The sequence below is a fragment of the Rhinolophus hipposideros genome (genome assembly GCF_964194185.1).
Source record: "Rhinolophus hipposideros genome assembly, chromosome: 5".
Lineage (NCBI taxonomy): Eukaryota > Metazoa > Chordata > Mammalia > Chiroptera > Rhinolophidae > Rhinolophus > Rhinolophus hipposideros.
In genome coordinates this window covers 16,512,263-16,800,620 of record NC_138051.1, presented here as the reverse complement: position 1 = coordinate 16,800,620, position 288,358 = coordinate 16,512,263, and the positions used below count along the sequence as shown (strand labels likewise).

At 37.4% G+C, this 288,358-nt stretch overlaps 3 protein-coding genes across 9 annotated transcripts in view; 2 read left to right on the top strand and 1 right to left on the bottom strand.

Moving 5' to 3' along the window:
- Positions 1-17,315, top strand: part of MIPOL1 (mirror-image polydactyly 1) — a 256,929-nt gene extending 239,614 nt beyond the window's left edge. For all 7 annotated transcript variants that reach the window (XM_081047457.1, XM_081047463.1, XM_081047456.1 and 4 more), the window contains one exon: positions 16,571-17,315. In XM_081047457.1, coding sequence (XP_080903583.1) covers positions 16,571-16,637 — 67 coding nt within the window. In that variant the 3' untranslated portion in view covers positions 16,638-17,315. The remainder of the gene's footprint in view (positions 1-16,570) is intronic.
- Positions 17,316-52,655: 35,340 nt separating this feature from the next.
- On the bottom strand, positions 52,656-58,155 carry FOXA1 (forkhead box A1). The gene is made up of 2 exons (XM_081048315.1): positions 57,670-58,155; positions 52,656-55,372 (listed from the first exon to the last, which is right to left on the bottom strand). The coding sequence occupies exons 1-2, from the start codon at positions 57,739-57,741 to the stop codon at positions 54,035-54,037; spliced, it is 1,410 nt and encodes a 469-aa protein (XP_080904441.1). The 5' UTR covers positions 57,742-58,155; the 3' UTR covers positions 52,656-54,034.
- Positions 58,156-80,627: 22,472 nt separating this feature from the next.
- TTC6 (tetratricopeptide repeat domain 6) lies at positions 80,628-276,256 on the top strand (the record flags this gene model as incomplete). Its single annotated transcript, XM_081048294.1, has 29 exons — positions 80,628-81,560; positions 143,383-143,475; positions 147,437-147,646; positions 156,131-156,258; positions 160,503-160,697; positions 183,522-183,663; positions 196,937-197,041; positions 219,441-219,817; positions 224,680-225,142; positions 225,440-225,569; positions 226,463-226,635; positions 228,893-229,029; positions 232,239-232,408; positions 234,049-234,169; positions 244,350-244,500; positions 247,287-247,369; positions 248,308-248,384; positions 248,796-248,956; positions 251,717-251,851; positions 253,060-253,209; positions 254,041-254,181; positions 255,709-255,822; positions 258,242-258,361; positions 263,656-263,729; positions 267,307-267,517; positions 270,354-270,506; positions 271,371-271,541; positions 275,461-275,686; positions 276,126-276,256. 29 exons carry the CDS (start codon positions 80,628-80,630, stop codon positions 276,254-276,256), a joined length of 5,475 nt encoding a protein of 1,824 aa, XP_080904420.1.
- Positions 276,257-288,358: the final 12,102 nt, after the last annotated feature.

The window sequence follows — 288,358 nt, the reverse complement described above, 5'->3', positions numbered from 1 at the left end:
CTACTTATGAATAAGAATTTATTCTCATGTGCCCAAGAAAGGTAAAGGCAAATGTGTGTATCTTAATAGTACTAAAAAATGTAACTTGGAATTTCAGTCTCTAAAATATTATCAACTTGCTTACAGACTTTGAAAAATATAAGCACTGATTGTTAATTTCCAGCCAATACAAAGCATTGTAAAATTATAATTTGAATCTTAAAAAATTACTCCATACATATATATTTTGTAGACTAGAGTACAAATTCTGTGAGAAAAGAATTTGGGTTTGCTTATTTGGGTTTTTTTTTAATTTGCTTTTTTAATTTGTTACAAACAATGCTACAAGTGAACAGCCTTCCTTAAACATTTTTGTATAGCTCTTTCAATAGTATAAATTCCTAGAAATGGAAATTTTAAGGTTCAAAACAATATTCCTTTTTAATTCCAAGTATTGCCAAATTGTGCTTTTAAAATGTTATATGAACAACTAATAATTTATGAGAATGCTTATTTTCTTAAGCTTCACCACTATTTAATATTATCAAAGTTTTTAACCCTTCAATCGGAAAGACGAAACATTACATCTCATTTTAATATGTGTTGCTTAAATTATCAGTAAAGTTAAGCAAATTTTTATATTTTTATTTGCAATATATTTTTCTTTTTATGTGAACTGCCTGTTCGTGACCTTTTCCCATTTTTGTATTGTACTGTTAATCAACCTTTATTAACACAAACTCTTTGGATAGTAAATAAATTCGCTTTTTATTATATGTACTGTGAACATTTTTCCCTATTTAAAACTTTGCTTATATTATTTCTTAAGAGTTTTTTTTTTCTCTTATGTTGGCAGGTTTATTAAATTGTAGTATTTTCTGATAACTATGACAGCTTGCTAACTCTTAAATTGCTTATTTGAGATTATTATTGTTATTATTATTGTTTATGATTATCTGCCTAGAAAAAGTATTAGAATTATTTATAAACTTCATCTTTGTGTACTCTTTTCTTTTAAACAAAGAGTTGTTTTTATTAATTAGCAGTTAGGTAGATAATAGTTTTTATACCTTAATACTAATTCAGGTTGGTTTATCTTAGCAAATAAGCTATTTAGTCATAGTTCTTCACCATAAATCTCCTCTTCCAAAGCAAATATCCTGCAAGGATAGAACAAACAGGATCAAAACGAGGTGAGAGGTTTGAACTTTTACATGCTAGATTGGCCTCATTTGGGTGTGGGAGATTAAAGGAAAGTACCTGAGATAGCTTTGACTATGTAAGGAAATGTCTCTTTCAGTCCAAATAATGTCTTTATTTGTAAATACTTAATTAGTAAAATAGTACAGCCTTGATTTATGATCTTAATAACCAATGAAGTAGTTCTTCCATCTTTGTGTACCGTATGTCCCCTTAATTTATTTTTCTAGGAAAATTCTAGCTAGTAGAGGTAAAATTGTGAAAGCTGTATAACATACATACTGAATATAAATACTTAATAGCCACATGCAACTTTTAAGTCTCATGCTGTCTGTCAGCCTCATAGAATCCGCAAACCTGTAGAGTTTAATAAAAAATAAGTGAGAATGGGAAGAGAAAGAGGTTGCATTTTTCTCTTTCGAATGCCCTGTTGTTCACTTCAGTATTTAAGTACTTGTGTTCATCTTTATTGAGAGAAATATCAACTAATACAGTTTTTGATTGGCCAAGCATTTTTAAAATACCTTTTAACCACAATATGTACTTTTGCAAATTACTAAAGCACTGTATATTAATTACAGTTAAATATTTGCCCACATCTGAATTATTACAGGGGACACAAATTCCTGGAAGTGGAATTGTAGACTTAAAAACTATTTAGAATTGTTAGAAAAGGGTTCTATTAATTAGAAAAATGATAAGGCCGTATATAGAGATGCAGTTGAAAAAACTACAGATTTTAAATCTCTTCAGGTGTATGGAAAAGAGAGAAATATGGTGCTGGGTTTTTTTTATAGTAGATAGGTAATATTTCATTTTGCCCTCTAATTATAAAACACACCATAAATACTTTCCATGATAAGAATGACCTAAATAGTAAAAGCTGTATATATAAGGAGATGCAATGATAGCTAGAATTTAATTTAGATGTACTTCTTATGATACAAGGACTGAGAAAATTTTTATTCAAAATGTCTATGCTTGGTTAATACGGCTTTTTTTATACCCTTCAAAGACACTGGTAGATAATAGAACAGAATGACGTGACGCTAAAAAAGGCAGAGTGTTCTTCCCATCAAAGAGCTGCCCTACAGTATAGTTCGAACTGAGTGAGAAAGTTTAGACAAGAGTTAATAGCTTGCTTTGAGGATATAAGTCATCCTCTGTTCTCAGCAAGCATGTCAGAAGAGTGGACCAGCACTTCTGACAGATTAATGGGAACGACTTAAGTCTGTGGGTGTATGTACATAGCATTAGAAGCACACTGCCTATGGAAACATTTTGGCAAAAAGGGAACAATTAGGAGGAAAGTGAACTCTTTCAACTTGTTCCTTTATATACCTGGCAATACCTTTTCTCCTAGTAGCTATTTCACTGTAAGCACTAATACAAAATGTTTCTTGTTAGTCTGACTATATACTGTATGGAATTAAAAATGAGAAAAATAGGGGATTTTAATGAGAAATATGGACCAGTGTAGGGAGAAAAAAAAAAAAGCAATAAATTTGGATTGGATTTTCATCTCTTACTTTTATTATACGATATAAAAACAACTCACCAAAAAAAATTGTGTCACGTGTTTAGCTCTCTATTACATTTGGTAGACTCAATAAAAGGTGTGCTGTGCAGCTCTTGCCCACAAGAATGAGTTTAGAGCATTGGTATTTAGTTATTTCCATATGCTGCTTCATTGACTTGTAGCTTCATTGACTTGTAGCTCAATATTTAGAGAAGCCAGAAATTCCTGGAAGTGGAATTGTTGAGTGAAAGAGTATCTGGCATCCTGCATCTATATATAATGCTAGTATTATATTAATATATATTTTGCCTTTTTATTATTTCATAGAATAGAGTGGTACTGACTAACCTGTTAGCTGTTCAGTGCAGATAATACAGTGAAAAAAAAGGCCTCAAGGAAATTGAACTTGGCCCTATAGAATGGGTGAGATACGAATAAGCGGAGAGGAAAAAAGACGGAAAAGAGCAAAGAAGCAGCATAAATGAGGCAGAGGTACTGAGAGGAGACAGTACAAAGGTCAGCCCCGCAGGAGCAGAGGTTCCTGTGATGACATCAGATAGTCCAGGCTGGGCTTAATTGCTGAATGCCTTCGAATGTGTACAAAGGCATTTGGATTTCATGTGATAAGGAATAAGACGCCATTGCAGAGTTTTGAAAGCAGTAAAGGTTACTTGATGGAAATAGTATTTTAGGAACATCAGTCTCACTTAGCATTGAGGAAGATTAATGGAAGCAGGTTGGTGTCAGAGGAAAGCGTAGCAGCTAAGATGCCATCATAACAATATATGTAATAGTATGGACAACTGGTGTGCTGGTGTAGGCTGGTAGCAGGGAGAATGAGAGGAAAGTGTTCATTACAGAAACATTATAGAGAAAAACAATATGATCTGGTGACTAAAGAGATGTGAAAGGTAAAGAAGTAGTCGGTATTTTAAGATTTTCTGCCTAAGAGATAGGAACAACACAGTGCCATTAATAGAATGTCTGTAGTTCAGTGTTAAGAACTAATTTCATTTTCTTTTTGTGTAACCCTAACTTACGAACTTATGAGAAAAAATATTAAGTTGAGTTTGAGAACAATACTGTCTGATGGCAGATATAAAACTCATCAAAATTGGCTTCCAGAAACTGAAGAGCAAAAGAAGGGAAGGGCTTGTAAGGATTCCTCTCCGGGAGTAATAGAAATACCCATGAGAATGTCTTTAGAGTGATAGCAATTTAGATCACATAACCCTATTTCCCACATAATTAAACTCTTTCTATGGGGTTTAGTGCTAAAAGTCAGAATGTCCAAAGTTATTCTGAATGATAAAGATTATTCTTAAGAGCTGTATGTCAAACCATTCAAAGATAGGCCAGATGTCAAGGTTATGCCTTGTAGTGTCATTCTTCAAACGGCCCTGTGTAACTCATCTACTGGGCAAACAGCAGATCAGTTCCTGAGATGGTATCATTGGGAAGAATGACCTAAACCCGGCTGGGGGGTGAATACTTCAAAGTCCCCATATAAGCAGCTGAAAGCAGCATATAGAAAGAATTTTTATAATTATTTTGTTTAAAAAGGCACATGGTGAGGATAGGCTGTCAGCAAAGATTTAAAGCAATTGTTCATTAATATCATCTAGGTTATTTACTCAAAGGAAGTATTTCTACCAAATTTAGGTAACAAAACACATATCAGAAGACATAAACACTACCCAAACTAATCTAAGGAAAAATGACAATAAATTATAACTCATATATCATGCTTTATAGAATATTTTAAAAACATTTATGATTCCAGCCATTTTATCAGGAGGCAGGTTTGAGGTTCTGCTCTTTGCATCTGGGAATGTTCTACCAATTAAGATAAAAGAATAGTTTTCATTGGCCTTACAAAGTGCTGTCTTGTACTCTGTAAATCATAATCATTGTAAATATATAAGGCCTTTTTATCATCTTTACTGTCAAATTTATGGTAGTTTCTAGAATATAAAAATCTGTATGTATTGTTACCAGTGCAAATACTATCAGCCTAAAGGAAATCATGAAAAACCCATCTCACTGAATAAATTACTCACTGTAAATAAATTTAAACATAAGTATAATTCACATTTAAGATCAAAGTAACTCAGTCGCCTAAGGCAATTATACTAAATAGTGTCCCTGTAGCTCGAAAGAGTTAATGTGTGTCCCTATGTCACTAACTTACTACCAATGAATAATCTAATCTAGGTACTAAGAATAAAGCCCATTAATCCTTAATACTAACACTTTAACACATAAAAGAAAGATGTATGTGATTTAATTTTAAGTCTTCTATGGTGCTTGAAAAGTATTAACTGTGAAGTGAATGGATATGAAAGAATGGAAATTACATTTACAAGTGGCATATAAAAATCAGAAATAAATGCAACTCAATCAGAAATGCTCATTTTTCTAAGCATCCAGAATTCTTTATCTATAAAGTACAAAACAATGTTATATGTTTGGAATATGTACTATTTTTGAAATAGATGAAATATAAATCTATATCTTTCTTTTAGATACAGACCTTTATAACATTTTCCCTTTTATATGTTGTGATGCCAATTCTTTTTTTTTAATTAAAGTTTAGTGGGGTGACTGATTAGTAAAGTCACATAGGTTTCAGGTGTACAATTCTGTAATGCATCATCTATATAAGTGATGGCAATTCTAAGTAACTAAATGTGTGTTCTGTGACTAGTATGTGTCATAAACTTTTCAGAGAAATTTACCTTGTCTGTGATTATATTAGCTAAATTTTGATGTTTTAGAAAGTTTAATTTATATTCATATAAAAATTTTGGACTTTATGTAAGATAGCTAAGTCCAATAACATTCAACTTTAAACTGCCAGAAAGAAGCAGTGACTACTTAGCAGTCTAAAAATACCATGAACGAGATTGAATTTCCAACTTCTATGTACTGTATTCTTATCTTAAAACCAAGAATCAACTCTCCATAGAGGAAAAAAAAAATCTTAGGACAATATAAATGCGCAGTTTTCAAAACAATATTTAAGAAGGAAGTGACTTATCACTTAATTTTTTTAACAAAAGACATTCTAAAAATAGCGAAACTGTGATATGTTAAATAGGATATTGATACAACCAATGAACATCTGTTTCAGTCTAAGAGAAATAAAAGTCTTCTATGTGCCTTCAGATGTAACTTAAGCAGAGGTTCATATGGACTGTCCTAGAAGCTGCAAAGCAGGGCAAAACACAAAAACCAGAATAAGAAAAAAAACAGGAACCTTCCCAGTAGTCTGTTCCTTTTTGCAAACACCACTAACATACTCTGCTTCAATCTAAGAAATCAAGAGTTTTGAATGGAATACTTAAAATGGCTGTCCTTTTTATCAGTTTGGTTTTTCCTACAGTCTGTCATTTGCCTCTTAGTTTTTGACGCTGATGCTTCTCCCATAGAAGGTGCATAAGGCATTCATATCCGTGACAATTTTATTCCTTTGTGTGCTTAATTTTTCCTCTTGATAAGTTATAAAATCAAAAGGAAGAGCTGAAGATTCTGATTTTCAGAATCAGTAATTTATTGTTATCACATTAACTAAATTCGTCCTGATATAAAAAGGATACCCTTAACTTATTTCTCACTTAGGGTGAAATTTTATTCACCATCTTTCCCAAGAAGACCCTAACCACCCTGCATTTAAAATGGGGGAAATCTCTTCTTTTCAGGTAATTTCTTTATTATTTGATGTATTATACTTCTGCAAAGGCCCTTCACTAACTGAACTATTTATTAAATGAAATCTTCATAGGAAGTAATTTGCTTTCTTTATTCTTGAAACCTACTTTTAGGAGTCACCATCAAAATTTCAACCTATTACTTTAGAATTGAAACTCCAAATGAAATTACTTGTAATTCCCAGCATATGTGTATGTAATATTTATTCATAAACAAATAAGCAATATCCTTTTGATTTTTCTAGAGCCTCTTCTGCTAGTAACAAGAATACAGTGATGAACAAAATGTACATTGTGCCTGTCCTCAAGAAGCCTCATGGGCTTGTTACTGGTGTTGAGTTTTCTTGGGAATCTTACATGATTTAAATACCCTCTGATAGACAAAGTGAAAAAAAAATAATAATAAAATTGTCACTTGATCTTTTTTCAAATTAAATTTATTGGGGTAACAATGGTTAGTAGAATTATATGGGTTTCAAGTGTACATTTCTATAATGCGTCATCTATGTATCGCATTGTGTGGCCACCATTCTCTTAAGTCATCCTACTGTATCAATCACTTTCTGATGTTAAGTTAGGAACATAAGCAAAATAGCTCCATTATCTACTGTAAGTACTTTCCTAATAGTGTCATCCGTTGCACTTGTGCTGCCATCGACTAATTGGAGCCCAGTGGACTGTCCAGACATCTAAATTACTAACAACGTCTTAATTAAGCCCTGGATAAATTATACCAAAGTTTTTATCTTAAAATCAAAAACTTGAAATAAGCACCTTAGAGATATATAAAGAAAACATAGCTTTAATCATTCCCCCTGTTCTAATTTTTAAATGGGGTAAAACAAAAGTAAAAAGATGCCAAGCTTTACATATTTTGATTGTTTTAACAATTATGGTTATTAGTCATCTAAATTGATACGAATTATGATTAAATGATTAAATTGATACGATATTGTGATTGAGCCTACTTTTTTAAAGTTACATAGTAGAGAGCAAATGTTAATCTATGTATAAAATATAGGTAACTTTTCAGTGCCTTGTCTGCCTTAGATATTTGTGACATTGAGTAAGGAATATCATATATCTAATCCAAGCACAGCTGAATATACATGTACTAATTTTTTCTATGTTCCATTTAATCTCAAAGATAAATCCAAGTTTATTGCTTAATTTCAAGGTGGGAAGCAATTTCTTACTGTTAATATAAATCTAAAAGTGAAGTTAAACAAAGCATGGTAAATAAAATGACCCAGGAATTGTGATGTCTGAGTACAGCATACTCCCACTTTCTCATTTTATCTTCCTGTGTAACACACCCTTGTTCACAATATTTAAAACCTTAGAACTAGTTTTTAAAGGTATTGCCTGGAGCTCACTATAGGAGTCTCTATAAATGCATTTTTGGTTTCTACTTAATCTCAAAGATTTTGATATGAAGGTTAACAGTGAGATAAATGGTTGATTCTAATTTTTGTAGCATATCCATGTACATTTACCAATGACGTTAACTAGACTACGATTTTTAACACAGTCTTTTGTCAAGGAAGACATTTTTAAAATTCCCCTTGTCATTTGTATAGATAATCTGTTTTGTAATAAAAATCGTAAAAGTGGTGTTCATCTAGAGTCCTTATTTATTATGTACTTATCTATTGATTATGAACTTTTTTTAAATAAAGATTTTATTGGGGAAGGGGAACAGGACTTTATTGGGGAACAATGTGTACTTCCAGGACTTTTTTTCCAAGTCAAGTTGTTGTCCTTTCAGTCTTAGTTGTGGAGGACGCAGTTCAGCTCCAGGTCCAGTTGCCGTTTTCTAGTTGTAGGGGGCACAGCCCACCATCCCTTGTGGGAGTTAAACTAGCAACCTAGAGGTTGAGAGGATGCGCTCCAAACAACTGAGCCATCCGGGAGCTCAGCGGCAGCTCAGCTCAAGGTGCCGTGTTCAATCTTAGTTGCAGGGGGCAGAGCCCACCATCCCTTGCAGGAGTTGAACCGGCAACCTTGTGGTTGAGGGCCCACTGGCCCATGTGGGAATCGAACTGGCAGCCTTCAGAGTTAGGAGCATAGAGCTCTGACCACCTGAGCCACCGGGCCGGCCCTATTATAAACTTTTTGTGATGTCCTTTTCAAAATAGTTTCTGTGAATGTATATAGTAAATAATTGTCCTGTACCTTTTTCCTTCAGTAAATTGATAATTGTGATAATTATTTTGGCTTTCTATATTTCTATTATCAATTTTTTCCTCATTTTCTCTAGTATAATTATAGTTGAAATCTTATTTAACTATTATTGTGATAGTGTCCAATTCTAGGTAAATAAATTAAGACCATCTCCGAATCAGCCACAATTCATTATTAACACTGAGCTTGCTAAGAAGAATACAAAATTGTTTTAGGCTTCAAGTTTTATAAAATCAAGATCTACTTGTAAGTCCCTATCAATTTAATAGTGAACTTGTTCAATTTTTTTAAAACGATGTCCTTTTCGCAAAGGCAAAATGAAAAGTGCCATCATAGTATAGTTAGATTAGTAATGTTTTGGAACTTATTATTTGGTTTTGATAAAGAGTGACTCATGGACTCTTCAGTGAATGTGTCTTGAATGTTGAAACACAGACCAATCATTGAACTTTAATTTAAAAAATAGAGTAAGTTCTATGTGCTGTGAACCATATTAGGCATGATATCAACTTCAGCAAGCAGTGCTCCACAAACACCTTATTTGCCAAGTATCATCATAGCCTAGAAACTCTTGTTTCCATGCCACAGATGATCAGATTAAACCATCAAGCTTTATCACTCTGTGTCTCTCCATTTCAGTGATACCTACTGATCTCCTGATCAGTGCCATTCCCTGAAGGTAGTTTCGGGCACCTGATTCCTGTGTCTCCCTCTCTACCCCAACTTCTGCATTCATGCTAGGGAACATCAGTATCAATGTCATAACCTGTCCTATTCTTTTGCCTCCTGAATGCTAATGACCTTTTACCTCTTCTCCTCTTCAGCTACAGTGGATATTGTCATCACTCAGAACTATTCTACATCTGAAATTCAAAGATCAAAGTTGCTTTTTGACAATAACCACAGCCTTATTCCAACTACTATTGCTTTTTAGCTTCAACACAGATCAAAACCTCTTGTCCCTTGCTCCCTCCATTTTTCCCTCAACTAGCAGCCCTTTCTTTATATACTCGCTTTCTTCTCCACCCAATCTGGATTTTAGGTTTAATCACTTTTTCCCCAGGACACAGTCTTCTTTGTCTTTCTCAGCCCACTTGCCATGTAAGTCATACTTGTATATGACTTCTTCTTCTATAATTTGCCCTCCCCATATTTACACTCAAAGTATAGAGCTGATGAAGAAAAAAAGTGTCATATTACTATGATGACCAATGTCTCCTACAAATTTTGTAGTCTGTAGCTGTAGTTGGATTATCAATCCCACCTAACATTCCTTTTACATGCCCTAGATCACCTCCCTTTCTTGTCCCATTAAACCGTCACCATTCTCCTCCAGCCTTTTTCTTCACCTTATGCGTACAGCAGAGAACTTTGCCTCCTACTCCATGGGGAAAATTGAATCTAGCAGGCATGAGTTCTGTCATTTAACTTCTTCTATACCTACAAAATTATCCACAGCTGTATTCTTCCCTTCAGTCTCCAAAGAGAAGTTGTCCAGTTGTATTTTCAATGCTTAGACTGCAAGTCATAATTTACACTCCCATCCTCTGAGACCCTACTTAAAAAGTATCATTTTCATCCCTTAGACTTTAGTGTCTTCCTATAGTCTTCTCTCCGATAGCCCATAAACATATTCATATCCCATCCATTTCTTTAAAAACTTCCTCAGCCATATATCCCCCTATAACTACAGTCCTCTTTACTTTCTAACCAAGCTCTTATGAAACCCCCTATACTCGGTCTTCAGTTTTTCACATTCCATTCAGGCTTCCTCTTACTTCCATCATACAGTTAAACCTGTACTGAAAAGGTTGTCATTTCCTAATCACATGGGCACTTTTCACTTTGATCTGGTTTAAGTATTTAACCCTGTTGATCACTCCTTTCTTGAAATTCTCTTTCAATTCTGTTGTAGAACCTACTCTTGATCCATCTTTTGCTTCCCTATGTTCTCAAATTTGTTTGCCTACTTCTTCACTTCAAATACCTGTTTTTATTTTGGTTCTCTCCTCTTCCCACCCAACTTCTCCTTTCATGTTTCTCTCTAAACATTTCTATCCACTCTCATGGCTTCAGTTGCAGCTTAGAGCAAGAGTCGTCATGGCCCACCCCTCCAGCCTCATGTCCTGCCCTTCTACCCCTCCTACTTCATGATCTTGAGAAACATACTACCGGTAGGATTTGACACACATCATGCTTTCATATCTCTGTGCCTTCACACATATTATTTTCTTTGTCTGGAATGCCCATCCTGCCCCCTCTCCATATCACCCTTCCCCAGGTCACAATTTTCTTCTTATCCTTTGATACTTATCTCAGTCATCATCAGGAAGCTTTTACAGGCCTTTTCTTTCCTTCCCTACTCGAGCTAGGTCCTGTTTAATACCTGTGTTTGTCCTTTTATTACAGCATTTACCAATAACTTATTGGAGTTACCCAAATAAAGATCAACTTCCACACCTCCCTGCCCCTTATGAGCAGAGGCCATGTCCTGTCTTTTGAATAGTCAGTGCCTAGAACAATACCTGGTACATAGAGAGGAACTATAGAACAAATGCTTAGTGATTGAACTGAAACCTATACTGTAAACCTAGAATTTTCTCTTTAACACAGACTGTTATGTACAAGTGCCTACTTCACATCGTGACTTACTGTCCCAGCAACACTTCAGATTTATATGGACCTAACTGAACACATCCTCTACATGCACATATACTCCCCAACACATAGCTGCTGCTTTTCCTCTCCACTGTCTTGGTTAGGATATCACTATCCATCCAAAACTGACACCTGGAAGTCATCCTTCTTAATGACCCCCATGTCACGCTATCCTGCCCTCAAAAGTTACTAAGTCCCTTTGATTCCATATCCTAGATATCTTTCAAATTCAGCCCCTTTTTTTCCATCTGCACTGCTGCAGCTCTAGTTCAAATCTCACTAGGATTGCTTTTTTATTGTGGTACATCTTTATAATAGAAAATTTACCAGTTTAGCTATTTTTAAGGATTATTGTAATAAGGAACAGTCTGGACTTGCTACCTACAGGCTAACTTGCCTCTGTTCCCATCCCTACATTCTTGCCAGTGTGATCGTTCTAAAATGCAAATAATGTTACTAGGTGAGTTAAAACCCCTTTATTGCTTCCCACTGTCTATATTAGTTGTTTCATCACAAAGTTTGCACAGGTCCAAGCTGAAGGGAAGAAAAAAATAATGCAGTGTACCAAGATTTTCTAAATTTTTTCAACTCAAAGGTTGAGGGAATTACTGAACGGCAACATTAATCAAGATAACAACTGAAACATAAAGAAGGTAAGATAGTAAGTTTTAGATATGCTAGGTATCATGTGCCTTTGGAATAAACGAGATGTCCTGAAGGCAGTTGCATATGTGTGTCTGAAACTCAGAAGAGAATTTTTGGATGGGGATCTGTGTTTGGAAGTCATAAGCGTTTAAGTAGAATCAAAGGAGCAGATAGCATCTCTTGAGGAAAGCATGAAAAGTGTAAAGATGATAAAATAAATCAACATTCAAAAGACCAGCAGAAGAACAGCCATAAAGAAAAGAAAAAGTCTTCTCAGCCTGCTGCCATGGTTGAAAGAGAACAATATCTTTGATACTGATGGCAAACAATCAGGGCAGCATTTTTCATGGTTTTCTGTCTCTTCTGCTGGAAGGATGATCGTCTCTCTTGAATTTCCCTGGTTCTTTCTCTTTGGAAAAAGAAAAAAATTAAAAAGCCAACTATGTTTGATGGGGTAACCTCATTGCCTAAATAGTAAGAATGCTTTTTCTGGAGAGAAAATTGTCTAGCCAACAAGAATGCTACTCTCAAATTGACAACTACAAAAGTTACTCTCAAAAAAAATGGAATCTATAGTGAGATTTTTACTTTGGTACAGTTCAGTTAATGATAAGGTATTTGTTCTGTTTTTACTCTTTTCTGTCACTTTGCCAAAAAAAAATTATCTGAAAGAAGATGTGGTACATATATACAATGGAATATTACTCAGCCATGAGAAAAGATGAAATATTGCCATTTGTGACAACGTGGATGGATCTTGAGATTATCATTCCAAGCGAAATAAGTCAGACAAAAAAAGTCATAACTTACATATGGGATATAAAACTGAAAGGAACAAGTGAACAAGACAGACAAATAAGCGAAATCTCAGACTCAGACATCGGTTTAGTGTGGTTATCAGAAGATAAGGGGGAAGGAGGGTGGTAGAGGAGGGTACAAGAGGTCAAATATATAATGACAGAAGGAGATTTGACTTTTCGGTGGTGAACACACACTGCAATATATAGGTGATGTATTACAGAATTGTCCATTTGAAACCTATATAATTTTATTAACCAGTGTCATCTCAATAAACTTAATTTAAAAAATTGTGTAGTCAATAAGAGTAATTAAAGCCCACAAAAAATCAGAAATTGCTTTAAAAGTTGCAGTATTTTTGTAAGTGGTACAGCACATCAGAGAGATCAGGGATGTGGGAATTACACCTAGCATTGCATCCCAGCTCCAGAATTCACTAGCAGTGTGGCTCTGATCAAATTACCCTCTATATGCTTTGGTTTTGTCATCTGATGAAAATATCTACTCCATGGAGTTAAAATGAAAATTAAATATGTGCGAAAATCACTTCTCTTAGTTCCTGGTACATAATATTCATTAAGTATTATTTGCCTTCTAAAATATATCACAATAGTCATTCAGAGTGAAAAATAGAAGTAAACCAATTAGGAAAATTGGTAAATAACTTATGGTTCATCCACTTGATGGAAAACTCATTGTATTACATACATGTTATATATATAAATACATAGAAAAATACAAAAATAATGTTAATTGAAAAAATAAGATTTCTATTTAAAATATAGTTGTAAGTATATCGTTTCAAGGTTTTTTGTTTTGTTTTATTTGTTTTTTTGTGTGTTTGCTTGTTTGTTTTTCAGGGGGTTTTTTTGGGGGGGAATATTGGGGAACAGTATGTTTCTCCAGGGCCCATCAGCTCCAAGTTGTTGTCCTTCAATCTAGTTGTGGAGGGCGCAGCTCAGGTCAAGTCCAGTTGCCGTTTTCAGTCTTTAGTTGCAGGGGGCGCAGCCCACCATCCCCTGCAGGGATTGAAACAGCAACCTTGTTGTTGAGAGCTCGCACTCTAACCAACTGAGCCATCCGGCCATCCTATTTTTCAAGTTTATGTAGAAATTATAGCAAATAGTAAACTGTAATGACTATTTCCTAATTATGTGGAATGTCCTCAGTTTACTTTCTTAGAATGCGTTGCTAAAATAGCAGATGAAATATACCAACAAATATGTTCCCAATTTGTCTTAAGTAAGAACTTGAGGAAAAAAATTAATGAAGCTATTAAGACAAATAATCTATTAACCTGTAATCTGAGATCTGTAATTCTCTAGCAGTCCAAACCCTAGTGGAAGTAGCTTGGAACTAAGAACAAGGAAGGTTATGTTTTACCAGATTTGTCACTGTTTTACCACAGGACCTTGTATAAGGACTTACCTGTCTGTGCGTCAGTTTCTTCATGTTTAAAATGGAGAAATCCTAATCCTAGCTTAACCCTTTTCCTATTTCATGAAGGAAGGCCTTGGGAAGCTATCGTTGAGTAACATGTAAAGCAGTTGGAGCCTATTAAATAAGCCACATAATTTTTTAAAAGATATTATTAATTTGGACAGTAAAGAATAGCCTGCAGGCAAATCCTGCAAGGTGCTTCAACAGACATCCACACCTCCCTTCCTGTTGGCACGGCCCACGTTTGGCAGGTGTATTCCATTCCTTACAGGAAGGAATAGGTGCTTCATTGTGTTTCAGAAGTTAGTAAGCTTTTACAAAACTAAGTAATTGACATTTTTCTCATTTCTGAGATCAAATTTTCATAAATCATTCAACCTGGATAAACTGAGAATGTGGTTGATCTAGTAATTGTTGAAATATAGGAAAGACATTGCAAAACGTGATATTTAAGTATTTCCTCCTCACCTCTTCCCTTAGCAAGAAGTACGAGTTCCTAATGGAAAGACATCGTAATATATAAAAGGGAACAAAGGTGAGATGAGCCTGTCGGTAAAGAAGCCAAAAGAAGCGCAACACAGATTCATCTCAGTAATTTGGAATTTTATTGATTGAGAATTTGTAATGATGATAATAACTGTGCAGAATAGGGCTTATTTTTACATTATGAGGAAGTCCTTTTACTAGTGCACATGATATTGTAGAGGAGTATGTATTTAACCAACTTGAAAGTAATATTTTCTGACTTTTTACAATATATGTGGAGATATGCTTTTTAATGACGTCTCAAGATTTCTACTGGCAGCCATTTGTTAACAGTAAATGTCATATTTTAACAATACACTTAAAATTTCATATGACATTTCTCTTCCCCCTCCTCCATAATTCGTTAGTGAAACTCTGTCTAAATTAAAGGATTTCTTTAATCCTGTGAATCTTAATATTCAGAGTGAGAAGACAGCAGTAGTTTTCATCACCAGGGAACTTACACAGGCTGTTCTGTGACTACAGTGAATTGTTCAGTGAGTCTTCCAGTTCAGTTTCGCACCACCACTAGGCTGGAGCTGTTTTAGTGAAGGCGTAATAATATTTAACATACATTTGAGAAATTTGTAGTAACAAAGGTATGCAAATTTGCATTTTCACTCCAAGATCATTGCTATATTTCTCAAAGCCATGATTCTTGATGCACTGCATTCATTCGTGTCATGTTCCTGTTTTCTAACAGAACGCGATATGTGCAGAGTCATCCAATAAACTTGAGCTAATCTTCAGTGTTGTGTGACGCTGATGAGTGCCTCTAAACCAGTGCACATGCCGTGAAGACCCTCACTCCTTTAGTGTCTAGCTCTATACTGAGTTTATTTGCAAAGCACCCTCCTGCCTGGATCCATATCAATGAGGCAAGTTGCGGCAGACTAGACTCGCTCAGCAGTCTCTGAGGAGGAAGCACGGTGTATGTGAAAACTGCTGGCCATGATTTTCACTTCTGAAGATTTCTCTGTGTATAACAACCAAGCAAGTTTTGGGTGAAGGTTTTATACCTTCAGTAAAGAAAATAAAAGCAGATAAAACAATTCATGGCCTGATACCATCACTTTTGTCAAGCCAAACTCTCACTGGTGCACATGAATGCACTCTCCCCCCCCATAGTGTAGCCTAAGAACACCACAGAATGGACTTCGGAACTTTGCATTCTGTTTTCAGTATAATTGGTGAGTTTTTAATCAACTGAAAATCACTTATCTTTGACTGAAAAGCACATATCGTCATTCCTAACCTACTTATACTACTCAGGAATAGAAACTTCTTTTTCAATGGAGTGCAGAAAGTCCGGCTTTATTGGCATCATATCTTTTTTATATATATTTAAATTATTTCCATGCCACTGAGACAAAGTATTTACCCCCTAGCCACTAATTCCCAGCCTTATTTTCATCAGCTGATGCCATGAAAAAGAAATTGAATGCATAAGAACTGTACTCTATACCAGTGTGTCACATATTTAGCTAAGTAACAGGTGTAAGATTGCTGGTATTTCTGTATTGAAATATGTACTTCTTAGGTAAAAATCAGCTTGAAATTGCTCTACATTTAATATGCCGTCCTGTCATTGCATAGTAAATGATTGATTCACAACCTTAAGTAGGTAAATGCATTGAAATGCGTATCTTACATGTTTCATGTAGCATCTAATGCTGGCATAACGTGAAGAAGATCTGGGTTAAAGTCTGGGTTGTTGCTGTTTTTTTAACCTCAAATACTTGACATGCTGCACCAGTGTCTCTCGCTTACAGTAATGCTTTGTTTCTTAACACGACTCCCAGGGCTGCTTGGTCACAGGCAAATACTGTCCTTTTCCAGCCAAAACATTCCTGACAATAACTGCACTTTTTATACTCTTTTCTTCCCTTCCCACCCCCTGCCCCCAACTTAGGTTGGAAAGGCTGGTGGACGTCCTGAGGAAGAAGGTGGGAACAGGGACCATGAGGACAGTGATCTGACTGAAAAACCGCCAGTCTGGGAAGCAATCACATCTGGTGACCAGGCTGCTTCATTCAACACTGTGTAAACACTAAAGCCTTAACTTAGCAAACAGTTGTTAGAAGTGGGACACTCCAGCCACATTCCAAGCTGAGATAAAATCAAATCACAAATGTTTAACCACTTTGCTGCTGACTTGAGTTATTTATCCAAATGTATTAACTACAGACTTTTACCAATGGATAGCTATAAAGTTGTAGTTTATTTTGTAACTATTTTCTGTCTCACTGTATTTAATATAACTGTTTTTACTGAGAGACTATTACAGAAACATTGCGAAGTTGGTCAGGATCATATCTTCACATAGGGCTCTTTCGGAATCAAAATGCAGCAAAGTAAATATTGTCTAAACCTTAATCCACTGTGTTAGGTCAAAACTTCAAATACATGCATTTTTCAATATGGAGTTTATTTCTTACCTGATGAGAGAAGCTCAGACATAGAGTGCATAGTCTTCCGTCAATGCATACATGTAGTTTTTGTTAGTATTCAAGAAAATTAAGTATAGATACCAAGAATTAAATGTATAATTCATTTTAGTAAGAGTTGAATACATTAAAATTACATTAATTATGGCATGATTGTTGTTTCACTACAAAAAATGAAAATTTTTCAATAAAGAGAAGATATTGTTCATATGTACTTGTAAGTTCACATTGTCAATAGTTTTTAATGTTTGGTCTGAATAATTATCTAAACTCTATTTAAGCTGTAGAAATTGCCAGGTCTGTCTAATAGACTGGGACACTTTGGGCTTGAAAATTAGCCTGTGCCCAGCGTGACTCCATACAAGAAGGCAAGAGGCCATCAAACATGTTAAGTATTATTTTTGATTATTTTCATTTAGATTATCATTTGAATTTTTGTTGTGGAGGGGGAGAATTCAGTATGTAATATACAATAAAACTATACTGTAAAAATATATGGGCTTGGAACAAAGTAAACCTCCGATTTGGTTCAGGTTACCTGCTTTGTCTTTTGTGTAAGAGAGAACTTAAAATAGTTACAGCAGAGCAGTCGCTTCTAATCATGACATTATTAATAAAGGTAAGATGCATGTCTTTGGCTATAGGAAAAATATTTTCTTTTAGACTGAATAGATGAGAGGCCAATATAAAATGACTATGCCTGGAACTGGATGAAAAAGACAAGTAAGGATTGAATTCATGAAAATTTTGTAGGCAAATGAACATTTTTCTACATCTGTACAACTTTTTAATCTTTAAGCTAAATTATCTATCATTGCCTGTTTTTAGGACAAGTACAGAATGATTTTTCGCACCATTCTTTCATACACCATTGGAGATTATCCATTTGATTTTTTTCACTCTGCAGTAAAATGAAAAGTGCTTTCTTACGGAATGACAAAAGAATCATAATGCTAACAAACTCAATTTCTTCCTTATTAAATCCATTAAATTGACTGAGAGTTAGAATCATCCCATTGAATTAAATTTTAGAATTCACTCATGTTGTCGACTTTTAATTATTTTTTAAACTAATAATTAGAAAATAAAGAACAACAGGGGTTAAAAATAAGCTAACTGGATTTACTTTATAATCCTAAAGAGAATTATAGCCTCTCATAGGCCAGTGACTGTATAAATAGAGAAATTTGAAATAATTTGGGCATGCATGGAGTCTTGTTTCCTGGCTCTAATTGAAACATGTAAGCACTCTATGTGTGAAGATACACCACCTCTCAAGTCATGAAGGTAAGTAAAGAGAAACAATTCTTGTCACAAAATAGTCCATTTCTGAATCTTCTTCAAATAAATCACAAATAAACTTGAATTTTCAGTTTAGTCCTGAAGAATAGACAGCTTGAGTTGTTTTGCTTGGGATTTTATAAAACACAAAGTATAACAAAGATATTTTACAATTTCCAGACATTTCTTTCTGTACCTAAACAATCAGACTAGAGCAACCTATTCCTGTAATCAATATCTAGAACTTTTATGGAATTTGATATCATAAAGTTAAATTTACAAAAATTCTAACATCTGCTATTGTTCTTTGTGTGTAATCTCCAAAATATTACATCCCCTTGCAAATGAATTGTCCATAAAATTACAAATGATAAGTATTACAGCCAAATATTATCATTAATTCATTTCTTGCACTTAAAAATGTCCACCAACACTGTTTCAAATAGCCTTTTTTATGTGTATGAGGGAATAACCTTGCTCACTGAAGATGTTCTCTACATATTCAATAATAAAGTAACTTCAGAAATAATCCACACAGCCCAGAGGTGCCAGAGGTGTTGCTTTGAGTTTGTTTCCTACAGTAACATGAGAATTCACTTCTTATAAAAATAAGTAGTTCAGAAGTAAGGCAAACAAGATAATACAAACTTGCATAGCACTTGATGATTTAAAAAGTCCTTTCACATTTGTATTTTTGACCCTATCAACAACCATATAACAATAATAAGTTATATGTATCAGCTGCATAATGATTATAATTTTCGTATTATTGTTATTACATACATTTTACCGATGAGGAAACAGACTCAGAGAGGCTAGGAACTTGTCAAGGACTGGCTAAGACTAACAGCTGAGGTCTTACAACTAAACTCCATGCAACCGTAGGTCTCCAAACATTTTTTTAAATGTTTTAATAAAGATTTTTACTCTTACTATTTCTGTTATTATTGTACCTTTTTTTATACACATACCTATGAATTATCTAAAAATCAGATTGTACGCATTTCTTTCAGTGAAAAGCAGTAATGTGAACTGTATGTGTAAATAGCATCACATTATTGCTACTTCTCTATACAATCATAGTAGCAAGCATGCTAATTAGCAATATTGTGACAATTCATTGTGAATAAAAAATAACCTTGAGTTACTTTTTACTATTTTAAATTTGGCCTGATGCTAAAACTTGACTATAGTTTTATCAAATGGAAGTCTAAACTTCAAGGCTCACTCAACTTCCAAGAGTAACTGTAGAGATAAAACCAGTTAGAGGCAAGTTATAAGCAAGGTTACTGGTTATAAGCAAGGTATAAGCAATTATAGCAAAGTTATTAGTTCATTATTTATATATGAGAAAATTCTACTTTTATAAATAAGTTATAAGTTAAAATTATTTAAATTATTTTATCTAATAAAATATGTTCCCTTTTTCAATGAGAAATTTGATTTTGTATTTCCTTACTCAAATAAAGTGAAGATTCTTACTAGATTGCTTACTGATAGAATTAGGGTGGTTTTTTTTTAAGTTTTTTTTTTGTTTTTTTTTAATATATAAAAGGTTAGAGTATTAAAATTTTGTAGTTTTAATACCAGATATAGTTGCATAGAAAGGAGTTTTTTTAGTGTAGTATTTTTAAAAGATCATAATTACTTTTAAAGTTTCTGTTTTCAAATGTTCATGATGAATAAGGCATTATAATGATAAAATGGCCATGGCTTACACATTTTGTCTTCTTTCATTTGGTTTATATGGAACCCAAATTCTTCACAAAGCAGTATTGTGTTAATCACTATTATTTACAATTAAACTGTCTTTTCATATCTATATACATGCATGTATATATACATAGATACATAGATACATATACACATAGATATATATACCATGTGTATATATACACAGGTATATGCACACAGACGCACACAGAGAAAAATACATTTGCCTTTTTAAAAAATTGATTTATAAGTCAACTGTTAGGCTCCAGTGATTTCGGTATTTTGTTCATGTTTTATTATAAATGCACGTGGTTTCTGAGGTTTTTAAACAAATACATGGAATGGTTGAAAGATTTATATTGCTCGTGCTTAGCTAAATATGTCATCTCTAGAAAAGATGTGGTTTATTTTGGCACTGTTTTAAAAACTCAAATATTTTAAACATTTGTTAAGTTGGAGCTTGCACATTTGAACTAGTAGCATACGTTCCAGAATACCATCTCAAGTTACCGAACTTGTAATCCTTTTACTAGAATAACCTTTTTGGAAAAGGTTTTCTTTTCCTTTTTATTATGTACTTTAACTTAAATTTATAAAGGTTGAAGTTATTATTTTTAATGTAGATTTCTGTAAGTAGAATTTGACAATGACAAATGTATTTTTGAGAATTGGTAAAAGATATACTATTAATATTTTCTGCAGAAATCTTAATATACACATTTTTAATTTTATTGTTTTTCTAACTGTAGTTTTAGAGTGTGCTAGTACTTTAGGGAAGCCACCAGTTTCTTGACTGATTAACACAAACTCAAATATGTAAAATGTATATTTACTTATTAGTCACATAAAATCCCCTATTGCAAATTCTCCACATTTCAATACATGGATCCTAATCCAATTTCTAGGTGCACAATCCTGAAGGCGCTGTACTGGATGTGCGCTGTAACACACTGCAGTAAGGATACAGGGTAAGTTCACTGTCAAACTGTTTCAGTTCCTTAACAAGTTTAATAATGATAAAAGTCAATAAGAACAAATGTCTTAGGTACCTTAGGAACCTTTCTAAACTATTTAGACACAAAGTAAATTGTAGTAATAAAGTTATACTCATAAAATATTAAAGGTAAACTTAAATATGGTTAGAATGAGAGATCAAATTCTCTTAATTAAAAAATAATAGACTGATTGAAATATATGACAAAGCACCTCTACTAATTTTGGAATGTGTAAGTGGAACCAATAATGGAAATCTGAAAGCACTGCTTCTATTGTGTTGATTATTCGATCATGATAAGATAAATATAAACAGTCTATGTCACACTCTGTCACCTGTAGTGAACTTAGAATTTGAAGCTGGGGGTGGAGGGGAGGTGCATGGCTAAAAGAGGACCAGGGTGGCGATGGGTAGTAAGAGTCTTCAGGGCAAAGACTCTATAAACTGGTAATATCTTAACTGTCACATTATTGTATATACAAATAAATGTTGTCTCACCATGTGTGGCCTTCACAATCTTCTGGTCATATATTTTACTTCTACATATATACAATACAATAACTTTAAGCAGTCAACTATTTTTAAGTCGATTTAAAAGTAAGAACTACATTATTGTATATTCACCAAGTATTTACCGTTTCCAGTGCTCTCTTCTTTGTGTAGACCCAAGCTTCCACCAGTTAATCATTTACCTTCTTCTTCAAGTATTTACCATTTCTACTATTGCAGGCCTGTGGGTGATGAATTCTTTCATCTTTTGTACGTCTCAAAATGGGTTTTTTGCGGGGAGGGCCTTCATTTTGTGGAAAAAAATAATTGCTGAACATAGAAATTAAGGTTAACTTTTTTTTCTAGTATTTTCAAGATGTTCCTTTATTGTACCTGGCTTGTTTTATTCCTGCTGTCATTCTTATTTTTGTCCACCATACATAATATGTTCTCTCACTACTTTAAAGATTTTTCCGTTTGTCCCTTGTTTTAACCAATTTGATTATGATGTGTTGTTGTACAGATTTCTCATGCTTCTCAGCTTGTGGTTTGTTGAATTTCTTGGACTGTAGGTTTATAGTCTTTATCAAATTTTTAAAATTTTGGCCATTGTTTTTTCCAATATCTTTTGTCCCCCAAGTCTTTTTCTTCTCCCTCTAGTCACAGCCATGTGTGAGTTTTGGTTATTGTTCTGCCTACTCCTCTCTGGTGGTTCTTAGCCTGGCCGTGTGTGTGTGTGTGCACGCGCGTGCGCGCTCACGCAGCACTCTCCACTCCATGCAAAATCTCTCCTCACTAGTGGTCTGACCTTCAAATTCTAACAACCTTGGCCTCCCCAAATTCTCACCTCTATGTCCTCAACTCAGGGAGGCCACCAGGCTCTGTTTTTTATTTCCCTTCCCTGCACTCTGCTCTGTAAACTTTCCAGACACTAGGCTGAGGCAATCACAGGGCTTACTTCATTTGTTTCACTTCTCTCAGGGATCACTGTCCTGCACTGACTGTTGTCCAAAGTCCAGAAACACTGGTCCATGTATTTTCACTGTTGTTTTCTTGTTTTTGTTTCGGTGGGGTTTTGTCTTGTTTTGTTATTAGTTTTTTTAAGATGAGACGGTAAATGTGGTCCTGGCCAGAAGTATAAGTCGTCCTGTAACTCTTTTTAAATGTCATCTTGTTGTCCAGCTTTCCTCTTCCCTGTTGAGAAATCAGTTGTCTGTCAGTCTTAATGTTTTTCTCCTGAAAGTATAACCTCTTTTTCTCTGATTATGTTTTAGGTTGTTTTTTTCTGTTTCTTTGTTTTTTGGCACTTTTATAGTGTGCTTTATGTGGTCTTCTTTGTATATTTCTTGCTTGAGTTGATAGACCTTATTAAGTCTAGACTTGATATGTTTCGTCAATTTTAAGAAATCTTTAGTCAATATCTTCTTTCCCTCCTTTTGAGACTCCAATTATATTTATTTTATTTTTTTCACTCTTCCCATATATCTCTGACACCCTTTTTATGTATTGTCCTTTTTTCCTCTATGTACACTAGTTTTGAATTTTCAAAATCAGCTGTCTTTCACTAATCCTATCTTCTGCTCTTAAAGATCTATTCAATTCTTAATTTCAGATTTGGTATTTTTCAATTCTACAACTTCCTCTTGATTTTTTTTTTATTTTTTGGTATATTCCAGTTCTCTGGTGAAATACTCATTTTTCTAAGTATATTGTCTCCCCCTTTGCCTGTTTTCTTGAACATACTATCACAGTTACTTAAAATCTGTTGTCTACTGACTTCAGTATCTGAGTCACCCATGGGTCTTTCTTTATTGTCTATTTTGTTTCTTGATTTCTAGGTGCATGGATGATCCTGTCTCTTGGCATACCTCTTAATTGTTAATTGAACCTAAGACATCCTGCATCTCCAGGTGATTTTGTCTTCCTTCAGAGAGGGCTTATTGGGAAGATTGAGTGGAAGCTAATCACCTAATCCAGAGAGGTACTGTGCTGAGTTGATGCTGTGGAGCAGTTTGAATAAGGCTCAGTTTTCTCTGGTTTGCCTCTCTTCCCGTGGCATAACTCATTAGGGTTTGCAATGGTGAAAGTGATATCTTCACTGGGACTCTTTTAGATTTTCTCATCTGATCTTTTTTTTTACCCTCCCACTTAGGACAGCTCAGAATTTGCCAAGTATTTTGAAGGGAAAACTAATTATGTGTTCCAGGCCCTTTGGCTCTCCAAGTCTGTCACTCCAACCCTGCAAGATTGCGAAAGCACTGCTGGTTTCTCTGTCCCTAGCAGCAGTCTTCTGCCAGGACGGAGCCCAAATTATTATTCTGTCACCTTTACCCAGAACCAGCAAATGCCTCCAGGGAAGAGTAGCAGCAGATCACCAATTTACCTTTCTGCTCTGGAATCTTTGTCCCTCTAGATGTCTTTGTTTCAGCCCCTTTATAATACTTTTAAACAAATACATTTTGTATTTTATCCAACATTTCTAGTTATTCTTGCAGGAGCATTGGTGCGATACAAACTACTCTGTTGTGTCTGGAAGCAGAAATTCCAGTGAGTTTTTAATTTCTGTTATATTTTTCATATGTGGAGGTTATATTCTGTTCATTCCCAAATCCATTTGGTAATTTTTTATGATCTCTTGCTCCCATCTCCTATTTTCAATGCTTTTGTGTATTTTCTTAAACATTTTAAACATGCTATACTTAATTTCTGATCATTTTAATCTCTTAGGTATCTACTGCTCCAATTTTGCTATCTGCTATTTCTGCGACCTACATTTATATTACTTTATTTCTTTGGATCTTTGGTGATTCATGAATTTGAGATTTTATTTCTTAGAATTATCCTCAGTGGGACTTTTCAAGTCCTAAGTGTAAGGTGGTTTCCTCCATCGAGGCCTTGCATTTGCTTCTGCCAGTCACCTAGAAATGTGTACAGGCCTTAGAGCACTTTAAAATCTTAGTTTGAATTCTACTGGACCACTTAAATAATGATAATTTGGATTATAAACCCATGTGAAGGCTAGCCAATGGTTCTAAAATTCATGGTGGATCCCATGTTCATGGAACAAAAGAACTAGTATTGTTAAAATGTCCATACTACAAAAAGCCATCTGTAGATACAGTGCAATCCCTATCAAGATTCCAGTGGCATTTCTATGGAAGTAGGGAAAAAATCCTAAAATTCTTATGGAACCACAAAATACTCCCAAAGAGCCAAGGCAATCCTGAGAAAGAAAAGAAAGCAGGAGCCATCACACTTCCTGATTTTAAACTATAATATAAAGTTATAGTAATCAAAAGAGTATGGTACTGACATTAAAAACAAACAAATAGATCAATACAACAGAATTGAAAGCCCAGAAATAAACCTAAATGTAGGTCAACTAACGTTTGACAAGGGATCCAAGAATATTCAATGGAGAAAAGGCAGTCTTCAATAAATGGAGCTGGGAAAATTGGATATTCATATGTAAAAGAATGAAACTAGACCCTTGTCTTACACCACTCATAAAAATTAACTCAAAATGGATTAAAGACAAAAAAGACCTGAAACTATAAAACTCCTAGAAGTAAACATAGGAGAAAAGCTCCTTGACTTGGGTTTTGGCATTGATTTTTTGGATATGACACCTAAAGCACTAGCAACAAAACCAAAAATAAACAAGTGGGACTACATCAAAGTAAAAAACATTGGCCCAGCCAAAGAAACCATCAACAAAGTAAAAAGACAACCTAAATAATGGGAAAAATTATTTGCAAAGTATGTATCTGATAAGAGGTTAATATCCAAAATACATGAAGAACTAACACAAAAATAATAATCTAATTTTCAAATGGGCATTTTTAGTTGCTTACTGAGAGAGGTTCTGGGTCCATCATAGCAGGAAACAGTAGTCTGGGCTGAATGTTATTAAATTCATGCACACAGACACACACACTCACACATAATTGTACTGCTAAGAAAATGTTTTTAGTTCTGAATTTAGTATCACTTGTATACATGATTAAAATGAGTAGATAATAAATTTACCTTCAAAGATCCATAATCGCAGCTCTTTGTCCCCCCCTCCGCCACCACCAGTAACTACAAGCAGTTTTTCATTAGAGAAAAGAATTATGATTGAATAATCCAAATTAGCCTGAGCAAGAAAACTATCAGCTGCCTAAAATGAAATGTTTGAGTTATGAGCCATGTGCCACTTTGGTTTATCTGCAGCCAAAATGTTCAGGATCCTTATTCAATTAACCACGTTGCTTGGGAGGGCCTGGTTGCCCTGAGTAAGAGCTGCCTGGTGATGAGTAAGAGGTATCCTTGACACACAAGTTCAGACCTTGCAACTCTGTTTTTATTGTTTGAACTTTCTTCTCTGTTGTAGCTAGGGATCCGGTGTGGAATTTAAACACTTGTGTGGTAACTCCATTCCTTCAGCCATTGTGTTGTTAAGCTCTAGTAACGAACTTTTAACACTTGGCTCCACGTAAAGCAAGACTTAGAAAACGGCAGCAAGCAACATTTCTGGTTTTACAATTAAAGCCATGGAATTGATATGCCTTTAGGCAAGTAAGATGCTCTTGTCTAGTCCCACTGCTCCCAATAAGTAGCCTTCATACTATGTATGAAAACTAAAGAAATAAACCTAAAGGTGCATCTAAGGAAGCTTAAACTAAGAAGTGACTCTCATTTCAAAAATCATACCTCCTGTATCAGACACTTCAAAATGCATGCCTGCTTTAAAACTTAGGAACTTCGCCTCAAGTAGAGGAGCCAAAATTACATAATATATGAAAAGGTGAGAACTGCCAAATGCACCAGTAAAGTATACTTTGTCTCATGTGGCCCTTTTCCTTCCAAGCCAGCAGCTTTTCTTGTTTAGGGGAGATCCTCCTGATAATGTCACAAAGAAAAGTTTCTCAGACTCATGTGGATTATATACACACTGGCTTGCTAATGACAAGTTTTGACTTTAAATCTCTAAGCTTCATTTTGCTTCTAAACAAATTGTTTTGAAACCAAAACCTGATGACTACGAGAGGAGACTGAATGTCTTCTTCAGCTCATAAGCCAGTTCTGAAGCTAATTCTGGAGGAGAAAATTTAAGTAGAGTTTTAACAATAATAGAATAATTTGACATCAAAGGTCAGTGTTATTTCTTTGAAGAATTACTCTTTACTTGAATGTGTACACTGATTATTAATGTCTTATATCAGTCTTACCACTTTACAAAATTAGATTTGCTTTTTGCATCTTTTTTTCTTAAACTGGGGTCATAGTATAAGAGTAGTTGTGCACTTTTATTTATATGACAGGAATGTGAATATGCAATTGTATTTGGCAAATAGAACTTTTGAAATCAAAAGTTTTCTTTCAGTGCCTCAATCATACCAAAATAATCACTTTATTTCTGCTTTTATAAAAATTGTAACAACTTTTTCAAGAAATATGGCTATCTTGTAGACTGAAAGTTTAAATATTGCAAATATTATTGTCTTTACGTTGCAGTAAGAAAAACAGTGGTTTTATTTCTAAAATGAAAGAATGGGGTGTGTGTCTATATTTTTTCTTTCTTTTTTTCTTTTTTTTTTTTTTTTTGCATTTTAGGAAAGTTTTCTGGGCCCATATTAGATTATTTTAAAGAACTGATTGCCTAAATCATACATCAAAGAAATCATACATCAAAGTCCTGACACATCATCTTGTTTTCACATGGATGGCAAGAAAATTAATAAAAGTGACTTTCATATGTATTAATACCTCAGATACTGTGTGCTCCAGACGTATGCTTCATTTCAGTTCCTATCCTGTACTTTCTTGAATTCATTTGCCATATTTAATCCTCTGCTCTATCAAATCTACCTTCATGTGTTTAAATCCAATTCATCCTTCAAGAATACTTATATGCAGGAAGCTTTGCCTAATTCCCCACCCCCACCCATCACCAAGTGGCAGTTAACTTCTCTTCTCTGTGCCTTATAGCTCTTTCTTCATCTTTATTAGGACAGTTATTGAATTTCTCTTGTTTCAGTATCCTGTACTATCTTGTTAGAATACAGCTTCTGGAAGTCAGAGATTCAGTCTTGTTCATATTTCTTCTCACAGATAAATACTTGATGAATAGTCATTCTTGTTAATAATGATGAAACCTAAATTTTTGTTTTATAACATTTGTGTGACCTGTCTTTCTAAAAAATATGACATTAAAAGATTAAGGTTTGAGTATCCTTTCTTGAAATAGTAGTATTAAAATACACTATTATGTGAAATTATCTAGCAGCTAGCACGTTACCAGGTGAAACATTGTGTTTACCTGAACACTTTAACTTTTAACCATAATCAATTTAAAGTGAAGAGTTTTCTTTTCTGGTTGGTTTTTGTTTGTTTGTTTGTTTGTCTTGATTGGTTAGGTTTGGTTTTCTAATCAGAATTTCTTATATAGCTGTTAAATTTTGGTTCCATACAGTTCAAAGTTTGAAATTATACTCAGTGATAAAGTGAAGATATGGTTTCATTGTCTTGGAAAGTTTACACAAAATTTCCAGACCACAAAATAAGCCATTTAAATCTTTATTGAACAAAAGGTAATAACTAAATTGCTTTCTGGAACTAAGTGTGTCAAAATTCAGGCAAAATAAGGAAGAAGGCAAGCAGCATACACACCACTATGTGGTGTGTTTGGATGCCATCTGATATTACTGCAATCTACTTTAGGTCGTAATTTCAAATTTAGTGATTCTTCATTTCCTAAAAATAAAGTTTTTAAGTTCCTTAAAGAAGAGTTTCTTCTCATAAACCTATCCTGGTTGTGTCTAATCAAATTATGTCTTTCGGGATAGTATGTCCTTCTCTGAAATTGTTTCTAGCATGTACCTCTTAATTATTTTGGTTATAATTGTCAGCAGAGTGATTCCCTTTTGATACCAGTATTGTGTTTGGAATTCTCTAGAAAATACAGCTTCCTTACTCATTGAGCAACAGTAAACCAAAACTACCAACGTTGTTTAAATTAAAATAATCTGAATAATAATCTGAATGAATAGCTCTCAAATGCTGGCACATGGCCAAATGAATCATCTTTGTCTTAAACTAGCAAACAGATTAAGATACTACCTATGTTCAGATTTAATTTTTCTTGAAATTCATCAGACAAGAATGAAAATGCCATAGAATCTTAACTTTTGTCTTGAACACCTGAAGTTCTCTTAGCTAGTAATTTTTCACAATTTTTCACATAATTATATCTTTAATCTTAGGATCTCCCTTCCTTTTGAAACCGGTTAATTAAAACACATAGTCACTTTACAGAATTTTCACATTTGAATAAAATAAGAACAAAGGAATTGAATAACTTTCACAATGTGAAATAAGCAGACATTTCAGAGCTAGAAGTACAAATGTGTGTCCATTCCTAAATTCCTGCTTCCCTCCCTGTTTCTGTTAAGAACTGAAATTTGTGCCATCATGGTTAATGTTTTGACAGATTTTATCATAAACCTTGCTGTTGTAAATTTGCCTTGAGCCAGAATTTAACATGTTGTAAGCTCAGAAACAGTTTTTACTGTTAGTGACCAGAAAAGGAAATAAATCAATTAGCTCTTTTGAATGATAGGAGTACAGAGTTTAACTCTTTAAAAAGTTACACATTACTTGACATTTGGGAGAAATTTTCCTTTTGTATGTTCAGGGCCTCTCAATTGTCAATAAAACCTGCATAAACACTTTTGAGACTATCACAAAGGAGAATATTCCAGAGGAAATATTATGTGGCTTATATATGCTCACTAAATTTTATAACCAAAATATTATCCCTAATTTTTTAAAATGACAAGGGCATTTGCCTTAGTATATGGAATCAAAAATTTAAGCCCTCAACATGTGATTGATTCAAACTGGGGTAGCCACTTTATTTCCAAATAATTTCTCAGAATGCTCTTCGATTAGACCCTATTTTACGGTTTTATCACTACTTAGAGTATTTTATTAAACACAGTCCCAATCATTGCTATTTCTAACAGCCTACAGATCTCGATTGTTTTTCTCTAAAACATTTTCAATGACCATGACCATTCATATTTACCCATAAATGCATTTGTACACAGACTCAACCAAAGCACATCAGTGAAGACAAAAAGAGTTGTTACCCAGTTCTTTACCCTAGAATAAATCAAATCAACAAATATTTATTGAATGTCTACTATGTGCAAATAGCATTGGACTGGTCAGCTTTTAAAAGCCATCCAACTTTTCACATTGATATAGCAAAGCATTATCATTTCAAGCATTGCAGAAGCTGCCTCCATATCCTTTAGATGACAATGCTTATGAGGACGTTGCAATTACCTGGAATAAGGAAAGACAAGGAAGAGAAAGCTGATTCACAGACTGAAAAGAGGAGAAAGGATAACCTCAAATATCACTGATGGATGGCATCATGTATGTACATGTGTATATATGTATATGTGTGTATGAACTTATGTGTATGAATGTATTATGTATGTGTGTATATCTATATACACATACACACACAAAAAGAAGAATGAGTGAATTTGATAAGATTATGCTTTGTTAAAGTGACATAAGAATGAGTATTTACATTTGAGTTCAGAGGTTTGCTTTAAAAGTAATTTGGCTAGTGTTAAGTTATGGTACCATGAAGCCAAAATAAGTCATGGTATAGCAGAAAGATTACTCAACTTGGCGCCCTAAGTTCTAAAACCTGACTTCCTCTAAAGTCTATTGGGAGATGACCTCATTTAGCAATAGATTTATAATATAACAAGTGACTCTTACATTGTGACTACAGAAAATTGTCATAGTGGCCTAAATAAGAAGTTAATTTTATCATAAATAAGAAAAGCTACTTAAAAGCTCATTTTAAAGATTTGTTACCAGAAACTAAATAAAAACTACGAGTATGAAGCAAAACTTCATTTTATTCTCCTGTGTTATACATTACACTATTTTATTATACTATACATTATGTTATAATAGTCTGTGCATTTCATTTTATTAATCTGTAAAAGATAAAATAATATATTATCTACCCACATCAAATAATTATGTGTTTCCTTAGTGAGGTATAAAAGGAAAGCTGATGATAATTTCCAGCTCTACCAAATAGAATGAATCCTGGCTACTTTGCATATAAGGTAGGTTATACGTTGGCCATTGAAGATACTGTCATTGACATTCTCACTGGGGATGTCCAGTGTCAATTTTAAAATAGTTCTTCAGGAGAACTAATTTTTAATACCATGTTTCCCCGAAAATAAGACCTATCCAGACCATCAGCTGTAATGTGTCCTTTGGAGCAAAACTTAATATAAGGCCCGGTCTTATAAAATATCATGTTATATAAGACCTGGTCTTACAGTAAAATAAGACCAGGTCTTATATTAATTTTTGCTCCAAAAGAGAGCATTAGAGCTGATGGTCCGGCTAGGTCTTATTTTTGGGGAAACACTATATGAGTTTTTGCCACCTGTTGATAGGCTAAATTTGATTTCTAATGAAAATCTAGGCAAACTCTTTAAATAACCTTGTTAAACAGCAGCTTTTATCTTTCCTGAAATGCCTGAAATTAATTTTTCAGTTTTTGTGTGTGGGGAAATAAAAGGATCTAGCTCTATTCTAATTTTATGCTTCTGTTCTGAAATTGTTGGCTATTAAGATCATTTTGAGCAAAGATATCCTCTCATCTATCTTTTTAATTGTTTGAGACTTTGCCTATCTGGTTGTCATTTATTTTCAAAGCATACCCTAATTGCTCTGTAGTAAACTGGATTCCTTCTCAGCTAGTCTTTCTCTTCTTTGTAAAACAATACTATTGGCCTTTGTGAATATAGTAAGCACTTCCAATGTGTGGACCACATTGGTTTGGTTTCTTTCATTTATTTTCTTGGTATATTGTGTTTAATGTCTTTGGATGTATTCTAAATAAGATTTCACTTGGATGATCGAGATCGAATGCTTATGTTCATGAAGAGATGAACGGTCTTTAGAGTTGTTTCTAATTTTCATTTCATCTTTCCCCTCCTTTGACCAGAATCCCGAGAGCTGAGACCCTCTCACCTAGGACCTAGCCTGGATTCACCTGCCCCCTTGTGGTGTTCCTCTCCGAATAGTTAATTGATTTCTGAATTTTGGATTTGGCATTACCTGGCCTGAGAAGAGAAATCTCATGACTCTTGTCTAGCAGTCTGGGGTCAGAAAAGTTATCTTCTATTAGTCACTGATTAATATAAAAAGATGGAAGGATTTTATTTTTGTATTTCATTAAAAGTACAAGAAGGAAATTGGAACTATAAAGAAATGAGTAGCTTGGTATAAATACGAGATTTAACTTTGTCTAGAATCAATATTGGTGACCTGCAGATTGATCAACTAAAGAAACGTTTCAAAAATTATCATAAAGAAACTTAAAATCAAGTTTCTTCTATGTCAGTGTGTCCTTTTTCAGTGAGTGGAGGAGGAGGGGAGAGTGCCATTCTATTTAAATTCTAAATAGATTTCCTATTTTCTTCTTTCATCCAGAAAGAATTCATAAATATAAAAAATAAGTAAACCTTTTATTCTATATGGTCAGAAATGCTTGATACGATTGACACGAACAGGTTTTTCTTTCCCTCTCCCAAAAAGGAATTCCTGCACATGTCATAGGACTAACGCTCACATCTTCAGCTGAAGTCAGTAGGGTTTGTATGTGGAAAAGGAATGCATGTGTTCAATGAGTCCATTACCTAGCCTCCAATTTAGGGATGTTTTATGAGAATAAGGACTTAAGAATTAGGCCTCTAGTTAATAAAGAACAATATAAAGATAAAAGAACAGGAATGGGTGGGGGCAGCACTATTTACATAAACAGTTTGTCTTTCTTAGAGAGAAGAGCTAGATTAATAAATTATTGTTAACAAGACCTCAAGTAAAAATTTAAAGGTATCTTTTTCTACCTGTTAACTGTAAAGTAAATATTTCTGGCAGAAAGGATGTCTCTTTCTATGCTATTCCCCCACACACACCCCTACTCTCCCCGAAAGCCGGATTTGACTGACAATGGTGAGGCTCTGTGGCATTTGAAACATCATATCAACCTCACTTGCAATCTAAAAGCAGAAACAGTATACAGGCTTTAATATAGCTATTGGCAGTCCAAACCCCAAATTACTAGTACCCAGCGCTCCTTTGCAGCTTCTAGTACATTTATAACAGTTTGAGCTACAAGCATGTTCCCAGAAACGCAGGTTCAAATTTTGGCAGTCTTACCTCACCTCTTTGTACTTCCAAAGTACATAAATGCTAAACTGTGCTCACAGTGAGGAAGGGAGAGTCATTCCAATGAGACTTTTAAAACCCAGACCCTTTCTTCTCCTTACCAAGTTACTGCCATCCTCTCCAAAGGACTAAAGTTTTGTCAGTGTGCCCTTGGCATAATTTCTTCAGCCTGGATTAAACACAGGTGAGTAAGAGTCCACCTTATCTCCACAGGGCATTAGTCACTCTATAAAAGTTAAATTTATTATGAAATGTTTTGTTTGTGTTCACATATGTCTTCTCTGGGAAGCTGGAAACAAAGGCATGTCCTTTAAGACTCCATATGGGGAAAACACATCCTCCTGTGGAATTTAACCTTAATTTGAACCAAGATCTGTGAAAGAAAAGCACTTTAGTGTATTGTTCCCTTGCTCCACCCATCTACCCCCTTATCTAAATGGGGTTACTGTTGCTTGTGTTTTTTAACTCTTCCTATTCCAAACCTTGCTTTCCTGAGTTTAAAGTTTATCTGAGAAGTAAGTATATTGAAATAATTGTGGCAAACAGTTATGATTTGCTTTTAAGGGTAAGTGGCTTTATGTACTATATTAATTCTGACATCTTTAAAATTAAATACTATATAACCAGTTTGTACTTATGTCTTTTGTTCGTTTTGTTTAACAAGTGGTACATTGTAAAGAATGTTTTATTTTCCCAAAATTGTATTTCCTGAAAATCTTCTCTAAGATTCTCTTACTAGCAAACATTGTCATGTATGCATAGTTTATACTTTATTAGGTGTAAAGAATAATTAGAAGTAAGACAAGTTTACATTAGGAATCACGATGAGGTATATTTGAAAGACTAAAAAAAAAAAAAAGAAAGACTAATATTTGACCTCTGTTTTCCTTTAGTCTATTGCAAAGTCTATATAATGCTTTTAAAGCATCTAAGTCCACAGATTTTCCAACGCTCCTTTTTAAAAGCAAAAGCAGAACCACCATTGCTGCTACTCCTGTGATAATAGACCGGTTGTTTATAAGCATCAAGGAAAATATTTCCAAAAACAATTTTTAAGTCCCCCCTACATTTTCAAAAATACTGCTTATATGAATTCTTAAAATTTCTTCACTAACCTCTACCAACAAACCTGCAATTACTGAAATGATTTTCCATTGACTTTCGTTACTTTAAGAAAAAGTCACAAACTGAATTTGAATATAAGCTTAGATATTCATTTAATCTAAAAGCACATATATGAATATGATTTTTACATAGATGTGTACTCAACTTCTCTACTCAAAATAACTATCTTCAGCATTATTAAATTGACATTTTCTTAGCAAAAAATAGTTTCATAGCAAAACATTCCTTTGGTCACATATTTCATTATCACATGGTATATTTCATTTAAACTACAATATTGAAATTAGTTTCATAAACATGTTTTTTAGAAATGTGGAAGATATACAAAATACATTTAGCACATTAGGACATTTATCCCAATCATATCAAGTCAGAGCATCATCGTTATCAATCTCAGCCCCATCTACGTTTATTGGCTCTACTCTAACCAATCCTCATATGAAAATCATTGAACTTGGTCTCTACCACTTGTTAACCCTTGATTATGCATACTGTCATTATTATTTCAATTCATAATAGACGTGAATTTTTCATGAAATTATAAACTCACATGGGACAATAATGAGTTCACAATTGGAATACTTTAATTTACGTCTCAGACTTACCTCCTTTGTTCTCTTGGATTTGCACAGAATTAGATACTAATCAGATACAAACTTTCTTAAAAGAAAACGAGTGCTATACCGTTTGCTCCACTAAATGCTGCCCCCCAATTTTTCCAAGGATGATTATGAGTGACCATCTTCAGGACATATACAGATGCCTATATAGTTATTCATTCATGGCCCTACCTTAAGATAGCCACACGAAGATCTTTCACAGGAGTAAAACAGTGAAAATAATAGATGAACAAGATAATGTGGAAAGTGATGATAGTTAAGTAAAAGATTAAAAAGGCAGATATTAACCAGAATAAAAGAAAAGAATGATAAGTGTGAACTTTGTAGATGATGGGAAGAAACAATTTGGTAAAAACTGAAAAAAAGGAGCAAAAGGGAGGCAAAGAACCACAGATGATTCCAAACTATCACATGTATTGATGCTGGTAAATCTCAAAGTATTTGCAGAATTGAATAAAAGAGGTTAAGTGTTTGTGTGTTTATAAAAATGTAGACAATAGCGGTCTTCACTTATTAAATTTCAAAGATGTAAGGATATGGCAAAACAATGAGAATAATAAAATACTGAGTATCTTTACTGACCATGAGCTATATTACTAGACAAAACTATGTAAGATGAAATTAGAAAAAATAAATTATACCATAAATTCCTTGGAAGGTACTTATTTTTATTAATTTTATTTATCTTTGAATCTCCAGCACTAATGAGAACACTCTAAGCATAGGTGGCACTTAAAAATATTTAGCTAAATCAAAATAGTCCTTATCCCATGAAATCACAATACAGTAGAGTCACCAGAAGTATGGATAATAGATGTGGCAATGTGTGAGGGTTATGGGGACAAGAGAATCAGTTGTAAAATATCTAAGCCTTAATACATTAATCACTTAATGGCTTACAGTAATTTGCAGTACACGTGAAGGTGAAAGTAGTGTTCTCAGAGGAAACGTTTCTATTCTGATTATACTTGGAAGTCTTCAGTATTTTTCTAAAAGTATATCTAGATGAGAGTATTGAAAGAGATAACAAAGGGGGTTTCATTGTTTGTATTTCTCAATAATTTGGGCCACACCCTCTCAGGTGCTGGGGGCACAAAGTTGAATAAGACACTGTTGTCACTCAGCAGCCTACCGGTCTGTCCCCTCGTACCTACCCCTAAAGAAAAGAGAGTCTGTGAGACTAATCCTTTCAGGGACTTGGCTTCACCTTTGTGCTTACACCTTATATCTCCCTGTTTGGCTCCAGAGGATGGCTGGTTAGTCAATGACGAGTAAGATCCCCCACGGTGGGGGACATGGGGGGGGACAACTCAAGCCAGGCACAGTTGAGTGGGGACCAACAGGAGAACCCACACAGGAGAACCCACGGAGTTGATAGAGGTGGGCATAGACCCCCACCTTCCCCCGGTTAAGGAGAGCTTCTGCCTTTGTGGCTGCATTCCTTTCCACAATCTGCTTGGGAAGAGATTCAATGGTACGATAACATCAGTTCTCCATCTATCCATTTCAGTAAGTTTCAGCATAAAGGTTTTGTCTCTTGGGGAGGTACATCCTGAAATTGAGTGTTCAGATGCTTGCAGGCAAGGGTAATTAGTTTGAATCAGTTTCCTAGTATATTGTGTGAAATTCCAGCCCTTGGAGAAAACAGATGCTTTCTTGTGTGTGCATCAATAAAAGCCACAAGGCGACCCCATTCGGGGCTCTCAGTCCTTTGAGGCTGTGAGACCCTCGGTTCCTGTTTCATAACTTTCTTGATTTCTGTTTCTTACTTTCTTAACCCTTTGCCGCCCCTTCTCGTTTGCTCACTGCCTGTGTTGCGCTGGACGCCCCTTCTACCCTCATGGAAGTCACAGTCCAGAAGGACTGTAAATAGCTGTAAATAGTTACAATACAGTACGATAGGTACTATAATAGAGGAAGGCTCAGAACAGTCTGGCTTTGACAGAACAGTTAAAAGGGCTTCTTGCCCTTTCTTTGAGATTAAGGAAGGCTTTCCAGAGGAGATGGTGTTTGAGCGAAGTGCCATTGGGATTGGCAATTATGGGGTCCATGGTAACTTGAATCAGAGCAGTTTCTACTGTAATGAAAGACAAAACCAAGATTGCAGTGAATTAAGAAGTGAAGGAAAAATGTAGAAACTGAGATAGTGAATACAGACTACTTTTCCCAGGAAATTGTCTTCTAACTCTTCTTGCTGCCTCTGAAAAGATTTCATAAGGACTATCGCATTGCATGCATGGCACAATAAAGTCTAATGATAGTAATGGATTTTTTTCCCTAAGTGTTAATGAATAAATTGCATTCCATTTGTACAGGCTCAATAACATGAATCCTTCCAGCAAGAACCTTAGCATCTTTGCATTATAAATGTCTTTGATCCCAAATTCTTCTACTCCTCCTTTTTATTCTGGAGCTTCAGGGTCTCGGTTGCCAAGTATATCCCAATGAAACTTTCTCTTTCCTTGCTCTCTTGCATCTTCTTTCTTAGAAGTCTTCGTATACCTCTAACCATATGTCTTATAAATGATTCAAATATTTTATTATCCATACCTTATCTTTCTAATGCTAGATATTACCTACTGAATAAACTCACTGTGGTGCTCTTAACAACAAGGTTGCCAGTTCGATCCCTGCATGGGCCACTATTAGCTGCGCCCTCCACAACTAGATTGAAACAACTACTTGACTTGGAGCTGATGGAAAACCATACTTAACATAAATTTTTTAAAAGTTTAAAAATATATATATATATAATTTGTCACTTCCTCAGCTTAACTGTCTTAAAAAGGCATTTAAAAATAAATGTCATTTGGCTTTGTTGTATTTATTCTTTTAAACTCTTCCTTCTCTTCAGCTCCATCCATTCCACTGAAAGATTCCACAAGTTATAGTATTAAGCAAATCCTTCCACTTTACCTCCATTACTACCTCACTTAGCTAGTGACCATACTGCTACTTCCTTCTTAAAAAGGTCACTCAACTCCAGTCACTTCCTTCATTCAATGACTTAGCTTTAATATAAATTCAGATTATATTTCTTTTTAAATCTTTCCTCTTTTTCTAGCTATTATAAAACTATTTAATACTAAAACAGTTCCATTTCTTCCCTAATTTTCTATCTCTTGCTATTTGTCATCAATCTTGATTTTAAAATGTCCTTTGCCTCTAGAACGTTCTACTTCTTCCATTCCACCAGCACAGTTTACTATCACTCCAGCTATCTAGAACCCAGCTTAAAATCCATTTTCAAAGAAGTTTTTCGATTAACCTAGATTAATGTATTACTGTACTTATTTTCTGTATATTTTTCAACTAACATTAGGTTGGTGCAAAAGTAATTGTGGTTTTTTTAAAAGGTTAAAAAAAAGTGCAAAAACCGCCATTATTTTTGCACCAGCCTCATATATTAATTTGAATCAAATATGCATTTGTCCAACTTGCCTATCTATGGGACTCCTGCATTAAGGACATTATCTACCTTAAACAGTGTAAACCCCCATACAAATTCAGTACAATGGTCTGTATTCTAAGTGTAAAGGTTTGCTCTTCATGATGATGTTAATCTGTGGTTTTCTGCCCTTTTGGTAAAACAAACATACTAAATAGCACCAAGATAGTCAGCTCCTCTAGAATTATAATATATAACCAGATGATCTTTATTGACTAATCAACCAAGATTTACAGAAAAATGATATCACAACATGACCTCAAATATATAGCAAATTATAAAATATGAGTAAGAGAGTGAATTTGAAACTTGAACCTCAGTTTCTACTGTTCTATTATACACAATATCTGGCATTTAATTTTTTGAAAAGACATTAAAAGAAAGAAAAAAGACAAGAAAAGGTGAAATAGTCAATAGAACCAGACGAAGAGATGACCTAGATGTTGGAATTATCAGACCTACTTAACAAACAGAAAAAAGAATAAAAAGACATATTAATTTCAAAATAGTAATAATAAGACTGCCAGTTAATTTCTCAGAGAAACAGAAAGTGACATAAAATGAAATCGCATCTTTAAAGTGCTGAAAGTAAAAAAACAACAATCTAGAATTAAATACCCAGCGAGAGAGAGAGAGAGAGAGAGAGAGAGAGAGAGAGAGAGAGAGAATCACAAAACAGAACTCCATTAAAAAAAAAAATCCTAAACGGAGTTGATTAGGCAAATGTTAAGTGGCACAGATGAAATCATGGTAATATAGGAAAGAATGAGAGTACCAGAAAGGGCAAATTATGAGATAAGATAAATGAATATTGACTGTTTAAACAAAACACAAACTTGAGGGAAATGTTTACCCACGTGGTCATCTAGTCTACACTTGGATGTTTGATAAGCTCACTATTTCCTGAGGTAGCCTACTCTATCTATAACCACACTACGAATGTCTTTATAGTGAACTATAATCTGTAATCCTCTCAAATTTCTACCATCTGGCTGGCCCTAATTCTACCACAATAAATAATCTAGTTTCTCTAACACATGCTTGAAATAAATATAATATCCTCCAATGTAACAGAAATTTTCATTATTTGGCCAAACGTCCTCAGTATAAACCATCCTTCACAAGGCATGCTCCAGTTCTCGTCTAATCCAGAATCTTCTAGGTGCACCTCACTTTATATTTATCAAAATAAATCCCAACACATGAAACAATCTTGTGGTGGCCAGGGCATTCTTGCTTTTCTCCATTCCATGTGTTCAACAATGACATCTTTTATAAAGAAGACAAGTTGTGTGATTTATTCACATATAATTCCTAATTTAGCCTCTCTGAAAACTCTGGCCTTAAGAGGGTAGGAGACTTATTTGTGTTCATTGAAAGCTACTGTTCAGGAATATTAGGCTAGAAATGGTGCACAGATAAGAATTGTCCAAAGAGATTCTGGAGGATATTTCAACAGGTAATGGACAGTATGGACTAAAATTATGGACTTCCAAATCTCAAAAAATGACAGGTTGGGCTAATGGGGGTATTGATAGAGTACATTAATTAATTTTAGATGTATGTTCAGTAGGAGGGATGAGTCAATGATAACTATGACTTTTCAAGCCTGAGTGAGAAAGAGAATGAAAAAAAATATGTGAGTCAGGAGGCATGCCATGTTAGTGCTGTGATTTAAATGTATTGCATATTCATGGCAAGACCTTTTAGGCAGGTATAGAAATAAGATGGGAGTTTTCATTGGAGGACAAGGATGGACTTTTAGCTTGGCACATGGCAGCTCAAGCCATGAAACAAAGGAACAAAGAGCCTACCAATGTCCTCTAGCGAGAGACCATCAGGGACATACCTATAGTTGAACAAGTTAGGTTAATTGCTTGTTGTAAGTAAGGAAGATGGCATACCATAGGGAACTGTGTGGCATTTCAGTAAGAGGGTGTTACAAAGGATTTAGGATTGGGCTTGTGTTAGGGGATTTGGGGAAAAGTTCCAGAAGGTGGCACATTGACTTGGATGCTGTAGGGTAATTCTGATTGAGCATTTTAAGAAATTTATGTAGAAGGGAAGACTAAAATAAAGCTAAAGCTGTAATTTGTAAAGAAGCAACAGTTACCAATATTAGCTAAGATAAAGGTTAGCTATTTTTATGCTATTTTTATGGTTTGCAGTGACTTTGTTTTTATCTGTGCTTAGATAAAATTACAAAGTTGTCTTCTTTTTGTCTCACTTCTCTGTGGTTATAGAGTGGCCTTGTCTATTGTTGGAGTTCAGTAAAATTGTTGGTGTTTGACAGAACACCTAAGTCTAATTGTGAGTTCCAGACCAACTCCTAAGAACGCTGTAGCCTTGCTGGAAGTGTCAAGCCAGTTTCCAAATGTGAGAAGCTGTTTTTCCTCTCTCAGGCCATAGACTTAGCCTTGGGGAACTATGGTGGAGGTTGGGATAGACAGGGCAGATGTTATAGAGATAGAGAAGCTGTCAGAAGGAGGTGGAAAGTGAGGGTAGGCTGGTGCCAAGAGGTCATTGGTAGGAAAATGTTCAACATTGCTAAGAATATGTGGAACTATAAGACTATTTGAGATGCAGAGGGAAAATATCATTGAATCAAGTAAAAATATCATTGAATCAAGGCATCACTGATAATCTTCAAGAAAGAAATTGAAGGGGGCCACAGGTCAGACTGCAAGGTTGTGGAGAAGTAGAGACTGTTGGCAGATGAAGACCACTCATTTGAAAACTTTAACAGTGAAAAGGAAAGCAAGGGAATGTTAACTAGAAGATTCTGTGAAACCAATTTAAGGAGTTTATTTTTACCCTAAAATAGAGATTACCATTACATGTTTGAAGCTGAGGAGAAGAAGCCATTGGAAATAGAAACAATAAAGATGCTGGTAAAGCATTGAAAAACCGGGAAGAAAAGAATCTGGGATCAAGAACTTCAGTGGATATATTTGTCCTGGAAAGGAGGCAGGATTCCTTCTCCTCCTGGACCTAAGAAAGGAGGTATTGGTACAGAAACAGAAATGTTAAGAAGGAGAGAGATTAGATGAAGAAATGGATGACAGGCAAAATCATCTTTTTTTTTTTCTCTTTTTCAGAGAAGTTAGAAACAAAATCATCTGCCAAGGTTTAGGAGAAAGGGAGATGAAAGAGCCTGGAGAAGATGTGCCATCTAAAAGTTAAGTGAATCAGCAAAAGATTCTGTTTTCTCTTAAGTCATATATTTCATTAAAAAAGAAAATGCAACTGTTGCTGTATATTGTGAATTTATGGAGGATTTCATACTGTGAGCTCTTTTAGGAGTAAATAATTAAATATTATTTGATACAAATAATTTGTAACTTTTATTTTGGCTTTTGGCCTGTGTCTCCCAAAGGGGGGGAAAATCTTGTCATTTTCAAAAGCCAAACAGAACATCAATGAGAGACAATAGCCATCCAGAAGGATGAATTCCATAGTTTCTAGAGCAAAGAAAATTAACGTTGGCATTTCCACTTATAGTCATAAAAATGGGGACCCCACTCCCACTTGAATTCTCTGTTTATGTGTTTCTAAATAACTAGATGTCTCGCTCATTCCTGTATTAGGTGTGATTGAGATAACTCACTCAGAGGCGGCAGCAGCAGCCCTTTCTGTGGAGTAGTAGCCCGCTCTTGTGAGCATCAAAAGGAGATGAAGCCTGATTAACCATTTTGAAATCTATCGGATGAGGAGAAGTCCTTACAAAACAACTTTTATACGCTTTAATTAAAAACGTGTTCCGGCAGCTCAGAGCTGAATGGGCTTCAGGGGGAGCAAGGCTGTGCGCGTTGCTATGACGACACCAAATCTTTTCACGCCTGGCCCTCCCTCAGCACACTCTGTCTCGCTCTCTCCAGTCATTAATTTGCCTCCATCCCGTCTCTCATTCCCTCAATCCCTTGGTCTGTGAGTATATAAGACCCAATACTTTCTGCTTTTTCTCCTATGGTATCTCTCCCTCCCTCCCTTCCCCTCATCTTTTCAACCCTTACATTTGCCTAGCAATGTCAATTTTCTTCTTTCTCATGAAAGCAAGTTTATTCCCTGAGTTGAAAACACTTAAAAAAAAAAAAAAGTCACAGCATGGTAATCATGGCTTGTTACACCCTTATGATAAAATGATAAATCCATTTTTAGGGGTCTTGCGTGTAGTCAAGAAGGATCTATGTTCTACTTCTTTTTATTTTTCAGGTTGAACCACACCACCCTTTCTGTCGCTGAAGATAAGGCTAAAATAGAAAGGGTTATGTTTTACTTTATTAAAGGTAATTTATCCTTATTATTAAAATCTCAGGTTCCACAAACACAGTATCATCTAGTAACAATTATAAGTGAATGTAAGACTTTAAAATATGCCCTGAGGGGGGAAGAGGGGGTGCAGACCTCACTTTATTTAAGAAGGTTCTTTGAACATTTTTAAAGTTGTATTCATTCAAAGATTTAAATAAAATCTAACACTTTCACTTGCTATACCATATGAATCAAGAAGTGAGTAGAACTTACCCATCTCAGAACCCAACCACCAACTTGTTAGAAGCTGATAACTTTGCAATTTTGTTTTCAATTCACTTGTATATACTATATGATTATTACACAACATCTTAATGTTACTCTTTGAGTCATCACAGGTTTTACAACCTTCCATTTTGATTACAATTCCAATTTTACCTTTCACCTATCCTGTTTTATAAGATGAGATAGGTGAATGGAATGCAGTAGAGTTCATTTCTCATTTGTTCTTTCTACTTAACTCACAATCTATTCCTACCATGATTATATTTCCAAAGTGAATTATTTATCAGATTCTTAAGCATTTCCTCTAGTTGTCTGACTCAGTCAAGATGTTGTAACTTAAGAGATGGGTGTGGTCTGCAGTGTTATTCCTTGGCATAGCATGGCCCAGTGGTCACTATACTGAAATGGGTGAATCCTTGTGTGCCCACACTCCAATTTGGGATCTGAGACTCCAAATCACAATTCAGTTTTGAAGCCCCACCTTCTGCATCTCTGGAATTGAAATTTAAAAGTTTAGTTTTCCTTAGAGGTTTTATAATGTGAACTTTCCCGCTCTCTTTACTGTATAAAACTCCGGTATAATATATTCCTGATAAGCCACATATCAATCTGTGAACCACAAGTTAAGAACTACTCTAAAGTCTCTTTAGTGTGAGGAGCAGTATTTCTGCTAAATGAACCAACCCCTAGCTTGGTTTCTAGATTCTCTTCTTTAAAAACAAACAAAAAACCAAACAAACAAAAAATAAACAAAAAAACCTTTTATTTGTTTTAAGTGTGTTTTTCCAGGACCCATCAGCTCTAAGTCAAGTAGTTGTTTCAATCTAGTTTTGGAGGGCGCAGCTCATAGTGCTCCATATGGGGATCGAACCGGCAACCCTGGTGTTATGAGCACCAGGTTCTAACCAACTGAGCTAACGACCGCCCCTAGATTCTGTTATTATAATTTAAGAGCTTACCATACTTTAAGAAGCTGAAGCCCTTTATCTTCTTACCACAGTCATATTTAAAAGGTGAAGAGGCTGTATGACCTAACATTTGGGTGACATTTCACAAATGGACCAGGTCTCCTGTTTATAAAGCTGATGTAATTCACAGAAATATTTGAGATTTAACTTTGTTTTTCCACCCTCAATGTTAAAAACATAAAAGCCAAATGCTTATACATGTCAAAGGTGTTTCCCACATGGGGCAATTTATTTGGATCCATATTAGGTGGGAACTAAAGAAAGTAAATGTGTGTAGGTTGGCTAAATAAATAGAGAGACAGGCATTCAGGTATCTGAAACAGGTTTCAGACCTAATAAAAATGGACCCTCAAAGAGACATACTTAAAACATAAGTAGATTTTATATAAATATTAGAGAAAATATTCCATTGGCAAAATGTTTTGCACCATAAATATAGTGCTTCTCCATTTTATCGATAAATGCAAGTGGGAGTCCTTCATTTCTTATCATTTAAATCTATTCTGGACCTTGCTTGGGAAAACTCTGAAGGGCGTTATCTTGCAGGTAAATGGACTAAAACACATGATAAATAACTATTTTCCAACCCCGTATTCTAGGGTCTCAGGATTCAGTTAATCTCAAGGCTCAAGGGGTTACACTTTAAATAACATTGAATTCTCATTTCTACTGAAATGTTTTACATTTCCTTCCCTCCTAATTTTGTTTCATGGCCAAAGACATCTACTTGAACATTGTGGTATCTTTTGTTTAGTAATTCGTCCATCCTATGGTGCTCAGAAGTCACGTGATTCTTTATGTGTGTTCTGGCACTAGACAATTTTTTTTATGTGATAAACCACAGAACTGTCCCGTAGCTTCTGTGGTCTCCTGGATATATGTCAGAATTAAAGCTTTTTTGTGGTTGTTTTGAACATATTGTTATTCATGGAATGTTTCTTACACTGAGTCCAGAGTGTGGTTACTCTGAAGTCTTCAAAACATCATAAAAATTAATCCCCAAATAGCTATACCTACATATAACTTATTTTGGTCATGCATGTTGTGTTAAATTCTTATTGAAATTGTTAATCTTTAAAATCTAAATCACTGCCATCTTTATCCTGTATAAATGCCTTGTTCTCCCCAGTATTTCTAAACAATTGATACTGAAAACGCAGAGGAAGCACAGCAGCCCACTAGATATAGAATTGTGTGTCACAACCAAGGACAAAGATTAAACTTCTACTTGATATTACAAAAGAGATTTTATAAAAGGTGACTAACGTGACACCACATTGTAAATGTACTAGTTGGTCACCAAGATGGAAACCTACCTGTTCTCTAATAAGTTAATAAAAAGTGGAGTACGGGTCCAGAAGAGAAGTCACTCATTCTTTGATAGCTTGTAACAAGTATTTGGAGTTTAATAATTCATAGCATTACCCATAGCCTTCTTTATTAGAGAACTCAGAATATCTGCAAGGTGAATGTTTTACATTCTTCTTTATGTCAGTGAAAACCATAAAGACCTCACAAAAGTGAATGTAATGTTTTAATGTAAGTTATATTTAGGATGCTGTTCTTCTCTAAGAAAGAAAGCGGAGGGGGAGGAAAGGAGAAAGAACAGAAGTTTTCTCTTTCATCTCACCTATCAATGGAGTATTTTCTCCTCCCCTTACCCACAGTGCCCAGGCCTGAAAATTGAAGGAAGTGGTCAGAGTTCCATGGGCTAAATTTGTAAATCTAATGTTGAAGGGAATTAACTAAATTCCTGTATCTCCTAATAAGAAAATTCCTACATGAAAGTCTTAAATCTGAAATAGTTTTCTTGGTTTACCCCAAATCAGCAGATCACTTAATTTATTGCTTTCCCTCTTTGGAGACAGTCTTGTGGACCTAAAGGTCTTCTGGATGCCTCACTAAATCAGCATATGTCATTGCACACACACACACACACACACACACACACACACACACACACACCCCTCCTCTAGCACACTTGTGCTGACTCTAATTCCCTGAAGAGAAAGGTGAAGAGTAGATAGCTTGAAGATAGGGATAGTCATGACTAATTGACGAGGAACGACTAATCCTAATCCACAGTTACTACCCTGGAGCATTCCATAGTGTTCTTGAAAGAAAAAAAAGTACTTTATACTCTGTTATTATTATTATTCTTTAATTGACTGAAATAAACCTGCAATACATACTTTCCTCAGTAATGGGTGAGGGAGGAAATAGGGCTGTGTAGGAAGTAGGCCCAGTAATGAAATCACTTAAACTCCTATTTTAGACACCAAACTATAGAGAAGTCTTTCTTCTTTGATTATGACTCTCCCTCTCTCTGTCTCTCTCTCTGTCTCTCTCTCTCTCTCTGTCTCTCTCTCTGTCTCTCTCTCTCTCTCTGTCTCTCTCTCTCTCTCTCTCTCTCTCTCTCTCTCTCACACACACACACACACACACACACACACACACACACACACACACACACACGAGGTCAAGGCACGTGATAGTGCCGGTTTTCGCCGGTTTTCGCCTCAGTACATTCAGAACAGAGAAGCAGGGGCTGGAAGTGGCTGACGGCAGGGAAGGCAGTGGAACCCGGGAGGAGGCGCTCCCGGGAGGTCGCGGTCCCGGGCAGTGTGCCACCGGCCGGCGGCGCAGGGGGCGGCGCACCGCACTGCAGACCCGGCCCGGCTCCCGGAGCGCTGTTCCGCGATCAGAGCGGATGGCTGGCGTGAGAGCGAGTGGAGACAGTTGGAGCAGAGGGGGCTCCAGAGCCTGGGCGATTTAAATCCCCGTCGGTCTGTTCTGGGTGGCTACCTAGTAAGGCTGGCTCGGAGCCCTGGGCGCCGGAGTTGGGCGGTGCGACCAGGAGGTTAGGGACCCTTCGCGCTGAGCCAGGGGCGCAGGGCGGCCTTTGTGGTCAGCGCCCCGGGGTCTGCTTCGCCGCTGGAGGCCGGGAAGGAAGAGAGTAAACACCCAGCCCTCGGGGAATGGTTGCAAAAGGAGAAGCGAAAAGTAAACCAAACCAGAGAGCCGCCCCGCCCCCGCCCCGCGCGCCCGCGCCCCCATCCCCGGCCCGAGGAGCCGCAGGTCGGGCCGGGCCGGCCGAGGTGGCGCAGCCGAGCGGGTCCCAGGAACGCGGCTCGGCCACCCCGCCGCCCACCCCGCTCGGCCGGGCCCCTCGGGCGGGATAGAGCCCTGCTTTGCTCTTTTCGTTGGCCAAGCACAATTGTGTTATTGGAGATAATGAATTCAATCCCCATCAAAGGGCATTAGGCTCGCCCGGGCCCTGGAGTTGCTGATGCCTTTAAAAAAAAAAAAAAAAAAAAAAAAAAAAAAGGAAAGAAAGAAAACAGGAATGAAAGGCTGAGGAGGGAAAAAAAAAAAATCTCTGGGGGAGCCTTTCCCCTGATCGCCGCTTTTGAAGTGAAGGGGCCCAGGCATTGTTGTTCACCTCGCGGCCCATACGGCTGAAGAAAGCTTGGGCTTTTGATGCGCTGAGAACCGCCTGGGCCAGGAGCACCACGTCGGGCCGCGCGGCCTGCGGGCAGCATATGTCTCGGGGCGCCCGGGCACCGTGTGCGGGCGGGGCCGCAGGCCTGGTGGGGAGGAGGCTCAGCTGCGCGCCCGGCGGGGAGGCCCGGACCGGAGGCAGGGCCAGCGCCCGGTGGCAGCGTTCCCGGGGCCCCCGGCCTCCGCGCCGGGGTCGCGATTCCTCGTGCCCACTTGGTGGTTTAGCACGGGGGGTCCAGATGTGGTTAATCAGTGAAGACCTCGGATTGGGAGGCCAGACAGCCCTTTGGAGGGGAAGGTGGGAAAGGCAGAGATTTCGTTGAACGCATCCCGCCAGAGTAGTTGGAAGTCTATTTTTAACCTCTGGACGCGGCATCTAAGGTGGCTGGCTTAGTTAGAGCTTGATGAGTCTGAGAAACTTTATACACTGCAGAGAGGGACAGCTGTACGACAGGCAGTTAGGATTGTTCACCTGTGACTCGAGGCCACCGTGCAGCCGGGCCCGGGAGGGGGCGAGGGACACGGAGGGAATGGAGGGGGACACTCAGCTGCAGGCACGCGGCCGGCTCGGCAGTTTCTCCAGGGTCCGCAGCGTCTGGCCTTGTAGTTCTGAACCCAGAACAGCACCTTAGCACCATATCCCATTTTCTAAAAACTTGTTGCAGTCATTTAAGTTTGCTTTCAGCGCCTTCCGCGTGAACTTTCCCCGCCTCGATTTTCATCCTGCCCCCACCCCACCGCCGGCCGCCTCTGAATTCTTTTGGCCCAGGGGTCAGCCACTAGATCTGTTCGGTTGCCTTCCCTCCCTTTCCTGTCTGCAACCCCCTCCAACCCTCCTCAAAGGACCGGGTTATCCGCCCCATTAATATATTAGCCAGGCATAACACAAAGGAAGCGCGTGTCAACAGAAGGCACAGCAAGTGAGAGGCGAGGGAACCTGGACGGTGCCATGTGCTGCAACACGGCTCATTGCAGCTTGAGCTGGTGAATCGGCCTCCACCTAGGAAAAAGCGGTGGAGAACGCGGCGGGAGTTGGCGCTCGGGATTGCGCAGCTGTTGGGTTAGGCATTTGTAGCGGGGCTATGGGAGTAAAGCACAAGGCTCCCAGGTGGGACCCAGAACTAGGGGACCTTTCCAAAAGCGCCCCAGTCACCTGAACCGCGCAAAGGAAATCAGCTCTGCGAGATTTTCACTCGGTGGGAGCCTCCCTCCTCCCTCGTGCATAATGGATCCTTAAAAGTAAATATGTAAACGAAACAAACCACCACAAAGGCCTTGCATTCTTCTCATTAAATTGTTTGTGTTTTAAAAAAAGGAGAGAGAGACAGAGAGAGAGAGGAGAGAGAGAGAGAGAGAGAGAGAGAGAGAGAGAGAGAGAGAGAGAGAGAGAGAGAGACCTGGGACGTGATTAAACAAGCAAAGGAGTCACTACGTACGATTTCATGTGCGAAAAGGGAAAGAAACTAAGGAGGTTAATGCTTTGTTCCCAATTTCCAGGCAATGCTTTGAGGAGTATTCTCAGGCTATTTGTCTCAGTTTCAGGATTTTTTTTTGAAGTCCCGATGTGTAATCTTTAAGAGCAGTTGAGGAGGGACGTAAAAAGTCAACTCAAAGCAACCTCACACTTAGAACTCTGAATCAGGTCAGCCCTGGTACTAGCAGGGACCTGAACTTGATTGTCCATGTGACTGGACCAGCATCCCACCTGGTTTCTGAGGGTCCTGGATACTGAGGGAGAACGTTCAGCTTCTATACTCTAAGTTGACTAGAATCTAGAGAACCCTAACATATCATGAAGGGCATCTCGGAGGGCTGCTCCTCACTTCCCAGGGCTGGAGGAGAGAGCTCAGACTCACCAGGAGTTTTGCTCTGAACCTGTGTAGTCACAGATGACATAAGTGGGAAAATGAGCAAGTGGGGTAGAAAATAAAAAGTAACAAGTGGGATTTTAAAATATATTTATTTATAATAGGAAAAGGCATGTGTTCTACAAGTTAAAATTGAACTGCATAGGTGTTTCCCAGCCCCCTTTTGCTTCCTAGAATGAGGGCTGGATTTAAAAAAGAAAAAGAAAAAAAAAAAAAAGGTGAGGTCTGCAGACTGAGTTGTCCAAAGCTCAATGAACCAAGCTAGACAGTGAGCTTAACAGAGAAACACTAGTGGAACCATTATGGCCTCAAACTTAAGTATTGGGAAGAAAAAAAAAACCCAGACTATTTAAAGTAATCTATTATTAAGTGTTACTTGGATACACCAAACAAGATCATCAGTAGAATATAAAACCTGCATAAATGGCTACTCTAAAAACACTTTGTATCTCCTCAAATGGATTCAGTTTCTAAATAGGAAGGTTAAAAGATCATACAAGTTGTTTCATTTCTTTACATTCTTACACTCATGAATTTCTTTGATTCTTCAGCTAATGCTTCTTATTGTCCGGAAAAATCTTATTTCTGAATTTCAGCATAATTTAACCACAAATAATCACCATTTTTACACATAATTATCTCGAAGTATTTAGACATTATTTGAACTCCATTTAGTTGCAAAACACATGTTACTACAATTCAAATAAACAATTAAAATTTAAATTTGAAAGTAAAGTATTTTTCAAATTTAGTAAACATCTAATAACTTAAGCAATTATATATTTTCAATGAGTTTTTCCTTTTGACGTATTGAGGTATCACATTAAAATACATTATAGCTAAATGTTCTACAATATTATTGCTAAATCAACAGAAAACCAATTGATCTTGAGGAAAGGTTAATTTGGGTTACAGGTCTCTTACTTTGGTCCGCATTGAAAGGAATTTTGTATTGATTGCAGAAGTTTTTTAATAAGCATTTTTGTGGAATTGAGATCAATTTTTTACAGTGCCAAAACAACGAAGTAAAATTTTATCACTCCAGGAATAGTTTTCTGCTATGGCTCATTCAAGTCTGTCAGACTCCTGAAAAAAGTAGTGCTTTTTATACTTTCAGTGAAATCAGTCGGTTTTCTAGCTTCAGAAAATGAAAACAAAACTTAAGAACATTAATAGGATTTTCTTTGTTTAATCCCTCGTCCCATAATAATTCTCACCAGTTTATTCTACTATGAGGGGGTCACGAAAGGACAATGGAAGCTAAATTTCATCCTTGATTTAAACACTGTATTAGCCATTATGTATAAAACAGACTCATCTGCCTTCTACTTGGGAACACTTCTAAGTTGTGTAGTTTTTACTGAATGAACTGGCGAGCTTTTCTTCTTCCCTATCAATGTTTAGTTGTCTTCTCTTCTTATCAATTAAAAAAAATGTCAGGCCTGTAACAAGGTGAAAGTAACATCTGAAGTTCTCCTCCCCGGCATTATACTCACTCCCAAAACATTTCTCTTTTTTTCTAAAAGTGTTGGCCGGGTGGCGTCGCCCATGGATCGGAGGGCCTCGGGAGCTTTGCACTTGGGTCTGTTGCAAGGTTTCTCCTGCTCGCTCCCTCCCGCCTCCTCGGGAGACCCCTCCCCCACCTTGGGCGAAATTCCTAAATAAAGCGAGCCCGGTGGACCGCGCCTGAGCGGTCAGCATCCCCTTTCCGGCCCCGGTCTGCAAGAGCATCCGAAGTGAAGGAATATGGAAACTCGCAGATGAAAAAGGGGTAGGTGGGAGGGCGTCGCGAGCCGGCGGTGCGCTCGTGGAGGGTCCCAGCACTCCCTCGGAACTACAGATGTTTCCCTCCTGGCCCTGGGGCGCGGCGCCCCGGCCCCGGGCGTTCCCGCGTGTGTGTGTCTGGGTTTCCGAGGAAGGGATTACCCAGCGGGAGCAGCCGCGGCGAAGCGGGCGTGGGGGCCGCAGGAGCCAGAGCGAGGCGCCCGGCCTTCTTTGTTGACTTTTAGGTCTTGGGCTCAACAGAAGATTTATTCGCTAGGAGGGGAAAATGCCCAAACAATGAAGAACTAACTGCATTTGTCACCTCAGGATGCATGCGGTCCTGCTCTGTTCCCTGCTCCCCCGGGCAACCGGCTGCCCGGCCCCAACCCGCGCGCGTCCTAACGCGCGGGGCCCAGATTGCAACGCCCAGAGGTGGCAAAGTGCGTGGAAGGTACCCAGAGGTGGCAGAAAATCGCGGGAGAAGCCCACGAGGCGAGACCTGCTCCCCGCGACCCACCATTCTAGCTTCCCAGGCAGGTCTCCAAAGTGGCCTCGGGTGCTAAACCCGCGGCTCCTCGCCCCCGCAAGCCCAGAAAAAGTCTCTGCCACGTAAGGCAGAGAGCGCGAAGGCCGACTTAAGCCTGGTGGGTGAAGGCGAGGCACTGATATTGCTGATACGTTAGAGAGAGAGAGGAGATCACGGAGGGGAACGCACGCCAGTTACACGACTTAGACTCGGTGTGGCCAGGTGAAATTCCGAGGCCCAAGCTCACGCCTTGTATTACGTTTGGAATTCGAATTTGCCAACGTTTGTTTACCCTCTACCTAAATATAAATAACTGTTGGGATTGAAAGCTTTTTCCTTTTTGGGGAACTTTAACATCTTTCCCAGGCCTCCAGGTTTTGAAATCACTCATACGAGTAATTTCCTTCTCCTGCTTTCATGAGCTAAACTGAGAGCGGGGTTTTGGGATTTCTGCATTTTTCTCAAATGCTACCTGGCACCCTTTCTCTCATCTGGGGAGGCAATTACGCGATTATTAAGGGACTCACGCAGCTCTTTTTATCTTGTCTTGGGTGTGGAGTGGAGCGATCAAAGCAAAGGCTGTCCAAGTTCAAGCCCTGGCGAGGACGGAGTTTATACACAAGAGCGCCGGTAGGCCAGCCTCTGCCTGGGCTGGTGTTGTTATTGTTGATGTCAATACAAAGAAATAGGTGGACTGGAAAGTGAGCCTACTATCAAAGGAGATTAATGATTTTGTGATCTCAAGCAACTGTAGGGGTGTGAAGTTGCATTTAAAAGCTTCTTAGAAGGCAAACAAATCATCAGCTTTAACTGGAACATTATTAGAAGCAATGTTTTAAAAAATATCTTCTCAACATACAAAATAGCAGCTAGGTGAAATGTCCTGGTGGCACAAAGCTTCCCTTACACGCGTGAATTACCGGTGACTGGCCTTCCCTGACCCCCTCCAAAGCTGCCGTGATGGTTGAATTTTGTTTCTCTTTTAATGTAAACAGGGTTCAGGATTCTGTTGTAGACAACTTAATTTTAACACCACATCTGATATTTTATTCTCACTCGAATGCTTCTCAGATAAAAGAAAATGATACATTGGGGAAGGGGGAAAGGTAGTTAAATTAATAGTATTTGATTTCATTGTGCAAAGGCTCAAAGAAAACACAGAAGGCTTAATTAAGTCCATGTCAAAAATGGAAGTAAACATTACTAGGAATAAAAAAATCTTAAAAACTCAATTTTAGGGATATTAAATCAATTTCCCTACCCACTTTTATTGAATTTCTTTAACCACTTTTTACTAGCTACATGTTCATATAGTAAACAAACAAAACAATTTTGTTTTAGATTATTTTCCTTTTTGTCGTGTATATTCAGTGCCAGACTTTGAAAAATATCATATTCAGAATATCTATTTTGGATTTAATTAAGAAAAATAACAAAAATCCCTTTTTTGTTAACATTTGATTTATTTAAAGTCCTTAACTGCAAATGATCAAGAACATATTCCACGGCTTAAAATTTATAATTTTTGTTATTTAAATCAAAATATTTTAATTACAATCACATTGATAAAAATTAACATTTTAATTTGTAATTTTAACCATCATTTAAAGCAATTTCAGCTGTAAAGAAAAAAAAGAATAAACCATGCAATAAATTAACATTGAGAAAACAAAGAGGGATAATAATGAAACCCGTCTGGCTATACTAACACCATGTCCAACTGTGAAAAGTGCATTAACACTGAATGAAACAAGCACACGATGGCAATAATTAAAATGACTACAATCAAATGGATTTTGGAATCTTGGACCAAACTTTGAAATACAGCTCCCTATAACATCTCTCCTCAAACACTGTAATATTCCCTTTTCTGGAGAAAAATATTCTTTAAATGGTATAGATACATAATAGCTAATTTTATACATGTTATGTGACCTCAAAATGACATGACCATGGCACTCTGCAATGCAAGGAACAGAGTTACCCAGGGCTATTCTTGAGGAATTGATTCCCAGGGCTATAGGTGGGTACAGAGGACAAGGAGGGGGTATCTCTGTAACTTCTTGGTCCGGCAACTCTTGAAAATATAGCTGTATACCTCTTACCTATTACCTCTATATGTTATGTAAATATATAGAGGATGTCTACATATCTGAGCATGTGCATAAATAAGTTGGTGCATAATATATATGTATTTTATTTAAAGACATCTGCTATCTGAATGTATCAGAAATGTAAGCTGAAAAACAAATGGCTCTGATGTTTACAATGTTTATGTTTTGCTGCATAAAAGCAGTATTGTCCTTCAATACTTTTAACAGCCTCTAGTGTCTACTTGTTTGTTCACCCTTTCAGTTCTTATGGTGAAGAGTAGTGCCACAGACCTGTAAACTTGTGTATGGGGAATCAGGCGAGGAGGGAAGGGGAAAGCACAAACAAATATTTTACAAGCTTGACCATCTTTCTTTTTTTAAATAAATCCTGCACACACTAGAATGTGGAGGGGAAAGAGGAAAGAAAGGGAGAGGGACAAGGAAGTAGGAGGATTTTCTATATACACCTCTGGATCATGAAACTTTGCAGGGAAAAATTTTGTTGGTTTGGGGTTGGTTTTCTTGGTGATAATATACACAAGGCGTTTTGAATAATAATAAAAGTAACAGTCCTTTGCACTGGGGGAAAGATTGTGCACACACAAAAAGAAATAAAAATAGTTGGGATTTTATTATGCTGTTGTCGGCTCGGTACATGTGGTTTTGTTTGCTGTTGATTTTTCCCCCCTCTCCTGCTACCAGCATGGCCATGCCAAACAAACCCCTAGTCTGAGAGAGCTAGGAAGTGTTTAGGACAGGTCTGGAATACACACCTTGGTAGTAGGCCGGCTCCAGGGCTGAGGGCTCGATGGGGCTCCTGGTGGCCACCGAGGTGCTGCCCAGCGGCAGGCTGGCGGGCAACGCGGCGCCGTAGGGTGAGTACTGTAGTGCCTGCTCGTAGGCCTTGAAGTCTAGCTTGTGCTGCTGCTCCGAGGAGGACATGAGGTTGTTGATGGAGAAGGGGTGATTGAAGGAGTAGTGGGGATCCCCTTTCAGGTGCAGCTGGGACTCGTGGGGTGCCAGACCATGCACCGGGTGGGAGGGGGGCACAGATACTAGCGCCCCAGGCCCGGAACTGATTGGGGGTGCAGCTGAGGAGGCTGGAGTCTTCAACTCCGAAGCGCCCCCTGTCGCTGTTGCCCCGCTGTGGTCCAGAGTCTGGGGGCTGGCGGCGGGCCCCGGGGCCGGCGCGCCCTCTAGCTGGCCGGTCTTACCGTGCACGCCCCGATGCAGGGGCGAGTCGCCGCTGGGGTTGGCTGCGGCCGAGGGGTCCTTGCGGCTCTCAGGGCCGCCCTTGGTGCCACCGCTGCCCCCGCTCCCGCCCCCAGTCCCTGGCTGCTTCTCACACTTGAAGCGCTTCTGGCGGCGCAAGTAACAACCGTTCTCGAACATGTTGCCGGAGTCCGGGTGCAGCGTCCAGTAGGAGCCCTTGCCTGGCTTGTCCGGGGAGCGCGCCACCTTGACGAAGCAGTCGTTGAAGGAGAGTGAGTGGCGGATGGAGTTCTGCCAGCGCTGCTGGTTCTGCCGGTAATAGGGGAAGAGGTCCATGATCCACTGGTAAATCTCGCTCAGCGTGAGCATCTTGCTGGGCGCTTGCTGGATGGCCATGGTGATGAGCGAGATGTACGAGTAGGGCGGCTTGGCGTGCGGGTAGCTGCGTTTGAAAGTCTTGGCGTCGCCGCTGCCCCCAGCCCGGCTGCGGCCCAGGTTGGACGGTGCGTACGCCATGGGGCTCATACACGGGTTCATGGCGGCGGCGTAGGGGCCTAGGCCATTCATGGAGGCTGCTGGCTGGGCACCCATGGCGCTCATGCCTCCCGGGCTCAGAGTCGTCCCCATGGCAGTCACTCCCGCCGCTGTCATGCTGTTCATGGCACCCGCGGAGCCGCCGGGCATGCCAGCTACGGCGCCGGGGCTCAGGCCAGCGCCCAGGCCCGGGTTTGCGTAGGACATGTTGAATGAAGCTGGGGTCATGTTGCCGCTCGTTGTCATGGTGTTCATGGTCATGTAGGTGTTCATGGAATTCATGGAGCCCAGGCCGGAGTTCATGTTGCTGACTGGGACTGAGGAGTAGGCCTGGAGCAAAAACAGCGAGTGAAGAGAGCCCGAAGGGCTGGGTTAGTGGTGCTGGAACCCTAAGACAAGAGGAGAGCATTTCTGCAAAGCACAGAACCACCACCACCACCACGACCACCGGGGCAAACCGTCAGGCGATCTTTTGAGGAGGAGCAAAGCGATGTCTTGCACAGCAGGGGAAAAGAACCTGGTGTGGCAGTCATGACAGATAAATGCTCACAGAAAATATGACCCGGGGGAGATGTGTAATCGCCTTACACGCCAGGCTCAGGGGCTGGCTTCTGGGGCCCTCCATCTCCTCCTCCATCCAGGCTAGGAGGCATCCTAGTCTCCACCTCAGACCCGCCTAGGCATAGTGCCCTTTTGGTTAAAAGGAGTTAAACTCCGAACACAGAAATAATCTCTGAACCTCTGCTCATTCACTCTACCTTAAGGGTGCAGTGAGTTTGTCCATGCAGGGGGTGAGCATGGTGGGGAAACAGGGCACCAACTCTGTGCCCATTTCCCCTAAACCTGCCAGGCCCAGCTTGACCACACAGCAGCCTCAGAGGTGCAGGGTGGCTATTAATTAAACTTCCCCTGACAGAGTTAAGCATACATGGCCATATAACTATCAGCAGTTTTTGCCAAACGGTGACTTTTTGTTATCTATTCTATTTAGAAGTAGTGTTTTCCATCTACTTGTAGCAACTGTAATATTAAAAGGGAAAGGAACTCAGAGGTTAAATAAGTTTTGGAAAAAATATTTAAAATAGATCTACATGAAAGAAGAGGCAGGGAGGGGTGCATAATATCAGTGCACTCCCGATACATACATTTAACTTTAACATGTGTTTACACATACACCTCTTTAAGCCATTCAAAAATGTGCATTAATTTCATTACCTATCTGTAGCCCCCTAAGGTTTGAAAATTTTGTGACACAATTTGTTGAAAGAATCATCTATATTTTTTCACATACTGATATGCTGCTGCTAATCATTTCAAACCCTGGCTTTTGAAACTATATAGTTTCATATACTTTAAAATTCCAAAATCAAAGTCTACTTATTTTCTATTTCCCAATTCTCAGTAAGGAAGCTCTCTCCATAGGGGACTTAATTGATTCGTAGTAGTCTGACTGCATTTGATTTAAACCTGAAGAAGAGTTCTGAGCTCCTTTTTAAATCACCAGTAGGAGAAAACCCTTATGGATAGCAATTTGGGAATGTACTAGATATGTTAAAAATATAGAGTCAGAAATATAAAAGCTACTTCTCTGATAATTTAATAAAAATAGCAATATTCTTAAATTTATTTTCATCAGCAAATATGACTTCATTTGAAACAAAAGGTGAACAAACAGATTTAACTAGGCACACACTCTGCTATGGTATGCAAATAAACTCACGGTAAATTTGTGACTATGTAACTATTTAAATCTAAATAAATTATCATGAAAATATTTTCTGATTCTGTATTTTTCTGTCTATGTCTTAACCTACTTCTTACTTTTGGAGTTTTTTTTCTTTTTTCTTTTCCTTTCCCCATGATTGTCCAAGGCAGTTTTAATAAGCGTTTACAATAATGGGATACTTTGGGGGGGATAATCACCAGCGGTTAACGGAGAAATACTTTTATTTGTGGTGGTCCTGCCTGTACCTGATTTTCCTCGCAATCCCTTTGTGCACATTGTAAAATAAAGTACAAGAACGTGCCATCAAGGGGACAATGAAGAGAAACAGGTTCTCCGCCAGGAATGCTGGAGAAAGTCCGCTTGCATCAGCGCCACCCAGCGGTCCTGGAGAAGAATGGGCACACTCCTCCCCAAACAGGGCTTTTGAAGAAGTTTTATAAAATTTCGGAATCGGTTCGTTATGAAGACGCTCCACTGAGCGGCGGCGCGCTTTTATCAGAAGACATCTGCGAGTTCAACAGCGAGGGGAACAGGCCGCCCTTGTAGGCAAACCCAAGCTTTCTCAGAGAGGCCTCCAACTCCTGCAGCGCCCGCCCGCCACCCCGCGGCACCCCGGGGCGGGCTCCCGCTCTCCGCAGGGAAGAGGCAAGTGCTTCCCAGAGCGGGTACTTTCAAAGCCCAGAGTTTCCTAAAGTCTTTTCGCCCGCTCCGAGACCCGGCCTTTCCCGCCGAGCAGCCGATCGGGCTCCGAGGCCCGGCCAAGGCCCGGCCGGGGCCACACCGGGTGGGTGGCACGGAGGAGGCGCCCCCAGTGCGTCGGCCGTCCACCCTGCCCGGCGTCCGCCTCGCCCGGCCTCCCGTCACGGCTCCCACAGTGTCCCGCCTGCTGCCCGCCTCTCACCTCCTGTGTGTCCGCGTAGTAGCTGTTCCAGTCGCTGCTCTCATGCCCTTCCATCTTCACAGTCCCTAACATCCTGGAGCCACCCTGCCCAATGCAACCATCCAGCCCTGTGCGGAGCGACGGGCGGCCGCGCGGCGCGGGGCAGGGGGCGGGAGCCGAGCAGCTGCAGTCAGCCAAGCGCCCGCGCCGGCCCAACGCCACCCTAACAAGGAGGAAGCCGGGCGCTGCGGGGCGCGGCGTGCGCGGCGGCGCGGCGGGCGGGGGCAGGCGGCGGCCGCGGAGCGCGGCGCCCGGGAGCGCCTCCGCGGGAAGTGAGCGGGCGGCCTCTGGGAGACGAGTGCAGTTGAGCTGATGTGGATCTTACGTCGCTCGAGTGCCCACCTCCTCGTCCTCTCCCCATTTGTCCGCCGCACAAAGACGCTCGCACCTACAAAGCCCGAGGTGCACCTGCGAGGCGGCCGCCAGCCAGTCCAGCCGCCGCGCCTCCCGCCCAGCGGCGCCGCCGTCGCGCGCGCGCCCCCTGCGCCCCTCCCGCCAAACCCCCTCCCCCAAACCCGGCCCTCACTTTGTTTGCAAAGCAGCGTAATTGGTTTAAGCCCGGAGGCTGGGGAAGAGGGAAATGGGGTGGGGGTGGGGTGTAACCCCCTTTGGAGGAGGAAAAAAGAAAAATAGGCGGGGCCGGGCGGGCTAGCGAGGGTTCTTGGTGGGAACCCCGCAGCCGGAGAAGGGCTGGGGCCGTGGCGTTGAAGCCCAGGGTCGCGGGGCGGTGCCGGCTAAATCACCCCAGGGTCCCTTCCCAGGCGGTCCTACAGCCTTTTGGAGACCTGGGCAGCGGCCAAGTCCCGCGCCCCTCCTGCTCTTCTGCTGGCTTCCAGCCCCCACCCTCCTGATTCCTGACCTAAAGTTCAAACCCGGGAGAGGAAAGAATACAGACTCCCCTCGTCCCCCCCCCCTCCCCACACACCCTTCAGGCTTGAAAGGAAAAAGTCCCACTTTTGCCCCGTCACTAGAAACTCGGCCATCCGAGTCAGCCAAGCCGAGTGACGTTAGACCGATCCGGGCTCCTGGCTAGCAGAATGGAGACGCTGCCACGAAACCCATACCTGCGGCTTAGAGCAGGTGAGTCACAGCACCGTTTTATATCTTTATGACATAACTTTTTTTTTTTTTCCGCTTCGGTCCGCTCTACTACCCTTGTCATCTGTAGCAATCGTAAAGAGGAAGAAACTGAGAACAGATGTCTGTGTGATAGGGCAGGCGGACCTGAGTCGGGCCGTCCTCCCTGTGCCCAGCTCCTCCTCCCGCCCCCCTTCCGCAGTCTCAGGGACTGAGCTGGAGGCGACCGTCTGGTTTCTGATAGGGAAAGGTCAGGGGGAGGGACATCTCCCTAATTGCGCGCGTTAGCTGGGAGAGCCTCGGGCGCGGGCGCGGGAAGGCAACTACTGGGCTAGGTAGGTGTCAGGCCGAAGTCAGAGGTGGTTTGCGGAGGTGCGTGGTCCCATCTCTGGCCCGGAGGGGCCAGGCTAGGACCCTAGACCCTTGCTTGGCTCCTAATCGCCCTGGACTGCGGTGGGAAGTTCCTCGGCTTCCCTCCCCCAGGCAAAGTCTCTTGGCTCTCAGGAGGCCCTGGGTGGTGGATTGCCCACAAGTCCTGGTACCAGCTAAAGTGACTGGGTGATAGGCACTGAGTTGGTGATAGGTTGTGCTATGGAGCATGTGTGAGTTTCTGAGAATGTGTGTGTTTTTGACTGTGACCGTGTGTGTTGTATGTACCCTCTGTGGAACCACTAGGTTTCTTTAAGTAGCAAAAGAGTAAAATATTTCTAAAATAAGAATCTGCAAACAATGTTTTTTGTTTGGCAAATTTTTTTAAATGTTATTAATCTCATTTTAAAAAATGTGTTTTAACTTGTCTTCCAGATACCACCCCCCACCCCACCCTGCTTTGTTCTTTTAAATCTTTCTTCCTTGAAATCTGGCAACAGAATCACGTTAAATCCTTGAACCAAACAAATCTCCTACATCAGCAGGGGAGCAGGAGAGGGTGAAGATGTGCAGTTAAGGAAATAAAAAAGATAAAAGCATTGGATTACAATTCCTTTTTTTTAAACAAAAAAATAGGGGAGGGGAGAGAAACGTCACATGGTAAAGAAAGAAATGAGTGAAATTAAATCCACCTGGAAATCAGCAGCGCTGGAGCCCTCCCCAACTGCAGCCTGCCCCTGTGACTGCAAGTCAGTTCCATCAGGTTGTGTAAATGTATCTGCAAATGTGTGGGTCTGCACATATTTCTCAGGGCGACAGTCAGAAACTAATTATTTTGTGCAAAGTTCCCATCAGCAACAGGACCTTAGTTCCATTTGTAAAGTACACGGGTGCGTAGCGTTCTGGGCCTGATCCGGGGGGACTTTCAGTGGTAATGAGCTTCCTTGTTCCTTTCCGCCGTGATACTCCAACGCCCTCTTGGCTCTTCAACAACCTCGAGCATGACTACGGTATTTTCTCTGGGTCGTAACAACTCAGTAATAGCTTTTATAGTGCATAAAAACCCGGTGCTTCAAAGGGCGGGGGACACTGTCACCTTAAAAGGGGGTCAATTAAAAAAAAAGTTTTCCCTCTTTTAGCCCACTTCCCAAACCTACTAGGCCTCATCTTAAAAAACAAAAACGTCAACTTAAAAAAAAACCGTCCCCTGTTCATAGCGGGATGGCCAAAGCGAAGTTTTTCCAGGGCTTCTTTAAAAGTCTGGTGGTGAGGAGAGGATTCTGTCAGCTTTAGAGCCTTGATGCAGTTTAGGGGTTCCCAGGTCCGCCAACCGAGAAATTCCCGCGATCACAGCGCCTCCTGTCGTGGGGTGGGAAGGTTGAATTCGCGCGCCGGCCTGTCCTGTGAGCACCGCCTGGGGAGATTGGAATCCCACACTCCTCCCTCAACCAGAGATTTGGGTCCCTTCGAGCAGACTGCTCTAGGCCAAGAAGAAGGGAAGGTAGTAGCTCGGTTAACTCCCAGCCTCTGTCCCTATCAGTGGCGGTGTTCTAAGACACCTAACAAATTTAGGTGACGTTCTAGTGTACCCACATGCCAGCCAGTCATTTCCCCGAGATTTAAAAGTGAATCTTTAGGGCCGTTGCTGGATCTCTGATTTGGAAAATAAACAAACAAAAAGCAAAGCTTGCTGTCCCCGGTTGCTGGTCAGTAAGCAACCAGGTGACATGTCTGGCTGCTGCAGCCTGCTTCTTTCCAAACTCTTCTCCCAAACGGGCCGTCTTTACCCTGTGCAGAAGACTGTGCTGCGCTTTCCGGGGAACTAGACCTGTTTTCAGCCTCAGGGAGGCTGGGTGGATTCGAGGCTGGGAAGCCACGAGGGCAGCCACGTGGCAGGTCTGGAGAGTCCCAGGCCAAACTCGCCTGGGCTAGGACGGGTCTGCGCGAGCCTGGGGCGGCCCAGGTAGCGGAGAAGGCACTCTCTCCGGGCAGGGGAAGCCGGGACGGTGAAGACGGTGGGGCGCACGGGTGCTCCTCGGCGGCGGAGGGCGGAGGAAGCGGCCCCGCCCTTCCCGGAAGCTGCGCCTTCTGCGCCCCTGGGGGCCGCTCCTTGCACTGCCCCGCAGTGGGCGCGGGCGGCACACGGTCCACCGGTCAAACTCGGCCACCTTCGCTTCCCTTTCCCGGCATTACCTGGCTGGGAGCCCCTTCACAGATCTGCACTGGGGCTGGGAGAAGCAGAAGGTGACGACGGCGGGAGAAGGAGGAAAGGCTGTGGGCTCGCGTTTCGGGCTCAGCCGCTGCCCGGGGCGGCGCCGTGGTCCTTCCAGTTTAGCTGGCCCGCGGGATGGGCAGAAAGCAGGACCTGGGGTGGCGGGGCTCTGCCGTGTCCCCTGGAGCCTTCCGAGGACTTCCTGCTCGGTGCTTCCTAGTCTGTCCCCTTTCCCTGCCAGCGCTTTCACGCCATCCCTCCCCCGGACGGGGCTGTCAGGCCTCCGCCGCCGGGGGCCCAGCGCGCTCGGTGCAGCGCAGTCGGAGCTCCTCCATAGGCCCCCACCCGCGACCCAGTTAAGAAGCTTAAATCCTCCGCCCGCGGGGAGAATTAGACGTAATGAAACTAAGACCTGATGTCTTTCACGCTGTTCAAAGCCGACCCAGACTGCGACCGGGGGTCAGTTTAGGATTGAGGAAGGCCTGGGCCGCTGAAAGCAACTGTCCGCCCTTGTGTGTGCCTGGCCTTAGCGAACCAGGCTGAGGTTCGCTAACCCGGTGTGCGCGGGAGCTGGGGAAGGAGCCCGGGCGCCGCGAGAACGCAGACCCCAGCGCCTGCCTCCTGCCTCCTGCCTCCAACCCGGGGAGGCGCGGCGCTGCAGGCCCTGGGGCGCACGGCCTTGCTGACCAGGATGAGGGGCAGGGGGCCAGCAGAGGAGAAGCACGGAGCTCTTGTAGCTTCGCAGCCTCTCTTTTCTTTTTTTCCCTCACATTTTCCTTTCCCTGGACCTTCCTTCCATCATTGAATCATTAATTAAAAAACTAATTCATAGCTCACAAGCCGTCCGACTCTCAGTAGGTGGGGGCCCTGGGACCACCTTAACCGGTCCTGTCAGGCGGTTCTATGTGGAAAGTTCCTGGCCTCACCTCCTGCCGGTGTGGGCGTGTGTGGACCAACACATATACACATGTGGGGCTTTCACTTTACTGGAAAATATTTGATGTAACGCTTTCATCCCAATACTTGACCTCTGGGTTTGTCCCTTTCTCGACTGCTGCTGGAGCCGCCGCCGGATTTCTGAACTGCGTGGTGCGCGGGCCTAGGTCGCCCGCAACCGGATGTCAGAGCCGGAGCTGCTCCCCACCCGGCCTCTCCCACGAGCAACAAAACCGTCCCTCTGGCCGTGAGCGAGCTTCACCTTGCCAAAATCAACTTGCATTTTCATGTATTCAAATGAGAAAGATTGGGAAGGGCGACTTACCCTCCTGGGCAATCACTTACTCCTTAGAAGGACGGAGTAAGTGTCCCCTGGTTCCCCGCAGAGAACGGGAACCTCTCTCCCTCGAGGCCCAGGTAGTGGACATGGCACCCCTGCCCAGGCTTGGGTCATCGTAGCAGTTGCGTGTCTCCAGGAAGCTGTGTTCCCCAAGTAACCGACTGCTTTATTCACAGCGGTCAGCGCCAGATCTAGGAAGTAACCGGCCCCTAGCTAGTCTCTTTTCGCCCCTGCGAGCCCCCGGAGCCCTATCTCTGCTCAGTGGTGCCCACACGTTCCTCTGGCTACTGGCAAACAGCTGAGGCTGGAATCCTAGGGGAGAGAATGGAAATGCACGCTTCAGACACAGAGTTGGAAATTTAGGGGAAAGAACACGTGACAAATTTTAGGTCTGAGAGCAGAAAGGCACTAGAGTGGCTGAGGCCCTACTGTGTGCCACAGACTGGGCGGGCGCTTTGAGATCCCTGTGTTTCCTCCACCTGCTGCTCCAGGTGTGCAAGACCTGGGAGGCTGGAAGCCTGGGAGAGGGTGGGTCAGAACCTGGACTCCTCCCCACGCAGAAGTTGTCGCTAATGGGAAGCTGTGATGGACACCGAGGGCGCCAGAAAACTCAACGAATGTCATCTCTTGCCTCGAGGTTGCCAGCTTAAACCTAAATCCTTCCTGAACTGCGGACTAGTACTTAGCTTCTCAGTTCCTGACACCCCCCTTCCAATTCAACCTCCCCCCGCCCCAATAGTCCCAGGAGCTTTCCCACGGCTTTTCAGTTGGCCCTGGTGGTTTAAGTTTGGCTATTCAAATGTATTACCCTCAAATTTACATAGTTCTATCTAACAGAGCTTTTGTAACAATCATATAAATCATATCCTACACACGAAAAAAAAGTACAAATGCAATCCAGCCAGGCTTTTTTCCATTATATTGGCTTCCTGATTTCTCCCCTAATTTGAAAATTGTGCTTTGGACTGACAAAAAGACTAATTTATTGGCATGGCTAGAGGGAGATTACATTCATTATTTAAAATTAAAATTTGATTGGAAAACACTGTTGAGAGGCTGCTTCTGGGACTTCCAGTAGATATCCCAGAGCTAATATCGGAAGAAAGTTTTGTTTTAAAAACATTGCATCTGTTTGAAGTTGTTTGATTTGTCTTGTCCCATGGGCCACGGAACTAAACCAGTACCTAGCTCACTTTGTGGTGAGTTTGCTTCTAAACGGAAATACTAGGAAGAAGCTTCCTTGGCAGCATTCCCTTTTGCTGGGATATCAGCAAGATTTGAGGGAACTTTCACCCCTTTCTGAATGCAGTCGTCCTGGTTTCCTACGATAAATGAATCAAAGAAAGGACTGCAGCTGCCCGCGTTGGGCAGTACCTGAGGTGGCAAGTTCAGCGTTCAGGGTTCAGCGCAGCCCCCCTGGATCTGTGGTGAGGACTTTGCGGTCCTCCCCAACCAACTGAGCTCTTCCCTTTTTAGGTCCATACCTTGCTCTAGATTCCTGCCAGGCTCTTAGCACTCTCCTACAGCAAATTCCATTTGTGTCTTTTTCTTTTTTCCCCCCGTTTTCTTTCGTCTTTCCCACTGGACTAGAAGCTCTCTGAGGGCGGGGACCACAGTGGTCCCCGATGCTAGAGCACAACCTGGAGCATAATAGACTTTCAGTAAAGATTTGTTGACTCAATGAACTAACTGCCCCAATCCAGAGACTGACCAGGCTGGTGTGTGGGGTGGGAAAGGTTGCTGGAGTCTAGAAACCTTACCCACTCACTCCAGTCTGCAAGTGAGCGTACCCCAGGGGGAAGCCTCAGCCCAGGGAGCTTCTGGAATGAATAGACGGACAGACGCATGAACAAATGGACGGACAGATACTTCGGTAGAATGGGCAGGGTCTCAGAGCCGTGCCATCCCGGGGCTTCCAGGCCCACTGGCATGGCTCTTCCCCTGACATCCATGGTTGATTTTAACCAAAATCATCGGAGTGACATGATCAAATCGGAAACGTCCCCACCGCACCTTTATCTGGACTTGGCAGAATCAGCGGCCAGCCTTGCCCATCTAGGGCCGTCAACGTGCGGCTCAAGGCAAACATTCCACTTTTGCCGGCTGTGAAAAGGCAGAAGCCGCGCCTTTCAATACCAGATAATTGATTAAAAGTTAAAGAACCCCATGAACTTTCCATCAAATAAAATGTTTCACTCGGTGCTGTAAAGGAAACGTCCGTGTTTAAAGAATATGTTTAAATTGGCAAACAAATGAAGCCGAGCCACGCAGTGAGAAGGAAAAGCCTTGTAGCAGAGCTTTGTTAGCCTGGGGTTGTGCTCCCGGGCTTCCAACGCCCAGGCTGCGTGCCGCTTCCCACCCGGACGCTGGGGAGTGGGAGGCGCCTGGGGCGCAGGGCGCTGGCTGGGCCGGCTTTGCGCAGTCAGACGCATCGATGCAATGATCCTGGGTGCCGGGTTCTCAGCGCGCTGTGGCTGTGGCAGCGCGCTCCTAATGATCAGGCGTGTACCTGTACCGCCTCCCTGTCTCTCGTATCCAAAACATTTTATTCCACATGCCTTCTCTGTGTGGTGTGATGATTTTGTTAAAGGACTACCAAACCTCTGAGAATCGGCCTTGTGTCACTAGGTATTAACTGGACATCCCTCATGTCAGCTTATCCTCCTGACGTTTTATTTGCCATGAAAGCGTGCCTGGGAATCCTTGAGAGAGGAAGCAGGTCTGCCTCCTTCTCTTCTAGGCTGTTGTCACTTGGGAAGCCACCTGGCAGCACCGTCCCCCAGCTGCATCTGGATGTCCTGCCTCCCTTCCCCCCACTCTCCCCCGGCAGTGTGGGGCTCAGCCCTGGTTCCCACGGCTCAGGATCTGTGCGGCAAACTCCCTGCTTGCAGACCACGCATTCTTCCGTGGCAGCCCCCCACTCCAAACCAGGTCACCATGGTCCTGGAGAGGGGATCGAACCTTGGGTGGAGCTGGACCTGCCTTAGAGACTTAGGGTCCTACCAGATCTGGTGTAGCTTTGTTTTCTTTCAAATGCTTTCAGTGATGCAGTCAGATGGGGGGATCCCACTCTCCTCACCCCAATGGTCTCCTCCAGCCAAATACCTTCCATTGTGAAGTGCTGGTCTCCTCTGACCTCCTTGTGACCCTCCCCTCACACCCCACCACAAGAAGTGGTTTCAATAAATAAAGCACAGTGCTCGGGTTGAAGGTCAGTTTACACTGGGGCAGAAGCTTCTAAAACTCCTGCAGGTGCTGGAATGAGAATTAACCAGGCGAAGTCCCAAGAGATGGGAGAGGGAGGGAGCCCGGACTAGAGAGGATTCAAGGAGAGGCCAGAAGAGGGCTGGGGGGCATGTCAGGAGCTTGGCCACAGTCCAACTGACCTGGAATTTCCTGGGCAACCCGGGAAGATACTTCGGGCCACCGTTTCCTTCTTTTCCAAGGAGGAACTTGGACTTGATGCCGGGTTCCAGCAGTTGACAGTTATAGGAACAAAGCCTGGAGTAGCTGGCACAACAGGGAGGCCTGATGACCCCACCCAGGGGAACCAGGACCTGTGTGAACCTGGGAAGGGAACCGCATTGGTGATCGGGCGAGGTGGTGGCTCAGCTCCCGGAGTGGCAAAGCATCTCTCCACGAGGATCCGAAGACTCTGGGAGGACAGGTACCACAAAAAAGAGCTTCCTCCCTTTTGCTCTAGTTTTACCGTCTATGTTTCATGGTAAATTTTGGGCAAAAGCCGTTTCCCTTTTTCACTTCCCAGCATCTCCAAAGACAGCACACAGCAGGAGAGAGAACAGCCTGTCTTCCAATCTCCAAGCTCAGGCAAAGCCTCCTGAAGTGGGAGGCAGCACAGCGCTCCGCACGCCCCCTCTGGGCAGGGCCGGAGTCGCTGAGGCTGAGGGTCTGAGATTCGTCTCTCTCATTACACACGCTCCAACCTGGCTTGTTCATGCAACTGGCAAGGACACTAGGATTTATGTTTAAGGATTTGGAATTGGATCTGGATTCCAATCTGTATTCTGCAGAAGACTTGCTCTGTCTGAGTCTCCTTCTCTCAGTTGTAAAATGGGTATATTTGTACCTAGGTCACACCAGTTGGGTGCAGAGTAAGTGCACTAAATGGTAACAAAAATAAAGAGCCTTCCCAGAACTCTGGGAGCCTGGGCAGTCTAGGAGCCTGGAACACATTTGTGGCAGGTACTGGACCTCATTCCCCCCCTAAATGCGCGCTTTTACAGGTCTTTTGCAGGTGGTCACCGGGCTGGCTCCCTGGACATTGCAATCCCTCCTGGCCACAGTCAGTGAGGAAGAGGGAGCTCCCATGTGGGGAATGAGCTATGGTGACTCGCCAGCCTTCTATTTGCGTCCATCATGACCCTGCCTAAAATCCCCTCCCACTATCCCCAACCCATGGAGTCTACGATGGAAAAAGGAAAGCACCACCTGAAGAGGATGCAGAGACTGCATCACACACATGTTAAGGACCTTCTGGGGGAGGAGGCTCAAGGATGCAACAGATGAGAGATCCCACACCTCCTGCTGGGTAAGCCCCACAGACCTGCTCAGGGCAGCAAGACACATTGTCCTCCTCCCACCCTTCAGTGAGAGGTGGGAGGTCCGGCTTCAGGAGCCTGTGTGTGTGTGTGTGTGTGTGTGTGTGTGTGTGTGTGTGTCCCCAGAGAGCCCAAAATGGTCTCCTGAGCCCAGACACACTAGGTGGACCTGCACCATCGCCCTGGCTATGGTGGCCTCAGGCAAGATCTGGGGCATGGATTCAGGAAGCGTCCCTGTGGGAGAGGTGAAAGCAGTACATGTGGGCTTCCAGGAGACCATTCCATTCCCAGCATTTGAACTTGGGGAGCACTGAGATGAGAAAGCAAGATCCCTGGGTCACCTACACGCTTTCTCCTTTCTCCCTCAGACCCCCTTCTCCACTTCCCTTCGCATAGACGGAACCACTTAGGACTCATTTGGAGAAGTATCACTTAAAACATTTTCTAAAATCCTCAAATGCCAAGATGTTATTACTGCAAGGAAGATTTAGTTGCTGTCTTTTAGAATTATTTGGTGTAGATTCCCTAAAAAAGTTTCTAAGTCCATCTGAAATGAAGCAAGCATGCTGGGCTTATGGTGGATCCTTTAAATATTAAAGACCCTAAATATTACCTTGCATGTGTGAGAGAGCTTAGTGAGGTGCCAAGGCTTAATTAAGACAATATAGTACATGAAAAGACCAAACCACAAAAGGGGTTCGCCAGACACAGATCAATCTGCTGAGGTGAAGATTCATGAGTTGACTAACCCCTCCTACTGGGGAGGCTTGGAAGAGATGGAGTTATGGGGTGAATCTCTGGGCTCACATGAACAAGGACCCACAAATTTCAAGCAGGGTTGGGATGGGCTAAAAAGGTTCTGTGCACAAGGCTCTGTGTACAAGGCTCTGTTAAGTTTTTAAATTCTGCTTCACTTAGTAATCAGAATTAGACATAAAATATTTCCATCCCTGGAGAACAAAAAAACAACATAGCTTCAAAGCTTGCTGTTTTTCCTTGGATTGATTGGCGTTGGGGGAGGTGCATTTGGGGAAAGTGGGCTGATACATAGGAGTCTCAGGCAGCAAGTGATCTCTGGCTAAATGCAGCTTCTGTTTTTACAGCTTACTTAGGAAAGCTGTTAGTTTTTCTAAGGATAAACCCGGCATTGGTTCTCTAAGCTCAATGTTTAGGCTACAAAGCACATCTAACGGTCTTACATGTCTACCTTTAGAAAAGGAATGGTTCTGACCTCAAACTCAGCAAAGTCTCTGGTGTGTTACCATACTTGGGGAACACTAAGCAAAGCCCTTTCAAAGTGTAAAGTGTAACTGGAATGCTAAATAGCAGCCACTACCTCCAAGAAAAATAAATCCTTAATTCTCAGGTATACCTACTTTGGACCAGGCAATTTAGTGTTATTTGTGTCTTTTCAAATGGGTAGTTTTACTAACACAGTTTTCTTTCTGCTCAGTGCTTGCTATTTTTATCTTACCTTAAAACTCCTGAGATCAGGTCGGGGCGCCAGACTTCTGAGGCACCCCAGGGAAGGGTGATGGCTGACTTCTCAGAGGTCCATTCCTGAAATCCATAAACTCAGATGCTAGAATCACATCAGAGTTTAGGGGCCCGGAGGGAAGTCTGGCATATGTTAGGTCACTATGGGGAAAGTAGGGTGAGCAGGTTGGGGAAAAGCAGTGCCAGGGGAGGAACTTAAGGCAGGGAATCTGTCTCAGTACATTAGTTTCTGCAGATTGAAGCAGTACAGGAAACTGAGGAGTGAACTTTGTTGGTTAGTCTCTGTTATTCTCCTGAGCGCCTTCCTCTGCCCTATTCTCTGCCCCAGAGGCTAATTTCTATGGGCCTAGTTTTCCTTGCCTTTGGATGTCCACCTCGGTTCGGCCAGTGGGGCAATGTGCAGGAATGGAAGCCGCCAGAAGGACAGAACAGTAGGAGTACTTATTCCCTTCTGCTTTCTCCCCGCATCACTGTGGCTCTGTGCTTTCATGCCTCTCTGAATCTATAGCTCCTGTCAGATGGCCTGGCCCCTCTTCCCTGCGTCAGCTCTTACCAGGCTCTGCTAACACCTCCTTTTTCACTCTTGCCCCCTTTCAGACCAAGAGTGGTAATACCACCCTGTTGTTGCTAGAAATTGAATGTTAGCTCCCTTTAGCCTGACCCATACCCATGTAAATAGTTCTCTGATTACTCTCTGTCCAGCCCCCGCTTTGAGCATACCATCGGTTTCCTGAGGGGAACTGATGAGGAGAGGAATGAAGACTCATGGAAGTGAAATATGATGTCTTCAATTCTTTCCAGTGTCATCCTCATACTGTAACTCATGGAAAGGCTCTACTCCTTCCCTGTCACCATCTTGGAGTGCAGCTGTAAAGGCTCCACAGTTTCTGTGGTGGCTGCTTTCTTCAGGCAAGGCTTGCCTTGAGGTCCAGCAAGGGAGTCAACTCTGAGTATAGTTGCTTTAATTTCACCACTTTAACTTGCTAATTTGCATTTGATATCATTGTTGAAGTACTTGGTGTCAAAACCACATATTCTGTGTTGATAGTATCCAAGTTTTTTTTGACCTTTGCTATAAACCAGGGATTGAGACTTTTGCTAATGGTGAATTGTGTTAACACTAGCAGACACTTGAAGTAGGTCCAGTGATCAAGGGGCCCATGTGAAATGTTCCTGCACATTCCCCAGGGCCTGAGGGCCTTCAGCTTCCCCATCTCTATAATGTTATGTCTAGAGCTCCGTTCTCTCCACACCTGTGTTCTGGCAACAACTCGGTCTTCACTAATGCTAAATCAGTGGCATTACTGTGGTGTGTCCATCAGTGAGCACTCTCATATGCCAGGCACTGAGCAAAGAACTATCACCTACACTATTTTATCTAACTGGTTTTTCTTTTTGTCCTTTAAACAATGGTGAAATATAAAAGGAAAATGAACAAAACAGAAAACAATGGTTTGTCACAAAGAAAAACCTCAAATAGCCACCATCAAAGTTAAAAAACAGAACAGTGCTAGTAGCACTCCAAGACCACTTCTGTACTGCCCACCCACTTACCATCACCTTCCCCTCTCCCAAGATGACGGCTATCTTGACTCTCATGATTATTACTTTCTTGCGTTTATTTGTAATCATCAATTGAGCATGCATCCATAAGCTTGCTTGGGGCTTGTTTCCCCCAAAATAAGACCTTGTGGGACCATCAGCACTAATGTGTCTTTTGGAGCAAAAATTAATATAAGACCCAGTATTATGTTATATTATATTGTATTATAATATATTATACCCGGTCTTATATTAATTTTTCCTCCAAAAGACGCCTTAGAGCTGATGGTCCGGCTAGGTCTTATTTTCCGGGAAACACAGTAGTATGTACTCCCTTGTGTCTGGCTTCTTAGCTCAACATTACATTTGTGAGCGATTCATCTACATTGTTACTCACAGATGAAGTTTGCTCATTTCCTTCATGCATAGAATTACATTTTATGAATACACCACAATCATTTATGCATCCTAGTTTTGATGGGCATTTGGGTTGTTCCCAATTTTTATCTATTGTGAATGAAACTGCTGTGAACATTGGTGTCATGTTTTTTGGTGCAGACGTGCGTGTATTTCTATTGGGAGTGGAAATGCTGGATCATAAAGTATGTGCACAGTCAACTTTGCTTCTTATAACCCTTCTTATCTTAGACATCAGAAACTCTAAATATGGTGAACCCCCTATTTTAATAGGAACTCTCCTGAATCTCATGCCTTTGATTTCAGGATTCTCTTTACTGAGTTGGGCTCCAGGTGCAGAGCATGGAAAATACATCCTGAAATGTACTCTTAACTGGCACATAGTGCAGACATATAGTTGTTTTTTTTAAAGAAAAGTTTTAAATCTCGTGGTCCAGCCTTATTCGTTTAAATGTAAGAAAGGACAAGAGTGCCAAGAAAGCAGTTGGTTAAAATGGGCAAAATCGGCGCATCAAGAAGATTTCAGTCCAGGTGTCTTTGGAACCAGCGTCTTCACCCCCGGGACTCCGACTCCGAAGCTGGTTCCTCCAGCCAGAAACGCGCGGGGTGGGCGCCCACGGCGCGGAGGGATCTGCGGGGAAGGGCAGCGCGCGGAGGGGAGGAGAAGTGCGGCTTGTTGCTGGGGCGACGGAGCGCGCTCTTCCTTCCCATTGAGCTGCAGGAGCCCACCAGGCGGTTCTGCCCCCAAAGGCCGGTTGGAGCCGCGGGGCTACAGCGGTGCCAACCTCCACGCCACGTGGCCGGGAGCAGAGGCGTCGCCCGAGGCGGGGTAAAGGAAGGCGCGGACTGGGGCGCGGGTGACTTCGCGTGGCAGGCTGTGGGAAGGTGAGGCTGCGGTATTGGGGCGGAGCAATGGTCTCTGTTTCGCTTCTCTAAATCCACTCCAATCCTCGCGAAAATCAGGGCGGGGAAATGGGTTTGGGGTTGGAGAAGGGGCTGGGTTGTTGTCGAGGTTGGTCCTGGAGAGCACAAGTTGAGGAGGAACTGGGAGCAGTGAAAACCTAGTGAAAGGAAAAATAGGGAGATGTGACGGCCGGGCTGTGGGGAAAGGAGAAGGGGCTTGGAAGGCAAAAGAGGAGTAGGAATCAGAGGGGCTGTGGGGAGGGTGAAAGGTCACAGTGGAAAGAATTTAATTTCCAACTCCCTGACTTTTTCTGCTATTCTTTGAAAGGCACAGGTTGTTTTAGGCAAACCTTAAACATCATTAGGTGCACCCCCCTCCCCCACTGAGATCAATGTGTCTAATTTCAAAATTGGGGACTGTTTTCTTGAGTATGGCCCTAAAACTCTGGTGTGTAGTGGGACACTAAGCTCGTTGCAAGAAGTATTTGAGTAGCATTGAAGGCCACAGATCTACGATGAAATTATTGCAGACTACCACTGCGGGAGTTTAAAGGCGTCCAGTCGTTCTTTTAGTTTTAACATGCATAAAAGTTTAACAAATTGTGTGTTTTTCCTACTTGCAACTTTATAGAGGTATAAACTGCACAGAACGTACGGCTTGTATCATGTGCAGGTGCACGATCTGATGAGTTTTGACAGATGTATACACATACATCTTTGAAACAATTACTGTAAACAAGACAACAGCTTTTTCATTCCTCTGCCCACATTGCTCTCCATCCCTGTAATCATCCTCTCCTACCGCCCCCAGCCAACTACTGATCTGCTGTGTGACACCATAGCATAGGTATCATTTTCTAGAAATGGAAGCATATAATACATACTTTCTTGTGTCTGGCCTCCTTTACTCAGCACAATGATTTGCCAGACCTTTGTCTTGATTACTGTCGATTTATAGTTAAGTTTTGAAATCGGGTATTGTTAGTCTTCTAGCTTTTTCTTTTTAAAAAGCACTTTAGCTATTTTAAGTCATTTGAATTTATGTATACATTTTAGAATCAGTTTATAATTTCTATAAAAAAGAGCCTGTTTGAATTTTGATTGGGCTCTATAGGTGTATTTATGGAGAATTGCCATATTTAACAATATGGAATCTTCCAGTTTACAAACATGGTTCATAAAATTTTGTAGGTCTTTAATTTCTCTTAGCACTGTTTTGTAATTTTCAGCATAGAGGATTTGGACATCATTTGTTAGATTAATTTCTAGTTACTTTATTTGGGAGGGTATTATTTCCCAATTATTTGGTGCTAATATATAAAAATACAATATGTTAACATACAAATTTGTATGTTAACATATTGTGTCGTACAACTTTGGCAATTCACTCATTAGCACTAGTAATTGTTCAGTAGATTCATTAGGATATTGAACCTATTAGGTTGGTGCAAAAATTATTGCGGTTTTTGCAGCTGTTTCTAACCTTTTAAACCGCAATTACTTTTGCACCAACCTAATAAAACCATGTATCTGTAAATAGGGACAGTTTTCCTTTTCCCTTGTCGACCTGCATTTCTTTTATTCGTTTCCTCACCATATCATAATGGCTAGAGCCTCCAGTACAATGTTGAATAGATATGGTAAGAGTTGAGGTATTTTGTCTATTTTTCAATTTTAGGGGGAAAGCAAACATACAATGTCAGCTGTAAGTTTTTCGTAAATTCTCTTACTCAGATTGAGGATGTTTCCTCATCCAGTCATGTTCCCTATGATTGATTCATAGTTTGCCCAAAGTTGTTTATTTACTTTTATCATGAATGGGTGTTGGATTTTATTAAATGATTTTCTACTATTGAAATGATTATTTTTATCCTCCTATATTGTTAATATCGTGAATGCTATTGATTTTCAAATGTTAAATCAATTTTTCAGCCCTGGGATAAACTCTATATGATCAGGATATATTATCCTTTTTCAAATATATTTTTGCTAATATTTTATTAAAGATTTTTGCATCTGTGTTCATGCGGGATATTGGTAAGTATTTTCCTTTTTTAAAAAATGCTTTTGTTAGGTTTGGTATTGGGATTATGAAAGGCTCAGAAAATGAATTCCTTCCTCCTCCATTTTCTGAAAACATTTGTGTGAGATGGGTGTTATACCTTTGTTGAGTGTTTGAGAGAATCATCTGGGCCTGGAAATTTCTTTGTCGTAAGATTTTTGGCAATGAGTAGTAAGTTTATTTAGCATCGGAATATTAAGATTTTCTGTTTTTTATGTTAATTTTGATAAATTTCAGTTTTCAGAGATTTGCTCATTTCATCTAAATTGTTGGATTTGTTGGCATGAACTTGTTTATCATATTCTCTTATTATCCTTAACTGTCTTTCAGACCTGTAGTGAAAATCTCTTTTTCATTCCTATTGGTGATCTTTGTTCTGTCTCTTTTATTCTTGAACAGTCTAGCTAGGGTTTTCGCATGTTACAAATCCTGTTTCACTGTCTTTTGGTATTTGAAGGGAAGTCCTTGGTCATTTCGATTATATCCTGGACATCGTACATGTTTTCCCTGTAAATAGTGTGTTGTTTTTCTCCATTTGCTTTCAATATTTTATCTCTGTCTTTGGTTTCCAGCAGCTGACATGTACGGTAGTTTTCTTTGAATTTACCCTACTTGGAATGTACTGAGCTTCTTGAATCTATAAATTTGTGTATTTCTCCAAATTTGGGATGTTCTCAGACATTTGTCCTTCAAATATATTTTCCCACCCCATTCTCCCTTTGCCTTTTTGGATACTGGTTACACATATGTTAGAGATTTTGATACTGTCTTACAGGATTCTGATGCTGTTTTTTTTTTTTTTTTAAGCTTGTCTTTCTCTTTTTTAAATATTGGATAATTTCTGTTGGTTAAGCTTCCATTTCACTGACATCTCCATTCTGCTAGTCAAATTTTTATTGAAAATATCGTAGTTTTCAGATATAAAATTTCTATGTATTTTTATTTTTCTGTTAAGATTTTCTTTTGAGTCATCTTTAGCATATTTTCCTTTACTTCATTGAGCATAGTTAGATTAGCTGCCTTAAAGTCCTTGTTTAACAATTTAACATTTAGGTCATCTCTGGGACTGGCATCTATTTTCTTTGCCCTTGAGAATGGGTCAGATTTTCCTGGATCATTTTGTGCCTAGTATTTTTTTGTTATACCCTGCATATCGTAAATGTTTTGTTGTGTAGACTCTGTGTTCTGTTACATTCCTGTGAAGAATGTGGATGTTTTTTCATTTAGCAGGCAATTCATCAGGTTAGATGTACTATAAGCTCTATCTCACTCTGTGGTTGGAGATTATGTTCAACTGAATCTCAGCAGCTCTTTAAGCCTTTGCTGTGTTGCTTTGAGTTTGTCCCACATGTGCATGGTTCAGAGGTCAGTCTAGATTTGAGTGGGATTTAGACACAGAATTGGGGGATTACTTTTTCCGACTCTCTCTCCTCTGGGAGTTTTCTCTTACTCCTCAGTGGTGGTTCTTGCCTGGTGCTTTTCTCTGATTCTTCTGGTCAGAATGATAAAGGGCTTTCATTGAAATTTCTGTGGGCTTCTGAATAGTTTAGAAAAAACTCTTTTCTGAGCTTGAAAACAGCTTTTCTCTATTTTCTATATCATTTTTAACCACCACATTATGTGTTACTTGCTATTATTGGCACTAGTATTACTGATATTATTAGGATTAAGGTGACAAAACCAGTATTATAGAAAGTGTAGAAAAATAGGAAAAATGACTATTATCCGATGTTCTTAACAAAATTGTTAAAATGTTTGTATTTTTCCTTTTAGACGTTTTCATAAATTATAATTAGCACAAACAGATCTCATTTCTACTGGTATTTCAAAAGCAAATATTGTTTTCAGAATATCTTTATTTTCCTTGTAATGCTGACTGTTTTACTAGATTAGATAGAATGTCCTTGGGTTTAGACGTTTCTTTTGGAACTTTAGTGCTGTGCACTGGAAGCTGATGTCGGTGTGAAATTCAGGAAGTGAATTGAGGTATTTTGCCATCGATCTAAGAGAATCTAAATCTGTCTTTAATGGGTCACCCTCCCCACTGAGGTGCCCATGACCGTATAGAGGAGGTCAAGACCTGGTAATCCATATAACCAACTGGGGCTTTGGCTCCATCCCCCATGTATTACTCTGATAAACTATTCCCAGTGCATTGCTCTGTAAACTAGGCCTAATGTGTGAAGGACTTATTTCCCTGTGTGAAGTGTTCGTGTAGCTTGGAACCAAGTCATCTGGAGGTCCGCTATATCATGTTTCCCCCCAAATAAGACCTAGCCGGACAGTCAGCGTCTTTTGGAGCAAAAATTAATATAAGACCTGGTATTATATTATAATTATATTACATTACATTACATTATATGTTATACCCGGTCTTACAGTAAAATAAGACCCTGTATTATATTATATATATTATATTATATAAAACTCGGTCTTCTATTATAGTAAAATAAATCTGGGTCTTATATTAATTTTTGCTCCAAAAGATGCATTAGAGCTGATTGTCCGGCTAGTCTTATTTTCGGGGAAACACGGTATTTGTTTCTACTTTAGTTAGAGTCTAGAGCAGAGTTTTGGATCTTCTGTTCCAATAGGAGGAGCAGCCACACCTGCAAGGACCAGAGTGCTGCCTGTACCAGAGTCTAGAGCATTCACATAGGTAGCCATTTTTGGCCAGGGAGCTTCTTCCTTATGTCTGGCCAGACCTTGTGGGAGAGGAGAAAAGGCTGGCTTTTGACCTTTCTGACTACCTCTTTGCTCTGGCATTGAACCTCCTGCTAGAGCAAGAAGGAAAGGCAACAGAGTGCCAATAATTAGGAAAGAATAGGAGAGTGAAGTTACTGCTCTGGTTGCAAAGGTGTCGAGCACATTCTGTCCCATTTTAGAGTGTAGGGTAAACTTAACCAACATGGATTGTGAACAGCAGGCTTGATACCTTATGTAGATTAATAATTTGCCCTTTCGGGTTGGCTACATTATTTTTCCTTGAGTATCTCCAAACTAGAACTAGTCTCTTTTAATAAATTGCTACCAAGAGAAAGAGAACGTTATTTTCTCATGAGATTGGATGTTTAAAAATTATTTTACATATTTGCAGTATTCGAGGGTGGGGGGGGCAATAAAGGCAACCAAGCTTTGATGGACTGGCCCATTTAACATTGGGATACCACCTACCTTGAAAACACACAATTTCTTGTCAAATTTAGAAGTTCTATTTCCTGGGTTTTTTTTTTTTTTTTTTTTTTTAACATATAAAGAGCAACTTTCCTATGAAGAACTCGAGGGAGAAGCGTTAAACAATGAACACTTGTTAAACTTCAATAGCAAACTAAGGGCTGGGAGAATTTGGGAAGGGAATACAAAGCAGGAACTAAGAAACAAAGGGGAAGTGCAGTTGGGAGAGTCAAGTCAGATTCTCATCAGGTACTAATGTGTTTCTGGTCTGTGCTCTGTTTTAGGTCCTCCCTGAAACAGTCTTTTGTAGAAAGAAATGCAGATGGTGTCACTATGAACGTATTACCACCTGTTTAAACAACAACAGCCAAAATGCTATGAGGAGGATTACACAGCATTTTTAAATCAGGAAACTTCCTTAAGTGCTTTAGAAATCATTTCTAATGTTCATATACTATGGCCTGGAAAAGAGGCAAAGGATTATTATTTCCACTTTTTATTATGAAATATTGTTAAAGATAGAAATGAATTGTCAAAGGTCTAGTCAGTGGTGGAACTGTGTAGAGAAAGAAAGCTTACCGATTCTCAGATGAGAGTTCTGTCATGTAGTAGGGTCTTGAGTTTGAGAACCAGCAGTGGATATTTTGGAGATTAAAAGTAATATGATTTGTTTAGAGGCTAAATAGGATGTTTTCTTCATATTGCACATACTACATGATAAATGAAGAAATCTAATTTTAAAAATAATTCTTTTATGAGTTGTTATAAAGAAATTCAACCAAGAAATGTGGAGAGGTGATAAGCAAAGAAATGCAAATAAAACAAGAATATATTTTCTACATTTAAGTCTTAAATCCATTTTATTTTGGAGCATGGCATAAAATGAAATGTAATTTCCCTTCCAAATAGTCAACCATTTGCCTCAGCACAATTTACTAATAATTCTTTTATCACCAATTTAATGCTGGCTTTATAATATAAGCCATATTATTCTCAGTTCTTTTGCTCACTCAGTCTGTATGTTGATTCTGCCAGCAGTGTTTCAGTTTTAATTTTCATATCTGTATAAGTTTTAATTATCTTGTTGGACAAGTGCCCCCTCATTTACCTTTTTCAAAATTTTGGCTAATAAACAGTATTATTTATTATTTCAAATGAATTCAAAATTACCTTTCAAAATGCAAAATGCCATATTTAGATTTTGATTACGATGGCATTAAACCAATACAGTATTTTGTGACGATCTGATATAATTTAAAATATTTGGTCTTCTCACAAGGGAACTGTTATTTATTTTTGTTTTTAAAAAATATTTTTCAAAAAAAATATTTTTCTTATTTATTTATTAAAAGATTTTATTGGGGAAGGGGAACAAAACTTTATTGGGGAACAGTGTATACTTCTAGGACTTTTTCCAAGTCAACTTGTTGTCCTTTGTTGACATTTGAATCTTAGTTGTGGAGGGCGCTGTTCAGCTCCAGGTCCAGTTGCTGTTGTTAGTTGCAGGGATCGCAGCCCACCATCCCTTGTGGGACTCGAGGAATTGAACTGGCAACCTTGTGGTTGAGAGCCCGCGCTCCAACCAACTTGAGCCATCCGTGTTCCATCTTAGTTGCAGGGGGCGGAGCCCACCATCCCTTGCAGGACTTGAGGAATTGAACTGGCAACCTTGTGGTTGAGAGCCCACTGACCCATGTGGGAATTGAACCAGCAGCCTTTAGAGTTAGGAGCATGGAGCTCTAACCGCCTGAGCCACCAGGCCGGCCCCAGTTGAGTCTTTCTTTTGTATCTTTCAGTAAAATTAATAATTTTATTCATGTGGTTTTAGCACACTTTTTGTCGTTTATTATTAAATACTTTTTTAGATAAATTATAAATTTTATGTAATGGAATTTTACTATTATGCTTTTAAATGGATCATTTTGGTATAAAGGAAGTTACTGATTTTTGTATAAATAGTTTTAAATTTAAATGCCTTGCAGAACTTTATTATAATTCTAAATAGTTTTTAGTACTTAGGTTTTCTAGGGTAGATAATCATATTTGCAAATAATGATGATATTCCAGGTGTTTCTGCTTTATAATTTTATTTTCAAAGATACTTGACCTTTTTAAAAAATAAATTAGTTTTTCGAATTCATTATTTTTTACTTTTATTTTTGTTTTTTTTACCCTTATTCTTGAAACTCTCCTCTTCTTGGCTTCTGTGGAACTGTATTCTCCTCATTTTCCTAGCTCTCTTCTGCTCTTGCTCACCCTACTTCCCACAGGTGAGGGTCAAAGGGCCAAAGAATCAGCCCTTTTCTATTTATATTTCGTATCCTGGCTTTTGGTAGTGACTTCAGAGCTCTCAAGGTCTCCAAATCTACTTATGATCATAGATAGCTGGCCCTGCTGAATAGCAGAAGTGTTTGTTTTTTTTTTAAATTACGATAATACACACAACATAAAATTTACCATCTTAATTATTTTTACGTGTATAGTTCAGTGAATAGCAGAAACTTTATTATGCACTTGGTTATAACCAAGACTTTATGAAGGCGATTCAAAGTTCCCATTTTATGAAGGAGCTTAAATTGCTCCCATTTATTTCTAATCATTGGCCGGATCCTATCAGTTTCACCTTTTTATATCTGTTTTCACTCTTATTTGCCCCCCTCCCTTTATTCTTGTTCCCACTCAATATTACTATCCCCCAAGAACCAGATCCTATCAAGCCACTTTTCTGTTAAAAGTTGTTGAATGGTTTCTAGTGGCCCAGAGAAGTACACACACTGCGTACAAGGCCTCACGATTTTCCTGCAGCCTTCCCTGTAGCTGATCACCCTCTCTCTTCACACACTCTGCTGTAACTCAGGTGATACACTGTGACACATTGAGGAAAGTGGGCTGGGTAAGGGAGGGAGACACCCAGGACTAGCTGGAGAAGTAAGTGGGAAGTGCACTCCTGCTGGGATTATTTTAGGTTTTCTATGCCTATGCTTACTATGGTCTCGGTTGCCTGGAAGTAGGACGTAATTACAATCTATACCCTGTTTCTCAGAAAATAAGAGCTAGCCAGACAATCAGCTCTAATGTGTCTATTGGAGCAAAAATTAATATAAGACCAGGTCTTATTTTATCATAATATAAGACTGGGTCTTATATAATATAATATAGTTTAATATAATATAATATAATATAATATAATACCAGGTCTTACATTAAATTTTGCTCCAAAAGACGCATTAGAGGTGATTGTCTGGCTAGGTCTTATTTTTGGGGAAACACAGTAGAGTGGACCTCCAGATGACCCGGTATTATTATATTATATTATTTTATGTTATGTTATGTTATGTTATGTTTGTTACGTTACGTTACATTACATTATATTGATTATATTATATTATATATTAAACCCAGTCTTATAATAAAATAAGACCGGGTCTTATATTAATTTTTGCTCCAAAGACACATTACAGCTGATTGTCCGGCTAGGTCCTATTTTCAGGGAAACACGCTAGAAATGTAAAATAAATCCAATAATAGTTTCAGAAACGCCCACTGTAAAATTAAAAAGAAAAGGTTTTACAAAAAGCTTTTAAGGTTTTTCATGGTTCCTGTGAGAAGGTGCAATAGTTGGTTTTAAAATGACATAAGCTAATAGTACTACCTCCTGGTGCTTCAGGGAGCCCAGCGAGAGTTCTATCATGAGAAGCTTTTTGGAGCAGGAATTTTCTTTGTCAACAGAAGTTTTGTATTCTATGTATCTACCTATATCTATCTATATCTATTTACTACCCATAAATATAAATATAATGTTTTTTTTTTTCACAGGACAAATTAGTCAAGATGTCCACGACTTCGAAGCACTTTGGACTGACATATAAAGAAGAACTGCACATAGTTAAAGAGCTTGAAAAGGTTCGCCGGGAGACTAAAAAGGATTATCCCCGATTCAAGGAGAAGTTGATCTCCAAGCCGGCCGTAGATGAAGTCCCAGTCTGCGGCCTGCAGGCGCCAGGGCCGGCCCGGTCTCGGGTCAAGGGGGGCGTTTCCAGTGTTGGACGCCGGGAACCATCACGGTCCCCTTGGGCTAACGGCCCTGGGACGCCCTATGCAGCCCTCCCGGGAGAGGCGCCCCGAGGCGCAGCGCGTCCCCCGGGCCCGAGGGAGGGGGCCGCTCCGAGGAAGCCGGGGGCGTTTCGCCCCCAGGACTTCTACTTGCGGAGCTCCGCGTTCCTCCGGTACCGGCCGCTGAAGAGGCCGCCGGTCATCGCCACCACAGCTGGCACGTCCAAACCCCTGGTGCTGATGCCACCGCCTGCGCCAAGGGAGAAGCGCGGAGCGCGCCGGGGCCGGAGGATTGCGCGGCTCCCCGGCGCGACGCTGGTCCTCCAGCCGGGCCCGGGGTCCGACGCGAAGCTGGAGCCGGCTCCGCCCGCAGGGGCCCGCAAGGTCAGGGACGCGAAGGGCGAGCAGGAGAAGGTGGATGCGGCCATCCCGCGGAAGACAGTGAGGATTCGCACCGACGTGTTGCAAGAGGGCGCGGCCAGGGAGCCGCGGGAGTCAGCGGGGTCACTTTCCAAGACAGACCTGGAGAGTGTCCCGCTGAGCGACCGGCTGCAGGCCGCCCCACAGGCCCCGCTGCCCGTGCGAGTGACCCCGACGTCCATAGAGGAGATCATCGCTTCGCTGCAGTCCGAGGCCCAGCTGGCTTCCGACCAGACTGTAAAAGAGCTCATACAGAGCATCCTCGGCCAGAGTTACGACTTTAAGATGGAAGTAGGTGAACCAGAAGGAGAGTTAGTTATAGGTAGTTCTCCTGGGTACATGCCACCTTAGGCTATGTACAGAAAAATATTGCAGCGCATTTGGTGTGTTTCAAAGCTAGGCAAAGCACTGGGGTGTTATTCTTTGGGTTTTGAATTTGAATTTTTGAATTTTCTATCCGGGGAGGGTATCCTCTTTTCAAAGGGAAAGCCATTAATAGGTAATTTAAAAAACCGTTCAAAGAACGTTAGTTGTAGACCTGACTGGTGACCTTTACTTCTAAAGTCTTTGTGATGATTTAGAATTTAAATAACAGAGGTTTAATATGAAACACAGTCTTTTTCTGTTACAGCTTAGCATTATTAGCGGTGAATTTACATCCTAGGAAGAATGATGTATTACTATTAAAAAGTTGCATATAGGAGTTCTGTAATATTGTCAGTGAAAAATCATTCTCTTAAAATATTTTTGTAAACATTTACTTTCTAAGTCTTCCCAGCTATGGAGATTATAAGTGATTCTTGTGTGCCATGCGCTATGGGACATAGTTTATGTGCATTTTTGTCCCAGCAACACCCTATCAGGTGGAAACTGGTAAGAGCCCCATTTTACATAGGAGACTTTCTCAGCAACTAATACACAGCTGAGTTGGGATTCTCTCCCAGGAGGTCACCCCCCAGAGACTAGACTGGAACCATGCCATGACTATGCATTTGTTGATTTTGATGTGTCCCTCGCAGGGAGCAAAGCTAGATAGGGTCATGGTTTAAGATATTTTGCCCATGATATAGACTGTGCTCTGGTAGGGACATTCGAAACAAAAATGACAAGGGAACCTGAGTCCCACACAGAAAGTGAGGGCTGGGCTAGGGGAGAGAAAGAGAAAAAAAAAAGACAGTCTTTTTTGAGAATGGCAGTGCCAATGACAGTAAGAGGCAGAAGATTCTGTTACAGTTCTTGGCAGCAGCTCCAAACCTCCTGTTAGTACACAGGATAGTACTGCCACATTACGTCTTTAAAGTATATAGTTTCAGCCCCAGAATGCACTCTTGGCTGTGATTTAAGGAATGTGATCATAAAGCCCACTAGGGAAACAAAAACGTGTTCCCAGTGTCGTCTTTGACCTAATGTTTGTCAACAGAGTAGGACAAATGTTTTCAATTAAGACCCACACCTCCTCACGATTACTGAACAAGACCAGCGTGACTATGTGGGCCATTTCAAAATGGGTATTCCTCATTAGGTTTTCCATGGCTCTCATAGAAGAAGGAATCATGCAGGGATGCGCACTGGGGAGGCTTAACAGGGAGAACAAGGCCTTGGTGCCTGGCCCTGTGAGAAGCAACTCTATGGCGCAGTCAGCATACTTGCCATGAAGAGGGGCCTGTGTGAGAAAATGGCTCAGAGGTCCTGTACAGGTGGGGAAAGTTACACGTTCAGAAGAGAGTCCATTTTGAAGGGTTCAGATAGAATAGAACAGAAGAAGGGAGAGTATCAAATGGAAAATGAACACCGGACTGTGAATGTTGTTCTTACTGGTATTTTTTTCTTTTGTGTCTCTTTTCTTCACACTCAAGTTACCTCACTGGTTTTATGTAGGAGAGTGGACCGAAGCAGTACACTCAGGAACCAGGGGCACAAGCCCTGGGTTATAAGACTTGGCCTGCATCACATACCTCGCTCCCATCCCTGCCCTCCATTATGCTGATTTTTAGTGCAGCCTAAATCTCATTCTTGCTTTTTACATTTCCCTTCCCCGTGCCCCAGCAATTCCAGAAGATGGAGCTTTGCATAATTTTGGATAAAAGTGGTTTCAGAAGGTTTTATTAGGTTGAGAAGGGAACAGTGGGGAATTTGTTGAAAAGGCTGTGGCTTGGTAGGTGAGAGCAAAAAAAAAAAAAAAGGAAGGGTAAAAGTGTTTTAAATTATGATTTAAAATGTTCTTACGATTATAAGGATATTTGTTTTAAACATTTGGAGTTTATATAAACAACATTCTCTTCAGGATAAGCAAGGAATATGGTTCTTCATTTTAGAAATGTTACCTTGGAGCCATCTGGGCATAGTATGACGCCTCTCTTTAGAGCTTAGGTAAGGCCATGCCAGACCTAGCATTCAGAGTTCCATAAATAATTACATAGGCCAACAGGTGCACAGAATGCCTGAAGATTAAACTTAGTCATCAAATGTAAGTCAAACATGCTAACCCATAGTATCTCAACCTTGGCCCTGGTGACATTTTGGGTTGGATAATTCTTCATTGTGGTTTGGCGTCCTGTGAATTGTAGAATGTTTAGAATTATACCTGGCCTCCACCCGCTACATGCCTGCAGCACAATCCTCTACTCTCCCTTTCTTCCCCAAAGTCATGACAATAAAGTATCTTGCAATGTTGCCAAATGAAACCCTGGGGAGAAGGGCAAAATTGTTCTCCCCACCCTTTGACCTAGTTGAGAACCACTGGCATAAACAGTATGTATACACTGTAGCAGGAGCGTTAGAAATGTAATAAGGTCCTACGTTTGTTTTACTGAGGAGTTCAATATTATCACCCACAAAATACCTTCTAATTATGAGACGAGTTCATAGACTCCCAGATGTTAATTGAGGATGAAGGAGCCAGCGCATCATTGCTTCTTTCACGTGTAGTTGTTTTTGTTTTTGGTCATACAACTAAAGAAAAAAAAAGGGCTTAATATCACCTAGGTAAGAGGGATTCGTGTTTCAAGGTCTTTCATAAATAATGTATAGTTCATAAGAAAATATTGTATCATAAAAGTTATTCTACTTCCACTTCAGGAGCATGAAATAGCTGTACTTTTCCTTATTCCTTCTTCTAAGTACAGGTACTAACCCTGGACATTATTTGTTAGATAAACGTGAGAAGACTCCAAAAATTGGAGAAAAGGACTTTCAGTAAAGATGCTATCCCCTCTCTCCCTTTGTGTTCCTGATGGCCATGTGGGGAACAGTATGGGGAACAATAATGAGACACTGCTATCCCTCCCAACCAGAGTGGTGTCAGTAGAGGCCTATTGGGAACCAGAGCTCCTAGTCCCACTGAGCAATAACAAGGAGGCCTTCACCCCTGGTGTCAACAGAGACCAAGTTGGGAACCTGGACTACCACGCCTGCCTGGCAGCAATGAGGCAGCTCCTGTCCTCCCCTAACTGCCCCTACTAGAGCAATGTCAGAGGATGCCAGCTAAAACAATGTTTAAAGAAGATCCAGACTCTCATAACTTAATGCCCAAAATGTTCAGGTTTTAATAGAAAATCACTTGACATACTAAGAACTAGGAACATCTTGGCTTGAAAGAAAAGAGACAATCAATAGATGCTATTCAGATGACAGTGATGTTAGAATTTTTTTGTATTAGTTTCAGGTGTACAAAACAATGCAATAGTTAGTTCACCCCTCACAAAGTAATAACCCCTCTCCCCCAATCTATTGCTCTATTGCTCCGCTGACCTCGTAAATATCTATTACAATTCCATGGACTCTATTCTCTATGCTGTACTCCACATCCCATGACTATATATATTAAATTACAGTTGACATACAATATTATTCAGCTTCAACTTCAGGTGTACAGTGCAGTGGTCAGGCATCTACACCATCCCTGACGTGGTCTCCCTAATAAGACATGTGTTCCTCTGACACCCTACAAAATCTTTACATTATTGATTATATTCCCCAAACTGGCTTTCATATCCCTGTGGCAATATTGTAGTTACCAATTTGTGTTTTCTAATCCTCTCCTCTTCTCCTTAATCCCTACCCCCCCCATCTAGCAACCCTCAGTTTTTCCTCTATACAGAGATGTTAGAATTATCTGATAAAGATTTTAAACTGGCCCTCAAAAAAATGCTTCAATGAGCAATTATGAGTATACTTGAAACAATGCAAAAATAGAAAATCTTAGCAGAGAAATAGTCTCAGTAAAGAAATAGAAGCTATAAAGAGGAACCAAAGGAAAATTTTAAAACAGAAAAATACAGTAACTGAATTAAAACTCAAAGGATGGCTCAAACAGCTGAATGGAGAGGACATAGGAAAGAGTCAGTGAAATTGAAGATGGAGCAGTACAACGTACTTAATCTGCACAATAGAAAGACAATAGATTGAGAAAAAAAGTGAATAGAGCCTCAGGGACTTATAGGACTAAAACAAAACATCTTCATGTCATTGAAATCCTAGGAGCTGAGTGAACCCCAAACCAAAGAAACCCAAAGAAGTCCACACCAAAGCAGATAGTAGTCAGACTTGGAAGTTTAAAGAAAAAGAAAACATCTTGAAACATCTTGAAAGTGAAACATCTTGAAACATCTTGAAAGTGAAAAAGAAGCAATGTGTTACCAATAGGAGAAAACAACTTGAATGACAGTGGGTTTCTTATTAGAAACCATACAAGTCAGAAGGAATGGGTGCAACATTTTTCAAATGATGAAAGAAAAGCACTGTCCACCCAGAATTCTATATCCAGTGAAATTATGCTTCAGGAATGAAGAGGAAATCAAGACATTGTCAGATGAAGGAAAGCTAAGAGAATTTGTCACTTGCAGCCCTACCCTAAGAGAATGGCTAAAGGAAATTCTCTAAACAAAAAGGAAACAAATAGAAAAAAAAAGGACTCATAGAATGCCAGGAAGGAAGAACACAATAAACAAAAATGATGGCTAAAAACAATAGACTTACCTTCTTCTCCTGAGCTTTCTAAATTGTGTTTGATGGTTGATGCTAAAATTATAACACTGATATGGTTCTAAATGTATGTAGAGGACATTTTTAAGACAATTATGAATAGGGGAGACCATAAACAGAGGTAGTTTCTATACTTTCATTGGAAAATGACAATATCAGTATACTGTGTCATACGTTATGTATATATAATTTAATATCTAGAGCAATGAATTAAAAAGCTATACAAACAGATTCACTTAAAAAACATGATAGATAAAACAGAACTTTGAAAACTGTTAAGTAACCCATTGGAAGGGCGGTAAAAGAAAAAAGAAAAAAAAAACAGAACAAAACCCCAAAAATAAAGTGACAGCTACAAACTCCAATATATCAATAACTATATTAAATATAAATGGTCCAAATACACCAATTGGAAGAGATTGCCAAGTGGATTGGCAACAATATGTTTTCTGTAAGAAACTTATCTCCATGTAATGAGATAGGTATTGAAAGTAAAGAATGAAAAAAATACATATATCATGCACACAATCAAAAGAAAGCAAGGGTGGCTGTATTCATTTTAGATAAAATAGACTTTACAACAAAGAAAATTATCAGAGATGTAGCAGGTATTGTAATATGGTAAAGGGTCAATCCATCAAAAAGACAAAAGAATCCTACATGTGTATGAACCGTATAATAGAGCTGAAAAATACGTGAAGTAAAAATTGAAAGGGGAAATAGACAAATCTAGAATTATAGTTGATGACCAACACTCTTCTTTGAACAATTGATAGCAAAACTAGACAAATTCTCTAAGGATATAGAACCCATCACCCCAGAAACCATCAGGATCTATTATAATAATCTACGTTTATAGAACACAGTACCCAACAACAGCAGAATGCACGTTTTTGTTAACTGTTCGTAGAATATGTACTAAGACCATATGTGGGCCATAAAAATGAACTTCAATAAATTAAAATAAATCATACAGACTGTATTCTCTGACCAGGATGGAATCAAACTAGTAATCAATAACAGAATGATAATAGGAAAATCTCCAAACACTTGGAAACTAAACAGTGCAGTTCTAAATAATCCATGGATCAACAAGAAGTCTCGGGGAACTTTAAAAAAAGACATTGAACTAAATTACAATAAAAATACAACATGTCGAAATTTGTGGGATACAGGTAAAGCAGTGCATTTATCCTAGAGAAATGAAAACTTGTATTCAAACAAAAACCTGAGATGAATATTCTCAGCAGCTTTTATTACTTAATAACTAAAAACTAGAAACAACCCAGATGTCCTTCAGGGAGTAAATGGATATATATTACTCAGGAATAAAAATAAATGAAATACTGATACCTGCAATGCTTGGTTGAATGTCCAGAAAATTATGCTGAGGCAAAACCAATCTCGTTAGCTACTGTATATATAATTCCATTTATACAACATTCTTAAAATGACAAAATTAATGGCTGCCAGTGGTTAAAGACAGGCTGTGGGGACAGAGCCAGCAGTGCAGTTTCCAGGTTCTCAGCCTCACGTGGAAAGGTGCTGGCTCAGGTAGTAAATGGCCATCAACTGTGATTGGATGGCCATCAGCTGTGGCTAGTTGGCCGTCAGCTGTAACCAGTGAGCCATTGGCCACTAATATAACTGCTGTGGCTACGCTAGCAGAATATGGGGGCTAGCAAGAAGACGGTGGCTGAGCTAGCAAGAGCGGATTACAGATAGCATGGTGGATTGCAGCTAGCAAGTGAGGTTGGTTGGCAGAGAGAAGTGGTCGGCAGGTTACGGATAGTGTGGCTCCTGCTTCCTGTGTCTCCAATCCAGCAGCAAGCGAGACTGTAGTGGTATGACTCCCCTATCTATGGCTCCATTGGTGGTCCTTTTTAGCCTCACCATATCCTGCGTTCTTATGTGGGGAGCGGGCGCTGAGACCCCGCCTGACACCCTGCATGACACAGGCTTAGGGTAGGGAAGAATGGGAGGGAAGTGTGTGTGGCTTTAGAAAGGCAACATGGGAAATCCTTGTGGTGATGGAAATGTTGTCTTTTGACTGGTATCAGCATCAGTATCTCTGTTGTGATACTGTGTTACAGTTTTGCACCATATTACCATTGGGGAAATCTGGGGAAGGAGTAAATGGGTATCTCTGTATGATTTGTTACAAGTGAATATGGATCTACAATTATCTTTAAAACTTTAAAGTTTTATCAGATTCTTGAACATAAGGAAAATAATATATTCTCTTCTAAGCTCTCCCTAGCTCCCAAACAGTAACCAATACTTATTCTTATGTATCCTTCTACACTTACCTTAGTTCTTTAGTACAAATGTGTATACACATACGTACACACATAGGTAGAGTTTTTTCTTTACAACAATGTCATATGGGACACGTTACTCTGCAACTTTTTGATGCATATCAATGGACAGATATACACATAGCTTTTAATTTATTTTATTTATTTTTTAAAATTTTGTATTAAAAATGTAGCTAACGTACAATGTTATGTTAGTTTCAGCGGTGCACCATATTTATTCAACATTTATATACCCAAAGAACTGACCACCGGGATAAGTCCAGCAACCATCTGACACCCTACCACGCTATCACAATATTGACTATATTCCCTATGCTGTGCATTACATCCCCATGACTTGTTTTATACCTGGAAATTTGAACCTCTTATTGCCCTTCACTGTTTCTCCGTTTTTGAAATTTTCAGTTACAGTTGACATTCAATATTGTATTAATTTCAGGTGTACAGCATATGGTTAGATGTTTATATAATTTAAGAAGTCATCCCCCTGACTAGTACTCACCTGGCACTCTACATAGTTATTACCATGTTATTGACTATATTCCGTATGCTTTACATCCCCATGACTATTTTGTAACTACCAATTTGTACTTCTTAATCCTTTCCCCTTTTTCACCCCCTACCCCAACCCACCTCCCATCTGGCTACCATCAAAATGTTCTTTATCTATGAGTCTGTTTCTGTTTTGTTTGATTCCACATAGGTATAAGTGAAATCACATTGCATCTGTCTTTCACTGTGACACACTCCACTCAGCACAATACCTTCCACATCCATCCATGCTGTCGCAAATGGCAAGAACCCATTCCCTTCCCTAGCTGAGCAATATCCCCCTATATATGTACCTCCTCTTTATCCATTTTTCTATCGAAGGACATCCAGGCTGCCTCCACATCTTGGCCATTGTAATCAATGCTGCAGTGAATATATGAATGCACACATCCCCTCAAAATTAGCGTTTTGGGGTTCTTGGATGAACACCAATAGTGGAATTACTGGGTCCCTCTTTGTCTCTTGTTACAGCCTTTGTTTTAAAGTCTATTTTGTCTGGTATAAATATTGCTACCCCAGATTTTTTTGTCTGTTTGTTTCCATTTTCGTGAAATAACTTTTTCCATCCCTGTGCTTTCAGTCTGTGTGTGTCTTTCAACCTGAAGTTAGTCTGTGGTAGGCAGCATATGTAAGGGTTTGTTTTCTTCTCCATTTGGCCCTGCTACGTTTTTTCCCCCCTTCTTCCTCCCTCCCCACTCCAGTTCAAGCCATTGTTTCTCAGTCTAGTCATGTAGGACACAGCTCCCTGGCCCATGCTGGTATTCTGAGCCTTGCGTCTCCCCCCCCCCGCCCCTCCCCCCCCCGTCGGCTGAGGCGGTTGGTTGTGGGTTGTCGGTTGGCTGCTCACGGCAGCTCTCACAGGTTGCCGGCCGCTCACGCTGGCTGCCAGCCGCTCACGGTGGCCACCAGCCGCTCCTCGCAGCACACGGCACCCATGGCAGCTCACACCAACTTATGCCAACCTCCCCCTGCTCACAGCGGCCCAGCTGCAGGGAGAGCCATTGTTCACAATCTTAGCTGTAGAGAGTGCAGCTCACTGACCCATGTGGGAATCTAACTGGTGATTTTGGCATTAGGAGCATGGCGCTCCAACCACCTGAGCCACCGGGCTGACCTCTTGCTGTGTTTTTGATTGGAACATTTAACCCACTTACATTGAAAGCAATTGTTGATATATATGTAGCTATTGCCATTTTATTATTCATATTTTTGATTTCCCCTCACCATCTTAAAGAAGTCCTTCTAACATTCCTTGTAATACTGGTTTGGAGTCGATGAACTTCTTTAGCTTTTTCTTGTCTGGAAAGTTCTTTATCTCTCCTTCAATTTTAAATGATAGCCTTGCTGGGTAGAGTAGTCTTGGTTATTGTCCTTGTTTTACATCACTCTGAATATTTGGGCCTGCAAATATTATCGCTTCTGGCCTGCAAAGTTTCTGTTGAGAAATCATGTGATAGTCTTGTGGGAACTTCCATGTAAGTAATTAGTTTTCTTTCTCTTGCTGCTTTTAGGATTCTCTCTTTGTCTTTAAACTTTGCCATTTCACCATTTTAATTATGATGTGTCTTGGTGTGGGCGTGTTTGGGTTCATTCTATTTGGAACTCTCTGTATGTCTGGGCTTGTATGTCTTTCCTTCACCAGGTTAGGAAAGTTTCCAACCATTATTTCTTCAAATAGGTTCTCAATCCCTTGCTTTTTCTCTTCTCCTCTTGGTACCCCTATAATGTGAATGTTGTTACACTTGATGTTGTCCCAGAGGTCTCTTAAACTCTCCTCATTTTTTTTGGATTCCTTTTTCTTTTTGCTGTTCTGATTGGGTGTTTTATGCTCCCTTATCTTCTAAATCACTGATTCGATCCTTGGCTTCTTCTAGTCTGCTTGTGATTCCCTCTAGTGCATTTTTTTTCTAGTGCATTCTTCATTTCAGTTATTCTTCACTTTTGACTGCTGCTTTTTTTATGATTTCTATGTCCATTTTTATGCTTGCTGTCTCTCTGTTGAAGTTCTCACCAGGTTCCTTGAGCATCTTTATAACCATTGTTTTGAACTCTGTATCTGGTAGGTTCCTTGCCTCCATTATGTTTAGTTCTTTTTCTGGAGTTTTCTCCTGATCTTTCATTTGGGACACATTTCTTTGTTTCCTCCTTTTGGCTGCCTCTCTGTTTGTTTCTATGTATTAGGTAGGGGTGCTGTATCTCCCAGTGTTGCTGGGTGGTCTTAGGTAGTAAAAGTCCTGTAGGGCCCAGTGGCACAGTCTCCCTGGTCACCTGAACTGGGAGTTCCAGGAGTGTCCTTTGTGTGGGTTGGGTGTGCCCTCCTGTTATAGTTGAACATTGATTGCTGTTGGCATGCCAGTGGATGGTATTGACACTCAGGCTGACTGGCTGTGGAGTTTGGCCATGTACACATGTTATGGGCTGCTGTGTGGGGGGCTTACCCAAAGGAGCGGGATTTGCCCCAGTGACCTCTGGTGCCTGTTGAGACCACCTTTTGTGTGTGCCACTTGTGGGGCTAATTGGGTGGTGCTCTGCTGTGGTCTGAAACCAACCTCCAAGTATGGTTGTTTCGGGGTGTGGGGACAGAGTCCCAGAGAGCAGTTTCCAGGCTCTGAGCCTCATGTAGAAGGGTGCTGGCTTGGGTAGTAGATGGCCGTCAGCTGTGAGTAGATGGCCATCATCTGTAACCAGTTAGCCATTAGTCACTAACATAACTGCAATGACTACGCTAGCAAGGGCGGATTGCAGCTAGCAAGTGGGGTTGGTTGGCAGAGAAGCAGACAGCAGATTCCAGGTAGCAAGTGGGGTTGGTTGGTAGAGAAGCGGACCGCGGATTGTGCATAGTGTGGAGTCTGCTTCCTGTATCTCCAACCCAGCCTCCAGTGAGACTATAGTGGTCTGAATCCCCTATCTATGGCTCCGTGGGTGTTCCTTTTTGGCCTCATCATATCCTGTGTTCTTAAGCGGGAAGCAGGACCAGAGACACCTGCATGACATGGGGCCTCTTGAGAGGGGCTCCAGTGCAGGCCCAGATGACTGGCCAGGGAATACCTGGTAGGAGCTACAAAGTGATCCACAGTTGGTTGCTGCCTGTGCTTTACCTGGAGATGCTTGGGAGAGGCCACACTGTTAACCGAGGATGGCTGTCACCAGTACCCAGTCTGGGGTAGCTCTGCAAAAAGCCAGGACTCTCTGAGGCCTGCTGCCACCTGCCATCTCCCGTAAGGTTCAGCGCCAGTAAAGCCTCATGCAGTAAGCAAATTGGGTGAAAGCAAGTTGGGTGAGGCAGGGTCTGAGTGAGTCAGCAGGTTGGAGCAGCAGAGCTCACCAGGACAATCAGATTCAGATTTGGTCTGCGGGGGCGGGCTCAACACAGGAAAGATGGCACCCATCTGCTGGCTACATGGGAGAAGGGACCCACATGGAGAAAATGGTGACTGTCCCTCCAGTCTTTGGCTGAACTTACCCAATTCAGTCTTTCACATGTATCTCTGACACCTCCAGAATCACCATCTCTCTGCCAGAGCCCAAGGTGAGTGCCCGTGCGGGCCCTTTAAGAGGATGCTTTGGTTTCCTGCTGCCTTCTGTCCCACCTGGACAGTGGGAATCCCACTGTTTTTAACAGCCAGAAGTTGTGGGGCTCTTTTTCCTGGCACCAGTACTCTGGGCTGGGGTGCCTGGTGTAGGGGCCGGGAGTCCCTCATTCCTTTGTGGGAACCTCTGTGGCCAAGATATCTCTCCTGATTTTCAATTGCCATAAGTGGATGTGGACCAGCCTGTTTCTCATTTCTGCCCCTCCTACCACTCTCGATGTCGCTTCTTTATATCCTGGTTGTAAAACTTCTGTTCAGCTAGACTTCAGATGGTTCTCCATGTTGATTCCCTGTTTCCCCCAAAATAAGATCTAGCTGGACAATCAGCTCTAATGCATCTTTTGGAGCAACAATTAACGTAAGACCCTTATGGTAAAATAAGACTGGGTCTTATATTAATTGTTGCTCCAAAAGACGCATTAGAGCTGATTGTCCGGCTAGGTCTTATTTTCGGGGAAACACAGTTGTTCTATTATATAATTCAGTTGTAATTTTGATGTGTTCACAGGATGAGGCAAGCATAGCATTTATTCCTCCATTTTTGGTCTTCTTATTATCATTACCCTAATTTATTCTTTTAAATAGCTGCATTTTATTTCATAGTATTAAAACATTTTTTTGGCTTTTTTTTCCTTCCAAATTTCATCTTTCCTTATCCTAGGAAAAAAATTTGCTCATTGGAGGTATAAATCAGGTACTTACCAGGATCTGGACAAAGAAAAGCAATCTATATTGTTCAAATGACATCAGTACAATTGGAAGGGACTAGTTTGGGCAAGTCTTTTCTATTCAAAGTGACTAACGTATTTGTTACGCTTTTCTTTTACACATTCTTTGTGCGCAGTACTTCATTGTGCTCATGTATAGCAGCTTAAGCTAGTGAGAAGTTTCTTAATTTATGGGGTTTTTTTTTTTTCCTGTGAAGTTTTAAAATTTCTCAAGTAATATTTGGATGCTTTCAATAAATACAAAATGATTATGTTTTTAATTTTTATTCATTTGTTAAAAATGGGAAATAAGATATTTATATTAGAGTTCTTGAAGGAAAAGTCCCATTCCTTTAGCCAGTAATGATTTTTAACCAAGCTAGAATTTGTTCTTTTAAAATAAACTTGTTCTTAAAAACATAAAAAAATAAAAAATAAATAAAATAAACTTGTTCTTTATTGGGTACAAGTGCAGTTTATTTTCCATGAGGATTTCCTTTTAAGGTTGAAACACAGAGTTTCTTGATAAATGAAATGCTAATTTATTGTAAAATTCAGGTGCATTTTTTTCTGATTATTAGTACAGATGCTGCTCAGAAATGATTTCTTTTTTCCTTTTGCCTGTTTGTATAATAAAATCCCTTAATTTAGATAATAAAGGACAAATGCATTTGAAAGTAATCCATTTTCACATATACCAGGGTATGTGTACATGTGAGGTAAAGTGAGGAATTTTTAAATGTTTGCAAAATTGTTTTTTCTTGACTATTTCATGTACAGTTATTTGGATATTTAGGATAAAAGCATTTCCCCTCTGTAGCTTGTTATTTCAATACATAACTGATTTTTAACTTTGATTTCCTAATGTAGACCTTTTTAATACGTTTAAATTTTAAAGACTGGTCCAAGGGCTTAGAATCTTTTTCAGTGGACAATGAGGTGGGCACTAGGCGATAAGATGCATATTTACAATCCCTCACTAAATGCCACTTTTACATTATAGAGTGTTAGACTACTTTAAGGGTAATTTTTGTGATATTTTCAAGGTATAATTTTCATCTATTTTGTATAAAATGAGAAGAAAGTGTTAATACAATTTAAAAAAAAATAAATATAAAGCTGATATCAGGACTTAGAATAAGATGGCTACCTTGACAGAAGATTGAACCAACTGAATATCCCAGTTAGGTTACATTTCATTGACTTATTGTACACGGGAGGCTGTTTAGTATTGAAAAGTACAGTATTTGGTTGAGACTTAAGCCTGTCATTCTGTTGCTGTAAACAGCCTGAAGCTAGGCAGCTGTGTTCTTTACAGTGCTTGTTTTAAAGCATAATAGGTAAACATGTGGGTTTTAATAAGGATGGGTAGATAAACAGTTTTGACAGTAAAATGAAAATCTTGAGAACTAGCCAACCACAATCATGTTTAAGAATCTCTATCCCAAATGAAAGGAGTCTGTGCAGCATATTATCTGTTTCATTTTGGGGGGAATATTCCTTCACAAGTACCTGATTTCCTTCATCCACCGCAAAGTGTGCTGAATCTTGGTCTCATTGTAGTGGAGAAGGATGGCTTGCCAAAATCAGCTATCTTTATTATCTTTATGCATTTTTTTCAAGCATCGTAAGAAAAAGGTTAAATAGTAAGCATAGTAAGAAAAAGGTTAGTCTATTGCATTGAAACTAAAAATAACACGTTCTCATTTAATAAATTATCTTTGACATATTTTACTTTTTGTTCTTATTATATGGAAAAGAACTTTCAGAGTCCTGGTGATAAATTTTCCATAATGTTTCCTTACTCTCATTTTTCATTAAAATAGTGTCTGTAGCTGAAAGATAAACTAATTAACTTTGTATTATAGGTAACAGAACAGACCCAATGAGAGAAAGTGACTTTTGCAAGGCCATACGGCTAATTAGCATAGTTGGGACCAGAACCCATTTAATTCTTCTGACAGCCAGACCAGAATTGTTTTTATTCTTGTTACATCATGTTGATGGCACTTCCTTTCTCTTTTCCGTCATCTTCGCTTCCTTTTTTCCTTCACTGTCTTAAGATCTACACCCCAAGTATCCATAGTTATTTTTCACTGTGACTTCTCTCATATCTGTGATGACTCTGCATTAGTGGGAAGATCACCCTCTTTTATCTTGGGGTGGCCACCCGAAACCTCTTTTTGGTGACTTCTGAGTCCAGCACACGTAGGCCTGGGGAAGGTCAGTAAGAAGTAAGGATTCACTGTTCACAGAACGCTGCTGTGGTGGTAGAGATGGTGGCTGTGGGATGGAACAAGGGCTGGGCACCTAAGGTACCACATTGTATCATAACATGATACAATTGGGATGAATTACAGGTAGTGAAGACGTAAATTGTTGGTTGTATGAGCACTAACCAGTTGCATTCAGTCAGATACCACTAATTCTGCCAACTTAGGTTGCCGTTAAAATTGAATAAAAGATAAAATCTCCATTATCTGCCATCTCTTGTGTCAAATAAAGGCAAAGTAACAGACTGACCAACACCTTTTTCATCTCATTAGCATTATTTTAATTTGAAATCTTCGAGCTGTTCCCAAAGTGAAGAAATACATGCAAGTACTTTTTCCTTTTAGCCTAATGGGTATAGATTATGAGTACCCATTCTTTTGTGGAAGAACTACTTTTGACATACTTTAAATCTTATATGTGGAGGGCTTGGGGGTCTTGTTGAGATCCCTCACCTTAAGAGAATGCAGTGTTGTGTCCAGGGCCTTACCAGGAATTCCAAAGCCAGGAGGAAAAGCCAACATTTTGGACATTACCTAAGTAAGGCAATGGGATTGCCATGATCACATGGTTAACTGTTAATTGGCATACCTGCCATCAGATTTGACCAGTTTTGATAATAAGTGAAGTCCCCTGCACCCTCTACCCCTTTCCCACCTTTTAAATTGGTAGTCTATCTTTTTACATCTCACAGATCATACACTAAGTAAAATTTCTGTCCTTTGCTTGGCTTACTACAAATTTATTAGGCACACAGGAGGAGATTATAATAAAGCCAGACCTCATCATTTCAGCCAGATTTCCCCTCAAGAACATTTCCACTCTCAAGCTCTTCATCTCTTAATCATTGGCAGTAGGGTTCTGAAGAAATGAAAGATTGAGACAGCTGAGACACTTTTCATTGTTCTGATTTCATTATACTGTTGAGACCTGCCTAGACGTATAGTCTTTGACAATCAATTATTTCTCTGGAAGGTGATTATTAAACAGTTCACTGAATTATGGCTTTTTATGCATGACTGTTCTATTGCTCTTTAGGGTTAAGTGAAAAAGCTTATTAAATATCCATTTACAATAGAATCTTTGAAAATGCTAAGTGGAATGCATAATTCATATAGGCTGTCACTAGTACAATGCCAAATCAGTTTAGCCAAATATCAAGTAACAAGGAAATGGGAGTAAGTGGCAGTCCTAATAGAACTAGTTCTGGGCAGCTAAGGGTTGCTAATAATCAGAAAACCCAAATAATGGTGACTTAGACAACAGTGGCTTGGAAGTTTATGTCTTTCTTGCAAAAACTTCTTGTAAATTGTAATGTAGGATTGCTGTGGTGTTTTACAGAGACAGAGATCCGGTATCCTGCCATCTTACTGCTTCACAAAGGTCATCTCAAGGTCCAGTGTGGCTGCTCTGGCCATCACGTCTGTGTTCCAGCCAGCAGACTTTAAACAAGAAAAGTGTGTGCCTACCACCTCTGCTTATATGTCATTAGCCAAAACTTAGCCACATGACCACGTCTAGCTACAAAAGAGGAAAAAATGAAGTCACTGTTCTGGGCAGCTGTGTGCCAAGTTTCACATTCTATTACTATCAAGGAGAGTAGACTAGATATTGGGGAGCTTTTGTCATAGTCTCGATGGGTCATGCATCTTCTATGGAGACTTTTGGGGCTCCAAGAGTTATTTTCTCTTCCAACAAAGTTTTATTGAGCACCTCTAACATTTAGCATTGTACTAGGCACTAAAAATGGAAAGATTTTATGGGATACAATTTTTGGCTTTAAGGAGTTAGGTAACATAAAAAGAGCAGTAGCAGACAATGGAAAATGGTGGAGAAAGCCCAAGTATTACAGATAGGGATCCTTGATTTGTAATTTATTTGTTCCTTAAAATTATTAGTGCCTCAGTTTTCTCATCTGTGTAATACTGTTAATAATACTTACCTTTAATACTGTGAGAATAAAATGATCTTAAGTAAAACAACACATGTTAAATATACTGCATTTTTAAAGGCTCTTGGTACATACTTTGCCTTCCAGTAAATTTGAACCACCTACATCCCTACAAATAGTACCAGTCTGTTTCTCTGTATAACTGCACCACTATTGTGCATTACTGTGTTTTTGAATATTAGTTAATTTGAAAGGTCAGTGGCTTTCCAGTTCTTTTTATATGTGGAAATCTGTCTTCAAATTAAATGGTAAATGAATGTTAAATATTCCAAATGTTTATTTTATTTTTTTATTAGTTTTAGGTGGACAAAACAACGTAATGATTAGACATTTACACACCTCACAAAGTGATAACCCCAAGTTTACTAACGATCTGACACTGTACTAGCTATTACAATAGCATTGACTATATTCCCTATGCTGTACTTTACATCCTGTGCATATATATATATATATATATATATATATATATCTGTATATTTAAATTACAGTTGACATTTAGTATTATTTTATATAAGTTTCAGGTGTACAGTGCAGTGGTTAGGCATTTATATAATTTATGAAGTAATCCCCTTGGTAAGTTTAGTACCCACCTGACACCATACATAGTTTTACATTATTGACTCTATTCCCCATACTGTATTTTACATCCCCATGACTATTTTGTGACTACCAATTTGTACTTCCTAATCCCTTTACCTTTCTCACCCATCCACCCATCCTCCTCCCATCTAGCAACCATCAATTTGTTCTTTGTATCTATGAGTGTATTGCTGTTTTGTTTGTGCACTTATTCTGTTCTTTAGATTCTACATATAAGTTAAATCATATGGTATTTGTTTTTCTCAGTCTGACTTATTTCACTTAGCATAATATCCTCTAGATCCATCCATGTTGTTGCAAATGGTAAGATCTCATTCTTTTTTATGGCAGGGTAATACTCCATTGTATATATGTACCATAATTTCTTTATCCAGTCATCTATTCATGGACATTTTGGTTGTATTCATATCTTGACTTTTGTGAATAGTGCTGCAGTAAACATACGGGTGCATATATATTTTTTTCAAATTAGTGTTTTGGATTTCTTTGGATAAATACCCAGGGTCATATGGTAATTCTATTTTTAATTTTTTGAGGAAACTCCATACTGTTTTAAACAGTGACTGCACCAATTTGCAGTCCCACCAACAGTGCACAAGTGCTCCCTTTTCTCCACATCCTCACCAACAATTGTTTGTTGATCTATTGATAATAGCCATTCTGACTGGAGTGAGGTGTTATCTCATTGTGGTTTTTATTTGCATTTCTCTGATGATTAGTGATGTTGAGCATGTTTTCATATGTCTATTTGCCATTTGTATGTCCTCTTTGCAGAAATGTCTCCAGGTTTTCTGCCCATTTTTCAATTGGGTTGTTTGTTTTTTTGTTGTTGAGCTTCATGAGTTCCTTGTATATTTTGGATATTAGCCCCTTTTCGGAGGCACTGTTTGCAAAAATCTTCTCCCATTCAGTTGGTTGCCTCATTATTTTGTCAATAGTTTCTTTTGCTGTGCAGAAGCTTTTCAGTTTCATATAATCCCATTCGTTTATTTTAGTTTTTACTTTCATTGCCTTTGGAGTCAAATTCGTAAAATGCTCTTTGAACCCAAGGTCCATAAGTTTAGTACCTATGTTTTCTTCTATGCAATTTATTGTGTCAGGTCTTATGCTTACGTCTTTGATCCATTTTGAGTTAATTTTGGTACATGGTGACAGATAGCAGTCCAGTTTCATTCTTTTGCACGTAGCTATCCAGTTCTGCCAGCACCATTTATTGAAGAGGCTGTCTTTCCTCCATTGTATGTTTTTAGCTTCTTTGTCAAAAATTATCTGTCCATATTTATGTGGTTTTATTTCTGGTTTCTCAATTCTATTCCATTGGCCTACATGTCTGTTTTTCTACCCATACCATGCTGTTTTGATTATTGTTGCCCTGTAGTACAAGCTAAAGTCAGGGAGTGTGATAACTCCAGCATTGTTCTTTTTTCTTAAGATTGCTTTGGCTATTCGAGGTCTTTTGTGGTTTCAAACAAATCTGATGATTTTTTGTTCTACTTCTTTAAAAAAATGCCATTGGGATTTTGTTGGGGATTGCATTAAATCTGTATATTGCTTTGGGTAATATGGCCATTTTAACTATGTTGATTCTTCCAATCCATGAGCAGGGAATGTCTTTCCATTTCTTTGTGTCTTCTTCAATTTCTTTTAAAAATGTCTTATAGTTTTCAGCATATAGGTCTTTCATATCCTTGGGTAAGTTTATGCCTAGGTATTTTATTGTTTTTCGTGCAATTGTAAAAGGAATGCTTATTTTTGTATTTCTTATTCTGAGATTTTATTGTTATTATATAGGAATGCAATGGACTTTTGTACATTGATTTTGTAGCTGGCAACTTTACTGTATTCGGTGATTGTTTCTAATAGCTTTTTGGTGGATTTTTTTGGGTTTTCTATATCATCATGTCATCTGCAAAGAGTGATAATTTAACTTCTTCATTCCCAATTTGGATGCCTTTTATTTTTTTCTATTGCTGATTGTTCTGGCAAGAACTTCCAATACTGCGTTGAAAAGCAGAGGTGATAGGGGACAGCCCTGTCATGTTCCTCAACATAGAGCAAAGGGCTGCAGTTTTTCACCGTTAATTATGAGATTAGCTGATGGTTTGTCATATATGGCCTTTATTATGTTAAGGTATTTTCCTTCAATACCTATTTTATTAAGGGTTTTAATCATAAATGGATGATGTATCTTGTCAAATGCTTTTTCTGCATCAATTGATATAATCATATGATTTTTGTCCTTTATTTTTTTTATGTGATGTATCACATTGATGGATTTGCGGACGTTGAACTTGTGCCTCTTGGGATGAACCCCGCTTGGTTGTGAAAAATAATCTTTTTAATGCATTGTTGCATTCGCATTCGATTTGCTAGAATTTTGTTTAGGATTTTTGCATCTGTATTCATCAGAGATATTGGTCTGTAGTTTTCTTTTTTGTGTTGTCCTTGCCAGGTTTTGGTATCAGGGTAATGTTGGCCTCATAAAATGAGTTAGGGAGTACTGTCTCTTCTTCAATTTTTTGGAAGAGTTTGAACAGGATTGGTATTAGATCCTCTTTGCAGGTTTGGTAGAATTCACTAGTGAAGCCATCTGGTCCAGGACTTTTGCTTTTGGGAAGGTTTTGGATGACTGATTCCATTTCATTACTGGTGATCGGTCTGTTTAGATTTTAGTTCTTCATGGTTCAGCCTTGGAAGGCTATATGTTTCTAAGAACTTGTCCATTTCTTCTAGGTTACTGAATTTGGTGGCATATAGTCCTTCATAGTATTCTTGGATGATCCTTTGTGTTTCTGTGGTGTCCGTGATAACTTCTCCTTTTTCATTTCTGATTTTGTTAATTAGTGTCTTCTCTCTTCCTATCTTCATGAGTCTAGCCAAGGGTTTGTCAATTTTGTTAATCTTTTTAAAGAACCAGCTCTTTGTCACATTAATTTTTTCTATTGTCTTTTTGTTCTCTATTTCATTTAGTTCTGCTCTGATTTTTGTTATTTCCTTTCTTCTGCTGACCTTGGGTTTCACTTGTTCTTCTTTTTCTAGTTCTTTGAGATGTAACATGAGGTTATTTATTTGGAATTTTTCTTATTTCTTGAGATAGGCCTGTAATGATATAAATTTCCCTCTTAAAACTGCTTTCTCTGCATCCCCAAAATTTTGGTAGGATGTATTTTCATTGTCATTTGTTTCTATGTATCTTTTGAGCTCTCCTCTAATTTCTTCTTTGACCCAGTCGTTCTTTAAAAGTAAACAACAAAAAAGTATGTTGTTTAATATCCATGTATTTGTGTTTTTTCCTCCTTTCTTTCTGCAGTTGATATCCAATTTCAAAGCCTTGTGATCAGAGAATATGCTTGGTATGATTTGAATCTTCTTCAATTTGCTGAGGCTGATTTTATGTCCCAATATATGGTCTATTTTTGAGAATGTTCCATGTACACTTGAAAAAAATGTATAGTCTGATGTTTTAGGATGAAGTGCTCTATATATGTCATTGATGTCCATTTCATCTAATGTGTCATTTAGGGCTGCTATTTCGTTATTTATTTTCTGTTTGGGTGATCTATCCATAGCTGTCAATGATGTATTTAAGTTTCCTAGTATAATTGTGTTTTGATCAATTTCTCCCTTTAGTTCTGTTAGTAGTTGCTTGGTATATTTCGGTGCTCCCTGATTGGGGGCATAAATATTGATGACTGTTATGTCTTCTTGTTGTATAGTCCCCTTTACCATTATGAAATGTCCATCTTTGTCTCTTGTTATCATTTTCACCCTGAAGTCTGTTTGATCTGATATCATTACGGCTACACCTGATTTTCTCTGGGTACCGTTTGCTTGGAGTGTCAATTTCTACCCTTTCACTTTGAGTCTATTCTTGTCCTTGTAGCTGAGAGTGTCTCTTGGAGACAGCATATGGTTGGGTTTAGTTTTTTTTATTTTATTTTATTTTTTATTTTTTTTAGGGGTTTAGTTTTTTAATCCAATCTGCTACTGTGTTCCTTTTTATTGCTGAGTTCAGTCCATTTACATTTAGGGTGATTATAGATACGTGAGGATTTCCTGTCATTCTATCTTTAGTTTTCTGTTAAGGCTGTGTCTCCATTGTTTCTTTGCCTTTTTGTTGTTGTCTATTATTTCTGTGTGGTTTTATTCTATGATGTTTCCCTCTGTTTCTTCTTTTATTGCAGTATATGTTTCAGTTCTGGATTTTTTTGGAGTGATTACCCTTAAGTTTATGTAAAAGAAAGTTTGATATTTAGAGTATTCCTTTTTTTTTCAGCACGCTTACTTTCTCCATTCCCATATTCTGGTTTAGGCCTTTACTCTCCCCCTTTTTATGTTGCCAGAAATTGTCCCTGTTGATGGTGGTCGAATAGCCTCCTTTAGTATTTCTTATAGTGCAGGTCGTGTATTAGAAAATTACCTCAGCTACTGTGTGTCTGGAAAGGTCTTTATTCCTCCTTCATACCTAAAGGATATCTTTGCTGGATATATTATTCTTGGCTCATAATTTCTCTCTTCCAATAGTTTGAATATTTGGTTCCACTCCCTCCTGGCTTGTAGAGTTTCTGCTGAAAAATCTGATGATAAAATAATGGGCTTTCCTTTGTAGGTTACCGTCTTCTTTTCCCTGGCTGCCTTGAGCATTCTTTCTTTGTCGTTGGTTTTAGACAGCTTCAATACAATGTGCCTTGGAGAAGGCCTGTTGGGATTGAGGTAATTAGGTGTTCTATTTGCTTCTTGGATTCGAGGATCCAGTTCTGTCCACAAGTTTGGGAAGTTCTCATCAACAATTTGTTTGAATATATTCTCTGTTCCCTTCTCTCTTTCTTTTTCTTTTGGTATGCCCATTATTCTTATATTGCTCTTTTTGATAGAGTCAGAAAGTTCTTGTAGAGTTTTTTCATTTCTTTTAAGTCTCAAGTCTCTTTCTTCTTTTATCTGTGTTATTTCCAGGTTTCTATCTTTGATGTCACTGTTTCTTTCCTCCATCTGGTCAACTCTACTACCTAAGCTGGTTATTTCATTCTTAATTTCTTCTATTGAGTTCTTACTCTCCAGGAATTCCGTTTGGTTCTTTTTAAAAATTTCAATCTCTTTCGTGAAATGCTCATGTTGTTCTTTGATTGCTTTTCTGAGTTCATTAAACTGCCTTTCTGTGTTTTCTTGCATCTCGTTGAGTGTTTTCAGAAGTGCAATCTTGAATTCTCTGTCATTTAAGTCACATATTTCCATATCTTTAAGTTCCTTTTCTGGAGACTTTTCACTTTCTTTCTAAGCTGTCTTGTTGCCTTGGTTATTCATGGCAATTACTGATTTATTATTTCTCTTCCTAGACATCTACAGGAGTTGCTTCTGCAACAGGTTGATAGGAAGAGGTCTTTCTTTTGTTTTCCAATACTTGTTGGTAGAATGTTTTATTTTCTCTCCGACTGCAGCCTTTTTTTTCCCTCTCTCACATAGTAGTGCTATGTTTTCTCTGCACTATTCCAGCTCCTCCCACAATGGGGGTATTCCTGGGAGATGGGCGTCTCCTCTCTTAACAGTTCACCTGGGTCATAGGGCACACGTTGCTGTGGGTATGGTGGAGAGCTTTTGAAGTCCCAAACCTCTTTCTGCACCAGATTCAGAGTCTGTATTTTTCAGCAGTTCTGTTTACTCCTGCAGGGATCCGCCCAGATAGGTGGGCCCAGGGGTGGGGTGAGTTGTGAGAGATGGCCCAGAGCCATGGCTGCGACCACCACCACAGCCGGTCCCGCTTCCACAGCTTCCTCCCTTTTGCCAGAACTAGTTGGGCTGCGAATCTGTGTCTGCGGTCCACAGTTCTCAGAACAGCAAATATTCTGTTCTTTTGATCTGACACTGCTACTGTTCCGCTTCTAACACCGGGCACATGGGGGCGGGGTGAGCTCTGGGAGGGTAGGGAGGGGGAGGCTATATGCGGAGCCCTAGCAGTCCGAGTTCTTCCGTCTCCTGCAGCTGTGGTAGTTTCGGGAGCAGTGAGCTCGGAGCACTGAGCCAGGTCTGCGTCCTGGGCCCACGTGGCTCCGTCTCCACACTATCACTTCCCTTCTCCCCTGCTCACGCGATTCTCCCCCCTTTAGGTAAATTCAGTAGTGGGCCTCTTCATCTTGCGTGTCTGCTGTGCAGGGAGTCCTTTGTGGAGTTATTAGTGTTTGATTAGTTGTAAATTACTGGGGAACTTTACAGAGGCTCACCTCACTCTGCCATTTTGATGATGTCTCTCTAAACTTTCCTGACTTTTTCGAATTCTTTTCTCTTCTTCTTGTTCTGATTGGGTGTTTTCTGCTACCTTGTATTCCAAATTGCTGATTCTATCTTCTGCTTCATCTGTCCTGTTGCTGATTCCTTCTAGTGCATTCTTTATTTCAGTTATTGTATCCTTCACTTCTGACTGGTTCTTTTTTGTGGTTTCTATGTTCTTTTTTATGGTTGCTATCTCTGTTGAAGTTCTCACTAAATTCCTTGAGCATCCTTATAACCATTGTTTTGAACTCTGTATCTGGTAGGTTGCTTGCCTCTATCTTGTTTAATTTCTTTCTGGAGTTTTCTTCTATTCTTTCATTTGGGATGTATTTCTTTGTTTCTTCGTTTTGTCTGCCTCTCTGTGTTTGTTTCTGTGTATTAGGTAGGGCTGCTATGTCTCCCAGTCTTGCAGGGTGGTCTTATGTAGTAGGTGTCCTGTGGGGCCCACTGGCACAGTCTCCCTGGCAACTGAGCTGGGTGCTTCAGGAGTGTCCCTTGTGTGTGTTGTGTGTGCCCTCTTGTTATAATTGAGCCTTGATTGCTGTTGGCATGTTAGTGGGGGGTATTGTCCCAGAAGCTGAAGACTGGTGGTGTTTTGCCATGTCCATAGCTTATGGTCTGCTGTGCAGGGGGCTTACCCCATGGAGTGGGATTCACCCCAAAAGACTCTGGTGCCTCTTGAGACTGCCCTTTGTGTGTGCCACTCGTGGGGTAATTGGGTGATGCTCTGCTGTGGTCTGAAGCCAATGTCCAAGTACTCATATGTTTGTTCTGGGGCCTCTTGGGAGGGGCTCCAGTGTAGACCCAGGTCACCCACTGCCTGTGACTGGTTTAGGACAATCTGGTAGGAGCTACAAAGTGATCCACAGTTGGTCGCTACCTGTGCTGTACCTGGAGATGTGTGGGGGTGGCTACACTGTAAATCAAAGACAGCTGCCACCAATACCGGGTCTGGGGTAGCTCTGCCAAAAGCCAGGACACTGAGGCCTGCTGCCACCTGCTGGCTCCCGTAAGGTTCAGCTGATGATAAAGCCTCCTGCGTTAAGCAAGTTGGATGAGGCAGGAACTGGGTGAGGCAGATAGAGCAACAGAGCTCACCAGGCCAACCAGATTCAGATTTGGCCTGTGGGGGTGGGTTCAACACAGGAAAGATGGCACCTGCTGGCTCCACCTTGAAGAAGGACCTGACATAGGGAAAATGGGGACTGTCCTTCCAGTTTTCGCTCTGAAATTTCACAACTCCATTTTTCACCAAATGTCTCCAATGCCCCCAGACTCATCGTCCCTCTGGTGGAGCCCAGGGTGAGTGCCTGTGTAGGCCCTTTAAGAGGATGTCTGAGTTATCCCACAGCCTTCCATCCCACTCGGATGGTTGGAATCCCCACTGTTTTTCACAGCCAGATGTTGTGGGAGCCCCTCTTCCCGGCACCAGTACTTCGGGGGGGGAGACTGGTGTGAGGGACTGGGGTTCCTTGCTTTTTTGGTGGGGAGCCTCTGGCTGAGCTATCTCTCTTGATTTTCAATTCCCACATGTTGGTATGGGGCTAACCAATTTCTCATCTCCACTTGTCCTACTAATTTCAATGTGGTTTCTTCTTTATATCCTTAGTTATAAAACTTCCTTTCAGCTGGACTTCAGATGGTTCTCCATGATAATTGTTCTATAATTCAGTTGCAATTTTGATGTGTTCATGGGATGAGGCAAACTCCGTGTTTATCTACTCTGCCATCTTGGAGCTCTGTCCTTTATCTCAGTTTCTTTAATGATTATGAATTTATTGAGGCTTTAAATTCCCTCAATTTTGTGACATCTGTTTCTAGACAGTAATTCTTTTTATCCATTTCCCCATATTTACTGGCATGAAGTTATTCACATATTATTTCTTCTTATTTTGTGGCTTAGTCTTTTTATTTTATAGATGTGTAGTCTGTCTCAGCATGTAGTGGGTATGAATCTCAGTCTCCAAATACAGAGATGCAAGAAATATATTTATTTCTCTAGAACTCAACTTAGCCTTTATTTGGAATTTCCATTTCATCAGTACCACAGAAATTTGATCTTAAGAAATTTGGAGATTCCTTCTTCATCCTGGGGATATTTACAGAGTCCCTTAAGGCCATGTGCCATGCTGACTTTTGCTGAGACGTTCATTTCTTTCTGGTGATACACTTAGATCTCACTGAGAAAGGGAGTCTTGTGCATGCAGTCTTTTGATCCCCATTCATCCCATAAGAATGGGCCTTGGGCTTGGAACTCTTCCTTACCAGGGGATAAAGAGTCTTCACAGCATGTGCTGGGTTTGTAGCCTTGTGTAAGAATATGTTTTCCTGTTTTAGACTCAATGTGTGCTTCTTTGTTTTGCTTAAGTGTGTGTGTCCTGTGACACCTGGCCAGACCCTGAAGGGAGGGGATGGGACCCTGCATTTCATAGAGCAAGAGGAGTGTGTTGAAGGCCAGTGGTTTTACATTGACTCTAGGGAGGGGTCTGCTGGCCATGGCAGACTGATGGCCACCACTAAAGCTGACCTTGCTCTGTCTCTTCTTTATGTAACATTGTTCCATCCATCGCTTGACTGTGTTTTCTCTGACAACTCCAGTACCAAGATGTTGTGGGCAGAAGTGTTTGGACTATTACTCCTGGTACTTGGCAACAGATGCCACTCTGGGCAAATCTTTCCTCCATCATCAGTCCACACAGAAGTCATTGTACCGTTCTAAAGCCATGCTGAGGCCTGGTAAACTCTGCGAGATTATGTAATATTCCATCTTCCTCAACACTCTCACATGGCCATGTCTTCTCCGGATCTTGCTGCTCCTTGGCTTCTCCATAGAAAGTGTTCTCAGTTCTTTTATGCTTGTCAGTCACACAAGCACGTCTCCCTCTTATTTCTTTTGGGCTTAGCCCTGGGGTGCTGGGTGTGACCCCCTATCCCAGAGACCCAACAGCATCTAGGTTTTCATCACCTCCCTGCCAACTTCTTCTGGCCCAGGAATTTAGTTATTTCCTAGCTGCAGAGGGAGGAAATATAAATGAAACAAACTCATCTTGTTTTTGCTCAAATCCATTGTCCTTGTCCTTTGTTTTGTCGTTCCACAAGATTCCCAGATTTTTGAAACCTGAAAACCAGAGAAAGACTTTTTTTTTTTTTATCACTCTATGTTATGTGATAGCACATTTTACCTGAGATTGTAGTCCCAGGATGGCCAAGTGGGTAAAGGGAGAACATTGGGTATATGGCTTGGAGGGAAATCTCAGTGGGTACTTCAGAACTTTCTTCAGACCTTTCATCTCACAGGTGAAGAGACAGAGTCTCAGAGAAGTAATTGATCTGCCGAGGTCACATACAGTTAGTGGTGGAGCAGAGACCAAACTCCAGATATTCTAACTACTACTCTTCAGTTTGTAGATGTTGCATACTGTGTAATAGTTATTTGAAATACGCATGGAGTTTAGGTTTTACAACCCAATGCATACTTTACCTAGATTTAAAAATACACTGTAACTCATGTTTTGTTGTCAGTGAGTCCTCAAAAGTCAGTTCATTGAACAAGTATTTACTAAGTGTTGTGTTGAAAAAAAGTACACTGTAACTGCCATCATGAGGGTCTCTTAGCAAATGAATCATTTTAGATGCTGCTGAATTTTCTTAATAATTATGGATTCTGCCCTTTAAAGGTAAAGAGGCCCTTTTTAATGTTTACTTTTCCAGTGAAAACATTGTCTAAAATCTCTTATACTTTTTTTTTTTTTAAAGATTTTTATTGGGGAAGGAGAATAGGACTTTATTGGGGAACAGTGTGTACTTCCAGGACTTTTTTCCAAGTCAAGTTGTTCTTTCAATCTTAGTTGTGGGGGGTGCCATTCAGCTTCAAGTTGTTGTCCTTTCAGTCTTAGTTGTGGAGGGCACAGCTCAGCTCCAGGTCCAGTTGCCATTGCTAGTTGCAGGGGGCGCAGCCCACCATCCCTTGAGGGACTCAAGGAGTTGAACCGGCAACCTTGTGGTTGAGAACCCACTGGCCCATGTGGGAATCGAACCGGCAGCCTTAGGAGTTAGGAGCACGGAGCTCCAACCGCCTAAACCACCGGGCCTGCCCTGTTATACCTTTTCCCTTTGTAAAAACAGGTGCAACTTGTTTCTCCTTGCATTCCTATTATCTAGCTCAGGTAAGCCCTGGCAGAGGTGCCAAGTTGATCCTTTGTTTGAGGACAAATGGCACCATTTTGGATGTTGGTTCCTTATACTATGCTACACTATAGTGATACCCAGAGTCTTTTGCGGTGAATGAAATGTTTGCCTCACCCCCCGTATTCAACTGTGCTTTGCCTTCTTTTGCTTTTTAAATAATTTTTGTTTCCTCTTTCCCACCCGGCTGACTGTGTTTTGCAGGCAGTATTTCAGTACACTGTAAGTCGTCCCTCTCCCACAGCTCTCTTTCTAATATCTTAGTATTTCTATTCTGCCCTAGGCTTCGAAACTAGATAAGTAATCCTGGTAATATTATTTGTAAAGAGAGAGTAAATAGCCTCTGAGGGAGGACCACAGCAGCTTTTTCCTATGGGAAAGTGTGTGAGCTTCTCTGCACTGGCCTTTGCTGACATCTCTTTTGCCTGTGTTGAAGGCCTTTTTTTTTTTTTTTTTTGCTTACATCCTGCTTCCTGTCTCTGTTAGATCCGTGAGGTGGCAGGATGTCTGCACAGTGAATAGGTGAGGAATAACTTCTTTTCCCCCCTTTTTTTATTGATTCAGAAATACTGTGAAGATATTTTGCATTTGAATAAGCCAGATTCTTAGCCTAGACCTATTAATTAGACAATTTGCAAATCAGAATAAAAAATAGCTATAGAACCACAGAATACCTTTGGGCATTTTGATTATTTAAGATGCAAATTATACGGCTGACCTAGGGGGATTTTTGAACCACGGTTGTCAGTTTAAACAAAACTCGGAACCTAATTCAACTTTTGTTGGATGGGGTGCTAGTTTGAGAACTGGTTGGACAGCTTTTAAAACTTAATGACGCACTTCTTCCCCAGAAAACAAATAGAAATACTGATACTTAGTGCATATATTCCTTAAGGCTAACCATAAGGTCTTAGGTTTATACTTTCTGGAAAATAGAGAACAATTTCCTGCACACAGATTAAATGTAATGTTTACAAATTTTCTTCACATAATTGTTACATTGGAAACTTGAGGTGAAGCTATTTTCTCCCAGACTCCTCACCTCCCCGTCCTTCCCCTCCTCTTATTTTCTTTTTCTTCCTCTCATTCTTTCCTTTTTTTCTCCCCAACCTCCAAAGACAATTCATAAGTTCTTAGTTTCTTGTTAGCATGTATTTGAATATATAAATAACTTTAGTCTGCCTTTTTAATATATTGGCTCTTAGAAGAAATTGAACATTTATATATGTATATTTTAATCCATGATTCACTTTTGGGCCATTTATGAAAACACCAAATTTTTCTTTCATAACGTGCCTTCAAAGCGCCAAATATTAGGGATATATACACACATATATAGTGTAATATATGTGTCGTGTGCATATTGCATAGGTTTCGTGTATATGTGTAGTTATACATATGGAATGTTTCTGCATGTGAGTTGATTCATATGTCTCAGGTGTAGAGGGCAGGGTTGCGGTCAAGCCACGGCAGGTGTAGAGACTGGAGGGGATGAAGTTGGAGAGGCAGGCAGCAGTGAGAGTGTGGCCATGGGAAGGAGGTGATGTTTGATTCTGATGGCATTCAGATCCCACTGAAGGATTTTAAGCAGGGGAGTGACTTGATAAAATGAATATTTTAGAAAGCTCATTCTGGTGGGAGTGCCAATATGGACTGGTGGAAAGCAAGAGTTGGGATCCAACTCTTGGATCCAGAAAGAAATGAAGAGTGCCAGACTTAAGGTAGGGCAGAGTGGCTGGACAGCAGGACACAAAAAAAAAACGGACCGCAAGAGATATTCAGGTGACAGACTCAGAATTTTGTGTGGGAGATGACAGTAAGCCATTAGGTTGAGCCATAAGAAATTGCTGTTTTGATAGGTAAAAAAACGATCAAATCAGCAATGTCATACGGTCTAACTTAATCCATTGCAGCAGGTTGAGGAGAGATGATGAAGGCATGATTAGAATAATTTGCACTAAGACAGGCTGTGATGGAAGGAAAAGAAACTGGACTATAGTTGTAAGAGGTTATAAAAGGATTTTGTTTGAAAGGATGTTTGTATACTGAGGGGGAAAAACTCAGGGAGAGAGATTGAAGATACAAGAAGAAATGGATTTAATGTTGTTATTTATTTTATTGCTTTATTTTTGTTTTATTTTAAATTTTTATGTTGGTGGTAGTAATGCATTACATGGTTAAGAAAGTCATATAGTACTAGTAGACTTATAACAACAGTTCCTTGTCAAATCTTTCCATACTTCCTATTCCTCTTTCCCATAGACAACTACTTTCTAACCTTTTAGCTATTTCATCTTATATGTATCTGTATATTTCTGAATCATATTTTAATGCTGTTAAGCTTCTGATTCTTCTCCATATTCGATAGCATCTATTGATTTCCTAATAATGGAATGTAATGATTTTTTTTTTAATTTATTGGGGTGACAATTGTTAATGAAATTACATAATTTCAGGTGTACAATTCTGTACTACATCATCTATAAATCCCATTGTGTGTTCACCACCCAGAGTCAGTTCTCCTTCCATCACCATATATTTGATCCCCTTTACCCTTATCTCCCTCCTCCCACCCCCCTTACCCTTTGGTAACCACTCAACTATTGTTTGAATCTATGAGTTTTTGTTCCTATATTTGTCTTGTTCTTTTGTTGTTTTCAGCTTTATATACCACATATCAGTGAAATCATATGGTTCTCTACTTTTTCTGTCTGACTTATTTCGCTTAGCATTGTAATCTCAAAATCCATACGTGTTGTAGCAAATGGTACTATTTCATCTTTTCTTATGGCCAAATAGTATTCCATTGTGTATATATATATGTATATATGTATATATATATGTATAACTTTTGTAATATATATCACAACTTCTTTATCCATTCATCTATTGAAGGATATTTTGGTTGTTTCCATGTCATGGCCACCATAAATCAAGCTGCAATGAACATTGGAGCACACTTGTCTTTATGTATAAATGTTTTCAGATTTTTTTGATAGATAGCCAGTAGAGGGATTTCTGGGTCATATGGTAATTCTATTCGTAATTTTTTGAGGAACCTTCACACTGCCTTCCATAACGGCTGCACCAGTCTGCATTCCCACCAACAGTGTATGAGGGTTCCTTTTTCTCCACAGCCTCCCCAACACTTGTTACTATATGTCTTGTTGATGAAAGCCATTCTGACTGGGGTGAGGTGATATCTCATTGTGGTTTTTATTTGCATTTCTCTGATGATTAGTGATGTTGAGCATTTTTTCATATGTCTTCACTTGCCATTTATGTGTCCTCTTTGGAGAAATGTCTCTTCGGGTCTTCTGCCCATTTTTAAATTACATTCTTTGTTTTTTTTGTTGTTGAGTTGTATGAATTTTTTATATATTTTGGATATTAGCTCCTTATTGGAGGCGTTGTTTGTAAAAATCTTCTCGCATTCGGTTGATATAGTCCCATTCACTTATTTTAACTTTCACTACCCTTGCCTTTGGAATCAAATACATAAAATGCTCTTTGAACCCAAGGTCCATAAGTTTAGTACCTATGTTTTCTTCTATGCAGTTTATTGTTTCAGGTCTTATGTTTAAGTCTTTGATCCATTTTGAATTAATTTTGGTACATGGTGACAGATAGCAGTCTAGTTTCATTCTTTTGCATGTGGCTTTCTAATTCTGCCAGCACAATTTATTAAAGAGACTGTCTTTTCTCTATTGTATGTTTTTAGCTTCTTTGTCAAAAATTTTCTGTCCATATTTATGTGAGTTTATTTCTGGGTTCTCAATTCTATGCCATTGGTCTGTGTGATTTTCTGCTGTATTTCTTTAAAAAATGCCATTGCGATTTTGATGGGGATTGCATTAAATCTGTACATTGCTTTGGGTAATATGGCCACTTTAACTATGTTAATTCTTTTAATCCATGAACATGAAATGTCTTTCCATTTCTTTGTGTCTTTTTCAATTTCTTTAAAAAATGTTTTATAGTTTTCAGTGTATAGGTCTTTCACATCCTTGGTTAAGTTTATTCCTAGGTATTTTATTCTTTTTGTTGCAGTTGCAAAAGGAATTTATTTTTTAATTTCTTTTTCTGAGATTTCATTGTTAGTATGAATTCAGTGGACTTCCGTACGTTGATTTTGTAGCCAGCAACTTTACTGTATTCGTTTATGGTTTCTAATAGCTTTTTGGTGGAGTCTTTAGGGTTTTATATGTATAGCATCATGTCATCTGCAAAAAGTGACAATTTAACTACTTCATTCCCAATATAGATGTCTTTTATTTCTTTCTCTTGCCTGATTGCTCTGGCTAGGACTTTTTGTTGAAAAGCAGAGGTGATAGGGGACAGCCCTGTCATGTTCCTGAACATGGAGTAAAGGGCTTCAGTTTTTCACCACTAATTATGAGGTTAGCTGAGGATTTGTTATGTATTGCTTTTATTATGTTAAGGTATTTTCCTTCTATACCTATTTTATTAAGCATTTTAATCATAAGTGGATGTAGTATCTTGTCAATAGCTTTTTCTTCATCTATTGATATAATCATATGATTTTTGTCCTTTATTTTGTTTATGTGATGTATCACATCAATGGATTTGCGTATGTTTAACGATCCTTGTGCCACTGGGATAAACCCCATTTGGTCGTGAGGAATAATCTTTTTAATGTATTGTTGCATTCGATTTGCTAGAATTTTGTTCAGGATTTTTGCATCTGTATTCACCAGAGATATTGGTCTGTAATTTTCTTTTTTGTGTGTTATCCTTACCAGGTTTAGGTATCAGGGTAATGTTGGCCTTATAAAATGAGTTAGGAAGTATTGGCCTCTTCAGATTTTTGGAAGAATTTGAGTAAGACAGGCATTACAGCCTCTTTGAATGTTTGGTAGAATTCACTAACGAATCCATCTAATCCTGGACTTTTGCTTTTGGGAAGGTTTCGGATGACTGGTTCAATTTCCTTAGTGGTGATCTGTCTATTTAGATTTTCCAATTCTTTGTGATTCAGCCTAGGAAGGCTATATGTTTCTAAGAATTTGTCCATCTCTTCTAGGTTATTCAATTTGGTGGCATATAGTTCTTCGTAGTATTCTTGGGTCATCCTTTGTAGTTCTGGGGCTTCCATGATAAGTTCCCCTCTTTCATTTCTGATTTTATTTGTGTCTTTTTTTCTTTTTATCTTAGTGAGTCTATCCAAGGGTTTGTCAATTTTATTAATGTTTTCAAAGAACAAGCTCTTTGTTGCATTAATTTTTTCTGTTTTCTTTTTGTTCTCTATTTCATTTAGTTCTGCTCTGATTTCTATTATTTCCTTTCTTCTGCTGCCCTTGGATTTCATTTGTTCTTCTTTTTCTAGTTCTTGAAGGTTTAACGTGAGGTTATTTATTTGGGATTTTTCTTGTTTCTTGAGATAGGCTTATAATGATATAAATTTCCCTCTTAAAACTGCTTTCTCTGCATCCCTAAAATTTTGATAGGATGTATTTTCATTGTCATTTGTTTCTATGTATCTTTTGAGCTCTCCTCTAATTTCTTCTTTGACCCAGTCGTTCTTTAAAAGTAAACAACAAAAAAGTATGTTGTTTAATCTCCATGTATTTGTGTTTTTTCCTCCTTTCTTTCTGCAGTTGATATCCAATTTCAAAGCCTTGTGAGCAGAGAATATGCTTGGTATGATTTCAATCTTCTTAAATTTGCTGAGGCTAGTTTTATGTCCCAATATATGATCTATCCTTGAAAATGTTCCATGTACACTAGAAAAAAATGTATAGTCTGATGTTTTAGGATGAAATGCTCTATAAATGTCAATTATGTCCATTTCATCTAATGTGCCATTTAGGGATGCTATTTCATTATTTTCTGTTTGGATGATCTATCCATAGCTGTCAATGATGTATGTAGGCCTGTAGTATAGTTGTGTTTTGGTCAATTTCTTCCTTTCGTTCTGTTAGTAGTTGCTTGGCGTATTTCAGTGCTCCCAGATTGGGGGCATAAATATTGATGCCTGTTATGTCTTCTTGTTGTATAGTCCCCTTTACCATTATGAAATGTCTATCTTTGTCTCTTGTTACCTTTTTCACCCTGAAGTCTGTTTCATCTGATATCAGTATGGGCACACCTTCTTTTCTCTGGATACCATTTGCGTGGTATGTCAATTTCCACCTTTTGACTTTGAATCTATATTTGTTTTTGTAGCTGAGATGTGTCTCTTGAAGGCAGCATACGGTTGGGTTTAGTTTTTTAAATGTAATCTGCTACTCTGTGCCTTTTTATTATGAGTTTATTATGAGTTACATTTAGGGTGATTATTGATATATAGAATGTTTTCCTATCATTTTGTCTCTGGTTTTCTCGCAAGACTGTATCTCCATTTTTCATTTGCCTTTTTGTTGCTGTCTATTATTTCAGTATTGTGGTATTCTATGATTTTTCCCTCTGTTTCTTCTTTTATTATGTTACATATTTCAGTTCTGGAATTTTTTGAGTGGTTACCATTAAGTTTATGTAAAGAATGTTTGATATTTAGAGTGTTCCATTTTCTTTAGCATACTTACTTTCTCCATTCCCTTATGCTGGTTCAGGTGTTTAATCTCCTGCCTTTTATCTTTTGTCATCAGAAATTATCCATATTTATGCTGGTCGAATAGCCTCCTTCAGTATTTCTTGTAGTGCAGGTTGTGTGTTGGAAAATTTCCTCATCTTCTCTATGTCTGGAAAGATCTTTATTCCTCTTTCATAGCTAAAGGATTTCTTTGCTGGATATATTGTTTTTGGCTCATAATTTCTCTCTTTCAATAATTTGAATAATTGAGTCCACTCCCTCCTGGCACACAGAGTTTCTGCTGAAAACTCTGATAATAACCTAATGAGCTTTCCTTTGTCTGTTACCATCTTATTTTCCCTGGCTATTGAGGATTCTTCCTTTGTGGTTAATTTTTGACAGCTTCAACACAATGTGCTTTGGAGAAGGCCTGTTGGAGTTGAGGTAATTAGGTGTTCTGTTTGCTTCTTGGATTCGAGGATCCAGTTCTTTTGATAAATTTGGAAAGTTCTGGTTGATTCTTTGTTTGAATATGCTCTCTGTTCCCTTCTCTCTTTCTTCTCCTTCTTGTATGCCCATTATTCTTATATTGCTCCTTCTGATGGAGTCAGAAAGTTCTTGTAGAGTTCTTTCATTTCTTTTAACTCTCAGATCTCTCTTCTTCCATCTGTGTCATTTCCAGATTTCTATCTTCGATGTCACTGATTCTTTCCTCCATCTGGTCAGCTCTATTACCTAAGCTGGCTATTACATTCTTCATTTCTTTTATTGAGTTTTTAATCTCCAGAAATTCTATTTTGTTCTTTTTTAAAATTTCAGTCTCTTTGGTAAAATGTTCGTTTTGTTCTTTGATTGTGTTTCTCAGTTCATTAAATTTTCTGTCTGTGTTTTCTTGCATCTCATTTATTTTTTTCAGAACTGCAATTTTGAATTTTCTGTCATTTAAGTCACTTATTTCCATGTCTTTAAGTTCATTTTCTGGAGACTTTTCATTTTCTTTCTGAGCTGCCTTGTTACCTTGGTTATTCATGGCAATTAGTGAATTATTATTTTTCTTCCTAGGCATCTACAGGAGTGGTTTCTGCAACATGTTGGGAGGAAGAGGTCTTTCCTTTGCCTTCCAGTAGGTGTTGATAGAATGCTTTATATTGTTTCTAACTGCAAGCTTTAATTCTCTCTCATGCTGTAGTGTTATACTTTCTCTGCACTGTTCTGGCTTCTCACACAGGTAGGGATTCTCTGGAAGGTAGGCTTCTCTTTTGTGAGCAGGTTGTCTGGGTCTCAGTGCACCGCTTCTGTTGGGGGATGCGGAAAGCTTCTGAAGTTTGGAAGCTCTTCCTGCATTCAGATTCAGGGCCTGTGTGTTTCAGCGGCTCTGTTTACCCCTGTATTTTTTCTTTTTTTATTATAGCCACTCTAACAGGTGTGAGGTGATATCTCATTGTGGTTTTGATTTGCATTTCCCTGATGATTAATAATGTTGAGCATGTTTTCATGTACCTGTTGGCCATCTGTGTGTTAGATCTTCTACTCATTTTTAATTGGACTTTTTTTTTTTTTTTGCTCTTGAGTGTGTGAGTACTTTATGTATTTTTGGTGTTACCTCTTTATCAGACAAAATGATTTGCAACTATTTTCTCCCATTCAGTAGGTTCCCTTTTAACTTTGTTAATGGTTTCCGATGCTGTGCAGAAGCTTTTCAGTTTGATGTAGTCCACTTGTTTATTTTTGCTTTTGTTGCTTTTGCTTGTGGCGTCGGATTCAAAAAAATACAAGAGCTATGTCAAGGAACTTACTGCCTATATTTTCTTCTAGGAATTATGTTAGTCTTTAATCCACTTTGAGTTAATGTTTGTGTATGGAGTAAGATCATGGTTGTGTTTCATTTTCTTGCATATAGCTATCCAGTTTTACCATAACCATTTCTTGAAGAGACTGTCATTTCCCCATTGTATATTCTTTGCTTTTTTGTCAGAAATGAATTGACCATATAGTAGTGGGTTTATTTCTGGGCTTGCCATTCTGTTCCACTGATCTGTGTGTCTGCTTTTATGCCAATACCATGCTGTTTGGATTACTGTAGCCTTGTAGTATAGTTTGAAGTCAGGGAGCATGATGCCTCTCGCTTTGTTCTTCTTTCTCAAGATTGCTTTGGCTATTCAGTATTTTTGTTTTGTTTGTTTTGTTTTGTTTTATAATTCTATACAAATTTTAGGATACTTTGTTCTATTTCTTTGAAAATTTTCATTGGAATTTCAATAGGTTGCTTTGAGTAGTGTGGACATTTTCACAATATTAATTTTCCAATCTGTGGGCATAGACTATCTTTCCATTTATTTCTGTTTTCTTCAGTTTCTTTCATTAATGTCCTATAGTTTTCGATATATAGGTCTTTCACCTCCTTGCTTAAATTTATTCCTAGGTATTTTATTATTTTGGACACAATTGTAAATGGGATTGTTTTCTTTATTTCTCTTTCTGATAGTTCATTATTAGTGTATAGAAATGAGGCAGATTTTTATATATTGATATTGTATCCTGCACCTTGACTGAATTTATTTATTAGTTCAAGCAGTTTTTTGATGGAGTCTTTAGGGTTTTCTATATAAATATTGTATCATTTACAGACAGTGATAGTTTTACTTCTTTTACAATATTATCATTTACAGACAGTGATAGTTTTACTTCTTCTTTTACAATATGGATGTGCTTGCTTCTTTTTCTTGACTAATTGCTCTGGTCAGTATTTCCAATACTATATTGAATAGAAGTGGTTATAGTGGGCATCCTTGTATGTTCCTGATCCTAGAAGAAAGGCTCTTAGCTTTACACCATTGAGTATGATTATGATTAGCCGTGGGCTTGTCATATGCGGCCTTTTTATGTTTAGGTACGTTTCCATTATACCCACTTTACTGAGAGTTTTTATCATAAATGGATGTTGAAAAACTTCTCCTAGAACAAAGAGAAGACAATGAGGAGGAAAATAGGAGAGAAATATATAAAAATAAGAATCACTCCAGAGGTCCAACATCCAAATAATAGGAGTTCAGGAAAGAAAAAATTAAGAAAACAAAGGGTAATTTCCCAGAACTGAAAGATGTGAGTAATGAGAATATATTCGAAGTGCTAAAAGAAAATAACTTCCAACCAGGCAAACTCTACCTGACCAAGTTATTCAGAATTCAAGGAGAGAGAGTTTTTCAGGTAAGCAAAAACTAAAGGAATTCATCACCAGTAATCCATAACAAGAAAACATGAAAGAATAAATATTTCTGGAAAGGTAAATATACAGTAAAGGTAGTGGATTAATCATTTATAAAACTAGTATGAAGGTTAAAAGACAAAAGTGATAACAATAACTATGATTGCAATAATTAAAGGATGAACAAGATAATAAGATGTAAAATGTCACAACAAAAATATAAAATGTGATGGGGAAGAGTAAAAATGTTAAGATTTAGAATGGGATGAAACTTAAATTGTAGTATGTCAGCCTCATGGTAACCACAAAGCACAAACGTTTAGTAAAAACACAAAAGATAGAGAGAAAGAAATATAAGTACATCACTAAAGAAAGTCATCAAACCGAAAAGGAAGAGAGCAAGAGAAGAAGAAAGGAACAGAGAGGAACTTTCTTTGTATTCATTCCTGCTAGCATATTTTATTTTCAATACTTTCTGTCTTCTGCTCTGGCGTGAGAGAGACAGTTATTGGGCAGCATAGAGTGGGATCTAGGGACGCTGTTTTCTCTTCCAATTGCACCCTTGTGGTTTAGATTTGGAGATTGATACTTTCAATTCCTAAATCTTTTGGAGACTGACACTTTCAATTCCTAAATCTTTGTGAGATTTGATAGTATGACTTGTTTTGCTTATGGGATTTTTATTTCATGTAAAGTGTGGTTAGCTTTAATAGAGAGGTTTTTTTAATCTTATTAAATGTATTGGGATGACAATGGTTAGTTAAATTACATAGGTTTCAAGTGTACATTTCTATAATACATCATCTATATACTGCATTGTGTGTTCACCACCCAGTCAGTTCTCCTTCCATCACCATATATTTGATCCTCTTTATCGTCTTCTACCACCTCTTCTCCCCCTTTACCTTCTAGTAGCCATTAAACTGTCATCATGTTCTATGAGTTTTTGTTTGTCTTGTTCATTTGTTGCTTTCAGTTTAATATCCCACATATGAGTGAAGTTATATGGTTCTTTACTTTTTCTGACTTATTTTGCTTAGCATGATAATCTCAATATTCATCCATGTTGTCACAAATGGCAGTATTTCATCTTTGCTCATGGCAGAGTAATATTCCATTGTGTATATATACCACATCTTCTTTATCCAATCATCTATCGAAGGACACTTTGGTTGTTTACATGTCTTAGCCACCGTGAATAATGCTGCAACAAACATAAAGATACATGTATCTTTACAGGTAACTGTGTTCAGATTTTTTGGGTAGAAACCCAGTAATTTTTTGAGAAATCTCCATACTGTTTTCCATATTGGCTGTATCAATCAATTTACATTCCCATCAGCAGTGTATGAGCGTTTGTTTTTCTTCACAGCCTCTCCAACTTGTTATTATTTGTCTTGTTGATATTAGCCACAATTAGCTAAAGCAATCCTAAGGAAAAAGAACAAGTTTGGAGGTGTCACACTCCCTGACTTCAATTTATACTACAAAGCAACAATAATGAAAACAGCATGGTACTGGCAGAAAAACAGACACATGGACCAATGGACTAGAACTGAGAACCCAGAAACAAACCTGCATATGTATGGGCAGATAATTTTCAACAAAGGAGTCAGGAACACACAATAGAGAAAAGAAAGCCTCCTCAATAAATGGTCCTGGGAAAATTGGAGAGCCACGTGTAAAAGAATGAAACTAGACTGCTATCTATCACCGTGTACAAAAATTAACACAAGATTGATCAAAGATCTAAACATAACATCTGAAACAATAAATTGAATGGAAGAAAGCAGAGGTACTAAACTTATGGACCTTGGGTTCAGAGAGGATTTTATTAATTTAACCTCAAAGACAAGGGAAATAAAAGCAAAAATAAATGAATGGAACTATATCAAACTAATAAGTTTCTGCACAGCAAAATAAACCATCAACAAAACAAAGAAGCAACCAATCGAATGGGAGAAGATATTTGCAAATACCTCCAATAAGGGGCTAACATCCAAAATATATAAAGAACTCATACAACTCAACAACAAAAAAATAAACAATCCAATTGAAAAAATGGGCAGAGGACCTGATCCATTTTTGTTTCTCCCAAGAAGACATACAAATGGCCAACAGATGTGTGAAAAGATGTCAACTTCACTAGCTAATGGGGAAATGCAGGTAAAAACCATAGTAAGATACCACCATAGAGAGTTTTTGATAAAATAATAAGAAAATATTTATAAGACATTCTCATATCAGCTTATCAATGTTTATTGTTTTTAATGTGCGTCTTTACTTGTTTATATGCTGGCAACTTACTTTGTGCATTACAATAGTAAGACACAAGGATAAATAGCCATCTTGTAGAATACATTTTGAGGTTCTTACTGTCTATCAAGTTTTGTCCAAAGTAAACTTCCTTTCACATATTTGTTTCCAATTGGAAGAGTATTTATTTAAAGCAATATCTTTCCTATAGTTAAAACTTGTTTAAGGTAATGCTTTCTATAGATGCTTTTTAGAAATCTCTTTTTATTGAAAAAATATTAAACATAACTTTAATAAAATAGAAGTTGGAACTGACAGAATTGTCACTCAGAAAGTAAAGCAGTTCAGGAATAAATAGTTTTTCTCCTTTTTATTTAGTTTCATGAATTTCAGAGAATATATATAGTTGGTATCCAGACAAAGGTTAAATTAGTTTTAATTAGTAGTACTCCCAGAAACATGGGTAAGTCAGGTACTTGAGTTGTTGAAAAATTTTGTTTTCTAATCCACAGGGAATGATGCTGCTAGATTTTATAGTTGACCATAATCTACTAAGGTTAACCCGGAAATTATACTTTTCTATCTACCAATTTGTTCCTTAAGTAATTTCTAAATTCATATTGAGTGTATGATTTCATTACTCTATGGATGGGTTTGGGAATACTATGAGTGAGTTGTTTTGGCTGTCTTAGGGTGTGTGTTGTAGTTACTGCTACTGACCCCCGCCTTCTGTCCCCCCAGCTGTTGAACCACTTGCTTATCTAGTGTGGCAGGCCTGGAGGTTTTAACATAAAGACTGGAAAAGCAAGAATCATGGCCATGTAACACTTTTGAATTTTGATACCGTAAAGATAAATACTCATATTTATGATAAAACATAAATAGACAATTATGTTTATCTAAATAGAGAAACTGAAAGATACCCAGAAGAGGAAAGACTAAAAAAGAAAAGAAAATGTACAAAATGGATAGTTTTTCATATTTTTTCTTGTATTTTCACTTTAATGTTCTGCGTTTTATTTCCAGCAGTTTTAAAATAAAATTGCGTTTTAATTTCTATATTGCTACTTCGCTACCATGTTATTAATATGAGTTATGATATCTTGAATTTATGAGAATGAACAGCCAACCAGGTTTAATCTTTCCTTCCAGAGCTACCTTTATGTCAATTTGAAGTAACTTTCTTTTCCCTTGAACTTTTCACTATATCTGTAATGAAGGCATGTGATATTCCTGTTTGAGATTTTCTTTTCCGAATAGCTCCTCCCAGGTTTATTCAGCATGACTCAGCCTCAAATACCTTGAACAGGGACCGAAAAAACAAAACAAAAACACCTCCGGATTCCCAGGAAATGCAAAGACACACATTAATCTATCACCACCCAATATTTCATTCATGGGCATTCATAAGGGACGTTGCTACAAAGTCACTCCTCTTTAGAGTGCAAAGCTGAAGGCTTCACATCTTCAGACTCTTAACCACCTTCCTTAACTTCAGTTTGTTGGTTTTATTAAATGTGTAAAGTTGGAATGATAATAACAACTACCACATGGGATTCTTGTGAGAACTAAATGAAATAGTTTTTGTAAAATTTTCCCCAAGGCACACTGTAAGTGCTCAACAGTTGTTCGCTTTCATCGTCCATGGTACCTTCTTTTGCTTATCTCGTCAAGTATCTAACCATTGGGAGTGGGTTGGATTTTTTGGAAACAACCAAATGTCATTCAAAGCAATGTCTTAGTCACATTGATTGAATACTTTCATTGTCGTAAAGCTACTGTGGGTCAAAAATCTGGGTGGGGGTCCTCACTGGAGAAGAAGACAGATTTTCTCTTATGGATGCAAAGTTGTCTCCAACTTTCCTGTAATTCCCCAAATTACAGAAGTATAGAACTTCCAAAATAGACTCCTTGAAGTAGTTGACAACCTTGAGGATGCAAAGAAGAATGAGCTATTGCCCAGCATTAATCCAATCATGACATGCCTTTGAGCAGCTACTGTTTCCCAGGCCCTGTGGTACAGTCCCTGCCCTTATGATTTGGTGGGAGAGACAGGCTTCCAACAGTAACAGTTTTACAAGCCACGTTGTCTATGATTGCCTGTGTTACTGGGAGATGAATTAGTCAGGAATATCAGTGTGTGTGTGTGTGTGTGTGTGTGTGTGTGTGTGTGTGTGTCCATCAGTTTAATTTGAGAGCAATACCTTGACTGTATGTGAAGAATGAACGGCTATAATGGGAAGTGGTGAGATTGGTTGTGGGTTATAATCATTATGAGGCTACACTGGGGATTCCGGAGACATGTAGGCAGAAATTTACTGATTTGGGGAAGAATGGGACGGGGGAGAGGAGAGATGTCAGAAATGGCCCCTCCTTTTTATCATCTCCAGCTGTCTCCGTTGGGTTGCCGTTTCAGAGATGAACACCAGGAAACAACCAGCTTCTTGAAATCTATAAGAAATTAGAAGTAGTTGATGTTGATTTCGAGAGTTAATCCAAATCCTAATTCTCTTACTCATAGGTCAAATGGAAACTTTTTTCCTTTAATAGTTGTGCCAATTATTCCGACATGGTGGTTACAGTATCAACAGACAAAAGTTTGAGAAAACAGTGGTACTTGTGTCAACTGTGGACTGAAAATCAAAGAATTGCCACGATGAAAGTTAATGTGGAACTTTATCGTATGAGGGGATCAGGTTCCCAAATCAACACTTAAGTTGAAAATGATGAACAGTCAAAATTACCCTTGAATATCTCGAAGCACAGGGCTGTGTGATGACTGCTGCCCAGGGGAGCTAAGCTGAGCCCAAGAGGATCTGGCTGATTAATGTTTGGGGATTATCTATCCTTAAAACCAGAGTCACACTCCTTAGATGAGATGCAATCCTCCAAGGCTATGCCAGGAACTGGGACTGCTAGGCAGCGGCCCTGCTAGCTTGTCATCTCATTGATACACTAGAGCTTCAACTTAAATAGATTCCTTCTTTTTCCCCCTACTCCCAGTTCATATAGTTGAATCTCTGGGAGCTAAATGAATATATGATTACAAAGCAACTTGCAAATGAAATGACTTCCAAATATAAACTAGTTTTTAGATCATCCCATCTATTTTATACAGTAATGTAGCAACAGCAGTGATTTCCGGTGTCCCAGGGACTGCTGGGGTCCTGTGGAGTGTGTGTGTGTGGGGGGAGTAATGAGTGCGCAGGGCTCTAGCCCTTGCAGCACTCCCCACCAGCCCTTACCTAACTGCCATGTTTTCTATTGATCTGCTTTATATGTTCTACCTCCAAGTATGAATTTGTTTGACAAAAGGCCCCTGCTTTCAAAAAGTTGAAAGCCACTGTTTGAAAGTGTCTTTCCAACAGTCTTAATTCTCTGCACTGTTCCCCTCCCCAGGCCCAGCACATACTTACTACTATGAATCAGATTTGAGTCCCATGGGGCTGGACCAGCAGACAAACCTGAGAGACAGCATTGTCTCCTCACTCAGAAGACCAAGGCTTTATTTTGGAATTCTGCTCATCATGCTCTTTTCTTCTTAGTGTTTTTGTTTTTTTTTCCCCCCAAGTGACTCTCCACACTCACACAAATGAGATTTTGGGAAATCTGTCCTGTTGGACTTTGCCAGATATGTCCAAACGTATCTGAATCCCATTTAGACTCAAGATGGGGTTCCCTTATATTAAAAAAAAAATACTTGAAGGTTATTTATTTATTAATCTTTTTAATCTTTTTTCTTTGATCTGTAAGAATCTCCTTAAGGAATGGAGAATGAGAATTAGTAAGAAGTATTGTTTTAAACCTCCCTATTTCCACTGACTGTGCCTTCAGTTAAGCCCTCATCAGCTTTCACCTGGATCTTTGCAGCATTTTCAAGAACAACTTCCAGTTCTTACCTCAACTAAAAGTTTTCACCAGGTTCTTGTATTATGTTACTTTCTCACTAAAAGAATGGCTTTTGGCTTCATCCCTACTGACCACAGGATAGAGTCCAACTTTAAAGCATAGCTAACATAAAGGATCATTCATGATTTGAACTTACGAAGTCAGATCTTTTCTCTTGCCATCTAATGTCATTCACCAGCTGTATCAGTCAGCTAATGTTGTGTAACAAACAGCTTCCCAAACCCAATGGCTTAAAATAACATTAGTGTAGTTCTCACATCTGTTGATTGACATTTGTGTCTGAGGGTCATTTGGTTTATTCATGTATCAGTGGATTACCTGGAGACGTTAGCTGGGGCACACTGCTCCACTTGTCTTCCCTCTGGGAGCAAAGTCCAGACCAGGCACATCTATGCATGTTTTCACCCTGGAACCATTGTTCTGACCAGGCATAGTGACAACAGAAGCTCTAGAGAGCAACATGCAAGACCTCTCGAGCCCTAGGTGTGGAATCGATACATTAATACTTCTGCCTCAGAGCAAGTCACATAGATGAATTCACAGTCAAGAAGTAGGAAAATACACTTTTTCTTTTGATGGGAAAACTGAAAGGTCACCTAGCAAAAGTGGATAGAATGAGAGGTGAAGAATTGAAGGCATTAATATGATTTACCACACCAGTCAGCCACTGCGCTTTTAAAACTTCCTGGACATACCATGTCTGTTTAGGAAAGGGATGGGCCATTGTGTCATGAGGAAGCCTGGCAAATCTACTCTTGCTGAAAATCTGTAATGAGGCTTCAGATTCTTGATTCTGTGACTCCTTCAGTCTCTCCCACTGATTCTGTGAGTCTTGCCAGCTTTTCAGTGCCTCCTATATTACAAGTCTGTTTCTGATGCTCCCAACTGAGAACCTTGATTGAGCCACATGATGACTTGAATAAGCCTCTTGCTCCAGAAATTAACAAAGTGAGGAGGTAAATTAAGGATGTAGGTAATATAGTACAAGTTCCCACAACTTCTTACAAATCAGATGAATAGAATGAATGTTCCTTTTGAATTGGAATCTGGCTGTCAGTGAAGCCATCTTTGAGAGTTAAGTGACCTCGACACCACCACGGGGTTCATCATCATCCTGTGAAGTAGAGCTGGGGATAGGGAGTGAGGGAGCTAGTGTAAAGATACCTTCCATCCACACCCCACTTCTGCAGTAAGGGGCCTGTGTGTGCCTGCCCCAGGGAGAGAAAAGACCTGAAAATCTGCCTAAAGTGTCTTTCTCCACAAGGGATGCTTTTGTATCCATTGGACACATTTAGTCCTAACTTCCGGTTATGGCCCTTTTTAAGGAAGTATTACCTTTTATTCCAAATCTATTGAACCTGCCCCTCCTCACCCCAACTCCATGGTACAAATTTACTTTCTGCCTCCCCTATGACATGTATTATTGTTGTTTATGTACACATCAGTGTGTATGTTTGTCCAGGTTGTGAATACTTAAGTGATCAGAATAGAGTCTTACTTGTCGTTTTATTTTTGGTGGAATGGATCAAATGAATGTTGAATCTGCCTTATAAGGCCATAAACAACCTGGAGACAAGATTATTTATCTCCTGCCTTTTTATCCCTTATGTCACTCCACATAATTCCTTGGACTTCGTAGTCACTCTGTAAATAAATATTCGTCAAATGATGTAAACAAAAATATGCTTGCTCTTGGAGACCTGAATTTTATTATTGAAGTATTTGTTTATGTTATTAAATCATGCACTGAGATTAGGCTTCAAGAATATTCTTATGGATTCTTCTGAAAATGTATTATTTCCACTTACAGATCCATATGAGAAAAGTTTGGAGAATTTGGTATGGAGAAGAAATAACTGAAGGCTGATTATAAATGCGTTTTTCTGGATGATGTTTATCAGTCATTTTTCATCTTAACTGAGAAAGGTGTATACATTGTCTAAAATGTAAACATAAATTAGATGTTATTTGTAGATTTGTGTGACTGAAAGGACTTGCAGAATTTCCTTCATTAGCTTTGTTTAATAATAAGACTAAGAACTATGTTCTTGGTGTGGGTTTATAACATGTCCTACTTCTAGTAAGCTCTTTGATTCTTTGTGATTCTGTAGTTTTCACAAATAATGCATGGGTTGTCTTCTAAAGTTGCTGACATATGTAATGAAATGTTACATGATAATATTTCATGATGTATGGGGTAATTATGTGGGACAAAGAAGGGTGTATTAAGTTGTCACCCAGTATATGAGTATATGCATATACTTTTTGTTTTGATTAAAGATCTAGCACAAAATTCTTCACTTTCTAATGGGGTTTCTTAAACAATATATACTTTTAAAAAGGCTAAAAATTATGGAATAATAAGCACTAAGAAAAATACACATACTTACCTAAATAAATAATTGTTATGTGATTTTGAGATCTTAGATCTTAGATTGCCAGGAAATGCTATAAAATATCGGAAGAGCCAGAGTTTTACCTTTGCAGTCCTTTCTAGTTATTTATTTCTTTATAAAAAATTACCTCAAAACTTAGCTGTTTAAAACAATGAGCATTTATTATTTCACACAGTTTTTGTGGGTTAGGGATCCAGTTGCAGCTGAGTTGCATGGTTCTGGCTTGAGGTCTCACGTAGAGTCAGCATCTTGTCGGGAATGCTGTTTTTTGAAGCCTTGATTGGGTCTGGAATATATGCCTGTGGGGACAAGACCCCAAAAAACAGTTTCCAGGCTCTTGGCCTCACATAGAAAGGTGCTGGCTCGGGTAGTAAATGGCCATCAACTGTGATCAGATGGCCAGCAGCTGTGGCTAGTTGGCCGTCAGCTGTAACCCGTAAGCCATTGACCACTAATATAACTGCTGTGGCTACGCTAGCAGAAAAGGAATGGGGGCTAGCAAGAAGATGGTGGCTGGCAAGCGCGGACTGCTGTTAGGCAGATTATGTAGATCCTGCTTCCTGTGTCTCCAGCCCAGCCGCCAGCAAGAATATATTGGTTTGACTCCCCTACTTATGGCTCTGTGGGTGTTCCTTTTTGGCCTTACCGTGTCCTGCATTCTTGGGCGGGGAGTGGGAGCTGAGACCCTGCACGACAAATGGTGCAGCGAGCAGGGTCCCCTGCGTGACAATGCCTTAGTCACAACACTGGCGATTTGGTACTGGCTGTTGGCAGGAGGCCTTGTTCCTTACCACATGTGCCTCTGCAGAGGACTGCTTGAGTGTCCTCATGACGTGCAGCTGGTTTCCCCCAGAGTGATCTAAGAGAAAGGGAGGGGGAAGTTGCAGTATCTCTTCTGCTATAGCTGCTTACTGTCATTTGTGCTGTATCTTACTGATTACATAAGTCAGCCCTAATTACTGAGGAGGGGACTACTCAGGGGCATGAATACCAGGACGTAGGAATCGCTGGGGACCATCTTGGTCAATGGCTGCCAGGGCCTTTTTGTAATAAGATCTGAAAATGGTATTACATATGTTTTTGCTGAACATTAGTATAGATTAGCTGTATATTGTTTTAGTTAAAATATTTTTAAAGATTTTACAATAGGAAACATTTAAGAAATTAATTGAACTTATTTGAATTAGGGATAGCAAAGACAGTTTTTCAGGTTTAGTGTCATTTGAGACACTGTAACAAATATGTTTTCATTCTTCCTTGCTTTGTGTTTTGAAAGTTTTAGTTTTATAGATTTCTGTTGACCAAATAATCAAAAGAGATATAAGGACTTTCAAAATTAATTGATGCAGGTACATAATTATTTTCAGTTGTCTTATGTAAGATATGAAATGAGAACCACTCTCCTCCTTTCTTTCCTCCCCTGCGTCCAGGAACCAGCTCTTCCCCCAAATTTATATCTCAATGGCATTATTGGAACTGGTGCATTTTCTGATATTTATACTCTTATCCTCATCTCTCTACATAAACTGAATTCATATTGCACTTGGAGCCTGTGTATAATGATTATGCTTGTTTGAATACATTGCTTTGCATTTTAAAAAAACGTTATTTCTGGCCTGTTGTTTTTGTCTTCCTAACAGATTGTAATTCTCTTGAGGAAAATCTTGCCGTGTATTTCTCTTGGATTCTTTGACCTGAAGATTCTTTACACAGTGTTGCTCACATAGCTGATCATAACTCACTAAATTGTGTTTAATTCAAAGGAATGTCACACCCGACACAGCAGGTACTATAACCTGCACGCAGGCATAATAATTCAGGTATCTACAGACTTCGGAAAGGAAAAACCCGGATTTTGTGTGGTCTTCCCTGATGTGAATGTTCAGGAGTAAAGGAGAGAGTGCATTGCCTGACAATAGTCTTGATCATATTCTGGAAATATCTTCCTGATTCCATCTATTTTAGACGACCTGGGTTAAACAAGCTTTTCATAAATGCTTCCATTTTATTTTTCTAAAAGCACTGTATAGTTATATGGTATACGACACCTATCAAGAAAGTGATAATAAGTGGAAAAGTACTTGAAATGTGGTGGTTCTGGAAATATTTTGGGGTTTTTTCAGCAGGCTTAAATAATGGACTATATTCTGTTAAGACTTTGTGGAAAAGATACCATGCGTAGTTGTAGTGTCTGTAGCAATTTTATGCTTAAATTTATATGGCAGCCATTGAGAAGTTCTGCTTTATTTTTTCAAATCATATTTTCCAGAACTGACAGTTTACTGAATACAAGGTTCAGCCACCCAGAACTATCATATAAAATGTTTAATAAAAAAAAACGGTCAAACGTGGTTAAGAATGAATGCAAAGCAGCCCTGGCACATTCTTGTGCCTGTAAGCAGGATTCTACAGGCCAATGCCGGCAGGGTTTTGCCTGTGGGATGTAAGAGAAAGTTAATGCAAAGCAGGGCAGTTTCTCAAGAAAGTAACCTGTGTGGACAAGTATTTGTTTAGGGCCATAAAAATGTCTTTTTTTCCCTTCTTTCTGAAACTGGAACTTCATAGTAAGTTATTTAAAGGCGGTGCAACTTGAATAAGTGCTGATGAAACCACAAAAGAATACGTATTAGAAACACTCTTTTGACCCATGTCTGTGCAGCCTGCCTCATTTGGGGAGAACCTGAACTGCATGAGGAAAAAGTGGGGGGTAAGTTGCTCTCCCCACTTCTTCTTTTAAAGACGGTTGAAAAATACTGGGTCTGCCTCACAGGCTAGTGGAACACTGCTGCTTCTGTTGTTTGTCCATCTGCTTGAGGCAGTTTAAGGGAAAGACTATGTACTCTGTTTGTTTTGAATCCTACACAGCACACTTTGGGGCTCAAAGCTCTGGTTTCAGTGTCTGTAAAATTAGGGCTTCCTTAGGACTTAACTGATCTTTCAAGTTCCTTCCAGTTTTGACATTTTGGATTCTAAGTTAGACACCACAGGTAGAAACTACTCTGTGAAACACATGAAAAAGGTACCCAGGATTGTGAAATTGGGCTACTCGTGGATTTATAAATTTCCAAGTATTTAAAAAATTGGTTCAACACTCTGCCAGCCCTTTGAAAGACGTAGAAGTATAACACTCATTATAGTTTCTTTTTCTTTCTTTTTTTAAAAGATAAGTTTTAAATTTTTTATTTGGGAATATTGGGGAACAGTGTGTTTCTCCAGGGCCCATCAGCTACTGGTCATTGTCCTTCAGTCTAGTTGAGGAGGGTGCAGATAAGCTCCAAGTTGAGTCGCTGTTTTCAATCTTTCAATCTGCAGGGGGCGCAGCCCACCATCCCATGTGGGAATTGAACCGGCAACCTTGTTGAGAGCTCACGCTCTAACCAACTGAGCCATCCAGCTGCCCCTTATTATAGTTTCTGACTTAGTTATGGACACAAGGTAGAATTAATACATGTTAGGCAAAATACTAACTGTATTTCTTTAAAAAATTCTCTGATTTTTCTTTTTAGTCCCAAATCCAAGATTTTTGATTCAAGGTAATTTTTATATCTGAGAAAGCTTTTCAGTTTTCCTCACGTTTCTTTAGGCACTGTTTTGGTAGTTTATATTTTTGTTGCTTTTCCTATTTTCTAAATTTGGTTTTTGCGAATTGATTTTCTGTCTAAATAACCTTATTTCTAATAGTTTTACAGTAGGTTCTTTTGGGGTTTGTAAGCAGATAGTCAGAACCTCTTCAAATCACAGTAATTTGTTTATTTCTTATATGTTTTATTTCTGTTTCATATCTAGAATTTCCTGTATAATGTCAAATTATGATAGTGACAACAGGCATTCTTAGTTTGCTTTTTATTTTAATGAGAATAATAATAGATATTATTATATATAAGGTATTTTCTGTGATCATATATTATCTCATTTATTCTTCACAATAAACGTGTGGAGTATGTATTAGTGTTACCCCCATTTTATAAAACTGAGGCCCAGAGAGATTCAGTACCTGGTTCAAGTCTGCCCTAAAGTGACTGAGACAAGATCTGAATCCAAGCAGTCTGACAATAGAGCATGTGTGCTCAGTGTACTTGTCATACGGCCTTCTACGTGGTTTGCACTTGAAATTACCATGGAGATGATTATATGTTTGTTTGTTTCTTTCAAAATTTGTCTTATAAATTAATGAATTACCTAATGTTAAGTGAAGCATTTCCTGTCCAAATTAACCATTGGGAGCTCTGCCCTCCAGGTCACCATTTGTTTCCAGAGCATGTCAGGATATCTGTTTTGGGTACAAACTTCAGACGTTTGCCATATTTCTAATTAAATATTTTACAGAATATGGTTAGACGTACTTTTATTTTCACTGATTTTCCCCCCCGGTACATGAAAATGCAAACCCTTTTAACTTACCTACACCTTTTATTTTTTGAATCAGTTATATCTTTTTCTATCAAACTACTGACTTTTGCTTAAATTTCATTTAACTTTTGTCTTCAGAAACATCAGTTCCTCATATTGTCTCTCCATTTTCTTTCTTTGATTTTATCACTATCTTTCTATTGCTTCCCTCCCCTCCTTTGGTCATTTTCCTTTATATTTTGGAAGATCTTATCTTTTGTCTTCTATCGTCTGATTTAATTTTCTTCATTATCATATTAAAAACTCTGCTTTTTAATATATATTTAAATATTTTAATACATATTTAAATATTTTAATACTGATATTTCAGTTTATTTTCCTTCAAACCTTCCTATCTCATTCAGTTTAAGTTTCATTTTCATGTTGCTGTTTTTTTCAACTCATTCTCTTTACTCTGCGTGGATTTCTGTATGTTTTGATAGAATTCATCTTCTTGCATCTTTTGAGCACATCATACCGTTTATTAAACTTACTCCTTTGAGATTTCAAGGTGTTATCTTCTTTATTCTGTAATGACTTTTCATAGGCCTTAAGTTGCCTTTTTATCTTTACTCATGAACTAAATGTGTTCTGTAAAGTCTAGATGTTTATGAGCTTAATGTGTTTGTGTTTCACCATGTACTTTTCCCAGGGTGGGTTGACTTACCTAACTCAGTCTCAATACCTGGTGCCAATAAGCTTTCACTATGGAATCTCTATTTCATCATAGTGGCATCTTCTCCAGTACCCGTGGTATGGTTTTTTGAAATGTGGAATTAATGAAAAACATGAAAACCTGTAGGTTTCTTTCTGTCCAAATTGATTCTCTTATTTATTTTACTATCTATAGTTTACTTATTATTTTAGTGGTTACCTTTGGGATTACAATTAATATCCTAATTTATGACAATCTGGTTCAGATTCATACCAACTTAATTTTAATAATATACAAAAATTTTTGCTCCAGGATAATGTTCCCCCTCTCTTTGTGATGCTATTGTCATACAAATTACCTTTTTATATATTATGTGTCTATCAACATATTTATAATTATTGCTTTATGCATTTGTTTTTAAAATCAGATAGGAGAAAAAAGTTTATACTCAAAAAATTCATTTATATTGTCATTTATATTTATGTATCTAGTTACTTTTACTTTTGTTCTCTATTTTTCTTGTCTAGCGTCCTTTTATTTCAGCCTGAAGGACTCCCTTTAGTATTTCATGTAGGGCAATTGTGCTAGTGACAAACTCTCTCAGTTTTGTTTATCTCAGAATGTCTTAATTCCTCCTTCATTTTTGAAGGATAGTTTTCCTGGATTTAGAATTCTTATTTGACTTTTTTTTTTCTTTTAGCACTCTGAATATGTCATCTCACTGCCTCCTGGCCCCCAATGGTTTCTGAGGAGAAATCAGCTGTTAATCTTATTGAGGCTCTCTTGGTGTGTGATGAATTGCTTTTCTCTTGCTGCTTTCAAGAGTTTGTCTTTGAATAGCTTGACAGTTTGGTTATGGTTTGTCTAGCTTCTCGGATATGTAGATTAATGTGTTTTATCAACTTTGGGAAGTTTTCTGCCATTATTTCTTCCATTATCCTTTTTGTCCTCCTCTCTTCTTTTGGGACCCTGTTTAGCTTGATGGTGTTCCATAGCTCTGTTCAATTTTCTCTGTTGTTTTTTCATTTTGTTCCTCAGACTGAGTAACATCAATTGACCTATCTTTAATTTAATTGATTCTTTCTTCAGAATCTGCTCAAATTTGCTTCTGAGCACCTATATTGAATTTTTTGTTTCAATTAATGTATTATAGTTTTCAATTCCAGAATATCTATTAATTCATTTTTATAGTTTCTTTTTCTTTATTGATATTATCTATTTGCTGAGATGTTATTGTCATACTTTCTTTCAGTTTAGACATGGTTTTCTTTAGCTCTTTGAACATATTTAAAATAGGGGACTTAAAATATTTGTTTAGTAGGTCTAACATCTGGGCTTCCTAAAGGATGATTTCTAGTGAATGTCTTGTTTCCAGTGTTGAGCCATACCTTCTTATTTGTTTGCATGTCTCATTTTTTTTTGTTATAAACTGGACATTTATAATAATATAATGTGATAATTGTGGAAATCAGAGCCTCCTTTTACCCCAGGTTTTGTTATTGTTGCTGTTGTTCTTGTTTTTATTGTTTCATTTTACAAAATTGAGTGACTTGTATTAATTTTGTAAAGTATGTATGCTTTGTTGTGTGTGGCCAGTGAAGTCTCTGCTCCGTTAGCTTAGTGGACAGGTAATGCTTGAACGTAGATTTCCTTGAGTGCCTGGAACCAGTGTCTCAGCTTTTGCTTAGGTATTGTTTTGTGTGTTGGGACACACCTTCAGCGCTCAAGCAGTCAGTTTACAACTCTGTGTTAGTCCTTACTTCTGGCTTGCCTAGAGCCTCAAGGTCAATCAAAGGTGAAAACTTAGGGCTTCTATGTCTTTTCTGAACACGTGCACAGCCCTTGGCCTGTACATCAATGTAGTGTAAGACCTGACAATTAGCTTTTTTTTGTTATAATGTAAATGCCTGACATTAATTAAGCTTTTATTTCCCAGGGTATTCACTTCAAAGACATACAAGGTCTGGCAATTAAGTTTGCAAACTCATCCTAGAAAAAGTGCTACATACCTCATTGCTGAATATCACTATAGTCACCTTTGAAGTACTCCCCTTGGGAAGCTATGCACAGACGCCAGTGCCTAGTTCACCCTTCAAAGCAATTTTAGAACTCTTTTTCTGGAATGACCATCAGAGCTCTCATCATCTCACCCTTGATTGTCCTGAATGTCATCAAAATGTCTTCCTTTCAATATTTCCTTTATCTTCAGGTAAAAGAAAGAAGTCATTGGGGGCCAGATCAGGTGAGTAGGGAGGTGTTCCAATACAGTTATTTTTTTAATGGCTAAAAACTCCCTCATGGACAGTGCCATGTGAGCTGGTGCGTTGTCATGATGCAAGAGCCATGAATTGTTGGTGAAAAGTTCAGGTCATCTAACTTTTTCATGCGGCCTTTTCAGCACTTCCAAATAGTGAACTTGGTTAACTGTCCACTTGGTACAAACTCATAATGAATAATCCCATTGGTATCAGAAAAGGTTGGCAACATTGTTGCAACAAATTCACGAACTCATATATCTTGAATGAACACATTGCAAGCCACAAACTATACAAAGAAACAGACTGTCTCACACATGAAGTTCCCCTTCTCGGGAAGCTCTGGTTGACCTAGATAATTGACCATTTGATTGACTGCTTGTTTTTCCTTTTTTACACTTTAATTCCTGATCTTATTTACCAATGAAGAGTGATGGTACCCTGGACACCCACTCTCAATAAACCCCAATGAAGACAGAACCTCAGGTTCTCTCTCGCTCTCGCTCTCTCTTCCCTCCCACCCCCCATGACCTTGTTGTGTGGCCCTGGGCATGCCATGTATCATCCAGACTTGTCAGTAATAAACCTTGTTTTTTTAAAGTTTTTAAATGATTGTTGCTGAGGCACATCTAGCAGCCACAACATTGGCTCCAGTTAGGGAAATGCCTATGAGGTCTCAACACAAATAGTGTCAGCCCCAGTGAGTGCCCACAGGTATTTCTAGCCAATAGTATCACTAGCAATAAGCTGAGACCATCCCCAATCAGCCTACATATTCACAGGGTTGAAAATCACTAAAATGTTTATTTTATTCTTATCTTTAGTTTTCATGGATACTGCTTAGCTGGACGCCAGAGTATGGGAACAGGGCAAGTTAAAACACTAAAAAGCTCACTGTTTCTACTGAAATTCATTAGTATTTATTGAATAACTGCTCCCTGGGTTGTTATAAGACTTCTAACAATAAATTATGAGACACGCAAGTAAACAAGAAAGTACGGTCCATACACAGAAAAAAAGCAATTAGTAGAAAGTATCCTTGAAAAAAACCCAGGCATTGGATTTACTAGACAAATACTTTCAAGGTTTCATATATTTTTGCCTGTATATTTATTAGGTGGTTAGGAGAGGGCATTTTTGGCTATTCTGTTGCCATTTTAACCTGGCCGTTCTGCTTAACATGTTTTTGAGATTCATTTATTTTGTTGCTTATATTAAATGTAGCTCATTTTTATTTTGAGAATGGGATCTTAACTGATTATTGCTGGGGTAAAATTCTATTTGTTGAATTTATTAGATATGTTAGTACCTGTTTTGGTCTGATAGTTTTTCAGTTGATTTTCTTTTTTCCATCAAATATATGATCACATAAGCGATTAATAATGACATTTTGGTGTTCTCTTTTATGTTAGTTTTGTCACTTATTTTCTTTCCTTGTTGACTTGGGTCTGATCTGTCTAATGTTTTATGATGAAATACAGTATTTGGTACAGGAGTCTGCAAATATTTCTTGTGGTGTTAAATTTTCTTCTACTTCTAGTTACTTTTTACTCAGAAATAGGTGTTGAGTTTTATTGATTTTGTTTAGCAGTTATTGAAATGATCATATGAATTTCCATGTTATATGTTACTCTCAAAAACTAGCAATGAATTATCCATGCAGTTTTGGGAAAGATTTCCTTGATCAAGATGGATTGTTTCTAAATATGCTGATTAATTTCACTTGCAAATATGTTCATTGTGGTTTTTGCATTTATGTTCACAAGTTACGTAAATTATAAGTTTCTATATTAAGATATTTTTATTCATCATTGACATTATGTTACCCACAAAAAATGTGTTGAGACATTTCTTTATAAAGTACTTTTTTTCTGAAATATTTCAATTGTAGAATAAGTACTCATCACTAAAATTTTTGAAAATTTATTATTTTGTCATTCACTTCGTATTGTTTAAATAAATAGAAAATTGTACGTAGAGACCCCATTTGTACCTTTTTCCAATAATTCCCTCCCTCATCAGATGTGAGCAATATTCTGAATTTGGTGTTTATTATCATCATCTTTTGATATTTTAATGATATATTTTTAAAACTAAAATGTTGTAAAGAATATTTTGACAGGCTTTCCCATTTCACATTAGTGTCTAGCTGGTATATTTATCAAAAACAAAGTCCCTGGAACCAGATGTAGTCTTGGTTTGAAATTTTCAACTATAGTAGTGAAATTTTTTATTTCTGTTTTCAGAAATATTATTAGCTTTTGTTATATGTCCTTTGAAGTTTTGTCATTAGTGCATACTTTTATATCTTCTGAAGAACTTGAATCTTATTATAATGAATTAATCCTTTCTCCTGCTAATATTTTTTGTTTTGAGGTCTACCTTGTCTGATATTATTGTAGCCACTCCAGTTTTCTTATGATTAGTGTTTGCATGTTATATCTCCTTCAGCTTTTACTTTAAACTATTTATGTCTTTATACTTAAAGTAGGTTTTCTATAACAGTCATGTAGTAGTATCTTTTTTTTTTCTGTAGTGTGACAATTTGTCTTTTAATTGGAATGTTTAGAACCATTTACATGTAGTTATTGATATTGGGTTTAGATTAATCATCTTATTATTTGGTTTCTATTTGTTTTTTGTTCTTTTATCTCTGCTTTACCTGCCTTCTTTTGATTATTTTTTATTTTAGCATTTCATGTAATTCCATATGGTTAGCTTATATACCTCTTTGTTTTATTGTTTTAGTGGCTGCTATGGGGTTTACAATATACATATTTAACTTATCGCAGTAAATAATATACCATCTCACATATAATATAAGAACCTTATAGCAGTATAATTCTTTTTCCCTTCTTCCATCATTGTGCTATCATTGATGCATACTTTACACCTATATATGTTATAAATCTCACAATACATTATTATTTTTAATTTAAACAGTCTATTTTAAAGAAATCCTTAAAGGGAAAATGTCTTTTTAAAAAGATTTTTATTAAAATATAGCTAAATACAATATTAGTTTTAGGTGTACATCATAGTTATTCAACATTTATATACCTAAAGAAGTGATCACCATGGTAAGTCCAGCAACCATATAACACTGTACCATGCTATCACAATATTATTTACTATATTCTCTATGCTGTACATTAAATCCCCATGACTTACTTGTTTTATACCTGAAAATTTGAACATCTTATTCCCCTTCAGCTTTTCTTCCCTTGTTTAATTTTTCAATTACAGTTGACATTTGATATTATTTTATATTAATTTCAGGTGTACAGCATAATGGTTACACATTTATATAATTTACGAAGTGATCCTCCTGACTAATTTAGTACTCACCTGGCACTATACACCATTATTACCATTGACTACATTCCCTATGCTTTACTTTACATCCCTGTGACTATTTCGTAACTACCAATTTGTACTTCTTAATGTCTTCACCTTTTTCACTCTGATCTCCAAACCCCCTCTGATTTATTACCCCAATAATTTTAGTACCCTTCTGACACCATACAATTAGTTACTACAATATTATTGACTATATTCCTTATGCTACCTCCCCATAACAGCTTTGTAACAACCAATTTGTACTTCTTAACCTTTCCCCTTTTCACCCATTTCTAAACCCCCTCCTGTCTGGCAACCATCAAAATGTTCTTTTTATCTATGAGTTTGTTTCTGTTTTGTTTGTTTATTTTGTTCTTTAGATTCCACATATAAGTGAAATCACATTGCATTTGTCTTTCTCTGACACACTCTACTCTGCACAATACCCCTCATGACGCTCCAGATGGCAAGAACCCATTCCCTTCCATGGCTGAGCAATATTCCATTGTATATATGTACCACCTTCTCTTTATCCATTCTTCCATTTACAGGCACCCAGGCTGCCTCCACATCTTGGCCATTGTAGACAATGCTGCAATGAACATAAGGAGGCACATGTGCCCTGGAGGTTGTGTTTTGCGTTTCTTCAGATAATCACCCAGAAGTGGGATTACAGGGGCCTTCTTTGTCACTGGTTATAGCCTTTGTTTTAAAGTCTATTTTGTCTGGTGTAAGTATTGCTACCCCAGTTTTTTTTTTTTTTTTCTTTCCATTTTCATGAAATGTCTTTTCCCCATCCCTTTACTTTCAGTCTCTGTATATCTTTTGATCTGAAGTGAGTCTCTTGTAGGCAGCATAGGTAAGGGTCTTGTTTTCTTATCCATTCAGCCCTCCTATCTTTTGATTGGAGGATTTAATCCATTTACATTGAAAATAATTGTTGATAGATATGTAGTTATTGTCATTTTATTATTCATATTTTTTATATTTTTTTTGTCTTAAGAATTTCTTTCTAATATCCCTTGTAATATTAATTTGGTGGTGATGAACTCCTTTAGCTTTTTCTTATATGGGAAGCTCTTTATCTATCCTTTGATTCTAAATGATAGCCTTGCTGGGTAGAGTAATTTTGGTTGTAGGTACTTTTCATAACTTTGAATATTTCGAGCCAATCCCTCTGGCCTCCAAAGTTTCTGTTGAGAAATCAGCTGATAGTCTTAGGGGAGCTCCCTTGTAGGTAATTAACTGCTTTTCTCTTGCTGCTTTTAAGATTCTCTATTTGTCTTTATTTAACCTTTAGCATTTTAATTATGATGTGTCTTGGTGTGGGCCTTTTTGGGTTCCTCTTGTTTGGAACTCTGCACTTCCTGGGCTTGTATGTCTATTTCCTTTGCCAGGTTAGGGAAGTTTTCCATCATTATTTCTTTAAATAGGTTTTCAATTCCTTGCTGTCTCTTTTGCTTCTGGTACCCCTATGATGCAAATGTTGGTATGCTTGATATTGTCCCAAAGGCCCCTTAAACTGTCCTCATTTTTTGGATTCTTTTATCTTTTTGTTGTTCTGTATGGGTGTTTTCTGCTACCTTATCTTCTAAATCACTGATTCAATCTTCTGCCTCAGCTAATGTACTGTGGATTACCTCTAATGTATTCTTCATTTAAGTAATTGCAGCCTTTATTTCTGGCTGGTTCTTTTTCATGTTTTCTATCTCTATTTTTATGTTTCCTATCTCTTTGTTGAATTTTTCCCCAAGATCAGTGAGCATCCTTATAACCAGTGTTTGGAACTCTGTGTCTGATAGATTGCTTGTATCCATTTTGTTTAGTTTTTTTTTTCTGCAGCTTTTTTCTGTTCTCTCATTTGGGAAATGTTTCTTTGTCTCCTCATTTGGCTGCCTCCCTGTGTTTGTTTCTATGTATTAGGTAGGACTGCTATGTCTCCTGGTCTTCTTAGAGTGGCCTTAGGTAGTAGGTGTTGTGTGGGGCTCAGTGGCATAGTTCTAGTTGAGACTTGATTGCTATTTGCACATATGGGAAGGATTGACCCTCAGGCTGATTGATTGTGAGGACTGGCCATGACTACAGTGGAAGAGCTGTTGTGCAGAGGCTGAACCTATAGAGCAGGGTTCACTTTAGCAGTGCTGTGGTCTGCCCAGTGCGCCTTTCGGGTGTGTCATATTTGGAGGTGGCCGGGTGATACTATTGCCCAGTCCAAAGCTGGCCACTGGCCTGCCAGTCCTGGGGCCTCTTGGGAGTGGAACTGCTGCAAGACAAGTTCAGCTACAGCCTGTGCTGGCCCGGGGCCACCTCACATGAGCCACAAAGCAATCCAGAGATGGCTGCCACCCTTGCAGTACTTGGAGGTGCCTTGAGAGGCCAAGCTGTGAACCAACCTTTATGTATGATTCCACATACACAAAGGCCAGCTGTCATTAGTGTCAGGCTTAAGGTGGCTCAGACAGATGTACGGGACATGCCAAAGCCAGATGCTGCTTGTTGGGTTTTGTGAACCTTTGAGATTTTAAGAATGTCTGCAGCACGAGCCAAGACAGGCTGTTTATACAGAAAAGCCACTGTAAGTGGGCTTGGGTGTGCCTGAAGGTTGGGTGGGGTGTGGTCTTAAGGAATCACTAGGGCAAGGCAGAGGAAAGGTGATAGCCAGTTTGGTGGAGACTCAGGTATGATGTCTGCCTGAATCTGCGCGTAGAGAGGGGGGAGGGCTCAACAAAGAAACAATGGCGTATGTCAGCTCCTCAGTCTGGGAGGAAGCTGCCCCTCCAGTTCTCACGCTGATGCCAGACAATTCAGTTCCTCCCCATATGTCCCTGGCACCTTTTGAGTTGCTGCTCCAGTGCTGGAGCTCAGAGCTAGTGATTCTGTCAATGAGTAAGTTCCTATGTGGTCCCTTTAAGAAGAGTGCCTGGGAGTGCAGCCACCCACTGTCTCACTCAGCAACAATTTCCACTGGTTTTCATAGCCAGAAATTATAGAGACTTCTCACTCCGACACTGAAACACTGGGTTGGGGAGGGCCTGGGATCCCTCACACCTCTGGGGGTGGGGGCTGAACCTCCGCAGCTGAGAGATTATTTTTAATGGTCACATGCAGGTGACCAGCTCATTTTATAACTCTGCCCCTCCTGCCAGTCTCAAGGTGGCTTCTGCTGTATGTCTGTAGCTGCAGGGCTCTCGTTCAGCTAGAATACAGGTGATCCTTAATAATGGTTGTTCTGTGGCATAGTTGTATTTGATGTGGTCCTGAGAGTAGGTGAGCATGGGGTTTACCTACTCTGCTATCTTGACCTGAAATCGAGTTGGAAAAACATCTTTTTATTTACCCACATTTTTATCATTCTACCACTTATTTCCATTGTGAGCATTCAAGTCTTAATCTGATAACATTTTCCTTCTGCTGGAAGAATTTCCTTTAATATTTCTTGTAATGCAGGTTTGATGGTGATGAATTTTTTCACCTTTTGTTTGCTGAAAAGCTATATCACCTTTGGTTTGGAAAGATATTTTTGCTGGGTATGGAATTCTGTGTGGACGTTGTTTTCTTTCAGTGTGGAGACTAAAATATGTTGCTTCTTTGTCTTTTGGCTTGCATAGTTCTGACAAGCCTGCAGTATTAATTTGTGGTAATCAGTTGTTGGTAATTCTTTTTTATTTGTACTTCATGTTTCTCTGGATGCTTATAAGAGTTTGTCTTTATTAGTGTTTTTCACCATTTTGATTATAAGCATTGCTTGGCACAATGTTCTTTGTGTGTTTCTACTTGGAGTTCATAGAGCTTCTTGCAGGGGGAGGTTATAGTTGTCAAGAAATTTAGAAAATTTTGGCCATTTTTTTTGTATAAATATTTTCTCCTCACTCTACACCCCCACTTCTGGGACTCTAATTAAATATATGTTAGATTGAGAATCCATTCATTTTGTTTCAGTCTTTATATCTCTCTGTATTTTATTTTGTATGGTTTCTGTTGCTGTGTCTTCAATTAACTGATATTGGCTTACTTTTGCAATGTCTTCTCTGCTATTAATGCCACTCAGTCAAATTTTTATTTCAGATAATGTATGTTTTATCTAGATGTTCCATTTGGTTCTGTTTTTATAACTTACGTTTCCTCCTCATGATATTTATCTCTTTGAACATTTATAATATTTATATTAGAAGGTTAAAGATCCTTATCGCTAATTTCAATGTCTCTGTCATACCTGGGTCCTTTTCTACTGATTTTTGTCCTGGTCATATATCACATATTCATGCTTCTTTATGATTGCTAACTTTTGATTGGGTGATGAACCTTGTGCATTTTACGTTGTAGAGTACTGGATTTTGCTGTCTTCATTTAAAAATGTTAAAAGTTCATTCTGAGGGGCAGTTAAGGTACTTGAAGATCACGTTGATTATTTGAAATGTTGTTAAAAAAGTCCAAAGAAGCCTTACTCTAGGGTTAATTTAGCACTACTACTAATGTATGGTCCTTCTGAGGGTTATGATGAATATACCATGTGTTGAGCATGTCTAGTGAGAGAACTAATGATTCTCAGCTTTATGTAAGCTCTTTGGTAATTGTTTTATTTTTTTCCATGACACTTTTTCTTTGTCTGGCCTCATGTGTTTCACCACTGCATGAGTAGATTAGTATTCACCTAAAGACTCAAGCACCCTTTGAGGGCTTCTGCAGCTATTTTTGGAGCTCTTTCTCTGTGCAGCTCCCTTCTCTCCATGCTGTGCCTAACATATTCTACCTTCTTTGTCTTCTCCTTCCTATAATTTCTGTCTCTTTTACTGAGTAAGACACCTGGTCCCTGTATGGTTTCCCCTTCATTGTGTTGTGGTCTGCAAACTGCATAAAGCAGAAATCTGGGGTGATTTAGGTCTTAACCTTTTTTTGTATCAATTTCCTTAGTTATCATAGTCTTGCATTGCCTGTTGTCTAATTCTAAAAGAGTTTTTCTAATGTTTTGTTCACTTTTATAGTTATTTATGACAAGAGGGTAGAGTAGAAGCCAGTAACCTCAGTTGGATATATTTTTTTTAATGAAACAAAGAAAAGATAGAAAAGCAGAGTTTAAAAGCACAATGAATGCTCATATCTTGCTATTGACATTATTAAAAGAGAAGAAAGGGGCCTTAAAAAGTCATGTAGTCAAATACCCATTATAAAGATGATTAACCTGAGGTGAAGGGAAGCAAAATAACTTGCCTTTTGATGCCTGGACTGTGACTTTACAGTCTGGACAGAAGCTGGATTTCTTTGTTCGTATTCATTGTTAGACATGGTGGTATGCTGTCTTCTTACCACTAATTTCTATACAATAGAAATTAGCATTAGTAATAAAAATGACACTAAAAGTTATACCCATTAACATTTTAAATGCATTCATATTCTTTCTTGCTCCTGGTTAGATTCAATTTTAGTTTTGATTTTATCTTTATTGTGCAGCCATTTAATAGCAGTGTTTTATAGTATTTGATTTGTTACCTAATTGTCTTATTAATCTGATGATATATCTATAGAGATCAATAATTTAGAAAGCCATCAAATTGGAAAAATAGACAAAATAATCTTATTGTACCTTTTGTTTTGTATTTTTCATTCCATACATAATATTGACTTGCTTATATTCGTCTTTTAAATAGTCCTCATTTATTGCATTATACCGACTAGCATTTTGTTGCATTGGATAATATACCTCAATGATTTTTAAAATTGTCATTATTTTAATTGTTTCTTTTTTCTCTTTCAAGGATATTTCTTTAATGGGAAAAGTGTACTGGCGGAAAACATCTCAAATGCAAACAGAGCAAGGATTACAGATGAGTATTGAGGAACCTCAAATGGTAAAGTCTTTAATAAAAATCCTCCTTACCTATATTGAAGTAATAGTCTGCCTCCTGTTGCTTGAATGTTTATCTAGAGAGTTTTTTATTTTATTTAAATCTCCTCTGATTTATTTTAGAGGTATGTTTAACTGAAAGCACATCTAATGCAGTACCACTTTAGAGGTCGTGACTATTTTGGCTCACGGTTGCTGCCTATCATTGAATTTCTGAGCTAAGGCCCCAGACTCTTTGTAGAAGAGAAAGACTTTAACAGTCCTTCTGATCTACAGGCATTCAGATCTAGAATGTTGGAGAATTAAAAGTTATTAGCTTCTAAGAAAGCATTACATTATTCTTCATTTAGCTAGAAGAATTATGAAAAACATTGACAAGAGGAGAATTTTATAGAGGAATATGGACAGTTGGTGACAGAAATTTGTTTCAAAAATAAGGCTTCATTTTCATCCATGACTGGCAAAATACTATGGGATTCGAAGCAATCTGGAACATAATTTCCTGTGAATGGGAATTGTGTCTCTCTGTGTATAGAAATCCACATTTATGTAAAACAAATGATGACATGATGATCAGTTCTTTTACAAAGGATTTGTAAAATGGTATCATTAAATAGTTATCTCCTTTAGTTCCTGAAAATATGATTCCATGTACATAAAAATTCTGATCAAACTTCATTTTTAGGATAATATATCATGCTTAGAAAGTGTATGGAATCTTTTCTTTTCACAAACGCCATGGATCCTGTAATGTTAGAGTTACCATAAACGGTTGAATCACTAGACATTTAGATGCTTCTGTGTTGAGACCAGATAGAACTCTTTCTGTCCATCGTACCTGACCCTTAGACTTCTAGAAGCTTCCTAGGGTAAGATTTGTCAGGGAAGCACTGGCTAACATGCTCTCATCCCAAGAGTGTCTGCCCGGCACCTCACCCTCAGCGCATGGCAGCTTCAGTTGGGAACAATTCAATTCCGCAGGTCTGAATTATCTTAGTAGTTTGATGCAACGTATTTTCTTTTTTCTTTTTTGAAAAAGAGCATTTTTAATGGGATATCTTTTCTTGTTAAGTATCCACCATTTTAAATATCATAGTTTTTGAATGATTATGGAGAATACTTATAAAAAAAAACACATAAAAAAATCAAGGAATGTATTCATTCATTCCTTTTCCTATAGTGTGGCAGGCATTGTTTTCATCATGGCTGATACAATGATGGAAAAGACAGTACTTGCCCTTGAGGAACTCGTAGGGAGGAGACCAATAATAAAGAGACAAAGTACAATTCTGTTTAATGTATATTCTAAATAGACACTACATAGTAGGGAAAACATTGATATAATTTCATTTATTTATTCATTAACTCATTCACAAATAATAACAGAGGGTCTTCAATGTGCTTAGTGCTTGAGATAAAAAAAGATAGGTAAGATACAATTTTTTAAAAGGAGTTCTCAGACTTTAAAGTTTTTAATTAAAGTAACTCAAACATTTTGGCCTTTAAACTCTTAAAACATATTTTATAGACACAAAGGAGTTTTAGTTTATGTGGATTATAGCAAGCAATGTTTACCATATTCAAAATTAAAACAGAGAACAACATAAAATATTTATTCATTTAAAATATGAATAAGCCAATTACATATTAATATAAAACATATATTTTTAGGAAAAAATAGTATCTAAAACAAAACAATTTAGTGAGGAAGGTAGGCTTGCCTTACATTTTTTGCAAATCTCTTTAAATCTGATTTAATAAAGGGTTAGTTTCTCATATCTGCTTTTGCATTCAATCTGTTGTATATGTTCTTTTGGTTGAAATGTATCAAGGAAGTCTGGTCTCATAGAGATTAGAAAGGGAATCACATTTTATTAAACTTTTTATATAGTTATTGATACTCCTCTTTGTTAATATACTAAAACTCCACAAGTGGTAGTTTCTTAAATATTAGTTGCAGTGGGGATTCTGAAACCAGATCAATGAACTTATATCATTACATTAAAATCCATTGATCCACGTTGTTCTTTGAATGGATCTTTAACCCCTGCATGATTTTATAATCTCATGTATTTATCATTTGAAAAGTATTGATTCACTGTTTTACCTACGACTGCTTTCCCATCATCAGCGCAAATGTCAACACAGTTAAAAGGCAAATAAGCCTTCATATTATTATGAAAATAGTTTTGACATTGCAGGATCCCCTGAAAGGGTCTTGAAGACTGTCAGAAGTCTATGGACCACACTTTGAGAACCACTAGTCTATTGGGTGGAAGAAGTCTATTGGGTAAGAGTACAATTTGGAATCAGGATGTCCTCGTTCAAACACATCTCTGCTACTTACTCTAGAGAAGTTTATTAACTTCTCTAATCTTCAATTTCTTCATCCATAAAATGGGATTACAAACAGGTCCTACTTTATGCAGTTGTGGTGAAGATGAAAATTCAATGAGATAATGCTCATATACCATATGTTGATGATTATAATTATGATAATGATTACTTAAACAATTGTAACATAGTATGATACATGCTAGAATAGAGGCAGGGCACTGAGTAATGATGGGCTTAGGAGAGGCTTTGTGGAGGAGATGAGGCTGGCAGAGTCTTGAAGATCAGTTGCAGCTGGAGGACTACCATTGTCCTCTCTTCATGCTTTTCTTCCTCCATTTTCAATTTTGCAGTGTGGTACCTTCATCTATTCCGTCTCCCAAACCAAATCCCTGAAACAGTTTGTTGAGGAAGCCAGGAGCAGAGAAATTCAAAAGAAAGGGAATGATGAACAGCGCCAAGAGCTATGGAACAGAAAATGAACGAGTTTGTCATAGGTAGACAGTATACGGCCCATAACACATATTAGAGTAGACACACGTTTCTATTCTGCCATTTAGTAAAAGGATTTTATTATAGCCCCTATTACTCAAGGAAGAAAATGAGGTTAAAGGGGGTTAAGTAACTTGACCAAGCATGCACATCTGTTAATTGACAGATCCAGGTTTTGAATTAATTCCCATCTGGTTACAAAGCTTTTACTTTTTCCACAACACCATCCAATTGCTTTATAAAAACATGAACTCCAGATTCCCATTTCGTTTTACAAATTTAAATTTCGCGGTTCAGCCATCCCTTCTTGCATATAAAGAAACTTTTATAGCATTTGATACTGTATGCCATCTTTGCCCTTTATTTTACTTATTAACAAATGAGTGTATCAAAGAACAAAGGGATGCAATTGCATTTTCAAGCCATTCTATGGAATTCAGATTTTTATATAAATCAGGCTGTTTTTATCATCTGCTAACCTGAGTCAGTAAAGTTTTAATTACCAGTGCTCCATAATCCCAAATAATCTTGGTTTACAATTGGGTAATACCTAAAAATGACTGCAAAGATGCTTTTCTTAAGATTTAGTGAGACAGATTAAGTCAGTGAGACATTTTTAAGGAACATAAAACAGGTGTAGGAATGACATCTTGTGAGAATTTTTCATTTGATCTTGGGAGGGAGTTAGGGTGTCTGGATGGTCTTCCTGAGGCCTCTGGGTCAGCTGTTCTTGAAGACCTTAAGTCAGGCTTCTGGAAGAGCATCTGGCAGGAATCCCACTTCTCAGGATGTAGGAACCTGAGGTCGAGGAGAGGTGAGATGTCTCTGTGTGAGTGTCGGGTGGAATCAGGGTCGGATTGGAGTCTTGTTATTTCCTTAGAGTTGATGGATAATAACTGTGGGGCATCTGTATTTTCTAGGACAAGGGCTGAAGAAAATGATTTGCCAGTCTTTATATTTTTCTTAAGTCAATTTGAGTTTCTCTTTGTAAATCTTCAAAGGAAACTTACTATCTCTGTTTAACTTCAGTCATGCACTTTCATAATTATTTTGTTGTCAGAGAAAAAACATTGTATGACTTAAAACTTTGGAAGGACAAATAATAAAAAGCATTCTTGTACATTTACATTTTCCAACAGACTGTGTTTGAGGAACTCCCTGAAGCTATGTCAAGTATTTTACAGATTGAACAAGAGGATGTATTAGAATGGGGAGTCTCAGAAGCAGAAATTATGGTATATAAACCTCAGGAAACTTTTGAAATTCAGCCAGCAGATGAATCAAGTAAACCTTTGGAAGATGACCAGCCCACACGTGATTCAAAAGTGGCCAAACAGGTGTCTGTAAAGGTAAAACACTACTTATCTTGAAAACAGAGTTATGAAAGTTGAGGATGTGCAGGTGTGAAGAAATGGCCCAACCAGGGACCAAGGAATGTAGGGGAGTTCACTCTGGAAAAATGGCCTCCGATGTGCAAATTGTCCATTTGGGAAAATGGGACCTATGCTCTTTTGAAGCCTTTTAGTCTCAAACTTAATTGCAACTTTGCAAAGAAAAGATGGATGTTTGAGGGAAGGAATCTCAGGACAACTTATCTAGATAAGTTGTAGAGGCAGGACTTGCAATCAGAAATTGATCCCAAGAGCCATCCCCTTCCCACCGAAGACTATCATTCCTACTTTGCTTCACCCAAGTCAATTGGACATTAGCAGTTTTTCAACTTTTGCCTGCAACTCCCAACTCTGAAACCTTGGATTTATCTGTGACCTCCCCCTCTCCTTGCCTTTCACATATAATGTCTCCAGGGCCTAGATTCCTCTGTGACATTATTGCTTATAATTTTTTTTTCTTCTCTTTTCCATTTTTGCCTGGGTCCTGGTGACCTTCTGTCTGGATTAGTGCAGTTATCTCCTGCTTTTTCTTCATTTCTCAAGCTCTACTTTCTTAGTTTCACTCTATATGTCAGTAGCATATCTGGGAATAATAACTAATGAGGAAGATCCTCAAGTAATAGTTGGCCGGAGAAAATCCAACAATGCTGTCAGGGAAAAGGGCCTTATGCTGTGACTGGTGACTGACTCCATCAGAAGTCATGCTAAGGGGGTGGGGGGTGGTAGATGAGGGTAAAGGGGATCAAATATATGGTGATGGAAGGAGAACTGACTCTGGGTGGTGAACACACAATGGGATTTATAGACGATGTAATATAGAATTGTACACCTGAAATATATGTAAATTTACTAACAATTGTCACCCCAATAAATTTAAGAAAAAAAAAAAGAAAAAAAAAGAAGTCATGCTTCTTTCTAACTCACGTGCCTGGGCATATGAAGTGAAGCTTGCCAAGGCTGAGTGAACCACTCATTGCTAACTGTTAATACTCCATATGAACCCTGTTTCACCTTAACAGCTTCTAGGAGTGAGGACCTTAGCATCTTTAAAGACGATGGCATCTTGATCAAAAAAGTGTTAGGCTGGTAGGCACAGATGGTGTTTTTATCTCTTCTTCTACCTGGACATGGGGGCTTTGGGAAGAAAATGTGGGCACGCGAGGCAAATGGTTAGCTGCTAATGTGTCAAAAACGAAGTGGATTTTCTGGGCAGTGGTGTAACTACCATGGCCTGTCAGGAATTCAAGTTCCTCATTGGAAAAGTCCCAAAATGTTCATTCTTTTGGCTTGTGGTAGCTACTAAATATTAGTAAGAAGTTATGCAAAATTATTTAGTTTTGGTAAAAAGAGGCAGCCCTTTTCCTGTGATAACTAGAATTTATTGAGTGTTGACTGTGTGCCACTTTGCTAACTGTTTCACACATATTACCTTATTTTTTCTAATAACAACCATATTGTTACCCTCATTTTATAGTTGAAAAAACTGAGTCATAAAGGAGATCAATAATTTGCCCAAGTACAAACATCTAGATAAGTTGTAGAGGCAGGACTTGAACTGAAGTGGTCTAATTCTGGAATCTTCACTCTTTACTGCTTTGTAACACGGTCCTTTCATAACAGCAATGAACAGGTGTCTGGCTAAGTACAAGAACACTGACCCTCAGTAGCAAAAATGACTAGGGATGGAGCATGCCTCATGAAACTGGGAGGGATGGTTTGGAGAGAGAGACTTGGAGAATGGATTGAGAGAGCTCTAAACTGGAAACAGAAGTGTTTCGAGGGGAGGAGAAGAGAATCTGAAAAGACTTTATGGTTTATTGTGGACTAGTGTGGGATACAGCATAAATGCTCTAGAAAATAACATTGGAAGTCTTCCTGTGACTCATTCCACCAAGTCTTCACTAAGTATCTTGTTATTTATTTGTTTGTGTTAACATCTCAAGATGATGTTATTATCCATGAACTTTGGACATTTGAGGCCCTAGAGTTTGTCTATCGCATCTCTGGCACAGGACTGAGGAACAGTATACTCCAGCAGTATACTGTTATGGAGGACAAGAAGACCTCTTTTTTTTTTTTTTTTTTAAGATCTCCTTTGACAGCTCACAGCTAATAGAAATAGCATAGAGGTGTAATAAAGGAGCAACGCAGGACTTCCACTGCTCACATATATAGCAGAAGGTCTCATTCAGCTCAAAAGTAGAAAATTTGATGAATCCATACTTTATTGACCATTTCTACTCTTACAAACTCGTTAATATAATAGAGTATTAGGACTCTGGTCTAAGAAATCATGACCAACAAAAAAAGAAATTCGGTAATAGAGACTCTGTGAAGAAATGACTGACACAAGAGCTCACGAGAGAATTGCTGAGCATTTTAGAGAAAAAGGTCAAAAGTCTGTAAAAAAAAATAGATATTACATTTATTTTGAGATTCTAAATGGAAGGAAGTTTAAGCTATGTGGAATGCCTTAAATCCTGCGAAATTCTCACAAAACAATTATAATTGATCTATTGCGTTCAGTTTTAGAAATATACAAAAGATGAAAGAAGAAATACGTATCCATAGATAAACATAAAAGCGGCATGTGGATATAACAATGATATCAAGAAGGCTAAGATCCAGAATCGGTTGAGGCCTGTGAATAATGCTAAGCATAAAAAGTTTTTGGTGTTTTTTTCCCCATGTTAGTTTTGGAGCAAAGAGAGAAAAAAGAAAGGATAACCCTGTCATTTGGGATGAATAGTGTGATGACAACATGTGACAGAGCTGCCTTAACTTATTTTTAGAAAAAGGTTGAAGTTTTAAATAAACAGAAATATGACAAAATGAAAAGGAAGCTGATAAACTTGTACTTTGCTTCTTTTAAATCTGACAAGGAGAATGATCTTTAGTATAGAAAGAAGAGAAAAAGAATTGCTAAAAGAAACTTGAAACCCGAGATTGGTAAAAGATCTGAAGAGTTAACTTAGATATCTGAGCCTGTTGGCTTACCGAGATAGGTTTAAGCCTGTTGAGCCTCTGTGAGCAGCAGGCTTGGAGGAGCTGCAGCGGGACAGGTGGTAGAGACCTGGAGACCGCCAATGGCAAATCTGAGTTTTATTTTTTTAAGGGTAAGAGTTATGGTTTCTGAAATGTATGATTAATCACAGAGAAAACTCTGGAATGGTTAAGTTCATCATTAAAAGGGGTTTAATTGGGTTTGAACCCTTATAAGAGGGAGCACTAATCAGTTGGAGCCAGCACGGCTTCCCTAAGGGACAAGCCATGACAGACCAACCTGATTTCTTTTCCTAGAATTACTAGACTGAGCATCAGACAAGTGTTACACAAGAATAGCATGCAGAAGAGCCTGGTCTGTAGGAAAACTCAATAAACATTAGTTGTTGTTAGTATCCTTTGGATTTCAGCCATCCGTTTATGACAGCCTCCCAATGACAGTTTTGTAGATAAGACTGTGGTCAGGCGAACTGCTAGATGGATTTGTAATTAGTTATGCAAAGGCTGCACAATTTGCCATGAAATTCCTTAGTTGACTGCTATTGGGCTGTGTCCAATTCAGCATATTTCCTAATAATTTGGATGAGAATATGGAGGATTTACTGACTGGATTTACAGCTAACATCCAAATTGTGACATAAGATTTGGTTAGGAAGATCGCAGATGAAATTTAATTGGGTAAATATATACGTATATGGTTCTGGCCTGGGGTCCGCAAACTAAATGCATAGATGTGGAATGATATGATTTAGAACAAATGTGAAAAAGATTTCAAGGTTTCAGGTCATAATTTAATGGTAGGAAAACAAGTGTAATCATAGTTTGGATTGATTGACGAATAACAAAAGAGGATCATCTTTCCTTTGGTTGATCTGATCACGTCACACCTCAGATCCTGTTCAGATATGGGCATCCAATCCCAGGAGAGACACTAACAAATTAGAGGCTGGAAGAGAGCATTCAAGATGACAAAGCACAGTACTTCAAAATTATGTTACGTAAGGTAGGCTTGAAGGGGCTGGGGATGTTTATCTGAGGAGGGAGGGTAGGCCCAGGGGAGTCCACTATACTCAAATATTTGACTGTCAAATAGAAGAGAGCTAGATTGGGAGATTTGAATTGAGACCAGTGGATGAAAGTTGTTAGGCTCTATAATAAACAAAAATTCGAACAACTGGAAAAGTTTCAAAGAGAAAGACTGCCTTTGGGTGTATCCAAATCCCGTGTTCCTGATCATGTTCAAGCCAGGATGGATGATCATGTGGGGAAGCTGTAGAGGATATTTAAACATTCACTGGACGGTGAGATGGGATGGTCTGTCCTCTGAACTTTCCTTATTCATCACTTTCTTACCCGAGAAATTGCAATAGCTCTCTCCTTACTACTGCGCTGAACCCGAACCGATTGCCTAATTTATAAGAACCTCCCTTTTTCTGGCCTCCTTCAACTTATTCAACCACATCTCCATGCTTTCCCCACAGAAAGCCTCCCTGCTTTCTTTCTTAAATCTAGTATCAAAAAATACAGACCAATGCATGGAGAAAAATATTTCAGATGAGTGTTTACCATAAATTCTGCAAATTTTCTAGGAAATCTAGAAAAACAATACTTCTAATATCTATAATGATTAAACGGCAGTTACTTAAGAGACAGACAAGCATTTGATTTTTCCTAAGCTGTAGAAATACAAGACAGTACCACAGTAAGGAAGTACAAATTGGAAAACGTTGCTGAAAATAGTTATATAAAGCATTAAAGTTGATTTTGGCTTCTACTTGCAATCACCAGTCATGCCAAACTTCTTTTTTAATAATTGTTTGTTTTTCAATTACAGTTGACATACAATATTATGTTAGTGTCAGGTGTACAACATAATAATTAGACATTTATATAACTTACGAAGTGATCACCCCGATAAATCTAGTACCCATCTGGCACCAGAGTTATTACAATATTACTGACTAGATTCCTTATGCTATACTTTACATCCCATGACTATTTTGTAACTACTAATTTGTACATTTTAATCTCTTCCGCTTTTCCACCCATCTCCCTAAGCACCCTCCCATCTGGCAACCATCAAAATGTTCTCTGTATCTACGAGTTTCTTTTGTTTGTTTATTTATTTATTTATTTATTTATTTATTTATTTATCTATTTATTTATTTTATGATTTCACACATAAGTGAAATCATATGGTATTTGTTTTTCTCTGACTTATTTTACTTAGCACAATACTTTCTAGGTCCATCTATGTTGTTGCAGATGGCAAGATTTCATTCTTTTCTATGGCTGAGTAATGTTCCATTGTATATATGTACCACTTCTTTATCCATTCATCTGTTGATGGAGACTTGGGTTGCCGCCATATCTTGACTATCGTAAATAATGCTGCAGTGAACATATGGACGCATATATCTTTTCAAATTGGTGTTTTCGGTTTCTTTGGATAAATACCCGAAAGTGGAATTCCTTCTTTGTCTCTTATTATAGCCTTTGTTTTAAAGTCTCTTTCCACTAGTGTAAGTCTTGTTACCCCAGCTTGTTTTTTTCTATTTTCATGAAATATTTTTTCTATCACTTTACTTTTAGTCTGTTTGTATCTTTTGATCTGAAGTGTGTCTCTTCTAGGCAGTATATATAAAGGTCTTGTTTTCTTCTCCATTCAGCCACCCTATGGCTTTTGATTGGAGCATTTAATCCATTTACATTGACAGTAAATTGTTGATATTGATATTAATTATTGCCATTTTATTATTCATGTTTTTGATCTTTTTTCCATCTGAAAGACTCTCCTCTCAACATTCCTTGTAATACTGGTTTTGGGGTAATGAACTCCTTTAACTTTTTCTTGTCTGGGAAGCTCTCAATCTATCCTTCGATTCTAAATGATAGCTTTGCTGGGTAGAGTAATCTTGGTTGTAGGTCCTTTCTTTTCATCACTTTGAATATTTTATGCCAATCCATTCTGGCTTACAAAGTTTCTGTTGAGAAATCAGCTGACAGTCTTAAGAGATCTGCCTTGTAGGTAACTAATTGCTTTTCTCTTGCTGCTTTTAAGATTCTCTCTTTGTTTTAACACTTTAGCATTTTAATTGTGTCCTGTTATGGGCCTGCTTGGGTTCATCTTGCTTGGGACTCTGTGCTTCTTGGGCTTGTATGTCTATTTCCTTTGCCAGGTTAGGAAAGTTTTCCATCGTTCTTTTCCTCCTTGCGCTCTCTCTTCTCCTTATAATACCACTATGATATGAATGTTGGTACCATTGATGTTGTCCTCGAAGACCTGTTGAACTATTTTTTTTTGGATTCTTTTCTTTTTTTCTTTTTTTGCTGTTCTTATTGGGTGTTTTCTGCTACCTTATCTTCCAAATCTCTCATTTGATCATCTGCTTCATCTAATATACTGTTGATTCCCTCTAATGTATTTTTCATTTTAGTTATTGTAGTCTTCATTTTTGACTGGTGCTGTTTTTTATGTTTTCTATCTCCATTTTTATGTGTCCTATCTCTGTTGAAGTTCTCTCTGAGAGCATCTTTATAACTCTGTTTTGAACTTTGCATCTGATAGATTGCTTGTCTCCATTTTAATTCTTTTTCTGGAGCTTTGTTCTGTTCTTTTATTTCATATATGTTTCTTTGTCTCCTCATTTTGGCTGCCTCCCTGTGTTTCCATGTATTAAGTATAGCTGCCAAACCTCCTGGTCTTAGTAGAGTGGCCTTAAGTAGTAGGTGTTCTGTGTTGTCCACTGGCACAGTCACCTGGTCCAGGTGCTCCAGGTTTATTGTGTGGCTTGTGAGTGCTCTCTTGTTGTAGTTGAGCCTTGATTGTTGTTGGCACGGCAATGGGAGGGGTTGGCTCCCTGGCTGACTTGTTGTGAGGACTGACGGTGACTACAGGAGGAGCTGTGGTACAGGGGCTGACCCTACTGAGCAGGATTCACTTTAGCGGGACTCTGGTGACTGCCCAATCTGTCCTTTGGGTGTGTCATTTGTGGAGGTGTTGGGTGATGCTTTGATGAGGTCTGAAGCTGGCCACTTGGTGTGTTGGTTCTCATGCCTGTTGGGAGGGGCTCTGGTGCAGGGCAAGGTCAGCTGCTGCCTCTTCTCCATTCGGGGCCACTTGGTATGAGCTACAAAGTGATCTGCAAGTGATTGCCACTTGTGCTGGGCTTGGAAGTGCCTGGGAGAAGCTAAGCTGTAAACTGAAGCCAGCTGCTACTAGTGCCAGGCTTAGGGCTGCTTAGCAAGAGGAACAGGGCATACCAAAGTCAGATGAGGCTCGTTTGAAGTTTGTGAACCTTTGAGAGATTTTAGGAAAGTCGGCAGCATGGGTCAAGACAGGCCGTTTGTATGGCAAAGCCACTGGAAACAGCTTGAGTGGGCCTGCTACTTGGATGGGATGGGGTCTCAGGCAATCACCAAGGTAGGGTGAAGTATAATAGCCAGATTGATGGGGACTCAGATATGGTGCCGACTTGCACGGGTGTGTGCAGGCTGGATAGAGGGAAGGCTCGGAAAGGAACAACTGCTCTTCCAGAGCTTCTGTCTGGGAGAAAGTTCCCCCTCCTGCCCTTGCCCTAAAGCCAGACAATGCAGTTCCTTTCCATTTGTCCTTGACACATTTTGAGCTGCTGTCCCAGTGCTGGAGCTTAGAGCAAGTGAGCCCATCAGCAGTAAGTCTGTGTATGGGCCCTGTAATAGCAACGCCTGAGACTCCTCCGTCTCACTCAGCCACAATTTGTGCTGGTTTTCACAGCCACAAGTTATGGAAACTTCTCTTCCCAGCACTGGAACCCCTGGGCTGGGGAGCTTGGTGTGGGGATGGGATCCCTCGGTTCTTAGGGGGGGAGACTCCACAGCCGAGATATCCCTCCATATTGTTATCCCTGCCACATGTGGGGGTTGGATCAGCTCATCGTTCTGCATGTCCACCCTTTTCACCAGCCTCCATGTAGCTTCTTCTGTATATCCTTAGCTATAGGGCTTCTGTTCAGCTAGACTTCAGGCTGTTCTCAGTGGTGGGTGTTCTGTAATTTAGTTGTAATTTTGATATGGTTGTGGGAGGAAGCAAGCACAGCATTATCTACTCTGCCATCTTTACTGGAACTCCCATGCCAAATTTTAAGAGCCTAAGGGTAAGTCCTATTAAAAATACCAATCCAGAAAAGTATATCTATGGAGGAAAAAAAAAATCTCTTATTTTTTCTGTAGTAGTTTTAAATAAATGTAGTACTAATATTTTCATTGCTGTGAATATCTGTATGCAAAAATTTAGAAAGGGATTTAGAGGAAAATATCAACTCACCTTTAGGATTTATATTTTGTTATAAAATATACATAGAAATTAAAAGTTTAAATATAAGATGGACTATAAATATGAAAGATCTAATTCTCATGTTACAACTTTCCTTAACAGCACAGTTTTATATTTTTTTAAAGGTGAAATCATCAGAATTGTTGCAGATCAGAGGAGAAGAAGTTAAGCGAACACAAAAAAGTAAATTAGGAATTTCACCAAAAAGAAAGCCTACAAAATCTCTGCGGGATCAAAAACTACCTAAGATGAAGTAACTTAAGTTTACAAATTTTACCGTCTGAAAGAAGTTCTGTAGTAGCATTGATACCTGAAGATGCATTTTTAAAGGAAAATTAAATGTTTTAGAAATTCATATGTGAGATCAAATTAAACCTTCTCACAGAAGAGTTGGTGGCAGATAGTACAGTAGGATATGTATACTGTATGCTGTACTTCTTTCTATTCCTTTTTTTTAAATTACTTTCAGGTGTACAAAACAATATAATAGACATTTATCATTTATATCCCTCACACAGTGATAACCCCCCTCCCCGCATCTACTACCCCTCTGACATCACCTATAGCCATTACATTTCCACTGTCTCTATTCCTAACTATTCCTATTTTTGACCAAGGTGCTTGGTTTAATGACCTAATAATAGTTAGAATGAAAATAGCTTTTTGTGAGACTAAAGAAAACTAAATGTTAACATATTAGATTTTATTTTTTTCAATTACTGTAATATTTAATTAGGATTAACTGCTTATTGTAATGGTTACTTTTGTTATTATACAATAAAATAAAAGACAACCCAACATAAAATGTCCGGAGGCCAATAGAATTGTTTGTTTAGATGGCTTTTTTCCTCTACTATCATTTCATGTTTCATCTCCCCCCACCACATTTTTCATAGAGTTTCTGATTATACAGGAGTGTAACCACAATTTTGAATAATAGTGTGTAAATGCAGTTTATATGTGTGGGTTGATCTTTTGTCATTTCTCTTGTTGAGACAGATTTTCTCCTTATTTCACCACTAGGTTTTTATGGGTTGTTTTATTCTAGATTCTTCTTCATTTAACTCTTTATAGGGGCTTAAAGAAGCTTTAATTATTAGCTTTCATTGTTGCTTAGGGCACTGAAAGGTGTGCTGGACCTGGAAGACAACCTTTTTATGGCCAGCCTAAACTTTGTAAATGGATATTACTCACAATTTAGTAGCTGAGAATAGACTCATGTGAAAAGAATTCCAAAGTTTATGAAAGAGTCAAATTGGCATTTAAGTGACCCTGTACGTGCCATTGCTTATCTGCATTGCTTTAAGCTCATTTAGTTAGCAAGATTATGTATTAAAACAAATAGTGACAGCAGACAACAAGTATTTTACCTTCAATAAATAGTTACTGTCAGATTATCAATGAAGCAGAAACTTCTTGATTTTTTTCCCCCAAAACCTTGCATTTAGTGCATTAAGCAAAGTAGCATGGCCACACACAGAGTCAGAGTCTTTTCTTTTTTATGTCTTAGTGTTTCAAAGAATGACAAATAGTCCTGTTTAAGGAGAGTATGCTATAAAAACACACAGCCTTTCTTGAGCATGCCAAAAATATTTGTAGATCTTTTTGATATATATATATAGCTCTGTGTTAATTCATTAAAACTGAAATTAGTAATTTCCATTAGAGAGAAATAAGAATGAGACACAGAGGAATAAAAATCTGATATGAAAAAAATTGTAAAAGAGAATTTTGAAAAATGTTTCTGAAAATCTTTTGTTCACTGCTCCTGTCTCCTTAATCGATTTTTTTTTTTTGCCAAATTTTCTTACCTGTCAGTAGCCCCCAGTATTAAATTGTTTTCTTGAGACTTGAGCCATCTTTTGATAACATAGTGTTTTTTAGCTCAATAACCAAGGGAGATTCACTTACACATTTATGTTATTAGAGTGTGTTGGAAACATAGGAATTCAGATTGGCTGTGAAGCTTTTTTAAGGAAAAAAAATGTAATGTAGTCTCATGTACATTCCACTAGCCGGGACCTGTCCCAAACAATGATGAGTAAATGAGATTGACATCAGAGCTCATTTTTTTCTCTCCTCTTTTTTTCAGTCCTTTTTTAGGATCCCTACTTCCTGGACACCCATTTTTACCCCTCCAGTTAGGTCTCTCTGTCTCAAGCATTTCCAAATGCATTAGATTTACCTCTCTTATCCTCCTCCACTCAAACATGTTCAAATTTCATGTTCCTCTTTTTGGGCCCTGTGCTGTTTTGGAAATGACATAAACCACTCTTTGTTAATGACTAATAAACATATCATCCCTAGCAACTTGCTAGGTGATGTGCAGTGAAAAATTTTAACAATAGCCATAAAAATAGGACAAGTATTTCTTGAGAGCTTCATAGACCAGGGACTTATTGTTACCAATTCTTAGAAAGGCAAAAGTTAAGGAGTTTGATTCTCATTTTACAGCAGATCTTCAGAGAGAGGTCAGTGATATAGTTTGCAAGTGTTAGAACTAAGATTCTCATTCAGGCCCACTCCAAAGTCTATATTCTTTATACTATGCTACTATCGAGACACATAGAGTGTTTGGTGGACAGACCTGCATTAATTAACCCATAATAGATAAAAGGTCAGAGATGATGGCACAAGAATAGGACAGTGTATGAAAAGAGATTATTTGTAAAAAAGAAGAAAAAAATTACATTTTGCAGAGAAGTTAGTCTTGGAGATGTTGTTTGAAGGATGTTTAGACGTGGACAAAAGGATAGGCAACATTCCGTTCATAATTGAAGGAACTGACAGGTCTTGCTGACCCTGTGAATTTTCCTGGAGACTGATAATAACACTAACATCTGCCACGTGAGAAACACTATTTTAAAAGCATTCACTCCTTTCCTTCTGAAAGTCATTTTATCTAGAATGTGCTAATGTTGTTATTCCCAATTTACTGAGGCATAAAGAAATTGACTTGCTTATGACCATGTGATAATTTTAAAAAGGATTTGAACAGAGGCAGTCTGACTCTACTGCACTCTACACTCTTAACCACTATATTAGAATAGAGTCAGATGCTAGGAGCTTTGAAACGCAGAGAGAGGAAGTTAGATGGCTGCAGCAAGTAACAAAGAGTCATTGTGCTGGGTAAAGGAGTATTTAAAGATCTATATGATAGAATTTTGCAGGGTACAATGCTCAATCTAACTGGCCTTAGACCCTTCCTCATGCAGTCTGAGGTGATGAGGACCTTGACTGAGTTGGAAGTGAGGATGGAGAAGGCACCTGGGCAGCCATGTGCAGGGGAGAAGCTCAGCTTTTCACTGGATGTGCTGGTGAAGGAAAGAGGAGTTGAAGATAGCTCCAAATGTTTTATATCTTGAAGATGAGGACTCTCGATGAAATTTGGGAATTCTTAGCATGGAGGAAATAGCTGAAACACTGATTTTTCCAATGTAGAAAGAGAAGTTCAATCTTGGAAGCCATACCCAGTTGAGGCGATGGAGGCCTCAACTGCAGGCTTAAAAAAGCTCATGGAGGAGAAGCAACTTCAAGAAGGATCATCAATATTATCGTCTGTGGCTTGGAGGTCACAGAGAACACAATATAAATACCTAAGGTTTATTTGATTTGATTTGATGAAAAGATCATCATTTGGTGAAGAGTATAACTTTAGTAGTGAGGTGGGGATGAAGTAGTACTGGGTAAGGGCCCCTTCCATCTTAGGGTCATTAAGAGGCATTAATGGGGAAAAGAAGTTGGCTTTAGTCACAAGCATTGTATTTAGGTCCTAATAGCTCCTCACTCACTTTGTGATTTATGTAAATAAGCCTGCTCCACTATGAGGATAATACTACCTCCATATAGGTTCATTGTGGGAGTTAGAGAGAATGTGTGTAAATCACCTAGCAGAGAGTCTGGAACATAGTAGGTGCTCAAAGAGTATTTGTTGATTGGATGGCAAATGACACTGGGGATGAAGAAAGCAGATCTTTATTTCTCTGCTTTGGAGAGGCCAGAGAAGCAAGTTCTAGCATAGTGGGAAGGGAGATACCACATTAACTGAGAGAGACCCAGGATTCCACTGGTACCAGTTGATGGACAATGTACTATATTGTTCTAGTTCTTCAGGGACATTAGCATTTGAACAGAATAGCAAGGGAGTAACGCCTGATGCTGGATATGATGTCACTGACTGAGTTACAGAATTCAAGAGAGAAGAGGTTTGTGGTGGGATGATAATGAGTTTGCTTTCAGATCTGTTGCTTCTGAGGTATCTTGAAGACACAGAGGTTGACATATTCCCCAGGCAGTTGGATATATGACTTCAAAGATTCTGTCAATGGCCTGCCATTGTGATTTTAAATCTGTCATAAATTATTATTATAGTTTTAAATCTCATCTCTTACATACAGACATCTTTGTTAGGGCCTGAACTAAATTGTCAATGTAAATGCATTTTACATCAAAAGAGCACATGATAAAAGAAGCCCCCTTTTCTTTTCCTTGTTGCAGAATTCCGCAGGACTACCCCACCCCTACCCTTCATGACCTGTGCACCACCGTCCCAGCCCGGGAGCTGCCAGTTGACTTGTGCCTGGCTTCCCGGGTGTATCATACGGCCGACAGAAAGGGCCACAGTGCTCTGCTTGACCTGTTTGGAGATTCTGTCTTAGACGATCACTCTACAGCTGAAGAGCAGAGAGACAGGTAAGAGTTCCACTGGTAATTTTGGTTTAAACTGGGTTGATACTGGCAACGGAATTCTGCCTTTGAGGTTTCGATTTTGAAGACTGGGTTCTGTTCTTGGACACCAGAGAGGAGCAGTTTTTGTCCTCTTCCATTTCTTCCCAGTCTCAGGAAGACATACACAGTCTAAGTATGTCTAGGTATGGTCATTTCCTGTTATTAACGTGAACCATGCCGTATCATAAGGTAACTTTACTTTAGTGAGTTATAGTTCCCAAAAAGTGTCTCATTTGTTCTTCATAACATAACAACTCTGTGGGTATAGATGTGGAAATTGAGGCTCATAAAAACCAGCAACACATAGTCTTTTCTTTAGATTCCATATATAAGTGAGATCATATGGTACTTGTCTTTCTCTTTCTGACTTATTTCACTTAACATAATGTTCTCTAGATCCATATGAACTTTATATAGAAAAAAAACAAAACAAAACAAAACAAAAAACCAAGCAACTTCGCTAGGCTTATACAACTGAGAGAATCACAGATTTGGGACTTAACGCCGGTCTTTTAGGTTTCACTGTCATTGGACATACTTGGGTCCCAGCATCATGTACAAAAACTATTGCCTCTGGAGTTTCTTTCATTTCTCTCTGTGTCTCACTTTCCGTTGAATCTGACTATCCTTTTGTGGAGAATATATAATTTATAGCATCCTTAAAAGAGGAAAAAAGCGAAGGGGCCAACATTTATTTAGCAGTAAGTATTCTTCTGCCACTGTGCTGTGTGCTTTGCACCTTTCCTATTTAAATCTTCAACTATACGGGAAAAGCCATAATTTCCATTTTATTCATGAAGAAACTTTGGCTTCATAATATCAGGATTCTTGCCCAAGTTCTTAACTCTGGTTAATGATTAGAATCCACATGTATCTAACTTAGTTTTTCACAAACTTTTATTATCACTCCCTTAAGGAGCCTTTCTAGATTTTTTTCCCTAATCTCCCTTTCCCATTATATTTTAATACCCCAGATATACTATACATGTTTATATTAATATAAAATATTATTTTAATATTTTAAAAGATCACTTAATTTCACTATCACAAAATTATTAGTAACTTACCCATTCTTTTCATGGTATATTTTGAGCTTATTTACTCAAACTTGACTTTTAGTAAAAATTGTAACACTTTACTTCCTTCTTTCATTGTTTAAAATCATCTGGTTTCCCTGTGTTTAGCAATCACAATGAGATTCAATTTGAATCCCTGAAGGAAGGTCATTCTCATGTTTATTTTTTGTTTAGACAAAAAGATTTTTTTAGGATTTGTTTGTTGTTTATAATTTTATACATCTAAGTCTTTTAGTTTTAATCTGTCAAGTCAAGGTTTGCTAAATTTTTGAAAAAAAAATATATGTGAAGAATTTTGGAAATTTCATAACTGCTCCAGTATCTGCCAGAAAGTAGCAGTTTCATATGATATTCTTTGGAATGTTTATTAAGAAGCCTAAAACTGAGAGAGAAAAAAAGATATAAACATAATCTAGTAGTTATGAAACTACTATTCTGAGTCATTTCTATTAGCAATCTATAATCATTTTGAGGAGTTACAGCTTCTATCAGCCATGCAAAGTGTTAAAAATACTGGTTTCTTTCTAATTAAAGATTTTTTTTCTTCAAGTAGATCTCACTTTCTTTTTCCAAGAGAGTCAATAAATGTTCTATTTGATGATGAGAATTCTTGGCAATTTGTACCTAAGTACCAAACAAGAAGTTAATTTAAGTACTGAATATTTAATTCTCTGGCATCCATCTCTTGAGGATTACCTTGCTAAACATAGCTTAACCTTTTCAAAATATATCTGTCTGATGAGCCTACAAGTTCAGAGGAATGTATAATTTTTTTTCTGCACTAATAAGTGTTCCCAAGAAAGGTAATTGTAAACAGAAAATGAATACCTTTTCACTTTGTGACTTTTTTATTTTTCTGTGCAATGAACAGTTAACTACAAAGCACAATAATACTCTTTGTTGTATAGGTTTATAGGTTCTATAGTTTTTGTATAGTTTTAATGCTTTCCTAATTCTGCATATAGTAATTATTTGTGGCAAACACCAGGGATATTTTATGGAATAGCATGAAAACATACTTAAGCTTATTTAAAATAGCAAGGTACTGTTAAAATTTAAGTTTATTTTGCTAAATAGCAATTTTGATGAGAATTATAAAAATATTCTATTTTGTTCATATTTTTGCTTTTAAAATTTCTGTATTGTAAAGAGAAATTTATAGACTTAGTCAGAATTCTTAGCATGTTATTTTAGGTTTTGGGTTTCAAAATAAGGGAAATCCTTAAAAGTGTTTAAGTATCTAGATTGATGTTAACAGTTTGGTGAACAGCTTTCTGAACATCTCTTATATACGTACGTATTTAAATCATGTATGGCATTCTATGGATGGATCTTATTCACTTGAGGTGTTAACATTTAAATTATTTATATTATTCCCTAACTTAACCAAGCTGCAATGTAAAAAATTCCTAGGTGTGGAATTATTTATTAAACGTTTTGTTTTAAAAATTTTTTAAAAGTTTATTGGGGTGACAATTGTTAGACAAGTTACATAGATTTCAGGTGTACAATTCTGCATTACATCATCTGTAAATCTCACTGTCTGTTCACCACCCAGATTCAATTCTCCTTCCATCACCATATATTTGATCCCCCTTACCCTCATCTCCCACCCCCCTCTCCCCTTACCCTCTGGTAACCACTAAACTATTGTCTGTGTCTATGAGTTTTTGTTTCTCATTTGTTTGTCTTGTTCTTTTAAAAATTTTGATGCCTATTACTGGACTTCTCCCCAGAAAAAATATACCTTTTACTCCTACTAACAATTTGTGACACTATTCGTTTCCTGTCACCCTTATCAGACAACTAATTTTCAATCTTCTCAATTTTTTTGTAATCTGATGAGGAAAAATATCTTTTTATTTTTTAAATTTATTTTTATAAGGTTGAGCACTTTTTTAGATGTTTCTTGGCTATTTGTTTTTCTCCTTTTGAGAATTACCAGTTCATGTTCTCTTGAGCTGTCATTCATCTTTTTCTTATTGATTTATAAGTGATCTTTAATATTAGATTTTAATTATCTGTCATATAGTGTAGACTTTTTCTTTCTTTGCTGTTTGCTTTTTAGTGTGTTTATGGTGTTTTACGCTATACAAAAGTTCTAGTTTTTACGTAGTAAAAATTAGCAATCATTTTCTTTATTTGTTCTAGTCTTGGTGCCATTCTTGGAGCTTTTCTACACTTAAATTTAAATGCATTTTCTCATATTTTCTAGTAATTTTATGGCTTTCTTTTAAAAAGTTAAATCTTTGATCTATCTGCAATTGATTTGACAAAAGGACTAAGCATTATTGCTTTTTCCCAAATGACTAACCAATTGCATATCATTTATTCAATAAAGCCACTTTACTTCTCTAGTTTGAAATACCATCTTTGCATACCTTAAATTCCAGGGTGTTGTTGAGTCTATTTATGGACTTATGTTGTATTTCATTGACTTGTCTATGTAAAATGGCTTGTGTATTTTGTTGATCCACCATTAATAAAGAGAGAGTTGGCAAAAATGCCGTCCTACAAAAACTGGTTGACCTTCTCAAGTCAAGTAGCCTGTATAGCCAGCTTTCTGGTGGTAAGCAGTGCTTAGGCTGAAGATCAGCAGACCTAACCCTCAACTCAGCTTTAAATTACAGTGAAATTTTTAGTCACGTTAAAAAATGTGGACAGACTGTTAGTTCCATACATTAAAACAATAGCAGCTACAACAATAAATTGGAAAACCAAAGTTTAAGTGTCGGAATTCAATGTTTAATTTCATTTATTATTTTGCTACAAAAAATAATAAAAATACAACATTTTAGCAAATATGCAAGAAAATGCCAAGAAGAAAAACAATTATACACAATCTTGTCATCTAGAGATAATACTGTTACATTTTAAATATATGATTTTTAGACTTTACTGTATGCAAATAAATCATATAGAACAAAACTGGGATGCTATTTATTATATGATGTTTTGTAATAATGTTTTTAAAAATTTATTATGTTGTAATTATCTTTCCGTGTCAAGAAATACAGATCTGACGAGTCACTGAAATCAATCAGCAAACACTTTTTTGTGTGCCTACTATGTGGCAGGCATAGAGTTAGACACTAGATAGCATCTGCAAACAAGAGAAACATAATCCCTGCCCTCAGGGAACTTGGAGACTAGCACAGAAAAAAGGTGATGAATTAATTATTGTGAATATGACCATCAGTATGCAGGTGTGCAGGGTGCTATGGAAACATGGAAGAAGAGTTCCTCATTATCTTGGGAGGTTTGAGGAAACCATACTTAAATTGAAACCTGAAGAATGAATAGAAGATAGCTAGGAGGATGGGAAAGAAAATTTTTCAGGGTCTTGCCACTCAAAAGTATAGTTCATAGACTAGCAGCACCAACATCATCTGGGAAGTTGTTGGAAATGCAGATGGTTCTTATGCACATTGAAGTTTAGGAGTCCTTGCTGTGGACAGTTGGAACTCATCTGAGAATTGGAAGGAAGGTCAATGTTAGAGAATAGGAGGAGCAGTGGTGCAATTGAGGCTGGAAAGGAGGCAAGAGTTGATTATGTGGGATTTTAATAGATGCCCTGTATGTATATGTTAGGGCGTGTGTGTGAGGGTTTGGGCGAGAGAGATTCTCATTCACAGTGTACTGGGAAGCCATCGATTGGGTTTTTTTGCGGAAGAATGACGTAATTAAATTTGCTTTAAGATATTACAGTTCTCATCTTGACTTTTCAGTAGCATTTGGCACACTTACATTCCCTATTCCTTACACTTTTATTCCTTGACCTTTGGGATCACATTCTTTCCCGGTTCTTTTCCTGCCTCCCTGGCTATGACTTCTCAAGTCTCCCTTGCTGGTATCTCTTCATCTCTTGACTTCCAACCATCAGAGTGTTCAGGGTTTATCCTTGGACCTCTTTTCTCCCCTACCTGCACTCTCAAGATGATCTTATCCAGCATCATGGCTTTAAATACCATCTATATGTTTGTTGATGACTATCATTTACTAAGATAAATGCATAAGGATGTTCATAGTCCTAATAATAACTAAAAGCTGGAAACAAATATTCACCAAAGGAAGACTTTCTGGTACATCCAATGAAGGGATGCATTGCAATCACAATAAGAATGAGGCAGAGCTTTGTGAGCTGAAAGGAGGTACAAGTAAATATATAAACTGATATGTGACTATATAAAACAATTTTGCGTGGAAGGAAATTCAAGAAGCTCCTTAATCGTGGTCCTTCTGTTCTCGTTGTAGATTGTACACTAAATTCATACAAAGTAAAACTGACTTTGTCTTATTTTTTTGCTTTATTTATATGGTTTATGTTTGTTCTTCCTTTTAATCCTTCTTAGTTGTGTCCCTTGTAGATTGCATAGACTTGAATTTTTTTTTCCAATTAAAATTTATTGGGGTGACAGTTAGTAAAATTACATGGGTTTCAAGTGCACAGTTCTGTAATACGTCATCTATATATCACATTTTGTGGTCACCTTTATTTACGGTGGCCAAGACATGGAAACAACCAAAATGTCCTTCAGTAGATGACTGGATAAACAAGAATTGGTATATATACACAATGGAATACTACTCTGCCATAAGAAAAGATGAAACAGTGCCATTTGTGACAACATGGATGGATCTTGAGAGTATTATGCTAAGCGAAATAAGTCACACAGAAAACGTCAAGAACCATATGATTTCACTGATATGTGGGATGTAAAACTGAAAGCAACAAAAGAACAAGACAAATAAATAAACAAAAACTAATAGACGCTGATAATAGCTTAGTGGTTACCAGAGGGTAAGGGGGACGGGGGGGTGGTAGATGAGGGTAAACAGGATCAAATATATGGTAATGGAAGGAGAACTGACTTGAATATTTTTTAAGCCAATCAGAAATTTTCTTATAATAGGTTGGATCACTCATATCCATTTATTGTCGTATCAGATGTACTTGGTATTATTCTCTTCATCTTATTTTGTGTTCTCTCTCTCTTTTTTGCTTATTTGCTTTTCCTATAATATGTCATAGTTGTTAACATTTGTCTATGTGTTTTTGTTTGTGTATCATTATCTGATATCTAATGTTTTAAGATAGAAATCTGAATCTGAAGCCAGCTTGTTTTTATTTGCATGTGATTTGTTTCTCCTCCACTCCTCCTAGATGTATATAGGATTTAAAATTTTGCCTTAAATTAAATAATTTCACTAGCATATGTCTGGGAGTTGATGGCTTTTTAACTAATATTTCTTGGCACAGGAAAGCCCTTTTATTATACAAATACAGCTCTTCAGTTTAGGACTTTTTCTGTTTTATTTGAGTAGAGTTTCTGTTCTGTTTATTTGGTGCATTTCCCCAGAAATATCAATTAGACACATATTGGATCTTCATTATCTATCCTCCACATTCATCATCTCTTTGCTCACATTCATCTCTCAAACCTTTGTTCCACATAAATAGTTTCATTTTCTGAGTTGTAAATTTTAAAAATTTCTTCTGACTATCATTTAGATGCTGCTATGGCATTTTTCTTATTTTTTCTTAATTCTATCAACCTCTTAAGAAAATCTAAGTCTTACCTGAACTTTTAATTATTCCATGAAAGCATTAAAAAAATTTCCTTGACAAAACAAAACAAACCCTTCCTAAAATATTTTTTAATTTCTATAATAAATCTTTTTTCAAAAGGATGTTTCTTCACATAACTTTTTGAATGATATATTTCTTTCTTATACTTTGCAGACTCTTTCCATAGAACTCATATTTGATTTTTCTGTGTACTCATCTTTGAATGAAGTTAAGTCTTTTCTGCTGCCCAAATTAATATTGAATAGATATATCTGGCATTTCTTTTTTTAAAAAAATACTTAGACGTTTATCATTTATATCCCTCACACTGTGTGAACCCCCCTCCCCCATCCATTATCCCTCTGACATCACACAAGCCATTACGTTTCCACTGTCCCTATTCCTAATGCTGTACTCCGCTTCTTGTAAGTATATACATACATATATATACACATATGTATATATATAAAATTATAGTTGGCATTCATTGTTGTTTAGCTTCAGGTGTACAGTGTAGTGATCAGGCATCTACATCATCCTTGAGGTGGTCTCCCAAATGGGACATGTGTCCATCAGATACCCTACAAAATCTTTACAACATTATTGATTACATTTCCCAAATTAATTTTTAAAACCCCGTGGCTATCTTGTGGTTACCGACTGTTTTCTAATCCCCTCACCTTCCCCCTTATCCCCACCACCCACCCATCTAGCAACCCTCAGTTTTTCCTCTTTGTCGCCAACACTGTTTCTGATTAGTTCATTCACTTATTCTGTTCTTTAGATTCCGCATATAAGTGAGATCACATGGTATTTGTCTTTCTCTGTCTGACTTATTTCATTCACTTAACATAATGTTCTCTAGGTCCATCCATGTTGCAAATGGTAAGATTTCTTTCTTCTTTCTGGCTGCGTAATACTCCATTGTATAAATGTACCACAGTTTCTTAACCCAGTCATCTACCAATGGGCATTTCGATTGTTTCCATGTCTTGGCTATTGTGTATAGTATTGCAATAAACATAGGAGTGCATAAAGATTTTTGAATTGGAATTTTGGATTTCTCTGGATAGATATCTAGGAGTGGAATTGCTGGATCATAAGGTAGTTCCATTTTCAGATTTTTGAGATACCTCCATACTGTTTTCCATAGTGGCTGCACCAATCTGCAATCCTACCAACAGTTCACAAGCATTCCCTTTTCTCCACATCCGTGCCAGCACTTGTTTGTTGATTTATTGATGATAGCCATTTTGACTGGGGTGAGGTGGTATCTCATTGTGGTTTTTATTTGCATTTCTCTGATGGTTAGTGAGGTTGAGCATTTCTTCATACGTCTGTTTGCCATCTGTATGTCCTTTTTAGAAAAATGTCTCTTCATGTCCTCTGCCCACATTTTAATTGAGTTGTTTGTTTTTTTGGAGTTGAGTTGAGTTTTTTATAGATTTGTGATATTAACCCCTTATCAGATATATCATTGGCAAATATCTTTTCCCATTCAGTAGGATCCCTTTTCATTTTATTGATGGTTTCCTTTGCTGTGAGAAAACTTTTTAGTTTGATGTAATCCTACATGTTTATTTTTTTCTCTTACTTCCCTCTCGCGAGGGGATATATCAGTAAAAATCTTACTCCGGGTAATGTCTGTGAAGTTTCTTCCTATATTTTCTTCTAGGTATTTTATGGTTTCAGACCTTACGTTTAAGTCTTTAATCCATTTTGAATTTATTCTTGTATATGGTGTAAGGAGGCGGTCCAGCTTCATTTTTATGCATGTGTCTGTCCAGGTTTCCCAGCACCATTTATTGAATAGACTGTCTTTACCCCTCTGTACATTCTTGCTTCCATTGTCATATATTAAATGGCCATATAGGCATGGATTTATTTCTGGACTCTCTATTCTGTTCCATTGATCTATGTGTCTGTTTTTATGCCAGTACCATGCTGTTTTGATTGCTGTAGTCTTGTAGTATAATGTGATGTCAGGTATTGTTATACCTCCCACTTTGTTCTTATTTCTCAAGATTGCTGAGGCTATCCAGGGTCTTTTATGGTCCCATATAAATTTTAGGATTATATGTTCTATTTCTGTGAAAAACGTCATTGGTAGTTTGATAGGGATTGCGTTAAATATGTATATTGCCTTAGGCAGTATGGACTTTTTAACTATATTAATTCTTCCTATCCATGAACATGGTATGTGTTTCCATCTATTTATATATTCTTTCATTTCTTTCTTCAGTGTCTTACAATTTTCTGAGTACAGATCTTTTACTTCTTTAATTAAATTTATTCCCAAATATTTTATAGTCTTTGGAGCAATTGTAAATGGGATTGCTTTTTTAATTTCTCCTTCTGTCGTTTTATTATTGGTATATACAAATGCAACTGATTTCCGAATATTAATTTTGTATCCTGCTACTTTACTAAATTCATCTATCAGTTCTAATAGTTTCTTGGTGTAGTCTTTAGGGTACTCTATATATAGTATCATATCATCTGCATATAATGATAATTTTACTTCCTCCTTACCAATTTGGATGCCTTTTATTTCTTTTTCTTGTCTGATTGCTGTGGCTAGAACTTCCAGCACTTGTTGAATAGAAGGGGAGAAAGTGGGCAAACTTGCCTTGTTCCTGATCTTAGGGGGAATGGTTTTAGCTTTTCTCCATTGAGTATGATATTAGCTGTGGGTTTATCATATATGGCCTTTATTATGTTGAGATCTGATCCCTCTATTCCCACTTTCTTAAGGGTTTTTATCATAAATGACTTTTGGATTTTATCAAATGATTTTCTTCATCTATTGATATGATCATGTGGTTTTTATTTTTCATTTTGTTAATGTGGTGTGTCACATTAATTGATTTGCGGATGTTGGATCACCCTTGCGTACCAGGGATGAATCCCACTTGATAATGTTGTATGATCTTTTTAATGTATTGCTGAATTCTGTTCGCTAATATTTTGTTGAGGAGTTTTGCATCTATGTTCATTAGCGATATCGGCCTGTAGTTTTCTTTTTTTGTGGTGTCTTTGTCTGATTTTGGGATCAGAGTGATAGTGTCTTCGTAAAAAGTGTTTGGGAGTCTTCCCTCCTTCTGGATTTTTTGGAAGAGCACGAAGAGAATAGGTGATAATTCTTTTTTGAACGTTTCCTAAAATTCACCTGTCCAGGACCAAAAGCCATCTGGTCCAGGGCTTTTGTTTGTTGGGAGATTGTTGATTGCTGATTCAATTTCCCTGGTGGTAATCAGTCTATTCAGATTTTCTGTTTCTTCTTGAGTTAGCCTTGGAAGGTTGTATGCCTCTAGAAAATTGTCCATTTCTTCCAGATTTTCAAATTTGTTGGCATATAGTTGCTCATAGTAATTTCTTAAAATTTTTTTTGTATTTCTGCAGTGTCTGTTGTCACTTCTCCTCTTTCATTTCTGATTTTATTAATTTGGGTCCTAACTTTTTATTAATGAGTCTGGCTAAAGGTTTGTCAATTTTTTTTATCTTCTCTAAGAACCAACTCTTGGATTCATTGACTCAAGAGTATTGTTTTTCTGGTTTCTATTTCATTTATTTCCACTCTGATCTTTATTATCTCCTTCCTTGTGCTCCCTTTGGGCTTATTTTGCTGTTTTTTTTCCAGGTCCCTTAAGTGTGAAGATAAACTGTTGGTTAGTGATGTTTCTTGTTTCTTTAGGTAGGCCTGCAATGCTATGAATTTCCCTCTTAGGACTGCTTTTGCGGCATCCCATAGATTTTGGGTCGTCATGTTTTCATTTTCGTTTGTCTCGAGATATCTTTTGATTTCTTCCTTGATCTCTTGCTTGACATATTTATTATTTAGTAATAAGTTACTCAGCCTCCATTAATTAGTGTGTCTTACAGTTTTTTTTCCCTGTAGTTCATTTCTAATTTCATAGCACTGTGGTCAGAGAAGACAATTGGTATGATTTCAATTTTCTTAAATTTATCAAGACTTGTTTTGTGGCCTAACATGTCATCTATTCTTGGAAAATGTTTCATGTGCGCTTGAGAAGAACATGTATTCTGCAGCATTGGGGTGAAATGCTCTGAAAATATCGATTAAATCCAAGTGGTCCAATGTATCATTTAAAGCTGTTGTTTCCATATTGATTTTCTGTCTGGAAGACCTGTCCCTTGTTGTCAGAGGTGTGTTGAAGTCCCCTACTATGATAGTGTTACTGTTGATCTCTGTCTTTATGTCATTCAGTATCTGTTTTATATATTTAGGTGCTCGTATGTTGGGTGCATTGATGTTTACTAGGGTCATGTCCTCTTGTCGGATCGATCCCTTTATTATTATATAGTGCCCATCTTTGTCTTTTAATATGTTCTTCATTTTAAAGTCTATTTTGTCAGATATAAGTATTGCAACTCCAGCTTTTTTCTCATTTCCATTTGCATGAAATATCTTACTCCAACTCTTCACTTTCAGTCTCTGTGTGTCTTTTGATCTGAGGTGAGTCTCTTGTGTACAGCATATACAAGGGTCTTGATTTCTTATCCACTCAGCCACCCTATATCTTTTGATTGGAGCATTTAATCCGTTGACATTTAAAGTGATTATTGATATGTACATAGGTATTGCCATTTTTAAATTTGTAGTTAGATTGTTTTCATCTTTCTTTTATTTACAGCAGTCCTTTTAGTATTTCTTGCAATGCTGGCTTGGTGGTAATAAATTTCTTTAGCTTATTCTTTTCTGGGAAGCTCTTTATTTCTCCATCAACTTTAAATGATAGCCTTGTTGGATAAAGCAATCTATGTTGTAGGCCTTTGTTTTCCATCACTTTGAGTATCTCCTGCCACTCCCTCCTGGCCTTCAATCTTTCTGTAGAAAAGTCATTTGATAATCTTATGGGAGTTCCCTTTTATGTAACCCTCTGTCTTTCTCTTGCTGTTTTTAGGATACTCTCTTTGTCTTTAAGCTTTGCCATTTTAACTATAATGTGTCTTGATGTGGACCTGTTTGGGTTGATCCTGGTTGGAACTCTCTGCACTTCCTGGGCTTGTATGTTGGTTTCCTTCATCAGGTTAGGGAAGTTTTCGGACATTATTACCTCAAATATGTTCTCAATCCTTGCTTCCTCTCTTCACCTTCTGGTATTCCTATGATGCACATGTTGTTGCACTTGATGTTATCCCAGAGATCTCTTAAACCGTCTTCATTGTTTTTTATTCTTTTTTCTTTCTGTTGTTCTGTTTGGGTGATCTCTGCTAACTTGTCTTCTAAGTCACTGATTCGATCCTCTGCTTCATCTAACCTGCTGGTAATTCCTTCAAGTGAATTCTTAATTTCGGTAATTGTGTTCTTTAGTTCTAGCTGGTTGTTCGTTAAGATTTCTACATCCTTCTTTATGTTGTCTCTAAGCTCCTTAAACATTTTTATCACCAGTGTTCTGAACTCTGTCTCTGATAGGTTGGTTACCTCTGTTTCATTTGGTTCCACTTCTGGAGGTTTCTTTTGTTCTTTTATTTGGTACATGTTTCTTTGTTTCCCCATTCTGGCTGTCTCTCTGTGTTTGATTTGATGTATTAGGTAGATCCCCTAGAGTTCTTAGTTCTTGCTGGGTTATCTTATGTAGTATGTGTCCTTTATATTTGACTGCACTACTTCGTTCTTCTCCTCTGCGAATGCTCCAAATGTTACCCTTGTGTTGTGTAATTGTCCTGTTAAAGAAGATCTTTAATTGCTTTTCACTTGTGAGTAGGTGGGGTTAACTCCTAGGCTGACTAGTTGTGAGGCTTGGCTCTGCCCACCGCAGGCTGTTCTGCTGCGTGAGGGTTGACCGCTTAAATGTGGTTTGGCCTCTATGGGCTCTTGTGCCTATAGAGAATTCCCTCTGGGTATGTGATTTATAGGTCAAACCCGGTAGTACTCTGGTTTGATCTGGAGTTGGCCTCGGGATATGTTGAATCTTGTGCCTCTCAAGCTGGGCCCTGGTAGGGCAATTTCAGAACAAAGTAAATCACCAAGCACAACAACAATAACAACAACAAAGAAAAAATCAAATACATTCACATGTATAAACAACTGACAACCCCCATTCAACACAGGCAAAAATATCAAAGATATAAAGAAAAACAAAACAAAAGAAAGCAAAACAAAAAGCAGCACCAGTCTTGGCTAAAGCCCACTAAGTAATCTCCAGGTTACACTTTACCAAAGAGTCCCCTGCGTATTATGTAGGCAGAGCCGGTCACCTGGTGCCCAGAGTGACTTTGGGACTGCAGATTTAGATATGTGGGACTGAGGGGGCTGGATGGTAGTTTTTACAAAGTCAGTGCTGTTTCTGCTCTTGCCTGCAGATATGCACACTGAGAGTAGCACCACCAGCCCTGTGTCCAGTTCTCCTGTGTCTTAGGGCACTTCTTTCATGTGTGTGTTTGTGTGTGTGTGTGTGTGTGTGTGTGTGGTGGGCGGGAGATTTCTGAGCTGCTGAAAGCCGGGAGCTGTGTCTGCCGCTTACTGCTGATCCCTGGGAGTGCCTCCGCAGTAGTACTTGCCCACCCTAGGCAGGCCAGAAAGGGTGGGAGCTGGGGATGGAGGGGGTCTTCTTTCTCCTAGCCCAGCAGTGTCACACTCTTCCTGCAGGCCAGAAAAGGTGGTGGCTGGGGGTAGAGGAGTTTCTTCTCTCCTCTCTCAGCAAAAATCACACTCTTCCCAGCCTCTTCCCTGGGTCTGAGCTACCTGCCAGTCTTCCCAGAGCCTGAGCACTAATGCTCCTCTGTAATCTGACACTACTAATCAGTTCAGGGGCCAGTTTAAGTCTCTGGAAGGGTGGGGGTAGGTTTGTAAGAGGAGAGGAGGGGCCCAGGTATGGAGTTTTTGTTTTTTGTCCGACTTAAGGCCCAACTAGTTGCCCCCTCGGCGGCAGAGATCAGCTGTGGGATGCATGGAAAAAGCCCACCTCCTGGCTTTTGTGTTCTCTGTTCTGTCCTGGGATCCCCTGTGTCTCTGCAGCTGTGGTTGCCAGCCACGTTTCCACCCCCGCAGATGCAGGCCGTGTCCCCACAGCTGCAGATGAGGGCTGCGTCTCTTCTCTGCTCCCTTCCCGCTTCCCCTGCTCGCCCAATTTGTGCACTTTCAAGTAATCTTTCCACGAGTCTCTTAGCTGTTCTGCGTGATGAGCAGAGAATCCTTTGATGGCTTATATGTCCCGTTTGTGATAAGATCCAGAGGAGAACTCAAAAAGTGCGCCCCGCTGCCGACATTCCTATGACGTCACTCTATCTGGCATTTCTTGATTGTGCATCTTGGAGACATTAGAATATTACTTTTAGATCTTAAGTAAGAGAACTAGAAGATGCAGGTTTATAATATACTAATTTAGTAATTCAGAGTCCTGAAAGACATTGGGAGTGGAATGGGGCAGGATCTGAAAATTTTTCCTCTGCAATTTTTCTCTGTGATCGTTAAAGCTATTGTAGTAGAGGATGACCTTTTACATGATATATGATAAGGATAATTCTAGGCTTTTTTCTCTGCATGCACATATATATGCATACATTTTATAAAAATTACATTAAAGATGTTCTTTTGACAGTTTATATTCATTTGAAGATTTTTATTTTAAAACTGAAAGAGTAATTATTTTTTACTTTCTCTACTTCTTATAGTTACAAATCAACTATATAAAATGTGCTTCCATTCGAAAGATTTTGATCTGAACCCTCCAAATAGGGTGGTGGTATTTGAATAGGAAAACAGAAAATTATCTATTCGAAAATGCATTGAGGTACATTTATTATATAATTTAGTATTAACAACCATACTATTTCCCAAATGAAGAAAATGTAGTTCAGACATTAAGTATCTAGTCTACATATATAGAGCTGGTAAAAGCTAGAACCCAGGTCTAGCTGATTCTAAATGTAGTTTCCATTATATGCCACTGTTTTGTGAACTTATAAAGACCCACCTTTTTTTTTTTCCTCTTTATGCTTCATTTTAAATACTCATTCTCATCTTGTTATCAGAACCAATCCTAGTATGAGCTATGAAGAATCTGAGGAGCTCTAGTTGAATATTCTGAGATAAGCATATTTTACTCACTTTTGTTGTTTTGTATTTGATCCATTGTGACCAATTTTGGAAGCAGAGTTTCTGCTTATAATAGGGTGAGTGTTTTAGCTTATATTGCTTGTTCCCCTTTAGGAAACTGAAATCCTGTTTCTGAGTCCTAGGCCAGGGCCGGAGCCGTGATAACTGTGGGAGACTTCCCTGATGTTAATTGCTTAATTACTGAAAGCTTTCATGAAATACTGCCTGTAGTCCCCATCACTGGTTGCCCCTAACTAGAATGTGACATTGCCCCATGTTAGACCTTTCTGATGCCACTTGTAGTGCACCACCACCACCTGTGATCTGTCGTACTGCATTTGGAATATTGTGTTCTGTCTTCTGCTCTATATTTCCTTCCAATGTGGGTATCTGGAACTGATTTTTTCCCACCATCCTCCATTTCCTGCATTGTCTGCTATTTCTCAATGGTCAGGTCTAATCCTGCCCTGCCTCCGCCCCTCTACCCCTTACTTGGACTTGGTCCTTGTTTCGTAATCCAGGCAATGACCCAAGTTGGTATGCCAAAACACATAAGACTTAATCCTTGTTTGAGGTCTAGCTAGTGATATGTGTCACGGAAGCACATATCGGAGCCATAAGAGATCTCAGCCTTCCTCTAGCCTAACCGTCTCATATTTATGGATGAGGAAACTGAGGCAAAATTTTGCATCCCAACACAGTGGTTGGCAGAGTTAAAACTATAATCAATAGTAACCTCAATTATATTTATATCTATTTTCAAAATAGTCCCTACCTGAGTTTTACAAATATAGATTGGGATGACAAAAAGTCATTTCAGTATGTACTATTAATGTTTGACAAAATATTAGATTAGTATATTTTTGTTTTTATATGAAAATACCACAAAAAGAATTTTTTGGACATTAATCTGACTTCATAACTACCAATATGCAAAAGCTAGAATTTTTTTTTAAAACAAAGCAATATCATTCCACCAGATGTCACTGTTTGCATGTAGCAATGAACTTAACAATGATTAAAAATAACCCCCCTCCCTAATTATATTTTGTTTAAAAAAATTATAGTCACACTCTTATTCTGGTTTAGATTTATCATTTTATTAAGACTACATTTCCTGAATTTTTTTAAAAAAATTCAAAGTATTCATTACCGCTGCTGCAGTTAAATACTATACTAAGGAAAATTATTTGTAGGTAGCATCTTCAAGGTGATCTCCTAAAGTCTTTTCTAGATCTAGCAGTTTGCTTTCTAAACAATATTTTGGTAAATTACTATTTTCTAAATTTTAGATTTTGACCTAGTAAGCAGGTTGTGAAATCAATTTAAGTAGCTTGCATAACACTTAAAAAAATGATGTCTGGAATAGAATACTTTAATTACATGTAAGTATTACTTGGTGAAATTTTTGTATATGAGCACTCTTTAAAAATAATCTTTTATTTTTCAATTACAGTTAACTTACAGTATTATATTAGTTACAGGTTTACAGCATAGTGATTAAACGTGTATAATTTATGAAATGGTCATTCTGATAAACCTAGTACTCATCTGACACCATACAGAGTAATTACAATATTATTGACTATATTCCCTGAGCTATACTTACATCTCTATGACTATTTTGCAACTACCAATTTGTACTTTTCAATCCCTTCCACTTTTTCACTTATCCCCCTCAGCACCCTCCAATCTGGCAACCATCAAAATGTTCTCTGTATTTATGAGTTTGCTGCTGTTTATTTTGTGTTTTAGATTCCACATATAAGTGAAGTCATATGGTATTTGTCTTTCTCTGTCTGACTTATTTCACTTAGCATAATAACCTCTAGGTCCATCTATGTTGTTGCAGATGGCAAGATTTCATTCTTTTTTATAGCTGAGTAATGTTCTATTGTATATATGTACCATCCCGTTATCCATACATCTATTGATGGACACTTAGATTGCTTCCATATCTTGGCTATTGTAAATAATGCTGCAATGAACCTATAGATGCTTTTCAAATTAAAGTTTTGGGTTTCTTCGGATAAATACCCAGAAGTGTAGTACTGGACCCTTTTTTGTTTCTTGTTATAACCTTTTAGTCTATTTTGTTTGATATAAGTATTGCTACCTCAGTTTTTTGTGGGTTTTGTTTCCATTTTCATGAGATATCTTTTTCCATCCCTTTATGTACTGTGTGTGTATCTTTCGATCTGAAGTGAGTCTCTTGTAGTAAGCATAGTAAGGGCCTTGTTTTCTTATCCATTTTCAGCCATTGTATGTCTTTTGATTGGAGCATTTAATCCACTTACATTGAAAGTAATTGTTGATAGATATGTAGTTATTACCATTTTATTATTCATATTTTGATTGTTCTTAAAGAAGTCCCTTTAATATTTCTGTAATACTGGCTTGGTGGTAATGAATTCCTTTAGCTTTTTCTTGTCTGAGAAGCTTGATTCTAAATGATTGGTTTGCATGGTAGAGTGATCTTGGTTGTAGGTCCTTACTTTTATCACTTTGAATATTTCCAGCTGATCCCTTTTGGCTTACACTGTTTCTATTGAGAAATCAGCTGACAGTCTTATGGGAACTCCTTTGTAGATAACTGCTTTTCTCTTGCTGCTTTTAAGAGTCTATCTTTTCTTAAACCTTTGGAATTTTAATTATGATGTGTCTTGGTGTGGGCCTCTTTGGGTTTATCTTGTTTCAGACTCTCTGAGCTTCCTGGGCTTGTATGTCTATTTCTTTGGCCAGGTTAGGGAAGTTTTTTGTCATTATTTTTTCAAATAGATTTTCAATAACTTGCTTTCTCTCTTCTCCTTCTGATACTTCTATGAAGCAAATGTTGGTTTGCTTGATGTTGTTCCGGAGGTCCCCTAAGCTATCCTCATTTTTTTTTGGATTCATTTATCTTTTTGCTGTTCTGATTGAGCGTTTTCTGCCACCTTATCTTCCAAATCTCTGCTTCGATCATCTGCTTCATTTAATGTACTGTTGATTCCCTTTAATGTAGTCTTTATTTAAATGGGAGGGATTGAACTTCAGGCTGACTGGTTGTGAGGACTGGCTGTGAGTACAGTCAAGGAGCTGTTGTGCAGGGGCTGACCCTACAGAATAGGTTTCAGTTTAATGGTGCCTGTGAAGTCATCTTTTTGGGTGTGTCATTTGTAGAGGTGGTTGGGTGGTGTTTTTTTGTGGTCTGAGGCTGGTCACCGGGTCTACTGTTTCTGGGGCCACTTGGGATGGCCTGTGGTGCAGTCCACTTGGTATGAGCCACAAAGTGAACTGCAGTTGATTCCCACTTGTGCTGGGCTCGTAGGTGCCAGGGAGAGGCCAAGGTGCTAACTGAGGCTGGTTGCTTTTAATACCTGGCTTGGGCTGCTTAACAAGAGGTACGAGGCACACCAAAACCAGATGGCTATTGTTTGAGGTTTGTGAACTTTTGAGAAATTTTAGGAAAGTCAGCAGTGTGAGCCAAGACCAGATGTTTGTATGGAAAAGTCACTGGAAGCACCTGAGTGGTCCTGGTACTTGGGTGGGTCAGTGTCTCAGGGAATCACCAGAGTGGGGTGAACAGTGTTAGCCAGATTGATGGGACTCAGATATATGGTGTCTGCTTGCACCAGGCTGTGTACAGGTTGGGTGGGGAGGGCTAAACAAAGAAACAATTGCTCTTCCAATCTGGGAGAAAGCTACCCCTCCAGCTCTAACTCTGAAACCAGACATTTAGTTCCTTCCAGTATGTCCCTGGCACCTTTTGAGCTGCTGCCCCAGCACTGGAGCTCAGAGCCAGTGAGTTCATCAGCAAATAAGCCCATGCGTGGGCTCTTTAAGAGGATCACTTGGGACTCCAGCTGCCCTCCATCTCACTCAGCCACAATTTTCACAGCCAGAAGTTATGGGGATTTCTCTCCTCAGCAATAAAACCCTAGCCTGGGGAGTCTGGTGTGGGGCTGGGACTCCTCGCTCCTTGGGGGCACCTCTGCATCTGAGATATCTCTCCCAATTATTAACTGCCACATGCAGATGTGGTATAAGCACATTCCACATCTCCATCTCTCCTACCAGACTTGATGTGGCTTATTCTGTATGTCCTTGGTTATAGGACTTCTGTTCAGCTAGACTTGAGGCAGTTCTCAATGATGATTGTTATGTAGTTTAGTTGTAATTTTAATGTCATCATGGGAGGAGGCAAATACCATGTTTATCTACTGTACTGTCTTGACTGGAAGCTCCTGTACCTTGAGCACTCTTAAAATATCCCTGTATACATCTTCTTTGAGTTACATAAGAGTCTCTCCCTCGGTTTGTATCCCAAGGAGTAAGATAAATTCGCTATGAATGGATATAGAGGATGTGATGGGGGAACTTTACTGTTAGAGTCACACCACGGAGGGGAGATGGTTCCTGGGGCAAGGACCCTTCTCTGTGCTTCACAGGTTGGAGCTTATAGTCACTTTTATGTAACTCATAGAATATGTATGCAAAAAATTTTTAAAAGTGCTCACAGCTTAGAACAAATGTTTTCCAAACTTCTTTGAAAACAACCTATAATAAGAATACACTTTATGTTTCTGACCCCATGAGAGAATGATGGTGACTGGGAAAGAAGTTTAACTCACTCGAGTAGGTGGGTGGGTTTCCTTCATTCAATTCCCTCATAATAATAATAATGATTATAATATCAACCACTTATTGAGGATGTACCATGTGCAAACTCAGACATGTATTATTTCTGAGCATTTAAACCTGAAAGACCTGATCACTGTTAGCATATATAGATGAGGAAAGTAAGACTCGGGATGGAATAGTGACCTACCCCATATAACACACCAACTGGCTAAACTGGAACTAAAATCCTGATTTTTAACCTCATTCCAAAGCTATCTCTTCCCAATATATCAGTGATTTTCTTAGACTTTACTTGAGGATAATGACCACCTGGAGTGTTTTGTTTAGTAAGTGTATCAATTCTCAGGCTCTGTAACCAACCCACTGAATTAGAATCTCTGGAGGAGGAATCTGAGAAGCTATAGATTTGACAAGCATCCTGGAATAATCTTACAATTAGGCTGTTTTAGGAAAGATTGCAGTACATCAGTGGTTTTTGAAATCAGTATACATCAGGATCACCTGCAGGGCTGGAGAATATGATTCATTAGGTGTGATGGGCCTCAAGATTTTGCATTTCTAGTAAGTTCCTATGCAATGTTTATGATGTTGGGAACCACTACAGTGCATTGTGCAGACCCATGATTCTGAGTTCCCCAGCACAGGGTCTGTCCTGGCTTTTGCTTTGGGACTTTTCTCACTCAGCCAAAATTCAACGATGCTTATCCAGTACCTATTATATTTGCAATTGCAATCACGAGAGACAGAAAGTGAAAAAGAATCAATGAACTCCTGCCATCAGACTATGATCTGCTGTAAAAAAAAAAAAAAAAACATATACAGAATAAAATGTAGTATATTTTATAATGAAAGAGCAGATCAAATGTAGCAGGAAAACTCGGGAAGCAAACATGAATTTTGACTGGGCAGAGATTCATTGTAAATGTCTCACGGAGGAGCTGATACCTGAAAGCATTGTTTTCATCATTTTCATAGCCTCACTGTACTGTAATTTGGATTTCCTGTCTCCCCTATTACCCCTGTAGTAATCTCAGCACCTAGTGCACCATTTTCAGAGTGAATGTAGGTGGGGCCAGGTATTCGGGGAGGGAAGTGGGACCAGCATGGTAGATGGTACCCAGACTGTGGAGCACCCTGAATGCCAGGCGCAGGAGCTTGGGTTTCATACTGTGTGTGCAGTCACTAAAGTATTTCAAAGGGTGTGACTGATGACAACTCTGGCAGTGGTACATAGCATGGATTGGAGGAAGGAGAGTTTATAGGGAAGGGACCCGCAAAGATGACATATCATAGGACTCGGATGAGAGATAATGCAGTGGACAAGGGAGACACTTTAGAGGGAAAAGGATCAGGACTAGTGATCACTGTTGGGAGTGTGGGAGAGTGTGGAGTTGAAGAGATTTTCAGTGTGAATTACAGAAACAGTGGTGTTTTCCAAAGGGGAGAACTCTGAAAAGGATTGGTAGTAATCTCTGGAAATAAAGAAGGAAACAGGGAAAACCTGGAGAAAAATTTCAAAGTAAGTGGTTCATCTTTGTCATACAGGAACAGCTGCTGACTTCGGGTAGTCTTTTCACTAAGCTTCCCCATCGCTGTACTCTGAAATGTCCAATGACTTCTTTCACTTTCTTTCCAACCAACCAGAATTTCTACTTCTTTAGTGTACATTTGGAATGTGAAAAGACAATAACATGCAAATGTCTCTTACTACCGTGCATTTGGATTAGGACCAGATAAAATACAGCAGTGCCTCAAGGTAGCTAGCTTCTCAAGTCACTCCTCTCCTGCCTGATTTTAGAAATACTTTATTGATCTCTATGTATGTCCTGTCCTGGCTTATTCTTCTAGCCCCTAGACCTTAGCCGGTTCTTTGTTTTCCTGGATGTATCAGTCAAGATTCAGTTGCAGAAAAAAGAACTCTATTTTTAGGTATTTTAAACAAAAAGGGATTTTGGAATTTAATGCTTACAATATCAATGGACAGATTGGAAAATGAGCTGCAGACATGGAGGGCTGCTGCACAGAAATGACTTACACAGCTCGCTTAACTGGCTGCTGAGAGCTGCTCCTTCAGACATAGTCAGGAAGGTGGGAAATCTGGAAGCCCAATACTGGCAACATACCACTTTAGCTGCGATTCAGGGATAAGGTGACACTCTGTCCTAGCTTTTTACTCTGGAGCCACAGTATACAGTATGTCTGTTGATATACTCACTGGCACACACACACACAAAAGGCAACCCACCGAGGAAGTCACTGAAATATTGTTACAGAACTCAATCTTGCCATGACTGCTTGACAACAAAAATATCAGAACCTTCTGATTTCCAAATTGTATGTGAGTGCATCTGGTTAGTGGGTCCTAAATTATATATAGGACACCAGCTGCGGGAGAGTGTTACCTCTCTATTCGCAGCAGTTCAGGAAAGCACATGAGGAGTAGGATGGAGTAGGGTGTTGAGTAGTAGTCTACTGTGTTCACCATGCTGGGAGTTGAACTTTATCTTCTCTTTAAATTCAAATATTTGTCTAGGTGAGATAGGCAGCTTTTTTCCATGACTTTACTGTGACAAAGACCTGTCTTCTCCAGCCTAGCTTTGAGTAGGCCTGTTTTTTGTTAACAGCTGGTGTGGTGGCATTTGAGGGCTTCAGTATATTATTAAGTAACTAAAGTCATTTGGGTTTGTATATGATTAGTCTTCACATTTGGTGGCTTATAAAATGATTGTTCATATAAAGATATATCAAAAAGTTAGAGGGGACATTGGCTCTAAACACTTCCATGTGAAATTGATACAGCTATCGTCTATATAGACCCCTTTTATACTTATTTTCTATTTTATAGCTGCAACACAAAAATTAATGTAATTTCAAGTAGTCTATTGTCAGTCATTAATGACACATTTTGCCTCCAAATTCCAATTTAGCTCATCTCTTTGGCTTAATTAAGGCTTTTGTTGATAAATTTTGTACCTCATATATATCTTAATGTATATGCAGCTTATAGCATAGAAGGGAAGACCTGATACTATAACAGTATTCTGTTCGTCCTGGCGAGATATGACTCAAGAAGAGAAAACTTTAATCTGCTTAGGTTGGCACTTTGCCTCAATCTAAGAAATAAAAACATTTTCTGTGAGCTTGGAGGTGGGGAGCTGGTTAGCGATCAGAAGGTAGAGAACTTTTTACCTCTTTTGTAATCAGGCTTTCATAGGGTGAACTCATAATTCCAACATAAGACAAAACCATCATAAAGGTTGCTACTAAAATTTAGTTAGTACCCAGCATAAATTATTTTTTAATTATTTCACATTTTGGATTATATGACTTCTGTACAATTTCTGTTTAATGCAGATATCAAATCAATGTATTTATCTCAGCAAGGGTATGAAATAAGAGCAAACATCTTTTGCTTTATCAATGACTTAAAAACCAAGTTTATTGTTTGTATCACACTGTAGAGTACTGCAAGGAATTCCTATTATGGGTGACACTCGAGAACATGTTCCCGTCCTTTCAACAACACCAGGGACACCACCTGCATTGGCACAAGGAATTAGACAGCGTGCTCACAAACCACACTTACAACTCTTGGGAAAGGAAGTAAGAACTTATCTTAATATTATTTTTCTTTATCTCAGATGTTATCAAACTTTTAAATTTCAGGGCCCTTTTTATACTCTTAAAAATTATTGAGAACTTCAATAATTATTTATGTGGGTTATATCTATTGACGTTTACAATGTTGGAAATAGTAAACAAAACAGAAAATGCTAAATGTTTGTTTATGAAAAACAGCAGTAATAAAGTCATATATGTTAAGATAATGTATTTTTATGAAAAATAATTGTATTTTTAAATGAAAAATTCGATGACAAAAGTAGGATTGTTTTACTTGTTTTGCAAATCTCTTTAATGTCTGGGTTAATAGAAAATGGCTAGATTCTCATGTCTGCTTCTGCCATCAATTTCATGGTAGGTTGTGTTGGTTGGAAAATTCTGGTCTTGCACAAATATATGGTTGGGAAAAGAAAGATTATTTTAATGGCTTTTTAGCATAATTATGGATATTTGCCTTTATATGTGAAAACTTAATGAGTGGTAGTTTCTTGAAAGTTAGTTGCAAGACTTCTACTTCTGGGGATGATGGGGCATGAAGTACTTTTACTTTTTCCTATTCTTCCTGCTAAGTACAACTAAAAACCCTGGATGTTACAAACATAAAAGACTCTGAAAGGTGGAGAGAATGAAGCACTTTACTTCGGAACTTTGGGACCTATGACATGACATGGCGATGAGTGAGTTTTTTGGATTTTCTTGTTTGCTTCATATATCCTAGACTTGGAGCTGAAAAAGCTGATAATCTGGAGAGGAAAAAAAAAGGTCAAGAAAACAAAGACCCAACAAAAGCTCTCTCTCTCTAACCAAAGTGCCAGGAAAGGGACAACCTAGCAAGACAGAAAATTTTTAGATGATGATCACTCCATTTCAGCCAACAATAGAAAAAACAAGGACCATACCCCCACCTCCACCAGCAAAGGCCTATGGGACATCTAGACTTTTACTCTTGTCAGGGTATAGGAAGGCACTCTATAAACACCTCTACCAGGGTGCTTTCAAAGAGGACTGAGTGTTGAGCTGGAACTTTGAACTTAACAGAATGGGGACGTGACTACTTCTCCATGTTGTCAGCTGAAACTATATGGGGATCCTGGACTTCCATCCCCACCTACTAGTAATGAGCCACTCCTTCCCTTCCCCATTGAGCTGGTATCAGAGGAGGACTAGCAGAATGTCAGCTAAAACGGAAGGTTTGAATAAGATCTAGAGTCTCATAACATAACCCAGAATAACCAGATTTCAATTGAAAATCACTAATCATACCAAGAACTAGGAAAATCTTAAACTGAATGTGAAACAGCAATTAATAGATGCCAATACTGAGATGACAGACATATTAGAAATATATGACAAAGATTTTACAGCTGCCATCATAAAATGCTTCAATAAGCAATTATGAACACACTTGAAACAAATTTAATGAAATAGAAAGAGGCAGAAAGAAAATAGAACAGATTCAATGCAATCCTTATCAAAATTCCAATGGCATTTTTCATAGAAATAGAACAATCCTAAATTTGTATAGAACCATAAAAGACCCTGAATAGCCAGAGCAATCTTGAGAAAGAATAACACAATGGGCATCATGCTTCTGGATGTCAAACTGTATTACAAAGCTATAGAAATCAAAACAGTATGGTATTGGCATAAAAACACACAGAGATTAATGGAACAGAATAGAGAGCCCAGAAATAAACCCACACATATATTGTCAATTAACTGATGAAAAAGGAACCAAGAATATACAATGGGAAAAGGACAGTCCCTTCAATAAATGGTGTTGGGAAAACTAGACAGCTTTGCATATAGACAGCTACATGCAAAAGAACAAAACTGAACTACTACTATCTTATACCATGCAAAAAAATTAACTCAAAATGGATTAAAGACTTGAATGTAAGACCTGAAACCATAAAACTCCTAGAGAAAACATAGGTGGTAAGGTCCTTATCATTGGTCTTGTCAATAATTTTTTGGATTTGACACCAAAAGTAAAGGCAACAAAAGCAAAAATAAACAGGTGTGACTGCATTAAACTAAAAAGCTTCTGCAAAACAAAGGAAACCATCAACAAAATTGGAAAGCAACAACCAAAATGTCCTTCGATAGATGAATGGATAAAGAAGTTGTGGTACATATACACAATGGAATACTATTCGGCATTAAGGAAAGATGATATAGGAGCATTTGTGACAACATGGATGGATCTCGAGAGTATAATGCTAAGTGAAACAAGTCAGACAGAAAAAGCAGAGAACCCTATGATTTCACTGATATGTGGTATATAAACCAAAAAGAACAAGACAAACAAATGAGAAACAAAAACTCATAGACACAGACAATAATTTAGTGGTTACCAGAGGGTAAGGGGGTGGGGGGTGGGTGGCAAGGGTAAAGGGGATCAAATATATGGTGATGGAAGGAGAACTGACTCTGGGTGGTGAACACACAATGGGATTTATAGACGATGTAATACAGAATTGTACACCTGAAATCTATGTAAATTTACTAACAATTGTCACCCCAATAAATTTAATTAAAAAAAAATTGGAAAGCAACCTACTGAATGGGAGAAAATATTTTCAAATCATATATGTCTGATAAGGGGCTGATATCCAAAATATATAAAGAACTCATACAACACAATAGCAAAAAAAAAAAAAATACAATCCAATTGAAAAACGGGCAGGAGATCTGAATAAACATTTTTCCAATGAAGACATACAGATGGCCAACAGGTACATGAAAAGATGCTCAGCATCACCTATACCAGGGAAATGCAAATCAAACCACACCTATTAGAATGGCTATTATCAAAAAGTCAACAAATAACAAGTGTTGGCGAAGATTTGCAGTATAGCCACTATGGAAAACAATATGAAGATTCCTCCAAAGATTAAAAGTAAAACTACCATATGATCCAGCAATCCCACTTCTGGGTATTTATCTGATTAAAATGAAAACATTAACTCAAAAAGATGTCTGCACCCTTATGTTTATTATTTACAATAGCTAAGATATGGAAATAACCTAAGTATCCTTTGATGAATGAATGAATAAAGAAACTGTGATATGTATATGTGTGTGTGTGTGTAAATAATTCAGCCATAAAAAAGAATGAAATATTGTCATTTATGACAACATGGATGGAACTGGAGGATATTATACTAAGTGAAATAAGTCAGACAGAGAAAGATAAATAGTGTATTTTCTCACTTATATATGGAATCATAAAAACAAACCCACGCTCATAGATATGATTGCCAGAGACAGGGTAAAATGGGTGAAGGGAGTCAAAATGTACAGACTTCCAATTATGAAATAAGTAAGTCAAGGAGGTTTAATGTACTGCATGGCAACTACAGTTAATAATACTGTATTGCATATTTGAAAGTTGCTAAGAGAGTAGATCTTAAAAGTTCTCATCACAAAAAAAAATAATCTGTTACTATGTATGGTGATGGACTTATTGTGGTGGTCATCACATCATTATGTTTTATACCTGAAATTAATATAATGTTATATGTCAGTTATATGTCAATAAAAATGAATAAGCAGAAAGGAAATAGAAAGTCTTAATAAAGAAATTAAAAATATAGAGAAGAATCATGAAAATTTTAGAATTCAAATAGATAATAATTGAAATAGAAAGCTCAGTGGATGGGCTCAGAAGTAGAATAGAGGAGACAGGAAAGAAACAGTGAACTCAAAGATAGAACAATAAAATGTATCCAGTGTGAACAACAAAGAGAAGTAGACTGAAAAAAAAATAGCAGAGACTCAGAGATCTGTGGGAATATAACAAAAGATCTAATATTTGTATTATTGCAGTCCTGGAAGGAGAAGAAAAAGAAGGGTGGTGGTGGTGACTGAAAATGTATAGAAAGAAATAATGGCTAGAAACTCCCCCAATTTGGGAAAAGACTTATACATATTAAGGAAGCTGAGAAAACCCCAACCAAGAAAAATCTAAATAAAACTGTACTAAGACACTTAGTAGTAAAACTTGTGAGAATAATGACAAAGAAAAAACCTTGAAAGCAGCAAGAGAGGAACATGTTACATAGGATAAAAACAATTTGAATGGCAGTAGACTTGTGATCAGAAGCTATGGAGGCCAGAAGCAGAATGTTCAGTGGCAGAACATTTTGCAAATGCTGAAAACAAAAACAAAAACAAAGAAACCCTGTGAGCCCAGAGTCTTGTATCTCTAAAAATAGCCTTCAGGAATGAAGGAGAATCGAGACATTTTCAGATGAAAGAAAAATAAGAGAATTTGTTGCCAGCAGACTTACCCTTAAATGATGACTAGAGAAAATTCTCTAAACAGGAAGAGAATAATAAAAGACATCTTTGAATACCTAGAACAAACAAAAATGTGTAAAGCAAAATTATGGGTTAATGCAATAGAACTCTCTTCTCCTTTTGAGTTTTCTAAATTATGTTTATCCATGGAAGCAAAAATTTTCATATTGTTAACTGTATATACAAGAAACGTTTAAGACAATTATATTATAAATGGGGAAGAGTAAAGAGACATAAAGGGAGGTAAGGTTTCTATACATCACTTGAACTGGTAAAATGATGACATCAGTAGATCTTATATAATTATGTTTGTATAACGTAATACTGACAGCAAAATTAAAAAGCTATACAGAGATACACTCATAAAACCATAGATAAATAAAAGTAGAATTCTGAAATATATCCAAGTACCAGGAAGGCAGGAAAAAGAAAACAGAGAAACAAAAGAAATCAAGAACAAAGAGAAAACAAAAAATGAAGTGACAGACTAAATCCATAACTTAAATGTAAATTGTCTATATAAACCAATTACATGGCAGAGAATGCATAGTGAATTAAAAAACATGACCCAAATTAATAGTATTTATAGGAAACTGACTTTAAATATAATGATGCATGGAGGTTGAAAGTAATAGGGTAAAAAAAATACTTATCATGCAAACATTAATCAGAGAAAAGCAGAAGTGACTATATTAGTATCAGATAAAGTAGACTTCCAAGCAAAGAAAGTTATCAGAGACAAAGAGGGACATTATGTTATGATAAAAGTAACAATGCACCAAGAAGAATAGCAATCTGCAAAAGTACATGCAACAAACAACAGACTTGCAAAACATGTGAAGCAAAAATTGAAATGAGAACTAGGCAGTTCCACAATTACAGTCGGAGACTTCAACACCTCTCTCTAAATAATTGATGGCACATTTAGAGAGAAGATCTGCAAGGGTACAGAACTCAATAACTCCATTAACCAATAGGATCCAATTGAAATTTATGGAACACTACATCCAACAAAAGCAGAATATACATTCTTTTCAAGTTCCCACAGAACATATTGCAAGATAGAGCTAATCCAGAATACAATCAAACCAAAGATCAATAACAAAGGTAAAGAAAAAAATCTCAAAATGATTAGAAACTAAACAGTACAGTTATAAATAACCATGGATTAAAGAGGAAGTCTCACGGTATTAAAAAAAAATTACATTGGAAATCAAGTGAACTGAATTAAACTGAAAATGCAACACATCAAAATTTGTGAAACACATCTAAAGAAGTTCTGAGAGGGAAATTTATAGCACTAAATGCTTACAATAGAAAAGAGAATGTATCAGTCAATAGTTTAAGTTCCCACTGAAACAACCAAGAAAAAGAAGAGCAAAAATAAACCTAAAGCAAGCAAAGGGAAGGAATAATAAACAGCAGAAATTATAAAATTGAAAACAGAAAAACAATACAGAAAATCAATGAAACAAAGAGCTAGTTCTTTGAAAAGATTAGTAAAATTGATCTCTAGCAAGACTGATAAGGACAAAAAGAGAAAAGACAAATTTATCAGTATTAGAAATGAAACAAGAGCTATCACTGCAGACTCTGCAGACATCAAAAGAATAAGGGAATACAATGAGCAGCTCTACCCACATAAATTTGACAATTTAGATAAAATGGAGCAATTCCTCAAATAATACAAACTATCACAATTCACTCAATATGAAATAGATAATTTGAATAACCCTATGATTATTAAGGAAATTGAATTCTTAATTAAAAAAGAAATCCTCCCCTCTCATCCCTCTGGAAAAAAGTTTGACAGTTATTTATTTTTTTTAAACTGAACGTGGGTCTGCTACTCAGCAATGAAAAAGAAGGAACTATTGATATATGCAACTACAAGGATGAATCTTCAGAAACTTATGCAGAAAAAGAGAAGCCAATTCAAAAAGAGTGCACACTGTGTGATTTAATTATATAACATTCTTGCAATGACAAAATTGCAGAAATGGAGAACAGATTAGTAGTTTCCAGGGTTCCAGAGTGGGGGTGGAATGAGTGTGTCCATAAAAGGGCAACACGAGGGATCCCTGTGGTGACGGAAATGTTCTGTATCTTGACTGCATCAATGTCAGTATTTTGTTTGTGATGTTGTGCTATAGTTTTGCAAGATGTTACCTTTGAAGTAACCTGGGTAGAGGACAGATGGGATTATTTCTTAAATCTACATGTGAATCTGCAATTATCTCAAAATAAAAAGTTTAATAAAAATTGTAGTTATTGAACCAAACAAAAAGAGAAAGAGAAATTAAACTTAGTTAAAAAGAGAGTATTAACTTTTAATTTCTATAGCTAAAAGAGAATGTATTAAATGATAGTTTTTACAACTAAAAAAGTTTGTTGTAGTTGAAATCTGAAACCACATCAGTGGCTTTTTCATACCTAATACGTTAAAATATATTAGTTTATTTTGCATTTAGAATGAATTTTTTTACCCATTCACGATTGTGTAACTTTATGCACTATTATTTGGAAAATATTGTTCATCAAGGTATGTAGATCTTCAATGCTGACACATTTCACTATATGTATAGATAAAATATTAAAACATTTTTAATATTATAGAAAAATCTTTTAGCATTGGGAACCTGGCAGCTCATGGTGAGGGACACAAATTTTCCAAAATAATTTTTCATTAGTATAAATACTCTCAATTGTTTAATTTGAAATAAGGTTTGCTTCATTTATTTTCAGGAAAATGCTTGCCACGCACCCAAGTCTGAATAACCGTAGTTTGATGTTTGTCTGCTCAAATATAAATAGTGGCTAGTTCAGTTAACATATTTAACAAAAGCATACATGCTTTTCCTTAAAACCACTATTCTACTTCACTACAGAAACACTTTGTGTACTTCTCACTTAGTCACACTGAATATTAAAAAGGTATATACTTAAAAGTAGAGATTTAATAAAATTAACAATTTTTCCTGCTTCCTGACAGGAGTTTTTAAGGTGCTGCTGCCTTGATTCATGCTATGGTATCATGATTTTTACCCAATATTTTTTTTTACATTGTCAGTACAAATTTTAATACTACAGTGAAAATGGCAAGTAACCTCTTAGTGTGATTAAGGAAATAGTTTTCACGTGTGGAAAGGGTCTTGCTAGGACTCTTGAAAAGGTCTTGAGGCTATGTTTGGAGACTGTTGTTTGTCCATATGTTTCATTTATATGATGCTCAACTTACCCTTGAAATTACCGTGTTTCCCCAAAAATAAGACCGTGTATTATATTAAGTTTTGCTCCAAAAGACACATTAGGGCTTATGTTCAGGGGATGTTTGCCTGAAAAATCATGCTAGGGCTTATTTTCCAGTTAGGTCTTATTTTCGGAGAAACATAGTAACGTGCATATCCATCTCCCTTAGTGAAGAGCATATTCTGACCCTGGGTCTTCAGTATTGAACATGACTTGTTGTATTGGGTTGCAATATACATAATAACTAACCATAGGGGCTGTGCAGGTGCTGTTACACTAAATTAATCTAGGTTGCTTTATAGTTAGTAGTTCAGTTTGCTGTGCAGTCTCTACTCTCCTGTCAAGTTCTAGCAGCCACCAACCCTGCTGTTTCTAACCATTTTCCTAGGTTTCCTCTTAGGAAGTTCTGAACATTGCTGGAGAAACCAATTTACCATGATGAATATTTCTTCCCCACTTTAATTTGATAAATTCTCTCCTGAAGGTGCATCTGTGCTTTTCCTCGAGTGCAAAGCACTTTTCTTTAGTAATAGATTTCCCTCTCTTCCCATTTAGAGGCTTGTATCTCACTTACTTCTACAGGTGTAATTATATTCTGGATGCTTAAGCTGCTGGAAATCTACCCGTTACACAGAAGGAATTACTGTATTGGATGTGACTTTAGAAGCATTTATTTATCCTTTAGCAAGGGCTTCCTGGCTCTAGGTATGTACAGCATGAAGTGAGGCAGTGTGCTCAGCAGAACAGGATGAGTGAGGCAGAAACTTAATTTTGGATTCCTGTATTGGACCAATTAACATGGCAACTTCAAAATCAGACTTTCTCTAAATACTCTGGGGATAGATAGAAAATGTGATCAAGTGTATGGAATATGAGTAAATGAAGTATATCTGACTAGAAATAAACGTGGCCAAGACTCAGGGTCACTTTATAATTGTGAATCTTTATTTGCTGTATTTGGCCTTTGTATATTACTCTGGAAAGTCTGTGTAACACCCGCACTACAGGAGATGTCACTGTTAAGGGTTGATAGTTAATACTAGAGTAATACTTGCAAGTTGATGAGTTAAAAGAATTTGAGTTCATTTTTCTGGTTGAAAGAAATCTTTTTGGAGAAAATACATAGTCCAATTAAATGTTATTAAAAGTCAGTGAAAATATTAAAGAAAACATAATTACCAATAGTTACAGGCATAACTCATTTTGACTGTACTTCACAGATAATTGTGGGGTTTTTTTTAGTTTTTTTTTTTTTTTTTTTTTTAATATTATAAATGTTTGTGACAACCCTGCTTCGAGCAAGTCTATCAGTGGCATTTTTCCAACAGCGTTTTTGTTCACTTTGTGTCTCTGTGTCACATTTTGGTAATTCTCTCAATATTTCAAACTTTTTCATTATTATTATGTTTTTTTAATGGTGATCTGTGATCTCTGATATTGCTATTGTAATTATTTTGTGATGCCATGAAATGAATGCCTTATAAAACAGCAAACTTAATTGATAGATATGTGTTCTGACTGCTCCACCGACCTGCCATTTCCCCATCTCTCTCCCTCTCCTCAGCCATGATAATATTGAAATCAAGCCAATTAACAACCCTACAATGGCCTCTAAGTGTTCAAGTGAAAGGAAGAGTCAATTGATGTGGCAAATTTCATTGTTGTCTTATTTTAAGAAATTGCCTCAGCCACCCCAGCCTTCAGCAACCACCACCCTGATCAGTCAATAGCCATTAACATTGAGGCAAGACCTTCCACCAGCAAAACCATTACAACTCACTGAAGGCTTAGATGATGGTTAGCATTTTTTAGCAATAAAGTCTTTTAAAGTTAAGGTATATACGTTGTGTTTTTTTTACATAATGCTATTGCATACTTAATAGACTACAGTGTAAACGTAACTTTTGTATACATGAGGAAACCAAAAAATTCATTTGACTAGCTTTATTGCAATATTTGTTTATTGCAATATTTGTTTATTGCTGTGGTCTGGAACCAAATCCACAACATCTCTGAGGTATGCCTGTATTGTTTTATTGATAATGAACTTTATTTTTTAGAATTGTTTTAGACTTACAAAAAAATTACAAAGACAGTATGGAGGTTTCCCATATACCACATATACTGTCTCTCCTATTATTAATAGGATAATAGAGGGTTGAATAGTGGCCTCAAAAGTCCTAACCCGTATCTGTGAACGTAACCTTATTTGGAAATAGAGTCTTTGTAGATATAGGGAAGAATCTTGGGATGAGATCATCCTGGATTTAGGGCAGATCCTAAATCCAGTGGGACTGGTATTATAAGAAAACACCATGTGGGGGCGGCCAGATGGCTCAGTTGATTAGCGTGCGAGTTCTGAGCAACAGGGTTGCTGGTTTGACTCCCACATGGGCCAGTGAGCTGCTCCCTCCGTGACCAGATTGAAGACACCAAGCTGCCACTGAGCTTCCGGAGGGGCAGCCCAATGGCTGAGTTGGTTAGAGCGTGAGCTCTCAACAACAAGGTTGCCGGTTCAATTCCCGCATGGGATGGTGGGCTGCGCCCCCTGCAACTAAAGATTGAAAATGGTGATTGGACTTGGAGCTGAGTTGCACCCTCCACAACTAGATTGAAGGACCATGACTTGGAGCTGATGGGCCCTGGAAAAACACACTATTCCCCAATATTCCCCAATAAAAAATTTAAAAAAAGAGAGAGAGAATACCATGCGAACACACCAACCCACAGAGAAGAAGGCCATGTGATGGAGGCAAAGACTGAAATGATGCAGCTACAAGCCAAGGATTACTGGCAACCACTAGAAGTTAACAAGAGGCAAGGAAGGATTCTTCCCTAGAGCCTTTAGAAGGAGCACGGACCATCCCCTACACCTTGATTTTGGTGTCCAGAACAGTGAGAGAATATATTTCTATTGTTTTAAGCCAACCGGTGGTAATTTGTTATGGCAACTCTAGGAAACTGATACATTACAATAGTATATAGTACATTTTTTAAATCAGTGAACCAATATTCATACATTACTATTAACTATTAACTAGGCCTCATTCAGGTCTTTTTAGTTTTTACATAGTGTCCATTTTCTGTTCCAGGATCCCATCCAGGATACCAATTATATTCAGTTGTCATGTCTCCTTAGGCATCTCCTGGTTGTGACAGTTTGTAAGACTTTCATGATTTTGATGACTGACAGTTTTGGGGAATACTGGTCAGATATTTTGTAGAATGTCCCCCAAGTTAGGATCTTCCTGATGTTATTTTGGGAGGAAGACTGCTGCGGTGAAGTGCCATTTTCATTACATCATGTCAAGGGTACATGTTATCAACATAAACCATCACTGTTGATTTAACCCAATCACCTGCCTAAGGTAGCGTTCGCCAGGTTTCTTCATTGTAATGTTTCTCTTTGTTCCCCTTTTTCCATACTGTACTCTGGAAGGAAGTCACTGTGTGCAGCTCACACTTAAGGGATGTGGAGTTGTGCTCCATCTTTTTGAGGTCAGATTATACTCAAAAAATTAATTTAAATTCATCTATGCAGATTTGTCTATTCTTCCCATTTATTTATTTAGCTATTTATATCAGTATAACTCAGATATTTGTTATACTTTGAGTTACAATTCAATACTATTTATTATTATTATTTTGCTAAAATTGTTCAAGCTTTGGTCATTGAGAGCTTCTTCAGTGGGCTCCTATGTCCCTGTGACATTCCCCATCATTGTGGGATTTTTTTTTTAACCCTTTCATGATTTCTGGCAATACAAGATGTCCCAGGCTCACCTTGTGCATTTCTGGCCTCAGTCCATAGAATTAGTAATTTCTACAAGAAGCCCTGCTTCCCTTTAATAAAGAATGTAGTTAGAAACCAAGATCTGGGTATTAGGTGTGCTTGTTGCTACTGGGGCATCGTTGCTTCTAGGCTGACACAGCAAGGAAATATGTCTACTAACTGCTGTAAGTGCACACATTTAAAAATATTTCTATCTGTGACCATCTGTATCTAAATTAAGCTAAACATGAGTTCAGACTGATGTCTCCAATTCTAATCCATTACCACATGGAGCATTCTAGCCTCCTCCCTTGCTTATCTTTAAACTCTCACTCCAACAGTGCCAAACCTGGCTTCTACTGTCCCCGTCCATTTACTTAATTGTTCAATTCCAGTATAGAAGTGTTCACATATACCGTGTTTCCCCGAAAATAAGACCTACCCCAAAAATAAGCCCCAGTTAAGATCGTCAGCCAGACAGATGCAGTTAGTACAGAAGAAGATGACATGACTGTATTTGAATAAATGTAGACAGTTGTACATGAAAAAATAAGACATCCCCTGAAAATATACCTGAATGTGTCTTTTGGAGCAAAAATTAATATAAGACCCAGTCTTATTTTCGGGGAAATATGGTAGAACTATCAGAATTATTAACCTTTGGAACACAATTTCATTAACTAAAGTACAGTGCTATGTGTAGTTTCTTTTGCCTTTAGTTTTATATGCTCCACTCCTTTCCAAGTTACTAAGGTCAGCAACTTTCCCCCCACCCCCTTAGAGTGGTTGTTTCACACATTTATAATACAGTTAGATTGTTTTGTTACATTCTGCATTCCCATACTGGGATTCCTCTTGATCTCCTGAACAATTTTTTTTTAATTTGCATACATTAAGTTTACTCTTTTTGTTGCAAAGTTGACAAATGCATAATGTCACGTAGCCACAATTCCAGCATCATACAGAATAGTTTCACCTCCCTAAAAATTCCCCTATGCCTGATTAATTTTTATTTGGAAAAAGTTTTTAAAAACCTAATAAATAAATACAGAAAGCAAACTAACACACACTTGGGGACATGTTATCAAGAATTTATGTTAACATTTTATTATACTTGTTTCAGATTTATTAAAATAAAATACAATTTTTAAATAATTTAATTACGTCCTCTTGTACTTCTTCCTAATTCCATTTCTTCTCTTTCCTTACCCAGGGGCAGTGACGGTTACAACTATGGTCTTTCTAGTCTATGATTTTATACTTTACTAAATATATTTGTGACCCTGAACAATAAACACTATAGTTCTGTGTGTTCTATATGCATTTATGTAAAGACACTAGTTTTTTTTACTTGCTTATTTTACTAAAACTTGCTTATTTTACTCAGTACTGTGCTTCTAAGCTCCATCTAAGGTTTATAATCTTTGTGCTTGAATGGCTTTATTATTTAGTTATATAAATATGCCACATTTTATTCATTGGTTTCTCTATTAATGGACATTGACATTGGGCTTTGTTGTGTTTTTTTTTCTATTTCATATGCAGTATGAACATCCTTGTACCTCTTGTATCTTTTTATCCTTGTACCTTGTATCTCTTTATGTGCATGTTTCAGAATTTTCTTAGACTATAGAGCTGGAAGTGAAATTGCTGTATTATGTGGCATGTATATTTCTCTTTTACTAGAAATTGCCAATTTAACTCCACTGTGGTTCTACTAATTTCCCTATATCCTTGGCATTACTTGGAATTACTGACTTTACATTTTTGCTAATCTGTTGAGTATGAAAATTTTTCCTAGATTTTCAGAGGTTGTGGAACTAATCACTTCACTCTCTAGGAAGCTAGATACAATTTTGATGAGAGCTTGGGTTTTTACCCTAGTGACCATTTGTTAGTTTCTAATAGCTTTTTATGTTATTTTCAAAGGTGTATGCTTATCCAGGATTTACGAAGTTGTTCTGGAATGTAACTTTGCCCAAATTCTCTGTTCCAGTATCTGTCATGAAGGAAACCCTATATCCAAAATATGAGGTAACACACTGAATTATTTTCTCTATTGCATTTGTTGTTTAATAATTAAATTGTATAATTAAATGTTATTGGACAGTTGTTACATAAATTGCCAGACAACTATTGCCATAATTAAGAATGATTGGGTGGCATTCTAGAAATTATATGTATGGTAGATAATTATTATAGGTACGTATTATATATATGTCCATATATACAATATACTTATAAGCCTATGTGTACATTTACGCACATATACTTATATATTATATGTATTTCTAAAAACCATGTTATTTTAACCAGTCAAGTTTTCTTTTTGAAAGGATATTTTATTTGACTGAGTTTCCAAGATATAAAACTACTTGGGTTGTTCAGAAGTGCTTCGTGGTATTTTTCATTGGATTTTAAAAATGCAATTTTGGTTAATTTAATGTTAAAAAAATATTGACCAGTACCAAATACAATCCTTATTTTTTTTCTTCTTACTTTAAAGAGTGTTTGCTTGCTTTAATTTTATGTTATACTGATTATTTTAAGTATTATAAAAATCATTTCTGGTCAAGGTGGCGGAGGAGATAAATGCTGCGTTCGCCTCCTCTCATGACTACATCAAAATTACAACTAAACTACAGAACAACCATAACTGGGAATCGCCTGAATCTAGTTGAACCCTAGCCTTACAACTAAAGACATACAGGAAAAGCCACCTCAAGACTGGTAGGAGGGGCAGAGACAGGAACAAATGGTCCCACACCGCATGTGGTGGTCTTAGGGAGACAAGCAATCTAGATGCAGAGTTCCAAGCACTGGTTATAAGGAAGCTCAGTGATCTCAGGGAAAACTTCAACAAAGAGATAGGAAACATAAAAATGGCAATGGAAAACATAAAAGAGAACCAGTCAAATAAAGAATAAGGTAATTGAAATGAAGAATACATTACAGTGACTCAACAGTAATTTAGATAAAGTAGAGAATTAAATCAGTGATTAGGAAGACAAGGTAGTAGAAAAAATCGGGAGGGCTATCTCAGTTACAGAGGTCCCACCCTGAGGAGTGAGGGGTACCAGGCCCACACCAGGCTCCCCAGCCCACAGTTCCATTGTTGGGAAGAGGTCCCCACAATTCCTGGCTGTGAAAACCAGTGGAAATTGTCTCTGAGTATGATGGGGGGTGGTTAGAGTCACAGGCATTTCTCTTAAATGGGTCTGTGCACAGACTCACTAGCTGATGGACTCACTCACTCTGAGCTCTAACACTGGGGCAGCAGCTTGAAAGGTTCCAGGGACATAAAGATAGGAAATAAATTGTCTGGATGCAGGGCAAGGGCTGAAGGGGCAGCTTTCTCTCAGGCAGAAGTGCTAGCAGAATTCATTTCTTTTTTAAGCCCTCTTCCTTCCTAGCATTCAGATACAGGTGACCACCATATCTGAGTCTCTCCATCAACCTGGCTAACACCATTTGTCCATCCCACCCAACTTTTGATCCCACATAAGCGTCTTCCAGTGGCTTTTCCATACAAGTGGCCTGTCTTGGCTTATTCTGTGGACTTTCCTAAAATCTCTCAAAGGTTTACAAAACCCAAACAAGCAGCATCTGGCTTTGGCATGTCCTGTACCTCTTGTTGAGTGGCTCAAATCCTGGCACTAGTGTTAGCAGGCCTTGGTTTGCAGCTTAGCCTCTCAAGGTACCTCTAAGCCCTACATGGTCAGCAACCATCTGCAGATTGCTTTGTGGCTTATGCCAGGTGGCCCTGGGCAGGGCACAGGCTGTGGCTGAACTTGACCTGCAGCAGAGCCCCTCCCAGGAGGCCCTGAGGTTGGCATCCTGGTGGCCAGCTTCTGACCTATCCAGAGGATCACCTGGCTGCCTTCAAGGGTGTACACCCAAAGGGCAGACTGAGCAGGCGCCACAGCCCCACTAAAGTGAATCCTGCTCCATAGGGTCAGCTCCTGCACAACAGCTCCTCCACTGTAGTCATGGCTAGTCCTCACAACCAATCATCCTGAAGATCAATCCCTCCCTTTGATGTGCCAACAGCAACCAAAGCACAGTTACAACAGGAGAGCACAAATAACCCACACAAAGGACACACCTGGAGCACGTGGATCAGGTGACCAGAAAGACTGGGCTCCTGGACCCCACAGGACACCTGCTACTACCTAAGGCCACTTTACCAAGACTGGGAGATACAGAAGCTATACCTAATGCATAGAAACAAACACCAGGAGGCAGCCAAAATGGGGAGACAAATAAACATGTCCCAAATAAAAGAACAGAACAAAGCTCCAGAAAAAGAACTAAACAAAATGGAGACAAGCAATCTACTAGATTCAGGGTTCCAAACACTGGTTAGAAGGATGCTCAGTGATCTCAGGGAGAACTTCAACAAAGAGATAGGAAACATGAAAATGGCAATAGAAAACATAAACGAGAACCAGTCAAATAAAGAATATAGTAACTGAAATGAAGAATACATTAGAGGGAACCAACAGTAACTCAGATGAAGTAGAGGATTAAATCAGTGATTTGGAAGACAAAGTAGTAGAAAACACCCAATCAGAAGAGAGAAAAAAAAAAGAATCTGTAAGGGGAATGGGGTTGGTAGAAGAGGGTAAAGGGGGTCAAATATATGGTGATGAAAGGAGAACTGACTCTGGGTGGTGAGCACAGAATGTGATATATAATAAGAATTAAAAGAAAAAAGAATCCAAAAAAATGAGGATAGTTTAACAGGCCTCTGGGATAACATTGAGCATACCAACATTCACATCATAGAATTATCAGAGGGAAAAGAGAGGAGCAAAGAATTGAAAACCTATTTGAAGAAATAATGATGGAAAACTTTCCTAACCTGCTGAATGAAATAGACATAAAGGTCAAAGAAGCTCAGAGAGTCCCAAACAAGATGAACCCAAAGAGGCGCACACAAAGACACATCATAATTCAAATGCCAAAGGTTAAAGATAAAGAAAGAATCTTAAAAGCAACAAGAGAAAAGCACTTAGTTACATACAAGGGAGCTCCCCTAAGACTATCAGCTGATTTCTCAACAGAAACTTTGTAGTTGAGAGGGATTGGCATAAAATATTCAAAGTGATGAAAGCAAGGATCTATAACCAAAGATTTCTCTACCCAGAAAATCTATCATTTAGAATTGAAGGACAGATAAAGAGCTTCCCAGACAAGAAAAAGCTAAAGGAGTTCATTACCACCAAACCAATATTGCAAAGAATTTTAGAGGGACTTCATTAAGTTGGAAAAAAAAAAGATAAAAAATATGAATAATAAAATGAAAATAACTACATATCTATCAACAATCACTTTCAATATAAATGGATTAAATGTTCCCATCAAACACCATAGGGTGGCTGAATGGATAAGAAAACAAGACCCTTACATATGCTGCCTGCAAGAGACTCACTTCAGATTGAAAGACACAAAGTGAAAGAGGCAAAAGGTATGTCATGAAAACGAAATTAAAAAAAAAAAAAAGCTAGGGTAGCAATACTTATACAAATACTAATACTTATACCAGACGAAATAAACTTTAAAACAAAGGCTATAACAAGAGACAAAGAAAGACCCAGTAATCCCACTTCTAGGTATTTATCCAAAGAAATCCAAAGCAATACTTCAAGGGACATGTTCATCCATATGTTCATTGCAGCATTGTTTACAATGGCCAAGATGTGGAGGCAGCCTTGGTGTCTGTTGCTGGGAGAATGGATAAAGAGGAAGTGGTACACGTATATAATGGAATGTTGCTCGGCCATGGGAGGGAATGGGCCCTTGCTATCTGATGCGGCATGGATGGACCTGGAGGGTACTGTGCTGAGTGGAATGTCAGAGGGAAAAACAGATGCAATGTGATTTCATTTATATGTGGGATCTGAAGAACAAAACAAACAAAACAGAAACAGACTCATAGATACAGAGAACATTTTAATGGTTGCCAGATGGGAGGGGTTTAGTGGCGTGGGTGAAAAAGGTGAAGGGATTAAGAAGTACAAATTGGTAGTTACAAACTAGTCATGGGGATGTAAAGTAAAGCATAGGGAATATAGTCAACAATATGGTAATAACTATGTATGGTGCCAGGTGGGTACTAGACTAGTCAAGGGGATTCCCTCTTAAATTATATAAATGTCTAACCTCTCAGTGTTCAGGTGTACACCTGAAATTAAAATAACATTGAATGTCAAAAAATTAGAGAAATTGAGAAGAAAACCAAAATCATCTATTTTTCTTTTCCCTCAAGACAATTACTTCCCACTTTTTGATCCATTTTCTTTCATTCTTAAAAATTCTTCTTTCTCCTCCTCTTCTTTTCTTTCTTTTATTCCCCCCTTTCTCTTCTTCCTTTTTTTTTCCTTTTAAATTATATGATGAATGCCATTGTGCATAATTTTTTAATGGTATTTAGGATTATTTTATTTGCATACTATGTTAGGCAGCATACTAAAACTCATATATCAAAAAAGGATAAAACCAAAATGTTAAGTAAATCATGGGGAAAGTATAACAAAAGTAATAGCATAATACACACAGAGATAGGATTAAATCAAAGAAATTTTTTTCATATATGCTATTGCTTGAAATGGGGTCATCAGTTTGCCTCTTAGCTTCTCTGCAAGCAAGGCTGGGATAGAATCACATTGATATTTCATCTATGGGTACTACATGTTTAGAATGTTAATATTGAAAGTTTTACATTTCTTGTATTACTTGACCACCAGCCTCTAGCTGCAGTCCTGTATATCTAGCATGGCATTCATTCCAAAGCCATTCATTCCTCTGAGCTGTTCCCATCCAGTGACTGAGCATAGTGGGGCTTGTTAGAGCTGATCTATTTCTGTTTGATGTGGGATTGTTTTAACAGGCAACTTTGGCTCAAGGACTTTCCATGTGCTTGGGAGAATCTTTCTCAAAACTGCTCTGTAATCTGAAGCTCTTCCTACCCAATCCTTCCTTTTTCTTCCTCTTTCAAAGATGTCTGATGTGCATTATAATCTGAAGGCACCCCCTTCCTACTGCTCCCTCTCTTTTTATCGTCCACAGATGTCCACAGGTCATCTGTAATATGAGTGCAATGTTTTGCAAACTATATGTTTATACAGAATGGCCATGTATTTTTCTGTCTTAGGGAACTTGTTGCAACAATGTTGCCAACCTTTTTTGACATCAGAGGTATTATTCTTTATGAATTTGTACCAACTGAACAAACAGTTAACCATGTTTATTATTTGGAAGAGCTGAAAAGGCTGCGTGAAAAAGTTAGACCACCTGAACTTTTCACCAACAATTCATGGCTCTTGCATCACGACAATGCACGAGCTCACATAGACAGCACTGTCTGTGAGAAAGTTTTGAGCCAATAAACAAATAACTGTATTGGAACACCCTCCCTACTCACCTGATCTGGCCCCCAATGACTTCTTTCTTTACCAGAAGATAAAGTAAATATTGAAAGGAAGATATTTTGATGACATTCAGGAAAACACAGGGAATACGACGACAGCTCTGATGGCCATTCTAGAAAAAGAGTTCCAAAATTGCTTTGAAGGGTGGACTAGGCGCTGGTGAAGAAGGGATATTTTGATTTTACCTGGGCACAATATACGTTGCAAATATTTTCTTTTAGCATGCCAATGATGTTCTACTATTTTCTGGTGTCCATTGTTGTAGTTAGAAGTGATGCTTAAGTATGAATACTTTGAAGATAATCAATTCTCTGATTCCCCCCAAATTGGCTACTTATCAGTTTTTCTCATTTTTTTCCCTACAGTTTCATTATGATGTGTCTAATTGTAGATTTCTTTTTATTTATCATGCTTTGGAATCATTGGGATTTTTGAATCTGTGATTTGATGTCTTTCATCAACTATGGAAATTTTTCAGTAATTACTTCTTCAAATTTTGCCCTGTCCATTTTATCTTTCATTTTCTGGGACTTTAATCACATTATTTGCTACCTTTTTTTCTGCTGATACTAGATTCTGGAAAAATTTCTATCGATCTATCATATAGTTCAGTTTCATGCATTTTTTTTCTTCGAGTTGTGTCTAATACACTGTTAAATGTGTTTACTGTATTTTTTTATTTGGTTTTGTATTTTTCTTTTTAGAATTTATATATTTTTTTCCAAATCTATTATTTTCTGTTGGTTTATTTCTTTGTGTACCTGTCCATCTTTAAATGTTTATCATTGTATTTAAGACAGTATTTTTAGGAAATATTTGAGAACTTAGAAGGGCAGTTACTTTCTCTAGGAAAAAATTTTTGTCAGAACCTGGGACCTTTACCTCTCAGAGACAGCCTGAATCTAAGGTTGAGGCTTTAGTTTCTCTAACCACCCTCACAAAGGTTAATTTTTTTTCTTTTATTCTTAACCTGAGGGTGTAGCCCTGTAGTGTCCTTGTAGCTTTGAATACATGTATATTTTGTATATTTACAAATATATATGTATATATTTTTACATATATATTATATAGTATATACACAAATTTATATATATATATATAAATATATATGCTATCAGGCTTCACACCTCAGGTCGATCAGGTAGATTCTGGCCCTCAATTTCTGTTACCTTTGCACCAAGAAGTTGCACATCTGCAGCTCAGATTTGCAGCTCTTTTTCATTGTCCTATTGAATAATTATGTTTTGAATTTGAATTTCAAACATCCTGAGAAGAAAAGCGTCTTTGAATACTGGACTTACCTTTTCAGGTTCTTGCCTTAGATTTTTGCCCATTATCTCGTCATCATCTTGTTAGTACTTAGCTGCTTTGAAGATTATGTTTTTCATATCACATGTAGCTTCCTTAGTTGTCTTCAGCAGAATTACCTAGCCTACCATAAATAGAAGAAGAAGTCATAGTTGAAGGTAGCAAAATTGTTTTTATTTTCATCTGTATCCTAGCTTTTATTGCATGTATACCAATTTCAGCAATATCCCTGGAATGGAGCAAGAGAATTTTTACACCAAATTTCATGTAAGCAATACTGTAATTGCCCTCTGAAGGCACATTAGTGTGGGCAATATCTTGGAAGGTTCCAAATATGAACTATATTCTCTTTTTAAAAAGCAACCATTGATTGTTGGTAAGTTCCACTGCTTTAATATCTGTAAAATATAATACAGTACAGAAAGTCTTCATTTAACATTGTGGATAGGTTCTGTGACTTTCAAGCAAAATGACTTATGACAAAGTCAATTTTACCACAGGCTAATTGATATAAACAAGAGTTAGGTTCCTTTGGCATCTCATCAATGTTATAAAATGTTATTGAGGACCTGCTGTTTTAAGGTTTTTGTCCTTGTTATTGTCAAAAGTATTCTTTAAAATATATAATAGCTACTATTCCATCGTATTTGAATATTTTGTCTAAGCATATGCAAAATAGTTCCAAAATTTCTTGTATATCATGTAGTTTGTCTTTCAAAAATAATGATGAAAGTGACCAAGTCTCTTTTTGCTTTGTCCAATTATCTTCTTACCTTACATTGTGCTCTAGCTACTTTCTAAAAATGCAACAAAAGAGGATGAACAAAAATTCCGTGCTGTTGATTCTTAAATTACCCATAGCCTTCTCCATATCTGTTCCATTCTCAGTGATAATTACATGAGGCTTTTCAAAGCTGATTTCCTATTGAATAATTTTGTTTTGAATTTGAAATTTTAGTTGTTTGAGACCTAAAAATTTTCAGCAAAGTAAGCAGCAGAATGATTTAATTCATCATGATTCCACTGGGCTGTCAAACTTAGATCTTCTAGTTGTTTCTACATATCCAAATCTCTGACTACAAGAAAAAGACATAGCATGTTTAATAATATAATCATTGTAGCAGTTTACCCTTACAACAGTAAATATACATATATAAAACTTAATTGACTGATAGAGTTTAAATTATAAAAGCATTTAAGATTTTCATTCCAATTAACATTTAATATACTTACTTCTATTTTATAGTGAATAGCCACATTGACATCCAAATGAATTTTTATTCTTAATCCTGATGTTGATATGCTGAATAGATTCATTGCTAACCTGTGACATCACAGGATCCTTGATTACTCCTAAGATTAGGGATGCCAGAAATAACAGAAGTATCCATGTGACTAAAGACTAACGCTAAAGCCAAATTGCCGGTGTTGGCCAAATACTAAGGCTGTAGCTGGGCTTTGTTACATCTCTGGTAAAATGTTTTCTACAAGTCTGCCCTTTCCATTCATTTCTCTTGTACTGTGAAGTAAAAGTGATCATAGGCTTTTTAAAGTATTCCACGCTATAATTTAAAACTTATCTTTTTTTTTACCAGAGTATTCAAGCAAGCAGAATTTTAATTGAGAAATTTTCATCTGAAAGAAAGGAAAGTGTTACTACTTTAAATCAGCAAAGCAGAAGAAGTCTTAAGGTATGTATAATTTTTATTCTGAATTTTGGGTTGGTTGCTTTATCTGCCTACAGCTTAGATATTATTTCTAGTAATCCCAGAAATTATTTCTTGGTGCTTCCTTAGTCTAGAAAATGCCTCAGAGCATTCACTAGTGTCTTTGCTGAGGACACATTTCCTCTTTTTCAAATATGTTGTCTTTATGGCATCAGAAGATGTTATTTACTAACCAATAATAGCAGGATATCTGTTGTGCGTTTTCCTAACATTTCTGGTTTTGTACCCATTTATCACTTCTTGCCTAGGTCTTCAGTGATCAAAGGAATATGTTTATAAATCTTTTGACTAAATGGGGGAATTGTTCATGGTCATGGAATAGTAAAACTAAATTCTCTAAATGGTGATTAGACTCATGCACATGACTTTATTATCAGTATAGTGTATCCAAGTAAGCCAATTAAATAATAACCACAATCGGAGAGAAAAGACAGTGATTGCGAGAAGCAAAGTATAAAATTTATATAATTGGTTTAATAAGGGTCCTGAATGTTATGGCGACAAACCAGAAACAGTTTTATTTTTCTCTCCTGAATGCCTTTCTCTCATGAATGCCATAGTCCTTTGCTCCCCTTGATGATATATCTTGGGAGGCGAGTCCTACATAGTAGAGAGTCTTCGTGCCCCGGGACAAATCGACTCCCTGTTCTAGTCAGTTAACTGGGTTAAATATGTGTCTATGCCTCCTCCCACACAGTCAGGTAATACTGACTTTTATTTTTTTGTTTTAGAGGGGATAATGTATATTTTATGTAGATCACCTTTCTTTTTTTTTTTTTTTTTTTTTTGCTGTTTTCACTATGGCACTTACTAAATAATTGCCCGTTTGTATATTTGCTCTTTGTGTTCCTCACCAGCCTGGGGTCATATCATTCTTGTTCACTGTTTTATCTGTAGCACCTAGAGTAGTGACCATCACATAAAAAATAATTGAACCAACGAATGACACTTTTCTAGTTTGAATGCCATTCGCACTTTTTAGACCTCTGTGGTAGCACTACTTACACCTACATGTCAGATAATTTCCATTTTCAGTAGCTGCTTCTTCTAGTCCATCTTCTCTCCTGCCCCTTGCTATACTCTTAAAACACAGGTATGTTATGTCACTCATGTCTCAACAAACTGAGTAACTCTACCTACCAAATAAAGTCAGAGTGCTTAACTAAGTCTCAGAACCTGGCCTCAACGATATTTTCTATCCTACCTCCATTGTACTTCTGCCTCCGTGTCACCTCCATGTATCCTGTGTTCTGCCTGCACCACAGTCCCTGGGGATCCCAATCCCAGCACGTTGACACGTCTCAGTGCTTGCTTAGGCTACTCCATTGGTTTGGGATGTTCTCAACCTCCTTGCAGTCCGTGGAAATACTGCTATCTTTCACAGGTCTGCCCTGAAGCTAATTCTTTAAGCAGTTTGTGCAGTTTCTTTCCCATTCAGAATTGACCTCTCCCTCTCCTATGTTCCTTTGCACCTGATTCATGCCATCTTTGCAGTCATTGCCACAGCCACTTTGGATTGTAGTCATTTCTTTTTCTTTTCTTTTTTTTTTTTTGTAGTCATTTCTTTATATCTGTTTCCACCATCACACTGGTCGAGGACATGGAACATGTCCTTTTTTCTTTTTGGGCTTTCTACTTTATCTAGTATAGTAGAACTTTCTAACTCTTTTAATATAAGAGCTCTCATAGTAAGTGATGATATTTGTGTGATCTTATAGAGTAAAAGTGTGAGGTTACTCATGATTAGAGGTGACAGGCACACACACCTGTGCCACTTGTATTAACTAGAAAGCTTAGCAGAGAGAATCTTTCACATGACAGGTACCAGGTAAGTGCTTGTTGTATCCAGTTGAATTTTAAAAAATAAGATAGTTTCCATTTATTATCCACTTTTCTAAATTAATTGATGGATTTCAGTTCTGCTCCTCTCTGTGAATTCAGTGACTTCACAATCAGTAAGAACCTGTGCTTTAATTAGTATTTCTGCATTTTGTTAATTTACCTAAACAGTTACTGTTAGTCAACTGTCATATGATATTTTAGCTTACACATAGATTCTGCAGTCAATGTATAATTATCATTTTATCATTTCAGTTTCTTATCTTGAGAAAATCCTCATCATTTGACAATATCCAAAAGTGTTTCAGCACACAATCTCCACAATTAAAGGTATGATAAATTTTCGGTTTTTATTATTCAAAAGAAATGTTTATTTTTCCAGTAATGATCACCACCTATGCTTTTTTTATTGCTTTCCTGAAATAGTGTAGTCAGTTAATTCGTCTAGAGTTGATTGAAAGTTTGGATTCAAGTGTGTATTCGGTAGCTCATATAAGACTGTGGTTGGTGGTACCAATTTCAGATTTTCAACAGCTCTTCAAGGTTTCTCACACTTATAGTTTTTATTATAAATCATGGTATATTATAAATCAAGTCATTTATAATACTCACCTACACTTGCATTGGCTGACAGTTTTAAATCATTTCCATGAACACTATTCCGGTTTGATCTTGAGCTTCATAATATTCTATGAGAAGCAAAGTGAGAGGTATTGCCCTTGTTTTATACATAGAAAAGCTGAGGTCCAAAAGTGATAAGTGGCAGAGCTAGTACTTAAACCCACACTTCCTCTTACCAAATGAAATATACTTTCTTCTTTATCAAGAATCCATAAGCATTTTTGAGAGGCTAGTTTTTATTTTCAGTGGCATTGACATCTAGCTCCCAGGGTTTTTGTTTGTTTGTTTGTTTGTTTTGTTTTCTTTGAAATCTGAGTTAGTTTCCTTGATTCTCCACATTAATTGCTTCTAACTTGCTTTTAACCCACCTAACATTAGCTTGTTTCCTATTTCATTTCTGACATTCTCCTTTCTTACTGACTCTTCAATTCCTCTATTTTATATCCCTGTACACTGACACTATTTTAAAGATTTATCTTATTGACATATAATTGACATATCACATATTAATTTCAGGTGTACAACTTGATGATTTGATATTTGTGTATCTTGTGAAACAATTACCACAATGTCTAGTTAACATCCCTCACGACACATAGTTACACATTTGTTTTCTTACGATAAAAACTTTTAATATCTACTCTCTTAGCAATTTTCAAGTATACAAGACAGTATTTTAACTATAGTCACCATGCTGTGCATTACAACTCCAGGACTGATTTATTTTATAACTAGAGGTTTGTACCTTTTGGATGGCTGTCACCCATTTTGCCTATCTCCTACTCTCCAGCTCTGGCAACCCACCGATCTGTTCTCTGTATCTATGAGTTAAAATTTCTTTAATTAATTTATTTTTTATCCCACATATAAAATATTTGTTTTTCTTTGTTGGAGTGACTTATTTCCCATAATGTCCTCAAGGTTCATCCATGCAGTTGCAAATGGCAAGAGTATCCTTCTCATGTATGGCTGAATAGTATTCTAGAATATATACACACATCACATGTTCTTTACCTATTCATTGGCCCTTAAGTTGTTTCCATATGTTAGCTATTGTTAATAATGTGACAATGGGACTGCAGGTATCTCTTCAAGATCCTGATATCCCTCCTTTGGATAAATACACAGAAGTGGAATTGCTGGGTTATATGGTAGTTCTATTTTTAATTTTTTGAGGAACTTCAATACTGTTTTCCACAGTGGCTCTACCTATTTACATTTCCACCAACAGTGCATGAGGCTTCCCTTTTCTCCATAGCCTCTCCAACATTTGATGTCTCTTGTCTTTTTGATAATAGCCATCCAGACAGGTGTGAGGTGATACCTCATTGTGGTTTTGATTTGTATTTCCCTGATGGTAAATGATGTTGAGCATCTTTTCATGAACTTCTTTGCTTATCTGTATGTATTCTTTAGAAAAAATTTTCAATTCCTCTGTCCATTTCTTAATCGGATTTATTTTTTTTCTGTTGAGTTGTGACAGTTCATATTTTGGATACTAACCCCTATCAGATTGATGGTTTGCAAATATTTTCTCCCATTCTGTAGGTTGCCATTTCATTTTGCTGATTGTTTATTTTGCTGTGCAGAAACTTTTAGTTTGATGTAATTCCACTTGTTTATTTTTGCTTTTCTTGCTTGCGCTTTTAGTGTTATATCCAAAAAAATTATTACCAAGACCAATATCAGGAGTTTTTCCCTATGTTTTCTTCTAGTAGTTTTATAGTTTCAGGTCTTATGTTTACGTCTTTAATCCATTTTGAGTGAATTTTTGTGAGTAGTGTAAGATAGAGGTCCAATTTCATTCTTTTGCATGTGACTATTCAGTTTTCTTAGCAGATTTCTTAGAGACTATCCTTTCCCCATTGAGTGTTCTTGGCTCCCTTGTTTAACATTAGTTGATATATGTGTGGGATAACTTCTGAGCTCTTGATTTTGTTCCATTGATCTATGTATGAGTTTTTATGACAGTATCATGCTGTTTTTATTACTATAGTTTTGTCATAAAGTTTGAAATCAGGAATTGTGATGCCTCCACCTTTGTTATTTTTTTCTCAGGATTGCTTTGGCTGTTTGGGGTCTTTTGCAGTTCCATACACATTTTAGGGTTGTTTTCTATTTTTGTGAAAAATGCCATTGAACTTTTGATAAGGATTGTATTGAATCTATAAATGGCTTTGAGTAGTATGGACATTTTAAACTACTAATTCTTCTGATTAATGAATTTGAGATATCTTTCCATTTATTTGTGTCTTCTCATTTTTTTTCATCCAAGTATTGTATTTTTCAGTGTACAAATCCTTCGTCTTCCTGGTTAAATTTATTCTTAACTATTTTATTATTTTTGATGCTATTGTAAATGGGATTACTTTTTTTGTTTCCTTTTTTCAGCTAATTCATTATTAGTGTACAGAAGTGCAACTGATTTTTGTATGTTCATTTTGTATCCTTCAACTTTACTTACTCATTGATTAGTTCTAACAGTATTTTGTTGCAGTCTTTGAGAATTTTCTCATATAAGATCATAGTTTCCATTATTATCTTGACTTTCGTTCCTTCTATAGCAAATCTGTTGAGAGTTTTTTTTTTTATCATGAAAGGATGTTGGATTTTGTCAAGTGCTTCTTCTATACCATTGAGATGATCCATAGGGTCTTTACCCTTCATTCTATTAATGTGCTGTGTCACATTTGTAGATTGTGTATGTTGAACCGTTCTTGCCTCCAAGGGATAAATACTGTATGATCATATTGTATGATCCTTTTTTTTTGACAATAGAGATTTAGGATTTATTGTTTTCAACACTTTTATATACCATCACATTCAATTTAATTCTATCCTTAAGGCATCACATTTTTACAGATGAAGAGAAATGGCTTGTCCATGATAAAACATAGCTGGGAGTTTGCAAATTGGAATTTTTAATCCATACCTTCTCCCAAATTCGGTATTGGCTCCTGATTATTTGGGTCCTGCCTTCACTTCTTTCATTTTCCTTTGCGTTTTAAAAAATTCCTGGTTTCTTGAAGAATGGTAAAATCCATTGATAGCTTTCTCTCTTAAAAAAAATCGTGTTGTTTCTATCCATTGCCACTTGCCTGAGAGTTGTCTGAAGTTGACTACTTTGTAAATGCCCCAGGCCAGCTGGGAATGGCTGATGAGTATGTTCTGATTTGTGGGCTGGTAGAGTAGGGGCAAGACATACATGTTCACATGTAGTGTACAAAACCAATACATCTCTCTCGTGCTTCTGTTTATTCCTTAATTACAAATATTTATTGCTTGCTTCCTATGTGTCAAACAATGTACAAATAAGGATACAATTATAAACATTACAGAAATGGCCCCTGTTCTTTCTCTTTCGAAGCTTACATTCCAGAAGGGAATACAGACAAAAGCATTAAATGTACAAATAAATAGTTGCAGGTTTTGCTAAGTCCTACAAAAATCATAAAGGACTCATGTAGAGAATTTTGGAGTAATAAGGTGAAGGCCTCATTGAGGAGATGATGTTTTTAAACTAAGAAATGCAAGAGAAGTGGATATTAGTCATGCAGAGAATCCAGGCAGAGGGGACATTTTAAATGCACAAAGACCCTGAAAGTAGATAAAAGGGTACAGCTATTCTGTTCAATATGGTTGCTACCAGTCAGTGTGGCTGTTGGGCACTTGTAATTCAGCTAGTTCGTATAGAGTTCGTATAGTTCATACTTACACTGTAAGTATGAAATACATATCAGGTTTTTTATTTTCTAATTTTTAAATTTTTAAAATTTTTTAATTAGTTTCAGGTGCATAAGACAAAGTAATACTTAGACGTTTATCTTTTATATCCCTCACATTGTGTGAACCCCCCTCCCCCCATCCACTATCCCTCTGAAATCGCACACAGCCATTACATTTCCACTGTCTCTATTCCTAATGCTGTACTCCGCTTCTTGTAAGTACATACATATATATATACATATGTATACATATATATACATATATATATATATATATATACATATATATACATACATACAAACTTGTAGTTGACATTCATTATTGTTCAGCTTCAGCTTCAGGTGTACAGTGCAGTGATCAGGCATCTACATCTTCCCTGAGGTGGTCTCCCTAATGAGACAAGTGTCCATCGGATACCCTACAAAATCTTTACAACATTATTGATTACTGTATGATTCTTTTAATGTTGAATTTGGTTTGCTAATATTTTCTTTTCTTGATAAACAAACAATATGTATGTGTGTGTGTGTGTGTGTGTGTAATGGAATATTAGTCATAAAACAGAAGGAAATCCAGCCCTTTGTAAGAGCATAGATAGACCTTGGGCCATTATGATAAATGACAGAGAAAGGTAAATACTGTCTTGTCACTTATACATGAAATCTAAAAAAGCTGAACTTATAGAGACATAGAGTACAATGGTGGTTGCCAGGGGCAGGACTGGGGAGGGAGGAATGGGGAGATATTGGTCAAAAGATTCTGGAGATCTAATGTACAGCATGGTGATTATAATTAACAGTACTATATTATATACTTGAAGGTTTTTAAGAGAGTAGATCTTAAATGTTATCAACACACAAAAACAATAGTAATTTTGTGAGGGGATGGAGGTGTTAACCAACCTAATTGTGGTAATCATTTCACTATAATACATATGTTATTACATTGTATACATTAAAGTTACATATGTTATATATTGATAATACTTCAATAAAGCTGGAAAGAAAATAAAACAAAAACCCAAACCCATTCTGGTAGTTGTGCTTTATAGTTATAGATTCTGTCAGTGATTCCTTGAAGTATTCTACAGATCTGTATGTGGCCTCTCTGTGTAGTTCATATCTAGACAGAAGTAGGAAATATGAGTGTCTTAAATTCTACTTTTCTTCACGTACATGTTTTCTTAGTATATACATGTATTCATATTTCTTGATATTTACATATATACATATGCATATATTCTATTATTTATGTACTTTTCTATTCTAATTACATATTGAGTTAATATAGTTTCTTTTTTTATTAAATTTATTGGGGGTGACATTATACAGATTTCAAGTGTACAATTCTATAATACATCATCTATATTTGCACTGTGTGTTTACCACCCAGAGTAAGTTCTCCTACCATCATGATATATTTGATCCCCTTTTCCCTCTTCTACTACCCCTCGTCACCTCTTACCCTCTGGTAACCACTAAACTGTTGTCTGTATCTATAAGTTTTGGTTTGTTTGTTTGTCTATTCCTTTGTTGCTTTCAGTTTTATGTATATGCCACATATAAGTGAAGTCATGTTGTTTTTAACTTTTTCTGTCTGACTTATTTCACTTAGCATAATAATCTCAAGATCCACCCATATTGTCACAAATGGCAGTATTTCATCTTTTTATGATCGAGTAATATTCCATTGTGTTTATGTACCACATCTCCTTTACCCAGTCATCTATTGTTATTTCATCTATTGGTTGTTTCCATGTCTTAACCACCATGAATAATGCTGCCATGAACATAGGGGTAAATATATCTTTACAGATAAATGTTTTCAGAATTTTGGGGGTAGATACCCAGAAGAGGCATTGCTGGGTCATATGGTAATTCTATTCTTAATTTTTTGAGGAACCTCCGCACTGCCTTCCATAGTGGCTGCACCAGTCTGCATTCCCATCAACAGTGTATGAGGGTTCCTTTTTCTCCACAGCCTCTCCAACACTTGTTATTACTTGTCTTGTTGATGATAGCCATTCTAACAGGTGTGAGGTGATATCTCATGGTAGTTTTGATTTGCATTTCCCTAATAGTTAGTGATGATGAACATTTTTTCATACACCTGTTGGCTGTTTGTTTGTCTTCCTTTGAGAAGTGTCTGTTCAGATCCTCTGTCCAATTTTTAAATGGATGGTTTGTCTTTTTGTTGTTGAGTTGTACGAGTTCTTTATATATTTTGGATATTAGCCCCTTATCAGAGGTGTTATTTGCAAATATCTTCTCCCATTTGGTTGTTGCCTCTTTGTTTTGTTGATTTTTTTTTTTTTTCTGTGCAGAAGCATTTCAGTTTAATACAGTCCCATTCATTTATTTTTGCTTTTACTTCGCTTGCGTTTGAGGTCAAATTTATAAAATCTTCTCTGAACCCAAGGTCCATATATTTAGTACCTATGCTTTCTTCTATGCAGTTTATTGTTTCAGGTCTTATGTTTAGGTCTTTAATCCATTTTGAGTTAATTTTGGTATATGTTGACAGATAGCAGTCTAGTTTCATTCTTTTGCATGTGGCTTTCCAATTTTCCCAGCACCGTTTGTTGAAGAGGCTTTCTTTTCTTCATTGTATTTTTGGTTCCTTTGTTGAAAATTACTTGCCCATATATATCTGGGTTTATTTCTGGGTTCTCAATTCGATTCCATTGGTCTGTGTGTCTGTTTTTCTGCCAATACCATGCTGTTTTGATTACTGTCACTGTGTAGTACAAATTGAAGTCAGGGAGTGTGATACTTCCAGCAGTGTTCTTTTTTCTTAGGATTGCTTTGGCTGTTTGGGGTCTTTTGTGATTCCATACAAACCTGATGATCTTTTGTTCTGTTATTTTAAAAAATGCCAGTGGAATTTTGATAGGGATCGCAATAAATCTGTATATTGCTTTGGATAATATGGCAATTTTAACTATGTTGATTCTTCCAATCCATGATCACAGAATATCTTTCCATTTCTTTGTGATTCTTCAATTTTTTAAAAGAATGTCTTATAGTTTTCAGTGTATATATAGGTCCTTCACATTTTTTGTTAAGTTTATTCCTTAGGTATTTTATTCTTTTTGTTGCAATTGGAAAAGGAATTTTTTTTTCATTTTGTTCTGAAATTTCACTGTTATTATATAGGAACACAATGGATTTTTGTGTATTGATTTTGTACCCAGCAAGTTTACTGTGTTCACTTACTGTTTCTAATAGTTTTTTTTGGTGGAGTCTTTAGGGTTTTCTATGTAAAGAATCATGTCATCTGCAAAAAGTGATAATTTAACTTCTTCATTCCCAATTTGGATGCTTTTAATAATATTTCTTTCTCTTGCCTGATTGCTCTGCCTAGGACTTCCAATACTATGTTGAATAACAGTGGTGATGGAGGACAGACCTGTCTTCTTCCAATTTTGGAGGAAAAGCTTTAAATATTTCACCATTAAGTATGATATTAGCGGAGGGTTTGTCATATATGCCCTTTATTATGTTGAGATGCTTTCTTTCTATACCCATTTTATTAAGTGTTTTGATCATAAATGGATGTTGTATCTTGTCAAATGCTTTATCTGCATCTATTGATGTAATCACATTATTTTTATCTTTTATTTTGTTTATATGGTGTATCACATTGATCAATTTGTATATGTTGGACCATCCTTGTGCCCCTGGAATAAACCCCACTTGGTCATGATGTATAATCCTTTTAATACATTGTTGTATTCGATTTTCTAGAAATTTGTTTAGGATTTTTGTGTCTATATTTATCAGAGATATTGGTCTATAGTTTTCTTTTTTTGTGTTATCCTTTCCTGGTTTTGGTATCCTGGTAATGTAGGCCTCATAAAATTAGTTAAGAAGTATTGCCTCTTCAATTTTTGGAAGAGTTTGAGGAGGACAGGTATTAAATCCTCTTTGAATATTTGGTAGAATTCACTAGTGAAGCCACCTGGTCCTGGACTTTTGTTTTGGGGAAGGTTTTGGATGTTCGTTTCAATTTCCTTACTGTTGATCAGACTATTTAGATTTTTCAAGTTCTTTGTGATTCAGTCTAGGAAGGCTATATATTTCTAAGAACTTGTCCATTTCTTCTAGGTTATTGAATTTGGTGGCACATAGTCCTTCATATTATTCTTGTACGATCCTTTGTATTTCTGTGATATTTGTGGTAACTTCGCTTTCATTTCTGATTTTATTTGTGTTTTTTCTCTCTTTTCCTTAGTGAGTTTAGCCAAGGGTTTCTCAATTTCATTAGTCTTTTCAGAGAACCATCTCTTTGTTGCATTATTTTTTTCTATTGTCTTTTTGTTCTCTGTTTCATTTAGCTGTGCTCTAAGTTTTATTGTTTTCCTTTTTCTGCTGACTTTTGGTTTCATTTGTTCTTCTTTTTCTAGTTCTTTAAGATGTAATGTTAGGTTGTTTATTTGGAATTTTTCTTGTTTCTTGAGATTGGCCTGTAATGATATAAATTACCCTCTTTATACTGGTTTTGCTGCATCCCAATAATTTTATAGGAGGTATTTTTATTCTCATTTGTTTCTTTTGATCTCTCCTTTTATTTTTCTTTGACCCAGTCTTTCATTGATAGCATCTTGTTTAATCTCCACATATTTGTGATTTTTCCTACTTTCGTTTTGCAGTTGATCTGTTTCAAAGCTTTGTTGTCAAGAATATGCTTGGTATGATTTCAATCTTCTTAAATTTGTTGAGGCTAGTTTTATGTCCCAATATATGGTCTAACCTTGAGAATGTTCCATGTACACTAGAAAAGACTGTGTAGTCTGGTGTTTTAGGATGAAGTGCTCTGTAAATGTCAATTATGTCCATTTGGTTTAATGTGTCATTTAAGGCTGATATTTCCTTACTGATTTTTTGTTTGGATGATTTATCCATAGCTGTCAATGATGTATTTAAGTCCTCTCCTATAATTGTGTTTTGGTCAATTTGTCCCTTTAGTTCTGTTAGTAGTTGCTTTGTATATTTTGGTGCTCCCTGATTGGGAACATATATATTGATAAGTGTTGAGTCTTCTTGTTGATATCATTATGAAATGTGTATCTTTGTCCGTTGTTACCTTTTTTATCCTGAAGTCTGTTGTAAGTATGAATACACCCGCTTTTCTCTGGATTCTATTTGCTTGGAGTATCGTTTTCCACCCTTTCACTTTGAGTCTATATTTGTCCTTGTAGCTGAAATGTGTCTCTTGGAGGCAGCGTATTGTTGGGTTTTGTTTCTTGATGCAATCTGCTACTCTGTGCCTTTTTATTGGTGAGTTCAGTCCATTTATATTTTGGGTGATTATTGATATGTGAGGATTTTCTATAGCTATTCTATCTTTTGTTTTGTGGTAATTTGGTGTCTCCATTGTTTCTTTGCCTTTTTGTTCTTGTGTGTTGTTTTAGTATGGTGTCATTGTATGATTTTCCCCCGTTTCTTCTTTTTTTATGTTATATGTCTCAGTTCTGGATTTTTTGAGTGGTTGCTGTTAAGTTTATGTAAAAGAAAGTTTCATATATACAGTAGTCTTTTCTTTTTAGCATGCTTCTTATCTTCATTCCCCTTTGCCGATTCAGACTTTACTCTCTCCCTTTTATGTTTTTGTTTTCACTTTGGCAAAATATTCATTTTGTTCATTGAGTTTATTTCTGAGTTCATTGTACTGCCTCATCTGGGTTTTCTTGCATCTCTGTGAGTTATTTTCAGAAGTGCAATCCTGAATTCTCTGTCATTTAAGTCACATATTTCCATGTCTTTAAGTTCAATTTCTGGAGATTTTTCATTTTCTTTCTGAGCTGTGTTGTTACCTTGGTTATTTGTGGCAATTATTATTTCTCTTCCTGGGCTTGGGTAGAAGTGGATTCTGCAGCAGGTTGATATAAAGAGGTTTTTCTTTTGCTTTCCAATAGGTGTCGCTGGAGTGTTTATTTTCTCTCATGCTGCAGTGTTTTATTTTCTCTTGCGCTGTTCCTGCTTCTTGCGTGGTGGGAGGTTTCCTGGGAGGTGGGCTTCTCTTTTGTGATCAGGTCTCCTGCATCTCAGGGCACAGCCTCCGTGGGAGGATGTGGTGGGCAATGGTGTTCTGAGCCTCTGAAACCCCAATGCTGCCCCATTAGCTCAATGCATAGCCTGCGTGCCTCAGCGGCCTTGGTTGACCGTGCACAGATCTCCCTGGAAAGGTGAGGGCGGGATGGGCTGGGACAGGTGGCAGGTGTATTTGTGGCTCTGATCAATGGCAACTTCCAACCCACAGCTCTCTTGTCCCTACAGCTCCTTCTCTGTCACCAGAATTAACTGCTCTGTGCATCTGGTGTTCCGGGACTGTTTCTCCAGTTCTCAGGGCCATAGATATTCTGTTTTTTAATCCCACATTGCGATCGTTTCTTCTGAAGCCTGCTTCTAACACTGGGAGGGTAGGGGAAGGTGGTCTGATTCCATATCTTTGTTTTCTGCCTGGCAGTAAGGGTTTAATCTGTTGTTGTCACCCTTCTGTATGCAGTCTTTGCTCCGAGGTCTCTGCTCCATCACAGGATTCAGCCACATTATATGCTCCAGCAGTATTGTGGGCCACAGAAAGTGCACCTGCAGCCTGAATCCTTCCCTCTCCTGGGAATGCAGTGAGCTCTGGGCTGCATCTCAGCACTTCAGCCATCCGTCCTCCCTTGTTTGCCCCTATTCGTCCATCTTCAGATATTTCGATGCACAGATCTCTCAGATGTGCTTGTGTCTTGTGTGAGGTATCTTATGTTGAATTATAGCTGTTCAATTTGTTTTAAATTCAACGGGAGATTTCAAGGAGCACTCCTTATGCTGCCATGTTTCTGAAGTTACCCTAAGTTAACATAGTTCTTGAGATAAGGGAAGTATAGTAAGTCATGGAGGGTCAATATGTCTAATGGACTTTAGTACATCTTAAAGTATATAACTAGCTTGTATAAAATTGTTATGTTTGGCATTTGAGCCTAAATTCAGTGTAAAGGAAAATATCTGAAACAAATTATTAGCAAAATTAAATACAGTTAATTTATTGACAGTGGTTCAACAGGCAGGAAATGCTATATCAAAGGACTGAAACTAATCTCTTTTACTAGTAATGAGTGTTGTTAGGGTTTGAAGTACTAATGTATAATGACTGCAAATTATTTACAATTATTAATGTATTATAATATTGATTTTATTAAGTTGATTCTATTATATTGAATTAAGTTGATTCTATTAAATTAAGTTGATTCTATTATAGCAGAGAAAATAAATATTAGGCTGTAATTCTATTGCTTAAGCTTGTAAATATTGAATTGAAAACTTGTAGAGAATATTTGAATAATGTACAGAAATTCAATATTGTTAAAGTGCTTTTGAAAATAGACTCACAAATTTATTTTATAGGGTAAAGCATTTTAATTATTTTTGCCCATTCTACCCAGTTTTTGCATTAAAAGTAAAGATTAAGCATGTGCTTTCTTTGGATACATAAAGAGCATTTTCTATTAATTAAGAATATATACAATCACAATTAATGTATTTCCACGTTATAGTGTTACTTTTATGTAGCTAACAGAATATTGTATGATCAAATTATTGTGCTTTGCTTTAACTCCATTATTAACTTTATAAGCTGACTTTTGAAAAACATCAAGAATACATGATTTTACATTTTTCGATAATGTCCAAACTCCATTAATAATAATTGTAACTGAATTAATTTTAAATGTATAGCAACTCAATTGATTTTATATATTTTTTTCTGCCTTTTTGTTTCCTTATTAATAAGAGAGTAAAATCTGCAGAAGAGTTGAGGAAGGAGGAGACCATAGCTCCATTAGAGATTAAGGATGACATGCAAAGCCATATAAAAGAAGTGAAGTTTCAGAAAACAAAGGCATTGGAGCGTCGTCAGATGATTGAGATAAATGAAATTGAGGAATCCCACTCTGTGAAAAGAAGTATAGATACCATCTTAGATACCATGAAGCACAAATACAGTATAAGAAATCTGTCTCTCTCTCTCATTGAAGCATCTAGAAAAGCTGGCATTAGTTATATTGTTTATCCCAAGAAAAAGAAGATGAAATGGAAGAAAGGATTGAAATTCAGTAAACTTTCAAGTATATTGAACGTTTTATCCCAGCCTCCAAAGATTCTTAAAAGGTCTTGTTTAGTCAATAATTGTTATAGTTTAAGAATTGCGTTATGGTTTTGGACTTAATAGTATAATTGCATCCATCGATGTTGTTATTATTTTACTCAGCACTGAAAATATGCTGAACTCTTAGCTAAAGGACAATCCTTTATTTTTTAAAATACAGCTATTTAGTAGTATAAATATGTGAATGGTTCAAACTATAAAGGTGGGGCTGATTTAAGGACATGAAGCAATACTAAGTGCATCTGCTGGCTAAATGAAATCTTTTAGTGGAAAGAAATAAAATCTACTAAGTTATAGTTCTGAAGCGATTTAGGAACCAAACCCAACCTCTGCTTTGAAATACCACCCATTCAAAAGTTGAAGTAGATTGTTGGAATTTCACTGTTTTTAAATTTTAAAGTATTAAATTAAGTATGAAATCTAGAGAGACAAACTGTTTTTTAGTGTGTTATGAGCCCTAATTCAGAGATCAACACAAAGAAATATTTTTTCTCCTTGCTTGGAGGTAATAGTATCTGGCATGTTTAAAAAAATGGAGGGACCTAAGATAACAACTCAAAGTCCAGGTATGTTCATATTTAAGTTCAGGACATAATTTTCTTATAACCCAAGTGTTGTGCAAAATAGTTTCCAAAATGCTCTGGGCTTTGTTTCTCTTTAGATCTCCCCAGATGACAAAGAATTCATTAAAGTTATGCCATTTTGAAAAGTAAAGACTTTCCTAGTGATAAGAGAGTAATAAATGTTTTGTTCACTTTATTGTTATAAAGACTTGCTGGTTCTGAAAAAGGGTCAATTATGTTTTGGTGTGATAATTTATTGTCCCTTAGCAGATGGGGAATAACCTTTTATAAATGTGAGTGACAGAGTGGAAAATAGACCAACCCTAGTGGAGAATGCCATTCAAGTTCTGAGTTCTTTGCACACTACTTCTTAAATTTTCCCTGAAACAAATATAATATCTAGAAGCTTTTTTGTTAGCTCATCTTTAGAAGAATTTAGGTGAGTATTTCTAACTTGACAAATGTTTTAGATCAGACCCAGAAGATTGCTTATACATTTTTGATACAATTTCTCTTTTCCTTTTTTATAATTGTTTTCTTAGTGTTTTTATTTTATTTTAACATTATTATTTTTTTTACTTGTCTTTTTTTATTATTAGTTTCAGGTGTACAAAACAACGTGATTAGACATTTACACCCCTCACGAAGTAATAAACCCACCAAGTCTACTACCCATCTGACACTGTACTAGCTAATACAATACCATTAACTATATTCCCTATGCTGTACTTTACATCCTGTGGATGAAATATATAATTATAGTTGACATTCAATATTATTTTATATTAGTTTCAGGTGTATAGCGCAGTGGTTAGGCATTTATATAATCTATGAGGTGATCCCCAGATAAGTCAAGTACCCTACATAGTCATTATATTATTGATTATATTCCCCATACTGTATTTTACATTCCCGTGACTATTTTGTGACTACAAATTTGTACTTCCTAATTCCTTCACCTTTCTCACCCATCACCCAAACCCCTCCCATCTAGCAACCATCAGTTTGTTCTCTGTATCTACAAGTCCATTCTTTTTTGTTTATTTATTATATTCTTTAGATTCCACACATACATGAGATCATATGGTATTTGTCTTAGTCTGACTTATTTCACTTAGCATAATATCCTCTAGGTCATCCATGTTGCTGCAAATGGTAAGATTTCATTCTTTTTTTATTTCAGAGTAATAAAAATCATCTTCCCGTTTGGTAAGATGTCATTATATATATGTACCACCATTTCTTTATCCAATCATCTATTCATGGACATTTCTGTTGTTTCCATATATTGGCTGTTGTGAATAGTGCTACAGTTAACATAGAGGTGCATATATTTTTTTGAATTAGTGTTTTGGATTTCTTTGTATAGATACCCAGGAGTGGAATTGCTGAATCATAAGGTAGTTGTATTTTAAGTTTTTGAGGAACCTCCATACTGTTTTCCACAGTGGTTGCACCAATTTGCAATTTCATCAGCAACGCATGAGGGATCCCTTTTCTTCACATCTTTGCTAGCACTTATTTGTTGATTTATTGATGACAGCCATGCTGACAGGAGTGAGATGGTATCTCATTGTGGTTTTATTTTGCATTTCTCTGATAATTAATGACATTGACATCTTTTCATATGTCTATTGACCATCTGTATGTAATCTTTGGAGAAATGTCTATTCAGGCCCTCTGCCCATTTTTTAATTGGATTGGATTTTTTTGGTGTTGAGTTGTATGAGTTTTTTTTTTTTTTTAATACATTTTGGATATTAATCCTTTATCAGGTATATCATTGGCAAATATCTTCCCGTTTGGTAAGATGTCTTTTTGTTTTGTTGATGGTTTCCTTTACTGTGAAAACATTTTTAGTTTGATGTGGTCCCATTTATGTATGTTTTCTTTTGTTTCCCTTGCCTGAGGAGATATATCAGTAAAAATATTACTAAGGATAATGTCTGAGAGTTTACTTCCTATATTTTCTTCTAGGATTTTTATGGTTTTGGGTTTTGCATTTAATTCTTTAATTTATGCATTTAATTCTTGTACATGGCCTAAGAAGGTGGCCCAGTTTCATATTTTTTCCATGTATCTGTCCAGTTTTCCCAGCACCATTTATTACTCATAAATAGACTGTTTTTCCCCAAAGTAAATTCTTGCTTTTTTGTCATAGATTAAATTAAACCATATAAGCACAGGTTTATTTCTGGGCTCTCTATTCTGTTTCATTCATCTATGTGTCTGTTTTTATCCCAATACCATGCTCTTTTGATTACTATGGCCTTGTAGTATAATCTGATATCAGGTAGTGTGATACCTCCTACTTTGTTCTTTCTCAGGATTGCCATGGCTCTTTAGGGTCTTTTATGGTTTTATATAAATTTTAGGATTATTTGTTCTCGTTCTGTGAAAAATGCCATTACTATTTTGATAGGAATTGTGTTGAATCTATATATTACTTTGTGTAGTATGGACATTTTAACTATATTAATTCTTACTATCCATGAGCATGGCGTATGTCTCCATTTATTTGTATCTTCTTTAATCTCTCTTTTCAATGTCTTATAATTTTCTGAGTACAGGTCTTTTACTACCTCAGTTAAATATATTCCTAAGTATTTTTTGATCCAATTATAAATGGGATTGTCTTCTTAATTTCTCTTTCTGATGGTTTGTTATTGGTGTATAAAATGCAACCGATTTCTGAATTACATTTTCTCTTCTCAAAATATTACGAATCTTTACCATCATAGAAAGGATAATATACCGCATCATTTTGGCCATGACCAAGAGACTTCAATCTATATAAAGGACATAAGCAGATTTAACACTGCTTCAGTGGGATGTTTTACTGCTTACTGACCATTTATCATTTTGATTATAAAGTTTAATCATTTAAAGAGATTTATTTGCTTTTTAATAAATGAATTTGAAATTTTAATAAGTTGCTGACAGGTATAACAGGAGCCATAGGGTAAGCCTTTTGGTGGAGGCAGTAAAACTAACTGTGGGAGTGTTATTTAAAATAATACTTAGTACAGCTTTCCTAAGTTCTTTAAAAAAAACGTCTTATCTTAAACTAATTCACTTATGGAGCAACTTTAAAAATAATTTTATTTCTATAGTTTGAGATCTTTTTGTTTTCTTTTCCACTAATCTTAACTTGGTTAACACAGAAATATCCTTCTTACCATTTTATATTAGACCTTTAAGCTTGTTTAATCACATTTATTCTGGCTGTCTACTTTAAATGGTTAGCCCTGATTTCCACTAGTAAAACTTCCATACTTGACCTGCTCCTGAAAGCAAATCTGTGGTCTCAGTCTTGGTTTACTTGGCCCATCTTGCTCCGCTACATCCCCAACAGAGGCAGAATTTATTATCTACAAGCAGGAGGTGACATATTTTCCTTAATGCCACTAATCTCTAATTTCCCGAAGTCAGGTATTGCTTTTGGTATACTATCTTGGTGCATGGTAGTATGGGATGGAATAGAGCAGTTCCAGAAATTCCCACTTGACCTTTACTACCATTATATCCCTCAGTGTATAGCTTATGCAGTTATTAAGTTTATTCATTCCCACTACAGATTCTGGGAGTATGGAAATTATCACAGGATGGGTCCATGTCTCACTAGATCCACTGTTAGGTGGTTTCAGGCCAAGATTCTTTCTACCATTTTATCTTCATAATTCCCTAATTTGATTGATGTACTTCAGTAGCATCCACAGTGGGTATCCATCCGTGGATCAGCATAAGTTTAAACCCAGTGTCTAATAACCCCCGGAAGATTTGCCCATTTAATATTTCCCAGATGTTTGGAAGCTTTAGGGTAAAATTCATTAAACATACCCAGTCCACATATCAAGATCCTTAATGGGACCTGGTCTGGCCTTCCTGTCACATGAGAGGTTTTGAATTGGGAACTGGCTTAGGTCTGAGAGCTGGATAAGAGGTTGTGAACCCCCACTATAGGTGCTTAGACTTTCATCCAGAAGACCTAAACGTTTTCATCTATGTAAGTCAAAGAATAGGCTGCCCATCTATCTTATTTCTAGGGACCTTTAGTCATTTAGTTATTGCCACAGATCCTTGGGATTTAAAATTATGTGATTACCATTGCATCCCTCCCTGTGTTTTTTTTGATAACTGGGTTCAGTTAATACACCAGAAACCTGTGTTTATTTCACAAGTCTTTGGGCAACTCTGATGCACAACAGAGATGCAGTAATTTTCTCTGTGGCTTAGTTAATTTATTGATTATAAAAATAATTATATACCTGTAATTTAAAAATTATTCTTTTAAAAACTAGATCAATGTCTCACGGGATCCTTCCTGGACAGAAGAAATATATGCTCAAAGTTCCATTATATGAACGTCAATTACAGTGTCCCAGCCTGCCCTCGTGTTTAAATTTTGACAAATTTGTCCAAAGTAAGGGAGGAATTCCAGAAAATGTTGACCCTCGAACATGGGTTATTGATATGTTCTCTAAGTATAAACCTCAGAAGACCACCTCAAGAGAGAAAGTTGTTAAAATACTTTTTCCTAAAGACTTGTCTAAAGAAGTAAAACAACCACCAAAACTAGAATTGAGTGATTCCTTGGAGTGCGATCTTCCTCCAGAGGTCATTAAGCATTATGAATACGAAGTGGAGATCTTGACTGAAGAAATAAATAATAAGAAAATGTATACTGCATTTTCATATTGTAGGCGTGGAGCTATTTATAGGAAACTGGGAAAGTTGCAGAGTGCTATGAATGATCTACAGGAAGTAAGTTTTATTTAATGAAAATAACAATTTTAATAATTTACACTTGCATATAATATATAGGAATTTTTACTAAAATTTTGAATAATGAATTTGTATTGTACATTTGTGATCATAAAATTATATTTATTAGCATTTTCAAATAATAAACATTAAAAGCACTAGATTTTTGTCAGATTGGGAGGTACTGTTTTATACCATACATGTACAAAGCCTTTGGGATCCATAATATTTGAAATGTGATAGAGTATATTCCTTTAATACATCAACTTCAATTGAATTTATACATATATTTTCTAGGCTATACACTTGGAACCATTGTTTCTCAATGCCTATTGGCACCGACATCTCATTTATCTTTTCCAAGACAAAATTAACGAAGCTTTGGATGACTTGAATTACATAAATAAATGTAATAAAAATAATGCAGGTAGGTTGTCTGTGCAGCCAGTTATATTAATTATATCTTTATCTAAGCTTTGATCATTTAGTGGTATTATAAAGATATGTAAATCAATATAGGTCTCCAAATGGGTTGTGACTTCCCGGAGTTAAATTTACTATTGATATTGTAAATTTAAGACTCCTATGATCCTAAATTGTTTTCAAAATACGCATCATAGTTTGAAATGTTAATATCCTTGGTATACATTACAATAAATTGGTTGCTTACTATTCATTCCACAAAAACAATGTGAACTTCAAATTTTTAGTTTTAGAAGTGATTCACAAATCTTTTCTTGACCACAAATCTCTGAATTAGAGTTGTAGTGTTCCTAAGACTTCTCAGTTGTATGAAATCTGCATGTTTGTTCTTATGTAACGTACTCTAACCGACTTGAATGACTAGACATGGAACTTTTTGGGAATAAGAAAATGTCATACTCATCTTTGTATTCCCAGCATCCATAAAATACTCCTAAAATGTAGCATGAGCTTAATAAATGTTTTTCAATCTATGCTAATCTCTGCTAAAAGTTCATACAATTTGTGCCATCTAAATCTAAACTTTTACTATAAACACTATAATATTATGAAACATTCCAGACATACAAAAAGGTAATAGTTAATTTTTGTTGCTTCAAATTGAAATTGAAAATGCTTTTAACCATAAATGAGTATTTATCCAGACTTTGAGAACAAAGTTTGCACTATTGAAATTTAAAAATAAATAAAACCGTTACATTAAATGGTTAGGAAAGTATAATAGAGAAACATTATTCTACGACTATAGTATTAGAGAGAGACGGATTAATCTTTAAAATTTTTCATAATTAATAAAAGAACTGTAACACTAAATTTTATCTTTTGAATTTTCTTTAGAGGCATATTTGTCAAAGGCAGAAATTTACAGGGAAAAAAAAGACATTACTCTGGCAATTCTAAACTATTCCCAGGCAATTAAGTGCAAGCCCACGGATGCCGATATGTATTTCAGGAGGGGTGAGATGTATGAAATAACAAACAAAGTACTGGCCATTGATGACTTTTCTAAAGTAAGCTGTATCACATATAGTGCCACCATTTATATGTTTTAGATTATGATATTCTTTCACATATGTTGTATAATCAAAACCATTATAGATTAGCACCTAGAACATTCATTACTGCAGTTGATGTTACCACTACTCGTATGTCAATTTTTCTTAAGTAGATTTTTATTTCTCAGTTACTGTTGACATACAACATTATTTTAGTTTCAGGTGTACAACACAGTGATTAGACATTTGTGTAACTTGTGAAGTGATCACCCCGATAAGTCTAGTACCCATCTGACACCATATATAGTTATTACTATATTATTGACGACATTCCATATGCTGTACTGACATCCCTGTGACTATTTTTATAACTGTCAATTTGTACATCTTAATTCTTTCCCCTTCCCCCCCCAAACCCTCTCCCATCTGCCAACCATCAGTTTCTTATCTGTATCTATGAGTTCGTTTCTGTTTTGTTTATTTTGTTTTTTAGATTCTACAAATAAGTGAGATCATACGGTATTTGTCTTTCTTTGTCTGACTTATTTTACTTAGCCTAATACCCTCTACATCCACCCATGTTGTCACAAATGGCAAGTTTTCACTCTTTTTTATGGCTGAGTAAATTTTTATTATTATTATTAGTGAATGAATGTGTTTATGTTGAAGAGTTGGGTGTGGGAGCATTTGAGACAAATCTGAGGGAGGCTTGACTTTTCCAGCAGTCTCCTCTTGAACCATAAAACAGTGGTTAAAGAAATCTTTGAAAATTGCTTCTTCCCTACAGAGAAAATCATCTTCCATATAACTCTTGAGGCACAGTTGATTCTCTTCTGCAGCAAACCCATCTATTCTCAAAAAAGCTGTGCTCACTGGCTTGTTCGTTCATTCATTTACTCACAAATATTTATTGACTAAGGCACTCTACAATGTAGTGAATAAATCTTAGTGAATAAAACAGACATGTTTTTTGCTTACATGGAGTCTATAGATATTAGGTTCCATATAAATATAGATATTAAAGAAATAAATCTATACATAAATATGTAATTACAAATTATGTTAATTCCTGTGAAGGAAATAATTATTTGGGGGGATGGTAATTTATATTTAGTTGGGAGATATCAAGGAGTTCCCTTGAGTAAGTAGACTTGTAGCTGAATTGTACTTTGAGGCTAGAATCAATCAAAATAGTCTCCTGATTGCAGCAGAATTGCAGTGGTGGTCTCCTGACTTTTAACTCTAAATTCTTAGTTCTTAGTACAATTGAGAATTTAGAAGTTATTTAAATAATTTACCTTTCTATTTTTCCAGTTGCTCTTAATCCATGATGGTTAGCCACATACTTGTATTATTTTTGCTTCAAGATAATATTGTAAGTTTTGGTAACTTCTGATCTAGAAAAAAAATCTTTTCAATATTTTCTTTTGAAGATATTGAAGTTGTTATGTTATCTGTTGTGTTTGTTTTCTCCATCTGGCACTAATAGTTTAAAATTTGGCTAATGAAGCAACTTGAGGTCAAATAAACTTCAAAATCTTTAGGTTTTTTTTCTTCCTGTTTTAAAAATACTTGGTAATGTTTGTGCTTCCATCCCTCCCCAACCCCAATAGCAAGGAGCTTTGTAATCGAGAATACAATGATTTAGTCTGTTCATTCTATTGCCTTGTATGTCAATGTGAAATGAGTGAACCATGTCAATACCAGTTCACGTGTCTCCATCATTTTAGGGACTAGATTAATCCATATTTGATTTGATTGAATCAGCCTTGATGTGGTCTAATGTGTATCATCTTTAATTGAGATAAAATGCTGGGGATATAATTGGGATAAAGTTGATAGATCCAGTATAACCCTACTCTAGTTAGACAAGTCTCTTAGAAAATTTTATTGATAACATTTACAGTGGGCAAAAGACTTAGCTGTTTATATAGGCTGTTTCAGTCTCTCGCTCTCTCTCTTTCTCTCTCTCTCTCTCTCTCTTTCTCGCTCTCTCGCTCTCTCACTCTCTCGCTCTCTCGCTCTTTCTTGCTCTCTCTCTCAAAACCTCTCCTTTCTAGAATTAGAGGATAAATGGATTTCCTAACATCATGGTCTTTAAATGCAAATATCAAAGTTTTTGCATCTTAAAGAAATTTGCTTTTATATAATCTGAAGTTAAAAACATGGTTGTAATCCTTTAAATTTGTTGAGTTTATATACTTTTGTTTGTTTGTTTTTCATTATGTGATTTTTTTTTGTATCTCCTCTCCACCCTCACACCCCCATGTAGTGTATTTTTTATGATCCCAAAAGAATAGATGCCTTATTGAAACGTGGAAGGTTTTACTATGAAAATGAAAACTGGAATGCAGTCATACAGGATTTTACAGCCTTGTTAAATGTAGATCCCCAAAATTCTGAAGCAAGGTGAGAATTATTTTATGTGTGACTTTTGAAATTATAATATTTTTTGAAATACATTCTCAGGAAAGAAAATTGCTTGAAATACATCAATAGCCCTTTAAAAATAGTGAATCAATTTTCAGTGCTACCAGTGAATGAACATCTTAACTATACCATAACAGTAGTGGCTAATTTAATTTAATAGGCATAAAATGACAATTTAGAGTTACATTAGCATTTCTTAAATACTAGTTACATTATCAATTTTTAAAGTATTGACCTATATTTTTATTCCTTTTTATGTCCTTTGTATTCATCAAGAACAGAGAACTATTCATATAGATTTCTGTAATATCTTATTGTAACTTGGATGTTAAACTTTGTTCTTCCAGCCGTATTGTGCATAATACAGTTCTCATTTTGTTGCTTTTAAGTTGTGTTTTGAAGAGATTTAAAAAATATGCATAACCTCAGACCTACTCATTTTTTCACTCACAATTTCTGTTTAATATTAAATTTTTTATAGTAAAATAAAGCATGCATCCAGAAAAGTGTACAGAATACAAATGCACAGCTTAATAACTTAAACAATGCAAATATACCTGTGTTACCATCACCAGGTCAAGAAACAACCTCCAGCCCTCTAGAAACCTCTGTGCCTTTGCCTCCCCAAGAAACTTACCATTGCCTGGAATTTATTTTAATCACTTCCTTGTAGTTCTTTATAATCTCATCACATAAGTATGTGCCCCTATGCATTCTTAGTCTAGTTTTGCCTTTTTTTTAACTTTATATAAATAGAATCACATGGTAGTATTCTTTCACGTCTTGCTTCTTTTGCTGAATATTGTATACTATTGCCCGTGGCTCTAGTTTACTCATTTTAATTTTTATAGTATTTAGTTGCATGAATATATTACAACTTACTTATCCATTCCACTGTTGATGAACATGGATATTGAGTGTTTCTAGTTTTTGATGATTATGAATATTGTTTCCTTCAACATTCTTGTACATGACTCTTAGTACACACATACAAGAGCCCCCCCATATCCGTTGGTTTTGCTTTCCTCAGTATCAGTTACCTGAGGTCAATTGCAGTCTGAAAATATTAAGTAGAAAATCCCAGAAATAAACAATTCATTGCTTTTAAGTTGTGCACCATTCTGAGCAGTGTGATGACATCTTGTGTCATCCCGCTCCATCCTGCCCACGGCGTGAATCATCCCTTTGTCCAGGGTGTCCATGCTGCATATACTATCCACCCATTAGTCACTGTGGGGGCTAAAATGAAACAAAACGAAAAGCTCCTCCAGCTTCTAAGTTCTTCTAGCTGGACAAATAATCAAAGTAATAGAGATTAAAAGAGCAAATCAAAATTTTAATACATGCACACAGACAGTTCGCACAGGCATGAAAATTCCAAAAGACAGTGAGGCCACATTGGGTATATAAGACATTTTGGGCAAAGGAGAGGGGTATTAGATTTCAGAAGTGAGAGTGGGCGATTTACGGGTACTTAAGGAAGAGCAGAACATACAAGGCAGGAAAATTCTTGCTAAGCAACTCACAAACACCAGGACATGGGGTATCTAGCTAACAGGCTTGGAGTCTTCTTGAGAAAGGGCGAGGGTGTTCCTAAAAAAAGCAGGTTTATCTGTTTGAATCTCTTGGGCAGGAACGGGGAGAGGCTCAAAGTTTCTTTCTGAGTCTTATCCCAAAAGTTAGCTTCAGGGTGGCAAAATTTGGGGATTGACTCTCAGGCTGAGTGGCTGTGAGGATTGGCCATGCCCACAGCACACAAGCTGATGTGCGGGGGTTGACCCCTCAGAGCAGGATTCTCCCTATGAGGCTCTGGTACCTACCAAGACCACCCTTTTGATGTTCTGCTTACCCAGCTAATCTATTGTGGTCTGATTCCTGGCCACTGAGTGTGCTGATTTGGGTGTCTCTTGGGAGGGGCTCTTGTGCAGGCCAAGGCCAGCCACTGCCTGTGACCTGTAGTGGGGGCTACCTGGTAAGAGACACAAAATGATCTGTGGTTGGTCGTTGCCTGTGCTGGACTTGGAGGTACTTGGGGGAGGACACATGCTAACTGAAGCCAACTGCCACCAATGCAGGGCCCGGGGCAGCTCAGCAAAAGGCCTAGTACACCCTGAGGCCTGCTTCCACCTGCCTGTCACCTGTAAGGATCAACTGCTAAAGAGTCTTGGGTGGTATGTGAAGCATGGCTGAGGCCTGGTCTTAGGGAGCCACCAGAGTGGGGTGAGTGGTTTGTACCAGGTTAATGCTAATTCAGGTTTAGTGCCAGTGCTGAGCCTGGGGGCACTCAGCAAAATTCTCAGAGCATACTGAGGCCAGCTGCCCCCCATTTGTGGCCTATCAGCCCCAGAGAGTTGCCCAAGAAAGACTGCAACATGCACTGGGGCTGACCGCCTACCTTGGAAAAATGCCTCCTATAATATAACCTTCTAGAGTATATTTTATCTTCTCCCTGGATTTGTTTAACTTCTTCAGAGCAGGCAATCTACTAGCTTATTCCTCCTCTTTTTCCTTCATTGTCTTCTTTATTTCGTTTCTAAAACCTGATTTGCTTTACATTAAGTGATTGAATGTGAGATTTTCAGGAATTGATATAGTTGTGATAGTTTTGAGTGATAATTCAATAATAATGATAATTTCAAGATCGGAGTCAGAAGTTAATGGAGATAGAATCGTATCACACAACTGAGGTAATAGCTTTTATCCATGTAGAGCAGCCTCCCATGTCTCTGGGCGTATTTTCAATGCCATAAAAAAATACCATAACAGCTCTATCGACTGAGGCCTATTTTGTTCAAATTGAATTATTTGGTTTTTCTATGGAACAACCTTGTATGAATTAGAGCCTAACATTTTGGATATTCAATAAAAAATAATAATTTAAAAATCTCATATGTATTGTATTGTCGCACCTCTCTGATAAATATAAGAAATATAATAAAATTAATAAGCACTTAATTAACAGGGAGCATATTATTAATAAGCATGTAGTTATATGTACAATAAAGCATAATTTATTTATTAAAAAGTTCCTATCCCTTTTGTTATTAACATTATGACCAAACTATCTTGGGAAGCAAGGAGAAATAATCACAAATTTTTAAATATAAAATTAGTTGTATAGGTTAGCAAAAAAGAGAAACAAGTACATTTTGCAATACATATTAAAATGAATTTTTTTCTTTTTCTAGAACATACCGAGGGACAGCATATTTTAAACGGCGCTTTGATAAGCAAGCAACTGAAGATTTTTCTGTTGCAATTCACCTAGATCCTAATAACTGGCTAGCACTATATTATAGAGCCTGCTTATTTAGAAAGAGTAACCCTCTTAGAGCGCTGCAGGATTATAGTGTTTCAGGTACTTTGCTTTCAACTGTACACAAATAGGAGTTTGATCTTAGGTTCAGCAGCTCACCTTTACAGAGTAGAATATGAATGTGGGATGACAAATACGAATATTATTATATAGTTTTATATATAGTTATTTATATAAACTTTATATAGTGTTTATATATAACTATTATTTTATATATATTTATATATAGTTATATATAGTTATATATAATATATATTATATATATAACTATTAATATATATTTATATATATTTATATAACTATTATATATATAATATTATATATAATATATATAATATATATTATACATAAAACTATTAATATATATATTTGTATAACTAAATATACATATAACTATTTATATATAGTTATTTATATAAACTATTTATATAGTGTATATATTCATATATACCTAAAAGCTGCAATAGTTTAGCTCAGAATGTTTCTAATATGACCTTTTAATGTATGTGAGTATGTCTGTATTTACATGTGTGTGCAACTGTGATAAAGGAAGAATGTCATAGCAAAGAAATCTCTTTCTACATACTAAGTTCTGAGGATATTTCTGCTAATTCAGGGCTATTTTTTTAGTCAGCTTGCTAAAACGGTAGTGACTTTTTTTGGTAGGCTGTTTCCTACTCCATAGGACCAGCCCATGGATTAGTCAAATTCAGAGTGTTTTAACCCTTAAGCCAGAAATGGGCTTTGAGAATCATCAATAAGACAATGCCAACAGCTAAAAGTGGCCATTTCTACTTTACCCTATTATCAGTGCATTCTTGGTATATGAATATGCCCAGCACAATTCTGGGCATAGAGTAAGTGCTCAGTAAACAGTCAATTAGCCCATCAATTAGCCCATCCTGACTGGCAAATTCCAGCTAGAACCGAACTCCCCAAACATGGCTATGTTCACCCAGGTATAAAGTCCTAGAATCCTGTCTCCTAGATGAGGCAGTATCAAGAGATTAAGAAACAACTAGGCTCCTAAACAATGAAGAGAATACAGAGTTCCCCCGGCAGGTAGTCTAGGATGATTGTTATTTGATGTCTCTAAGTCCATTTGTATAAGTAAGTTACCTGCCTTACCTCCAAGTCCTACTTGCCTTAGAGTAGCCTCTCTGAGCTGCCCATGCTGGTTTATGTGTGTGAGCATGTGCCCCAGTCTGGACTTGTACTGAAGCCTGTTCTTTGGTCACCAGCAATGCCTTCCTGTCTTCTGTCAGGGCCATCAAGGGCAATGGCACCCTTCTGACAGCAATCCACTAAAATGAATCAGAAGTTACATTCTAGATTCTAGGCCCATCTTTGCCAATGGCTTCCACCACGACCATGTTCAACGTACCTAGTCCCCTTTGGACCTTAATCTCTTCATCTGTAAAGCGAGTGGACTATCCTAGATTACCAGCAGGATTTCTTCCAGCTCTAATGAGTTTGTGAACCATGGTAGCCACCTTGTTACTTATCAACAAATACAGTTTATGTGAATACTATTTTTCACTTTTCAAATAAGTATACTCATTGTAGATACGTTTCATTTTATGTAATGTTTAAAAATGGTAAGTAGTAGGAAGGTTATAGACTAAAATATAACTCGGATGTTTGTTCAGAAGCTGTTTAAGAGATACACTTTTATTTTTAAGCTCTCATAAATGATGGCTATGAGAATTTTAGCTGTTTTCTACATCGGGGCATACTCTATGCAGATCTAAAACTTTGGTTGTTGGCAATCTGTGACTTTGAAACTGTTATTTCTCTAGAAAGGTACGTTTTCCTTTTCATTCTTACTAATTTCACTTTTGTATAAAATTAAGAAAAAATGAAATGAAAGAAAAAGCTTTCCTTCTCATCATTAGTAACCTTGTAAAAATGAGACAATTTATAAAGTCATGCTAAAATTAGACTGTTACTTCTAAAAATAAGGTTACTTCTAAAATAAGACCTGTTGTCAACCTCTGTTTGCCTCAGATACTTTTGCAAATGTTAGACATTGAATAGGTTTGAGAGGAATTAAATCCATGGAAAACAAAATCAACAAGTTCTTCAGAGGAGTTTGGGGATACCCAGGTTAGAGCTCTTGGAAGTTAACTTCGTGGAACACTGTCATCAAGTTTTAAAACAATGACAAAATATTCTGCTTGATGTATCATTGCTATGCACAACACACAACTCAAAATAAGTAAACCTCTGTTTAGAACTTCTGACTTCATTTTGATGAGTTAAAAGAAAAAAAGCCAACAACATTTAGAACTTAAGTTCAGAAGGAAACAGGCTTAAAGTTACATACTTTAAGAAAGAAAGCTAAACTGTAAAACATAGAATTTAATGAAATAATTCCTCTTTTCCCCCAATGAAGCATTTATTAAAATGGAAGGTGTCAAAAAGAGTAACAAACCATATGCCAACCAGCAGCCTGTTTAATTAGCTTATCAATAAGGTAAACTTTGACCTTGACTCAGGAAGGTCATGAGCCTGGCTCTATAATGGCTGCAATGGTTCTTTTTTGGATATTTTTGAGGTAGGAAGGGAAAGAAAAGAGTTTCAGTTGCAAAAAGCTAAAACATGGGCAGTAGGAACTTTGCCGACTTTTAGGTAAAGGGTCAGGGCTGAAGTTGTCTGTTGCATCATTTTGAAATAGAAGCATCAAACAAGGTTATTTCTATATTGAAAATTGTTTGATTCTTAGAGAGAAAACGACATTTATTTGATATAGAAAAGAAGCTATGTTGGGAGTGACGTCATAGGAATGGCGGCAGCGGGGCACATTTTCTGAGTTCTCCTCCGGATTTTATTACAAACGGGACATATAACCCATCAAACAACTCTTCGCTCATCACGCAGAACAGCTAAGAGATTCCTAAGAGACTCGTGTAAGGATTACTTGAAGCTGCGCAAATTGGGCGAACAGGGGAAGAAAGAAGGGAGCGGAGAGGAAACGCGCGGTCGCGCGGTGGAATCAAGCCGGCGGCGGCGGCTGGCGGTAAACTGCAGCTCTAAAGACACAGGGAGATATAGAACACGCAGAACAGCGGGGAGACTCGTGGAGGAATTTGCCTGAAGGTGTGCGCGGATTACAATCAGGGGAGGAGGCGGGACAGCGAAGTGGAAGCGCGCCCCCCCACCCCCACCCACGCGGAGCCGAGGCCGGCGGCGCCGGGACTACGGAACGCAGACTCCTGGAAGCGGAGCACAGGCCGTGCAGCGTTGCTGCGCGGCTCCCAGGTCGGACGGAGGCTCGTGGAAGGTTTGCTTTGAGGTGCACTAGGTGGGCGAGCGGGGGGGAGGAGCGTGCTCACAGAAAAAGTGGAGGGCAGCACCCGGGGCTCTAGAGTCCCACGGGAGCCCAGGGTGTGGCGGAGAGCGTAGGGTCCAGGAGGTGAGCTCTTTCCCTGCGTCCCACAGTTGATCGCTCCCGCCGGGGCGGGCAGCTCGTGGGCCTTAGGGCAGACAAAGAACTGAGACGCCACACCTGGGCCCCTCACCGCGCTTTTCGAATCCTCCCCCCGCCCTTCCAGAGACTCAAACTACCCCTAACTGAGAAACAGTGTCAGATTACAGAGGGGCGTCTGCGCTCAGGCGCTGGGAAGATTGGCAGCCGGCTCTGACCATCGGAAGAGGCTGGGAGGAGGGGATTTTTGCTGGACGAGGAGAGAGGAGACTCCCACACCCCCAGCCACCACCTTTTCAGGCCTGCGGGAGGAGTGTGAGTGGCTGGCCTGGGAGGGAGGAGACCCCTCCATCCCCAGGCCCCACCCTTTCTGGCTGGCCTGCGGCGGGGCAAGGGCAACCGCGGAAGCAATCCCTGAGTTCAGCAGTAAGCGGCAGTCGCAGCTCCCGGCTTTCAGCAGCTTAGAGATCTCCCGCCCGCCCCCTCCCACTCATCCTTGGAAGGAGGGCCCTAAGACTCAGGAGTACTGGGCACAGGGCTGTTGGAGCTACTCTCAGCGTGCATTTGTGCAGGAAAGGACAGAAACTGCAGGGTCTCTCTGAAAACTGTCATCCAGACCCCTCAGCCCCTCGCATTTAAATCTACACTCCCAAATTCACTCTGGGCACCAGGTGACTAGCGATGCCTGCGCACTAGGCAGGGAACTCTTTGGCACAGCGGAGGACAACCTGGAGATCACCTGGTGGGCTTAAGCCAAGACTGGTGCTGCTTTCTGTTTTGCTTTGCTTGGTGGTCTTTATTTTTATTTATTTTTTTATTTTTATTTTTTATTTTTTATTTTTTATTTTTTATTTTATTTTATTTTTTTTTTCTTTCTTTCTCTTCTTTTTCTTTTTTCTTTTTTCTGCTTGTTGTGATTTGCTTTGTTCTGTCTTTATTTCTTTGATATCTTTGCCTATGTAGAGTGGGGATTGTCGGTTGTATTTTATTTGTGAATGTACTTGATTTGTTTTCTTTGTTGTTGTTGTTGTTGTTGTACTTGCTAACTTTATTTGTGCTGAAACTGCCCTACCAGGGCCCAGCTTAAGAGGCACAAGATTCAACATATCCAGAAGCCAACTCTGGACCAAACCAGAGTACTACCGGGTTTGACCTACAAGTCACCCACGGAAGGAGGGCCCTAAGACTCAGGAGTACTGGGCACAGGGCTGGTGGAGCTACTCTCAGTGTGCATTTGTGCAGGAAAGAACAGAAACTGCATGGTCTCTCTGAAAACTGTCATCCAGATCCCTCAGCCCCTCGCATTTAAATCTACACTCCCAAATTCACTCTGGGCACCAGGTGACTAGCGCTGCCTGTGCACTAGGCAGGGAACTCTTTGGCACAGCGGAGGACAACCTGGAGATCACCTGGTGGGCTTAAGCCAAGACTGGTGCTGCTTTCTGTTTTGCTTTGCTTGGTGATTTTTTTTTTTTGTTGTTGTTGTTTGTTTGTTTGTTTGTTTTGTTTTGCTTTTTTGTTTTTTTGCTTTTGTTTTTGTTTTGTTTTGTGTTGTTTTGCTTTGTTCTTCTCTTTTTTCCTTTCTTTTCTTTTTCTTTTTTTTCTTTCTTTCTCTTCTTTTTTTTTCTTTTCCTTGCTTGTTGTGATTTGCTTTGTTCTGTCTTTATTTCTTTGATATCTTTGCCTATGTTGAGTGGGGATTGTCGGTTGTATTTTACATGCGAATGTACTTGATTTGTTTTCCTTGTTGTTGTTGTTGTTGTTGTTGTACTTGGTAACTTTATTTGTGCTGAAACTGCCCGACCAGGGCCCAGATTAAGAGGCACAAGATTCAACATATCCAGAAGCCAACTCTGGACCAAACCAGAGTACTACCGGGTTTGACCTACAAGTCACCCATGGAAGGAGGGCCCTAAGACTCAGGAATACTGACCACAGGGCTGGTGGAGCTACTCTCAGCGTGCATTTGTGCAGGAAAGGACAGAAACTGCATGGTCTCTCTGAAAACTGTCATCCAGACCCCTCAGCCCCTCGCATTTAAATCTACACTCCCAAATTCACTCTGGGCACCAGGTGACCAGCGCTGCCTGCGCAATAGGCAGGGAACTCTTTGGCACAGCAGAGGACAACCTGGAGATTACCTGGTGGGCTTAAGCCAAGACTGGTTCTGCTTTCTGTTTTGCTTTGCTTGGTACTTCCTTTTTTTTTTTTTTTTTTTTTTTTTTTCTGCTTGTAGTGATTTGCTTTGTTCTGTCATTATTGCTTTGATATCTTTGCCTATGTTGAGGGGGGATTGTCGGTTGTATTTTATTTGTGAATGTACTTGATTTGTTTTCTTTGTTGTTGTTGTTGTTGTACTTGGTAACTTGATTTGTGCTGAAACTGCCCTACCAGGGCCCAGCTTAAGAGGCACAAGATTCAACATTTTCCAGAAGCCAACTCTGGACCAAACCAGAGTACTACCGAGTTTGACCTACAAGTCACACACCCAGAGGGAATTCTCTGAAGGCACAAGAGCCCATAGAGGCCAAACCTCATTTAAGTGGCCAACCCTCACCCAGCAGAACACCCTGTGGTGAGCAGAGCCAAGTTTCACAACTAGACGGCCTAGGAGTTAAGCCCACCTACTCACAAGCAAAAAGCAATCAAAGTTCTTCTTGAACAGGACGATATACTAAACACACGAGCCTCCTGTGGAGCACATGCAGAGAAGAACGAAGTAGTCCAAGTCAAATATAAAAGACACATACTACATAAGATAACCCAGCAAGAACTAAGAGCTCTAGGGGATCTTCCTAATACATCAAAGCAAACACAGAGAGTCAGTCAGAATGGGGAGACAAAGAAACATGTCCCAAATAAAAGAACAGAAGAAACCTCCACAACTGGAACCAAATGAAGCAGAGGTAACCAACATGTCAGAGACAGAGTTCAGAACACTGGTGATAAGAATGTTTAAGGAGCTTAGAGAAGACATAAAGAAGGATATAGAAATCATAAAGAACAACCAGTTAGAGCTAAAAAAGGATGTAGAAATCTTAACGAACAACCAGCTAGAACTAAAAAACACAATTACCGAAATTAAGAACTCACTTGAAGGAATGACCAGCAGGTTAGATGAAGCAGAGGATCGAATCAGCGACTTAGAAGACAAGTTAGCAGAGATCACTCAAACTGAACAACAGAAAGAAAAAAGAATAAAAAACAATGAAGATGGGTTAAGAGACCTCTGGGATAACATCAAGCGCAACAACATGCGCATCATAGGAATACCAGAAGGCGAAGAGAAGAAGCAAGGGATTGAGAACATATTTGAGGTAATAATGTCAGAAAACTTCCCTAACCTGATGAAGGAAACCAACATACAAGCCCAGGAAGTGCAGAGAGTTCCAACCAGGATAAACCCAAACAGGCCCACACCAAGACACATTATAGTTAAAATGGCAAAGCTTAAAGACAAAGAGAGAATCTTGAAAGCAGCAAGAGAAAGGCAGAAGGTTACATACAAGGGAACTCCCATAAGACTATCAAATGACTTTTCTACAGAAACATTGAAGGCAAGGAGGGAGTGGCAGGAGATACTCAAAGTGATGGAACACAAAGGCCTACAACCTAGATTGCTTTATCCAGCAAGGCTATCATTTAAAGTTGATGGAGAGATAAAGAGCTTCCCAGAAAAGAACAAACTGAAAGAATTTATGACAACCAAGCCAGCATTGCAAGAAATACTAAAAGGACTTCTGTAAATAGAAGAAAGATGAAAACAATTTACTACAAATCTAAAAATGGCAATAACTATGTACCTATCAATAGTCACTTTAAATGTAAATGGATTAAATGCTCCAATCAAGAGACATAGGGTGGCTGAGTGGATAAGGAAACAAGACCCTTGTATATGCTGTATACAAGAGACTCATTTCAGATCAAAAGACACACACAGGCTGAAAGTGAAGGGTTGGAGTAACATATTTCATGCAAATGGAAGCAAAAAAAAAGCTGGAGTTGCAATACTTATATCTGACAAAATAGACTTTAAAATGAAAAAAATATTAAAAGACAAAGATGGGCACTATATAATAATAAAGGGATCAATCCGACAAGAGGACATAACCCTAGTAAACATCTATGCACCTAACATAGGAGCACCTAAATATATAAAACAGGTACTGATGGACATAAAGACAGAGATCAACAGCAACACTATCATAGTAGGGGACTTCAACACACCTCTGACAACAAGGGACAGGTCCTCCAGACAGAAAATCAATATGGAAACAACAGCCTTAAATGATACTTTGGAGCAGTTGGACCTAATTGATATTTTCAGAGCATTTCACCCCAATGCTGCAGAATACACGTTCTTCTCAAGTGCTCATGGAACATTTTCTAAAATAGATCATATGTTAGGACACAAGACAAGCCTCGATAAATTTAAGAAAATTGAAATCATACCAATTGTCTTCTCTGACCACAGTGCTATGAAATTAGAAATGAACTACAGGGGAAAAAAACCAGGAAGATACACCAATTCATGGAGGCTGAATAACATGTTGCTAAATAATGAATGGGTCAAGCAGCAGATCAAAGAAGAAATCAAAAGATATCTTGAGACAAATGAGAATGAGAACACGACGACCCAAAATCTATGGGATGCTGCGAAAGCAGTCCTAAGAGGGAAGTTCATAGCACTGCAGGCCTACCTAAAGAAACAAGAAACATCACTAATTGACAGTTTATCTTCACACTTAAGGGATCTGGAAAAAGAACAGCAAAATAAACCCAAAGGGAGCACAAGGAAGGAGATAATAAGGATCAGAGCAGAAATAAATGAAATAGAAACCAGAAAAACAATACAAAAGATCAATGAATCCAAGAGTTGGTTCTTAGAGAAGATAAACAAAATTGACAAACCTTTAGCCAGACTCATTAAAAAAAGGAGAGAGAGGACCCAAATTAATAAAATCAGAAATGAAAGAGGAGAAGTGACAACAGACACCACAGAAATACAAAAAATTGTAAGAAATTACTATGAGCAACTATATGCCAACAAATTTGACAACCTTGAAGGAATGGACAATTTTCTAGAGGCGCACAACCTTCCAAAGCTAACTCAAGAAGAAACAGAAAGCCTGAACAGTCTGATTACCACCAGGGAAATTGAATCAGTAATCAATAATCTCCCAACAAACAAAAGCCCTGGACCAGATGGCTTTACAGGTGAATTTTTCAAAACGTTCAAAAAAGAATTATCACCTATTCTCCTCAAGCTCTTCCAAAAAATCCAGAAGGAAGGAAGACTCCCAAACACTTTTTACGAAGCCACTATCACCCTGATCCCAAAAGCAGACAAAGACACCACAAAGAAAGAAAACTACAGGCCGATATCTCTAATGAACATAGATGCAAAAATTCTCAACAAATTATTAGCAAACAGAATTCAGCAATACATTAAAAAGATCATACACCATGATCAAGTGGGATTCATCCCTGGTATGCAGGGGTGGTTCAACATCCGCAAATCAATTAATGTGATACACCACATTAACAAAATGAAAAATAAAAATCACATGATCATATCAATAGATGCAGAAAAAGCATTTGATAAAATACAGCAACCTTTTATGATAAAAACCCTTAAGAAAGTGGGAATAGAGGGATCATATCTTAACATAATAAAGGCCATATATGACAAACCCACAGCTAACATCATACTCAATGGGGAAAAGCTAAAACCATTCCCCCTAAGATCAGGAACAAGACAAGGTTGCCCACTTTCTCCACTTCTATTCAACATAGTGCTGGAAGTTCTAGCCACAGCAATCAGACAAGAGAAAGAAATAAAAGGCATCCAAATTGGTAAGGAGGAAGTAAAATTATCATTATATGCAGATGATATGATACTATATATAGAGAACCCTAAAGACTCCACCAAGAAACTATTAGAACTGATAGATGAATTTAGTAAAGTAGCAGGATATAAAATTAATATTCGGAAATCAGTTGCATTTGTATATACCAATGATAAAATAGCAGAAGGAGAAATTAAAAAAACAATTCCATTTACAATTGCTCCAAAGACTATAAAATATCTGGGAATAAATCTAACCAAAGATGTAAAGGATCTGTACTCAGAAAATTATACAACACTGAAGAAAGAAATGAAAGAAGACACAAATAGATGGAAACACATTCCATGTTCATGGATAGGAAGAATTAATATAATTAAAATGTCCATACTGCCTAAGGCAATATACATATTCAACGCAATTCCTATCAAACTACCAACGACGTTTTTCACAGAAATAGAACATATAATCCTAAAATTTATATGGGACCATAAAAGACCCCGGATAGCCTCAGCAATCTTGAGAAATAAGAACAAAGTGGGAGGTATAACGATACCTGATTTCAAACTATACTACAAGGCTACAGTAATCAAAACAACATGGTACTGGCATAAAAATAGATACATAGATCAATGGAACAGAATAGAGAGTCCAGACATAAATCCATGCCTATATGCCCATCTAATCTACGACAATGGAAGCAAGAATGTACGATGGGGTAAAGATAGTCTGTTCAATAAGTGGTGTTGGGAAACCTGGACGGACACATGCAAGAAAATGAAGCTGGACCACCTCCTTACACCATATACAAAAACAAATTCAAAATGGCTTAAAGACTTAAATGTAAGATCTGAAACCATAAAATATCTAGAAGAAAATATAGGAAGAAACTTCATGGACATTACCCGGAGTAAGATTTTCACTGATATATCCCCTCGCGCGAGCGAAGTAAGAGAAAAAATAAACATGTGGGATTACATCAAACTAAAAAGTTTTTTCACAGCAAAGGAAACCATCAATAAAACAAAAAGGGATCCTACTGTATGGGAAAAGATATTTGCCAATGATATATCTGATAAGGGATTAATATCACAAATCTATAAAAAACTTACTCAACTCAACTCCAAAAAAACAAACAACCCAATTAAAAAATGGGCAGAGGACTTGGGGAGACATTTCTCTAAGAAGGACATACAGAAGGCAAGAAGACATATGAAGAAATGCTCAACCTCACTAACCATCAGAGAAATGCAAATAAAAACCACAATGAGATACCACCTCACTCCAGTCAAAATGGCTATTATCAATAAATCAACAAACAACAAATGCTGGCGCGGATGTGGAGAAAAGGGAACGCTAGTGCACTGTTGGTGGGACTGCAGATTAGTGCAGCCACTATGGAAAACAGTATGGAGGTATCTCAGGAATCTGAAAATGGAACTACCCTATGATCCAGTAATTCCACTCCTAGGCATCTACCCGGAGAAATCCAAAACTCCAATTCAAAAATCTGTATGCACTCCTATGTTTATTGCAGCACTTTACACAATAGCCAAGATATGGAAACAACCAAAATGCCCATCGGTAGATGACTGGATTAAGAAGCTGTGGTACATTTATACAATGGAGTATTACGCAGCCATAAAGAAGAAAGAAATCTTATCATTTGCAGCAACATGGATGGATCTAGAGAACATTATGTTAAGTGAAATAAGTCAGAAAGAGAAAGACAAGTACCATATGATCTCACTTATATATGGAATCTAAAGAAAAGACTATGTGAATGAACTAATCAGAGTCAGTTTTGGGGACGCAGAGAAAAAACCGAGAGTGGTTAGATGGGTGTGTGAGAGGGGGTTGGGGATAAGGGGAAAGGTGAAGGGATTTGGAAGCAGCTGGTAACCACAAGATGGCCTCAGGGTTTTTCTTTTGAAAATTAATTTGGGGAAGGTATTCTATAATGTTGTAAAGATTTTGTTGGGTATCCGATGGACATGCGTCCTATTTGGGAGACCACCTCAGGGATACTGTGGATACCTGATCATGGCATTGTACATCAGAAGCTAAACATTAATGAATGCCAACTATAATTTTATATATATAATGTGATGGTTCAGTGTGAGGTCGGAGGGATAGTGGATGGGGGGAGGGGGGTTCACAGTATGAGGGATATAAATGATGAATGTCTAAGTATTACCTTGTTTTGTACACCTGAAACTAATAAATAAATTAATTAATAAAAAAAAAAAAAAAAAAAAAAAAGAAGCTATGTTAATATCTGTGTGATGCTGAGAAGTTTTAACCACAAACCTTGAAACTATTACTGTTTTTCACTGTTACTCATGTTGAATATAATATAGCCTGAGGCAAAAACTTCTGAGTTGAGGGAAACTAATCCTGTAATTCAAGATAAATCAAGTTGAAGTCAAGGAAGAGTAAAGTATCAATCGCTAAGAGTCTAGAAGACTTCAGAAATTCTGCTCCTAGCCTAGTCTCTACAAATGCTGACTCCCTGCTAAGGATTTTATAAAGATTTTTATAATTTTTAATAGAAAGTAGTTAACTAATTTACTTTGCTTTAGTAAGACATTAAAAAACAAAACAACCCTGATATATATTGATGTTTGTATTTCAATAGGTTCATTCATAATTGGAGAGCATTTGGAATAACTAAAATGTTTAACAAAATTTTGCTTTCTCATTTTTTTAGAACTGTTACTTTGGCTTATATAAATATTGGCCTCATATATCTGTTACACTTGGATGACTACATTGAAGCCACATGGTATTTTTCTGAGGCCATTAGACTTGATCCTTCATATATTCAAAGTTATATTTGTCGAGCAGAAACTTATTATAAGGTATCTAAGGTTTGAGAACCTTGATTTTTTAAAAAAAGTTTTAATTGTCTGGATATTTGTTCAATATAATTGAAAATATTCTAACGTATTTTTTTCTCAGAGCCTAATGCATTTATAAGCAATAAATATTAACTATAGTTAACTGTAATTGCCCACTTATAAAGCCTCTACTGATGAGGTATGAATTTTTGTCTTTCATTTTCTTTTTGTTTAAAATTATACTTGTGTTCTCCTTACTACAAAAGTAACATTTATTTATTGCATATAACATATGTATGCAAATAAAAATAAATTTAAAACTCTCCATAATTTCATTCTCTAGCGATAACTGCTATTAACATTTTAGTCTGTCAGTTGTGTATTTGCGTCTGTGTGTGTGTGTGTGTGTGTATGTGTGTATTAGTGAGTGGGTGGGTTTATAGAATGGACTTCATGCATAGAATGGGGTCCTATTCATTCATAATTTCCTTTAAATTTTGTTTAAATTTCCAGTTATTTACATTTTAAAATGTAATTTAAAAATGTAAATTTAAAAATCCTTAGTGTAACAAATTTGAACAATATAATAAACTGTAAAAGTCTTCTTTGACTCCAACCAAATCTGACTTTGCAGAGATAAACACTGTTAACTGTGGTCTCTGCCTTTCAAAACAGAGACCCCTTTCCACTTCTCTGCCACTAACCTCCCTGCCCAAGACACTGTCATTTCTCATCAGGTTTATTGCAGTAGTCTCCTGGTCTTCTTGCTTCTGTTCTTTACCTCTTTTTGATGGATTTTCAACACAACAATCATACTGATCCTATTAAAACATTTCAGATTATTTCACTTCTTTGCCCAAATAATTTCAATAGGTTCGCTTTGCACTCAGAATAAAAGCCAAATCCTGCAAAAGCCAAAGGCCTACAAGAGCCCACGTGAACTAGCTCCTCGTTATCTTTCTGCCCTTATCTCCTATAAGTCCTCTGGACACACTGGTTTCAGTCAGGAAGGCTAGGTTATGGTGTGGAAACACATACACACACACAAACACAGATAAAACAAACTCCTCTGCAAAAATTCAAATGAACAACAACAAAAAAAAACCCATAAAAAAAAAACCCACTTCAAAAATCACCATTTTAAAATCAAGCTTTTTCTCTTGCTCACACTGTGTGTCCACTGAGAGGTGGCTAGAGGCTCTGTTTTTCACTATCTACATCTCAGGACCCAATGTGACTAGAGTCTCGTTTAAAGCCCCTACCTTCCTGACGATGGAGGTAGAAGACCCAGGGCAGGTTTAGTATTGTCCTCAGGGAAAGTTTGCTCTTGACTCCTGTTGGGGAAGAAATGGGCATATTGTAGTGTGTGGTCGTTTTGCTTAACTCCAGGCTGTTGGAGCTGAGGGCTTCTGGAGGAAGTTGGAATTTCTTTTGGGTGCACTTAGAAACCAAAGCGCCAGCGTAATACCAGGGTACAAACACATATATTCAAAACATCATTTTCTGAGGAGGCAAAAATTTCTACACAGTAATAGTTGAATAAATTGTGTTGTATTCACACCATCGAATGTTATGTAGTCAATAAAAACAATAATTAGAACTATATCCGCTGACTGGGAGCATATTTCCTTGAGATACTGTTAAATAAGAAAAGCAAGATTCAGAAAAGAGTGTAAAGTATACATTATGATCCCAAGTAAATAAAACAATTACAAATCATATCCTGTGTGTGTATATAGAATAATACTTATGGCTACTGTGTGGGTTCCATCTCCAGGGTGAATCTAATCTAAGGCTGCCTGGAGAAGTCCAACCCCAGAAGAGCTTATAAAGATCTGAGAACAAGCCTCCATCTTTCTCAGCGAGGGTTCCCTCAGTGCATAAACACAGTTGGGACAGGTGGACTCATACAGACATGTGACTAGATGATTTAATAACTACACCAACCTAAGCAGGGCCAACTCAAGAAGCAGTTGGCCAGAAGTTCCACAGAAATTCTCAATATTTTAAAAATGCATCTCAAACTCTCTCCTTTTAGGTTCCCTCTTTTGACTCCACCCACTATTTCCTCCTAATAGTTTGTACCATTTCAACAAGTACTGCCTGCTTCCAGGCACAGATTAGTTTTGTGCATTCTCCTCTTTGATGTCAGCACAGTAAGAGAAGTCATTGGCTGTCTCAGGTTCATTTTCCCGGGGTCTGTGTTGTCCTCCTTTTGTAATATTCCCAATGACTTTTGTCCCCAAATTTGTACAAATCTAGGTTATGCTCCTATGACCAGTATTAAGGAAAGAATCAATGTTTACTTTTCATTGTATATTGATCTTAAGCAGACATCTTTTTCATCATTCTTGTATTTTGTTTTATTCATTTATTTGCTGATTAAAGTGCCTGCTTTTTTCTCTCTTATTTTTAAGTGGAATTGACTTTTTAATTTTACTCTCCTTTGAATACTAATTTATTAATATGAGTAAAGTTTGGTGGAAAAAGTGTTATGGTGGAAGGGAAAAAACCTGAAAAGCTAAACAAAAAATGAAAACAAAGTAGAATGTATGATACTTATGTAAATTGTGCGGTTATGTTAAAAATTCTTTGAAATGAAAGATAAATGGTTTTTAAAAACCATAATTCTTTGCATCATAAACTTTAAAAAAAATTTGCATCCCATTTGCTATGTGATTCTTAAGAAAAATGGCTCTTAGGAGATGTTTTTGTAAAATTTCTGTATCGGAGGATAGGAAGGATGAACATCAGAAAGGAAGCAATCAGTGTTGTTATGAGCTAAGTTTCTGTTTATCACTCAACAGTTGCATAATTTGAAAAGGGCAGTAAGAGAGTTATCTCGTGCTATCCACCTTCAGCCAGATGGAATCCAATTATATATAATAAGGTATGGACATAGAAATAAAATTCTCCTTGGGATAGCTGAGCAACTGCGCTAGCTATTGGAATCTTTAATTCTCTCTCGATCTTTCCAGACTCCTTGTTTTACATTTAAGCTTTCAACAATGGCCATCAACCAACCAGCAAGTTGGATACAGTTATTGTTTTTGTTAAGCTTCAAGATAATTTGTAATATAAGATAAACAGATCTTTCTCTTTGCTCTCTCCTTACCTCAAAACACAACTGTTTAGTGTTTAAATTCTTTGAGGCCTCTGTAGATTACTGGTTATGTGGTTATCACATAGCTTATGAAATTAAGGTAACATATTTTGAACAGTTTGATTGTGTCCACAGAGGTACCAAAAGTAAATCTCAGTTAATTCAGTGGAAAAAAAAAAAAGTGACACACGGAATTGTATTTCAAATGCAGTAGAGCTTGCTATAAAGAGACCCATTGCAAGTTATGAGTTATCACCAAAAATATGTTAGAGTCTCTAACATGCGAAAGGGGCTTACAGATGGGAAAATGGACTAGAACAATGCTTTCTGATAAAAGCTTGCTTTGTTTTTAAACTTTTGAACCACGTTTTAGCAATTTATGTAAATACTTCCCCACTTTTTTGTCTCTTGATAAACTGTGTTTATCTTTTGTAATTTCTCAGCATCAGAGTATCACACTTTAAATACAGGTAACTGCAAAAAGCTTTGAGTATTTTTCTTTCGCTTCACATTTCCTAAATTGTTTTCTTATTACATCCCCAAGCTAATTGGTCCACTTAGACTGCATAAAATGTTTATAATTTTGACATTGTTTTCATCATAGATATGTAAGTATAAATAAATGTATGTTAATTTAAAAATTTTAACTAATTGGTTATAAGAAACTTTACTGTAGAAAAATTATTCATAACTGCTTAGAATTGAAAAGGTATTATTTCTTCCAGAGGACAGTATCTTCTTATGATGAAATGTTATGCTCTTGCAAAGTTCACTATTTATCAAGTAGCAGAAATGAACAAAGGTAAATATAATTAGTGCAAAATTATAATCATCTTAATTTAAAAAGAAACACCTCTTTAAAACTTTTAAACTATTTGCAATAGCTATGTACAGATAGCTTGGAGGGTTCACTTGAAAGTCAAAGTTCGATTCTGAAATCTTAAAACTTCAGTTTCACTTGTACATAATCAGTTAGTAAAATGGTTCATAACATTGTGAATTTTGTGAGATTTTCATAGGAAATGCCAGGCTTACACTTTTATTTTTGTTTATAATCGAAATGTCTTTTGTTAATAGATTTTAACATCATATTGATTTGTTAACTTATATTAAAACAGGTCATTGAATTGCCTGACGTCTTTAGAATGATTACATATAATTCTAAATCCTAGACAGTTGACAAAGGTATTGATAAACTTTCCTTTCCTTTTAGGTGTCATTGAGTTGAGTCCTATACAGCAAGCACTCATTTATTCCTTTTGTGAAAACCATGACAAGGCCATTCAGGTCCTGAGTCGGATGACCTTGAATAAGCCTGAAATCACCATGTATACTCTATTAGCAAAAGCCCAGATGAAGGCCAAGAGATACAAGGTGCAAAGTCTTACGTAACGTTTACTAAATCTATTAAGAGAATTTTTATATTTTTCTTCAAATGCTTAGATTTTTTTTTTTTTTACAAAATTAAATTATACCATTTTTAAACTGAATCTTCTGTTAATTAACACTTGGGTTGTTTCCTTTTCATTTTTTTTTTTCCTCTTAAGAGTAGAGCTGCTATACATATTCTTTTTCTTGTCTTCTGTTAACACGTGGAGTAGTTTTCCAGCATTTTCCAGAGGGTCCTAGGAGTGGAATTGTTGGTATGTAGAGAATGTGAATGTTTCACTTTCAAGAAAGTGACACATTGTTCCATTGGGTTGTACCAGTTTATTCTCCCACCTGCAGTGTATGAGTGTTCCTGTTGTTCTGCATTCTGTATAATAATTGGTGTTGTCAGACTTTAGTTTTGTCAATTTGGTGGATAAACACTGCTGTCTCATTGTGGTCTTAACTCATATTTCTTAGTTTGAGCATAGGTCGGGCATCTTTTTATATGTTTATTAGCCACTCATATTTCCTGTTCTATCAATTTCCTATACACGTTTTTTGTTTGTTTCTCTTTTTCTTATCAATTTTAGGCCTTTGCACACTAAATTCTGTATGTTAATGGTTGGTTATATGTATCACACATATCTTCTTGCAATTTGTGGCTATCTTTTCCTTTTCTCTAAGGGTGTCTTTTGGTGAACACAGGTTCTTAATTTTCATGTGGTGGAATATAATTACTTTTTGTTTTATTGGCATGGCTTAAAAATTTTTTGTTTAAGAAGTTCTTCCCTGCTCCAAGGTCATAAAGATATTAACCGTATTTTCTTCTAAAAGTTTAAAAGTTTTACTTTTTTCCATTTAAGATCTTAAATTGGAAATGCTGCCTTAAATTAATATTTTTTTCAGTTTGAGATAGTGATAAAATTTCAATTTTTCCCATATGGATATTCAAATGTTCCAGTATCATTTACTAAAATGTTCTCCTTAACCTAAAGATCTGAAACGCTGTATCTATCAGATTACAAGTTTTCATGTATGTGTAGATGTGATTTGGGGCCTCTTCTGTGCCTTTGGTCAATTTTTCTATCCCTGGCCCAACAGTGCAATGTCTTAATTACTATAGCTTTGTTGAAATTCTTAATATCTGGTAGAACAAGTATTCACACCATATTCTCCAAGAAATTGCTGGTTATTCTTGGGCCTTTACTCCACTCTATGTATTTTTCAATTCAGCTTGTCAGGATCCATTAAAAACCCTATTGGAATTTTGATTGAATTTTATTGACTCTCTTGATGATTTTAGGGAGAATCGACACCTTTATGATATTTCTTTCCTTTTAGGAATGGTCTTATATATACTTTAATCTCCATCCCATGTCCCGTTTGCTCCACTAGAATACTGGGGTCCCCCTTGGTTTTCCTTTTCTACCCAATCCATAGTGATGTTCCTTTGGTTCTACTTTCTAAGTATCTCTCGAATCCACTTTCTTTCTCTATTTCTGTGGTCATTATCCTAGTCCAGAACATACTTTTATTTTGCTTGAATTATAGCAACAGTGTTACAGTTTTCCAAGTATTTATCTACACAGCGGCCCCAGTACTGTTTTCCGAATGTAAGGACACCTACCTGCAAATCCCCAAAGCTACCTGAGTAGTGAAAGAGAGGTGGACATCAGCTAGAGGAGGAAGCAAGAGGAAGTGAAGATGTGTTCATTTAAATTTAAATGGCATGAAAGACTTGAACTCAAAGAGTCAGCTAAGGTGCAGAGAACTAAAAGAGGAAGGAGATAATAGGTTGTGTTCAGGTGGGGCAGGAGGAGTTGGGGTCAAATACACAGCTTGAAGAGTTAGCTCTGAAAAGGAGCAGAAAGGAATGCATTCAAAAACAGGAGGGGAAAAAGGAAATGGAGGAAGATACAGATACACAAGAAGTTAAAAGGAGGGAAATTGAAGTGATGATATTTTCTATGGCAAGATCTTGTGCTGAGAGTGGGAATGGAAGGATGGATGTTGAGGCTGTAACATGGGGAGAAAATGCGAAGGACACAGGACACAGCATATCCAAGTTATTATAAATCTCATCGTTTCTTTAGCAATTTAATGTAATTAAGAAAATGGGCTAAAGAGTCAAAAGTATTTGTGTTTCTATATAGATATATTCATCAATTAGCTAATTACAAAAAGGCAGTTCTATCTGGAAATTGAAGTTTTGTTTTCATTATTATTCAACTATTTTGACTCAATAGTTTAAGAGGGTGATTTTTGATGTGAGTTTATTTTCTGGTGTCCATGGGACCTCGTTAAGAGCACAGCAGGAAAAAACAAAGATTGATTAAAACCCCATCAAAAATTATCACTGGAGATTTTCTACTACCTAATAGCTGTTCTGTATTCCCTTCAGGAAAATTACTAGGAAATTGGTGATAAACTAGTTTATAAACTTAGGTCTGATTTAAGACTATAAGGAAATAACCTTTAACATTTAGTTCCAGAAGTCCACGGGTGTAAGCCTGCTTAAGTCCCTGCATTAGGATAGACACTTGGGTGGGACCCGCTGCCATCAGAAGCCAGCCTAGGTTCTCTTCTCGCTGAGTGCCACATCTGTGCCCTTGCCAGGCCTGTGTGTCCGTGTGGGAAATGAGAGTAGGGCTAGTGCTCAGGATTCCTTTTAATGGTTAAGGCTTTCATGTTCAGTAAATATTAGAAAGAAACATTCTCGCCCCTCTCACTCTCTCTCTCTCTCTCTTTTTTAAACCATTATAGGAAGCTGTGCTAATGTTTAAAAGAGCTTTGGAAGTCTTTTCTCATTCCCATAAAGGACCAAATGCCATAGAGGCTTCAGTAAACTGTCTGTATAACTTGGGTGTTTGTTACATGGAAGAAGGCAACTTACAAATGGTATTTTCTGTTTTTAGGAGCATAAGTTATTTGTGATTTTAGAAATTGCTTGCCCTCAGTTCTATTTCAGAAGGTTACCTATATAGTGAGTGACTAACTCAAAGGTTCTTATAAAACTTGGCTTACTACAGTAAGTATGTGCCCTGTAATATCTACTACTTTGTTTTAGTTTTCAACACATTTTATTTGAGGCTTATTTGTCAACAATATTCTAAAGAGTAATGTGTGTTTCCCACCAAAACAATAAATCTAACTGCAAGAAATTATTATAGCAAAATAATTTCATCATATTAATATGAATTTACTTATTAAATCGTAATACTTTAAATTGAGTACTTCAATGTAATGTAGAATAAATGAAGAATGATCAGGGCACTGATTTCTCTTACTGACAGCTGAACAATTCAAATCAGATTGAAAACGGTTATTAAGGTGGCCAGATTCTTTGAAAACCAGTTGATTCAATTTTTATATATTTATACAGTATTTGGCTATTTGACACACAAGGCCATTTCAAAATTGTCAATGATGTGATAAATGTGTAAAATAGTTGATATTTTCCAATGGCTAATGTTGGTTTGGATATTCCACAGCTCTATCTCTCTCCACACGCACAACACACCATTCCAGTCCTTGTAGTCATAGCGATGGACAGTGTCTGAAACTTGCATCTCTATAACCTTGAGAAAGAGCTGCACTTGATTAATTGTTCCATTAACAGTCCAATAAATATAAGATTAAGTACAAATCTTTGCCATGTTTTTACCCTTTTGACAACCAGAACAAACCGAGCTTTGCTTTACAAAGTTGGGAACAATTTTGGAGTTCTGTTGTTCTGAAATTTCATAATTATGTATCTGCTGTGGTTCTTGGGCCCTCATGGAAAACAAATGTACTGGTTGTGATTTCTTTGGACTATACAATATGAAGAATAATGATTACAATTACACTGAAAAAATAGTGTCATGTAACAAGGGTTATTTAGACATTAATCTGGAAGTAAGAGGATTTGTAAATTGTAATACAAAGCCTGACTTGTTTTTAAATATTTTGTTTGTTCCACAAGGTACACTGGGAAAAATGTGTTTAAAATGACTACAAAAGAATGAAAACTTTCAATAATAGTTATATATAGTAATTTATTAATATTTTAAATTAATATAGTATTCTCACTAAATGATTTGTTTTTTAACAATGTACTCTTCTAGGCTTTTGATTCTTTTACAAAAGCTGTGAAAGCAAATCCTAATTTCGCAGGAGGCTTTTATCAACGTGGGCTTTGTAAAGTAAAACTCCAAAAGGAGAGCTCGATCCTGGATTTTAATCGTGCAATTACCCTGGATCCAAAATATTATGAGGTATTTAAATGAACAACTTCAGTGATTTAGAGAGTATGCTAGACTTTCTAAAACTGTTAAATCATTTATATGTCATTGTTATTAGTTAGCAACAATCAGTTATTTATATATCTACTTTTCAGCTAATTATGTTTTGATAATGCTTATATCTATATTTCCCCTTGAACTAAAAATATTATTTCCAACAGGGATATTATATACGTAAAAGTGTTTTGTGAATTGTGATGCATAGTAATATTGTTAATATTTTGATGTACCTATTAATAATTATAATTTCATATACTTTTACTAATTTTATTTACTTCTTCTTTTGTTATCACATTTATTCCTGCCTTTTAAGAGACGATAGAGACAATATAAAATTCAATAGGTAAAGTTTGATTAGATCCTGATTTTACAAGTCTATGAATTTTGAATATGGACTAAATATTAGATGATTTTAGAGAAATACTATTAATTTTCTTAGATATATTACGATAGTGTGATTACACAGGAGAATGTCTTCTTCACAGATGATGCATTCTGGAAGACTTGGGTGAATTGTTATGATGTCTACAACTTATTTTTAAATAGTTCTGGAAAAAGAAGATACAATAAATATTACAAAATGTTAATAATTATTGAATCCAGGTATAGGCATATGGATGTTCATTGTACTATTCTTTCAATTATTCTGTACGAATTTTTTTCTAACAAAAGAGTGGAAAAAAGGCTACATATTTTACCACCTTTTGGTGGCATAGATTTGTCCAAACTACCATATATTTTGGTAAAATTGAAGCTTTTATGAAAATATCCATTCCTATTTTCCTCCTCTCTTTCTCTGAAAAGGCATATTTAAGCCGAGTAGCCTTCTATGCTATGAAAGGCAGATACTCCAAAGCAATCTTGAATTGTAATGAGGCCATCAAAATTTATCCTCAGAGTGTGCGAGCTTATCTCTACAGAGGCATTCTGAAATACTCCAACAAGGTAGGGTGACTTCCTGTCTTTACTGAAATCTTATGGTGGGCGGATGCTTGGAGGCTCAGTAGGGACGCACTTCCTTTTACTCTCTGTGCAAGAAGAATCACCATGGTGTTAAGGGCAGAGCTGCGTAGAACACCTTACACCTCCACAGTATATCCAAAGGAATTTCAATTCATAATTTCTTACAAAATAGTGATATTTATTTTGAAATTTACATTTTATTTATTTTAATTATTTTATTTTTCTAATTTAAAATTGATTTAGATGACAATGGTTAGTAAAATTACATAGGTTTCAAGTGTACAATTCTATAATACATCATCTATAAATCCCATTGTGTGTTCACCACCAAGAATCAGTTCTCCTTCCATCACCATATATTTGATCCCCCTTACCTTCATCTCGCTCCCCCCACCCCCTGACCCTCCGGTAACCACTAAACTACTGTCTGTGTCTATGAGTTTAAATAGCACTTATTTTTTTATTTTTATTAAGAAAGTAGTATATATTCACTGTAAAGAATTTGGAAAATTCAAAGTGGGAATAAAGAAGACTAAATTCACCTATTATCCGATCATCAAATGAAAATTCTTGAGAGCATTTTGTTGTACTTGCCTTGTCTTTTTTTCCCCCTAATAATATATGATATTTATTTTCTAAAATTGGGATTACACTATTTACATAATTTGTGTTGTGCCCTGCTTCTCATACTTAACCTTCGAAGCTACCATTTTTTTCAATGACTGAATAATATTCCACCATAGTTAATTTTTTACCACTTGATTGTTGGAAGTTTGAGTTGTTTTAGTTTTTTTTACCATTTTAAATAATACAGTTGTACACACTGAGAACAAAATCATTGCTTGAGTTTATGATTGATTCCTAAACGGAAATTAGAGTCAAAAGGGCATATATAGAAGTGGTATCTGATACTTCATGGAATACTTTGTTGCTCTCTATTGTTCTTTTCTGACCTTTCATTGTAGCTATTTCATATGAAATATTTTGCAAATAATACCTTAAAGCAAAGGTAAGACCTTGTATTATGGGTTAATTCCATGAAAATTACAATCTTTAGAAATGGGTGATCTAAGGTATCAGAGAAGCATCAAAGAGGAAGCAGAAGAAAACGTGGGTAGAAAACGTGACAATTACATGACAGTATGAGTGAAAGAAGGAAGCAAGCTGTGGTGAATATTTGCTGGAGGAATACGGTTTGCTTCTCTTTTATCAATAAGAAGTCTAATCTTCTCCTTGTTGTATAGCAACATTGGCAATAAGATAATCATCTAAATTAAAGTTCTTTATATATTTAATTTTATTTGCAAGTAACAGAAACTACGATAATAATTCCTACCAAGATATCTTCTTAATTAATTCTATGAAAGATTAGCTTGATCGTCTTAATATTACAGATGCCACACAGTGTTCCAAAAACTCGGATAGAATCAAGAATTTATTTTACAATTAAATTGCAGTCCATTATGATGAACCCTTCTCACCTAATTATTATTATTTTTTTCCTTTTAGGCTTATAAGCTAGCAATTGCAGATTTAACTAAAGCTATCAACATGTACAAAAACAATTATATAGCATTTTATAACAGAGCATTATGTTACACCAAGATTAGTGAACTTCGAATGGTAAGATGACCATTTCAGTAAACAAAATGTTAAAGCATTTGTAAATACATTTAAAGCATGTGTAAAGTGTTTTCTTATTATTTGTTGTAATTTTGAAAAGTAATTCCTGTGGAAATACACACACACACACACACACACACATCACATTCCTGCTGCATTGTGTGGCCACGCCCCCAATCTGCTTGAAATGTGGACAGTTAAAAGTTAAATCTGTTTAAAACATTTAGAGATTTAGAAATTTATTTGCTATGGAAAGGAAGAACTTGAGAAACATTGTTTCTGCCTAAAAGGATGTAGAATTCCTGGTAACCACACGATCAGGTTTCCCCAGGAAATGTTGACAAATGAATAACTAATTTTTAACAAAGGAGTTGTTAAGATTCTAGGAGCTAATTAAAGGATCATTTATCAGAGTAACCTGCACAGCAGGTGTCTTTGATGACTCCCTCCAGAACTGCACTCCTGCCTTTCCTCAGTAACTATGAAGCCGCAAAGAATGGGCTGGGTGGAGGCAGGGAATGCCCATTTTGTTATCTCTGATAGGTAACAGCCCAGTGCTCTATAAATAAGGAAGATGTAAAACTACCTGAAGAGAGACCTAACTAGAATAAATCATATTGGCTATTTTAGAGCTGCCAGGTACCCAACCCATTTCATCCAATCACTCATTTTACAGATGAGGAAATGGAAGTAGGGAGAGGTTAGAAACACATCCAAGTCACACAAGGAGTAGAGACCCGCACTGATGTTCACAGGTTTGTTTGCTTCTGGTTAACAGTCTTTAGGTGGCTTTGTAAAAACATCTGACCTCCAGCTTATGGACCGGATATCCTTTAACAGTGTCATCTCCTCCCTTTTTGTTTACCTCCACCTGTTTCTCAGCATTCCTGCCATCACTGCAGTGAGAAAACCCAAGCATCTTACTGCAGAAAATGTACTTAGACATTCTCCCAAGATATGGTTTCATAAAAACTAAGAAAAGGTGAATTCTGGTTTCCACCACTCTACATTAATAAAAATAGTAACAATTACCACTTACTTTAGGGCTTATTGTGTACTGGGCTAAATGCTTTACCAATGTAGCATCAAAACAATGACTTTTTGCAGCAATATGATCTATTATTAATATCCCCATTTTGCAGATGAGGAAACTGAGGCTTAGTGTTAACTCACTTTCTGAAGACTGAAATGCTCGTAATAATAGCGGAGGCATGATACAAATCCTGCTCATTAATAGTCATGAAATCTCATTTACCAGTCTTTGTTTCCTCTTGTATCACATATACTCAGCTGCTCAGTGGATCTCTAGGGCATGTTACAGGTTTCACATTCTGTGATTCTATGAAAGGAAAAGTGCTAACATTTTAGTTTAGTTTAGTTCTATTTTTATAAGGATTATGAATTATTTTTATAACCCTTGCAGTGTTTGTTTATAATTATGCCATAATGTGCATATGGGATCTTTAACTGTACAGTTCTTTTAGACACTTGAGTGCCTAATCATGAAACACTAGAGGACAACTGAGCAAATAGTAAAATACTATTTATTTGCATTTTCAGTTAGCCTGTGCTGTAGGCATACGATTTGGCCCTTTTCTGATGAAACCATATGGCTCTTTTGGACAAAATGTTCAGTAGAAAAATGAATTCAGAGATTCAGCTCTTACTCAAATTTGGAATGCTCCTAGTAACTGGTGTAGAATAGACGACCAAGAGAATATTTGTTTATTCATTAAGTAAACAAAAAAGATACAAGTAGTGGAGAAAGGTCCTCTGGGTTAATTTATTCTCAACTGAGACTAATACCTTAAAAAGAAACAAGTATACCTGTGGAAATATTTTGAAGTAATTGTCCAACAAGTGATTATTAGTTTTATTGAGATCCATTTTCATTGATTCATGATTTATTCTCTCAACAAAACTTGATTGAATGCCTAGTATATGCAGGCATGGTGCTAGTTACTGGCATTATAAAGATGAACAAAATGGATAAGCGCTGCCTCCATAAAATGTAGGTTCCAGTGAGGAAAACAATAAAATACTAAAATGAAAGTAAATTTCAAAAGGCAGCAAGTGCTCTGCTTTAATGTCAACAGTCATTTGGTGAAACTGCTGAGTGGGGAAGGGTGTCGTAGGCTCCTTTCAACCCATAGACATGAAATATGCTTCAAATGAGTCACAAATAACATGTGAAGTGTAAGCACAGTGAGCACCACTTATTAAAAAGTAGCAGTATTGAGAATATTTAGTTAAGGGGACCTTTAAATCTAGCAAATGATTATTTTGGGTTATAAATTGTAAGTCAAATTAAATACTAATTGTGATGTCCCAGTTTGTATTTAAACACATTTGTCTTTGGCCAATGTAGTGAGACTTTACAGAGTTGAATCTAGGTTGTAAGCAATTATTTTATTTTTAGGCATTAACAGATTATGGAATTGTGCTTCTTCTTGATGCTGGAGAAACTGTGACATTAAATACCTTCATTAATCGTGGACTCATTTATAAAGAACTAGAGCAGTACAGCTTTGCATTAGAGGTAATCCTTCCTGTTTACTTGTAAAAATGAACCCACTTGATTTTACATGTTCACTTCTGAAAATAGTGAACAAGTTTTTCTTAATATCAAATGAAAATATTACTGAGCAACAATTCAACGTTAGCAAGAATTGTATTTAAATACTTTGACTAATAGACTCTGCAAAAAAAAGTGTATTTTCACTTTGTTTTGATTTCAGGTACTGTGTTTCCCCGAAAATAAGACCGGATCTTATATTAACTTTTGCTCCAAAAGATGCATTAGGGCTTATGTTCAGGGGATGTCATCCTGAAAAATCATGCTAAAGTTATTTTCCGGTTAGGTCTTATTTTCGGGGAAACACAGTAAGTAGCCAATATGTAAAACTAATATTTCTGATTTGATGAAATATCACCTCCTCTAAGGGAGTATCTTGACTATACAGAAAATACAAAATATTTGGCAAATAAAATGATTTATGTATTGCCTACTTCGCTACTTGGTGCTCTCATTCACAGTTTTTCTCATTCCCCATTGAAAATATATAAAAATAAATCAGTTTGTTTTGCATAAGGCAGAAAATAGCAGTTCAAAATAGGCTACTGAGGAACTCAGAATTGCAATAGAAGATAGCACCTGCAATATATCAAAAAGAAACAGGTGGTTAAAATGTATTTCTTTATTGAATAATTAAACAAAATTCATCATTCTCATTTTTATCTTATTTGTATTATCAAATTTAAATTAATTTTGTAATTAAGATTAAGAGATACAAGGCAAAAAAATAAATAGCAATTTGAAGTTTGCTGTTAAATAATGGTAGCTTTGCTTCTTTGTTTCTGAGGAACTACAAGGGAACATTATGTAGTGGAATGTTTCCTATTTTTCGCACCTCCAAAGATGGCTTATATTATTTTTCTACTTCTGGAGTCGTCTTTTGAGATTCTGCCCAACAGAATTACTTATTATTAAGCAAGTGTCTGAGAAACCTATTTCTAGGCAATTTACACCATGATGAAATGTAATTCCAAGAGTTGAACTTTAGGTTTTGGTTTTGAGATATGCCATTTGGAATTTCCTCAGGTAGGAGGAGCCAAAGAACTTCTTTGTTTAGAGTAGGCAAGTCTGGGCAACAGTATTGGGGTGGAGATGTGTGAAAAATAGGGGTTCAGAGCAAAAGACCTCAATTGTTGAAGAATTAAATGCAGGGCCTGTGTTATCTACTGGGTAAATATTTATTTAATATGTAATATCAACATACCAGGTTCTCAGTAATGCTTCAATTTATAATTCTAACTTATAGATGAGAAACTGATATTCAAAAGAAGTTAAATAAAGTCTTCCAACCAGGAAGTACTGGAGCAGGATTTGAACTCAGGTCTTACCTGAATCCAAATCCTATGTTCTTTCAGACAAGGCAAGGTATTGGCATTGGTATGGAAAATATGGAGAAAAATAAGACAGATTTCCAGTCCTTGAGGAGCTCATGGCCTAGTGGAAATCATCCTCGACCCCTCTCTTTCCTTACACCCTCCATCTAACTCATGAGCAAGGTCAGTCAGCTCTACCATCAAAATATATTTTGAATTCAGTCATTTCTCATTTTTGCCACCACCATTCTCCTCCTAACTCAAGCCTCAACCATCTTTCCCCTGGACTATTGCAATAGCTTCCCAATTGGCCTGTTTCTGCTATTGTCCCTCTACATGCTGTTCTCCACACAGCAGCCAGAGAGACCTCTTAAAAACAGAGATCAAGTCATTCCTCTGCTAGAAACCGTCTAATGGCTTCCTATCACACTTAGAATAAAATCTGAACTCTTGATTATGGCCAACCAAGAGCCTTCATGATCTGACTGCTGCTCACTGAAATGACTTGTCACTCCACTCTGGTCTTTTGCTATTTCTTGGAAATGTGAGGCTCCCTTTCTGCCTCAGGATCTTCAGACAAGATATTTTGTACATGTAGAACGCTCTTCCTACTGATCTGTGTATGCTCATGCCCTCCTTTCATTTCAGATTTCTGCTCAAATGTGACCTCAGTCGAAAAAAAGTATATAAATTAAAATGGAATATTAAAAAAATTGAAATAATCCAAAATAAGTCTGGAAAGGAAAAACAAAGAAACAGAAAACAGGAAACAAGCAGAAAACAATAAGATGGTAGACCTAAGTCCAATCATATTAGGAGTTACATTTAATAGAAATGGTAAAAATATACCAATTAAGATAATGAGAATGTCAGATCTGAATTTTTTAAACATGCCCCACTATATTCTGGCTACAAGAAACACAATTTAAATATATTGGTAAAGATAGCTAAGAGTAAAAGTCCAGAAAAAAATATTCCCTGCAAACACTACTTAAAAGCAAAAAAAAAAAAAAAAAAGTCTTTTTCTCTATGTAAAGTAGGAAGCTAATTTGAAAAATTAAATTAAAAATATGATGCAGGCTGAGGAAGAATCAATGAAGAAATATACGAGTGAATTATAAAAGGGCTAGATGAAGAACCAGGAGACAGCAGTCTTAACACCTACCCAGGGAAAATTTGTAGTAGGAATTATTGATTAACAGAGGTCAAGTAGGATGAGTGTTAAAAACATATCAATTAATTGATCCTTGTATGATCTTCATAGGAAAGCCTGGATCAGGAAGTAGAGTGCAGCATGTCGAGCGGCACTGTTTAGGAAGTTAATGGTTAAACTTGTTGGATTGAGAACATCTGTTTATCTCTTCCTGTCCTCTTGAAAACCTACGAGGAAGACAATAAAGGAATAAAAAAGATATAATCCCACAAGGTTAAAGATAGTGGAGAAGAAATGTTCAGGCCCTTAAAACCACCATTCTGGATTATAATACCTCAAACTTAAATATGAATGGGTAGCCAAGGATCCTACACTCCAGGGAAGTAAAACAGAGACTAAAACAAGGGATTGTCAGAGGTATAGGGATGGTGGGAGAAGAGGAAGTGTGTGTAAGAGCTAAATTCTATCCTAAGTGGGAAGTTAAACATGACACAATAATCATGTTATTTTGAAATTTGAAGGTAAATAGCAGAAGTCATAACACTAAGATGTAAAAACAATTGCTTTTGGAGAGTGGGACTCAGTGCTAAGGAGAGTTGGAGCAGGGGATTATGGCCTGAAGTATTTTAAGTCTTCTAAATTTTATTAGACCCTATACACTATGTACATGGGTTACTTTGATAAGAAGTAAACAAGTAAAAAATGTCTTTAGATGCAATTTACAAAATAGAATTGGCCTTATTATACGGCACGAATAAGAGGAAGTTGATGGAATTTGGGGATATGAAGATAGTGTCAACTATGCTTCGGGGAGATTGGTCGTGACAATCTCCCCGTGACAGGGCCATGTGTAGTTGTAGGCAGGGAGGATTGAGCGAAGGCACATTAGGTTGGGTTGGAGCAGTGAGACAAAAATTAAAAATACAGAAAACAGCAGGAATACGAGGGAGCATGTTTCCAAAGGAGATTGGAAGGAATGAGGTCAAGAGTCTTATCCTCTGACAAAGAGAGAGGAAGACAGTGTGGGTGAAGGTCCTTACAGATAAGCTCTTCAATGGAGGCAATTTGCTTTGTCCTTGTGGTTTGTTTTTTATGATCCTCATATTCAAGGAGAAGTTGATGCAGAAGAGAAAAATCATAACTGCTACTAGCTATATTCTCAGTCATTCTAATAGTCATCATTTATGTCTATTGCTGGTAATAATGCCTAATGACCATGTAGCATAATAATGATTATGTATATAGAGTCAAGCTGACTTTTATAAGTTTTGTCTGATTTCAAAACTAAACTTGGCCTTTAAGTTCTTGGTCACTCCTCATAACTCCCAAAATTAATAGGAATGTTTGTAATAAATCTCACACTTACAAGTGTACAAACTTACACTTGTAAGTTTGCCTCCATTTTAACAAAACAGTCCTTTCAGGGGATTTATCTGGTAACATATTTGATTAGTTTATATTTGATTAGACATAGATTTTTAAATTCTCTTTTAAATAGTTCCATTTAGTATCAAAGTACGCTTCAGTAATCTACCTGTCCACATCCACAGATTACTCTGTGACTCCAACCTTCCCCCCCAATAGGATCCTGGCTGGGTGTAACCCTACTGCTCCCTCTGCCAACCCCAATATTTGCAGAAAACTCATTCTACCCACACAAGAAAGCCAGCTTCCTCCCTCTGGTACAGCCAGGGAAGGTTGTGGAAAGAGGAAGGGCAGAGGGAGATGGGGAGAAGGAGAGGGTGCTACGGTTAGCTCCTCTCCAGTTGGGGGAAGGCAGATCTCTGACACTTGCTCTTTAAGGCTTCAGAGTGCAGGTGTCCCAGCCTCTGGGAAGGGAGTGTGGAGGGATTTCCTTTTGCCTCTCCGGAGGAGGAGGTTACAGTACTCTCTACTTTTTAGCTCGATCACAACCAAAACTGCCCACGGAAATTCCTGTTGAAACAGTCCTTTGGGAAAAAGCAAAACCTTTGCAGTTTACATGATGTTTTGATATGTCAATGTTTATTTAAGTATTTTATTAATTTCACTTTAGTGATGTTCTTATTTTGCTTCAGATCTCAAATATTGTTGTAGGGCTTTGAAAAGCTTATGAACTTCGGACACTGTGTCTCTGGGACCTAATAGAGGAGAGTGTTCAAGGTCATGATCTCTTGCATAGGTGCTTAGCACTTTTAATTCTCTTAAACAACCTCTTCCCCAGGGCCATTCAGGTCCATCCTAGCTGACTTTCTTAACTCAAAATCTTGGGATAAGAGTTTCCATTGCTCCATGTCAGGAGCTTCTAGGATCTCTGGACAAAATGATACACTTCTCCCTAGAAATGTGGATTCCAAAGGTAGGAGCAGCCTTAGCTAATCTACACAAAAGGCCCCGTTAAGTCCTTTCCTGGGCCTGGGTCTGTCTGTCCTATAGCCATATAATGCCAAAGGTTCTCTATCAGTGAATTTCCATTTCTATCTAGATGGGCAAGTCTCTGGTGGTGTGCACTGGGAAAAAAACAATAAAGAGAAAGTAAATGAGATTCCTCATTGCACATAGTAGGGCAAAAACACAGGAAAAATGGAGACCATTAGCACAGCATTCTGAGTGAGTGTTCAGTTTTGGGTTTCTTCCGCTTCATCCATTCTCACTAGATGTGTTACTGAGATAGAAAAATAAAGCTTTAAGAAGATGTATATTTTAATGCTGTGTTGAGTATATTCATGGTAGAACCAAAGTTAGAAGTAAGTTTTAAGAAAGCACAAAAGATAATGCTATAAAATTAACAAAAATTTATAAAACTGTTTCAGGATTTTAAACAAGCTGCACTGATAAGCAAGACTAATGTGAGCCTTTTTCAAGCTACCGCCATGTGTTATCACAGGTATGGAGTGCGGTTTATGTTGAAGTGAAACCAGTGGGACTACCTGGTAATTATTAATAGAAGAACAAAAGAATGAGAGGAAACTATGGAAGTGACTAAGAGCACAAAAATGGGGAGAGACACAGAGAATCCCTGTATAGAAGTGGAGAGCACAACTCAGTGTGTCATTAGCCCCCTTCTACCTTCTAACAGATTATTTTAGCCAAGTCTGCAATTAAATATCTGTATCATGGCATTGGGGTACCCATCTTATTCAAGCCTTTTTACTGGGAAAGGACCTAGGTGGTATATAGAATAAAATCATGCATTGCTTTAAATGTCTAAGAATAAAATCAAGTAATTAATTTTGTTCCTAAAATGGAACTAACCTTTAAAAAGCCCTTTTTCCTGAGAGGATGCTTTTGAAAAATTACCTGTTTTTAAAAACATTTTGCATTTAAAAAACATAATTCTAAATCTAAAACTGAAGCAATACCAGTAAATATCTACAAAAAACCCCAACAGAATCCACAAAAGAGATTACTTAAGAAGTTATTACCTGTTGCTGGGATTATTGTAAAGGTAGGTTACAGAAGGGGAGAAAAGAACAGTTGTGTAAGGCTAAAATACAGAAGGTGATCAGTTTAAAATGTGCTCTGATATAATATTAGATTTTGCTAACTATAATGTTTACATTTCTATATATACATTTGACATTATCTTTTAACAGCAATTAAAAATTTCTGGTCAGTTTGTTTTTAAGTGCATAGAGATTCAGCATGTGAAGATTTTAATGTGGGGCACAATGTATTTGGTTAAGTAATATTTTACAGCATTATTTTTCAAGACAGAAACAACAGCAATTAATGGGCGGAGGAAACTAGGATAGTTCATAAATCATATAGACTAGACTGTATAAATAACCCACTCAGAGGATAGACATAGTTTGAATTATTTAGAAGATCAACATTCTCTTTTTCCCTTCTAGTACATGGATAGTTCAGCTACATTTTCCTATGAGAGTTAGAGTTTTTTATTTTATGAACATAGTAATATAATAACTGGAACTTGTGAAGGTGTCTTTGAGTTTAAAAGCCTAAACTGGGACCTTTATTATTATATAGACAGCCAAACACAGTCACAACATTTTCTGTTTTAGTCCAGCAACCTTTGTATAATCCATTCCTTTAAGTAATTGTCATTCTTAAAAAGAGATGGAATAATGATGACTGATGTGTTTGTTTTGGTGGGTGAGTGCAGGCCAAAAATGTCTGAGGTCATTGCATTCCCTTAAAATTAAAAACAGGCTGCAAAATTTCTCTCACCCTGATTCCTATGTTTAGCAACTATTAGAATCAGTAAATTTCTCTATGTGTCAGTTCCCTGTCTCTTTCATGAAATGTAATCACTGGATATACTGTATGGCGGAGCCTTCTTAAGCTGATGCTGCTTTGCAATTCCAAATAACCAACTTTCATCAGCCGACTAGAATCTCTATTGTCCTTTATTAAAGTAGAATTTAAATCAACAGTAAAGTCCTGATAACTCAGTCCCAATTCCATGTGTTTTGGGTTTTAACAGTCTCACTAAATTTAATAGTAAAGAATGTTTGGTGATCAGTTTTATTTAGTTCTGGAAAAATATTTTTGCTTTTCAAAGTAGGAGATAACATACTTATGTCACAGCAGCCTGGTTTCTAAGTACTGAGATTCATTATTGGTATCTTACAGTCGGTAAAGTAAAAATTTTCCCATTTAGAAATTTTTAAATAAAGGAATAGATCTTTAAATTTTAGGGCTTTGATCTTTGAACTCATGGGGTTGCAGACTTTTCAAGTATGCCTTTGTATATCTCTGGTTCTCACTCTCCTGGTTGCTAGGAGACAACATTCCTTAGGCTGAATATCCTACTTGTTGCCCAATTTGGTCACTAAGAGTGTTATGGTAGAGTTAATTTTTAGATCCCTTTGAAAAGGTCACCTTCAGATGGGGAAAAAAAAATGCTACAGGGGGAGAGCCTGATTACTCAGTTACATATCCATCCTATCCACTTTTCACTTCAGCACATTTATTTTACTATCCTTATATTTGCATAAAATATTTTTGAATCTTTGACTCTGCAGGCCACATTCTTTAGTTTTTGGAGGTATTTATGATTTATTTGTACAACTCACTAGGGCACATCTGGTCACGTATGTGATTAATTTAGAAAATGCAGTTGGCCTTTGTGTCTCCGGCCTAGTCTGCAAGCTCCTCATAGTCAGTGGACACGCTAATGAGAATCATTCACCTTTCGTCAGTGATCACATTATTTTATACAAGCACATTTTATTTTAGAAAAAACTAATTTAATATACTTTTACATTTGTGGTAACTGATGCTTAGCACTTTGTGTGTTGATGAACATGTATTCTGATGATATTCTGCCACATTTTCCCATTGTCTAATGGCCATGAGATTATTTATCAACAGCTTCAATCTATAGGACCCTGTGTGATATATACATCTTCAGAAAAGTGAAATTGCACTTTCTATGGCGGTATCTGCGTCATTTTCCCCCCATTGATGCAGGGAGCTGCGGAGTCTCTGGTTTTGACATTGTCCCCTCCCCTTGACTTGATTTTTAGTCATCATCTGCTTTAAAGAGCTCGCTAGGTGGCTTTCAAGGTCCCTTTCCAGTGTTAAAGTGTAATGATTATTTACTTGGGTAAGGGGGATCAAATATATGGTGATGGAAGGAGAACTGACTCTGGGTGGTGAACACACAATGGGATTTATAGATGATGTAATACAGAATTGATTTTTAAGAAAAAAAAAGAATGCAAAAAAAACAAAGGTCTAGATGCTCGTTAAATGTTAGTGCTGATAGGTATAGAAAAATAGCTTTCTCCATGTTAATTTAAATTATATAGAATTATTAGGTATGCGATGAGATGAAATAGTGACTCCTTTATGGACAAATAGTTGATTCCTTCACCAGCCCTTACTCCACCACAAGAGAATAATTAGGGAAGACAGAGCTATCATTTAGTCACAGATATTCACAAGTTAATAAACAAAACACATTTTTCTTCTTTTTCTCTTCTCTCCCGTCCAAAAAGAAAGGATCAGCCCTTATAGAAGATTCAAAGTAAGGACTTTCATGTGATAAAAAATTGGTTCCTTTCCATGTATAAAGACATATATATATATATATATATATATATATATATATATATATTATAATCTGATTTAAATAGTGTATTCCATCAATAATAGCATATGTTTCTTTTCTTCCTATATTGGTCACTGATAGCTACTTAAAAAGGTCGCAAAAGTGCTATGCGACCTTTTGTAATTCTGAAAACGGAACTCTAGAATATCATCCCAGCATATTCTGCTATGAAAATGGCTTTTACCACCCCTCTTCTACCACAGTCTTCAAAGAACCCTACAGATTTCCTTAGGTCATATGGACTTCTGTACTTTCTTCTGATGATGGATAATAAAAATGAATGATTTTTTTATAAGGGTCAATGCAAATCTTTATGAAAATGTCATATACCAGAAAGCACTTAGATAATTCATCACAAAGTACCAATATTTTTACTTATTTTCAGAAATAAAGAGTTTGAAGAAGCTGTCCATTTCTTCACCTGGGCTCTTAATATTGATCCATGTTTTCTGGATGCTTACATTGGACGGGGCAATGCTTACATGGAATATGGTCATGGTGAAGCCACCAAACAAGCACAGAAGGACTTTCTGAGAGCACTGCATTTTAATCCAACATACACAAAAGCCAGAATTAGTTTAGGCTATAATTTGCAGGTAATATTATATAAAAACATCTTGGGCCATGAAAGCACTTTTTGGACAAGGCAAGGAATATATTTGGCCCTTGACTGCCTATGGGGGCACATGCTATTTCTTTGGTTAGGAACATTTTATATTTCCTCTACTGTGAGTATCCAGAGCAGCAGTGGGAAGCAGGGGTTTGTTGAATTAACAAGTTTCAGGGAGCCTGCCTGTGAAATGCACCCAGGGACGTGGTGTACTAGCGACATGAGGATCTTTTGAACTTCAGTGTCTTTAATGCCTGCACCCCCTTTTACCTCACCCCCACATCTATGGACACCTTTTAAAATTTTCTTGATGAGTTTAACGTATAAGAACTTGGCCTAACATGTTTCATCAGCTCATACCTGGGTTGCATATGTTTTGTCCTATTGAATTAGTGAAAGCTAAAGGGAATAATGTATGAAAGTTCTGAAGTAGACTCCAGCCATACAGAGGGTCAGGCAACCACTGGATAGGAACTTCTGAATTCAGGTCATCTTCCAAATGGCAGTGGATTAGAACATATAGGGAAGGTGAGACACCAGGCATTTGTCCTTCCAGTAAGATGGAAGTGTTCCACTCTGTGTTTTCCAAGCAGGTCTCTGAGTGCTTTCGGGGACACATGGACCTGACCCATGCACTCACCAAGCTATTTGCACTAATAAAAGGTGTAGTGACATTCTTGGAATAACGTACTAAAAGTGCTACTCCATGAAAAGGAACTGAGTCATCTTAAATCCTCTTTTTAACCCTTTTAGTATTAAAAAATGTGAATGATGGGCAAAAAGTATGTTCAAATGACTGTAAATTGCAGAAATTCCTGTTAATAATCTCCTATTAAAGTTGATATTTTTTCCATTTAAAAACAAGTGGATCTGGTTGATACAAGACGAATCATATTGAAGGTGATTGTTGGGATTGGTGGCTGTAGGAAGTGAGGTGCTATGCCCAAGAACTTATTAATACGGGAAATGCGATTGCCTTCTGAGAGTTAAACATAAAATTAGCCATTGTTGGATCACAGCAGAAATTTGCAAAGTCAATTTAAAGAGAGAGGATGACTCCCAAAGCAGCTAGAGCTGACTGCTGTCCAATGAAATGTGTTATCCTTTACTGAATTCAGCAGGCATGTACTAAGCATCTATAATATAGGACTGGAACTGATTTAAGCCTAGGGATACAGCAGTGAACAAATTATACTTGATTCTTGTAGAGTTTGCTACCTAGTAGAGAGATGAGTATCAAGCAATCATATGAATAATTATTTAATTATATGCATAAAAGCAGCAAAGATCAAGGATGGGGTCTGGGACAGTTTATAACAAGGGGCCTAGCTTTGATGGGTAAGGGAGGGCTTTTTGAGAAATGAACACTTAAACTGAGGTGTGAAAGACTAGTGATTAGTCAGGGGTAGGAGCTGGGGGCTAGAATACAGTGTTCCAGACCGAGAAAGAGACAGAGAGCCCAGTGGACAGAATGTTATGGACCAGGGGAGATGAGACTGGATGCGAGATGAGACTGGAGAACTGGATAATGACTGGAGGTGAAGGCTTTGCAAGCCAGTTAAAAATGTGAATATCACTAACCAGAGCCGTGACGTCAGATTTGTGTTTTATAAAGATCTCACTGGGTACATATCTACCTGAAACAGAATTAGAAAACACATCAGTATCATGAGGAAGGATTCAATCAGTAAAGGAAGGACTGAAAAATGAGTTAAGAGAGGCCCATTCAAATCCTGTTCAGGGGAAAGAGTGACCACTTGTTCAACAAATGCTTACAGATTGCCCTACTTGTATATGCCTAACATGAGAGATATAGACGTAAGCAAAGCAGATGACGTCAGGAACAGAGATAGCTATAATCCCATTGCGAGGTTGTTTGCAGTTTAACATTCTAATAACCTAATCTGAATTTGCCTGATTCCTTGTTTATCAAACAAACTTGTCATGATGATGTTGAATTCCACATAATTTGCCCAGAGCGAGAAGATTTGCTGGTTAAAGAACTGTCTAGTCGTCGCATTAGTTATATTGTTAGTTTTGTACAAGCGTCCCTGGGCTCAGCTTGGTTTACGTGAGTCAGCGGCTGAGATTCTGGCAAGTTGGGTTTTTGAGGCCATGGAGAATAAAGGACAGGCCCTGGACTGTCCTAAATTTACCAACTCACTGCCTTTCTGTGATGAGGTATTTAGTTGCCAGTTGGTCTCTAGGAAATACTCTGACATTATTCTATGCACAGTGCCCCTCTCCAGACCTTTTCTCCTGTTTTCCAGGTGGTGGTAAGGTTGGTACAGATAGATGTTTGGTAGATTTGCATGCATTTTCCACAGCATATGTATAGTGATCCAAAAATTCCAGAGGCTGATACAATTTATCAAAGCAAGTTTAACACCAGTAGTTTATGCATTTATTTATTCAAAACATATTTATTTCATTATGTGTATTATGTATAACTGGAGATTCAATGCCAAGCAAATAAATGCAGTCCCTGACTGTGTGTGCAGAGCTCAATGTAAATTTTGTGGTGATTGCCCAAAGCATTGGTGTTTCACATGGTGGGTGTGATTTCATGTTGTCCAAGATTGGTATAAAAGATGACTCTGACAATTAGATTTATTTTAACTAAAATTTCAGCATAAATACTCAGAGGTAATTAGTTAATTGAATGCATTTACAGTACAGCCTACTTCCTTGTTTAAAATATCTTAGATTTAGCACAATATAAATATACCCTTACTAAAGGTTTTTATGATTAAGTTAGAATCATAAACATTGGTCACGTTATGGATAATTTCCTCCTTCATGTAAATGGAAAATTATTTCAGGCCCAAGGAAAATTCCAGAAAGCTTGGAACCACTTTACCATTGCCATAGAAGTTGATCCAAAGAGCTCCCTAGCCTATGAAGGAAGAGCTATGGTTTGTCTTCAGATGGGTGATAATTTTGCTGCAATTCAGGATATTAATACTGCTATAAAGGTAAAAATCCACTTAGATTATATTACCATTAAGAGAAATTAACACCATCAACGAATAGGATGAAAGTAAAAAGTTCTCTGTTACCTTTTTAAAGATCAACTTTGAGAGAAAGTCTTGTAGAGAAAATAGTATTTGTTTGTGTTGTTGTTCCAGGAGATTCCTAGAGCAAAAAGTTATTTTGACTTGCCAATTTTATAAATGCATTTAAAATTCAAAAAACGAATTTCTTATAAATGTATAGTTTCTTATAAATGTATAGTTTCATGGGACATCAATGTTATTTTGTAATAAAAAATGAGTACAAAAAAATAATGTTTTGGGTTTGAAGGAACTTAAGAAAGAACAGTGTAAATCCCCAGACTTTTCTGTAGTAAAATGGCAAATAAAATTCTCAGGTTTTGTATACAATGACAGAAAATTTTCCTTTTTTTTTTCTTCTAGATTTTAGATTCTGTTTCTGTAGGCTTGGTAGATGTTGTAAGTTTTGAGATGAGGGGGGAGAAAGGAAAGACCTGAAAGATAATTGCTACTGCTTCTTACAAATAAACATAGTAACTATTTAATTTCTTCTCCAGCTTTAACAGAGCTAAACAGAAAAGCCGTTCCCCTTTTCTGTTTTTTGGAAAGTAACTGAGTAAAGCACCAAGATTGTTTGTTTTATTACTACCAAATCAACAAAGTGTTCACACTGAGCCAACTTCACACTGAGTCCTTTCTCAAAATATTTTCTCTAATGAAGTTTCACCTGAACTATAAAATTACTAGTTTCCCACAAGCAGATTTCATAATGTTCATTTCTGCAGACATGAAATTGGAGATAAATACTATTCCCAGATGCTAAATACTCTTACTACTACATTGCAGATCAATACTACAGCAGAATTCTTAACAAATCGTGGTGTGACTTTTGAATTTATGGGTCAGCAACAGAATGCAATGAAAGACTATCAAGCAGCCATTTCTTTAAACCCTACATACTCACTGGCTTACTATAATGCAGGAAATGTGTACTTTCACCACAGGCAGTATTCCCAGGTAATGTGAGTTTTCCTTAACATTTTCTTTTTGACACCAAACGCTTTCTTTGCTATATATATAGTTTCAAAATGCAATCCTTATATTCCAGTCTAATCATTCATTATCTGTTCTTTAAAAAAAAGTTCTCTTTCATAAGAATGCTTATAATTATTTATTTAATGTTTAACCTCTATAGATATATTTTTCTCATTACCAACTATTCAACACTTGTCTAGTAAACATTGTTTTGGACTTAACCAAAGTAGCAGCAAATGCCTTGCTAGCTTTCAGCCTGGAATCCTCTGCTCCTTGCTCCTACTTCGAGAAATCTTAGACTTCTTTAAGACTCTCTTTCAAGATGTTATTAGGTTAGTGCAAAAGTCATTGTGGTTTTCGCAATTATTTTTAACCTTTTAAACCGCAATGACTTTTGCACCAACCTGATATTTAACTCAATTTTTACCTTTGCTACTTTTCAGTCTCTTACTTACTTGGAGTAAGGAGATCTAGATATTTGTTGTGATTTTGTGATATATTAATCTCTTTGGACCTCAATTCATGATGTATGAAATAAAAGTGTTTGGATTATTAGATGACATTTATTATATTTTAAATTTATTTTATTTGAACTGTAATGCATTTACATGATTCAAACTCTAATTTTTAAACATCTATATTCACTCTTTTGTCCCATTTTCCTCCAGTTTATCTTATTCTTTGTGTTTTGAGTCAAAAGCTTAATTTATTTATTGTCATCCTTTCATTTCTATTGTGATAAATTATTAATGCTATTCCTTTTCCCCAAGTACTGCTTTTAGCAGTATCCCACATATTTTGGTTTCTGATGTTTTAATTTTTGTTTTCCCCAAATTTTGCACTTGTAATTTTATTTCCTCTTAGACTCAAGAATAAATTAGTAGGGCATTTAAACTGTCCAGGTGGAAGGGCTTCTATATTTTCTAATGTGGTATTTATTAAGTTTTAATATGGTCTAATATATGGCAACTTTTAAAACTATACCAGGGACCTTTTCTTTTCTTTCTTTTTTTTCTTTTTCTTTTTTAATTAAAGTTTGTTGGGGTGATAATTCATAGTAAAGTTACATAGACTTCAGGTGAACAATTCTGTATTACATCATCTATAAATCCCATTGTGTGTTCACCACCCAGAGTCAGTTCTCCTTCCATCACCATATATTTGATCCCCCTTACCCTCATCTACCACTGTCCCGCTCCCCTTACCCTCTGGTAACCACTAAACTATTGTCTTTGTCTATGAGTTTTAGTTTCTCATTTGTTTGTCTTGTTGTTTTTTTGTTTTTGGTTTAACACCACATGTCAGTGAAATCATGGTTCTTTGCTTTTTCTGTCTGACTTATTTCGCTTAGCATTATAATCTTAAGATCCATCCATGTTGTCACAAATGGTCCTATTTCATCTTTTCTAACCACCGAATAGTATTCTGTTATGTATATATACCACAACTTCTTTATCCATTAATCTATCGAAAGACATTTTGGTTGTTTCTATATCTTGGCCTTTCAAAGAAGAGTTTCTACTATCAGAATGTAGAGTTAAAGTATATGTATAAGATCTACCTTATTAATTATATTTTTAATTAGTCAATATCCACTTTTTTCATTTGGTTTATCTGGGACTGAGAAAGGTTCATTTGAATATCCTGTCATTGGTGTGGTCCTATATAGTTTTCTTTATATTTCTTATAATATCTGCTCTTTGAAAATTGCTATTGCATTAATTCATGTATAGATATTTGTACATATTACATATACATTATAAATTCTAGCCTTCAACATTGCAAATGTTTAAGGCTCTTTGGAATAAATTCTATTTTATCTGATATGAAGATTGTGACTGCTGATTTCATTTGATTTGCTTTTACCTGGTATTCCCTTGCTCTTCCTTTGATTTTCTACATTAGAATCCTTTGTTTTAGATGTTTCTCTTTTTATATGGTATAGAGTTGAATTTTGCTTTAGAAACAAATTTGGAAATTTTCATTTTTTAATAAGTGGGTTAAGCTCATTTACATTTTGGCATGATCAATACAGTTGGTCTTAGTTCTGTTATTTTATGTCACGTTTTTATCTTTTCATATATTTTAAAAGTATTTTGTTCTGTGGTCTGTTTAATTTTTTCAGTTTTTCTGATATTTAGGAAGGTTTATAGTTTTGCTCTAATGATTACCTTTATAAGAATACCTTTATACCCTTAGTTCTTTATTTCTTTAGTTTCTCTACTATGAACAATAATAAAATTACCCTTTAATCTCCTCCTGTCTTACTCTTCCTTCTCATCTGTTATTCAATTTTAGTTAATAATATCTTTTTAAAAGTGTTTATAATTGTATTCTTAAATATGCTTGCGCTTATTGTGTCAGTTTACTTTCCAAGGCCTGTCTCTGTTCTTCTATTATGTTGTGAGTTTCATGGTTCCCACACTGCTGGAAGACTTAATATTTGCATACTATTTTGTCACTCTTATTTCAAATTGTAGTTTTAGTTCTCCAGTTAAATATTTTTAACTTACTAGATTTTTGCATATCATACTTAGTACTTTACTATTAGCTCACTTAATCCTCATAATGATACTGGAAGCAGAGTTCTATTTGTTACCTCCATTTTATAGGTGAGAAAAGTTGAGGCAAAGAGAGCTTTAGTTGCTCACCCAAAGACATAGCGATAGTAAGTGGTAGAGCTAGGGTTTGAAACTGGAAATCCGGCACCATGGTCTGGGCTCCTGGCCATCATGCTATCAGTGTTTCGTTTTACCCATGATGGAAGTGAACTGAGGACAAATCCCTGGGAAACAGAGAAAAATTGTTCAATGAAGGATACTGATAGAAAATGATCAGAGAGGTAGGAGAAAAACCAGAGAGATACCCTATCTCAAAGGCAAAGAGAGTTTTAAGAAGGAAGGAGAGATCAAGAGTGTTTATGCCACAGAAATGTCATCGATGAAAAGTACTAGAAAATGTCCACTGGGCTTGAGGACATCTTCAACCTTAACAAGAGCAGAACTCATGGAATAGGGGGAGGTAGGTAGAAGCCAGATTGTGGTGTATTGGGGAAAAAATAGAGTGGTAAGGAATTGGAGAGAGCAAGCTCTATTGTGAAAAATAACTTTTCCTTTAGGGTAAGTTTCAAAGTAGGAGCCAAATTTTTATCTATCATGGAGTTAGAGAAGAGATTCCTAGAGTGGCAGGGTGTCTAATCAGCATCTCAAGCTATTTATGGTGAAGGACCAGTTTTTTAAAACTTTCCAATTTGTTGTTGATCAAGACCCTAACACTTTGAAGGGTCCCTCCCAGCTTGATGATGCCTTGTGAATAATCAGGAGTCTTGGATCTTTTTGACAAGCCAATTTTTGTCTTCTCTCTTCCTTCCTTATAACTTTTCATAATATAACTGAGTTTTTGTCGTTTTTTTTGGTAGGGTTTAGAACCGTATTTTCAAAATTCATTAATCTTTTTAGCTCTGAGGTGCTCTGCTTTTATATGAAAGGCATTACTTATCTAACTTATATTTTATCTTCTTTTTAAATTTAGATTTTACCTTTTTCTAGTGATGTACAGGGACGTGGGATTTGTGGGGTGGGAGTTAGGTCCTGGAGCATTTCACTTCAGTAGAGAGAAGTATTTTATCACTGGTATTGTCTAGAATTGCCTATACATAAGGATAACAAAAAGCAGACCAGCTGTTGGTCGGTTTTATCATTATTATTGTTTTTACATTCTCTACAGACAACACACCTCCTTATCATCTGTATCGGGTGAAATACTTCCACTACCACCACTGGCCTTAATTCTATATTAAGAGTAAAAGTGCTTCCAATTGCTGGAAGTATTTCACCCGATACAGATGATAAGGAAGCCAATTAAAATATATTCAAATGATCATTATCTTCATGTTTTATAGGCCAGTGATTACTTCTCGAAGGCTTTAAAATTTAATCCAGAAAACGAATGTGCTACCATGAATCGGGCTATTGCAAATACAATATTAAAGAAGTATGAAGAAGCAAGAGAAGACTTTGCAAATGTAGTTGAAAGCTGTCCCTTTTGGGCTGCAGTGTATTTTAACAGAGCCCAGTTCTACTGTTCTTTAAAGCAATATGAACTAGCTGAGGAAGACCTAAGTAAAGGTATAATTTTTGTAATGTTTTGGGTAAGATTTACAGTGGTTGATGTATTTGTTTTTATGTAACAGAAGAGCCCATCAGGTCTATTTGTCTGGATAAACTTACATTAGAATTAATGTTTTCATATATCATATCTTAAATGTAATCAATATGGGTTCATTTATGTAATTAACTTACAGCATTGGTAAGCTAAGATATAGAAAATTATTAGGGAAATTACATACAAACTTTGTTAGCCGTTCGAAGAAGACATTGTACTGTGTTTCCCCAAGTTAATTTTCTTAGGAAGATTTACTACTTTAACTAAATAATTAGGTACATATGAAGAAAAATGTTTTCAAATAAGTAATATTAAAGTTGTTATACAGACTTTATTTTTAAGAAATGAGACTATTTTGGGGTATTAGCATAAAGCATACCTTGATTTTTTTTTCCTTTACAGCTCTGTCTTTGAAGCCTAATGATGCTCTAATATATAATCTTAGAGCAGAAGTTCGTGGTAAAATAGGTGTGATTGAGGAAGCCATAGCTGATTATAACCAAGCACTTGATCTTCAAGAATGTGCCCAGTGATGTGATTACGTAGACTGTAGTTTCTGTAGCAGTCTGCACAGCTGTTTTACCAGAAATTAAAATATATTGGTTGTTTAAAACAAAGGTTGCACCATCTTCATTATTATATTCATTATGTTTAGTTTTCTATATACTCCTTTTATATAATTAAACAACATATTTATGTTACGTATTAATTTTAAAAATGTTAGATCATTTTCTGAACATTTGGAATAGCCCAATAATTGAATTTCTTCCTAGGGTGTAGAATTTAAATAGGAACTTCTTAAAGCATATTAGCACTTCAAATATTTTCTTTAAGGTAAAATAATTCCTTTTGAAATAATACTGGATGATTGTAGAAAAAGTGTCATCAACCTTTTCATCAATACCTACTCATCAATACCTACTCATAATGTATTCCACAGTCTCCAGATTTTAAAAAATAAATATTGAATGATAATTATAAAGAAATGGAAGTCATGCACATTTCCTCTCTCTTCCTTTAAACAGTGTCTAGACAGACCTATATTCTTCCCACTACTGATATTCTTCCAACAGATAAGCACGTTTCTTTATTTCATGTTGCCTCCCTTCCAAGACAGCACTTAAAAAGGTTTTGAGCGTCCCATTTTCTTGAGAGGGTTCCTCTGCCTCTTTCATGCAAATTCATAAAAATATATTTAAAAATCTTTGCACACTTATATTTAGTGCTTCATAGAAGCTGACAAGTAAAAATGAAATAGCTAAAAATTCTTTATAGAATATCTCTTGAGTGAACCCCTTTCCTTTGTTTCACTGATAATAACAAGGTTTCCTGACTTTGAACTCATTCAGATTCACTTCACTCATTTTATCTTCCTTCGTCATTTCATTCTTCCAGTACCTTTCCAGCTCCCCAGAGACCTGTTTTCACTGAGATTAAGCATTATGGAAAAAATACCTTTATCCAGTCAGCTTCCTTTGGTTTTAGTTTGATGTACTAGATTTTCACAGTGGAAAGTTGATTTTAATTTGTCAGCCCCTGTGGGAATGATTCATACTCTTTAGGAAAATTTTCTTGCCATGATATGTGGGTCCACATGAGAATAACGTCCTCATTAGTGACTTATTTCAGTTGATGAATCAGACACATTGAATAAGTCTCTCAGATCCTCTTGCCCTCACTTCTCTCCAGGTCCTGTAGTCCGAGCCCTGGCCACTGATGAGATTCAGACCCACCTCATGCACCCACAGCCACACATCTCTCCCCTACTGCCCTGAGTCGACTCAATTCTGAGGTGTTGGGTGCCGTGGGATTCTCCCAGTGCCTGCCCATGTGCACAGTGGAGGTGCCAAAGTCCCTGTCAAATGAATCTTTGATGAGGGGAGAGAAGAACTAGTATTATAGATAGCTGCTTCTCCCTTCCATCTCTTGGTGGAGTGTCCTGACACACTCAGATTATAGAGCCTCCTGGGGCACAGTCCTGGGAGATGAAGCAGTCAGTTAGTACCTACTGGTGGCCAGCTTCCCAATGTACCTCGTATTGGTGCTGCTGTCCTCCCTGCCTCACTTTCTTCTGTCACTGCTCCTGCTTCCCCAGGTTTGCACTTCTTGATGAAGTTGTAGCACAGAAGCATTTGCCTCTGGCTCTGCTCTCTGGAGCAACCCAGACTAAGACAATGAGCAATTTAATATTTTTTTCTGATGACACACAAATATTTACAACATGAGGCAGGGATGATGCAGCCCAAGGGCCATGATAGCATAAGGCCCAAATGCTACGTGCGCATGGGTCCCTATCCCCTGTGTACCCTCAGTTCCTGTATGCCCTGGGAGTGTCCTATTACTGTACACACCTAGGACTTTCCATGAGGCATTTCTCTCAGTCCGCACTTCAGCCAGGCCAGACTGTAAGGAAGTTCATGTCAGTAGGAGCGACCTTCAGCAAATGGTAGGGAGAGGTGGAGGATAAACGCTTCCGCTTTCTTGCCTTGTGGGGAGTACCTCTCCCTGACTTCCCCACTCAGTTTGAAGTGCCCAGTTGCCCACCCTGTAGTCTCTTCGCTATACACCGTTTGTTAGCTTCTCCCTTCTCTGCCTCACTGCCTGCTCCCTCACACCAGCTTGCTAGGACCTCCTCCCAAATAAACTATTTGCACTCAAATCCTTGTCTCAGGTTGGCTTCGGGAGCAACGGAATTAACACAGCATCACCAAGGAAGTGGCACTGAAAATGGATCCTGAGCAGGGATGAAAGCCCACAGAGGTGTTGAACAGTAAGGCTCTCTCCATTCATGCTGATGTCAGGACAGAGATGTAGAAGTGGGGGAAGGCATGCTTGGAGAGTGACTGGAGCAGAGTTTTTGTGAGGAAATGTTGGGTGGAAAACGTGGTCATGTAGACATGGAGGATCCTTAATGCTGGATCGAGGAGTTACAACTGAAGGAACTAATACTTACCTGCATGGGTGAGAACAAGTGACAGTGGGGGCAGGGAGAGCGACACAGAAAGGTTTCTGTCCCCTTTATTCCCTTTATCTCCTTCCACCCTCACAGTAATGGACTGAGGATATTTTAGTATCACCAAATAAAAATTGCACATGTGAAAATTGTACTCTCCAAAAAGAGGTTTGCTGTGTCCTGTATGTGCTTTATTCTGATTCTGGTTGAGTCAAAGAGTCTTCTCTGACTGAGACGACCCAAGGCAGGTAAATGGAGAGAAAGCAGGAAGAAGGCAGGATGGAACGAGGATTGAGGTCGAGGAATCAAGTGACTCCCAGACAGACATGGGAGTTGAATCGAACACCAAGGAGTTCAAGGGAAGAAGAAAAAGATGTCTGGATTCTATCTTTTTCTATTTAGCTTTATGAACTGAGCCTATATACGTCCCACCACTGTAGGAGTTAATGACCAGGTCTAATTTATTTAGAAGATTGTGCAAGTGTGTGGGCACATGCGCATGCACACACACACACACACACACACACACACAACTTTTATTGATGATTACCTCTAGAAGGTAAAATTGGAGGGAGAAAAAGATAAGAATATTTTTACCTTTTTTACACATCAAGATGGAGGAAGAGTGGTAGGATTATAGATGGCTTTTACTTTCAATTTTATGTATTTGTATAATTTAAAGTCTTTTTTTGTTATTGTTAATTGTATTTTTTTCTCCACTAGAACATAAACTGTGTGAAGACAGGGATTTTGTGTTTTTTATTTAGTACTGTATTCCCAATACTTATAGTGCTTGGCAAACAACAGATGCTCAAGATATACATGTTTGTTAAATACAAAGCAAATTACAAATGCAATGAATCAATATTACTGTGTAGCTATTGTGGTGAATTGTTTGCTTTTCATATGTCCCTTCATATTTCTCACGTGTCTTCCATAGTACAGAGAATGAAAAGCTAAGAGTGTGTCTCCCAAATGTCTTTGCAGCCAGAGTTCCTGATGTGATTTAATTTCTGCCAATTTGATATAATCCACTGAGACTGAATTGAGGCAGCATCATGCAAGGCACCCTTCTGCTGGTATTAAAGCAGCAGGCTCTGTGTGGCTCTAGGGTAGAGCTGTCAGATTTAGCAAATACAAATATAAGGCACCTGATTAAATTTGAATTTCAGATAAAGGAGGAGTAAGTGAGGACCCCCAGGTAAACATGTAACACCAAGTTAAATATGAATTTCAGATCAACAACAATTTTTTTTGTGTGTGTAAGTATTTTCTATTGTATGAGACACACTTATACTAAAAAATATTTGTTGTTGATCTGAAATTCAAATTGAAATGAGCGTCCTGTGTTTTAACTAGCAAGCAACCCTACTCTGGAGCCCAACCATCATGGCCCCGGCTTCTTGACCCTACATGGATTGTACGTTTTCCAGGACCCAATAGCTACTGGGTCCATTTCTTGATTTCCCAGCTTCTTCTTGGTGGCAGAATAGCATCTCCCCAAGTTTGGCCAGTTTTGTGTTGCTATTACTAGGGTCCAGCCTAGAACCCACTTGGTTTTCTAGATCTTCTGATGATGATGTGAGCACTCATTTCTTTGCGTAAAGTCTCTTTCTGCTTAAAATAATAAGAATGACTTCTGTTATCTACAGTTGAACTCTGACTGATACTGTTTGCCAAGATTAACCCCCCCCCCACTAATTTAGGGCTTTTCTTTTCCCATGAATGGAGTAAGAATAATGTCTTTTCTACCATGAGGTTTTTATATAGTTTGGTCATGGGCAATAGATAAACTTGAAAATAATAACTATAATAATGGTTTTTAGCACTTACTATGAGCGAAGTATAGTGTCCCATGCCTCACATACATTGTCTCTAATTTGTCAACAGGCCTGTAAAGTAATAGGTATCACTAGGTGAAACCGAGCCTCAGAGTTTATGATTTGGGTCACGCAGCTGGGAAATGGTGGAGCTGAGAGTAATCCCTATTTTAAAAGCCTCTGCTTTTCCTCCTTTTTCACCTAGAAATAAAACAAGATAAACTCACAGACTATCATAATGACATTAAATTTTTTGGCTGAATGATCATTAGTGTGGAAAAAGTATTTCCAGTCTTTAAAACTTCTTTTTTGTACTGACATATATATGTGCATATTTGTGTCTATGTTTACACATCTATGTATCTGTATATCTAAGCTAACGTTAGATAAATGCATAGTGACATGATTATCTCAGGCTTTCATTTTAAAGTATAGTCAATGTGCAATATCTTACGTTTTGTTTTTAAAAGTAAAGGTCAGTTAGGAATTGACAGCAGAAAGGTCAGCATGTGGGCAGTTAGAAAGGGAAGAAAAGCAAAATTGTCATTTGTTAAAAACTTACTATATATCACAAACTCAGCTATGAATTAGGGACATGGTCACCATTATTAATGAGACAGGTCTTATTATTCCCATTTTACAGGAGAAATACATGAGGTACAGAAAGGTTAAATCACCAGTTTGAGCACGCCTACTGTAATGATGCTACCCAAACATTGCCTCAATTTTATTTGCTCAATATATTTCTTCAAATGGACTTGCTAGTAATAACTGAGTTTCTTTAAAAAGAAGGAATTTGTACAAATAAATGGATAACAAAAAGTTTGTCCTTGTTCTATCTAAAACAATCTCTCTTTATACCAGTTACTCATGTTACATTTTGGGAAACGTTGTACTCTATCGTATTATTGCTTGTTGGGTGCGGCTGGAAGAGTAATTAGGGAGAGGAAGGGAAAAACATATAATGAATGCCTCATGAGATGGGTAACAGGAAGAGAATGAGCAAGAGGCAGAAATTGATTGGTGCCTGGACAGTAGAGCAAAGCCAGAAGCAGTCATCTCTGTCTTGAGAGTCTTAGTCTACATTTTTAGCGCGTTCCAAGATCTTACTTCCAGAGGTAGTATGCTACTTCCAATAGCGTAAAAAATGCTTTGTTAGTCAATATCTTAGAATCATTGATTTCCAAAAATAACAGGCCCTTAATGACCATTTACTAAAAGATCCAATATTCAACATCTCTTCCTCTCCTCACCCTTCTTTGCCTGGCTGATTTATTCTCAGGAAGAGATTCCTTCCGCCCATCTAGAAGGGCGGCTTAGATCTTTCTGCTGTATACTTCCAAAGCACTGCTATCTATCTTTTGGAATACGCTTCATATCTGTATGTCCTTGTGTAATGGCTGTCTTCCCCACTAGACTAGAAACTCTTTGGGGATAAGGATTAGGTCTGTGTCGTTCACCACTGTACCACCAGTGCTTGTAGTTCCCAGTACATAGCTGGTGCTTCATGAATATTTGCTGAATTTATTTAAATAAAATTTAGGTCTGAACACTCATAGTATGCAGGACAATATGACCCAACACACTACAGATACATGTTTTACTATTCATTTCTACAATAAAGTGAGTATCCTGTGAGATCCTAGGCAAGCCCAGAAACTTCAAAGGTTAAAGCAACAACAGCATGCATCATCCTCACTGATGTTCTTACTTAACATTTGCTGAGTAGAGAGTTCCTTAGCATCATCAACACAACTTTCACAATGCCTAACTCCCCCCACCCTTCTCTCTCTCTTTCTCTTTCTCATACACACAGCCCCCTTAGGATCACAAGATAAGATGAATAAGCTTAGAAAATGAAATTAGGAAAAATTAAGACGTAATGAACAAAACCAGCTTACTGTAAAAACAAGTAGGTAGCTGAAAAACAACTGTCAAGGTGATGAGGGTGAAATGTCTGAAATAATGATGTATCAGCATCTCAAACTAATCATTGTAATTTTTATAATTGGACTAATCAAGCGGTAACCCAATCAAGTATAGTGAATAACAGACTGTAACAAAATTTTCATTTACTTCCCTTTCTTAAGGAAGATTGCATTAATCACGGGGGCATTGAATCTACCATAGGGGGAAGGAATGGTCAGAGTGCAGACATTTTTATGCACGTTCCTGGCTCTGTCTGCTGAGCTGGCGCTCTAAAGAATAGACAGGAACATTCTGATCCTTTGACCTCTTATTAGTTGGTAAATTCCCACAAAGTATATGGAGAATACCAGTGTCATAGCTTTAATCCACTAAACCATTAGGCAATTCAACTACTTCTTCTATTTCTGATTCTATTCTAGCCAAAAAGCGAATGAAAATTTGGTTCATATATTTATAGTATAATTCTACTTTATTGTAAAATCATACATATACAGAATATACCCATTATATTTTCATAAAAAATCTTAAATATTTTTAATACACCAGCCTTTAACAGCGAGGACCTGTGGAGAATATATTTCGGGTGTAGGATTCATTGATAGAGATATATGGGAGGTTTAAGGAAACTCAGTTTGATTTTTTTTACTTTTGACACTTCTGCGTTCTCTGATTTATTTATTTTTATTTATTTATTTTTTTGCATTCTCTGATTTATTAATTTTTTAAATCATGGAGCACGTCTTGGGTTTATAATAAGAAAAATATACATATGTCTCCCCTGGCTCCTATGTTAAATTGTTTATTTGAGGCAACATTTAAGATTGTAAAAGAGGCACATTGCCAAAAACTCTGGGTGCTACTGAGGGCGCTGAGTTTGAGCTGGTGGGCAGTGCCCCTTGGGCAGGCCAGTTTGTTCAGGCAGATCTTGCCCATAAAGCCCCTCAGGTCCAAGCACCCAGACAATCTCTTTGGAAAAACTTAGCCTTAAAAAAATATTTTTGTAAAACACATAGGGTAGTAATCATGGTCAGTTAAATTTCCAATGAAAACATAAAATTTGCTGTTTAAACCTGTGAATCAGTTGAAGTCTTTTATCTTCCCAGCACTACAATTTTAATTTACTTGCAAAAGGAGAAGATATTAATTTGCATGTACTCATGTGGTGATTTTGCTTTACTTTAGAGCTCTGCTCCAAAAGTACAAAGATCTCCAAAACCTCTGATGAAAAGAAAAACTAAAATTAATCACTGAAAACCTTGTCTTGACATATCTATCAACTTCATGACACAAATTATCAGAGAAAGAAATCTTAAAAGACCAGTGGTTTATGTTTATGCTGATGATATGTGTAACTTTATAACCGTCACTTATAAGAAATAAATCATTAAGTAGAAAAAGCATCATTTGCATTCCTAATATAAAAATGCTCCTTAATTTTAATTTCAATTGGTTAGAAGGTTAGACAATTCCATTTATTGTTACAATATGTATATTTTAATATTTGGCACTTTAAAGTATGATTTTTAAAGTGGTTCTAGAGATCCTAGTGACATTGCAGGAAGCATTTCTTTTTATTCTATAAACTTTCCATAGGAGGTCTTTGTAAGTCTACAAATCAACGTAGCTTGACTTACATTTAGAGAAAGAAGAAGTAATTGAGAATTTATCTTAATACTTTATGACTTTATGACTGCACAGTAGTACTTTGTGTGTGTGTGTGTGTGTGTGTGTGTTTAAGCTTGTTATAAATCACAATATTCTGATATTTTTTACACTGGGAGAACACCATTTATTATAAGCTAAGAATAAATCTCTTTTTTTTAAATTTAAAGACCCAGATAAGAATTTTAGTGTCCTAATTAAGGTGTTTTATTGCACAAAAAATAGAGATGAGCTCTTTTTTCCTTAAAAATGATAGGGCAATGGTTTCATTAAAGTCTTGGGGCCCTATTTAGAAAATCTACAAATTCTGTCATACAACTCTGTGCCTTTAAAACGGGGGACACATCTCAACAAAATTTTTCTGGGCGTTATTTATGCTGAATAATGTATGAGTAACGTAATAGCTCCACAGAACATTCTCATCTCCATGGAATGCTGGCTTCTCTAGTATTGCATCTCCTACTTTCGATTCCCGTGCTATGAGTTCACACAAATATCCTATGTTGAATCTTTGGTGGTGAATAGAAAGGTGGGAGAAGAATATCTGAGAAGTGAAAATCCTTGGCAATCTGGGAACTAGTTTACTACACTAAACTCATTGTAGCTTGGTTGTAAAAATGTGGGTTTTGCATAGAACTTACCACTAGGGTTTCTTAAAGGGATATCCTTATCTCTAGGGGAAGAAGTGGGTAGCTAAGGAGTATCACTTTTACTTGTGGAGTATTAGAGGGAAAGAGGAGGGAGAAATTTAAGTAATTTAACTGGAAAGCAATTTAAAACATTTTCACATAAAAAGATACAGCTAAACCCAAGGTCCACTAGTTTACTGTTTATGCTTTCTTCTATGCAATATATTGTTTCACGTCTTATATTTAGGTCTTGCCCTTGATCCATTTTGAGTTAACTTTGGTATATGGTGACTGACAGCAGTCTTGTCTCATTCTTTTGCAAGTAGCTTCCCAATTTCCCCAGCACCATTTATTGAAGAGGCTTTCTTTTCTCCATTGTATGTTTTTGTCTCCTTTGTGGAAATTATCTTCCCATATATATGTGGGTTTATTTCTGGGGTCTCAGTTCTATTCCATTGGTCTGTGTGTCTGTTTTTCTGCCAGTACCATGTTGTTTTGATTACTGTCACTGTGTAGTACAAATTGAAGTCAGAGAGTGTGATACCTCCAGACTTGTTCTTTTTTTTTTTTTTTACTAATAAAAAAAATTGTATTTACTTAGAAGCATTCAGAATGTCAACAAAACAGCTGCAATTTTTTTTGCAATTACAGAGTGGTATTCAGTTGTTCTTTTTTTTCTCAAGATTGCTTTGGCTTTGGGGTCTTTTGTGATTCCGCACAAAACTGATGATTTTTTGTTCTATTTCTTGAAAAAAAATGCCATTGGTATTTTAATGTGGATTGCATTAAATATGCGGATTGCTTTGGATAATATGGCCATTTTACTTATGTTGATTCTTCCAATCCATGGACATGGAATTTCTTTCCATTTCTTTGTGTCTTGTTCAATTTCTTTTAGTAATGCTTTGTAGTTTCAGTGTATAGATCCTTACTATCTTTTGTTAAGTTTATTCCTGTCGTGTTTCCCCCAAAATAAGACCTAGCTAGATCATCAGCTCTAATGAGTCTTTGAGAGCAAAAATTAATATAAGACCCAGTATTATATTATATTATATTATATTATATTATATTATATTATATTATATTATATTTACCTAGTCTTACATTACAGTAAAATAAGACTGGGTCTTATATTAAATTTTGCTCCAAAAGATGCATTAGAGCTGATGGTCTTGCTAGGTCTTATTTTCGGGGAAACACGGTAGGTATTTTAGTCTTTTTGTTGCAGTTGCAAAAGGAATTGTTTTTTTCATTTCTTTTTCTGAAATTTCATTGTTAGTATATAGGGATGCAATGGATATTTGTATGTTGATTTTATATCCTGCAACTTTACTGTATGTGTTCATTTTTTTCTAATAGTTTTTTTGCGGAGACTAAGGTTTTCTATATAAAGAATCATGTCATCTGCAAAAAGTGATAGTTTGACTTCTTCATTCCCAATTTTGATGCCTGTTATTTTTTCCTCTTGCTTGATTGCTCGGGCCAGGACTTCCAATACTGTGTTGAATTACACTGGCGACAGAGGGCAACCGTGTCTTGTTCCTGATCATAGAGGGAAACTATGATATTAGCTGAGGGTTTGTCATACATGGCCTTTATTATGTTGAGGTACTTTCCTTTTATACCCATTTTATTAAGTGTTTTAATCATAAATGGATGTTTTATTTTGTCAAATGCTTTTTCTGTATCTATGGACATGATCAAATGATTTTTATCCTTTATTTTGTTTATGTGGTATATCACATCGATCGATTTGTGTTTGTTGAACCATCCTTATGCCCCTGTAATGAACCCTATTTGATTGTGATGTATAATCTTTTTAATGCATTGTTGTATTCAATTTGCTAGTATTTTGTTTAAGATTTTTGCATCTGTATTCATCAGAGATATTGGTCTGTAGTTTTCTTTTTTGTGTGTTATTCTTACCAGGTTTTGGTGTCAGGGTAATGTTGGCTTCGTAAAATAAATTAGGAAGTATTGCCTCTTCTTCAATTTTTTTGGAAGAGTTTGAGGAGGACAGGAATTAAATCCTCTTTCAACGTTTAGTAGAATGCACTAGTGAAGTTATCTGGTCGTGGACTTTTGCTTTTGGGGAAGTTTTTGATGATTATTTCAATTTCCTTACTGTTGATGAGTCTATTTGTATTTTCCAGTTTTTTTGTGATTTAGTCTGGGAGAGTTATATGTTTCTAAGAACTTGGCCATTCTTCTTTGTTATTAAATTTGGTGGCATATAGTCCTTCATAGTGTTCTTGGATGATCCTTTGTATTTTGTGGTAGCCGTGGTAATTTCTCCTCTTTCATTTCCGATTTTGTTTATTTGTGTCTTTCTCTTTTTCCTTAGTGAGTATAGCCAGGGTTTTTTCAATTTTATTAATCTTTTCAAAGAACCAGCTCTTTGTTGCATTAATTTCTTTTCTATTTTCTTTTTGTTCTTTATTTCGTTTAATTCTCAGACAGAAAAAAGTCGAGAACCATATGACTACACTTATATGTAGGATATAAAACGGAAAGCAACAAATCAAAAAGACAAACAAACAAAAAAAACCTCATAGACACAGACAACGGTTTAGTGGTTACCAGAGGGTAAGGGGGTAGGGGGGTGGTAGATGAGGATAAAGGGGCTGAAATATATAATGACGGAAGGAGAACTGACTCTGGGTGGTGAACACACAATGCAATATACAGATGATGTATTATAGAAATATACACTTGAAACCTGTATAATTTTACTAACCAATGTTACCCCAATAAATTTAATAAAAAAATTTTAAAAGATACATTTATGTCATGGAACAGTACATTAAAAATTCACATGAATGTCAATGATAAAAGACAGGACTTTGGAGACATTTCTCCCTTTTGGGTGGCTGCCTTGGGATATGTGAAAGAGCCGCAGGTATCGGCACTCACTTTTCTCCATTGCTGGGAACCATAAAACAGCAGCTGCCTCCACCCATAGCCACACAGCAACTCTGTTCCTGAGGCTCCCTCCACAGCAAGTGCTCATGAGCCCATTTTGTAGACGGGAAAACTTGGGTCAAGAGAAATGAGGTAGCCCATCAAGTTCCCATATTTAAAGCAGAAACCAGAATACAAACCCATGCTACCTGATAAATTTGTGGAATGCCGTTTTAGGAATACTTTGGAATAGAAATACCAATAAGCAAGATAAAAAAGGCTGAAGCTCCTCTCTTTGATTATTTTCTAGGATTCTAATGAATTCCTCACTAACTCTATGAAGAGTGATTCATTTCTCAAAGTACTTTCAATGATACAATGTTTTATTTTATATAATATTTTAAGTGCCATCTTCATATCTACTAAGATCCATTCTATGCTATATAAAATATGTGGAATAATAAAAACATTTAAGTGCTTACTAAGTGTCAAGATATTTTCTAAATGCTCTATATGTATTATCTCTTTAATTATTACAACCACCCTATGACGTTATTATGATTAACAAGCCCATTTTATAGATGAGAAAACTGAAGCGGATAGAGATTAAGTCATTTGCCTCTCATCACACATTACTTACGGGGTTGACCAGTCTGACTCCAAGGCCTTTTCTCTTTACTCCGATTCTAAACTGCAGAAGGGAGGATAGACGCCAAGGCCCAAATTGTTTAAAGGGGCTGC

What these genes read in the sequence shown, in the direction of transcription:
- FOXA1 (XM_081048315.1), bottom strand. Translation starts at nt 57,741, where the DNA reads ATGTTAGGGACTGTGAAGATGGAAGGGCATGAGAGCAGCGACTGGAAC. An exon ending in ACTACGCGGACACACAGGAG is followed by an intron (nt 55,373 to 57,669) that starts GTGAGAGGCGGG and finishes TTTTTGCTCCAG; the next exon opens with GCCTACTCCTCAGTCCCAGT.